Source organism: Haliotis rufescens, unplaced genomic scaffold (genome assembly GCF_023055435.1).
Source record: "Haliotis rufescens isolate VD_foot unplaced genomic scaffold, xgHalRufe1.0.p SCAF_9, whole genome shotgun sequence".
NCBI lineage: Eukaryota > Metazoa > Mollusca > Gastropoda > Lepetellida > Haliotidae > Haliotis > Haliotis rufescens.
The window spans coordinates 37,473,777-37,762,134 of NW_025964383.1; the positions used below are offsets into that span (position 1 = coordinate 37,473,777).

General features: G+C 40.0%; 3 protein-coding genes and 1 long non-coding RNA gene across 14 annotated transcripts; all 4 read left to right on the plus strand.

The window, feature by feature from the left end:
- Positions 1 to 14,677: 14,677 nt before the first annotated feature.
- LOC124113164 lies at positions 14,678 to 160,229 on the plus strand. Of its 4 annotated transcripts, XM_048390513.1 has the most exons (32): positions 14,678 to 14,863; positions 48,945 to 49,145; positions 60,499 to 60,627; positions 73,636 to 74,810; positions 77,195 to 77,231; positions 78,265 to 78,385; positions 82,093 to 82,867; positions 83,033 to 83,163; positions 83,818 to 83,867; positions 84,122 to 84,164; positions 84,926 to 85,011; positions 86,361 to 86,418; positions 86,612 to 86,715; positions 86,835 to 86,883; positions 93,040 to 93,066; positions 93,189 to 93,262; positions 93,499 to 93,532; positions 97,047 to 97,102; positions 97,752 to 97,832; positions 97,942 to 98,002; positions 99,705 to 99,766; positions 99,961 to 99,988; positions 100,936 to 100,985; positions 101,092 to 101,158; positions 102,415 to 102,464; positions 102,680 to 102,722; positions 103,307 to 103,401; positions 104,000 to 104,057; positions 106,776 to 106,882; positions 119,693 to 119,732; positions 124,560 to 124,610; positions 155,685 to 160,229. In XM_048390513.1, the coding sequence occupies exons 4-32, from the start codon at positions 74,788 to 74,790 to the stop codon at positions 156,362 to 156,364; spliced, it is 3,141 nt and encodes a 1,046-aa protein (XP_048246470.1). In that variant the 5' UTR covers positions 14,678 to 14,863; positions 48,945 to 49,145; positions 60,499 to 60,627; positions 73,636 to 74,787; the 3' UTR covers positions 156,365 to 160,229. The 4 variants fall into 4 exon arrangements, with proteins under 4 accessions (XP_048246470.1, XP_048246471.1, XP_048246469.1 ...); XM_048390514.1 differs by lacking the exons at positions 14,678 to 14,863; positions 48,945 to 49,145; positions 60,499 to 60,627 and having other exon boundaries at positions 74,675 to 74,810; positions 77,188 to 77,231; XM_048390512.1 differs by lacking the exons at positions 14,678 to 14,863; positions 48,945 to 49,145; positions 60,499 to 60,627; positions 77,195 to 77,231 and having other exon boundaries at positions 74,704 to 74,810.
- Positions 160,230 to 160,292: 63 nt separating this feature from the next.
- On the plus strand, positions 160,293 to 167,140 carry LOC124124993. Its single transcript, XM_048390516.1, has 2 exons — positions 160,293 to 161,383; positions 166,769 to 167,140. The coding sequence occupies exons 1-2, from the start codon at positions 160,357 to 160,359 to the stop codon at positions 167,131 to 167,133; spliced, it is 1,392 nt and encodes a 463-aa protein (XP_048246473.1). The 5' UTR covers positions 160,293 to 160,356; the 3' UTR covers positions 167,134 to 167,140.
- Positions 167,141 to 169,340: 2,200 nt separating this feature from the next.
- On the plus strand, positions 169,341 to 172,367 carry LOC125377405. The gene is made up of 2 exons (XR_007219558.1): positions 169,341 to 169,835; positions 171,272 to 172,367. It is a non-coding gene; the product is annotated as an uncharacterized LOC125377405 (long non-coding RNA).
- Positions 172,368 to 194,439: 22,072 nt separating this feature from the next.
- On the plus strand, positions 194,440 to 285,957 carry LOC124139539 (E3 ubiquitin-protein ligase TRIP12-like). Of its 8 annotated transcripts, none has more exons than XM_048391017.1 (42): positions 194,440 to 194,556; positions 203,914 to 204,050; positions 205,693 to 206,475; positions 207,327 to 207,547; positions 243,729 to 243,803; positions 245,932 to 246,027; positions 246,379 to 246,464; positions 246,999 to 247,196; positions 247,421 to 247,513; positions 247,809 to 247,970; positions 248,499 to 248,621; positions 251,129 to 251,240; positions 252,539 to 252,633; positions 253,454 to 253,503; positions 253,895 to 254,051; positions 255,497 to 255,662; positions 257,308 to 257,441; positions 257,984 to 258,090; positions 258,603 to 258,721; positions 260,071 to 260,302; positions 261,170 to 261,315; positions 261,697 to 261,815; positions 262,531 to 262,609; positions 263,059 to 263,168; positions 263,654 to 263,839; positions 264,623 to 264,724; positions 265,666 to 265,758; positions 266,382 to 266,513; positions 267,241 to 267,300; positions 267,431 to 267,627; positions 268,534 to 268,646; positions 269,512 to 269,663; positions 270,116 to 270,261; positions 270,412 to 270,565; positions 270,995 to 271,093; positions 273,421 to 273,535; positions 274,249 to 274,403; positions 275,534 to 275,698; positions 276,652 to 276,816; positions 278,726 to 278,839; positions 280,064 to 280,262; positions 280,913 to 285,957. In XM_048391017.1, the coding sequence occupies exons 2-42, from the start codon at positions 203,947 to 203,949 to the stop codon at positions 281,107 to 281,109; spliced, it is 6,111 nt and encodes a 2,036-aa protein (XP_048246974.1). In that variant the 5' UTR covers positions 194,440 to 194,556; positions 203,914 to 203,946; the 3' UTR covers positions 281,110 to 285,957. The 8 variants fall into 8 exon arrangements, with proteins under 8 accessions (XP_048246974.1, XP_048246976.1, XP_048246975.1 ...); XM_048391019.1 differs by having other exon boundaries at positions 252,539 to 252,603; XM_048391018.1 differs by having other exon boundaries at positions 245,944 to 246,027.
- The last annotated feature ends 2,401 nt before the right edge of the window (positions 285,958 to 288,358 follow it).

The window sequence follows — 288,358 nt, forward strand, 5'->3', positions numbered from 1 at the left end:
CCCAGGTATTAGCACAGGGTACTAGTATGGAATATATAATCCAGGGTTTAGCCCGGGCTACTTGTATGGAATATATAACCTGCTGTTTAGCCAGGGGTACTTGTATGGAATATATAACCCAGGGTTTAGCCCGGGCTACGCTTGTATGGAATATATAACCTGCTGTTTAGCCCAGGGTACTTGTATGAAATATATAACCCACGGTCTAGCCCGCGCTAATTGGACGGAATATATAACCTGCGGTTTACCCCGGGGTACTTATATGGAATATATAACCGCGGTTTAGCCCGGGGTACTTGTACGGAATATATAACTCGCGGTTTAGCCCGGGGTACTTCTATGGAATATATAACTCACGGTTTAGCCTTGGGTACTTGTATGGAATATATAACCCACGGTTTAGCCTTGGGTACTTGTATGGAATATATAACCCGGGGTTTAGCCCGGGGTACTTGTAGGGAATATATAACCCGCAGTCAAGGCGTTTTTACAGGTGAAGTTGATCTTCCACTCGAGCTCGAAAGCAAGCTGGTGCAGAACATCTTCATACTGACACCGATGCCCTATAACCCGGATGGAAATTATACAAAGAGCACATGTTAAATGAAGGTCCAATACCTGCCAATTGTCCTGAAGAATCTTACCAGTGTATAGACACTAGGATGTCACGTTAGAAGAATACTTTATTGTACAACGTGTGTTATATAGACACTAGACCGAAACGTTAAAACACTACCTGTATTGTACAACTTGTGCTGTATTGACACTAGCACGTCACGTTAAAACACTACCTTTATTGTACAACGTGTGTTATATAGACACTAGAACGTAACGTTACAACACTGTCTTTATTGTACAACGTGTGTTATATAGACACTAGACCGAAACGTTAAAACACTACCTTTGTTGTACAACGTGTGTTATATAGACACTAGAACGTAACGTTACAACACTGTCTTTATTGTACAACGTGTGTTATATAGACACTAGAACGTAACGTTACAACACTGTCTTTATTGCACAACATGTGTTATATAGACACTAGAACGAAACGTTAAATTAACACACTACCTTTAGCGCACTGTGTATCACTTACTCAATTATTGTTCTCATTGCTCAATGATAAGTACTAACAGATTAAAGGCGGGGTGTTGACTGTAATCACGCCAATATCTCGCATAAACGCTTTTGTTTGTTACTCACTGGCTCAACAATAATTCACGCACACATAGTCATTCAGTCGCCCACTCACCCACAAGTCCCTCACTCGCCCGAAACTCACTCATCCAACCACTAAATCACCCACAACTCACTTTCTCGCTCACCCACTCGCCCACCACTCACTCACTCACAACAGACTCACCCGATGTGGTTTCTATAACCTACTAAATGTAAAAAGGGGGAAAGACGCATGTCCAAAATTAACAACATGTGCTCCAAGCCTTTCCTGAAGATAAACTTATATGACAATTTGGCCGCCCCATGTACTGAGTGAAGCGTCCTACAATCCCTATCCCGACTTATAAGCCCCTTATCACAGCATTCATTGATTTATCGACGCGGACACTATACATACCTCAAATGTCCTCTGACTGGCGGTTACTTCGTTTCATTGTGAAAACTGTTTCTTGGCCTCAATGACTGTACGACACCTTCTGCCAATGGAACCAAAAAATCCGTGGAATGGCAACCCATTCTTCCTGAATAGCTTAGCGTAATTGCTGCAGATTCTGTCGCCGTGATTGAAGTTGACGTAAACGTATGTCTCACTCATCCCACAGATGCTCAGTTGGGGTGAGATTCGGTGACCTTGACAGCCACGGCAGTTCGTTTATGTTTCGAACTCCCGGGATATAAGTAGAGTCTCGTGCTGTGTAGGTCGGTCATTGTCGTGCTGAAACATGGCACCCAGTGCTTGCAGAGCCGGGATAACGTGAGTGTACATGTATAAGATCTCACTATAACGCACAGCTGTAAAGTTGCCCTAAATATGAAAAAGACCTGTTACTCGCACATTAGAGATCTCTCTAACATCATGACACTTCCTCCACCTAATCTGTCGATTTTGTGTACGCAACATCCTGTATTTTCCGTCGACGATATGCATGATACTCGACACACAACTGCAGACGATGCTTAAGTCGAATACGTAGAGGCAAAATATAGCCAATGACATCTCGTTAACGGTTACGGACAATGTGTGCAGATATGTTTTGCAATATGTTCTATTTCGAAGGATTGGAAATCATTAAAAAGTATATATGTCCTCGAAAATGCTTGAAAAAAGTTATCATGTTTAAGACTTGTAGGAAATATTGATATTGTCAGACATTATAATGTTGCAAGGTCTTTTCTTAAAAACATGTTTTGGTTCATAAAAAAGTATCTGCGGTTTTGCAGCTGTAGTTGAAAGTATATCTAGTCTCCATACAAACTCACAGCTACCCAGAATATCAAATGACCGGTCGTGAAACCTTGCTTAGTTACACAATAAACTCCGAGAAGATCCGGGTAAGAGTTGGTTTTCAGCAACCTTTGATTGTCGTAAGAAGCGACTAATGGAAACGTGTGGTCAGGCTCGCTATCTTGGTTGACACATGTCATCGTATCGGCATGACGAGCTTACCCTTTTCGCGAACACCTGGTGCCATCACTGATTTTCAGTGATCCACTTTTCACTGCTATTTGGCCTTTTACACCCAATGAATTCTATTACGGAGACTGGTTATTCTCTGGCATTGACGTTTTATATATACTCTTAAAAAAAACACACTTGACATAGATGTAAAACCACCTTTGCCAAATATCTAAAATAATTACATTAAATGAGAACCAAATAAGTCAAACAGAAAGATGATGTGTCTATAATTCGCGAAAACACATGCACAGCACATAAATGTAGCGTTTGGGGATCAGTTTTACAGCTTCCTCCAAACGCAACAGCCTGTAAAAAACGTGCAGCACAGGATCCTGTATTTAGGCATGCAGGCCCCCCTGCTGAATGGGTATAAAAATCCACATCAACGGCTGTTCATACAATCCTTACAACGGCAGTAGAGGCGGTGACAGAATGCCAAGACTGAATGCAGCTCAACGGAACAACGCCATTGGGAGATTACAAGCTGGAGCAACTCAGCAAGAAGTGGCCAGGCACTTTGGCGTATCCAGACAGACAATCTCCGCACTGTGGACCCGATACAACAACACCAACAGTGTTGACGACAGACCAAGGTCAGGAAGACCAAGGGTGACAACCCAAGCACAAGATCGATACATCCGGCTGCGACACCTCCGAGACCGCACTACCACAGCCACGTCTACAACCACACAGATCCCTGGGGTACGCAGAATATCAGATCAAACGGTACGCAACAGACTGAGGTAGGCTGGACTTTTTTGCACGAAGACCTGTTCGACGTCATGTATTGACCCCACGTCATCTGGCGGACCGTCTGCTTTGGTGCCAACAGAGAGTTAGATGGGCACGTGCAAGGTGGAGAAATGTACTGTTTACTGACGAGTCCCGTTTCCTACTCACACGTGCTGATGGGCGCGCACAGACGTCGGGGTGAACGTTACGCCCCCAACTGTGTGCAGCAGGTTGTCCCTTTTGGCGGCGGGACTGTCATGGTATGGGCCGGAATTTATCATAGTTGTAGGACGCCTCTCGTTCATGTGGCAGGTGCATTGACAGGTGTGCGTTACAGAGACTTGATCCTACAGCCTTACCTTCTTCCTCACGTCAACGTTCATGGCGGATAGTTCCAGCAGGACAACGCTCGACCGCATATTGCACGTGTTTGTTAGGACTTCTTACAGCACAACAACATCAAGACATTACCTTGGCCAGCCTGGTCACCAGATTTGTCCCCGATTGAGCATATGTGGGACGAGTTGGATCGACGCAACAATGATCAGTGACATTAATAGGTTTAAGAAGGGAAAGAAAGTGATCACTCTCACAGAGTAACGGTTCAAGCGCTAAATAAGTTCCAGTGGCTGGATGTAAGTAGGTGTTGACATCATCAGTAAATTAATATACAAAGGTTCTTGTCAGTTATAAATTTCATTTATATTCACAGAAACTATTCAAGACAAGTGGAATTATCAATACTGTGTAGATTCTCAGAAACTCAAAGCATTTGCTTGATTTTTTTTAAATCTCAGAATAGAACCAAGTTCAATTTGTCAAAACATTTGATTTTTCAACTTTGTACACCTCTACCAAGCGCAATGAAACACTTCTTCCTTGATCCATGGTGCATTTATCACTAAACGTAGTGACCACAGATACAGTTACATCTCGAGCTCTATCATCAAAGGTGAATGCTGGACATCCTCAAAGATAAATTCCATGTGCAATTTGGGGGTAAGACATTTGTGCAAGAAGTAGGCATCCCCTTGGGCACAAATTGTGCTCCCCTCCTTGCTGATCTGTTTCTTTATGCATATGAATCGGAATTTGTGCTCGGATTGACAAAAACAAATCACGAGGATTTGGCTAAGAAGTTTATCTTCAGGTTCATGAATATCGATGATCTGATATCGTTTAATAATTGTCATATTCTCTACAACTGATTTACCCATCTAAACAGGATATACAAAACCCAGTGAAACCGCTTCATGTGTTTCATATTTAGATCTATGCATAAAGATTCAGGAGGACAAAACACTCTCCACAAGACTGTATGACAAGAGGGATGACTTCAACTTTCCAATAGTCAACTTCCCCTTTATGTCGAGCAATATTCCAGCAGCTCCAGCCTTTGGTGTCTACGTTTTTCACAACTTTCGAGGTACAATCCAGCATGCTCTTTCTACAAATATTTCAAAGAGCGTCATGCGACTCAGGGATACAGCAGGCCTAAGTCAGGCTTTCAAGAGGTTTCATGATAGACATTTTTCCGTGTTACTTTTTCAGGTTAACAATATGCCACCGGGTCATTTTGATTCATAAACACATGTTTATGATGTAGTCGGAACCGTACAAGGGACTCTTTTTTTATGTTTCTTGTGATTTTGATTTTTTTTTTTCATTTCCATTCGCCTAAATTCAAGAGATTTGTATGTCTACTGTAAGAACACAATAGAGCCGTTAAACGGTTCGACGTACAAGATTCACAGATGTATGGACCCCCAACAAGACGTGTCGTACAAGATATAACTGGATCGGACGGTCAGGCTCGGTGAATGGATGATGGTGGCTTTTGTACCTGGTGGCGTGTTACGTTTCTCATTTCATCCACGGGTATGTGTGACCTTGAGTTGATTGTGTAGAGGACGCAGATATAGCTGGGATATTGACTGGCATTACATAAAATTCACTTACTCACTTTTTGCGGTACAGGATCGCACAAACGGTGCACCATAGTGAGAGCAACTCCACCATATATAGGAGTCACGGTCCATTTCGTCCAAAAGTATGTTAATAATTTCAGAAGGGTTAGTTTAAAAACCAGATCCGAATGAATGAGTATTAGACTCTGTTCATTTCAACATTTGAATGTTTGGGACTTAATTAAAATAGGCATAAAATGTGAAAGGACTGATTTTGAAGATTTTCATGAAATGTAACAAAAGTCGATGGACAAGTATGAATACCCCCAATAAACCACCAGGCAGACTTGGTCGGTCCGCCGGTGCCCGATCGGTTTAACCTCGGTTTGCGAACTGGTGAACACTTTTCAGTATAATCAGTGTCAAACGTGAGTTTCATATCATGTTGAACGAATTTATTAATAATTTAATCAACTATGGCTATAAAATGACGAACAAGCAAAAAATCACCAAAAATGGCATAACCTATATCTAAACCCAAATAGCCAAATCAAAAAAGTACTCAGCAAACCACTAATCAAAACAAAAATTCTCCATCCATCAGAAAAAATCGACAGAGTATTCACTAAACTCCAGACAGGACACACCAACCTAAATAACCACCTATTATTATTTTTTAAAACACACTACAGGTAACTGCCCACACTGCAAACAACTAGAAACCCCAGAACACGCACTCATCCACTGCACACACTACCTAACACATCGAACCGCATTACAAACCACCCTCAATCTAAACAAGGCTCTAACTCTAGAAGCAATACTAAACCCACAAAATATACTAGAAAACTTCAAGGCCTTAGGCGTATTCTTAATCAAAACGGAACTAATAAAACGCATCTAAAAACACTATAATCTACCAAATCAAAACCACATAAACAAACAAACATCCACCATACCCAGCCCCCTTAGTTCTAATCCCCAACCCCATCAGCATCTATTCCAAATCTCAAAATTCCCAAATTCTATATAAGCAACCCCTAAAGCCCCCACTTTCGCCCCTTTCGGAAACACATTAAATGGCCTGGCCGGGCCCGTGTGTTCAGTCGGAAAGCGCACGTTAAATCTCCAAAGTAGGTAGGTAGGTAGGTAGGTAGGTAGGTAGGTAGGTAGGTAGGTAGGTAGGTAGGTAGGTAGGTAGGTAGGTAGGTAGGTAGGTAGGTAGGTAGGTAGGTAGGTAGGTAGGTAGGTAGGTAGGTAGGTAGGTAGGTAGGTAGGTAGGTAGGTAGGTAGGTAGGTAGGTAGGTAGGTAGGTAGGTAGGTAGGTAGGTAGGTAGGTAGGTAGGTAGGTAGGTAGGTAGGTAGGTAGGTAGGTAGGTAGGTAGGTAGGTAGGTAGGTAGGTAGGTAGGTAGGTAGGTAGGTAGGTAGGTAGGTAGGTAGGTAGGTAGGTAGGTAGGTAGGTAGGTAGGTAGGTAGGTAGGTAGGTAGGTAGGTAGGTAGGTAGGTAGGTAGGTAGGTAGGTAGGTAGGTAGGTAGGTAGGTAGGTAGGTAGGTAGGTAGGTAGGTAGGTAGGTAGGTAGGTAGGTAGGTAGGTAGGTAGGTAGGTAGGTAGGTAGGTAGGTAGGTAGGTAGGTAGGTAGGTAGGTAGGTAGGTAGGTAGGTAGGTAGGTAGGTAGGTAGGTAGGTAGGTAGGTAGGTAGGTAGGTAGGTAGGTAGGTAGGTAGGTAGGTAGGTAGGTAGGTAGGTAGGTAGGTAGGTAGGTAGGTAGGTAGGTAGGTAGGTAGGTAGGTAGGTAGGTAGGTAGGTAGGTAGGTAGGTAGGTAGGTAGGTAGGTAGGTAGGTAGGTAGGTAGGTAGGTAGGTAGGTAGGTAGGTAGGTAGGTAGGTAGGTAGGTAGGTCAAAATGGCTAATACACAGGTTCACGTGAAATTTGTTGAAAATAAGCATGGTGGACAGAATTAGGTGTTAGGCAAACAGGGGCCTAGCCATCCAAATATATTCAAATTCATTGACATTATAAAAAAAGAACAGTGTTTTGTAGAGTCACTGCTCCTGCAAATCCAGGATGGCGGGCGACTTCCTCCAAAGAGTAGGAAGTACCGCAATGTGGATATCGGTATTGAGAGGGAAACGCAGGAGTTGTTGGCAAACCAAAGGTAACCATCTCGAAAAAGACAAGTTAAGTCAAGTCATACGGACTTTAGTCTTGGATAATAAGTATCTTCCAAACTCAATGTTAATTTCGTATATTGATAAATAAATCCAGTGATTAATATCATGAGCATCGATCCACGCAATTGGGATCGATGACAGGTATTAACCAAGTCAGCGAGTCTGACCATCCGATCCCGTTAGTCGCCATTTACAGCAAGCTTGGGTTGCTGAAGACCTATTCTACCCTGGATCTTAACGGGTCCCTATATTGAAAAATAACATGAGGTGACAGCAATATTAAAACTGTACATATGAACTGTGTCTTCCGTGATGGAAACCAATCATGCATGAACTCAACTTTATCCGTACAGCATTAAAGGATAAAAAGTTAGATTCGGTAAAATCTCTACAAAATAACCAAACGTTCTGCTTGACAGGGATTGGTATGAACATAGACACATCAACAGTTTGACACGTTTTGTCTATTTACATGTGTTTTCAGAGAAGCGTCTTCTATTCCCGTGACTTGCCTTTGCATTAGAGCCATTTAACCAATGAAAGCACTGCTCTCTCTGACGTTATCTACCGACACATAATGTTGGTGATAAATTTAGGGAATTGAAACATGATCCTGTACTCGTTTCTTCAATTGTTTTTATTCTACAGTTGATGTTGGGTAGATTGACAATCCTTGCTTCAAGCCTGTTAACAAGGAGACTGATTGACTGTTTTCTTCATTTCTTATGCAGGCCTACTGTAGACAGGTTGATACAACCTATTACAAAAGGAAATAAGAAACGTTACAACTTGTGACTAACTTACAAGGTACATGCTATGATTACAGCAAAACACACATTTTTCGGATTTTAATGAAGCCAGCTGTTGCACACACTTCAACATAAAAATTTTCAACATTGACATTTGTTACAACATTGCTACTTGTGATTAACAGGTTGTTATTTATAGTTCATGTTCATACTTACAAACTTATGGGCCCTCTACACTGTACACAAATGAAATTGCAGCTTCTCGGAAAAAAAGGAAATAATTATTTAACATAAAAAACCCAGCTGCACACACAAAAGAACCATGAACAAATAAATTCGTAATGGTTGGTATCAATATCAATAAAACATAATGCACATTATTTTGAAATCACTCACAGTTTTCGTATACATATCAGTGCACATGACTCGAACATTGACCTGCCGTGATCACCATTGCACCATGATCACATTAACCTGTCAACAGCTGGTTATAATCGTGATCGTGCATAATTGTGACTACTTGAAATACTGATGTGAACGTAAAAGAAATGACGGTTAAAAGTGAAAAGTTTGATATGACAGAGGACTGACTTACCCATCGAACTGGTTGTTGCCACGTGGGATGGCTTGATCTGTTCGCTCACCCTCGTGGTCCCTGACATTCATGGACCAACATGGCCGAATGTTTACGGACTGCATGTCGCTTTGAATCTAGTTGTCATCCAAAAGTTGTGTCATTCTATATAAAAGTTTATTATTTGTTCTTTTTCATGCAACATTTAAAGTTAATGGTGATTTCTGTTTGATAAATATTTCGTGGTAAATCGATCGGGCCGATTTAACATAGCGGCTGTCCGCAATTTTGACCGCTCAGCATCCCAAAGCTTGTGGGACATAGCAACAGTATCCAAGGTAGGCGTGGCTTCGTGACGTCAGTCCAAACAATGCACACTGGGAGACCCCCTTAAGTGGAGTGAAGAGGGAAGTTGGATTAACAATATTCACCTGTTGTGGACATATTTCATACAAATAAACTTGGTTGCATTGAAATATCATTGAGCAGAACATTAGTTTATAAAGTTACAAAAGTTGTATTTAACGGTTGGTGTCCCTTAGACCTTTCAATCCGGTTAGCCTATTGTGACCTCGGTTTCTTATTTCTGTTTACGAGCTGCACGATATTTCAAAATGAAGTTCTTTATAATTGCGATTGTATCTGAATAGTATCGACGGCAGACAAATAAGCATCGACCCTGAAGGGAATGCAACGTTCCGGTTTGTACTGAAATAAGTGAGTTAGATTCATTGTGATATTTGCGAAGTGGCAATACATCTCACACGCTAACCCAACTCAGTTTCTATTGACTATAATTCTAGAGTATTGTCACAAAGAATGGGTGGAGTGCGCTACTGAGTTGGTTGTAGGTTTACATTCACTGATGGGACAATATCAAAGGGAAACGTTGTGTAACGGGAAAGTTCCAATAGCCATTTTGTCTCTATCAACACTTACCTTAGTTTAAAATCAAATTTTGTTTAGGCGCCGCCACTTAAAGTGTGAAGATTTATTCTTGCTATTATATCAGTTTAAAAGATGCAGAAGAAATGTTAAATCTGTTTTATATGCATCCACAAGATCAAGGTCAGATCAACTTTTACGACGACCACCGTCGCCAAGTGTTGAGTTCATAATCAGCTTAATGTTCGTTGAAATGAAGGTCGTGGATTCGAACTTTCGACCTGCATGTTCTGAGTGAAAGTTAAGGAATGCAACTCTACACATTTTATCCGAAATGGAGAAATAACACGGCACACAGGGCCCACTTCCCACATTACCTGACATGTTGTCTGCATCTTTTTTAATGAAAACTGCTCACTTAGGGTTGTTAACACATGGCCATTCTATACTGCTATGTTGTTCACATTTAACACAACTTTATACTCCAGGCAGGTCTATCATAGCTGTTATCCTCACTAAGTCTTGTGTTTAAAGGTGGTTTTCCTTCTCTGTAGTCATAGAAAGCGAATCCGACAGGTATGTTTATCCATCCTGATTGTGAATAAAGCGACAAAAGCCTTCCCATATCCAACAGAAATCTCTGCATAAAGCAGAGTCGATTGTACGTATACAAAGGCAAGTCAAATGTTCACCTGAAAAACATAGGAACATATAGTACAAGTCAAAATAGGGAATTACATCGGACATAAATTTTGTCACTGATGCCTCAAATCTGGAAATTTCTTCCACATGTCTACCATAAAACCTTTTGAAAGCTGAGGCCTTGAATGAGTAAACTCGATCAAACAACTTCTAAGCAAGAGTCGTATGACGCTCTTTGAAATCTTGGTAGAACGAACATGCTCGATTGTATCTCAAAAGTTGCGAAATGTAGACAACAAAGGATTGAGCTGCTGGAATATTGCTCGACATGAAAGGTGAGTGAGTGAGTATGGTTTTACGCCGCTTTTAGCAATATTCCAGCGATATCACGACGGGGGACACCACAAATGAGCTTCATTCATTGTACCCATGTCGGGAATCGAACCCGGGTCTTTGGCATGACGAGCGAACGCTTTAACCACTAGGCTACCCGACCGCCCCTCGACATGAAATGAACGTTGACTATGCATATGCATAAAGAAACAGTTTCGCAAGAAGGGGAGCACAATTGGTGCCTAATGCCTTACCCCCAAAGAAACTTATCAACAATATCAAACGACACCACCAACGTGTGGCATTTGTAATGGATGTGTATTGCATCAATGCCCATATGGCATAGACATTTATAGATAGTAAGTTGGAATTGCTTTGTTATGCCTTCTGATGCCAAAGCATAAATAGTATTTCAAATAAAACAAACGTTTACATAACTTACAAACAGAATTGTAATGAAATGAACGTCCTGAATGGGCAATGAAGCACATTTGTGAAATATGTGCAAAAGTTTGAAATTTATCTAAATCTCATTATGACATTTTAATTTCAAACGTTTGAGATATAAGCAAACAGGTTCATGGTGATACCTTTGTTCATATGGACTGTAACTGTAAGAGGATGACTCTGACAGAGAGATGGCTGCCTGCAGAAGATTAACAAAATAGGTGTATTAATGTTTTGTTTATCCAAGGAAGAGAGAATCAGTTCCTTAATTACTTACGTTGTCATTGGCGAAATCTCAACTGATAAAACATAAAAACTGATGAACTGATGTGCCATCGAATATGTGTTATGTTGTTTTGTGTCTGTCAATTTGTAGCAAGCTATATTTAGCCTGATAAAAGTGAGGAATAAACAGACACATTTCTTCAGTCGAAATGAGGAATAGTTGAAACAACACTGAAAACTTCGATGAATGGCACTTTCAAACACATGTCATGTCAGCCATTTCTGAATGTATATTTGATATTCAGCAAGTATTATATAAGGTTCATGTATGCAGGATAACCTTTGTACGTTAATCAATATGGGATCATCTATCAAACCCCCGTTTTTCTAGCGTTACTGTATTTTCAATTACATAACAACGTACAAACAACATTTTTACACTAGGGCAAGGGGCTCATTGACAGCATCATTTGAGGCAGATGTCAACCTCTAATAAAAAGGCATATGTAGCATGTATATGATCCACCCCCAACAAAGGATCTTGGCGTAAATTTGGTTATGAGGCCGACAAAGAAAAAGAATATCTCTGATAAATATGTTTATACATGCTGACATTCGAATTGTTGATTGGCTTCTGTGCCACTATTGTGAACGTAAACGTCCTAATTTGATGTGACAAGGCTTAGCTATGTCCATGATATTGTTACTTATTTTACGCATATTACTAGTAAAAGCTATTGCCACATAGATTACACTAAACATTTACAAAGTATGATTTGGACAACTGTTATTAGAAAGTCCCAACTGCACTATGTTATGTGTGTTATCAAATACAAGCTGTGACAATGTTGTGGTTGGCCTAGGCTTATTACGCATTTCACAGATCACAAGTTTGTGACGAGACTTTAGAATCTTCTTAAGTGTCAAAACTGTTTTAGACAACATATGAACTTTTAATCCCATTCGAATAAATTACCATATTTCCATATGTTGTGACGTGTTCCTCGATAATTGACTTTGATGGCGATCTAGCGTTACCGTATATTCAATTACATAACAATGCTATAACACTAGAGTAAGGGGCTTATTGACAGCGTCATTTCTTTTAGACAGATGCGAACCCTTAATACAAAGGCATAGGTAGCATATACATGATCCACCCCCAACAAAGGCTCAAGGCGTAAAATTAGTTCTGAGGCCGACAAAGAACTTTTAATGGGATGAACTTTTCATCCCTTCCAAATGAATGGCTATATTTCCATTTGATGTGACGTGTTCCTCGATAATTGTGTTTGATGGCGAGACACTGATGTCACTCAAGTACGAATATCAACGTGGTTAAGAAAGATAACGTTTTACTTTACTTTACGTATCCGAATCCGGTTTGGGGAGGTGAACTTCATGACGCCATACATTAATTACCACCTGTACTCCCTCTCCGGACGGGTGGAGAATAAACAGCGCAAAGGTATTTGTTAGGACATGAGTTGTATCACTACAATTGCCTGGCATCACTACTATTACCTGGTATCACTACTATTACCTGGTATCACTACTATTCCCTGGTATCATTACTATTGCCTGGTATCACTATTATTCCCTGGTATCACTACTATTCCCTGGTATCATTACTATTCCCTGGTATCACTACTATTCCCTGGTATCATTACTATTCCCTGGTATCACTACTATTTCCTGGTATCACTACTATTCCCTGGTATCACTACTATTCCCTGGTATCACTACTATTCCCTGGTATCATTACTATTCCCTGGTATCACTACTATTTCCTGGTATCACTACTATTCCCTGGTATCACTACTATTCCCCGGTATCACTACTATTCCCTGGTATCATTACTATTCCCTGGTATCACTACTATTCCCTGGTACCACTACTATTCCCTGGTATCATTACTATTCCCTGGTATCACTACTATTCCCTGGTATCACTACTATTCCCTGGTATCACTACTATTCCCTGGTATTCCCTGGTATCACTACTATTCCCTGGTATCACTACTATTCCCTGGTATCACTACTATTCCCTGGTATCATTACTATTCCCTGGTATCACTAATATTCCCTGGTATCACTACTATTCCCTGGTATTCCCTGGTATCACTACTATTCCCTGGTATCACTACTATTCCCTGGTATCATTACTATTCCCTGGTATCACTAATATTCCCTGGTATTATTACTATTCCCTGGTATCACTACTATTCCCTGGTATCACTACTATTCCCTGGTATCACTACTATCCCTGGTATCACTAATATGCCCTGGTATCATTACTATTCCCTGGTAAAACTACTATTCCCTGGTATCACTACTATTCCCTGGTATCACTACTATTCCCTGGTATTCCCTGGTATCACTACTATTCCCTGGTATCACTACTATTCCCTGGTATCACTACTATTCCCTGGTATCACTAATATTTCCTGGTATCACTACTATTCCCTGGTATCACTACTATTCCCTGGTATCATTACTATTCCCTGGTATCATTACTATTCCCTGGTATCACTACTATTCCCTGGTATTCCCTGGTATCACTACTATTCCCTGGTATTATTACTATTCCCTGGTATCACTACTATTCCCTGGTATCACTTCTATTCCCTGGTATCACTACTATCCCTGGTATCACTTATATTCCCTGGTATCATTACTATTCCCTGGTATAACTACTATTCCCTGGTATCACTACTATTCCCTGGTATCACTACTATCCCTGGTATCATTACTATTCCCTGGTATCACTACTATTCCCTGGTACCACTACTATTCCCTGGTATCATTACTATTCCCTGGTATCACTACTATTCCCTGGTATCATTACTATTCCCTGGTATCACTACTATTCCCTGGTATCACTACTATTCCCTGGTATCATTACTATTCCCTGGTATCACTACTATTCCCTGGTATCACTACTATTCCCTGGTATCACTACTATTCCCTGGTATCGCTACTATTCCCTGGTATCACTACTATTCCCTGGTATCACTGCTATTCCCTGGTATTCCCTGGTATCACTACTATTCCCTGGTATCATTACTATTCCCAGGTATCACTATTATTACCTGGTATCATTACTATTCCCTGGTATCATTACTATTCCTGGTATCACTACTATTCCCTGGTATCACTACTATTCCCTGGTATCACTACTGTTCCCTGGTATCACTGCTATTTGACAGTGATTCATAAACACATGCTCATGATAAGTTGCAATCGTGCAGTCGTGTAAGGGTGTGTCGCTTTATTGTCTCATCAATCTAGGTACTTGTGACTGCTGTGTGCATATATCTTATCTTGCAACCCATATGTACACACGTTCTATGACAAACATAACAAAACACCGGACCTCGGCATATGAGGTACAAAGGACTGCATAACATGTTGAGTGAAACAGCTAGTGTACAAGGAAGTAGACCAGATCAGCAATGTGAACTATGATTGGCCATCTTTATACACGTGATCAGGGCGTGACTTGCAGCACACATCACAGCGGGGAGATTACCTGAGTCGGACTAACGTTGATCTTGAGGTACGTGGATATTGTATGTCAGATCATCAGCAGCCACATCTGTTAAATATTTTATTACACAGTTATCCTCAAGATTTATCAGCAGTCGTAACATGTGTCATGCGACCTAAAGCTTGTGGAGGGTGTTGTATATCTAACTGTTGGGTCATACACACCATACCCATACCCGTGTCCCCGTTAGGTGTTGTAAAGAATGTCATTATGACATTGACATCCGACTATTTCGCCTGCTATAGGGATGCAACAATTTATTAAACTGTGGATTCATTTAGCAATAGTATCACGATAGGACTTTCAACAATAGCAATAGCAATATGAAGTAGGTGAGTGAATTATCTGTTAAACTGTCCAGATATACCTATATTTTAGCACCTAAAACATACATTTTAAGGGCTGTGCACGGAGCTTGGAAAACGCCTTATCAACAGAGGGGCCGACGCCCGTGCCAAGTGAGGTTTAGATGTCGGGCGAGTATTATACGTTTTCAAGCATGTACGTGGACACGTTGAGCACACAAAATGAACTGGGTCAAGTTTCACGAGAATGTAATGATGTGCTCATGTTAAGATATTTCATTGGTTAATATTTTGCCAGTGTCCGAGACTGGCAATCTACTTTGCATACAGTTACACCAGTCAACCAATAGGATTAGTACACTTCGCTGACATGCAGGTCAACAATGAGAACCAGGCTTGTTTGATTGATAAATCGTTGAAACACTTCCACACGCACACGCTTCTTGGAAATTGAATGACGGAAAGTTGACTACATTTCTTTGAATTTGTAATGTGGTGGGCTCCAGTGTTTTTGATATATGAAGCATTTTACTCAAAAGTCGACAACGCGAGAATGCGACATTTGGACATGATTGAACGTTTCATTTTCTGGCGATCTCGCGTTCTTGTGCTCTCGCGTTTTAGACGCTGTCCGTGCGCATGCGTAATATCATAAGGTCAAGGTGCATGCGCACGTTAGTAGTCCAGTGGTCATGTTTCTTTCATGCTCTTCATTCTCCAAGTAGCATTTAGCAAACGTACGACTTGAGCTTGAAAATGCTATGTAATTTACATACACAAAGTCCTATGTAGAGTGGAGTAGAAGAAGAAAGAAGAAGAAGAAATTAAACATTTTTTGTTGCCACTTGTTGATTAAATTTTGCTCATGATGGATACTGGTAATAGAAGCTTGGGATATAGAGCTTTCTGTTTTCCATATAAAATGGACAAACTAAAAGGAAATGCTATTCATCTTCAATTATATTATGATTACATTTCAGGCACTTAAGTAAATCAATATTGACTTTGTCATTGTAACGAAAGTGTTGAATACTCAACTTATGGCTCAAACATCGGAATTTAAATAAACTGCGGATAAGATCCTTGTTTGGACATTACGCCATAATTTATTTCTCTGGTTCGAGTACAGACTTATATGTAGAATAATGGTTTAGAAATTATGAAGAAATAATTTGAGCATGCCAATTCTGAATCGCTATGTCTTTACTACTTTGCTTAAAACATTGTATAACATACGTAGTAGTATAGGTAATGATGGTTCTGCCGCAACTCCACTGGAGCAGGATTTATATACCTATACTGCTACTACAGATGGAATTTTTTATGCCAAAATGATGATGCGATTTAATGATAGTCATGAGATTGGCTCTAGCTCACCAATACCTGGGGCCAATCATTGCTTCTATTAGTGATGTGATTCAACGAAAGTCGTTTTAAAAGAAATATCAATATTAATTAATAATGGATAAAATTTACTATAGCCCACGAGGATATTGGAAAGGTGTAGGAGCAATAAAAAAATTAGCCACCACAGCTAAGGTATCTAAAGATGTGGCCAAGGATTGGTTAAAGAAACAAGCGATGTGGCAAATATATTTACCGGCACCGCGTTATATACCGAGGAAGAAGTTTGATAATTTTACAACTAATGAAGTTCATCAGGCTGACCTCTTGTTTCTTCCCCACGATAAGGTAAAACGCAAAACGTACAAATACGCTTTAACCGTAGTGGATGTGGCTAGTCGATACAAAGAGGCTGAGCCATTAACCTCGAAAGAATCAACAGAGGTAGCTAATGCACTGAGTCGCATATATAAACGCGGACCGCTAAAATGGCCTAAGCTATTTCAAGTAGATCCCGGTCGCGAGTTTATGGGATCGGTAACTAAACTGTTAACAAAGAACGATGTCGAAATCGTCCGTGGTGAAAGAGAGGCCCACCGCAGTCAAGCTATCGTCGAAAGATTTAACAGGACATTAGCGGAACGTTTGTTTGGCTATCAGTATGGGATCGAAATGAAATCCGAGCGATTGAGATCAACCGAATGGGTGACACGATTATCAGCCGTTGTATCAGCGCTGAATAATGAAGTAACGAGATTAATAGGGAAGAAACCATCCGATGCTATTAAAATGAAATCCGTGACTTCCGAATCTTCAGCACCGAGGAGAGGCAAAGAACGAAAACTTCCGGATAGAGTAAGGGTAAGATATTTATACCAGGCCGGTGAACTCGAAGGAGGCCTACGTCGCGCAACCGATCCCATATGGTCCCTTAAGACGTATAACATTAGTCGATTGGTTACGAAAGAAGGAGAGCCTATTCTTTATTATCTTCAAGATGGACCGGGTAGGGCATTTGTACGAGAAGAGTTGTTCATAGTTCCCGATGGTACGGTATTACCACCATAACCATAAGCATAGGTATTTACACCATCATTATCAATCCATCTCTTTGTATCTAAGGGGGATAATGATGTCTTGTTCATTCTTAATCCATATATCCTATGATCGTAACTTCTTAAAGAGTTCATCTCGTGTTTGAACGTTCTACCGTTAAATAATGATTCTTTATACTGTTCGTGTTTGATATGCTTTTTTACAACATACTTCTTAACGCCCTTTGCTTTTCTTATCTCTCCATTATCGGACTTCTTTATAGAATACATCTTAGGTCTTAATCCCACATACTCCGCTATAGGGGTCCCAGCACATTCATCCTTCATCTTACCTAACACCTTTTTATTTACTACGCTGTGCAGTGGATTATCTTTAGGGTAATCGCTCGTGTCGTACATATCTATTTTTTCTGCCATATCTTTATACACATCCTCGGTTTGTATTTCCATCAACAAAGAATCTGTGTCGGTATATAACACCTCGCATCTATCACCGTATTGCTTCTTAAGTTCGTTGTAATAAAAGTCATACATTAAGTGTTTTGACAAGTCGAGAATACTCATACCGACGTACACCGGTCTGCTGAATTTTATATTACTCTTCTGCATATGTAACGCGGCTAAGTCGTTATCGAATATCTTGCTTCTGTTAAAAGCCGGACTGGCTATAAGTTTCCTGAGTCTTTCTTCCTCATTAGATCTGACTAATTTAACATCAACACGCTTCCTTAGATTCTCCATAATTTTACCAAATACTGAGTTATTCATGAGCTTATATAGATTCTTTTCAAAATCGCTGGTAGCTATCTTTCTTAAATCTGTGTTCAACCTTATATAGGGCTCCATCCAAGGGCTTTGATCGAACTTTAGAACTCTGTGTATTTTCTTAAGTTTCATACCTAACGATAGATACAACTGGAGATTTCTGTAGTGAACTATATATTTTGTCTTATCCATCAAATTTGGTACGAGTTTTTCTACGTTAGCTAACCTACTATTACCCATCAAGGAGCGTTGATATTCCGACATCCAATCTTTATAAACCATTAATCTTTCGGGAGCTAGCGGATAACTGTTATGGTCTTTATGTAACGAACTTGGATATTCCAAGTCAACTTCTAGTATGTACCCTTTATTCACTTCGATATTATGGATATCATTCACATTAATATCATTGACCCATTCAAAACCACCCTGGGTAAAGGTTGACTCATAGCCCATCCGTACAAATTGTTAGCGTCGAGATATAATATGTGGGTGTCGGGTTTACTGGGATCGTATCCTTCCACTAATTTATTATTAGCCTTAGAATACCTTTTAGCTGCCATCGATATACCACCTCTTAATCCTTTCTCAATAAACAAGTGCATATCGTAATCTGTGAGTAGTTTTAGTTCTACGCCGGTCTTCTTCAACAATGCATCCCACGATAGTCCGGGACTGGAATAGTACCATGCCGGGTCCAAGCCGTATTGTTTGAAACACGTCTTTCTAAATATCTCGAATATATCGGCGAGTAACAGTACATCGGTTTTTAAGTACAGATCGTGATAATCACCTAAATTCTTACAACCTAATTTATCCCACACCGTCAGAGCGTGTTCATAATCGGCATCTGTTATTCTAGATTCTGTTAAGTTACTATAGAATGATTCGAGGGGTGGTAATTCAGTTTCTTCGAATCTAGACCAATCATCCATATATTCGTAAGGATATACACCTTTTCTCAGCAACAAATGACGAGTTATCTTATCGGTATATTTATTTGTTATCGCGAAGTCATCGGGATTGTTCGCATTAGCTAAATTGTCCAGGGAAGATAACAGAAACTGTACGGAGTCTATGAATCTAAGCCCATTACTTTGCTTTGTTCTAGATTTCCCATCCTTGTCCCTATAATGTATAGGTTTAGTCAACGAGAACGATATGTATTTTTCCATATTGTTAGGAATGCACGTTAAACCGCCGTCGGTCTTCGAGATAGCTTGCATAATGAGATGTGAATCGTATCCCCTAAGGTTATGAAACACAACGGGGATGGGTATTGTTTGAGCATTCATTTTTAGTTTCAAGTTACACTCGTTATGAGCGGCTCCCCGATAATTACCCGTGACGTGACAATGATCTCTTACGGAATCCCCATCCAGGGGTTTATTACAAACGTGACAACTCGTTGACTTCTTATGGGCCCTCCAATCATCCCTCGTCATACGCATGGGTATCTTACACGATAATTTTTCCCTGATTATTCTCTCTTCATTTTGTAGATATTCTAGGAACTTTCCCGCTGCATCGGGACCTCTGTAAATCACGGGAGTGTTTGTTTTCCCATCATACCTTACAACTATATATCCAAACCCACAAGGAATATGTTCTTGAGTTTTGTACGTAAAACTATTATCTTGATTATTATCTTGATTATTTTCTATGGGTTTGATAAACGCTTCGAAGTCGGCGTAAATTACGTACGGTACTGGCATTTGATTACAATAATGTTCAAATTTTAATATATTTTTTCCTTCTTTAGGCATATCGATCCTGATAGCATTCTGTCCAACACCTCTACAGTCTTCTTTATGCGCTTCTAATAGATCTTGTCTGCTGTACCCATGCAGGCATCTTTCACAGAAATATTTCTTTCTAGCATGTTTTGTTTGATCGTATAATAGCCTGTTTAAACTCTTTATCCACGTATAATGATATTTACCATCTTTTTCGATCAGAAATGAATTGATTCTGGGGATACTTTCCGGAGCGGAGCTTATCCTGTGTACAACAATTCCTTTAGAATGTCCGAAAACATTTATAGCTAAATTATTTTGCTTTTCCACCTTATCAATTTGTGATATTGGTGTAGGTTCGTCTATACCATCGAAGTTGAGTCCATCGTTTTGAGGATAGCTAGAAGGTCTATTTGCAATTTTAGAATCTACGGGGAACAATGCAGATCTTATCATCATTCTTAAACAGTCATCGGATTTATTTTTTACGTTAATTATGGCTTTTTTCTTCTTATAATACGGAGGTAAATCTATATAAGATCCACCTTTGAAGGGCATATAATTTGCTATATCTAAATATAAACTATCGATTTTATCAACACCCCAACCCGAACCTCTATTAGTCCAGCGTTCTAAAGTTTCCTGTATCCTCTGAATTGATGTATCTAATGATGAGTTTATAGTATCGGATTCGGTTATAACTTCTTGATTGCTACGGAAATATGGTTCGGTATATTCGGTGCTATCGTCTGTGTTACTTTTACTCAATGTCATTTTAACCGTCAGCTGGTATTTTATACTATGTAAATCATCTAATTCCTCGTTAATTTTTTCTCGATATGATGGGCTTAATATCGTTAACATCCATGTTGGAATTAATATCCATCTTCCAACCTCTTAGATATTTACCAACGCCGGCGGATGTGGGTACAAATATTAATTCTTGTTGTTGATTATCATCATCATTATCATCATTATCATTATCAACATTATCAATAGGTTGATTATTATCTAGTAAAGCGATCAATTCAGCTCTTCTCATTCGAGAATAACCTCTCAGCCCACCGTTTCTCGCTCGAGCTTTGAGTTCTCTAACAGTCTCGGGTTTGTTGTATTCCAAACCGAGTAAATCCATCAATTCAGCTTTTCTCATACGAGAATATCCACGCAGTCCACTTTGCTTTGCCATAGCTTTTAATTCTCTGACAAAAACCATTGTGGTTGAATGGTATATGCAAAATGAGACAAATGTCTAATTGGTTGTTTTCATATATCTAAATACATATTCTCCCCAACCTATTCCTCTCATTGATGTAATCTCTCTTCCTAGCATAAATAATCTGGTTCCTGACCCTATCAGCACCGTGTTCCTTACATAAACAATAACGACCTTTGACCCCTATCCCGCATACAGAACACTTATAGTTAATGTTTCCGCGCCTGATGTAATAGTTGTGTATCCCGCAGTAAAAAAAATCAACACAGCGCCGGTTACAAAGGGTAGTCTTTCCCATGAGTGTAAACTTGCAGTTATTCATGTTATATACATCTATCATATCATTTGTCTAAATGCAAATCACAGCTACACTGTGAGATATTGATTATGCATAGCCACAGCTGTCACTCTGACTTATGCATGGTATAGCTGAAAATCAATACAGAAGTCAATCCAATAATAATAAATGTGATCTCTCGGTTCTTTTGTTCCTCTGACGGTGTATAAAACTGACTCATTGTTGGTCTCGGTATTGGGTCTAGTTTTTTCCCATAAACGAGGAAGTATTCGTGCATGGCAGATTCGACATCCTTAAACGTTTGAATTGAATGTCCTTCCTTAATCAGTTGTTCATGAATAAAGTCTAATCTCTTCATTCTCTGCTGTGTATATTGTAACTGGGCTGCTTGGTATTGTTCTAAAGCTTTATTATGTCTTTTCTGCTCCGAACCTCTCATACTAGAAAATAAAAAATTACTCCCCGAAAAAGCTAGAGCATTAACAATAGCTCCACCGACCATCATCGCAATTGATGCCATATAAAATATTCAAATGTTTATATGAATATAAATATTCAAATGTTTAATTACTTCATTATGTCTTCCGGGATAAGTCCTTGTTTGATGAGCATATCCTTCGTCGCCATAGCTAATCCAATATCCAGAACCATCATTGGTATGTCATATCCATTAAAATCTAGCTTGGGAGGTGTGGCTTTAGTAATCATTTTAACCATACGGGCATAGCCAATGGCCAAGCCGGTGACCACCGCTGAATGATACGTCGCGTTTACCAACATTTTACCGTCTGTAGCTGGAGTAGTCATGCTTCTTATAGCATTATATGAGGACTAACCTCTAATTGAACTTGTTCTTGCGGCGGGGGTGACGTTTTCTCTTCTCCGGACTTATAAAAGAACCATACAACCGCTATACCAGCAACTCCTACTAGTGCCCATGTTTTAATCGGATTAATATTTGAATTATTTATTAATTTCGCTTTGCGCGCCAGCCCACCCTTTCTTCCTGCAGCTATTTTCAAAGGATTCTTTGTCACTCTGGGTTTTAGTATTTTCTCATTCACATTCTCATTCACTTGTTGTTCCGCAATCTGTTGTTGCGTTTCCACAATCTGTGGTTCCTCGTTCACAATCTGTGGTGTCACCTGTGTCTCCATTTATATTATTAAGTGGGCACGTATGTTTAAATTGACAATACCTAGCCGTTATTAAAGCTGTGGTGAACGGAGCTAAGAACATTCCGTATCTATGATAAAACTCACAGCTCACTGCGCTTATAGCGTGTTCGATGAATGGGTCTTTCTCGAGAGATTCGCATAAATACAGGCGATGTTCTGCCGGGATAGGGAGAAACGTAATAGCTACGGCTGTGTATAGTTGTAATATAGAAGACCCTATCGTTTTAGTCATGGTAGCTCCCAGTCTAGACTCGTAACGAGCGTACAGTTTTTTAATCTCTTCATCGGTCATGTTATCAATTTTTTCGATGGTATAATTTTCTCCCAAATATTGGGAACATTTTCCACCGGCTACCAAAGCGGCAAGTCTTTCTCTATGTTTATCTAAAGATTTATCTGTAACATTTTGATCTGCATCAGATTCTTTGAGCATTTGTTCGATGAGTTCATCGCATTCCATAATGTAATACCTAAGGAGATATTTAAGTCTAACATAATATAATATGACATATCCAATACAACCCGTAATAATGAACTGTTGTGAAAGAATGAGGATTTCGAACCACATTTTATGTAATATTAACCGCTAATGTTCAATTTGCTACATTTTGCTACATTTTTGCTATAATTTTGTTACAATTTGCTACAATTTGCTAAGCAATTGCATAAGCAGCTGGTTGATCGGTTTTTAATACGAGTTTACAGTGCTTCGTTGCCGCTAACACTTTTCTGACTTTATCTCGTTCCCCCTTGGTATAAATGACATCATTTTCACGTAAACATTCCTCGAATGAATCTCGATCTTTGCAATGAAACAGCGCTACCCATTTGGTCTGCTCTCTGAGATCTTTCAGGACAGAGTTGTATTTTTGAGTAAGTACCCAAACGCTATGTTGAGTATGCCGACCGGAGAATGCTAAATACGAAAGCATATCTTTCTTTTTTGTGAGTTCTTTACTCGCGCTGCAGTCGTCTATTACGAAAAGGGTCGATTCTCCTTTGTATTTTTCGTGACATACTCGGAGGCAGTCTTGTAAACGATCGCCCGGATCGACTCTGTGTACCCCGTCGTCATTCATTACCCAATCTCTCGATAGGTAGGTTTTATTAACGCTTATAGTCGGGCACAGAATAATAATATGATCGAAAACGTCCCGATAATGACTTTCTAAAATATCTAGAATAAAGGCTGTTTTTCCGCAGCCCGTTTGCCCGCATATGATAGCGCAGTGCGGATCTTTAGGTAAAAGATCATCAATAGATTGCTTGCACGAATCTCCCATTCTGTATATTAAGTTGCGCATCCATAATCACGTACAAATATATGTTTAATTTACCAGCTGCTTCCTGGAGCTTCGTTATCTGTATGGTGGCACCCTCGCTAGCATTTTCTATTCTCCTCCCACTGCCGTGTAATTGGTCATCGTCCGTTGTTCGCATGTCGAGCCATAGCGCGTACTTCGTGGTGAGGTATTCACCCATCGATACACTCCCGAGAGACAGATCTTTCACGACCGCGTTAACTTCCGGAGAACGTTTTATAGAAGGAAGTTTTTTAATCTCATCCCACTGGTGATACGCTAGCATTCCTTGGCTATATAGTTGATTAGGAACGCCCTCGATAGTCAATTCTACTTTTGTAATCTTGGGATTGTAGAACTTCTCGGTATTTCTTTTAAACGCATCGGAGGGGTCCTCGAACAACATTAAAATACCCTTCAACGACCTCGTGGGAACGTTTAGATTGATATTCCACATCGTATCTTTTTTGTCCCTCGTGATCTTTCGGTGTCGCAGCACGCGATCGTACAAAATGGCTAAACTTCCGGTATACTGGTTACGAATTTGTCTGGCTAATTCGGGATCCGTTATCATATCGTACTCCAGCGAGATATTGTCAATGGAATAGCTAGCATCATCATTAGCAGATCTGATTACTCTACCGTAGTCATTAAAAGTGAGTTCGTATTCTAACCTATCGCCTAGGGATGCTTGATAAAAGGGCATGTGGGAATCTAGTAATTCAAAGTCTAGGGGAACATAGAATCTGTTACCTAATGCGTCGGCAACGGCCTTATCTTTTTCGTTGGTATCAACACCATTTTCAGCACCCACGCGCAGTCTCAATGTGTTCTTATTACAAATACCTTGGTACTGTAAGTTTTCCCGCTCTTTATCCGTTCTCCAGAGATCCATGTAGCAATAGTATACATCGCTATCGTCGATACTCAAAACCTCATTACCGCTAATTTTAATGGCAATTTTCTTAACGATAGCACGACCTATGTTCTGAACGGGCTCCCTGTTAACGTCTGTAGAAGTCAAACTAATCGTAAATGCTAGTCGGACAGTTCCCGGAACTAACACATCGTGTGCGCCGAGATTAGGAAAGCGAACCAGAAGCGTTTGATTCTGATCTATGGTACTAGGGTTATTAGTTATAGTTACAGACTGACGAATTGCCTTGACCCCTAATGGATCTCGAAGTCTACGTTGTGGGTTTAACTTGCGTCCGTATTGCGAAGACATTGTTTATATTGAAATTATGTACCCTATGTTTAATATAAAAATGGCTAATTTTGAACATAATGAATTAGATCTAAGTACATTTGATGACTTTGATAACCCAAACGAAGAGGGTACTGATGAAACCAACTTTGGTGGCACGAATCTTAACGATGAAATTTTACAATCAACCGTCAATGATTATTACGATGCATTAAAAAATGATAAAAATTATGTTATCCCAATAGGTCGTGACTATTCAAAGTTTAAGCTAGATGATAAAGGAATATTGCGACTGCGTGGCGCTCCGGATATTGATCTTATGCATTATAGTACTCGTAAGCCCCTAGCCTTGTCTACTATAGCTGGTAAACATAGTCGCGAGTTTGTTCGTGATAAATTAGGTTTTGTAGAATACGGACGAGCAAAACTTCCCGCGAAGACTACTAAAGTTCTTCGAACCGTGCGTACTGAACTCGGTAATACAGATGATTTGGAAGAAGCCTCTAATGTGGCCACGAACGGACTCGGAGAAATCTTAGATACCTATTACGATAATTCCACGGTACAGGTATCACCATATTCAGAGTTCAGTATTAGGGAATTACGAGGTCTTGACAAGGCAATGCGAACAATGCGGGGAGAACTCATCAATAATACAGCCATGATATCCGAAATCGACAAGCATAGAGCTAAAGAGAAAACAAAACTCGAACAGGCGGGCGATGAGTTCAGTAGACGCCGCGTAGCAGAAAGATTACGTAACTTAGAAGACGAAAGATCGGCCCGCCTCGAAGCTGCTTCCAGTAATAGAAAGGCACTTCGTTCGCAAATCAGTCGTATTCGAGAAACTATCGATCAAGTCCTCAACGATGACACTACACTGGCCGATAAAATTAAAACATTGTTCAGAGAACAGGGAATAACCATTGCCAGTATTTTAACCGCGTTGGGTTTTATTATATCGACTTTGACTCTCTCGTTAACAGGTGGTAGTACAGGTGGAGGTACACCGCCTAGCGATAAAAATGGTATTAAAGAGTGGATAAAAAAGCATTTAAAAGCATTAGGTTCAGCACTGGGAAAGCTCGCTGAGAAAGCCGCAGCCGCACTTCCCGGTATAATAGGGAGTGTTGTTTCCTGGCTATTGAATTTATTAGCTAAGACCACCACTTGGCTTAGTCAAAACTTGTGGGGGTTGATCGTAGCAATTGCAGGGCTGTTGTACGTGTTCGCTAAGAACTATTTAACCACCAAATCATGAGTAAACCAACCGAGACTCCACCCACTACAAGCGCTGTTTTTTCATCGATATGTTGTTGATTTTTAGCCTCAATATGCGGTGGTACTTGAGCATTAGTAGATGGTTGATCGATAGTTGGTGTTTGTGGCTTGACTATTCCCTTTTCGCCCGTGATCGTTTGCGTTATTAATTCGACGTTAATATCTGAATTTATACCTGGTTTTTGTTGATCGGTAGCGATAACAATTTTATTATTATAGCCTATCACTTGACCGATCTTAAGTTCCATATTACTCGGAGACATGTATAGCCCCGGCGCATAAACGAAGTCCACTTTGGATTGAGCGTACTGTAATGCATCTTGAAAACGCTTTATAGACGATGGTATGTCAACTGGTGAATTAATGGCGTCCTCCACGTTTGCGACAAACTGTTTTTGCGCATCGAGCGCCGTCCCAGTACCGATAATGGACGTTCGTGTTTGCGATTGTGCACCGAGAATTGCCCATACATAAGTTCTTATCGATTCATTAAATCTTACAACTCCTGGGTTAGTAAAATTATTTTCCGTTTTATCATTAAGAAATTCATTCCAAGCGTTTGCGGTATCGTTCATTTGTATAAATTTTGTAACAATATAAGCCAAACCATCCTTAAAACTCATAAGGGAACCTCTCCAATCGTTACTCGAAAGTTCCCAGCCATGATTAAGATTATGCAATCTTACAAAAAGATTGTCTTTCTGTAAGAATTTAAATGGATCGAATGGTTGATGAGTTTTTTTAACTAAATCATCGCTGACTTCTTTAACAGTTCTTTGTCCGCTGTACGGAACACCTAGACCATGGTTTGCTCCTTTAATGCGCCAATCTTTACTCGTAGAAATATTAAATTCATTACAAATACGCTCATACGCGGACCTATCATAATTATTATTTGTGGAATTCCACGCTCGATCCTGCGGTAATGGAGCACTAATTTCTTTAAGTATACGTCTAATCTGATAATACACATGAAATAATAAAACAGACTTATTTAGCATAAATCCTGGGGCATTAACAGATACGCCACATCCCGTTGTGGCACACCATATGGCAAAGTTTAACTGATTCTGCCAAAATTGCATCGGATTGTGAAACCAATCGTGCACCATTTTATCGCTAGTTGCCGTGACCCTGTACTTTTCAAAGATATCTGGGAATTTAACGAAAAATTCAGCACCAGAGGCAGTTACTATAATCGATTGATTAGTAATGTATCTCGATTTCATATTTAAGTTATGATATAGTATCATTGTATATTTAATATGTATGTTACACTACCTGGACTAACAAATGGTCAGTCTATTGAACTGCTTCATACTATCGATAACTGGGATGGACAACTCGAAGTCGCACTATGCGATGTAACGTATTACCCGCTGTGGACCAATATAAGTGCTGCGAGAGATAATAATGAGATATTTATATGAGATGACCAAGATAGAATTAATAGAATTTTTACTATACCTGATGGGTATTACAGCATAAGCTCACTCAATGATTATTTTAAGGATGATGATGAATTTGATAATACTGGTAAAATTAGTATCACACAAAATGAGGCGACTGGGAAAGTGAAAGTCATCAATGGATACGGAAAAATAATTATTAGTGATAACTTAGGATACACAATTGGATTGGGAAAGGGAGTAACATTATCACGCGGCTCATCAGTGGCTGGAAATTATGAATTACCCTATTTAGTTCCCTATAAAGAGTTGTTCATTCATCTTGATCAAATAAGCACGACGGATAATATTCAACAAGAAAGTCCTTCAACTCTTCTCAGAAGTGTTCCAGTGAAAAATGAAAAATATAATAGCGGTAGAACGGAATCTTTCTCGTTATTACAATATAAAAAATTGCAGCGGGGTATTATTTCAGACCTTAAAATTTCTGTATTAGATGTAAAACACCAACCAGTACATATAGGATACTTAAGTGTAACACTCCATATTATATAATGGTTGATTCCATATTTAAGTTATGATATAGTATCATTGTATATTTAATATGTATGTTACACTCCCGGGAATAACAAATGGCCAGTCTATTGAACTGCTTCATACTATCGATAACTCGGATGGACAACTCGAAGTCGCTCTATGCGACGTAACATATTACCCACTGTGGACCAATATAAGTGCTGCGAGAGGTAATAATAAGATATGGATATTAGATGAACAAAATATTATTGAAAAATTCATTATTATACCTGATGGGTATTACAGCGTATGCTCACTCAATGATGAAATTTTTAAGTCTAATAGAATTAGTCTAACACAAAATGAGTCCAATGGAATGTTGAAATTTGACACTGGAGAAAAAGGTGTACGGATTGTAGGGAACTTATCAGCTACACTTGGATTTACACGCGGAATTTTATCAATATTCAAGGCAACATTTGATGGAGAGACATTGTCTGATTTAGTTCCCTATAAAGAGTTGTGTATCCATCTTGATCAAATCAGTACGACAAATAATATTCAACTAGAAAGTCCTTCAACTTTGCTCAGAAGTGTTCCAGTGAAAAATGAAAAATATAATAGCGGTAGAACGGAATCTTTCTCGTCATTACAATATAAAAAATTGAAGCGTGGTATTATTTCAGACCTCAAAATTTCTATATTAGATGTAAAACATCAACCTGTACATATAGGATACTTAAGTGTAACACTCCATATTAAAAATAATGGTTGATGCATCAGGCCCTGGAACAGTAAGACAATGTAATACAATTGCGCTTTCCGATCTCGGAGACACAGAAGGATTTGATAAACCCGGTTACAATGGTAAGTTATACGCTTTACACTTACACGATAATGTATACAAGCGGAAAGAAGTCACATTCACGGGTAATCTAGGAGATTTAAGCGATGTCGATGTTAGTAGACTCCTTAAAAACACTTCGTACAATATTACTCGCAACGATGATAATAAATGGACTATGGTCGAAGCAAACATCGAGTGGCTACTGAATATCGTCATTATCCCACCTTATGTGATGATGGGTAAGGGACATAATTTAACTAAGATAATAAATAGTGGCATCGTACTCGCGGCTTATATCCCATCAAAACGAAAAAGTGTGTTGGTTACTCCCCTGCCAGAAAACCCAGGTCATATGTTATATAGTCGTCCGTCCTTAAAAAACATTAGTTTAAATTTGGTTACTGAATTCGAAGATATTAAAGTTAACCTGAGTGCAATACCAATATTTCTACGCTTATTATTGAAGTCTTGTTCGGAGATGTACCGGTAGATGCCTTCGAAATATTACCAGGTCTATCGATTAAATGGTTCAAGAATCACGAGCGTCAACGTTGCAGTATTATTCATATCGGAGCATCGCCCGTTGCAACCCTCGAGGGGGTCCAAATTATTAAGAGTGGTAGTATTTCTCTTTCTAAGATATTCTTGCCGTATAATATACATTTAATAAGGTTGATGTATAGTCTCAAAACATTTAAACAAGACCAATTAAAGACTATTATATGATCGTTATATACACTATGAGTTTATATCCGGCGCTCGATGAAGCATTTGAAAAGATGGATACCGTTGATGGATTTCGATTACATCAAATAAGCGACATAAAACATCGAATAGAGAAGGATAGGGAGTTGAGACTTGGATTGTATAAAAGGTATCGCAGAGCCGTGAATGCTCTGGACGGAGTTCACACCGCTCTTAAAGTATCTGGCATGGGACTCGGTGTAGCGGGTATCGGTTTACTATCAACTATAATCGCCGCGCCTATCGTGCTCGGCATGGAAATAACCGCTGGAGTATCGGGACTGGCAGGAATAGCGATAAAATTCATTTCTCGTAGGTTACAAAAGAAAGCATTAAAACACGATAGTATTCGGATACTCGCCGAAGCAAAGTTGAACAGCATTGAGGATCATATTTCGACAGCAATGGCCGATAGTAAGATATCCGAGGATGAGTTTCGTTTAGTGCTGTCGGAGCTTAACAAATACAACGAAATGAAGCAGGAGATTCGATCAAAATCTCGTAAGACCAGTGGTATTAGCGAAGACGAGAAAAAAAAGTTCATAGAAGAGGGGGGGGCAACAAGCGCGTCAATTATTCCGTGCCAAAACCAAAGAACTGGTTGGAGATTAAAAATAGATTGTTTACTATCGTGTGATTACATTTAGACAAATGCTAACATAAATATATAATAATGGAGAAAGCTATTCAATGGAAAGAATTACCACAAGGTTTTTATTATATCAGTGATGTCAAACCAACCAAATACGGTTATCAATTGTTTCTTATCAATTTACAAAAAGAGTGTAGTTATATAGTCTGGTCTCCTAGTAAAATGAACGAAGAACTTAATAAAAATGTTGAATATCGCTTTATCGATAAAAATAATGAAGAATATTTTTATTACCATTTAGGCTCATCTAAAGCAATGATTGGCCCCAGGTATTGGTGAGCTAGAGCCAATTTAACTTAATCTCATGACTATCATTAAATCGCATCATCATTTTGGCATAAAAAATTCCATCTGTAGTAGCAGTATAGGTATATAAATCCTGCTCCAGTGGAGTTGCGGCAGAACCATCATTATCTATACTACTTACGTAAATCCGGTTTCTAATATGTAAATCCGGTTTGTAATAGAGTCCTCTCCCTTTGGTACAGTTTCCTATGCACTTTAAACTAAAACCCTCAACATGCTCAATATAATTTAACAAAAGAAATTGTATACATGAATGTCCAGTGAATGTGAAAACATAAAAGTGTCCGGAAGATGGCAACAAAATATCACTGTCAGTGAGAGAGTAGATATTGCTGAAAGCCACATCAGCAGTATTGCAGCTATTCGCGGCTGTACTGTCAGTTACAGAAATAATCACAGGCCAGCGATTTTCTCCATGAGGCAATATTGTACACGGCTAGCATATTCAAACAAACAAAATTAAAACAAAATACTCAAAGACCAATTTGTTGCATTCGGCTAAAATGAGATTGTCCGATGTTTTTACACGACACCCTATTCGCTACTTTAGACCATACAAAATTAATTAATAGATTTTAATCCTCTCCCACCTGACTACAAAACATCCCGCCTCACATTATTCTATTGCCTCAAAATCCCTATATCGCTCATATGTGTGTTCCTACTCCGTACACGTAGCCCTACTAAACACATGATGCATCTGAATCGCACCCTTCGACAGCAATTGTACACAGATGCCTTAAATAGTTCGATAAAAAACAATAAATGTTAAAAATAAATTGCGTCCCATCTCCCATGTTTTTAAAAAAAATTCAATCAAACTCTAATAATTAATTTATTTCGGCCTTGACATCCACATGATAGGCATGCTTATACTGGAAAAGTACCCCGAGTATCCAGCCTGAGGGACCGGCATAGCTCTGAATAAGTGAGTGAGTTTGGCTTAACACGCTGTTAACTGCATTTATATTTCAGTTATATCCAGGCTTGTCAGCTTGAAACGGTATAAGGATCTATACCAATACGTCAAGCAAGACATCGGTATAAGGATCTACACTGAAACGTCGCCTTAGCAGTAAATAAAGAAGTTGTTATCTATAAATTATCTCTACTTCATAGCCATGAACGGCATCGGCAATGGCGGTTGATTTCTTCGACACATTCTCGTCAAAAAGGGACAATGCACATTCAAAATGCACCCATCAACGTCTTTTCATGAACTGTTTCGTATACTATTCAAAGTTACCGCAAGGGATATCTTCTGCAGCTTTGTGTGTCAAAAGTGTGGTTGGCAATTTTGAATTCATCGCTGTAAACTTTTCGCTGAACAACGCGCCACTGCAATACTGCTCAAAACTTTACTGCGCTACTCCTCGCGTACGTAATGTTATTGTGAAAAGAGCTCAAGCCACCTCAGGCTACCTATGTGAGCCTTGTTAGACATATGAGGTGAATGTGCACTGTTGGAATAACAAACAGGGGTAATTAAACACAATTGGTCAAGTGTCGGAATCTCGCGTTCTCGCGTTTTTAAAAATTGTTGCGTATAACTGTATAGGCAATTTGATGCAAAAGCACGTGAATGCGAGATCGCGACATTGGTCAAGTGTCACAATCTAGCGATCTTGCGTTCTTGCGGATATGTGGCAATACAAAGAGAATAGATATGACGTCATAATAGTGATGTGCGGTGTAAAATGAAATCTTTGCAAGGCTTGTTTGTTTTCTTTAGGGGGGGGGGGGGGGGGTGTTCGCAGGACGACGACCGCCGGTACGCCTTTGATGTGTGATGTTGTTTTAGGAGGGGATTAACTCCTTGGTTAGTGTCAAAAACTGAAATATGTACAGGAAAACTGAAATGTGTTCACTGAATTGGTGAACTCTGATTTTGATAATCTAGTGAGTACCATTAACTCAACTGATTGACTCAACAGTTACTCTGTTATAGATTTCCGAAACATGGTAGTCTGTCGTAACTGCCCACACTGCAAACAACCAGAAACCCCAGAACACGCACTCATCCACTGCACACACTACCTAATTAACACATCGAACCGCATTACAAACCACCCTCAATCTAAACAAGGCTCTAACTCTAGAAGCAATACTAAACCCACAAAATATACTAGAAAACTTCAAGGCCTTAGGCGTATTCTTAATAAAAACGGAACTAATAAAACGCATCTAAAAACACAATAACCTACCAAATCAAAATCACATAAACAAACAAACATCCACCATACCCAGCTCCCTTTAGTTCTCCTCCCCAATCCCATCAGCATCTATTCCAAATCTCAAAATTCCCAAATTCTATATAAGCAACCTCTAAAACCCCCCTCTTGGGTTGCACAGACCACTTTCGCCCCTTTTGGAAACCCATTAAATGGCCTGGCCGGGCCCGTGTGCGAAATACGCATCAGTCGGAAAGAGCACGTTAAATCTCCAAAGTAAGTAAGTAAGTAAGTCTGTCGTATCACCCTTACACAATGTAGGAGCTACTCTATGTCATCCAAAACCGGAAAAAGGGCACAGCCCCAGGATTGGACCTAACTTCCTACCAAATAATTAACAAACTCCCCCCTAAACTACTCCAGGCACTACTTAAACTATACAATCTCATCTATCAAAACGGACAAGTACCTACTCCCTGGAAACAGGCCTTAGTCATACCAATCCCTAAGCCTAATAAACCAGCTAATCAGGCTAACTCCTATAGACCAATTTCCTTAACTTCAAACTTATGTAAAGTAATGGAATCTATGGCTAAAAACAGACTACAACATTACCTAACTCAAAATAACATCATAAACCCAGATCAAAGTGGTTTCACTCCTCGCCGCTCAACCTTAGATAACCTCGCCCGTTTAGAGCAGGACGTTAAAACAGGACAACTCAGCAAACAATTTACTACAGGCATCTTCTTAGACTTCTCCAAAGCTTTCGACATGGTATGGCACGACGGGCTAATACAAAAACTAAAATAAAATAGGACTCAAATGTCAAATAATCAACTACATCCAGGACTTCCTAAACAATCGTAAAATAACCGTGGGTATAGACCAAACGCTATCGGACCAATGTCCCTTAGAAAATGGCACTCCCCAGGGCAGTATCCTCAGCCCCACACTCTTCAATATAATGATAAATTATCTATTCGAGTAAGTAAGGTACTCTGTCATTATTCTCGATATGGCAAACGCGCAGTTACAGTACACGTTTCTTCCAACTGCACGCGGCAGTAGATACCTTTGTACTGGTGGCTACACCTACCGAGTTGGAAAAAGGAAGAGGAATGACTGGATCTCTTGGAAGTGCACCAACAAAGACTGTCGTTCCACAGTATCGACAGTCAATGAACCAGTGAATTATGACTTTAAGGTATGCATTACGGCCTCATAAGAATATCAATATTGATACTGTAGGTAAAAAAAACTAGATTACTGTATGAGATAAACGTATTTATGCAAATGTAATTACGTAAAACACGTATTAAAATATTGCATTTCTTAATTGTGATTTTGTATATTTGACAGATCCGAGAGTCAATAAATCAATAGCTTCGGATTAGAGTGTAAACAAACTGCTTGCGCATAGAGAGTGTTATATTTTGTTTAAAGATTCTGGTCGGTTATTCCTTAATTTCAGATCGACAACCCACTCAAAACACTGGATTCAACCCATTTCACTTCACTCAATGTATTTGCTAACACCAAAGAGTAGTCATGGTAGAATTGAGATAAACATGCTGCACGTTTGGTTTCAAATTCAATTTAGCGCAGTTAAAACTACAGGTAACGTAGTTCTGCATTGAAAAAAACCTGTATGTTTATCTCCTAATTGGTCCCGAAGAATGACAGTTCTTTTATATTTTAAATCGATAACATTATTTTGAGGACGAGATTACACACAACCCAATGAACCTGAATGGATCTAATTATTAATATTGTAAAAACCTCTACTAATGACCTGGCCATCGTGAAATGTGACCTGAAGTCAACATTATCATAGCTGTGAACGACACCGGGAATGATTTCTCGATTTCTTCGACACATTCTCGTCATAAAGGGAATTAAAAATGCACCCAACAACGTCTTTTCATGAACTGTTCCGTATACAATTCGAAGTAATAAACCGCTTGGTTGCCCACTCGCAAAGACAAGTTACCCCAAGGCATATCTTCTGCAGCTTCGTGTGTCAAAAGTATGGCTGGCGAATTTGAATTCATCGCTGTAAACCGCAGCACGGGTCAGTGAGCAGCGTTTCATAGCGAAGCTTGCTACTTTTCGCTGAACAACGCGCAACTGCAATACTGCTCAAAGCTTTACGTGCCCTACCCATTCCCCGCGTACGTAACGTAATTGTGATTGTGAAAGTGGAGTGAATAGTATGTGAGCAGCCAGAATGACACACAGAACATAACTGTATTTCACGCAGATATCGGACCTCGGCATATGAGGTACAATGGACTGCATAACATGTTGAGTGAAAGAGCCAGTGTACAAGGAAGTAAACCCGTATATTAACAATGTGAATTATGATTGGCCATCTTTAAACACGTGGTTAGGGTGTGTCATGTCAAAGAACTTGTGTATTCAAATAACATATTTCATCAAAGCTAGGCCGAACGAAGCTTCAAAAGTCGGCACGAGAGCTTATTCGCATTATAAATTCCAAGAAATGTAGTCAACTTTTCGTCATTCAATTTAAAAAAAAGCGTGTGCCACATATGTAAGTGTTACTACGATTTATCAATCAAACAAGCCTGTTTGTCATTGTTGCCTTGCATGACATAGAAGTGTACTAATCCTGTTGGTTGACTGGTGTAAGTGAATGCAAAGTAGATTGCCAGTCGGGGACACAAGCAAAATATTAGCCAAGTGCTCAACTTATAGGCATGCTTGAAAACGTATAATACTCGCCCGACATCTAAACATTACTAGGCACGGGCGTCGGACAATGATATTTTTTTACCCCTGCAGCGGGGAGAATACATGAGTTGCAGTCGGACTAACGTCCTAACGTGCGTCAGGGTGATCTGAAGCTTCTACATTCTGACTCGGAAAACTTTCCGATAGCCATTTTATCTCTTTCAACACACGTGTAACGTTTTTATTCTCGCTATAATATCCGTTTTAAATGTTAAATCTGTTTTATATGCTTGCAAAAGATCAAGGTCAGATCAACTTTTACGACGCCCACCGTCGCAAAGTGTTGAGTTGAATCGGTAACAAATTCCCAGTTATGTGTGTACGGGTGTGAACTATTTGTCATGGGAGGAGAAAGAGTTGGGATTGAAGCTGATGTGAATATTATGTAATAGTATACTGTTTCAGCTTAATGTCCTATATAATGTCCTATGCTGTTCATATTTACTAGTACTACTTTATACTCAAGTCAGGTCTGTCATAGTTGTTATTTCAAATATAGGCTTAGTTTGTCTTATGTGACTGTTTACTTGATTTGCCCGTGCCACGTGGTTGCTCTCGTGTCTTAGGGGAAAATCCTCACTCGTATTTTATGGTAGTTTTCTTTCTGTGTACGGGGATGTTGATCCATCCTGATTGTGAATAAAGCGACAAAACCCTTACCATGTCCCATAGAAATCTCTGCATAAAGCAGAGTCGATTGTAGAATTCCTACTATACAATGATCATGTGTTCATGAATCACTATCAAATAGTAATGATACCAGGTGTTTGCGAAAAGGTGAGCGTATCCTGCCCCACCAGTGGCACCCGGCACAAACGCATGCAAAGGCAAGTCAATTGTTCACCTGAAAAACACATAGGAACCTATGGTACAAGTCAAAATAAGGAATTGCATCGGACATAATTTTGGTCACTCATGCGTGGTATTTGGAAATGTCCCCCATATGTCCAGCATAACACATTTTGAGAGCTTTACTGAGGCCTCGAATGTTGTAACCTCTGAGCAAGAGTCGCATGACGCCTTTTGACAACTTGGTAGTATCTCAAAAGTTGTGAATTGTAAACACCAATGGCTTGGGCTGCTGGGATATTGCCCTACATGAAGGAAACGTTGTCTATTGGAAAGTTGATGTCACCCCTCCTGTCATACAGTCTTCAGGAGAGTGTTTTGTCACTCTGAATCTTTATGCATAGATCTAAATATGAAACAGATGAGGCGGCCTCACTGGTCTCCAATATTTCTAGTTTCGGTGGGTAAACCAGTTGTAGAGAATATGACAATTATTCCTATTCCCTGGAATCAATACTATTACTTGGTATCATAACTATTCCCTGGTATTACTACTATTACCTGGTATCATTACTATTACCTGGTGTCATTACTACCAACTGGTATAATTACTATTACATGGTACCATTCCTTTTCCCTGGTGTCATTACTATTCCCTGGTATCATTACTATTCACTTGTATCATTACTATTACCTAGCGTCATTACTATTACCTGGTAGCATTACTATTACCTGGTATCATTACTATTCCCTGTTGTCATTACTATCACCTGTTATCATTACAATAACATGTTATAATTACTATTCCCTGGTATCATTATTATTAACTGGTATTATTACTATTACCTGGTATCATAACTATAACCTGTTATCATTACTATTCCCTGGTATCGTTACTATTACATATTATCATTCCTATTCCCTGTTATCATTACTATTCCCTGGTGTCATTACTACTACCTAGAGTCATGACTATAACCTGGTATCATTACTATTCCCTGGTATCATTACTATTACCTGTTATCATTACTATTCCCTGGTATCGTTACTATTACCTGCTATCATTACTATTACCTGGTGTCATTAATATTCACAGGTGTCATTAACACAAGACCAAATAGCGTCCATTCCAATTTGGAATGAACGTTGGAATGCTTTGGAAAGATCGCTCATTCCAAACTTTCCAAAGCTTGGAAAGATCGATCGTTCCAAAAAATCCAAAATTGGAATGGCAACATTTCCAAACATATTTCCAACATTGGAAATGTTTGGAATGACTTGGAATGGTTTGGAATTGTTTGGAAATATGGTTAGAAGGAACAAGTTAAAATATGTTTTATCAGTAATTTGAACAATAAAAAGACTATGAATTAGGGGCTTTAGGGGTTGCTTATATAGTAATTTTGAAATTTTGAGATTTGGAAAGAATGCCAAGAGTGGGTGGGGGACGAACTAAGGGAGCTGTGTGTGTTGGGTGGTTGTTAGATAAGGTAGTTTTGGTTTTATTATTTTATTTGGGGTTTAAATGCGACTAATTAGTCCTGTTTTAATTAGGTATAAACCTAAGGCTTTGAATTTTTCTTATTTATTTTATGGATTTAGGATTGATTCTAGTGTAAGTCCGGTTTTAAGATTTAGGGTGGTCTGTAGTGTTGTTCGGTGTGTTTGGTAGTGTGTGCAGTGAATGAGTATGTGTTCTGGTGTTTCTTGTTGTTTGCAATGTGGGTAGTTTCCTGTTGTGTGTATATTAGCTATTTTACGGTGATTATTTAGTTTGGTGCGGCCTGTTTGTAGTTTAGTAATTATTCTGTCGATTTTTTTGGATGGGTGTAGTATTTTTGGTTTATTTAGGTTTTTTTTGAGTACTTTCCTGATTTGGCTGTTTAAGTTTTGGTATATATTTTGCCATTTTTTGTTGATTTTTTGTTTAGTGAGACTTTTGATTTCAGATTTTGAGCTGGGTAAGTTTAAGCTTATTTCTGGGAGTTAAAGGGATAATTTTGCTGCTTTATCTGCCTTTTCATTTCCAAAGATTCCTACGTGGGCGGGGGTCCAAATGAACTCTATTTGTTTACCTGCCCTAGTTAAGTTGTTTGAGCTATTGAGTATTTGATTTAGTGTTTTTATTTTTGAGGGCTTGTAGTCCACTGAGGGAGTCGGTTAGGATGAGGATTTTTGTTTTGTTTTTTAGATTGCTGATTGTTTAGTGCTGAGACAACTACTGACTGATATAGAAGATTTAACGTGCGCTTTCCGACTGCAGCGTATTTCGCACACGGGCCTGGCCGGACCATTTAGTGTATTCCGAAAAGGGTGAAAGTGGTGTGTGCAACCCAAGAGGGGGCTTGTAGGGGTTGCTTATATTGAATTTTTGAGATTTTTAAATTTGGAATAAATGCCGAGGTGGGTGGAGGAGGGAACTAAGGGAGCCGGGTGAGGTGGGTGTTTGTATGTTCATTGGATTTTGGATTGGTAGATTAATTAGTTTTTAGATGCGCTTAATTAGGTCTGTTTTGATTAGGAATGCGCCTAGGGCCTTGAAGTTTTCTAGTTTATTTTGAGGGTTTAGTATTTCATCTAGAGTAGGAACCTTATTGAGATTGAGGATGGTTTGTAGAGTGGTTTGGTAGTGGGTGCAGTGGATGAGTGCGTGTTCTGTGATTTCGGGTTGTTTGCAGTCGGGGCAGTTGCCTGTGGTGTGTCTTTTAAGTTTTTTTAGGTGGTTATTTAGGTTCGTGTGTCCTGTTTGGAGTTTTGTAATTAATATGTCAATTTTTTTAGAGGGCTGTAGGATTTTAAGTTTGGCTAGTGGTTTTCTGAGCACTTTTTTGATTTGGCTATTTGAGTTTTGATATTGATTATGCCATTTTTTGGTTATTTTTTGTTTGTTTACACTTTTAATTTCTGATTTTGAGATGGGTAGGTTTAGGCTTATTTCTGGTATTTTAAGAGATAATTTAGCTGCTTTATCGGCGCTTTCGTTGCCGTAAATTCCTACGTGGGCGGGGATCTACAAGAAGGTTATTTGTTTGCCTGCTTTTGTTAGGTCGTTGGAGCTTTTAAGTATTTGGTTTATTAATTTAGGTCGTTTTTTGGTATTTTTGTTTTGGAGGGCTTGTAGTCAACTATGGGAGTCGGTGAGAATTAGGATTTTATTGTTGTTTTTAGATTGTTGGTTATGCAGGGCTGAGGCCATGCCCATAAGTTCGGCCGTGAATATAGATTGGTTGTTAGGAAAGGGTTTGCTTTCACAATTGAACATTTGTTTTCACCAAAGGACGATCAAATCAAGCCAAAAACAGTAAAAATACACATATATGGTTAGCGACCGCCTTTATACAGCGAGGGGGGAAATTCGTCTGCTCTAACTGCCTTCACAAAAACATTCCAGCCCTTAATTACCGAGGCAGCTGTGAGTAGTAGCATTACATTCGCTGCGTTTGCAGCATATAAGATGTGTAATCTGTGGAGTGACTAAAGTAATATTACGGCTGAAATCTTACTTGCATGGTTGTTTTAATAGAAAACTTACGGTTTAAAAACACAATTGTTCTTATATAATGTTTTTAGGTTTGGTTTATAAATACAAGAGAAGATTTTTTATACATATAAAACTGGTCGAAAATACAGCTGAACAATAGAAAAATAAAAATAGGAGTTGTGAATAGTGACAAATTTTAATTACATCACCGTGTCAATAATTATTGATTGATTCCGTCAAACAACTGTCAAACCATTTATTGCCATGTACGTACATGTACACAGGAAGTCGGCGCTGTCGGAGGCTCCAGGTAAATAAACATCGTGGTTTTATGACGGGAGATCAGACGAACGGTGAACCAGGGGCATGCGACGAAATTACACCTAAAGGTGGTAGAACCAGGGTATTGTCTCTTGGACTGGCTAATTGACCGTACGTATAATTGGTAAATATATTCGTTTTGACACCCGTGTTTCATGCGCATCCCGGCTCATAAGCAGAATACAGACAAATGAGGCCCCGTGATCAGCGGAGCATGAACAACATGGATGCCGCCTTTCGGCCGTACCGAACAGTCAAGCTGCGATCTCGGAACTGAATCCAATTTGCAAGCGGAGACAAGATTACTTCCCTTACCCAAACATGATCGTTGCTCAGAAATGTTCAAATCTATCTTCAGTAAATCATGAAATTAATGCGAGCATGACATTTATGCGAAAAATGCGATCGTCAGTCTCTCTGATTATTTTAATATGTTTCATTCCATCATGATAAAAAAGTTAGTCACTTATAAGGTTACCACGTTGAAAATGGAAACGATCGTTAACAAAAATAACAAAATGTATTCTCTCATCACTCAGCCTAACAGTGATATAACTGCAAATTAAACAATCAAGTACGCTAAAGTATTTAAAGCTAAAGTATTACACATGGTGGGTGGAGGACCAGGGGCACTTTGAGTTTGACAGGTGTCATCAACTGGTCAAGTAACATCACGGTTTGTATATTCACGTTGATTGGACAGTCTAGACTGGCGCCAACTAATCATGACGGCGTCTTCAGAACAGAACAGAACTTTATTTCTCCCAGGTTTAGGCTTACGTGGATAACGGAAAATTTTGTTTAAGTGATAGCACATTTGTAATTCAATCTAATATACTTTCCTTGATTGATTATATGGCTGCGGTCGTAGATCCGGATGTATCTAAATATGCTCAGTATATACACAGGGTTTATTGTTATACTATTAGGATTAATAGATACAATTGAGTATTTATACCCTTGATCATAAAGTTAGTCACTACTTTCACACTTTGATTTGTATGATTTGGGTTATGATTAAATTGAGAAAATAAGAAATCATTCCGTGCATATGTGTATTATATATTGTACCCCAATACGTCATTAAATTGTGTATAAATAAGGACACTAGGTTAATTAGTGTAATTGATTATTTCATAAACATATTCACATTTAGTTGTGTGGTATGTCACAGAGGTAAAGCTAATTCATAACAACTAATTGTCCCATTTATTTGGTTTCTATCTTTTATATGAAACAAATGCTATAACATGGGGTGATAACTTCATTGGCAATAGACGTAGCATATAATTGTCCACATGAACAGTCTACTCTGTTCCAGATATGTTTATTCATTTTGTCAGCATTTAAATCGTTGCATTCCTGGCTAGATGATTCATTTGACGAAATCTTGTTCCCTGTTTTGAATTACCGTCAGATAGTTCCAGAACAATTCCGAGATAATTCGAAGTTCATATTCTTGTACGAACACTTATCAAAATTCATTTATACCTAGTACTATTATGTACATATGTATATTAGTTCAAATAATAATAATGAGGCCCTCTATATTCTCGAAACGGTCTTTGTTCTACGACAACCGTAAGGCGGTATGGGAAAACAAAATATTTGTTTAATTGTTCAAAGTTCAAAGTCAATGTCATATGATTATAGACAAGGAAGATAAGAAATTAAATATAAAGAGTACCCACTTTAAATGACAGAATTTCTTTTAGTTAAATTTGCTCATGATTTGGTATTTTCGTGGTACATAGTACCAAAATACTCTTAATTATTGACTTTCATGTCTTTACTAATCTCACATAAGGTCAAACGTTGTACAACTTTTAATAGATATGATTATGACATGTTGTATCCAAACATTTCCAAACATTTCCAAACATTCCCAAACAAATCCAAACAAATCCAAGCTTGGAAATATGACCTTTCCAAATATTGGAATGGTCATATTTCCAATTGGAATGGTGGTATTTCCAAGTTTTGGATTTTTTGGAATGGATGATATTTTGTCCAGTGTAATATTACCTGGTATCATTACTATTCCCTGGTATTATTACTATTCCATGGTATCATTACTATTCCCTGGTATCGTTACTATTACCTGATATCATTACAATTACATGGTATCATTACTATTCCCTGGTATTATTACTATTACCTTTTATCATTACTATTCCCTTGTATCGTTACTATTACCTGGTATCATTACTATTACCTGGTATCTTTACTATTCAATGGTATCATTACTACTACCTGGTGTCATTACTATAAACTAGTATCATTACTATAACATGGTACCATTATTTTTCCCTGGTATCATTACTATTCCCTGTTATCATTACTATTCCCTGGTGTCATTACTATTCCCTGGTATCATTACTATTCCCTGTTGTCATTACTATCACCTGTTATCATTCCTATTACCTGTAATCAATACTATTCCCTGGTATCATTATTATTAACTGGTATTATTACTATTACCTGGTATCATAAATATTCCCTGGTATCATTACTATTCCCTGTTATCATAACTATTCCCTGGTATCATTACTATTCCCTGTTATCATTACTAATCCCTGGTATTGTTTCTATTACCTGGTATCATAACTCTTCCCTGGTATCATTCCTATTACATGTTATCATTACTATTCCCTGGTGTTATTACTATCACCTTGTATCATTACTATTAACTGTTATCATTACCATTCCCTGGTATCGTTACTATCACCTGTTATGGTTACTATTCCCTGGTGTTATTAATATACCCAGGTGTCATTACTATTACCTGGTATCATTACTACTACCTGATATCATTACAATTACCTGGTGTCATTACTATTCCATGGTATTATTACTATTTCCTGGTATCATTACTATTCCCTGGTATCATTATTATTAACTGGTATTATTACTTTTAACCTGGTATCATAACTATTACGTGTTATCATTACTATTCCCTGGTATCATTACTATTCCCAGTTGTCATTACTATCACCTGTTATCATTACTATTACCTGTTATGATTACTAGTCCCTGGTATCATTACTATTACCTGTTATCATTATTATTCCCTGGTATCGTTACTATTACCTGCTATCATTAATATTCCCTGGTGTCATTACTATTACCAAGTGACATTAATATTCCCAGGTGTCATTAATATTACCTGGTATCACTACTATTCCCTGGTATTATTACTATTCCATGGTATCATTACTATTCCCTGGTATCGTTAATATTACCTGATATCATTACAATTACATGGTATCATTACTATTCCCTGGTATTATTCCTATTACCTGTTATAATTAATATTCCCTTGTATCGTTACTATTACCTGGTATCTTTACTATTCAATGGTATCATTACTGCTCCCTGGTATCATTACTATTACATGGTACCATTACTTTTCCCTGGTATCATTACTATTCCCTGTTATCATTACTATTCCCTGGTGTCATTACTATTCCCCGGTGTCATACTATTCCCTGGTATCATTACTATTCCCTGTTGTCATTACTATCACCTGTTATCATTCCTATTACCTGTAATCATTACTATTCCATGGTATCATTACTATTACCTGTTATCATTACTATTCCCTGGTATCATTACTATTACCTGTTATCATTACTGTTCCCTGGTATTGTTACTCTTACCTGGTATCATAACTCCTCCCTGGTATCGTTACTATTACATGTTGTCATTACTATTCCCTGGTATCATTACTATTACCTGTTATCATTACTAATCCCTGGCATTGTTACTCTTACCTGGTATCATTAGTATTAACTGGTATTATAACTAATACCTGGTATCATTACTATTCCCTGTTATCATTACTTTTCCCTGGTATAATTATTATTACCTGTTATCATTACTATTCCATGGTATCATTACTATTACCTGTTATCATTACTATTCCCTGGTATCATTACTATTACCTGTTATCATTACTATTCCCTGGTATTGTTACTATTACCTGGTATCATAACTCTTCCCTGGTATCATTACTATTCCCTGTTATCATTACTATTCCCTGGTATCATTACTATTACCTGTTATCATTACTATTCCCTGGCATTGTTACTATTACCTGGTATCATTACTATTACCTGTTATCATTACTATTCCATGGTATCATTACTGTTACCTGGTATCATAACTCTTCCCTGGTATCATTACTATTACCTGTTATCATTACTATTCCCTGGCATTGTTACTATTACCTGGTATCATTACTATTCCCTGGTGTCATTACTATTCCATGGTATTGTTACTATTTCCTGGTATCATTACTATTCCCTGGTATCATAACTATTACCTGTTATCATTACTATTCCCTAGTATCATTACTATTCCCTGTTCTCATTACTATCACCTGTTATCATGACTATTACCTGTTATCATTACTAGTCCCTGGTATCATTACTATTACCTGTTATCATTACTATTCCCTTGTATCGCTACTATTACCTGGTATCATTAATATTCCCTGGTGTCATTACTATTACCAGGTGTCATTAATATTCCCAAGTGTCATTACTATTCCCTGTTGTCATTACTATCACCTGTTATCATTACTATTACCTGGTATTATTACTATTCCCTGGTATTATTACTATTCCCTGGTATTATTACTTTTCCATGGTATCATTACTATTCCCTGGTATCGTTACTATTACCTGATATCATTACAATTACATGGTATCATTATTATTCCCTGGTATTATTCCTATTACCTGTTATCATTACTATTCCCTTGTATCGTTACTATTACCTGGTATCTTTACTATTCAATGGTATCATTACTACTACCTGGTATCATTACTATTACAGGGTACCATTACTTTTCCCTGGTATCATTACTATTCCCTGGTGTCATTACTATTCCCTGGTGTCATACTATTCCCCGGTATCATTACTATTCCCTGTTGTCATTACTATCACCTGTTATCATTGCTATTACCTGTAATCATTACTATTCAATGGTATCATTACTATTACCTGTTATCATTACTATTACCTGGCATTGCTACTATTACCTGGTATCATTACTATTACCTGTTATCATTACTATTCGCTGGTATCATTGCTATTACCTGTAATCATTACTATTCCCTGGTATTATTATTATTAACTGGTATTATAACTATTACCTGGTATCATAAATATTCCCTGGTATCATTACTATTCCCTGTTATCATTACTATTCCCTGGTATCATTACTATTACCTGGTATCATTACTATTACCTGATATCATTACTATTCGCTGGTATCATTGCTATTACTTGTAGTCATTACTATTCCCTGGTATCATTATTATTAACTGGTATTATAAGAATTACCTGGTATCATTACAATTACCTGGTGTCATTACTATTCCATGATATTATTACTATTTCCTGGTATCATTACTATTCCCTGGTATCATTATTATTAACTGGTATTATTACTATTACCTGGTATCATAACTATTACCTGTTATCATTATTATTCCCTAGTATCATTACTATTCCCTGTTGTCATTACTATCACCTGTTATCATTACTATTACCTGTTATCATTACTAGTCCCTGGTATCATTACTATTACCTGTTATCATTACTATTCCCTGGTATCGCTACTATTACCTGCTATCATTAAGATTCCCTGGTGTCATTACTATTACCAGGTGTCATTACTATACCCAGGTGTCATTAATATTACCTGGTATCACTACTATTCCCTGGTATTATTACTATTCCATGGTATCATTACTTATCCCTGGTATCGTTACTATTACCTGCTATCATTAATATTCCCTGGTGTCATTACTATTACCAGGTGTCATTAATATTCCCAGGTGTCATTAACATTACCTGGTATCACTACTATTCCCTGGTATTATTACTATTCCATGGTATCATTACTTATCCCTGGTATCGTTACTATTACCTGATATCATTACAATAACATGGTATCATTACTATTCCCTGGTATTATTCCTATTACCTGTTATCATTACTATTCCCTTGTATCGTTACTATTACCTGGTATCTTTACTATTCAATGGTATCATTACTACTACCTGGTATCATTACTATTTCATGGTACCATTACTTTTCCCTGGTATCATTACTATTCCCTGTTATCATTACTATTCCCTGGTGTCATTACTATTCCGTGGTATCATTACTATTCCCTGTTGTCATTACTATCACCTGTTATCATTCCTATTACCTGTAATCATTACTATTCCCTGGTATCATTATTATTAACTGGTATTATAACTATTACCTGGTATCATAAATATTCACTGGTATCATTACTATTCCCTGTTATCATTACTATTCCCTGGTATCATTACTATTACCTGGTATCATTACTATTCCCTGGCATTGTTACTAGTACCTGGTATCATTACTATTACCTGTTATCATTACTATTCCCTGGTATCATTACTATTACCTGTTATCATTACTATTCCCTGGTATTGTTACTTTTACCTGGTATCATGACTCTTCCCTGGTATCATTACTATTACATGTTGTCATTACTATTCCCTGGTATCATTACTATTACCTGTTATCATTACCATTCCCTGGCATTGTTACTATTACCTGGTATCATTACTATTACCTGTTATCATTACTATTCCCTGGTATCATTACTATTACATGGTATCATTACTATCACCTGGTATCGTTACTATCACCTGTTATGATTACTATTCCCTGGTGTCATTAATATTCCCAGGTGTCATTACTATTCCCTGGTATCATTACTACTACCTGATATCATTACAATTACCTGGTGTCATTACTATTACATGGTATCATTACTATTAACTGTTTTCATTAATAATACCTGGTATGATTACAATTACCTGGTATCATTTCTAATAACTGGTAGTATAACTATTCCCTGGTATCATTACTATTACCTGGCATCATTACTATTAACTGGTATTATTACTAATCCCTGGTATCATTACTATTACCTGGTATCATTACTATTAACTGGTATGATTTCTATTCCCTGGCATCAGTACTATTCACTGGTGTCATTACTATTAACTGTTATCATTACTATTCAAAGGTGTCATTACTATTACCTGGTATCATTACTACTACCTGATATCATTACAATTACCTGGTGTCATTACAATTACCTGGCATCATTACTATTAACTGGTATTATAACTATTCCCTGGTATCATTACTATTCCCTGGCATCATTACTATTAACTGGTATTATTACTAATCCCTGGTATCAGTACTATTCACTGGTGTCATTACTATTAACTGTTATCATTACTATTAACTGTTATCATTACTATTCAAAGGTGTCATTACTATTAACTGGTATCATTGCTATTCAATGGTAATATTACTATTAACTGGTATCATTACTATTCCCTGGTATCATTGATATTACTTCGTATCATTACTATTCCCTTGTATCTTAACTATTCAATGGTATCATTACTATTCCCTGGTGTCATTACTATTACCTGGTATCACTACTATTGCCTGGTATCTTTTACTATTCCCTGGTATTGTTACTATTCCCTGGTATCATTACTATTCCCTGGTGTGATTAATATTCCCAGGTGTCATTACTATTCCCTGGTATCATTACTATTACCTGGTATCATTACTATTCCCTTGTATCATTACTATTCACTTGTATCATTACTTTTACCTTGTACCATTACTATAAACTGGTATGATTACTTTTTTCTGGTAGCTTTACTATTCAATGATATCATTACTATTCCCTGATATCATTATAATTAACAGGTATCATTACTATTCCCTGGCATCATTACTGTTAACTGTTTTCTTTACTAATACCAGGTATGATTACTATTACCTGGTATCATTACTTTTAACTGGTATCATTACTATTTCCTGGTATCATTTTTATTTCCTGGTATCATTACTACTCACTGGTATCATTACTATTCCCTGGTAAGACTACTATTCCCTGGTATCACTACTATTCACTGGTATCATTAATATTGTCTGGTATCATTTAAATTCCCTGGTACAATTTCTATTACCTGGTATCATTATTATTCCCTGGTATCAGTACTATTCCCTGGTACCATTACCATTACCTGGTTTCATTAATATTGTCTGGTATCATTAATATTCCCTGGTACAATTTCTATTACCTGGTACCATTACTATTTCCTGGTATCATTACTATTCCCTGGTATCATTGCTATTCCCTGGTATCACTATTACCTGGTATTACTACTATTTGACAATGATTAATAAACACATGCTCATGATAAGTTGCAATCGTACAGTTGTGTAAGGGTTGTGTCGCTTTATTGTCTGATCAATCTAGGTACTTGTGACTGCTGTGTGCATATATCTTATCTTGCAACCCATATGTACACACGTTCTATGACACACAGAACAAGACACCGGACCTCGGCATATGAGGTACAAAGGACTGCATAACATGTTGAGTGAAACAGCCAGTGTACAAGGAAGTACACCCGTATATCAGCAATGTGAACTATGATTGGCCATCTTTATACACGTGATCAGGGCGTGACTTGCAGCACACATCACAGCGGGGAGATTACCTGAGTCGGACTAACGTTGATCTTGAGGTACGTGGATATTGTATGTCAGATCATCAGCAGCCACATCTGTTAAATATTGTATTACACAGTTATCCTCAAGATTTATCAGCAGTCGTAACATGTGTCATGCGACCTAAAGCTAGTGGAGGTTGTTGTATATCTAACTGTTGCATGCGTGTGACGTCACGGCCCGCTCTCCCATTCATCTTTTCTTGAAACCACACCCGCAATTGTTTATGTCAACATATCTGATCAATGGGATTAACCGGATTAACGCTTGAAAAGGTAAGAATTTATGGCTAACCCCTGCCCAAAGCAAGCTAACCCTAATGACCGAAAAGGGGTTTTGGATCGTAAATACGTGTAAGTTTCCCTAAGACCGAAAACGTGTGTTGGGTCGTGAAGCGAGAGTCACCGGAGCGTGAGGCACGGTAACGGTATAATGAGACAGCGTTGGCACTATAGCGCGGTAATTGAGTGAGTGAGTATGGTTTTACGCCGCTTTTGGCAATATTCCAGCAATATCACGGCGGGGGACACCAGAAATGGGCTTCACACATTGTACCCATGTCGGGAATCGAACCCGGGTCTTCGGCGTGACGAGCGAACGCTTTAACCACTAGGCTACCCGACCGCCCCTGCGCGGTAATTGAGCGGATGGTAGGGCTTGCCCTCATTTCGCCTACATCTCATTTCGCCTACAATAATTCAAATGCTTAATTGCCTCACCCCTATTATATGAATGGGCATTGTCCATCTCAGGCTGTTAACTAATCCAAGCTCTAATCTAATCCAAGTGGCATAGAGGTTCAAAGTGAAGTTTTTACAACCTATGACAACTTCTCACAACTCTTGTTTGACTTGGTCATTCTGTTAATCCTTAGTTGTTTTGAATGTGCAAGTAAATCTTGTTTAGTAAATAAATCTTATTTAATAATTAAGGTGTAAAGAAGCCTATCATCTCACAGCTTCTTAGTGGAAGAAAAACTGTAATGCAATTTCTTGATGCCGTTGGTTATGTACTAAAGCTACAGTAATCATGAGTCATTATTATTATTACTGCATAATGTAAATATCAGCTATTAAACAATGTATGAAGCTTCAAGATTGTCTTGTCTGTTTAACTGTAATGCAATTTCTTGATGCCGTTGGATATGTACTAAAGCTAAAGTAATCATGAGTCATTATTATTATTACTGCATAATGTAAATATCAGCTATTAAACAATGTATGAAGCTTTAAGATTGTCTTGTCTGTTTAACCTTCTTTTGGGTCAGTTCATTATTTTAGAGGTAACACAGCACTTGACTTATGTGCAGTCAGCTGTAAATTTGTTTTGATAAGGGTGTAGGTGTACGCGAAATGAGGACAGGCCGATGGTAGAGCTCGGGCTGTGCCCGGTATACTGCATTGTTGCCTTTAATTATACGCACACGTTAAAGTTGAAGACTTTGCATATGTGGACAAAGAATTTAGTTTCATGATATGATTATGTAATGCTTTTAACACGAATGTGTAGCGGAAGTTACACAAGTCAGGAGTCAAGTAACATCGGTTCCATCCATTACCAAGATGTCTAGTAATACTCTACAACAAAGCATTGCCCCTATATATTATGGTCTCTGTTTGGTGCCGTTCATTGTTAACACACGTGGGGCAGTCGTCATTTTTGGCAATTTGTTACCTATATCGGGTGATTTTATCGAAATATTGGCTCAGTGGCGGCTGTGGGTCACGGAAGTATACAAAAATCTCCGCACTCAATGTCCCTCACCGCTCTGATTGGTAAATATCCCCATGTGTGTTTGTTATGGTTGGAGTGCAGACCAATCACAGCACTCGACGCCATTGAGCGTGGAGATGATTTTTTAGTACACACCGAGTTATCGCCCCGTCTGAATATTTATTTTGACACACAAATTATTTTGTGAACTAATTTCATTTACATCGTAATATGTTAAGATGAAAATCATAGCAGAAAAAAAAGTGTTTTTTGTCAACTGGACTCATGGCAAAACGATGTTGCGTTGTGCAGCAAACACCACTGTGAAACGTGAAATAAACATGATCGACGATCTCGAGTTCGCCAAGCCACGCATTGACTGAGCAAATTTGCAAAAGTACACTGACGTGTTTCATGTTATGCAGTTAATTTACGAAACAAAACTTCTGTCATTGAATGTACTGACACATTGTACCTATATGCTAACGAGGTTATGATAAAACAATCTATTTCTGAAATACGTATCTCGAAATGCACCTTTCGATTCACTTCCGGGATCCTGACAGCAAAATGCTAATTCCAGTGTATTACAGGCATATTTTAGTTGGACCTCAGGATTATACGTGAAATATCTTGGCAACAATGCAGTTTACCGGGCGCAGCCCGAGCTCTACCATCCGCTCAATTACCGCGCTATAGTGTCAACACTGTCTCGTTATACAGTTACCGTGCCTCACGCTCTGGTGACTCTCGCTTCACGATCCAACACCTGTTTTCGGTCTTAGGGAAACTTACACATCTTTACAATCAAACACCCGTTTTCAGTCTTAGGGAAACTTACACATCTTTACGATCCAAAACCCCTTTTCGGTCATTAGGGTCAGCTGGCTTTGGGCAAGGGTTAGCCATAAATTCAAGCGTTAATCCAGTTAATCCCATTGGTCGGTCATGTTGACATAAACAATTGCGGGTGTGGTTTCCAGAAAAGATGAATGGGAGAGCGGACCGTGACGTCACACGCATGCGCAATTCATTGTTTACTGAATTACAATGGGGATTCTAATGACCTGTTAAATTGGCAACAATGCCGTTTACCGGGTTTCAAGAAAAGATGAATGGGAGAGCGGGCCGTGACGTTACACGAATGCGAAATTCATTGTTTACTGAATTACAATGGGGATTCTAATGACCTGTTAAACGAGCACTGATTGCATGTGATAGCGCCTACTCCCGAGAAGGAATACACGATAGTGGATTAAGGGGTATTTCACATAATGTTGTTTCACTATTGAGATAAGACAAGATAAAGAATAGTATCCAACAAAACCATTGATAACATGTCATAAAAGTCCAAAGGAATGTAAGGCACCGACCATTTGATATTCTTTTTTTATCCATATAAATATGAATAGTCTTCACTTTGTAAATACTGTGAAAGAAATATACTCTAAAAAAAAAACCGCAATACGGATATTTTTGGCAATAAAAGCACCCAGTGCATTTACAAAATGGTCGGTATTAATATGTAGGGTTTTTGATTGCCTGGCATCTGCGTCAATCGAACAGAGACAGTTCAACAACATTCCAAGGTTAACAGAAGTGCAAAGAAACAACGTTAGGCAGGTAGGGGAATCCCAATCAGCTTTTGACAGGGTTTTCAATGTAGCAATGTGATCGACCAAGGTCGGGACGACCAAGAGTAACCACCTCCGCCCAAGATCACTACATCCGACTGTGCAATCTACGTGGAAGGACGACCACAGCCACCTCAACCGCATCCCAAATACCGGGACTGCGCAGAATCCCCGATCAGACCGTGCGAAACTGTTTAAAGAGCAGCAGGTCTACGAGCAATACGTCCTTTTCGACGCGTCATATTGTGTCGACAGCATCGTCAACAAAGACTACATTGGTGTCGTCAACACAGGGTATGGCCTCAACTGCGATGGAGAGATGTCTGGTTCAGCGACGAATCAACATTTCTCCTCCGTCGAGGGGATGGAAGAGCACGGGTCTACAGGCGTCAGGGCGAACGTTACGCCGGAAAATGCATACAGAAACTTGACAGGTTTGGTGGGGGTATCATTATGATGTGGTCGGATATCTATCATCATGACAGGAAAGGTTTGGTCCATATCCAGGGCAATCTTACGGCTCAACGCTACATCAACGAAATTCTTCTACCACACGTCCTTCCAATTGCAGCCAACGGCAACAGTGTATTCCACTACCCCAGACGTTGCAGCAGTTGGCTTTTGCGTTGCAGGCCGAAAGGGCTACCATTCCCCCAGGATGTGATTCGCATACTCGTCTCTTCCATGGGCAGGAGATATCAGGCCGCTATGTATTCAAACGGGGGACATACGCGTTATTGATGGCAGCTGACCTTCACCCTGAACTTGTCCTATGTACCGATAACTGAGATGACTACAATCACCAAGTGTTCTCTCCACAACATTCTGACTCAATACCCTGTACGGTTCCTCGAATAAATGCAGTTTCCTACCCCACACAAATCTGGCATTTCTTTTTTGGAAGAGTATAGTTGTCTTGTCTTTATCAAGTATGATCGATTTTGTCCCTTTAATCATTACTTAGAAAGGCCGCAAGTTCTTGAATTTGAAATTTGTCAATTCCCTTGGCAAACAAGGGGACATTTTCTTTTGCAAACGGGTGGACCATAGATATAGATACATATCTATCTTCAGAGGTTCAGGACAATTTTTCAAACATGAAAGCAAATGTCATTGGAAGTTTACCGAGAAAGCAAAATGTAAAATATTGGACTTCTTCATTGATAACATCTATGTAAAACTTGGGATAAAGGCATGTAGGCAAGAAGTAAACATCCCCATGGGCACCAAATGTGCTCCCCTCTTTGTGGATCTCTTTCTTTATGCATATGAAACGGAATTTCTACTCGGATTGGCAAAATCAAACAAGGTAATTTAGCCAAGAGGATTAACTTAAGGTTGATATATATTGATCTGATATCGTTCAGTAACCATCAAATAGCCAACTTCCTTCCTCTGATTTACCAACGTCAACTAGAAATAAAGGAGACCAGTGAGACCGCCTCATCACTTTCTTTATCACTCGTGATTACTGTTACCAGGTCATTAATCTACCCGGTCATTAATTGTCACCGTCTAGTGACGGGTCTCGAAATATATTCGCCCCAAGAATAAAATCTCCCCCCGGCGAATTTATACCGGTACAGTTCCGCCCCTCTCGAAATAAACTCTCCCCCACCCTACGAAATAAAATCTTTCCCCCCCCCCCCCCCCGCCCCCCCCCCCCCCCCCCCGCCCCCCCCCCCCCCAGAATATTTCCTCCCCCGGTCTTTTATAAATACTTGCCATGCAGTTCAATAGTTGCCAAACACTTCTGATAGAGACAATGTTGAGAATGTGGAGTGAAAAGGGCTTTGTTACGACGTAAATTGTAATATAAAGGTAAATTGTAATACTTGCAGCAAATTGTAATAACAACGTAAATTGTAATAAAATTTGACGTAACTTGTAATACGCACATTGTAATAAAAATTGACGTAAATTGTAATAATCTCAACTTGCGGTAAAATGTAATAACTTTTTACGTAAATTGTAATAACCTTATAAGTTTAGTGTCAAAGGCGTTAAATGATTAGAACCTATCCTTGTCAGTGTTGGTACAGGGTTTATCGTACAATCGTCATTAAAGTATGGGTGTGGGGGAGGATTGAGGTCGTTATCGTACATTGTTGTATAATTATATGTATATACAAACGCATTGGAATTTCATTTCTTTGGTTGTCCAGAAGAGGATTAATTACTAGAATGAACTTATTTTATTTATTTTATTTGAGAAATACTATGTGTGTTTTGTACTTATTTGTAATATATCCTATTGACGATTTTCATCATAATTGTTCATATTTAACCTAATGGAATCATATTTCAATTGGTAAAGTAGGTAGTAATATACACAATGGAATAATTATAACGTAACAAACTTACACAAATATATTGGTGTGTAAATATGGAAAGTCTTTATTACAATTTGCGTATTACAATTTACGTCAAATATTATTACAATTTACGTTGTCATTACAATTTACGTCAAAATTATTACAATTTGCTGCAAGTATTACAATTTACCTTTTTATTACAATTTACAAAGTAACAGGCTTCACTTTCAGCACTGTTTTCTTTAACTACCGCAATATGAGACAATAAAGTGGTATATAGGTAGATATAATACCAGTTGTTAGATATAAAGAATGTTTAGTAACTTTAGAAGTTCTAGGACACGTGTCGTGTCAGCCCTATGACATTCGCGATTGTTCACTTCCAGAAAACATCCTGTGTTGGTTTAACATGAATTAGTAAAGTTTAATTAGGGATACCCAACACGTTAATTAATGAAAGATGAGTAGTCAAAACACTGTCATTTCCTGCCCAGGACATCACACTCCTACACGCTAAGGTCGGTGAGAAACATTCTCATCAAAGAAAACACACAGTCAAGACTGTAGATTCACGTCGTCTAGCTACAAATCCTGTGATGCATTAAAGGTTGAAGAATTTTGAACTGAGCTGTCCGAAAGTTTATATCTAAAATTTTGGAATTGGATAGTGATAAAGTCTTATATCAATATGTAGACTAATAAATATTGGTTTTATGTTTCAACAGAGATATGATATTTTCTTATGAAATATCGCGTATTAGTGTAATTTGCATGCTTTACCATTCATTGTACCATTCTAAACCATGTGAATGTTGTAATATCAGTCAGTCGGGTGGGAAAACAGCCCAATCTTCGCTCTGTTAAGACTATGTCAATCATTTTGCAAGTTGAAATTACCCCTGATACTTTATGAATACTTTATGACAGTTTTGGAGTCAAAATCAATGCTGATTATTCATAAACTTAATGCGTCGTACTATAGGCCTGTGACCTCTTCAGTGCTGAATATAGATTGAAAATACATCAGTCAATCAAAGATGAAGGTAACTTTATACACATGAGTTCTTGAGAAATAGTTCATGTTTTGTTCTTAGACTAACATTTCAACAATCGATTGTGTTCACACGTAGACTCAAACTGGTATATTAAAAAAATGTATACAGATAACAACGGTATTAGAAACAATAAACTCTGTAGAGACTCTTGTCTCCCATCCTTTGTTTGGTATGATTATGTCTTATAATTATTTTAGGAAGGAAGGTACAGTTACCAAATAAGATATACTCAAATATCAATTCATTATGACCATATTTCATAACCTATTTTTAAAGTAACCCTCCTCACATTAAAGATTACTATTTAAAAAATAAAGTACTTAAAGACATTGCAAACAAACCGAATAATCAGGGGGGAGACTTTATACTGAGGGGGGTGCGAAATATATCCGCCCGGGGGAGATTTTATTTCAGAACAGATTCTCCGGGGTAGAATCTGTACCGGTATAAAATCTCCGGGGGGAGAATTTGTACGGGGGAGAGTTTATACCGGGACACCGACTCCGCCCACTCGCTCTTTTTCCGACACCGCTCGTCGTACGTCGTCGTGCAGTGTCATTACATTCTGTGTTAGAGAATTAGTGACCCTCATATTTTGCTCTTTCGTGATTACGTGACGGACTCTTTCCATGTATTGACTTGAAGTTTGTTATCTCCTACATGTTCGCAAACTTATTCATGTGTTGAAACTGTTTCTGTAACTATGATTTTCAAACATTAGGGGAATTTATCCTACAATCAGATATGTCACTTATGTATAAGTCACTTAAGTATGTATTTATGGTGATTTTGCTTCTTCAGCTAAATGATTAATGACGCCATCAGAAAGCGTATGTTCTAAGCTTCATTTTGAAACTAATATATTCCGTATGGATACAGTAGTCAGTTCGCTATCAGTGTTGTCCCCAGGTCTAGAAACACACATTGGTTAACCCCCCAATACAGTTTCTTAGTTTTTTGCACTGATTTAATTAATCGGTGTATTTGGGCCTTTTTCTTCATCTATTGGTACGATGAGTTGTTAATAATAAACCTGTTCATGTGGGCCTATTACTTTGTTCTTGTTTAAATGACACCTCCAGCTCCAGTAATTAATATATAACAAACTTTCAATTCCTGCAATGATGGAAATGCACGTGGTAATTCAAATGGACACAACATACGAAATTCCATTTGGTAGTCTGACATGCCACTTTTAAAAGAAAACAAAGTTAAAAATAAATTTATTATCTGCTTGGTTTATACCATGTATATCATGTCATAACTAGGCACCTTCTTAACAAAGCAATCAAAGTCGGTGTTCATTTTAAATTAAAGCCTCACATCCCCCCCACAATTACCACTGTTTCGCCTTCTCCCATCATTGTTTACCACTTGCGTTTTTCAGCATTTAACTCTGCGCTGTAGTCAGATATCAGGTAACAATGTACATAAACACTACCGTAAAGACAGGTATTCCATTCAAGTGTAGATAATTAGTTGAGACATAGTCTGTGTTATGTCCAATAATTTCAAACATGGATTAAACTGATAATATGCTTAATGTATTCCTTTCTGTATTATGAATACATTGACATAATTCATGAGCACCATATTTGCTCAAGAGAGATCATTGACGTTTCTGTCATTCAGTTTGTCTGGGTAGTCGATAATACCATTAGCAGTGTTAAGGACAGCTTCACCGCCTATGGACTTACAACTATTCATATTTTGTCACTCACTTGTAATGCTTGAACTAAGGCACGTGACAGGTCATATTTAACACACAAAAAAACGTTTGGATTCCATATTAGAATAGGTACCTAGCAGTTATGCTTGTCACAAAAGGTGACCAAATGGATAGAGTGGGTAGGCTCGGTGACTTGGTTAATAACGTGTCCTTGTACCCAAACGGGGTCTATCCTTGTTCACAATATCGATCACTGGATTATTTTGTCCAGACTCGATGATATCCAGGCCGACGTCATCTCGTTGGAATATTGCTGAGTTTTGCATTCAACAACAAATAAAACAAAACAAAATATAACAACAGCCTCTCATCTGAGGCATGACAAATATATACCCACACGCAAAAGAAACCCAAGTCGTGTATGCAGTAAACATGTTATTTATTTTCAACAGTAAAGACAAGAAATACTAATTACAGTTTAATGGATCAAAAGGAAGATGACATAATTGTGTTTTTTTTTCAAATGTTAAGGGCTTACACAGTTTCGGGTCAATACCCAAAATGTCAGGCAATACCTGGTGTGACCACCATTAGCATTGATCACTGCCACACATCTCCTGTACATTGAGTGGATCAGACAATTTGTGAAAGCCCTAGGGATTCTCCTGCACACATCCAGAGCTGCTGTGCGTAGTTCATCGGCAGTTGTAGGGACTGGGCGCACATTGTGCAGACGCCTTTGAACCTCATCCCACAAGTGTTCGATGGGGTTCAGATCAGGCCTGAGGGCTGGCCACGGTAGAACACGGATGTTGTGTTGTTGCAGAAAGGCGATGGTAGCTCCTGCAACATGGGGACGAGCGTTGTCCTGATGGAAAATGTGTTGTTGATGTTGTGCAAAAAATGGAACAACGTGGGGTCACTTGGTCGATATACCGCTGGGCAGTGACGCCGTGTCCCCGGCCTTGACCAACATTCAGAAAGCACATGGGTCCAAGTCTCGCATTAAGTCCAATCTCTGCCCATATCCCATGGATCCCTTTCCACAACGTTTCTGTCAGCGAAACGATCACCTCTATTCAAATTCTGACTCTTCCGTCTGCATGGGAGACACAAAAGCGACCTTCATCAGAGAAGATGACACGCCTCCACCCACGATGACACCAATTGTGATGACCCTGTGCCCATTGAAGTCGTGCTTGTCGATGCCGGGGTTGGAGAACAGGACGACGTGCTGGTCGGCGACATCTGAGGTTGTTGGAACGGAGACGTCGGATCACAGTGTCCCGGCTAATGTGTCGATTATGTGTACCTATGGTCTGTCGAGCACTTTCACTTGCAGTTAGGAACGGATGTCGCTGGTGTTGACGGGTAATCTGCCGTTCTTGTCGAGGTGTGGTGACCCTAGGACGACCGCTCCGAGAAAGGTTATCTGTGGTCTGTGTTGCATTGTATCGATAAATTGTAGTTATGTTAACGTTGAATTGACCGGCAACATCTTGGACAGACTCTTCAGCTTCCAAACGTCCGATAGCCTGGTTTATCATACAATGGGTAGGTTTCTCGGCAGGATAAAGCCAACGGATAAAAACGATATCCGTTGGAGTCATATGCAGATAGTGATGCAAATATCAAAGGTCAAGTAGGGACTACTTTCACTGTTTATAAACAAACATGGCATCGCCCTCGTCATTCGGCGATCGAGTCCAATCGAATTAACCATCGGGAATCTGGAAAAACTACAGGGATAATTGCTATCATTATCAAAAGAACAGTCCATTATACTGAAAATCAGTGTCTAACTGTGACGTAGCTAAGGCATTTTAACAGTTTTGGCAATATAAATTTCGAAACACTTTTGCGAGGGCACTAGGCCTAGCCAAGCGGGATCAGTAGCCATATCTGTGCTTGTAGACCTCTGCGGCTTGAAACCTTCTTCACAAATTAAAATAGTTGGATTTGGCCGAAATATGTTTGAATTGTTACCTTGTTTCGTTTTGTCGCTGTGTGTACATCTGACTACACTTCTTAACGTTATGACAGGACAGACCGACTGTCAACAACGTCTGACCGTGGCCGTGACGTCTCATGGACTAGGGTTAGAGTAGCTTCCCTTTGACAAAGGGCAGTTTCTCTAAGGGACAGACCGATGGATTCCCGCGAAAAGCAATTAAAAACAATTGTTGTTTTGCGTATATGTTGCTTCGCCACTGTATAAGAAACAGATTTCAATTGGAACTATATTGGCTCTTGTCACTGTCCGACTGACACATCACTTACCCTCTGACGTAATAAATATTAATGCGCGCATTCCAGGAAAACTCGCAATGTTTCGGTAATGTTTGTGAGAGAGGGAAAGCGATTTTCAATCACAGAATTAAAGAATGATATTATATGATAAAGAGGTTATCACGCTTGTGCCAAGGCTCGCTAAATACAATGTTTATTCCTAATGCAGGATATTTACCATCCCCAAACACACTCGCGTGATAACCTCTATTTCTCGGAATTTGAGTTAGGCATGGCATTGTTGACCAAGGAGTGGTAGGTCCAAGAATCGGCCAGTTTTATACCCACAACAGTTCGTGACAGTTCGTGCATTTTCGATTTCGCGAGAAATGGGTGCATGATACCCACATACACATGTATTCATTGAAATGGTGCGTTTCGGCGATTCGTTTTTTATTCGGGGCTTCCAAAATGCAACCAAAAATATTGATAACACCATCAGGCTTAACTACATGCTAAAACTCCTATCAATTTATGGTTCCGTGTTTGTTATCTTTTTGCTTAAAAAACACTTGCGTTTCTTTTGCGTGTGAGTATAGATTAGGTATGTATACATACCGTGTGGTGAGAAAAAATGTTATAACAATAAAATAACTTGTTCAGCAGGCTGTTACAGTTTCTGTGACTTCTCTGTGCAGTACAAGAATGTGATGAATTCTTTCCAAGTAAATTTATTTCATTTTTCTGATTTTCAGTTTGTCATTCTCTGTAATGTAAACAAGGATTCCCAATGAGATGTTACTATGTGGTTACTGTGGTGAAGATCTCCCAGAAGGGACTAAAAGTGTAGAGGGAGAAGAGACGTATCATGAGGAATGTATCAAGTAAGTACAACTGTCTGTTCTATCCTACTTCTGCGTAGGCTTTCTATTCAGTTGCGCGTCTATTTGACGTTCAATATTGAACCCTATTTTTATACCCCCGACAAAATGTCTGGGGTATATAGTTATACCAAAATTCCGTCCGTCGGTCCGTCAGTCCGTCAGTCCGAAAACTTTGTCCGCGCGATCTCTCTTAAACTATTCAGTGGATTCATCTCAAACTTAGTACATATAATTTGTGTCATATGGAGGGGTGCAGTCAAAAGAAAAAAAAAGTTTTTATTAATTTTCCATTTTTTTATGAATTTTTCAAACCCTAACATCCGTCTGAAAACTTTGTCCGCGCGATCTCTCTTAAACTATTCAGTGGATTCATCTCAAACTTAGTACATATATTCTGTGTCATATGGAGGGGTGCAGAAAAAAGAAAGAAAATGTTTTATTAATTTTCAATTTTTTTTTGAATTGTTCAAACCCTAAGGCAAACCCTTTCCTAGCTATTTAATTTGTATCTATTGACACGGGGGTATTAGTGAGCCACGCTCACTTTTGCACTTGTTTTAAATGCTTTCATGTATGAATCTGGCTAGAGCGAATCTTGGAAAATAACTTAAATTTTGAACATACGAGAATAACAACTGTTAACCTGAAAATACAGGACGGGTGGTTATTGATATTCTTAAAACACAGTGAAACAACCGCCCTGGCACTGTAGCTCACCTGAATTGATTTTTTAACTGTAGTTTTATCCAATATTTTCACCAAAAGTAGCTTCTGATGTCTTACAGCAAGGTAACCCGACATGATAACCCACATCTACATCGAGTATCTGAATATTTAAGTCTGCTGTATCTGATTAAAAAAACGAAATGAGAAAAGTGTTTGCATAATATTCTAATAAAAGTGACAATATATTTTCCATAATCATAAGAAATCGTTCCCCGTGGGGATCCGGGGTAGAATGGATCCCCCACATCCCATTGCTGGTCGTAAGAGGCGACGGGATCGGGTTGTCAGCCTCGGTGACGTGGTTAATGCATGTCATCGCATCCCAATGTTCATGATGTCTAATCCAGAATCGATGATTTACAGACCGTTTTTCAAATGAAAATTCAAACATTAACTGTATATCAGTCTATTGGACCCATTTAAGAGAAAACATGTTGCATTTGTCATAGTCCATTTGTACTGAATGCATTACCCATTCAACGACTGCAGTGTCCGAATCGATACAGGGATCAGTCATAATGAAATGAGAGTGACAAAAACCCTTCTCAAAATCAAATCTTCTGAAACCAGAATCCTATGTTTGACATCAACCATATAATAATTATGATTTTATGAGTCACTATCAAAAAGTGATGATACCAGGCCACGGTATCATGAAACTAACTTAAGACCATATTTTGTTATATTGAGGATCACGAAGCTCAATCTATGATAATATCTTAAGTCTAAGACAAAATTTGAACTTGAGACTGTCCCTTAGTAGACTATAGACAAAACGTCTTGCAAGAAAGATGGCGGAGGTTGTTCGCCTCATGCGTTGCCTAGGGGCTAAAAAAAATACCAATTCCAACGACATTTCGAGACCTCTTCAACCCTCTTGATATGTACAACGACGAAGAGCTCTTTGAAAGATATAGATTTCGTCGTTCTACCATTTTTTGCATCGTTGGTTTAATCGGTGATGAACTGGCACACCCCACTCAGCGTTTCCACAGTCTCACCTATTATTCAAGTTTTGATATTCTTCAGTTTGTTGTCACTAGGGCTTTTCACCGTTTAGCTGCTTACTCGTTTTGGGTCAGCCAAATTGGCTAGCGTTTACAAAATCACGTTATACGTAAACCGGTTATGAGACGCCAGTAACATCACGTTGCTTCAAAATCAGCTGCGATACCTACATCCTTGAATTCCCCATACATTTTAGAAGCGAATAACAAATTCAGCCATTCAGCTGTTCGTTGAATACATTGGCTCAACATTTTCAGAATATACATGGGAAGAGAATCGCAGGACGAATAAGGGAATTAAAAATAGATACATTGCAATGATTTGATATTTTCAATAGAAATTGTCGAAGTTTCCGTCCTGTGTGACGCCATGACTGACGCAAGATCACGCACAACGACAACGGTATTTATCGGAATTACTGGCTATTTCCGTTGGTTACAAAAAATATAACAACAAATAACAGTACACAGAGTGTCAGAATGTTTGTGATTACTTACAATGTCACATTTGTGTATGTAGTCCCCTCGTAAAATCCCGCACACTGTTGGCAGTCAACAAGGCATTTTGTAAAATTGAGGCGAAGGTCCTTGAATGAAAGTACGGACGATCATTGTACCCTGCCTGCAGTTTACTGTTTCATGATGTAGATCTTGCATATCTTTTGTACATTTTTTCACACATTTAATTTCAATTTGGATGTTAATCAGTGTTCAATATGATATCATACTTAGAGACCACAACAGATATGAACCATTGATAATTTCCTGTTTGTTTGAACAATGTTTACATATGAAATTAATAAGTTTATAGTGTCATATACGATATTTCCTTCTTTTGGACAAGTGTTACAAGATGAAATGAGAACATGTTTGTATTTCTAGAGCATGTAATAGTCAATATTATAAGTTCATATAAACAGTGTCCATTAATAGCCGTTTCATTTTATTTTTTCTAACTTAAACTGAAAATATAACTTAAACAAAATGGATAATATTTTTCGTTAAAATATATGCACACATTTCTAGAAGAATTGCCTTGGTTTTGTAATTATTTTTTATGCCGTTTGATATACAGAGCAGTGATATCTAAGGTTTCGCTAGTCACAAACGACTTATGAAATATTCCTCTCGTTTTGCATTATATAATCAATAGGTTCATTCTTTTTGAAATATTGTGACCACAGGATATTAAACTGTTAACTTTATTACTCCAAGAATTGAAAAAAGTTTTCAAATATTACCCTTGCCATGTACCCCGTTGCTAGACGATTGTCCTTATACGATTGATAATTCTATACCAATAGAGCTTTCTTCGTGTCTTTTATTGTATAATTTTGAGACAAGATGATGAGAAACAATTACATAATAATGAATAAAAACATGTCCAATATTGAATATAATTGTGTTTGTTTTGAAATATTCTTTTGAGTACTTGATCACGTGAAATTGATGCCAAACAGGTGCGTGTCTTGTTCAATTAGGATAAACTGTAAACTATCGAATTGTTTATCTATTCAAGACATTATTTAAATGGTAAACGCAGTCTTTTTATGTTGTGTCGAAAAAGTTTCAAATTTCGTTTAACACAACGACTTTTTCCATACCATGAACGAAAATTAGGGAAGATATATATTCATCAAAATATCAGTGTCGTCTTTCTCCGACGTTGTCAAAGACATAAAAACAGCCATGACGTCAAATAGAATGGTGTCATTTTTGAGTAATTCATTACATTTGATGATACGGCTAGTGCTCCATTAATAATCGTGCAACATTAGTCAAATTACACTTTCACAATCAGGAGAATGTTGGAATCTCAGGGCTAATTTATGGGTTAGATTTGGCCATCCAATTCGCTATTACTTATTTTTTAAGTACAATTCATTATTTCTTACGGGTTTTTATGCCTAAACGTATACAGTTTCAATATCGATATTTGTGTTGGAATAGTTTTGTTCCTCGTGAACAAAACAACACGAAAATATATTGTCCTCACCCACAGCTAATTCTCACCAAGAGACCTTCGGCACAATAAATTAGAGCTAAGCACAGCGGAGTTATGCCATTTCTTTGAACATGTGTAACCTCTCTGTCGCCTTTTGACATCATAGAGGTAAATCAGGTTTTGTCATTTTCGACAGATTATTTTTTGCAGTGAATTTATGTCGTTATACATACGCATATAACTCCATTTGATATATATTTATGTCATTCAAATAGTAGGCAGTATTTTGTTTCGCTCACAGTTTCGGTAATAAAGAAATCGTCGGACAGTAGGGCTAATTTATGGGTTAGATTTAGCCATCCAATTCGCTATTACTTATTTTTTAAGTACAATTTCATTATTTCTTACGGGTTTTTATGCCTAAACGTATACAGTTTCAATATCGATATTTGTGTTGGAATAGTTTTGTTCCTCGTGAACAAAACAACACGAAAATATATTGTCCTCACCCACAGCTAATTCTCACCAAGAGACCTTCGGCACAATAATAAGAGCTAAGCACAGCGGAGTTATGCCCCCTTTTCTTTGAACATGTGTAACCTCTCTGTCGCCTTTTGACATCATAGAGGTAAATCAGGTTTTGTCATTCACGACAGATTATTTTTTGCAGTGAATTTATGTCGTTATACATACGCATATAACTCCATTTGATATATATTTATGTCATTCAAATATTAGGCAGTATTTTGTTTCGCTCACAGTTTCGGTAATAAAGAAATCGTCGGACAGTATTTTTATCGGTGTACGCTAAAAAGCGGAGAAATTTCTTGTTTTTCAATGCAGTATAAATTCTAGGACAAAACTTTTTAAACCTGTTTAATATTTACCGTTAAATTTACACCATCTGATAGGAAGTTTAATATACTACATCTCTGCCTAATTTTATAGCCGGAGGTAGATCCAGTGCCGAGTAAGCGCAATTCTCGCAAAAACCTTCACTTTTCCGATCTTAGGAAAATGTGCGTCAGAAAAAAAAACTCGGCATCCAATGATAACCGTAGTACGGTATAACGTGTGCGTGTCCCTATGACGACGGTCTTAGACTTAGACTTAGCCAATATTTTGCCAAGACCGTTTAAAGATCCAGTCTTAGACCGAAGCTAAGCAAAATCTTCAAAATTTAATTTAATTTATTAAAATTCGTGCTCAGCAAACTTTGAGCTTAGACCACTTTCATGATACCGGGGCCAGGTGTTCGAGAACCTGGTCTTACTTGGGATCCTACATTCATATCACCGTTACATATAGTGAAAGATGACTTTGATAATTGACAAACATGCTGCTGACAGGGCAAGTAAGCGTGGAGGTAAGTGTGGTAGAAACTGATCATGACATGAACATGTGCCACAATAACCTGAATCCGGAATGTATTTAAAATTTGTAAACACATTTAAGAAAAAAATTTTTGATAACTTAATAACACATTTTTTATATGGTGACAAACTGTTATCGTTTCGGTATGCACATTTGGGGCAATATATTCTTAAAAATACAGGAGACGCACATGTTTGTAAAATCGTGTACGATTCAAATTAACTTCATCTGTCTGAGCTTTGAGGTTATTTCAATAAGCTCCCATGACAGTTGTTCTTCTATACACTGAAAAAAAAGTGACAAAACCCTATCCATAGCTTCAAGAAATATGATTGTATGATTCTGACTATATCATGAATTAGTGTTTATGAATTACATTCAAATAGTGATGATACCAGGTCTCAGGGAAGAGACGAGGGTATCCTGCCCCATCGGTGGCACCCGTCACAAACACATTCAAAGGCTAGTCAAATGTTCATCTAAAAAAAAACCTCAGGAATATAAGGTACAAGTCAAGTGAGGGAGTTCCATCAGATATCATGTTTGTCACTGATGCGTCAAATTTGGAAATACAGTAGACTACGGTTAAAACGAACACGTTTATAACGAACTGACGAATATAACGAACTTACTCTTTGGTCCCGACTATTTGTTGTAGTTATGCTGTATATATGCTTATAACGAACTACGGTTATAACGAACTATAATTAGTAGTCCCTTTGAGTTCGTTATAACCGTAGTTTACTGTATCCTCCACACATCTACCATTTTTCAAAGCTTTACTGAGGCCTTGAATGTTGTAACCTTGATCAAACAACCTCTGAGCAAGGGTCGTATGACGCTCTTTGAAATTTTGGTAGAAAGAGCATGCGCGATTGTTTGTATCTCAAAAGGCTGGAACTGCTGGAATATTGCTTGACATGAAGGGGAAGTCTTGTCTTGTCATACAGTCTTGTGGAGAGGGTTTTGTTACTCTGAATCTTTATGCATAGATCTTAATATCAATTCTCCTGTATTTCTAATTCAAGTGGGTAAATGAGTGGAAGGGAATTGGCAATTCGATGGTTAATGAACGATACCAGATCATCGATATAACTGAAGCTTAAGTTTAACTTTTTGGCCAAATTACCTTGTTTTGACGTTGCCAATCTGAACAGAAAGTCTGATTCATATGGATTAAGAAACAGATCCGCAAGAAGGGGAGCTCAATCGGTGCCCCTGGGGATGCCTTCTTCTTGCCCAAATGTCTTGGCCCAAACAAATACGTTTTTATAGATGTTATGGAGATGTTGAGGAGACCCTTGACAACTTTGATGGAGGTAGTGTTACGTTGTTGTCTGTTCCAGTTTTTCAATGGGTCAGGAGTGGATTTAAACAAGAGACAGCCGCATATGTCAGAACCGTAGGCTGCTATTGGAACCACCAAGGCATGATAGTCGTAGTTAGACCTCCACGGATGAATGGGTGTTTGTTGCCAAGCTGTGTTGAACCTTGAACCAGACAAGCATTGAATTTTCTTTTAAAATTGAGACTTAACACTTTAAAGAACCAATGTCATGAAATATAATTCCAGGGAAGGCGTAAGATTCATTTCAAGAGAAACTGTCCCAAAAGTAAAATGAAGTTTCTGGTCACTCTTGGAACAGCCAAATACAATAATTTTGTTTTTTATATGTTTACTTTTAATTCCCAGTCCCTCTGTTAAACTGCATGAGTTATTAATGCTGGTCTGGATAATTTTTGCTGACTTTGACAGCAGTAGCAGGTCATCGGCAAATGGTATGTGTGTGAAACGAACGTTGTCTAACAATGAGGCAGCAGTATCATTAATTGACAGGTAGTCTATTAAGTCGTTGATGTAGATATTGAAGTGGTTCGGGCTACAAACACAGCCTTGCTTGACAGCAATATGTTATTTGACAGGACTAGTGTTAACCTCCCGTGTCTTGATGATATATGAGACGTTTGAATACATGCGGTTTAAAACATTCAGAATTTCTTGTAATGTCATATTTTAACAGCTTACATTGAGCCTATCTCGCCACTTGCCTTGCTGAAATCCACGAAACAACTATATAATTTCTTCTAAGCCTTTTTTTTTTACTTCTGTCTGATTGTTCTAAGTAGAAACATATTGTCAGTTTGTGCTGTGATTGCTCCTGAATCCTGCCTGGCTAATGTCAAAATATGTGTTCGAGTCCATATGCTTGGTATATCTTGCACTAATTATTGATAGAAACAATTTGCAAGCTTCTATAATGGGCGATCTTTTTTTTCCAAAGGGCAATAACTGAAATGATATAGGCGACGGTCCAACCTGTCACTTCCGGTCTGGTTTCCAGATCATTGCGTGCTGCTACAACTTGTAACATGTAGAGATGGATGAAAGCTAAAGCGTTACCCTGTTGCACCTTCATTTAAAAACGGCCGTTTACAACTGAAACTGTTTAACTAGCACAGATTTTGTAATGATTATGAGTTTGTATTATCATCTTTTACTAAAATACGAGTTGCCACGATGGAAGAAAGCAGGGAAAACGACGTGAAAAACGGTAAAGTGCAATGGTAATTTCTACGTCAGAAATCACTGATGCATTCTGTCACTCTAGGCTAACATATCGCATTAACAAAATAATGCAAACTCATTTTATTTATCAGCCTTTGTGTTATTTCCCAGTCATTCAAGCTTTCAAATCTTAACAAATAGTTCTCGTATAACATGGACTTCAACGTAATAAATTTGGAGATACGCCTTCATTTTCAGCACACAGACGTCTATGACAGGCATTGAAAACGACTGAGCAATAGTTATTAAATATCCGTGCCTTTACAAATAGTTTAAGAAGAAATAACGTCCATAATTAAGCAATTGATTTACATCTCTTTATTACATTTTTATTCTTACATTATTTTTTTAAATATGCCAAATGAAAATGTATCAAGCACTCGGTTAGTCAGTTGCAATATACATACTAGGCATCATACTTTGAAATAAGAGAATTACCCATATCATTCTGCCCCTAATAAAATGTATCCCTCCATCACAGGTGATAATTCATTGATCCATCATTTCTAAAAGAATTCTGATACTCATGCTCTTAAAATTGTAGTAATTTACAGATATCCGAACAAACAACAAATCATACTGACTAACCAACAAATTGTGTATGATACATAATATATGTAAATCATTGTTTTACCTTCACATTTTAGTAACATAATATGTATTATTATGTTGACAAGTTATTTCCCTTACAAAAAAAGACACTATCCTGCTGAAGGTATGTGTCCTTATTTTCATTCAACAGTTCTTCAAGACACCTGAAGTATTAAGTCTATTTGATATATATTATTATCATATATAGCAAATATGATTTTAGAAAAATATTCTGATGAAGATGTAAATGCAAATTGACCCCGACATTCATTCCATGTAAATAAATGCATTTATTTATGTTATTTCATTTTGCATATGACAGATTATATACTTATATACGTTACGGTCAGTGTCTATAATCAGGCAATATATATATTGACTGAAAATTTCAGTCAGTATGCATATTGTCAATGTATATGTTGACTTCAGTTTTCAGTTTCAGTTACAGTTACAGGTTACATACATATTGCGTGAAAAATGAGACTGAATTTTAGATTGATTGACTCCTTAATTTATTCTCCTCATTTTAATTTGGATCTTGGATTTCGATCTAATAACTTATATAAGTAATTAAATATGTATCTACAATGAATTGATTGGTTCTTCAAACATGAAAGAGTCCTTTTTTGTTACTTATCTTTATTGACATAGCTTGCAGCCCAGTAACAGATAATGTCTGCTAAAAGTCATGCATGTGTAATCTAATACTAGTACACATGCACAAGTATACCAATATATCAAATAAAATAATAACAGTCATTGTGCAATGTAGATATCTGTTGGTGTGAAGAGAAAAAAGAATAACATTGCTATTTTGTTTATGTGGGATTTTGAGACATCAGTCTAGGCCTCATGAAACTAGAAATGACCTTTATCTGTATTGTAATCATCCGATGATTGTCAAAGGCAACTGGGTGAAGACACTGCAATGTTTATACAATGATCATGATAGAGATTGAAAATTATTATGAAAATGCTGTTTTAAGTTATAAGTTGATTAATTGTAGTTGGTATAAGTACTTTATATAGAGGGTCTTCTGTGTCTAAAAACATATAATTTTCTAATTTGTAAAATAAAAGATATACTGTCCATACACTAGCGTGACAGTTGACGATACAAGTGAATGCTACACTGGTTAACTGTCTATAGTTGGGATAGTAACATGTTCCGCTCGTATCGCGCATACCCAATGCCTCGTCAGTTTAAGGTTGGACCGTCCGGGTCAGCGCACCTAGTGGGTTAGTTATGGGCGATAACTTACAAAAGATCGCCCATTGTTAAAATAATTGAGGTCCCCTTTCTTGTGTACTGGTACAATGTTTGACGATCTCCATTGTGAGGGAAATATGCCAGCATCTAAAAATGGTGTTATAATGTTTACAATAGTCATCTATAAAATGGATTTTTGTGATCCACCCAGGCAGAATGTACGGACTGTTTTGGCGTAGTACACCTTCAACATGTTATGTGAATGTTCCATCATTCCTGGTTGGTCTATTCATGTCTTATATTCAAAAGCAAATTTTATATACTTCACTGAATCATGTATAGATGTACAAACAATCTGTATCATTTTACTACAATCCCAAGAGAAGATGTATTTTTGCAATCATTTACTTGTGGGCTTGCGTTTTGATCTGTTGTGTTTGTTGTGTGCACGGAAACTAATGTCCAAAAGAAAGGATACCAAGAGTTTGAAAGACTGTGAAAGGAACAACAGCATGTATATAATATATTTCATTAGAGTTGTGTTTTAACACATTGTGTAAAACTGTTCATTTTATCCAAACAAAAACTTAACGACTTTAAGAAACCAAAGACACATGGGGGTTTCACAATATCACGGTCACAACGAAGGTTCAACATGACTTTAAAATCTCTGAAAGCCCATTCAAAACCAACCTTATACCGATTATGTCTACCTTGTGCATTAATGCACGCCGGTAGGCCATGACTTGACCTCAAAGTTGGATGATGTTGATGGTAATCCGCTGCCAGTCCTCAAGGAGACATTATTCCAGTTCTTGACAGTTGACTGGTGCTGCTGGTCGTCTTCGGAACTGTCAGTCAAGGAAATCCTGTTTGTGTTTGATGTGGTTCATATTTGGAGAACATGCTTGGAAGGGTGAAACGTGAATGTTGGAAAGTTCTGTGTGAGCCCTGCCATATACGGTATTGCATGGTCTTGCTGGAATGCAATGCACGTGGCTGTTACTGGATGAATGGTTGCACAACGGGTCTCAAAACGTTATGGCAATATCTCTGGACATTCAGGTTCCCAGAAATAATAACGAGTCTCGTATTAACATCACCGCAGATACCTCCCCAGACCATGCATCGCCTGAACATGAGGAACAAAATTTGGCGCTAAACGTTCACCTACTCATCTATATACTCGCTGTCTTCTGTACAAGTAATATGTACTCTCATCCGACAACATGACGAATCCCCATTCTTGCACTTGCCAACGCCGAACTCGTCTGGCCCAGGTCAATTTGTTAGGGTCGGTAGGGTCGACATGCTCTGGTTCTCCTATACTCTGTCTGACGACTGACCTTCAGTCCCGTAGCTGCCGTTGCCTTTGCTGTAATGAAGTGGTTTTGGAGATGAAAGGTCCGGATAAGGGGGTCTTCAAAGGGCATGGTCACATGTGGTCTCCCACTTTTACGCCTGTCTGATGTCTGTCCTGCCTGTTGAAAACGTTTCATCAATCTGGTAAATTGTCACACGGGTGCATCCAAATGTTCTTGCAATGGCGGCGTGCGTGGTCCCTTGTTGCGCCATACCAACGGCTCTCTCCCTGTGTATAGCGGTTAAACGTGGCATAATTGCTTGATCGTTTTGGCAAAATGCACACAAACATTTTCACAAACATTGTGAATTTGTCGCTGCTTTTTGTCACCGTTTACATTTGGTTGTATCCGTGCGACATATTTAAATCTCAATTTCCATTGAGGTTTTAAGTTATCAAAATAGTGGAAAACATTTTAGTTGGTATACTTTCTAATGGATAGTAGTGTATATAGTGTCTGCTGCATATTCGAAACAGAGTGAGTGAGTTGGTTTGGGCGACATATGTATATGGTCTCTATTTGAAAAGGCTACAGAGCTCCAGTTTCAAAAAGTGTGTTGTGATTAACGCCGCACACAACTTTTTAGTGACTCGGAATTGTACTCTGGTGTTTGAAGTTTGTAGTATTACATTTGTTGTTCGGTGGTTTCGTTGGCTTCATTTCTTATCAAACATACTTCACATGAATTCGTTTTACAAAGTAGGGTGGATAATTTGAGATCGCGAGAACCACAGTGATTCTATTTCTGTATACATTGTTTCAGGCTGAAGTCACACTTACATTGTGCGTAATTTCGAAAATGCACGAACGCAAAAATGTCCCTTGCACTGCATTCGATTTTTATCAAGAATTTATGCGTACATCTAGAAAATAATCAGTTTGATACAGGACTAAACAGAAAACACTAAAATTGGTTTATCTGGTTATATGGTGGTAACACGGAATTGTTGCATACTATTAGTTGTGATATGGTTTGAGTTGACAAGAGAACAGTCTGATTTGCGTTGAGTAGATTTGTGATTATTGCTAATAATTGATTACAAAACTGCATGTACATCTCAAAAACAATCATTATGTAGCTCATGTTCACTCGACTATGAAACATTCGCTAACCCTTGTCAAGTTCTACCACACGTTTCCTATTGCGACCAGACAATGACAGCCTGATGGATATGAGTTCCACTCTGTAATTATTTATAAAGCACTTCACCACCAAATGTCATTGAATATACCAATGATCGAATATACCCGCACTAAAGAAATATTTAACGTCCAAATCGGAATAATCTGAAAAGCAAATTTGCTTAATAATTATAAAACCAAACTAAATATTAGATAATTAAAAACATTTGTAACTGTCACCTCGATGGTGTATGTATTTATTTTGTCATTTATACTATTGCAAATGTACCACAGTTGGTGGGTTTGTTGTATAAGCAATAAGTGCATCTTGAATCTTGAAACGTGTACTTTGTACCTTGGTAGCAAATAAGTTGGCTCTTAAGAGAACCTGAGCACCTATTGCCATCTAGAATAATGGTTAGTGGTCCAAACAGACTTATACAGGCTTCCAAAATTTAAATGAACACATGACATGTAAATTGTATGAAATCATCGCACATGCATTTATAACATTTGTTAATGAGGTATTATTTGAAAAATCTGTTTTTAAATTTTCAATTCTTCTCATTTGTAATCAGTGCCCATTAAAAGACATAATGTTAAATCACACTGTTACACCTTCTGATTTCACAGCTCTTCATTAGAAGGATCATCATTAATGTGAAGGCGATGTGCTCAAATATATGTTCATGTCTAAACGCTCTGACTCATAAGCTAAAAGTTGAAGCAATATGAGCAAATCATGCCTACTTGCATCAATTATCAGATCTTTGAATGTCATTTAGAGGTGATACACATAAGAGAGAATTTATGGATGTCAACTACTTTATTATGAGGAACGCGACGTCTCCATACTGGAGACTCCGATAAACTGACTCTGAACTGACCAGTCCTTGTTTTAGCCCCTAATGTTACATCTTTTAACGGTTTTTGCTAGGCTCTCATTCATATTCACATAGAGTGTACACAGTGCACAACAATATTATCCCAATCATATAGTTTAGGGAATATTTTTCTATGGATGAGGCTTAAATTAAAATAATATTTGCTTTATATCTTTTTATTGCTAGGGTATCCATGGTAAAACTTTATTTATCTTTCAGTGAATATATACCAAGACGTGAACAAGCAGTTGCTGAGTTCCTGAAATATGCTTCTTATGATGGCCACGTCCTGTCCATGGGAATTCATGTGAGCTACCTATATGGTTCAAAGCAAGAAAAAGATCCTAAAAAGAAAAAACAGAAGCGAGAACAAAAAGCAAATGAGTTGTTAAATAAAGTTTCAGCTTTGCGCAACTCAAACTCTGGGTCGATATTGATTCATCTCGTTGGTTTAGCAAAAGAAGATCAGTTCACTGGTGCATTTGATGAGTTTGCAGATACCAAACTAAATTCCTTGATTCACGATGGAAAACTCTTCCCTGATGTTTATAGAAAACAAAGATTAAGTGATCTTGAAGAATGTTGTGAATTCCATGATTTTCTAGTTCTGTTCGTGTCTGCAGCTTCAACCGTGACAACCTCCGACTTTAACACCAAGGTTGCTCTTGATGACTGCATCCTAGACCCTACTGCTGAATCAGTCCGAACATTTCTGAAGGAAAGAAAAGTGTACAACAAGACATTCCATGTACTTCCTGGAGTTGCCTCTACATCTGACCTAGCAAGCTTACAAGAAAGTAGATCAGTCCAATTCAAAAGTCACTTCTCACAGAAAGTCAAAGCAGATGAAGTAGTTGATTGCATCTCTCACAAAGTCCGCCTTACGGAGTATGTAAGTGCGTTTTCCAAACTTGAAGGAGGGGGTTCTTTTTTGTATGGCATACACGAGAAGAAGGTGACCCATGGTAATTGTGGTTATGATTCTAAGGAACCGATTCCACAGCCAGTAACCATCACTGATGAAAACAATTTCAAGGATACACTAGCACAAAGGATACAGGAGAATACTCTTGTTTGTGACTATGATGGTGGGGCATCAACTGATGCTGATGTAGCACAGGTACGGTTAATCCCTTCAAGAACGAACGTGGACAACACTCAGAGACTCAATTGTCAGAGAGGAACTGCAGGTGCAAAAGAGGCAGTTGTTCAGGTATCCGTGAGGCCAGTGACAGGAATAGTGTTCTATGACAAAAAGGGACCATTGGCTTACAGGTATGATGTAAATACAGACAATGTCACAAGAATGAATGTCAAGGAATGGTTCCGTGCATTTACTAGAACTAATGCCTAGGATACATCAACACACACATGCACAGGAAACAACAACGAAGGTAAGTACATGTCAATCAATATCTGTATACAAGAAATAGTCAACTTCCTGATGGCTCTATCCCAGCAAACCGTTTTAGTTGAATACCCTTAACAATGTATGGACTTAATGCATAAGGCTGCCACATTAATATTCTAATACTCACTAATAAACTAATTTTCGTTCAAAGATCTTTATTGATATGTGACCCGTTTTAATTCTGGAAAGCATTTCGTCCAGAAACTCTTCCCACTGTGACAAGTTGTTTTTTTATGGATGAACTAAACAAAGATTGACAATTGGTCCTCAATGTCACACACCCAGGAAATATGTTGTAAACTTAAACATAGACCATTGGAAATCACAAGAGCTTTGAAATTCAAATAAACAAATAACAAATAACAAATCGTAGTATTTACACAAACACGGGTATGTAAATTCCAATGGGTCTTTCCCATTTTGTTGTGATACTTCCTAATTTTGCGCATGGGGTTATACAACTTCATCCCTTGGTACTGATGATGCTTTTATTCAGGTAATGAGGCCACCGGCCCATTATACACGTGCAGAGCATGATGGCATATAAATGTGACAGAGCGCTGAATTATAAGATTTACAATGCAGTGTTCAAACTGTTAATATTGGAGTTAATTATATGACACAGGTATTCCCTTGAAAATGGAATTACGTTTCTAACCAGCAAGAAATACATATTTTGCTAAATTGTTGCAAATACTTTGATTAGTAGAGCTGAATAATAAGAACATTTTCTCACGACTTGGAAACATGTGATAATAATTGGGTATGAGATTAGACCGCAGATCAAGATAGAACGGACACACCATACAAAAGTGGAACTCATCTTCGATAGCACTGACAACACAGAGGGGACAGAAACGTTCATGTCTTGGTATATTATGATATCTGCCTGTTTCAACCATAAGACGATGATTGGATCCGAGAAAATTCAAGATATTAATTCGAAATAATGTTACATCAATTAATCGAATCCAGTTATTATATGAAAATTTATCCCTTACTGCAGAGAACAATTCAAGCTTAGAACAAAATTGATTGACTTGATTTTCAATGTCTACGCTCCTTTGCCTAAACTGATGTAAGAATAAGTCAGATCTACCAACACCCTGTTGTAGCCATACCTCTGCAAATCCGTAAGAAAACAGCAATGATTTAACCTTGAGTGCCCAGCAAGCGTTGCCATTCTCTGCCCTTTTATATTGAAAACTATATGTTTTTTTCAAAATCAAATTATTATCTTGTATCAATAGTCGAAGCCAAATTTATAATTTTTAAATAATGTGACACTTTGACGGAGTTTCTCATCAAGACAGATTTTACAAAGCTATTTGGTGTGTTTCTACTCAAACCCAAAGTCAATTTACAGAATTTACTGTGCACATTTTCAATGTCAGGTGATGCATGGAATCCCCAAACTTCCGATGCATATGTCAAAATTGGTAACACTTTTACATCAAAAATTTTGAAACAGACATCTGGTGGCAGGTATGAGAATTTACCTAGTCTAGACTGGAGGATTTGAATCATCTTCCAAGCTTGCTGGGCTTATGTCTTCTGAGTTAAACTCCACGAGCCAGAAGAGGAAAACTGGACACCGAGATACTTATAATTCGATACTGTGGTGACATCATCATTTCCTATCCCTTGGTACTATACACTTACGTTCCATAACTAGAATATCCAATATTCTTCCTTAGAAATGTAAAAGCTTAACTCGCCAGGAAAACACGACTCGCTGATGGGTGGGTGTGAGACATTTATGACATTTATAAGATTCGGATATCCAAATTGGTATACTGTATGAAGCACATTTGGGGTGTTCCCCGGCATAATGGGATGTAATATTGCTTAAAGTTGCGTAAAACCAATCTCATTCATCCTCAATTTCGGGAACAGTTTGATGGATTGAGCTGGATCACGTTTAATATCCCCGCCAAAATGGGGTGACCCTTTCCTTCAATACATCAGTTGAAAGTTTACATTTGTATTTACATCAAGACAAGTAATATGAGTTTTCTAATGAAAATAAAGATGCTTAATGCTCTAGTTTTTGGAACTTTAGTGCCAAGTACCATGGGCTCAATTTCGGGTCAATATGTTGATGTCCGATGGTCAAAATGGGTAAACTCTGTGGGAATGATGTATACATGTAACTCAAAATGACGTCAAATACATGATTCTATATCTTTATTTACATCTTTGTGTTAGTGAATTATAAATACATGTCTGAAGAGATAACCTGAATTTGAAATTCCATGGGCGTAATCGACTGATATGTTGTCCTGAAAAACAGCCACAATGTTTTGGGTGAGTATGATTAATTTCGTACAGAACAACTGACTGATATATCTTTCTTTCAGTCCACAGCATTAACAGTACTGTCACTAAAATGTGGAAGTTGTTGGTATGTATTGCATGTTCTACAAACGTTGGTTTATTGAGAAGGTGGCCAAGTGTTTTAGTTGTTGTAAAACAATCTCATATGATGTCACGTTTATGGTCACTATGCCGACATGTTTACAGTTTTTGCAAACTTAATGACAGTAGCCTGCATAAATATTTTAAGTATATATTGTTGATATTTTATGTTTAGAGTATTCCAATTTACAAGTAAAGGATGTTCGCTGGATATGAATTCCTAAGTTGGATTCCCAGAATTGTACTGATATGAAAGCGATGTTGACGCTTTCATTCCAATGACCCCACAGTACCGCAGCGAAACTAAATTACTTGAGTTCTAAATCAAGTACCAACCTTGATCTTATGGGCATGCTGGCACAGTAAGGCACAGTTGTGGAGGTTTACAGCAGACGTTCAATGTATAATTATCATATTGTGTTCTAAACATTCAAACGAGCCACATATCAGCGAATGTAAACATTTGTAACGCACCTCTGCGCTGGTAGCTTAAGGTCACGCCCCCAAAAGGGTTTGTTTTGGAAGTGGATTACGGAGGGTGTGATTTCAGCACTTCTGCGTTGACATTTATACTTTCTATGAATTCATGAATTTTCTCTCTAGGAAATAGATTATATGTACATGTACATGTAGGAAAAATGATATTCGCAACAAAAATTGAAATATATTTTTTGTTCAGTTTACTTGCCCTTTAAGGAAACATTTATATATGTTATCTATAATTGGGTGGTTACATTAGGCGGGCTTAGACCAGGCAAACAAGGGCCGATATTGTATCCCACAACCAGCATGCCTCTTATTGCTTATTATTTACTCAAAAAATCTAATAAATTTTAAAGAAATCTACCCTGTAAGTAGAGTTTATGTATGAATCAGTTTGTTTAAGACACATCTGATCATTTTTTATTTAGGGCCCATTTAGGACATTTATCCAAATCTACTCTATGACTAAATCATATTAGTAACGGCAATTTGCAAGGTGACTCTCATAACATACCATGATTCCTTCTGTTTTCAAGAAACAAATCGTGAAAGAGGATGAGGGTAACTTCACTTTGGAAACCAATGACTTTTTTCGACCGAGCCTGAAGCAGATTGGAAACAGTGTCTTCGATATCAGGAATTACTACATCCCTCAAGGTATTAATTCAGAGTGTCTGTATGAACTCTTTACACAAAGAATTCGTGACATCAGAAATAAATTTGACCATGTCCAACAATCAAAGTTGTGTATATGCAGATATCTGCGCAACATTCAAACGTTAATGAAACACACATATGGAAGTATTTCTTATCATAACACATATCATGATATGGCAATTTTCGTTTTCCCCTGTATATCACAGAGCCCAAAAGTTTACTCTCCTGCGATAAACCTAGAAACTCTGCCACAGGCTACCGCGGCTTACACAGTCTAATCAACAACTTACAATATGTAAAAGGTCTCCACATTAAGATAAACATATATCATGAAATGATGAACCTTCATTCCGAAAATAAACTAAAACAGCAGACATTGAAGCCCTATGGAGAGAAAGACATACCCCAACTTTTATGTGTAAAGATACATTGTCATACTCATCAAAAGTGCAGTTAGTAGTGTTCAAAACAATCTGTAAATCGTACTGAAAAGCTTTCATTGTTCTGACTTTAGAATTAGTGTGTTTGTTTACAATCAAGAGAAGTCTGATCAAGAGATAGGTAAATTAGCTTGTGACAGTGGTGTTATGCTAAGTGATCATTGCACAAGAGTGTGCCAATACGTGCCTCTTCTACAACCAGGGGCGCCCGTTGTCCTTGGTTACCAATCTGAGTTATCTGCCCTTGACTTTCCTTGATACTAAGGTGCTGGCGTTTGTGGAATTATATCCTTTAACATCGGTCTCATAATGCGTTCTTGATGAAGGGAACTTCACAATTACCTTCATAGGAGGTTACTACATGACATGCTCGGCGCATGTTAAATTTGGCTGCACACGGTTTTTGTATTTTTCCACCAAAATCGTTCTGTCTCTATCTTATTGTTTCATCACAGCTGCCGCGGTGACGACTAGCTTTATTTATTGTATGATGTTTCTTCGTGCATATAAACATACATTTAATGTCAACAGCACGGCAGATCGTTTGAATTTTCGAGAGGAAGGGACCAGTATCCACGAGGACGTGTGTACTTCTCCTGTGTATGCAGCGATTTGCTTTTCTTGTCGCTCGGGCAAGTCAAGAAGATTTCCCCTCTGTCCTGATCGGAGGGAATCTGGCTCTGAGTTCAATTCCCTATGCACGGAATGTAATATATTGTATTTTACGGGCAAGCCAGATGACTATCTATGGAATATCAGGACTACTCAGCAGGCGTTGATGAGGGAGAAAGGTAGGCAAGAAGTAGCATCTAACGAAGTGAACTCCATTCTTACAACATCTTCTATCGGACTGCAGTGTCCAGGGTAGAGACAACCATGACGACTACATCGCTGTTTGGCAGCGTTCCATCAAGAAGGGTCGCTTCACTCAGAACTGGCATTCTCCTTAGGAGTGGCACCTTCTGACACACAGTTAAATCCTGGGGATTCATTGGACGCCAGACTGGGATTAAGCATCATGTTGTTCTCCAATCACCACAGTTTTTAACCCTGACTATTTGTGGTCATGACGACAACCTTGCTGATAGGCCCTGTTTCCTGCCTGTTGACTTGGCACCATGACCCTCCATGGAAAAAAAGAGTGCTTTGGAGTCCGGAGTGTGACAACGAGGGCTATGTAGTTCACCAGAACAGAAAGAGGCTGAGCAGAAACTTATTTAATCATACATGACTTGTTAACAGTTCTGGACAATTGGGGTGTGCAGTCGCCTGTTGTCACAGAAATAGTGTCTCCTGTTGGTGGCAGGCTAATGACTGGGTATCGCTAAGACATAATTCAGCAGCTTTCATTGACTACCTTTAGATCTCGAGATCAGCTCATGCAGTTTAGCACTGAGGAGAAGGTGAGTGTCTTGTTGCAACTTATCCTGGTTTCTTGAAGTTGATCATTCATCAAGTCAATAATGTTCTGCTGAAGCTGGTTATTTTACAGATGCTTCACTTCCGTGCAAGAGAGACAACAACTGTATGTCTCTCCAATCGTGGCGTGGTCATCATTTAGCGAGGTATACGAGACCCATTCCTGAATATATTACTCATTAGGAATGAGTTCCTAAGGACCTTATACTGCATGTACACACAAGATTGACAGATGAAAGAAGAATGTGAGACCTGGTTTCATTTCAGTCATTTTAGCTCATAGGAGATCTGTTGAACACCAGCAAGGGCCTCCTAATGGTGCCAGTTGTAAGACGACCGAGATACAATAATTCTGCAGGTTCTCAGTCAGGACATATCGGTTCATCATTGTCAGTGAGTGTCTGCTTGGACTCTTGACGTCAGCGCACATTTGGCAGTACATTCCAGGTATACAGGTTGATAGACAGCCCACCACTGGAGGCCAGGGCTCGCCACATACCAGGCATTACAAATGTCGTCGCTGACGTCCGATCAAGGCGAAACCAGTCCACTCCAACAGAAAATCAACTGCTTCGGTTGATATGTCAACACCTGGACATGCACATCGATCTGGGCGCTGCATGATAAAACCATCAGCTTCATGTGTTTGTGTCTAAAATTCCAGATCCCAGATACACTAGTACTGGCCTGAGATCACAACCAATGGCCATATTTTGGGAATAGCTCCATGCCTTTTCCACTGTAGGCGCTACTGCCTAGAGTACTGCTGAAGTTGATGGACATGAAATTTAAGAACTTTCGGTTGCGCCTCATTGGCCCAGGAAACTATGATTCCGTGAACTAAACAGATCACAGGAAAAACGTCTTCCATGCTCGGAAAAGCAGTCCATGCACAATTCATTAGTGGAGGCAGGCACATTTAGATCAAGATGTTTGATTCACACGGGGAACATCCACAAAAGTGTTAACGGGGTGTGAAATTCTCTATCAGAGAAGCACAGGCCATTGTGTGGGCACAGAGGAATTCCACTTGAATGTCCCATGTCACCAAAGGATATTCTTTCACTGACTACTGCAGGGCAAGAGAGGTTGGGTCCCATGTAGGCGATGCCTTTTTTTAATGACTAACTACTTGCCATTTCTACGAACGTGGTGGCTCTGTAGCAGGGTAAACTGCAGCCATCAACCAAGTCCTAGCAGCTCCAAGGTCCAGCACAGTGTCGGAGATAACAGCCATGTTGTAGAGCTTCAGACTTCACGGTAAGAAGCGCTCCAGACCTCTTATCTGGCCTGGGACCAGGTGTAGAAGAGGCACATTTTGGATTCTGTGTTATATGATTGAAGTGAAAAAATAAATTGCAACGTGTTGTGTCAGGATACAAATACTAATATCATGAATATCCAAATTCAGGTAATATTAGTATTTCACATCATTTGATAAAGTGATGATAAATAACATGTCTATATTTAATGTTTCACTTGATGTTCATGTAATACCACGATCTACATATGTTCGTAAAAATGCATACATAAAGCATCCTATCAGGATTCCCTCAATAATATGAAATTAGTACATTGTACATGGAATACATGCTGATTACATAGTAAATGTGCGAGTTAATTCCATTAGGAAATCTATATGATGTTACAGGCACTCTTGTGGCGGCTGTATGTGTCTTCATGTACATGTTAGCATATGAGGAACAAAATGAATTTCATTTTAAAGTAGCAACTATTCACACAAAATCATCAAAATAATTAAAAGCGACAAAAAAGCAGAGTACATTGTATGATTCCGTCTGCATCTGTATCAATAACTACAATTGCAACGTGACTGTATGGTTTCAGAAGGAGTGAACATATTACCAAGCAACATTGAAACACCCCTGAAAGAAGTTAAGGAAAAACTTTTAGAACTTTTGGACAATGGTGCTTTTGACTTTCTATGCAACGATGCAGTTAACAAACGTACCAATCAATATGATGCACAAGGAGGTGTTGTGTTCATATCTCAATCGTTGGCTCCCGTCTTTGATATCCCTACATCGGCCCTGGCAGGTCATGTCATATGTGATGCGTTCATCGCTCTACCTGGACATTCTGTCCTGGTCCTCACCCTGGTTGACGGGGACTCCTTCTCAAAGGAAGTATTGGAGTATAACATGTCTGTGGCTAGAGGAGTGACAGTAACACTCAGTAGATTCATGAACGAATGTGTACACCCAGTACATGGAGTGCTACCTGCCTCGACATTAAACAACATTGTGTCCTTTAAAGCTCGCATAGACAGACTTGTAACAAAGTCATCACACTTTGTCACAAAGGACTCACTGGTTATGAATCCTACCAGGTATGGCAAAGTCCTGAACGCTTTCTGGGCAGGTGTTGCAGAGACAAAGTCGTTGATGACAGAGCGTGGGGAAATAGATGATGACAGTCTGAGATTTCTTACAAGAGAACAATGTATTATACTAGTTGAGAACATCAACAGTAGAGACGTTCAGGTGATGTGTGGACCACGTACTGGAGCCACGACGCTGATGCTGGAGGTAGCCAGGAGACTAAGCAGGCTGGGGGACACACTTCTGGTCTGTAAGTCCCGGGAAGAGAGGGATAGACTCAGGTATATATACAATTCGAATGAGCACCGCTTAAGTGGAAACATATACCAATTCAAATTGACAGATGAAATGGCTAGAAAAGGTAACTAATTCTGACAAACAAAGCTGTTTATCATTTCACTTAATAATACCATGGTTGCACTAGAATTATTAAATCACTTCTTCAGGAAAGTGTATCGGCCAGCTGTATCAGCCGATGAACTCGGTACGCTGGACATGTCATCATATACAGTCATCGTGGATGAAACTAACGTGACAAGAAACTACCCAGTATGTTCACGCTGGAGATTTACAAACAGTGAGTATATCTGACATGTCTGTAACTTAATATATATTTAAAAACTACCATTTTAGGTATGACTGTTGTCTTCATCATTTAATTTCAATTTCGTTTATTTTTCTCAAACTAAGAGCACATACACATACCCACGGTTGCGCACAAATTTGAATCATTCGATTCAGATTATTCCTAAAATAAATAGGAACACCGTAAGTTTAAAAAAAGTCCAAGGTTAATCTGGCTGTTAAGTTGGCTGGGGCTCAAATAGTTTTCATGTTTCAATCATATCCAAGTGTCTCCATTTTTAGATACTGTTACAGGGATACATTAAAAGACAAAAGACATACTACCACTCTTGCATTTATGAAAGAATCACAGAGATAGAAATGTAATATGTACTTATAAAAGATGAAAACATTCGTTACTTTGATACATGGAAGGGGCCATATACGAGGTAGGTTCGTAAACTGTGCATCACCTTCAAAGATGCTCACCGCGGTTGTTACCTTCAATGTCTATGGATTTTTTCTGTCAAGTGGAATCTGGAAACTTTGTGAGGTAGAACAGGAAAACATACATTTATATCTAACCCATACCACTTCAGATTGTTTTAAAAAAACTTCCAAGTATTTGCTTTCTGTCACATTTAATAACAATCCTTCTCCATTGTAGTTCAAGAAGAATTGGCAAACCTGAAGATGCGTACAACAGCCATGAAAAGAGTAAGTATACATAGATGCTTTCAATATGGTCTCTGGTGGTCTCACATCGATATGAATCTTGCAGCATGTAATGATTATAGATTTTAAGACATTACCGCGAGGCTTTGGTTGACATGGACGACAAAAATCATCATGACTTCGTTGATGACTGTCTTACACGTGGTTAGTTATCTATGTCAGATTGTATGCGTATGTAGTGTATGAGGGTGTATTTAGGTCAACGAGATGAATGATGGAATAATTGTATTTTTCAGGATGTGGACACCGTGAAAGGACAGATAGATGCATTAGAGAGTTGTGAGTTCATGAAACATAAAATTGAAATATAGGTTTCATGTTAATAATATCGTATCGTTCCGATATCAAATTAATTCGAAAATCCTTACAACATATTCCAGACGTTCCGCAAACGTACCGTACCTTCAAGCTTAATATACTTTTACATGAATGCATAATTTAAATTATTCAGTACCTTTTGTTATATTTTCCAACATGTAAGGGTATCTATAACATCCATAAATGTTGACGGATGAGACGGAAGTAACACGTGTACCAGGTTTGGTATGACATGTATCACAGTATCACAGTTCTCAAAATGCAATAATAGTGTCTCCATTGACAAGGGTGAGGGGTTTTGCTGCTTTGATCATTATAGGGCAAAACATACAGCCGGTGGGATGATGTTAAATTCCTTGGTTTGTTTGTTTCTATGTTTCTTAGCGCAGCATTCAGCAATATTCCAGCTATATGACGGCGGTCTGTAAATAATTGAGTCTGGACCAGACAATCCAGTGATTGACATCATGAGCATGGATCCAAACAATTGGGATACTATGACATGCATCAACCAAGTCAGCGAGCCTGACCACCCGATCCCGTCAGTCGCCTCTTACGACAAGCATAGTCGCCTTTTACAGGAATCATACGTGGCTGAAGACCTATTCCACCCCGGATCTTCATGGGTCTAAATTCCTTGGTAAACAAAATGTTATTGGGTTGTGGTATGCTTTTGGCTTTATGGGATGTACTGTGTGTCTACACATTTCATTACTTTCCAGATGAATGTCAAAGACAGATAAACTTCCTTTTTGAAGAAATGGATGTGTTGCGGCTGCTTTCCGTGAAAATAAAGCGCTTCATGACTGTGAGTGATGCTGAATAGTTGTATAATATGTATTTATTGGGTTGTCAAGGGCAAAGGCTGTATTCATCATCAACTGTGACATTTACGTAAACCCATTCAAAACATATCCCATTGACACTGCATAACTGGACCATTTCTTGCCCAATTACAACAGTGAGAATCCGCTCCATCCCTGGCTCAGTACTGTTTTTCACACTGGCTTCAGTAGGTACTGGTACAATACTGGTTCTTTTCAGACCTGATATCGTTAAGCCTACGGTCCCACATACGCTAACATTAACTTAAACCAAACTTTGTCAATATAGAATACATGATTGTAAAGATGGTATTCCGTTTGCTAAAACATCGACAGTTAATGACAGCAAGAAAATTTCAAATTCACAGATACACTTATTTCAGAATATTCACTGCTCAGTCCTGCTGGGCCTTTTAGAGCCATTTCTGTCACTCGAACTTCAAAAAATGGTTTATTACCAGTGATAACAGATTTCTATTTATAAACAAAACCTATGTCTTTCCTTTTCGGATATTAGCCTGGGTTTGGGGATTTAAAAACGCAAGGTAAACATCAGGCAAAGATCTTTAGTTGATCTGTAAGAATCGTATTCGTGGAGGACATATTATGCCATTAAAACTTAACATAATCAAGCAGTCGTTTTTAAATTATTATCAAACAGATTTTGGTCTGACATGTGTTTTATAGTCGTCAAACAAACAACATCCTCAGTCAAGATTCTCAAAAAATACACTAAAACTATATTATCTCTCTGTACTGGCTAAATACAGACACGGTAAAGAAGCTATTATTAGGCCTGTATCAATAATGGCCCAGTTGCAGAGATCTGGCTTTGGGCCATCACCGAATCAATGAACTATCTATGGTGATAGTTATCCCTACTGGTGTTAGTGTCGCTAAACCGACATTATCCCGTTGTTGCCCGGCAAGTTTCTGGCATGTAATGGTCAAATAGCATGTGGTATTCGGGCCCGGTTACAAGTAAATCAGTATCGACACATTGCCATATAAGCTGCATATGTTTCAGAGCAGTTATAGCTGTCGTTATATCGCTAGGGTTCGCTTGATTATGCCTTGTTAGCTAGTTTGTTGTTTAGAGATAGCTTTGCCCCAAAGCACATTCACTGCGTTCATTACAATGGTCAATCATTTCACTGACATGGATATAAACATCCATTGATAGTAATAAGTACACTTTGACATTTGATGAGAAATAGTCTGTTATACACATGAGAATTTTGCCATGCTATTCTGAAATGCAATGGTGAGAAGGCTTTGCGTTACTATCAGTTTTGTGCTTGTATTTATTTATTTTTGTTTGTCAATATTGTAGGAACATGATCGAAAGAAAAAGGCACTTCGACACCCTCCAGCTGACGACCTTTCACCAGGTGAGAATGAGGAGGTTAAACATATGGTGAAGCTATATGAACTAGTGTGTCATTCATGGTGAGATACCAAGGTGTAAGAAGTATATGCTGTGCCTGGCTGCGTTGTTCTTTAAGCTTGCTTACCATGAGAAATATCCTTCATTCATCCTTTGGAATACTGTTCTCACAAGTAAACGGGTGTCTTCTGTTACAGTGTGTGGCGGTCGGGACCTCCTGGCGATTAGGATGAAACCTCAAGTCATTGAGTTTAAACAGAGAATATATGGACAGGAAGATGTTCTGTGCAGCATAAAAGAGGTGAAAATATGAGACAGACAGGGGCAAACACGAAAAATAAATATGTAGTAAGAAACAAGATAAAACAAAATAACATACAACTTGACTGTTTGCGACTTATATTGTTCTCGTTTCTCTAGTTTCTAGTTGAAGACAAGATCCACATTGATTATCTCCAGACTACAATAGGTAAGTACATAGAATGCTCACGGAAAGATCATTCATGCTTATAGTCACCACTTCAACTCTAGACATTAGACGTAATTTAAGCACCAGGTAATTAGCTGACCTATTAGAAGTCAACGCTTCGTTTATATGTTATGCACTATGAGGTCATCTTCGTGTATGGTTTGCCAGGAACTTTGCAAACGTTATTGAATCAAACTGAAGTCGTCGTGTCGAGCAAAGTTAAGCAAATGACAGAACAGGAAAGCAGTTATAATTCTTACGAAATCTATACTTCTAATACATCTTTGCCATAAATCCTGTATTTTGGCTTCAGTCACACTAACTAAAATTTTCAGATTTTCAACAGACGTCCTCTTCACTGTCAGTCACACACAAATAGCATCGTAACCATCCAATCTATGACGTATGCAGTGGCGGGAACCTCACTTTTTTCCTGTGTGTGCTTGAGTCAACACCTATTGTAATAGTGTAACAATCTAGCACTTGGTTGTAAGTCACATTAATCTAAGATTATTATAGCGTTCCGTCTGTCCGTCCGTCCGTCCTTCCGTCCGAGCTTTTGTACAGCCCATTTTAACCATGCACCCTAGCTTCACCAAGCTTTCTACACACATTAACCACAATGAGTACTTGTGCCTTTTGCTAGTTTGAAGATTCTGATTTTTTTAATTTTTGCCGTTTCCATGGAATCATGATGAAACATAAATTTTGGTTGACCAGCGGGAGCACGTGAGTATTAACTGGTGTGATTGTCAGGTCGTAATGAAGTCTCCTCTACTCCCGGTTGCAAGAAGTGTGGTTGATTCATGATCACGGGAGATTCTCATGTTAACTGCATGAAGTGCTGAGAAACGTCTTGCACAGAAGAGAACCGATGTGAACAGTGCGCCAATACGCCTAAGAAAGCCTTCCTTAAGTTAGCTGACCTATTTCTAAGGCTAAGAGGCGTGAAGCGGCCAAGAAGAAGGTGGAAGTCATCACAGCCGACACTGTTCAGACACCTGCTTCCACCCCAGCTCCTCCCATTCCAGCTGAACAATCAACTCCTGCGCTCTCCATGAGTCTGATTCAACAACTTTTCAGCCAACAGCAGATGACGAAGACCATGTTTGAGGCTCGATTCTCAGCCCTAAACGAAGAAATGGGGAATATGGAGACTAATCATATACCTCTGGCTAAGAAAAGTCCCCCGGTCAAGTGCCATCTGTCTCTACAGCACACACGGGTGAAGGGCCTACCCCAGCCGACCGTACCGATCAACGATCTATCCTGACAGCCAGACTGCCAGCTGTTCAGCCAACTGATAAGCCGTACGGCTCACAGAAACAAACTGCACTTCAAGGAACATCCTATCTTGAAGACTCAAGCTGTCGGACTCAGATTTCATCCAGTCGGAGCCAAGCTAGTGGCAGCAGATCTGGCCGTCAGGAAGCTCTAATTGACCTAAAGATCCTCATCAAGAAATTCCTCGTACCTCCGCAAAAAACTCCAGATGGAATCCAGGAGACAGGAGACTGGTTTATCAGCCTCGATTTAAAAGATGTCTGTCTTCACGTCGCGATACACCAATCGTCATGCAAATATCTATGCTTCGTGATCAATGGTCAACGTAACGAGTTCCAGGTCTTGTCATTCAGGATATCAATAGCCCTTGCCTATTGACCATGATTACAGAGCCAGTCATCAGGTTTGCCCACCTCCACCTGGTTCGAATCCATGGATACCTGGACGATTTCCTGGCTCCAGACCAAAAGGAAGCTCAGTTACACCAGAACATGATATTCTTGGTCCAACTAATGACCTACTTCGGCTTCCTACCTGGAAACTGAACATCCCTGCTGACAGCCTTTCTGCCAGGGGAAAATAGTAGCAACAGAATAGGGTTTACATCCCCAGATCTTTGCTTAGATAACCACGCTATGGGACACACCACACCTAGATATACTTGCCACCTGCCAGAACCATCAACTTATGTCAGTCCAGTTCCCGATCCAAGAGCTCACCAGGTTGACGCACTATCGATGGACTGGACGGGTTCATTTGCATACGCATTCCCACCATGGTCTCTCCTAGACAACGTCATCCACAAGGTGGAGGAGACGGATCGCATAATAATCCTGATAGCACCAATGTGGCCCAGCAGAGCGTGGTTTTCCAGATTACTAAGACTACTATTTGAAGAACCTATCCAGTTACCTCTCAATCGAGATCTGTTACGACAACCCAAGTCCAGCATTTTCCATGACATCTATAAAAAAATTAACTACATCTAACTGCTTGGAAATTATCACGCAGCAAATGCAGACATCCGGATACTCTGAGCTTGCCTCAGAAGCTGTGGCAAGATAATGGAGACCTTCATCATCCCTTATGAATAACAACTGATGGTACAGTGGAGAAGACGACAAGGGATTATAACTAATGCTATGTCTATCCCAATGGTAGCGGATTTTCTACTACATCTACGTCAGGACAATAAATTCCGACATGGAACCTTACAAGCCCCTGGCTTAGGCTACCTTACTCAAAAAATCCAGGAATGCTTCCTTCCTCCTTGCCATGGCGACAGCAGCAAGTGTTTCAGAATTCCATGCTATGGACTTTTCTAGTCTCACCAATGATCAACATTGGACCTCAATAACTCTAAGATCAATCCCAGAGTTTGTAGCCAAGAATCAATCTACCACGATGGGTTCGTTGGGCCATAGACCCTATACCATTCCTGCTTTGGAACCAACAGTGGATCACCCGGACTTTTATGTCCCTTCAGAGCTCCCAAGTTCTACCTCTGGGCTACAAACCCATATAGACGCCATCGAAGGAGACTCTTTATATCCTGCAAGACTCATCCCAACAAGGACATAACCAAGGCCACACGCTACCGTTGCAGCAAGTTATACACAGGCTCAGAATTCCACACCACGTCTCGGATCCGGCTCAGCTCATAAAAAGTGACGACATCACGAGAAGTGAGACAATAACCGGAAGTGACGCCAGCACTGGAAATGGTAGGGTAAGGTCCATCTAATGAGGAAATGACGTCTTTGGTAGAAATAGACCTTGAGAGACATCATTACCCAATAAAAGGCCTTGAGAGACGTCATTACTCAATAAAAGTGACGTCAGCACCGGAAGTGACGTCCGCAACGGTATTAGTTTTACATCCATATTGAGTAGAAATAGACCAGAAATCACATCAATATTACAAACAAGATCAGCAAATATAACTGTTATTCTAGTGAAGGTATCACATTTTCAGAGACATTATCAGAATTTCAGAGGAAATTATCCATTATGGTTTCCAGGAGAGGATTACTGTCAAATTACACAGGGAGTTGCTAAAGGCAGGTCCCACCGGGTCCCTCTGATATATTCTGGCAAAGATGTAATAGAGGTAGAGATTTCATAAGAATTATCGATCAATAGTTATCATTATTAATAATTCATAGAAAACTACCTCTATTACATCAGAAGTACTCCCAAACACCTCCCCAATTCACCTACCTCTAGCACCAGTGGTAGTTAGATGTGGGAAAAAAGTGAGGTTCCCGCCATTGCATACGTCATAGATTGGGTGGTTACGATGCTATTTTGGAACAACTAATTGTGTGTGATTGACAGTGAAGAGGACGTCTGTTGAAAATCTGAAAACTTTAGTTGGTGTGACTGAAGCCAAAATACAGGATTTATGGCAAAGATGTAATAGAGGTAGTATTCTTAGAATTATTAACAATGATAACTATTGTTTGCTTTCGCTGTTTATCTGAAAGAAAAGTAAGAGCTCCGTGTCAATTTGCCATTGTGATATGTTGCTAAATAACACACGTTTTAGTTATCCCTCTTTCTAACGAGAGATTCGTCTAGTTACCACATTGTTTGACTTGATCTTTGATTGTCAGGTGTATAGTTCTAGTGTGGGTGAAGTAACTGACTTGTATCATGCTTCTTGCTCGTCAGCTAGTTATCGGGAGAATGAGGGAGTACGGTCTTCACTGCACTGCACTGCACTGCACTGCACTACACTAACTGCGTACGTAACAGGTTACACCACAGCCTACATTGCACTACACTATATTACACTAGACTATACTACACTACACTAACTGAGTGTGTAACAGGTTACACTACGGTCTACACTGCACTACACTATACTACACTACACTAACTGAGTATGTTACAGGTTACACCACGGTCTACACTACACTACACTATACTAACTGAGTGTGTAACAGGTTACACCAAGGTCTACACTACACTACACTTTACTTCACTACACTAACTGAGTGTGTAACAGGTTACACCAAGGTCTACACTACACTACACTTTACTTCACTACACTAACTGAGTGTGTAACAGGTTACACCACGGTCTACACTACACTACACTACACTACACTACACTAACTGCGTATGTAACAGGTTACACCACGGTCTACACTGCACTATACTACACTACACTAACTGAGTGTGTAACACGTTACACCACAGTCTACACTGCACTATACTACACTACACTACACTAACTGCGAGTGTAACAGGTAACACCACGGCCTACACCGCACTACACTACACTACACTACACTACACTACACTACACTACACTAATAAACCTTGCATACTAAAGTTGAGCTGTATGAGCTCAAAACCACAAAACGTTTTTTCATAAGAGTTTTTTTATCCCCCCCCCCCCCCCCCCCCCCCCCCCCCCGGCATATAATGTGGGGGGAAATAGCGGTCAGCCAGTCTGTCCGTCCGTCCGTCTGTCCGTCTGTCCGTCCTTAATCATTTCCTTTTCCGGGGCAGAATTCGAAACCATTCAGTGTATTTGATTGAAACTTGGCAAATCTATCAGGCACATACTGAAGTGGTGCCTTTTGATATTTGGGGATTTTTCTAATTTTTATTTTTTTAAATTTTTATGGAATGAAGTTTGACATAGACTCAATTGGGGATGGGTTTCGTTACCGGGGCAGAATTCGAAAACCATTCATAGTATTTGCCATACTGAAGTGGTGCTTTTTGATATTTTGGGATGTTTCTAATTTTTAGTTTTTTTTAATTTTTATGGAATAAAGTTGGACATAGACTCAATTGGGGATGGAGTTCGTTTCCGGGGCAGTATTAAAAAAACATTCAGTGTATTTGATCGAAACTTGGCAAGACCATCAGGCACATACTGAAGTGGTGCCTTTTGATATTTTGGGATTTTTCTAATTTATATTTTTTTAAATTTTTATTGAATGAAGTTGACATAGACTCAATTGGGGATGGGGTTCGTTTCCGGGGCAGAATTCGAAAACCATTCAGTGTATTTGATCGAAACTTGGTAAATCTATCAGGCACACACTGAAGTGGTGCCTTTTGATATTTTCTTTTACGAATTTTTATTATTTACAATTTTTAGGGAAGTTGGACCTAGACTCCATTGGGGAACGGGTTCATTTCCATTCGGGTCCATTCGAAAACCATTCAGTGGGTAAACAATATATTCAACATTCAACTGCTGACTCATTACATACAGAATTTCATATTTCCTGGTGGTTACTTTACAGACAGCTGCCGGGGGTGAGGGGGGGGGGGGGGGGGGGGGGGGGGTCATCTTTCTGATGACTCTTGTTTAGAATCTACTTGTTTTGTTGCATATGTCAACATTTTGTAACACTAAATACAAAGACATCTGATTGACAAGCGTTCAGTTGAATAACTACGAAATCTTTAATATGGTCTCAATGTAATAGTGTCCTTTCACTGGAATAGAGCATGGCACGAATGTAAATTAGTTTAGTAAGGAAGAACATTTAGTAATCAAATGATATTGTTTTACTGCATTCTGAAACATCTGGAATGATGGCATAGTTTTGTTGAGCTTAATTCTAAAAATCAAGTCTGTAAAAGTAATAATGATGTTTACTGGGTCGTTGTTTCTACTTGGATAACCAAGCAGAGTATGAATGAAGTTGAGTTTGATTTTGAGTGTTCGAGGTGTTTCCTGATGTGTTTGCTTTGCTTCAGTCCAGAATACATGATCAGAGTTACTGTGTTTCTACAACTACTGCTGTCTATATAGTCTACTTTCGACAAAAAGGTGTTGGCTGGAAGTATATGATGTAATAAAGTTAAAAAAAAATACGTCTGTACAACACCTTTATTTTTTCAGATTCTTGGATAAAGAAACAGGATTCAGGTACAGTAATTACCTACCTTCGAATAGTCACCTGGCATGTCGAACGGCGTTCGTTTTTGATACTTCGTGAATGTCTTGAAGTCCAGTTTATTTTCAGTTAAATACACGTCCTTCTATTTTAGTGTTTTTTGGAGAATATTTTCATGATCCCGCAGCCATAAACCTTGAAAGGGAACTGGAACGCGTCACCAAGCAGGTACGTTGTTATACATACGATATAGGAATGATCTCATACATTTTAGCACACCTGACTGTTTGTCCGGCGTCCAACTATGTATTCATAAAGCAGGTACAGTTGTTGAAACCTGACTATTTATGAGTTGCGGTTAACATTTTTGTTACAGTTTTGGGGAAAAGGTTTGGACAATGTGTGCTTAGGATCGTTGATTCTCTTCCATGATAAAATGTTAATAGGCAGTTAACTTCACTCAGTTGCAGGTAAAGATGGAGAGAAACAGTGAAAAAAGTAAGTTTATGTTTAATGGTCAAAACAGGATGTTCTAAAACTGTGGTAAACAGTGGTTAAATAATCATTACAATTATTAAATTGGTATTGACATTTTTCTGTACTTAGAAAACTGAAATAAAGGATTATTAGCAGATTAATCTACCATAGCAGAGTGACAGGAAAGGGGGTTCGGTTTAACGCCCTTTTTCAATTATTCTCAATCATGTCACGACGTGTCAGTATAATTTGTGAGGAAAAGCAGAAGCGAGAATTTACCACATTGATTTGAAAGACCTAGCATTGGTATGGTCGTAACCAACCAAGTATCACAAACAGGGTGAATCGTGTTCGATATTTTGAAGAACTTTGGTTGTTTGGAATGAACAGGATGTAGCAACACTAAAAGTGTTTCTATTAGTTACTTTCAATTGTAAGAAACTGATATAATGTGAATAAATCCTAAGTAATGTTACACAAGTATGATATTCCTCATTCTGGATGTACGAATCACTGCTACTGAATTGTCGAACGCAGTACCACCCAGAAACAAAGTCATTTTACCTCATGTGACCAACTGTTACTTCGTCGCTGAAAGTGCAAAGTGTCACTTTTGTCAGTCTTTGATCTGTGTCTCTCGTGTGGTACTGACATCATTAATCATGATACATTTATAATCATATAGTCAACAATGAAATCGTAGGTTTGATATTTAAAGATAGGAGACATATAGATGAGTTTTGTATCCCACGAAAAGATGCATATTTAACATCGTTGAAGTTTTGATACAGTTCAGTAAAGTTAACTACATGTTGTTCATATAACGAGGTTATCACGCGAGTGTGTTTAGGGATGGGTAATATCCTGTATTAGGAATAAACATTGTGTTTATCCAGCCTTGGCGAGCTAAATACAAAATGTCTATTCCTAATACAGGACATTTACAATTCCCAAACACACAAGCGTGATACATGTAACCTCTTCATCAAAAATGTCATTCTTTAATTCTGTGCTTGAAAATCTCTTTCCATCTCTCACAAATATTATCTATACATTTTTTCCTGGAATGTGCGCATTAATATATATTACGTCAGAGGGTAAGTGATGTGTCAGTCGGACAGTGACAGTAGCCAATATAGTTCCAACAGAAACGTGTTTCTTACACAGTGGCGTAACCAAATATATGCATAAAAAACAATTGCCGACAAAAATTGTTTTTACTTGCCTTTCGCGGCAATTCAGCGGTCTGTCCGATAGAGTGACTCCCCTTTAGGTTTCTCGGCAGGATAAAGCCAACGGATAAAAAACGGATAAAGCGGGATCAGTACGGGATCTGTGCTTGTAGACCTCTGCTGCTTAAAAACCTTTTCCACAAATTAAAATAGTTGGATTCCTGCCGAAATATGTTTGAATTGTTACCTTGTTTCGTTTTGTCGCTGTGTGTACATCTGACTGCACTTCTTAACGTTATGACGGGACAGGCCGACTGTCAACAGCGTCTGACCGTGGCCGTGACGTCTCATAGACTAGGGTTAGAGTAGCTTCCCTTTGACAAAGGACAGTTACTTTAGCGGACAGACCGATGGATTGCCGCGAAAGGCAAGTAAAAACAATAGTTGTTTTGCGTATATGTTGCTTCGCCACTGTATAAGAAACAGATTTCAGTTGGAACTAAATTGGCTACTGTCACTGTCCGACTGACACTTGCCCTGTGACGTAATAAATATTAATGCGCGCATTCCAGGATAGCTTGCAATGTTTAGGTAATGTTTGTGAGAGGGAAAGCGACTTTAAAGCACAGAATTAAAGATTGATATTATATGATAAAGAGGTTATCATGCTTGTGTGTTTGGGGATGGTAAATATCTTGTATTAGGAATAAACACTATGTATTTAGGTCGCCAAGGCTCGCTAAATACAATTTTTATTCCTAATACAGGATATTTACCATCCCCAATCACACTCGCGTGATAACCTCTATTCATCAAAGGGAGGCTGCTATAAACCTAGTCTATGAAACGTCACGGCCACAGTCAAGACGTTGTTGATAGTCGGCCTGTCCTGTCATAACGATACGAAGCGCAGTCAGATGTACACACAGCGACAAAACAAAACAAGGTAACAATTCGAACATATTTTAATTTGTGGAAAAGGTTCCAAGCCGCAGAGGTCTACAAGTACAGATGGGAAAGTGATCCCGCTTGGCTAGTGCCCTCGCTAAACATCTTTCGCAATTTATATCTCCAAAGTTGCAAAAACTTGTAAAAATGCCTTAGCTATGTCACAGTAAGACACTGATTTTCGTTATATAAGACTATTCTGTTCATGATGACTCCAATTATCCCAGTAGCCATGTTTGCTTGTAAACAGTGAAAGTAGTCCCTACTTGACCTTTGATATTTGCATCTCTATCCGCATATGACACCAACGGATATCGTTTTATCCGTTGGCTTTATCCTGCCCACCTATTATATGATAAATTAGTGTATCAAGATACATTATCAAGATATATTAGATATCAATGAATAAACAATAAAATATATTGAAACACATATATACAAGTGGCAGCAAAAAACAGAAGCAGATCCTAGAATTAATGTAACATAATATTTTCACTGTTGAATGTCTTAAAACAAGTCTGTCTGCGTTCTTGAACCCAGAACAGTGTTGGAAGCTCGAAGGTATTTGGTGTTTCCAAATGCAATCCTTAATTGGCAAGTAGATTAGAAACAAGTCAGGCCGAGAAGACCTCGAATCACTCTATTGTCGCTTATATAGGTATAGCCAGCCTTCTAGAAAAATTGTCCCTTCGGGAAACCTCTGAAACGATCAAGCCTGTCATGATCATGTGTACAACAAGGACATGAAGCTTTAACTTCTAGTTCAATACCAGTTTTGAAAGCTCCAAATCTGGCCATGACATCGCTAAAAGCAGAGTCCTCTGTACGATTCCGACCACATCATTAAGGCCTTGAATGTTGTAACCATGATGAACACTTCTGAGCAAAGGTCGTATGACACTCTTTGAAATCTTCGCTGAAAGAGCATGCTCGATTGAACCTCAATTCTATTATGCATTTTACTTGTGTTCTCCGCCATTATTTTGCTGGAATATAAATAAAAGTGGCGTGAAACCATACCAACTCACTCAATAGTTGGGATATGGATGTTGGATGTAGATGTCAAAGACTGGAATATTGCTTGACATAAAAGGAAAGTTAAAAATTGGAAAGTTGAAGTCGTCCCTCTTGTCATGCAGTCTTATTTTCTGTCACTCTGAATCTGTATGCCTGTATCTAAATATGAAACAGATGGTACAATGGGACGTAAGATGAGGTGGACATGTAACGTTTGGTATCTGTTATTGACATATCAGACTTGAGTATTCTCCAAAGACAGGGTATAACAAATTTAATCCTCTTGTCGAACTCTCGAGTTCATTTCTACTTATCATATAGTTGGTGTAGAAGTACTAGCTTTGTATCAATGCGTGTTATGGATGTTATGAAATGACAAAATCGTCTGTATTTATCAGATGACGAGGTGATTCCTGCAAATCTGGTGGACGTGTATAAAGGGGATGACTCAGTGGTAAGGAGGATATAGTTACTGTTCTTCCCAAGGTCGGGGATTTCAGAGGGAGGCAGGGTATGGTAATCATGTGTTTTTCATTAATCTTCATAGAATTAGTGATTCACTGGCACGCACATGCAACAGAAACCTAGAGCTGGTCTTACTTTGACATGCTTTCAGTCCTGGTTTGTCTGGTCAAGGCTAAAAAAGTAAATAAAGCAACAGAACCCTTTCCATATCCAAATGAAATCTCTACATAAAGCAGCGTCGATTGTACGTTTCCGACTATATCATGTACATGTGTTTATGAATCACTATCAAATAGCAATGACACTAGGTGTTCGCCTAAAGGTGAGCATATCCTGCCCCACCGTTGGCACCTGTCACAAACACATGAAAAGTAAAGTCAATTGTTCACCTGACAAAAAACATTAACATATGGTACAGGTCCAAATACGGAATTGCATCATATTTTCATCTGATGTGTCAAATTTGGAAATGTCCTTCACATGTCTACTATAAAACATTGCTGACTTAGCTGGAGTTTTGCTGATTGCCTCATTCACTTGGAAACATGGAATTTTGTGTTTTGTCCTCAATGTGGCAAACCAACGTATGATACATCCTTGAATGCAAATATGTTGGTTTATCTTGCATGCAATTACAGATGAAACCACACGCGGACGTCCCACAAGCAGCTCCCATCGCCCCTACGCCACGAAGTGTATCAACGATGCCGTCACAACAGGTAGTAACAATGAAGTCACATTCCACCTCTCGCATATAAACTGGCAAATTATAGAAACACAATGTAAACATTCACATTGCATTTATACAAACCGCTTCTTCTGTTTTAGAATATATCTGAAGGCAGGGTGCGATCTTTCCTTCCCCAGTCAAACCAATGCAAGGATTCGGGTACGTTACTTACATACAGTGTTTACAATGTATCAAATGTCCCGATTTAGGTATATAGGATTCTCGGATCTTGTCATCGTATTCCAATTGCGTAGCTCGATGCTCATGATGTCAACCATTGGATTGTTTGGTCCAGACTCGATTATTTACAGTCCGCTGTACAGCTGGAATGCGGCGTTAAACAACAATGAATAACAACAATTAATTAGAAAAGAAATTAATTACAAATTTATTACAATTAAAATTTGGTCTTACGAAATATTGTTTTTGGCAAAAGGCACATTTCTTTTTCCTGTGAAATATATACATCTAAATATTTTATGAAATTCATTGCTGATATCATCTATGTTACATAATTTCCATGGGTTTTTTAAAATAAAAATAAGGTTGGTGTGGCGAAGAGAAACAGCAAGGCGGACATCTTTGATTGACCTAATCAATTCTTAAATATAAAGAAGCGATATCAAGTGATTATCAACACATCGATAATCGTCATTGATTAGGAGTGTCTGAATTTTAAAAGCACAGATATTACTGCTGCCAGACAGACATTGTTTTAAAAAGAACTTAAGACTAAAATATGCAGTATCCTTACAACAAAACACTCCTTCTGACATCTGTATCATGTGTCATTCAAAACAATATTGACAAAACGTGGCTGATTATTATTATATGCCATCGTCTTGCCTGATCTGCTTTCTGGCATATTTGAATATATTTGAAAAGGAATGAGTCGAACTGAATTCTATCAAACTTTTAGTGAGAGCTATGTCATAGAAGATACCATGCTCCATGGTCTGTTGTCTGTTTTGTGAATATGTTGTCTCGATGTACTTATGTACCATTGTATAACTAGATGGATCAAAATATCAGAGGTTTATATGATCTCAAAATGATATATTAAGTATACATTTTACTCGATCCAGCCGATGAGTCTGATTTGAATTGTCCCTGTGTAAGAAATACTTTCTTCAATTGTATTCCTGTGGTCCTCAAACAGTTTAATGATTTCCGTGGACTCGTTGCAAAATGTAGTTTCATGGCATGTAGTGTTTAATGTCAAGCTAGGCGCAGGATGCAGTTGGCATGTGGGGAGTATTTATCGTTCGCCTGTCCTAAGATGCAGCTGACGTGTAGGGTATACTCGCATGGGCTAGATGGAGTCTGCAGCTGACACCTCAAGGTCATGTACGTGGGCTGAATGTAGGATGCAGATGGGTCCTAGCGGATATTGACATATCACGGTTAGAGTACAGTGTAGGTATTATTTATGTGGCCTATGTAAGATGTAGCTGCCATGAAGAAGGTATTAGTTTGAGCCAGGTGTGGAATGTAACAGGATTATTGACATGGGTCAGGTGTGTGGTGTAGCTAACGTGTTGGCTATGGGGTTATTGGCCATGGCTGTGCTCAAAAATCTACTATAATTAATCGTATTAAGTTAGAGACGCATTAATTTCAAGATTTACAGTATTAGTTAATAATCAAATTAACTTTTGCCGCTTTTGGTGACACAGGTGACAATCTTAAATCATTTTGCAACTTATTAACATCTATTGATGATAAACCTATAACATAATATTAGCAACTATTATTCAACAAATCAACATATGTTAAACTGAAACGTAATGGACTCAAAACATGAAACCTGGCTCTATTTCTGTAAACATTTTGTCTGTGATGATTGCAAATTCTCTTAAAGATTCCGGAGACAAAGAGAAAGAAGAGACGAAGACAGGGGGCGTGGGGCAGATGGCAATACAGGTAACCATATAGTGGATTAATATTCTGTTCTTCGAATCTCATCCGACAGCTCTCACTCTACAGAAGCAGACAATTAGACCCAGATTGCATTTGACACTTAATAGCCCAATATAATTAACAGTTATATCTTACAGTTATTAATGAATGGACTAGTTATCTTTTTACTACAATACCAACAAACTCTTTTCTCTCAGTTCCAGGATATGATGAAAAGGGCCGAAAGTGAGTCTGGTTGTTCTCGTTCTTGCTGATGTAATATTCCCCGCGGGGGACACAGGATTGAGTGTTGTTCGTCCCGCCTTCCGTCCGTCACGTTTTGTTTCCGGACGAAAACGCAAAGATCATTCAATATTTCTGTACCAAACTTTTCACAGATATCACAGAAAAGTTTGAAGTATATATTTTATTCGGCTTTCATGAGCACAAATTGCACAGATATCAGTCAAGGCTTGAACTGGTGTCTTTTGCTATTCTGGAATGTTTTTAAGGGAAAATCTTTCAAATTCTAATTTAATGAAGGCTTCATTTCCATAGCAGAACTCATGAACCATTTGTACTTCCTCACTTATCAATCGAAAGGTCAACTGATTTTTAAGTTTGGGGAATTTTTCAACTGTGGTATTTTTTTCAAACAAATGGAAACCCCATGCAATGTATCCAATAATAGGCACTGCTCCCTGTGGTGTTCTCGTAGTAACACCACCCTATTAAGATGGCTAAAGGTATCAGTCAGCTAGCAGCGTATCATTGAGTTTTGGACTCAGGGGCATTGACTGTATAGAACAGGTCCAAGTGCACGCATTTCTTAATGGGGCATAATGGATATAAACATATTCGCCTTATGTTTCCAAAACTGAATATGAAACGTTGATGATATAACGAAAAGTACAAAAATGAAATGCTTACAACAAGAGTACTTTAGCGACAACGTTTTAATTTCAACGTGTGTTTTTTATATCGGTCCAATTTATCCAGAGCAAGTCATAGCCTGTTTGCCAGGTTATTCAAATTAAGAAATGTTCTTAGTCTGTTTAAAGCATCGTGATCATCTTTCAACTTAGTTCATGAAGACATCGATGCAAAACATGACACTATGTTATATATTTATGTTTATGTGTATACAATAACTGTCATATGTTTGATAACAACAAAGTATTCATTTTCCTCAGATATGGATAAGTCTCATAGCAGTCAAGTTGAAGAGCCATCTATATCAAAGGTAGGATCAGTGTCAGATTTTGGTCAATTGATAGCAGTAAATTCCCTGAAAAGTCGATGTTGTTGAATGGACAACTTGCAGACTTGTAAATCACATATCATTCCAGGGGACGTTGAGTGATGACTACACTGCAAGTCAAGAACGGGACATGAGAGCTTCAGAGACACAAATATGTAAGTGTGCAGCTTGACATGTGAAGACAGTGTTCCTGGCTTGGAAGACATCAATGATCTAATATCCGCAGTGACATGCCATATAACACTAAGCCTGAACTAAAAGTGTGCAGCTTGACATGTATAGACAACGTTCCTGGCTTGAAAGAGATCAATGATCTAATATCCGCAGTGACATGGTATATAACACTAAGCCTGAACTAAAAGTGTGCAGCTTGACATGTATAGACAGCGTTCTGGGCTTGAAAGACATCAATGATCTAATATCCGCAGTGACATGCCATATAACACTAAGCCTGAACTAAAAGTGTGCAGCTTGACATGTATAGACAACGTTCCTGGCTTGAAAGACATACAATGATCTAATATCCGCAGTGACATGGTATATAACACTAAGCCTGAACTAAAAGTGTGCAGCTTGACATGTATAGACAGCGTTCTGGGCTTGAAAGACATCAATGATCTAATATCCGCAGTGACATGGTATATAACACTAAGCCTGAACTAAAAGTGTGCAGCTTGACATGTATAGACAACGTTCCTGGCTTGAAAGACATCAATGATCTAATATCCGCAGTGACATGCCATATAACACTAAGCCCGAACTAAAAGTGTTGAGAATCAATGAATGTACCAGGGGGTAAACAGCATATTACATAGCATTAATTACAATATCTGTTCCTGTTTCGACCCGAAAATGTATTGTGACTGTAGTAAGTCAGTTTTCCATAATGGTAACGTGGGCTTTACACAAGGTATTGGGAGGGGAAATTCCCTGAGGTATCTAAGCCCAACAAACTGTGACATCAGGTGTCAAACGGTTTGACCTAGTGCAGTCACACGTCCTATTGTCCCTCCCCATTGTCAGTGGATGTGTTTGTGTTATGAACGTATAGAATGTGTGTGGTTGTGTCCTTGGAATCTTAGCCACACAAATGTAGCAGACATCAGTATCAATGTAGCAGACATCAGTATCAGCGCCTCTCACTCTGACCCTGTTTATATGTGGACTTCTCCTTCAGGTATTGCAGAGATCAGTATCAATGTAGCAGACATCAGTATCAATGTAGCAGACATCAGTATCAATGTAGCAGACATCAGTATCAATGTAGCAGACATCAGTATCAATGTAGCAGAGATCAGTATCAATGTAGCAGACATCAGTATCAATGTAGCAGACATCAGTATCAATGTAGCAGACATCAGTATCAGCGCCTCTCACTCTGACCCTGTTTATATGTGGACTTCTCCTTCAGGTATTGCAGAGATCGCCGAACAAGAGAAGAGGTTGCTGACCTTAGAGGAGGTACAATTTTCTATACCACATCTGATAAATTCAAAGTGCACCCGTATCAAGTTCCAATGGTTCATAAACAATATCTATATATTTGTCACATTATTTTTTACATAATCTAATTGTATAACCAACGACTAAAGAAAGACAGTTTGATAAAGAACAATATGTCACTATCGACGTTTATGAATATGAATGGTTTGAATGATTTTTCCGTGTATTTTAAGGAACATGACCTCCAAAAACGACACCTTGATTTGCTGTACTGTGGTACGTATTACAATATTGCACGGGTTATACTTCTCTGTAACATGTTGCCACAGACGGCTGGAATCTGTGGATAAACATAACTACACCTGACAGATATGCACACAGATATAATATTGACTCATATCACACAATCAGGAGTCTCTCGTATCATATGATCCTTTGTGATTCGTGAGACATATTTCATAGTGGCTCGCACCACATGATTCATAGTGGCTCGCATTACATGATTCATAGTGGCTCGCATCACATGGTTCATAGTGGCTCGCATTGCATGGTTCATAGTGGCTCGCATTACATGGTCCATAATGGCTCGCATTACATGATTCATAGAGACTCGCATTACATGAATCATAGTGGCTCGCATCAGATGATTCATAGTGGCTCGCATTACATGATCAATACTCGTGGTGTTTCTGATGCTTTTTTGCCATCGCACATCACTTTGACAACTTGCATTGTACAAACCCCCTTGCATTGTACAGACAAATAGAACTGAAATGGCACATGCAGGCCACGAACATTTCCGCCTAAACCTAAACCACAATTATCAAGAACATGTCATGTGACTTATCTTGTACCTACAGACCTTCCTCATGAGTGGTTCATCAAAGTGCACTACCTACAGAGACACCAGGATGTCTTGTCCCTGTACGACGTGGAGCTGCCGGAAGTCATCAGTGTGAGTCGGCGTTCATATTTGTTCATCAAGATCAGAGAGGCACTCCTCTCCTCTGCCAATGAGCCCAATCAACAAATCTTTCTTCTAAATAAAGCAACAAAACACTAAAATCATAAGAAATCTGTCCAAAAAGCTGTGTCTGTCTCATAAGCATGAGTTAATGAATCACTATCAATTAGTGATGATACATACAAGGTGTTCGAAATTGTTGAGCACAGGTATAACCTGATGAACCCACTGCTGACAGTGAACCTGTAACACGTGTGTATTGTGTATGTGTTTCATACACAAGAAGGCGCTCAGCATTTTCAAGTTACATATAGAACTCACCACTCTGATTCATATGAATATGTTTTTAAAGTAATGTGTATAAGGTGAAAATGTAAATATGGCTTACAATAGCTATAATGGCATAATATCACACAGTAAACGAATTTAAGGCACACAAAACATCACACAATTCTGATAACTTCAATATCTCGCACAATAGTGCCTATGTGTACATACATTCTCACACTGAACTGATTGTTGACATTGCGAGCGATTCTCATTAATAAGTATGTGCATATATTTATATCTTTATCTGAAATAATTGCAGGAGATGGTCAGACCCGGACCTTCCCACATCCAGACATCCAAGTTGGAGATTTCTCCAGGTAAAACTCATCATACTCAATGTTCATCCTACCCGTGAGTGAATTTTAACACTACTTCGAGCAGTATTTCAGTTATATCAGGTTGTGTCAGCCTGATGTGGGAGGAGGTGAGGCAGATGTAAGCACATTTACCACTTTGGCGGAACCAACAAGAACGAGCCAAGAATAATTTTTCATTATCATTTAGATGACTGGTCCGCTCGGTGCGATTATCCATCAAACAAGACATTCAGGCCTGTTGTCAAAATCTGAAAACAACTGCATCGAGTGTTCCAGGTCGCGGAGACAGGTGTCAGTAATGTGTGTTTGTGTGTGACCACTTTGATCTGATTGATCGCCGCCTCCATGCCTTCCAATAGCATCTGAATTTTAGCTAAATGAGGAACTGTCCGATCATGACAGTCCAAGAACCTGTATATATCGGGGAACTGCATGATGTGATGTAAAGGCAGCACTAAGCAGGACCTGTATATATCAGGAAACAGCTGGATGTGTTGTAATGGCAACACTAAGCAGGACCTATATATATCGGGAAACTGCAGGATGTGCTGTAATGTGAACACAAAGCAGGACCTGTATATATCAGGAAACAGCTGGATGTGGCGTAATGGCAACACTGAGCAGGACCTGTATATATCAGGGAACTGCAGGATGTGGTGTAATGGCAACACTAAGCAGGACCTATATATATCGGGAAACTGCAGGATGTGGTGTAATGACAACACAAAGCAGGACCTGTATATATCGGGAAACTGCAGGATGTGCTGTAATGGCAACACTAAGCAGGGCCTCTATATATCAGGAAACTGCAGGATGTGGTGTAATGTTAACACCTAGCGGGACCTGTCTGTATCGGGGAACTGCAGGATGTGGTGTAATGGCAACACTAAGCAGGACCTGTATATATCGGGGAAACTGAAGGATGTGGTGTAATGACAACACAAAGCAGGACCTGTATATATCGGGGAAACTGCAGGATGTGGTGTAATGGCAACACCAAGCAGGACCTGTATATATCAGGAAACAGCTGGATGTGGTGTAAATGACAACACTAAGCAGGACCTGTATATATCGGGAAACTGCAGGATGTGCTGTAATGGCAACACTAAGCAGGGCCTCTATATATCATGAAACTGCAGGATGTGGTGTAATGTTAACACATAGCAGGACCTGTATATATCGGGAAACAGCTGGATGTGGTGTAAATGACAACACTAAGCAGGACCTGTATATATCGGGAAACTGCAGGATGTGCTGTTATGGCAACACTAAGCAGGGCCTCTATATATCATGAAACTGCAGGATGTGGTGTAAATGTTAACACCTAGCAGGACCTGTATATATCGGGGAACTGTCGGATGTGGTGTAATGTCAACACCAAGCAGGACCTCTATATATCAGGAAACAGCAGGATGTGGTGTAAATGTTAACACCTAGCAGGACCTGTATATATCGGGGAACTGCCGGATGTGGTGTTATGGCAACACCAAGCAGGACCTGTATATATCGGGGAACTGTCGGATGTGGTGTAATGGCAACACCAAGCAGGACCTGTATATATCGGGGAACTGCCGGATGTGGTGTTATGGCAACACTAAGCAGGACCTGTATATATTATGAAACTACAGGATGTGGCGTTATGGCAACACTAAGCAGGGCCTCTATATATCAGGAACTGCCGGATGTGGTGTAATGTCAACACCAAGCAGGACCTGTATATATCGGGGAACTACAGGATGTGGTGTAATGGCAACACTAAGCAGGACCTGTCTATATCCAGGAACTGCAGGATATGGTGTAATGGACGTCCCAAACATGTACTCATGGACTCGGGTCAGGTGATCAAGCTGGCCACACAATACGGTCGATTCTGTCATCATTCAAGTACTGGTCCATAATGCTGACATGATGAGGATTTCCGTAGTCACCAATGATAATGAATGTACATATCGCAAATGTCATTCTTTGAAGGGAACAGCTGACCCACTTAGCAACGTTAGCCTCCTGATACCATTGCGCAACACCCGACCACGAGGTTCTGTGAAGTTGGTTGGTTGGTTGTTTTTTTAAGGCGCACTCAGCAATATTCCAGTCGCCTTTTACAGCAAGCATGGGCTGCTGAAGACCTATTCTACCCCGGATCTTCACGGGTCGGTTCTGTGAACTCAACTAGAGAAGAAAAAAGGGGACCAGTTATCTTAACACCAGGCAAAACGGGCCCGTGTATGCCAATCAATGGTATGGGATACTTGATCTGGAGGAACGAAGATCTCCTTGAAAACACATTGCTTGTCTTGACATGTTTACTAGTGTGGCTTACGGGACTGTTTGCCGGCATGAACGGATGTCTTCAGCAGCCCGTCCTCCCGCTGCGTTGAGGACTGCATTGGTTGGAAACGAGTCCATGCTCTGCAGCACGTACAGCATTAAGTTGTGATATCACACTGTCAAGCATACTAATATAGCAAGCATTGTTGATGTAGAATATTCGTATACACAGTGCGTGAAAGCCAAAATTAATGCGTGATGGGTTATCAAAACATGGTCAAGTTAAAGTTTGATAATCATGTTGTTGACCAATATATGTGTTGTCCTTAGCAAACTTTGAGTGCCACATCCCAATGATAATAATTGCCATACAATGTATTTGTATAAGGATTATATATATGTGATTCAGCTTCTTCTTTCTACCAACAATGCCATTCTATATTTTATCAGAAGATGAAAGCCACAAGAGGCCTGTGAAGAGAAGTCAAATTGCCAAACTGAGGCGGTTTCAACAAGGGCTGCTGAAGGAGAGTGACCTGTTTGACATCATAGGAAACGTAAGAAGACATTATCTTATATCTATTTATATCCAGTGGGGCCCATTTCTGATCTTTTGCCTTGGGTTAAGTAATTCAGCAATGCAGTGTGGCTCATCCCTTAGGATTACTCCATGTCTTTCTTCAGGGGTTAAGTAATACAGCAATGTAGTGTGGGTCACCCCTTAGGATTACTCCATGTCTTTCTTCAGGGGTTAAGTAATACAGCAATGCAGTGTACCTCAGCCCTTAGAATAACTCCATGTCTTTCTTCAGGGGTTAAGTACTACAGAAATGTGGTATGGTTCACCCCTTTGGATTACTCCATGTCTTATTTCAGGGTTTTTAGGAATACAGCAATGCAGCGTGGGTTATCCCTTAGGATTACTCCATGTCTTTCTTCAGGGGTTAAGTAATACGGCAATGCAGTGTGGCTCACCCCTTAGGATTACTCCATGTCTTACTTCAGGGGTTAAGTAATACAGCAATGCAGTGTGGTTCATTCCTTAGGATTACTCCATGTCTTTCTTGAGGGGTTAAGTAATACATCAATGCAGCGTGGGTTATCCCTTAGGATTACTCCATGTTGTACGCCAGGGTTTAAGGAATACAGCAATGCAGCGTGTTTATCCCTTAAGATTACTCCATGTCTTTCTTCAGGGGTTAAGTAATACGGCAATGCAGTGTGGTTCACCCATTAGGATTACTCCATGTCTTACTTCAGGGTTTAAGTAATACAGCAATGCAGTGTGGTTCACCCCTTGGTATTTCTCCATGTCTTTCGTCAGGCGTTAATTACTACAGCAATGCAGTGTGGTTCACCCCTTAGGATTACTCCATGTCTTTCGTCAGGGGCTAAGTAATACAGCAATGCAGTGTGGTTCACCCCTTAGGATTACTCCATGTCTTACTTCAGGGGTTAAGTAATACAGCAATGCAATGTGGTTCACCCATTAGGATTACTCCATGTCTTATTTCAGGGTTTTAAGGAATACAGCAATGCAGCGTGGGTTATCCCTTAGGATTACTCCATGTCTTTCTTCAGGGGTTAAGTAATACAGCAATGCAGTGTGGCTCACCCCTTAGGATTACTCCATGTCTTACTTCAGGGGTTAAGTAATACAGCAATGCAGTGTGGTTCACCCCTTAGGATTACTCCATGTCTTACTTCAGGGGTTAAGTAATACAGCAATGCAGTGTGGTTCACCCCTTAGGATTACTCCATGTCTTACTTCAGGGGTAAAGTAATACAGCAATGCAGTGTGGCTCACCCCTTAGGATTACTCCATGTCTTACTTCAGGGGTTAAGTAATACAGCAATGCAGCGTGGGTTATCCCTTAGGATTACTCCCTGTCTTTCTTCAGGGGTTAAGTAATACAGCAATGCAGTGTGGTTCACTCCTTAAGATTACTCCATGTCTTTCTTGAGGGGTTAAGTAATACATCAATGCAGCGTGGGTTATCCCTTAGGATTACTCCATGTTGTACGCCAGGGTTTAAGGAATACAGCAATGCAGCGTGGGTTATCCCTTAGGATTACTCCATGTCTTTCGTCAGGGGTTAAGTAACACATCAATGCAGCGTGGGTTATCCCTTAGGATTACTCAATGTCTTTCTTCAGGGGTTAATTACTACAGCAATGCAGTGTGGTTCACCCCTTAGGATTACTCCATGTCTTTCGTCAGGCGTTAATTACTACAGCAATGCAGTGTGGTTCACCCCTTAGGATTACTCCATGTCTTACTTCAGGGGTTAAGTAATACAGCAATGCAGCGTGGGTTATCCCTTAGGATTACTCCGTGTCTTTCGTCAGGGGTTAAGTAATACAGCAGTGCAATGTGGTTCACACCTTAGGATTACTCCATGTCTTACTTCAGGGGTTAAGTAATACAGCAATGCAGCGTGGGTTATCCCTTAGGATTACTCAATGTCTTTCTTCAGGGGTTAAGTAATACAGCAATGCAGTGTGGTTCACCCCTTAGGATTACTCCATGTCTTACTTCAGGGGTTAGGTATTACAGCAATGCAGTGTGGTTCACCCATTAGGATTACTCCATGTCTTATTTCAGGGTTTTTAGGAATACAGCAATGCAGTGTGGTTCACCCCTTAGGATTACTCCATGTCTTACTTCAGGGTTTAAGGAATACAGCAATGCAGCGTGGGTTATCCCTTAGGATTACTCCATGTCTTACTTCAGGGGTTAAGTACTACAGCAATGCAGTGTCGTTAACCCATTAGGATTACTCCATGTCTTTCTTGAGGGGTTAAGTAATACAGCAATGCAATGTTGTTCGCCCCTTAGGACTCCATGTCTTACTTCTGGGGTTAAGTAATACAGCAATGCAGTGTGGTTCACTCCTTATGATTACTCCATGTCTTTCGTCAGGGGTTAAGTAATACATCAATGCAGTGTGATGTATGCTGTTCTCTCTGTATGCGATGTGGTTTGTATTTGGCTGTTTGATTATATCCTCTATCTTCAACTATCTATCATCTGCCTGTGTAAGTTGTCTTGTATTCACTATCTATATTCTCCTGTGTGATATGTGTTGTATTCACTATTTATCTTCTGCCTGTATGAGTTGTGTCGTATTCATTATTTATCTTCTGCCTGTGTGAGATGTGTTGAATTCACTATCTATATTCTGTCTGTGTGAGATGTGTTGTATTCACTATTTATCTTCTGCCTGTGTGAGATGTGTTGTATTCACTATCTATATTCTGTCTGTGTGAGATGTGTTGTATTCACTATTTATCTTCTGCCTGTGTGAGTTGTGTTGTATTCACTATCTATATTCTGCCTGTGTGAGATGTGTTGTATTCACTATCTATATTCTGCCTGCGTGAGATGTGTTGTATTCACTATTTATCTTCTACCTGTGTGAGGTGTGTTGTATTCACTATCTATATTCTGTCTGTGTGAGATGTGCTGTGATCTATATCTATATTCTTCCTGTGTGAGAGGTGTTTAGTTCACTATCTATATTCTTTCTGTGTGAGATGTGTTGTTTTCACTATTTATATTCTGTCTGTGTGAGATGTGTTGTATTCACTATCTATATTCTGCCTGTGTGAGACGTGCTGTATTCTCTATCTATATTCTTCCTGTGTGAGAGGTGTTTAGTTCACTATCTATATTCTGCCTATTTGAGATGTGTTGTATTCACTATCAATATTCTGCCTGTGTGAGATGTGTTGTATTCACTATCAATATTCTTCCTGTGTGAGATGTGTTGCATTCACTATCTATATTCTGCCGGTATGAGATATGTTGTATTCACTATCTATATTCTGCCTGTGTGAGATGTGTTGTTATCACTATTGACATACTGCCTGCGTGAGATATGTTGTATTCACTATATATATTCTGCCGGTATGAGATATGTTGTATTCACTATCTTTATTCTCCCTGTGTTAAACATGTTGTGTTCACTATCTATATTCTCCCTGTGTGAGATGTGTTCACTATCTATATTCTCCCTGTATGAGACGTGTTGTGTTCACTATCTTTATTCTGCCCGTGTGAGATGTGTAATGTTCACCGTCATTGATTTGCGGGTTTGAGTGAGGGACGAGTTGTAATGACTATCTGTTCCTACCCATGCCTTGTGTGTCTTCACTCTGCCTGTGAGAGAAGTGTTTAGTGTGACGTGTTATCTTCAACCTGTGTCATGTGTGTCTTCACTCTGCCTGTGAGAGAAGTGTTTAGTGTGACATGTGTTATCTTCAACCTGTGTCATGTGTGTCTTCACTCTGCCTGTGTGGGAAGTGTTTAGTGTGACATGTGTTATCTTCAACCTGTGTCATGTGTGTCTTCGCTCTGCCTGTGTGGGAAGTGTTTAGTGTGACATGTGTTATCTTCAACCTGTGTCATGTGTGTCTTCACTCTGCCTGTGTGGGAAGTGTTTAGTGTGACATGTGTTATCTTCAACCTGTGTCATGTGTTTTCACTCTGCCTGTGAGAGAAGTGTTTGGTGTGACATGTGTTATCTTCAACCTGTGTCATGTGTGTCTTCACTCTGCCTGTGAGAGAAGTGTTTAGTGTGACATGTGTTATCTTCAACCTGTGTCATGTGTGTCTTCACTCTGCCTGTGTGGGAAGTGTTTAGTGGGACATGTGTTATCTTCAACCTGTGTCATGTGTGTCTTCACTCTGCCTGTGTGGTAGTGTGTAGTGTTTTCTTTTTAGTGTTTCCTGGGTGAAATGTGTATCGGACTCACTGTTTTCAAACTTTCTGTGTGTTATTGCCACTCCCTGCACATTTATATACTCCTATATATAACTCACATATGTTATAATAAGCCTATGATGATGTGTTTGGTGCTGACAAATCAATGGATCGTGCCTGGCAAAGAGTAACCGAACTGGTTTTATATTCGACCTTTGGGAAACCCATGCTTCAGTGGAGAACATGGTCTTGTTATAAAACAATTCAGGTCAACGAGTATGTCAAGATTAGTTAGCCAAAGAACATCAAATTCAGGATACTCCTGTAGAAATATTGAAATTTCCTCAGATTATGTAGGATAGATGGTAGCATTTACGTGGTTAATAGCTCCTTACCGATATGTAGTTCGCTTGGGACAGCACGTTTCAGATCTTGCCCCACGTGCGGGCACGTGCGTTTGTCGGCTGCATGCCGATTTAGTGTTTACAGTCGTGGGTCGTATGGTAAGAGCGCTCCGATTGGTTGGTGACAGACTGGATTAGCCAGTGGCTGCACCGTTTAGACGTGTTGACCCAGAGGTTACGTGTCCTTGCGAGTATATAAGAGATAGGCGCGAATGCTCTCATTGTCTTGCATGATCGGGAAGATCATTACAGGTGAGGGAGACCACACCAAATTACCGTGTTCGGAGGACGAACAATTCTCCAATCCCTAGTGATTTTAGGCAATAAAGATCTAAATTCTGTGGCAACTTAGAATTATTGGGTAAATTGTTAGAAAGCTGGGTTGGACGGGTGGATTTAAGCAGGAAATAATGTCAGCTATGTGATGTAGCTACATAGACCAATTGTGTTTGGAGGTTTGAACGGGTGGTTTGTTTTCATAGACTGTGTTAAGGATGTTGTAGGGGTTAAAGTGGGTTAGTGAGGGGTTTGCTTTAGGCTGCTTTTGAGTTTTATTTTGAGGGTATAAGTAGGATTTTTGATTAGGATTGATTGATTGATTGATTGATTTGTAATTGTTGTTGAGTTCGTATTTATATTTTGATACAGTTGGGTTTTTTTCGTTTTGTTTATTTTTCTGTAATAAACTGTTGAAACTTGATTATATTTTGTTGTGAATCACCTCCCTACATCCAACGAATTGAGGTTGTAAAGGACAGACAGAGGGACCATAGACACTTTATTTTAGTATTTTCGGCATTAATATCTTCTGAATAAAAGAAACACAACGCAAAGTCATGGTGTCTTAAAGTGCCCAAAGCCTGTCCTGTTACATTTTTGGTGCCGAGACCAGGATGTAGTGGTATTGGTGATTTATACTGAAATTAATTAATTGAAATTAAATTAGGGATATTAGTTTAAAAAGGATAGTTTGTTAAAATGAATGCAAGTGAACAGGGTTTTGACTTGTTCAACTTCAGTTTCTTGTCACCTCCCTCTGAAGATAGTTTTCATGGTCTTCCATCTAGACCAGGAGTATTTACTTCTACCCCTAGACCGAGTGGATTTACACCAGGGTCGCAAACATTGATAGATGTAGGGATGAATGCATCCAGTGCAAACATGTTCCCACACTCAAACTCAGGTTATCCCTCATTTTGGGACCGGAATGTGATTATACCTAGGGATGTGAGTACTCAAGCAGTAGACCACAGCAGAAGGTCTGTTAGATTTGATATACCAGTAGATGTTAGTGAGGGTGATAGGTTACCATATAGAGTTAACCCCATTGTAGGAGGAAGCATTTATCCTTCTTCACAGAGCAGTCGACAAGTAGATAGGTTGGATAGCACACTCTGTCCTGATTTCGGAGGAAGACATGGTAGGCCCAGAGAAGGAACCTCCTCACGTTTTCTTTCTGATGGCAATGAAAGAATACCCAGCGGAAATTTTAAAATGACTAGAAGGGAAAAACAACCTGACACTTTCGATGGTAAAACTAGTGACTGGCAGGATTACATGGTGCATTTTGAGCAGGTCGCCAACTGGAATGGTTGGAATGAGCAGGAGAAGGCTCAACAGCTCTCAATGAGTTTACGGGGGGCAGCTCAAAAGATGCTAAGCAGTTTAACCTTTGGGCAGTTGGGTGATTATAATGCCATCAGAAATGTCCTTCAACAAAGGTTTAATCCCAGGGAAAGGAGTGTTGCCTATCGATGTGAGTTTCGAAAAAGAGGCAAGAGGCAAGAGGCAAGAAAAAGATGAATCAGTCACTGATTATGGTTATCAATTGCGTAGGCTAGCCCTTTTGGCTTACCCGAATGTGCCATACATGGCTCTAGAGATGCAGATCATAGACCAATTTGTCAATGGGCTAACCTCATTTGAAATGAAAAAGAAAGTGACCTTTAGCCATCCACCCACTCTGGATGAGGCCATTTCTTCCGCACTAGAATACGAAGCAATGGAAGGCAATAGGGCTAGAAAACCTGTAGAAGGGAAAGTTAGTGTTGTTCAAAGCTCACCTGATCAAGAACATAGGGAAAAAAGGAACAGTGAGGTAGGACTAGGTGACATTTTGAAACTGATAGAAGAGAAGTTTAAAACTCTCGAGGGTTCGAATGGTCAGTCTAGGCTCAGACAAAAAGGTTGTTTCTATTGTCAGGAGAAAGACCACTTTAGGGACTATTGTCCAAAACTGCTGGCGAAATTAACCAAGAACTTAGCACCAACAGAGCAGACCGAAGGTAGATCGGAAAACATATAGAGGCTGAAGTAGAGGCCGTTGCTTCAGCCACTTGTCAGTCGATAAAGAGGCCATGTGCTGAGTTAGAGGTTGTGAGCCAAGTGGAGCAAGTTCCACTCCTACCAAATATTAGTATTCCAACAGAAGTTTCTTCAGTTGATCAGAAAAAAGTACCTATTAGTCTTCGGAATGTGCAGGGCGATCCTAATTGCCTGTATATGGATATCCTTTTGAACAAAGGCTATTGTAGTACTTTGATTGATACAGGTTCACCTATTTCTCTACTTTCTCATGCTGACTTTAGAAGGTTGGAGTTCGTGGACTCGTTGCTCGTCCAAACGAACATCAACCTCACTACTGCTAATGGAAAGGATATAGATGTCAAGGGGCAGTTTATGGTTCAGTTTAGCTCGGGACGTTCAAGTTTTGAACAGAGTTTTGTGGTTGCTGACCTTGACAAGTTATCTGGAATCCTGGGCATGGACTTTTTGGAGAAATATAGAGGAGAAATCAAAATTGTTAAGCAGGAATTGAAAACCTGCAAAGGCAAGATTAAACTGCACAAACTGAAGACTTACAACTGTTCGCAAGTTAGAGTGATAGAAAGAACCAAAATCCCAGCCCATTCCGAGAAAATGATAGTTTGTAAGGCTGATACCAATCAGTTAGAACATGTCGGTGTAATTGAACCTAATAAGTACTGGCGGAATAAGGGTCTTTTTGTCGCAAGGAGTTTGGTTCGGTCAGACAGAGAGCAGTTTGTGATATCGGTACTGAATTTTAGTGGAAAAGGGGTGAACTTGGAACCATTATCAGTTATGGGCACAGTGAATGCTGTAGATCAGATAGTGGAACACTTACCTGTTAGTAAGGGAACCTATACCGAAAACAATCTTCCTGAGCACTTGCAAACCTTAGTTGAGGCTAGTTCAGCTGATCTCTCGACGGAACAAAAACAGTCTGTGGCAAAGTTAGTTAGTGAGTTCCAGGAGGTCTTTGCTGACATAGATTGGTGCATAGGTCAGACTGACTTGGTGACCCATAAGATAGACACTGGGGAGGCCCATCCAATAAAGTTACCAGCTCGTAGGTTACCAAGTGCTAGCAAAGTTGTAGTGGAGGAAGAGGTTGACAAAATGTTAAAACAGGGTATTGTAGAACCAAGTGACAGTCCCTGGTCAGCTCCTGTGTGTCTGGTTACTAAAAAAGGATGGCAGTATTCGTTTCTGTATTGATTTTAGAAAGCTGAATTCCGTAACTTTACGAGATGCTTATCCGCTACCTCGGATTGATGATACACTTGAGAATCTTAGTGGGGTTCAATGGTTCAGTACTTTGGACCTTGCTAGTGTATACTGGCAGGTAGAAATGGATAAAAAGGACAAATCAAAAACAGCTTTCACCACTCATTTTGGGCTTTTTCACTTTAACGTGATGCCATTTGGACTTACAAATGCCCCGGCTACGTTCGAAAGACTAATGGACAGAGTACTCGGTACACTCAAGTGGAAAAGATGTTTGTGCTATTTGGATGACATTATTGTCTTTGGGTCCGATTTTGCCGGAGCATTGGAAAATCTTAGACTGGTGTTTACACAATTGAAATTAGCCAAATTGAAATTAAAACCACAAAAATGTGTGCTTTTTCAAAAAGAAGTAGCTTTTTTAGGGCATGTCGTATCCAAGGATGGTATCCAATGTAACACTGAGAAAACAAAAGCCATTGAATCATGGCCAAGACCTGTAAATAGGTCTGAGGTTCGTAGTTTCTTAGGGTTAGTTGGCTACTATCGTCATTTCGTCCAGGACTTTGCAAACATTGCTGCGCCACTCACAAGGTTGATCCGGAAACATGTTCGATTTAAGTGGGATGAGGATTGTGAACATGCTTTTCAAAAGCTGAAACAAAACTTGGTTACTGCTCCCATACTAGCTTTCCCCCAAGATGAAGGTCAGTTCGTGTTAGATACCGATGCCAGTGCTTATGGCATTGGAGCTGTGTTGTCACAGGTTCAAATTGATGGACAAGAAAGGGTACTTGCATATGCTAGTAAAACTCTGAATCAAGCTCAACAAAACTATTGTACCACTAAGCATGAACTTCTGGCCGTTGTCACTTTCTTAAAGCAATATAGACATTTCCTGTACGGACGTAGGTTCTTGCTTAGAACTGATCATGCACCACTTATCTGGCTTAAAAATTTCAAAGATCCAGAGGGAATGCTAGCACGTTGGTTAAGTGTCATTGAGACTTACAATATGGATATTCAGTATAGGTCTGGTACAAAGCATAAAAATGCAGATGCGTTGTCAAGGAAACCAACTCGAAAATGTAAAAACACAACTTGTATTGACTGCAGGGAGGAATCCTCTGCTGTGTTCTCTGATTCAGCCGGATCTGATCAGTCTGTTTTGAATTGGGAGGTACAAGTTGGGAGGCATGATCGGGAAACCCAGACGATCAATCCTATTGCAATACCTATATATATAGCTACAAGTAGGAATATAGGCAATTCTGAAAACACATCTAATTGGCTACCCGTTTGGACTAAAGACGAGTTGCTCAAAATGCAGCAAGACGATCCTAGTATCGGTCCTATTCTGAATAGATTAAAGGCATCAGCTGACAAACCATTAAAAACTGACATAGTTGATCTGAACTCTGACGCCAAGTGTCTTTGGGGTCAGTGGGATTCACTCACACTTCAAAATCAATTACTGTATAGGAAAAGTTCTTTGCATGTAGGTGGAGAGCTTTTGCAACTTATTGCACCAGAAGCTATCAGGGAAGAAGTTTTCAGTCATTTACATACTAAACGTACAGCAGGACATTTTGGCAGAGATAAAACTCAGCAGTCAATCAAACGTAGATTCTATTGGCCAGGCATGTCCGATTCAATTCGTCGCTGGTGTAAATTATGCCAGTATTGTGCACGTTGCAAACCAGGTCAAGGAAAGGGAAAGTCCTCACTGAAACAATTTAAAATTCGTGCTCCCATGGAGTGTATGGCAGTGGATATTTTGGGTCCTTTTCCGATAACTAGGAATGGAAATGAATACATCATAGTCTTGGGTGATTACTACACTAAATGGAAAGAGGCTTTTGCTGTTCCAAATCACAAAGCTATTACCGTTGCTGACAAGTTAGTGACTGAGGTATTTTGTAGATTTGGTTGTCCTCGACAACTCCACATGGATCAAGGCCGTGAGTTTGAATCTACTTTATTTACAGAGGTTTGTAGACTGTTGAGTATAACTAAAACCCGTACTACACCATATCATCCTCAGTCAGATGGTCTTGTCGAACGCTTTAATAGGACTCTTCGGCAAATGCTTTCTATTTATACGCACCAAGAACCATTAGATTGGGATGACCACTTACCATACCTCCTAATGGCCTACCGAGCTAGTGTTCATTCAAGTACTCACTGCTCTCTAAATCTACTTATGTTAGGGCGGGAAATTCAACTTCCTTTGGATGTCATGGTGGGAAGTCCGCCAAATGTCACTCCAGATTTATGTCCAGTAGCATATGTAGAATGGTTGCGCAGAGTCATGCAGGAAAATTTTGAATTTGCAAATGAGCATTTAGGAAACGCAGCTAAAATCCAGAAACGAAACTATGACATTAATCTCAAACATAGGGAATTTGAAGTAGGCTCGCAAGTCTGGCGGTGGTATCCCCCAACAGCTGGGCGGAAGCTTGGCTTGGGTTGGACTGGACCTTATTTTGTTCGGGAGAAAGTATCTCCTCTCGCCTACAAAATACAGAGAGATAATAAAACAACCTGCATCATTGTTCATGTTGATCACTTAAAACCCCTGGAAGTTGATGAGTCTGCCAGTGTTGCAAAGGAATCTGAAACAGAATCTGTTAGTGAATTAAATAATGAATATGGGGTGGATTCTTTAGGTGATTCAATAGATAATATGGGATCTAGTCCACCTGCTTCGGCAACACCTGTTAGGACTAGAAGGGGAAGAATTGTGAAACCTCGAGACCGTTATTCTCCCTAGGAAGCCTGATTATGTTTTTAATTGCACAGACCCTGAGGGTAGAACCATAGGCATTTTTATTTTTGTTTGTTAAAGAAATGGAGATAGAAATAGAAGTAGATGCGATGGAGAGAAGGGAATTCGAACTAAAGACGTTGAGGCAGGACTGGGAAAAAGGGGGGATGAAGTGCCCTGTCACGGGATGTGACAACGCACACTATCCCTGCTTTGGCCGCTTACTGGACCACTGGGCCCGTTTCCATAATAAATATGTAACTTTATCCCGGTGCGATCAATGTGGGAAACTGTACAAAAAGAGAACTCATGCCAAGGCCCATGTAAAGATACATCGGCCGGTGGCCAGCATCACCTCCGAGGAGAGGCCAAACCAGGAATATAGGGACCCTGAGGATGTTTTGCCCCCTAGGCCCCCTAGACACGACACCCAGATCCATGAAGAGGAGCGGCTTCAAGCTGAAGAAGAAAGATGCCGGTGGCCTTCCCGACGGTGCAGTCGGGAGGAACAAGACCTCAGCGACTTGAAATATTTGTTCATTGATGCCGATTCTGAGTAAACCCTCAGTGTTTTGATTTCTATTCATTAATTTGTTGTAATTACACAAATGATTTTGTTTATTCAGTTAGTCAGTCAACCTATTAAAAAGGGGAATATTTTGGAATATTTGTTTTAATGATCGGAAAGTTTAGACAAAGTAAGAGTTACTTTGTTCTTAGGGGGGAGGAATGTAGAAATATTGAAATTTCCTCAGATTATGTAGGATAGATGGTAGCATTTACGTGGTTAATAGCTCCTTACCGATATGTAGTTCGCTTGGGACAGCACGTTTCAGATCTTGCCCCACGTGCGGGCACGTGCGTTTGTCGGCTGCATGCCGATTTAGTGTTTACAGTCGTGGGTCGTATGGTAAGAGCGCTCCGATTGGTTGGTGACAGACTGGATTAGCCAGTGGCTGCACCGTTTAGACGTGTTGACCCAGAGGTTACGTGTCCTTGCGAGTATATAAGAGATAGGCGCGAATGCTCTCATTGTCTTGCATGATCGGGAAGATCATTACAGGTGAGGGAGACCACACCAAATTACCGTGTTCGGAGGACGAACAATTCCCCAATCCCTAGTGATTTTAGGCAATAAAGATCTAAATTCTGTGGCAACTTTAGAATTATTGGGTAAATTGTTAGAAAGCTTGGTTGGATGGGTGGATTTAAGCAGGAAATAATGTCAGCTATGTGATGTAGCTACATTGACCGATCGTGTTCGGAGGTCGAACATTTCCACAATCCCTAGTGATTTTAGGCAATAAAGATCTAAATTCTTTGGCAACTTTAGAATTACTGGGTAAATTGTTAGAAAGCTGGGTTGGACGGGTGGATTAAATCAGGAAATATTGTCAGCTATGTGATGTAGCTACATAGACCAATTGTGTTTGGAGGTTTGAACGGGTGGTTTGTTTTCATAGACTGTGTTAAGGATGTTGTAGGGATTAAAGTGGGTTAGTGAGGGGTTTGCTTTAGGCTGCTTTTGAGTTTTATTTTGAGGGTATAAGTAGGATTTTTGATTAGGATTGATTGATTGATTGATTGATTTGTAATTGTTGTTGAGTTCGTATTTATATTTTGATACAGTTGGTTTTTTTTCGTTTTGTTTATTTTTCTGTAATAAACTGTTGAAACTTGATTATATTTTGTTGTGAATCACCTCCCTACATCCAACGAACTGAGGTTGTAAAGGACAGACAGAGGGACCATAGACACTTTATTTTAGTATTTTCGGCATTAATATCTTCTGAATAAAAGAAACACAACGCAAAGTCATGGTGTCTTAAAGTGCCCAAAGCCTGTCCTGTTACACTCCATTATGTGAGACCACGTTGCACAGATACATTATACAATGATATTATTTGTGTGTATCCTTGTACATAAGACACTAAACTCAACTCTTCTACTTTCCCTGTTCAGATGATTGTCGATGATGAAGACCACCTCGCCTCTTTACAAGGTGAGTCCTCCTTGTTTACAATGTTTGTGAATGTCAGCTACTGCTAATGCGTGTTGACCTCATTGCGTGGATATTGAATCTGTAACGATTCGTCTGTTAATATACTGTCTTAATTTATTAATTACATTAAGTAATACGTTACCACTTGTTATACCAAGGCTGTTGTCTCCCACAACTGCTCTTAAAGCGAAATCTACTATAGAGATCTCAATTACCTTATGCAGCACGTGCGTAGCCACCTCAGTTGCCATGTGACACCCTTCACTCTTGTCTCTTCGCTTGCTCCAGCAAGACGTATAGTGACTGCTCTGAAGCGTTCCTGTTTTTCCAACCTTTCGGTGTATTTATTACTGTTTATTGACTCATATAAACTGTGCTTTTTTGTGGGCGTTTGCTGTGAATACGCTTGGAACCCGCCAAAAGGAACATTTTTCCTCCCTTTTTTCTATATACTTGCGGGGTGTCTCCTATGCATGTTGCGTCTTACGTTGCCCTGTTATAGTATGTCTTGGGGGTTTACATCACTTATTTCTCTATATGCTATATGTGTATGTTCTATATTCGCAATGCTCGTTTATTTTCTTGTGAAAATGTTCGTTTGTGAATATTTGTGGTGCGTGTGTTGTAACCATGTTTTACTCTTTGTTCATAGTAACAATGTCGGACAATGTCGGACATGGACATGTCGCCATCCTCAACCCCCTCTACCCCCTCTAATTCCTCTCTTCTCGGGATCCCCATGATCGTTGCCCGCGGTTCAGGGTTCCTTGCGGGGACACCCGGTGCGCCCTGTGCGAGGGTCTGGGGCCTGAGGCGTTGAGCGCTACAGTCTGTACTGCATTCTGTTTCCACCCCTGTGGTGGCCGGCTCGTCCGGTCGGGGTCCCCTTGCGGGTACCACCTCCACGGCTGCAGGCGATCCCTTGGCGGCCCTTGGGCTGTCCGGGGATTCTGTCACAGCATTACTTTCTCAACTTGTGGACTCCAAGCTGGCGGCCTTATCTCAGGATAGGCCGCTGGCTGTTCCGTCCCCCGATTCTTCAGTGGCCGCGGGGTCCACCGGTCTAGGGGTCGGGTCCTTCTTCCAGGAAGAAGCCCCGCTCTGAGGGCTCCGGTAAGGGCAATCAGCCGCCCTTTTGCGGGAAGAAGGGGAACTGGGGAAGTCCACAAGCTGTCTAGGGACGGCAAGGGCTCCTCCAGGTGACTTTCACTGGAGGGGTTCGTATGCCGACAGCGCCAACTTCACTTGGCCCGTAGGCGAACCCGAGTCACTCAGCCCTGGACAGTTGCGCCTGCCGCAGCCTGTCAGGCCCCCCTCTCCTTTCCCGGTGGGAGCCAGACTCCAGACTTACTGGGAGAATAGGGAACAAGTGTTCGACGACCCGTGGGTGGTCAACACAATCCGGTACGGCTATCGTCTAGATCTCAAAGCGGATCCGCCACTCACCGTTGCCCCGTTGTTGGAAGGTTTCTATTCGGAAACCGATCTTCCCATCCTGGCCGATGCCATCGGCAGGCTGGTGGAGAAGAGGGCGGTACGGGAGTTAGCCCTACCAGAAATAACACCGGGGTTTTACTCCAGGATATTTCTCGTTCCTAAGAAGGACAGTGCCGAACTCAGAATGATTCACAATCTGAAGTCATTCAACGAGTTTTACATGCACAACCCGCCCAAGTTCAGAATGTTGACCGATCCATCCAGACCATCACAAGTATCTCAGGTTTGTCTTTCAAGGCAGGCATTACAAGTGGGTAGCACTCCCATTCGGCCTATCGTCCGCTCCCTGGCTGTTCACCCGGTTAACCACCCCCATAGTGGGGTTCCTCCACAGGAGGGGTGTCAGGTACTTTGCATACCTGGACGACTCGCAAGTGGCGAATCGGATGACGGACGTGCTGTCTTGTCAACTCGATTTCGCCCTTCGGCTCTTGGAGCAATTGGGGTGGATTGTCAATCTCCACAAGAGCGAGTTAACCCCCTCACAGAACTTGAAGTTCATTGGAGGTAGGTTTCGACACGGTGACCCATCGCCTCTTTGTCCCCCCAGACCAGTGGCACAAGATTCAGGTGATGATTGACAAAGTCTTAGCGGTGCAACAGACAGTTCACTTTTGGGAACAGCTGTTAGGGCTACTTGTGTCAGCCCAGGACTGCACCAAACAGGGTCGTCTCCAACTCCGCCCGCTGCAACGGTTTCTAATCCAGTTGTTAGCACAGGAGGAGAACAGTGCATCCGTTGCCCTCCCAGATCGGCTCCGACCGCATCTGGAGTGGTGGACGGTCCCTTGCAACGTCTTATCAGGAGTCACATTCCCGGTGTGCGGAACGTACTGGCAGACGCGCTGTGGAGGCCTCGGGATCCGAGCCCCACGAAATGGATGCTCAATCCAGTAGTGTTTCAGTGTCTGTGCGAACGTCTGGGTCGTCCGATGGTCGACCTGTTCGCAACCAGGTACAACAATCAACTCCCGTTGTTTGTATCACCAGTCCCGGACCTGAGGGCCATCGATCACGATGCTCTCGCGTTAGACAGGAAGGGTATGGAAGCTTATGCTTACCCAAGACGGCGTTAATACCACTCATTCTAAGCCGGCTCCGAGGAGTTCGCTGTCGAATGTTGCTGATCGCGCCTATATGGCCGAACAGATCGTGGTACCCCGACTTGCTGGCCCAGGTCAGGCAGTCGCCAATTCCACTGCCTGTGAGACCGGATCTTCTGATCCACCCTCACACCCGTCAACTTCATCCTAACGCAGGGCAGTTCAATCTGCACGCGTGGATGTTGTCGCCGAGCGACTGAGGAGTAAAGGTTTTTCTCGTCAGTCTTCTCTGGCATACATTAGTATGCATTGTGATTCTACCCAAAAGGTGTATAATGCATGCTGGGCTATTTTCACGAAGTGGTGTTGCAAACATCACATTCATTCGCCAGATAAGGTATCTGTGCAGGACGTTGATCGTTTCATGTCTCATTTATGAGAGACCCGGAAACTCTCCGGGGGTTCCATTGCCAACTATGTCTCTTCTGTTGCTACGGTACGGGACGTTGCTATGGGTACCAGTCTCTCAAAAGAGCCGGTGATTCGGGGTTTTATCAAGAGTTTCAAACAGCAAGATCTTAAGAAAGGCCGTCTTCGGGCTACGGCCTGGGATCTTTCCTTAGTGTTGGAATAACTTATGGAAGCTCCGTATGAATCCTTGAGTAGTGCTTCGTTTTGGCATGCGACTTGGAAAACAGCATTTCTCCTCTCCTTTGCCACGGCGGCACGAGTGTCTGAGATTCATGCACTCGATGTCACTAAAGTACGATTCGAATGGGGCGATGAAGGAGCGGTCCGCCTGGGCCTGCTCATGGGCTTCGTTGCTAAGAATAAAAAACTTGGCCAAACGGAGAGAAAATTCCCTGTAAGATCACTCAAGGAAATCTTGCATCCTGCTGATACTGAGGACATATCACTGTGTCCGGTTAGGGCCCTTAAGTATTATCTTAAGGCTTCAAATGAACGCAGACAAGGGTGTGAGCGTCTGTTCATATCGTGTAACCCTAATCGGACTGCTGACATAACTCGCAACTCGATTGCGTTATGGCTTCGTTCTGTCATCAATCTGGCGTACCGGTCTCGGGGGATACCGGTTGCAGGGTCAAAGCCGCACAAGATAAGGACGCTAGCGGCAACATTTGCCCTACACTCCAATATAAGGGGTGTGCCCAGCGCAATTCCGAACTCCTCAGGCGTCAGACCTTGCACTGTGGTCAATCTGGGTCGACTCCAATGTTCCCACTGCCGTGAGTACAGGAGTGAGGGTCCCGCAAACCAGCGCACTCACACCACAGGTGAGGGCGGCTTTTAGTGTGTTTTGTCCTTATTTGTATTTTGACAATTATGTATTTTATGTCTGTCGTGTATTCCAACCTTGTAATGCATGCTTACAAATACTGGAATTAGGTCACGCGCCTAATGCATACTTGAAGTAGGCTTGCTGTGGGATATACGGTCCGAATGAAATTAATTTCCCTCTTTCCGACTGTTTAACCTGATCTTAGATTTAGCTCACACGGAAACTGTGTTCTCATCCGCTGCGGCGATGAAAAACCTATCCAGTGGGGCCGTTTGGAGTCACCAATCGTTTGGCAATGACGATTGAGCCTTACGGTATGCGCTTGACAGTGCTTTGGTATTCCTACAGGGTAACGCCAAGCTAGGAGCATGCGCATTGAGTGCTTCCGCCTTGTTTTTACATCCGCTGGTCGGAAGGAACACGAGCAGTCAGGTTCGGGTTGTAGGTGCTCCCCACCGCCTACTGTGATAATCAGCCTTGGTATAATAAGTGGTAACGTATTACTTATTGTAATTTGTGGAATTTTCCTATTCGGAATATTCTATAGTAAAACGTTACCACTTTGAGACAGAGACAAGAGTGAAGGGTGTCACATGGCAGCTGAGGTGGCTACGCATGTGCTGCATGAGGTAATTGAGATCTCTGTGGTAGATTTCGCTATAAAACCAGTTGTGGGAGACAACAACCTTGGTATAACAAGTGGTAACGCATTACTATAGAATATTCCGAATGAGGTAATTCTACAAAATATTAATGATATCATTACACAATATAGAATCAGCCATGTCAAGTTGTACAATGTTATGTATTCTGTTTGTGTCAGTTCTAAATGAGACTAAGTGTTCAGCGGAACCATCCCCTCGACAGGCTATGTGTAGGCCAGTAATATATTCTGATTGTTTCAGCTCTGAATGGGCCTGTGTATGTGGTAGAGTCATCCTCTCTACAGGTTGTGTGTAGATCAGTAATATATTCTGGTTGTTTCAGCACTGAATGGGCCTGTGTATGTGGTGGGACCATCCTCTCTTCAGGTTGTGTGTAGGCAGTAATATATTCTCATTGTTTCAGCACTGAACGGGCCTGTGTATGTGGTGGGACCATCCTCTCTACAGGTTGTGTGTAGGTCAGTAATATATTCTGGTTGTTTCAGCACTGAACGGGCCTGTGTATGTGGTGGGACCATCCTCTCTACAGGTTGTGTGTAGGTCAGTAATATATTCTGGTTGTTTCAGCACTGAATGGGCCTGTGTATGTGGTGGGACCATCCTCTCTACAGGTTGTGTGTAGGTCAGTAATATATTCTGGTTGTTTCAGCACTGAATGGGCCTGTGTATGTGGTGGGACCATCCTTTCTTCAGGTTGTGTGTAGGCAGTAATATATTCTGATTGTTTCAGCACTGAATGGGCCTGTGTATTTGGTGGGATCATCCTCTCTACAGATTGTGTGTAGGACAGTTATATATTCTGATTGTTTCAGCACTGAATGGGCCTGTGTATGTGGTGGGACCATCCTCTCTTCAGGTTGTGTGTAAGTAGTAACACCTGATAGCAACCAACCAGTTTTGTCGGTCATATCAAAGTTTTCAATGAATAACTATTCATAAAAACTATAAACTATATCTTCCCAAAACCCTTAACTTGGTATACTATCACTACACATTGCATGGTATGCAGAACCATTAACTTGATCTTCAGTACATGTTCCACCATCTTATTCATTTTAACTTAAAATTATGATCCAAATATGAGTTCAATATATGGAGTCAATCAAACACTGTCCTGATACCGGCTTGCAGATATGTGAATCGGATACCTGCCAGATATGTTTTAACAGTGTCATGTGTGAGTTTGAGGACGTCGTGGCAATGAGCAATGGGGTACTGAAGGTAAGCTTCATTAACTGGTGGCAGGGCACTGCTAGCACCCAGTGGGTAAACAACCTGAACTTTAACATGGGAAAGTGCATCTGCAATGTTATTTTGCACACCTGGAACATGTTCGGCTCACACGATAAAGTTGATTGTAGCTGCTTGCCATGTGAGGGTCAGCATTAGAGCCATGATGTTCATACATTTTGATCTACCCTTTTTGATAATACACACAGTAGCTATGTTGTCACAAGGTTAGGATTGCTTCCACAGTTCTACCAGCTTCACAACAGGAGGATCAATAGTCAGGAAGTCATCTAACAGATGCAGAATATTTTCCACGCCATAGTTGTATTGCAACATCCAGCACACGGCTTATGACAGGGTATCGAATATCTTTGGACTTGATCTGCATCCGAAAGCCAATCTAGAATAGAAGTAGTCGCTAGCATTGCATCGGAGACCAAAGAAAGGAAAGTACTTGGGGTGCAGCGGAATCTGTTTAAATGCGGCAGTAATGTACACTTTACACATCTGTGCACCATGCCCCAATTGTTTAATAACTGCAATAGCATTGTCTATGGTCAAGTGGGAAAGTGAAGCAGATTCCTTATTAATGAGATCGTTGATACCTGTGTCGTATCGCCTGTGTCATGTGGGGCTGACAGATCAGTTTATATTCGTCCAACTGTTTATGTTTTGCATCATTTGTGTCACTGTAAATGTTCTTACATATGCCAAAGGCCTGGGTGAATTTGGCAAGGGCCAGTGCACGATTTAACCTAACATCCTCTTCCAATTGGTAGACATTGTCATCATATTCGGTCATTCTTGCGCCTAAGGTGTCTTGGTTGCGTAATAATAGCAAAGCAAGGTTGCAATACTTGCCGTTTTTTATCTTCATCTTAAGAGCTGGAGCGACAGAGTGAATGTGTGGCAGAGAATCAGAAGGCGCTTCATGGCTGTGTTGATTTGGTAATCCCACAGCCGCGTGATCAGCTGACACTGTGTGTTTTTTAACTGTGCTAGTCCACGTTGTAGATTTGTAACACTTACAGTGACAGAAGGCACGGAGTTGGTCACATTTTCCACATTGTCCGACACAACGCTGTCTGGTAGATCTAGATCTAGATCTCTGCTGTGAGATAGTCCAGCCTCAACAATCACCGTAAATGTAGCCGCCAGTGTTGATCCTCTTGCACCAACTGCAGCAAGTTTTTCCTTGGCCAGTTATTCGACACCCTCACGACATTTTCCGCCAGTTGTATGCGTAATGTACAGTCGTCGATGTTACAGGTGGTTACACCATTTACCATTCCATACAATCATCGATGTAGCAGGTGGTTACTCACAAATGCATCGCATGCAATCGTCTATGTTCCAGGTGATAACTCACAAATGCATTGTATTCAATCGTCGATATTGCAGGTGGTTACTCACAAATGCATTGCATTCAATCGTCGATATTGCAGGTGGTTACTCACAAATGCATTGCATTCAATCGTCGATATTGCAGGTGGCTACTCATAAATGCATTGCATACAACTGTCGATGTTTCAGGTGGTTGCTCAATAATGCATTGCATACGATCGTCGATGTTGCAGGTGGTTACACAATTAAACATTTAATACAATAATCGACGTTGCTACTGGTTACTCACAAATGCATCGCATCCACTCATCGATGTTCCTTGTGGTTACTCACAAATGCATCGGATACAATCATCGATGTTGTAGGTGATCACATACACACACAGTGAATACAGTCATCGATATTGCAGGTGCTTACTCACAAATGCATCGTATTCAATCGTCGATATTTGCTGGTGATACTCACAAATGTATCGCGTACAATCATCGTTGTTGCTGGTGGTTACAAACACACACAATCAATACAGTCATAGATATTGCAGGTGACTACTCACAAATGCATTGCATACAATTGTTGATGTTGTTGCAATTTCTCAAAAATGTTTCGCATATAATCATTGATCTTGTAGATGGATACCCTCAAATGAATTGAATACAATCCTCGATGTTGCAGGTGGTTACTCACAAATAAATCACATACAATCGTCGATGTTCCAGGTGATTACTCACAAAAAAATCACATACAATCGTCGATGTTCCAGGTGATTACTCACAAATAAATCACATACAATCGTCGATGTTCAAGGTGATTACTCACAAATAAATCACATACAATCGTCTAAGTTCCAGGTGATTACTCACAAATGCATCACGTGCAATCATCGATGTTGCAGGTGGTTACATACACACAATCAATACAGTCATCGATATTTCAGGTGATTACTCACAAATGCATCATTCTTCGCATACAATCATCGATGTTGCAGATGGATACTCAAAAATGCATCCCATACAATCCATGTTGCTGGTGGTTACTCACACATGCAGAGCATACAATCGTCCATGTTGCAAGTGGTTACATACCCACACATTCCATACAATCGTCGATGTTGCTAGTGGTTACATACACACACATTCCATACAATCGTCGATGTTGCTAATTGTTACATACAAACACATACCATACAATCGTCGATGTTGCTAGTGGTCACATACACACAAATTCCATACAATCTTCGATCTTGCTAGTTGTTACATACACACACATTCCATACAATCTTCGATGTTGCTAGTGGTTAAACACAAACACACACATTGCATACAATCGTCGATTTTGCTAGTGGTCACACACACACATTCCATACAATCGTCGATGTTGCTAGTGGTTACATACACACACATTCCATACAATCGTCGATGTTGCTAGTGGTTACATACACACACGATCCATACAATCGTCGATGTTCCTAGTGGTTACATACACACACATTCCATACAATCGTCGATGTTGCTAGTGGTTACATACACACACATTCCATACAATCGTCCATGTTGCTAGTGGTTACATACACACACGATTCATACAATCGTCGATGTTGCTAGTGGTTACATACACACACATTCCATACAATCGTCGATGTTACTAGCGGTTATATACACACACATTCCATACAATCGTCGATGTTGCTAGTGGTTATATACACACACATTCCATACAATCTTCGATGTTGCTAGTGGTTATATACACACACATTCCATACAATCGTCGATGTTGCTAGTGGTTACATACCCACACATTCCATACAATCGTCGATGTTGTTAGTGGTTACATACACACACATTCCATTCAATCTTCGATGTTGCTGGTGGTTACATACACACACATTCCATACAGTCGATGTTGCTAGTGGTTATATACACACACAATCCATACAATCGTCGATGTTGCTAGTGGTTACATACACACACATTCCATACAATTGTCGATGTTGCTAGTGGTTATATACACACACATTCCATTCAATCGTCGATGTTGCTAGTAGTTAAATACACACACATTCCATACAATCGTCGATGTTGCTAGTGGTTATATGCACAAACATTCCATTCAATCGTCGATGTTGCTAGTAGTTAAATACAGACAAATTCGAAACAGTCGTCCATGTTGCTAGTGGTTACATACACACACATTCCATACAATCGTCTATGTTGCTAGTGGTTACATACACACACATTCCATACAATCTTCGATGTTGCTAGTGGTTACATACACAAACATTCCATATAATCGTCCATGTTGCTAGTTGTTACATACACACACATTCCATACAATCGTCGATGTTGCTAGTGGTAACATACACACACATTCCATACAATCGTCCATGTTGCTAGTGGTTACATACACACACATTCCATACAGTCGGCGATGTTGCAAGTGGTTGAACACACACACACACATTCCTTACAGTCGTCCATGTTGCTAGTGCTTTCATACACACACATTTCATAAAATCGTCCATGTTGCTAGTGGTTCAACACAAACACACACATTCCATACAATCATCCATGTTGCTAGTGGTTACATTCACTCACATTCCATATAATCGTCCATGTTGCAAGTGGTTACATTCACACACATTCCATACTATCGTCCATGTTGCTAGTGGTTACATACACACACATTCCATACAGTCGGCGATGTTGCAAGTGGTTCAACACAAACACACACATTCCATACAATCGTCCATGTTGCTAATGGTTACATTCACACATATTCCATACAATGGTCCATGTTGCTAGTGGTTACATTCACACACATTCCATACAATCATCCATGTTGCTAGTTGTTGCATACACACACATTCCATACAATCGTCGATTTTTCTAGTGGTTACATACACACACATTCCATACAGTCGGCGATGTTGCAAGTGGTTAAACACACACACACACATTCCTTACAGTCGTCCATGTTGCTAGTGGTTACATACACACACATTCAATACAATCGTCCATGTTGCTAGTTGTTGCATACACACACATTCCATACAATCGTCGATTTTTCTAGTGGTTACATACTCACACATTCCATACAATCGTCGATTTTTCTAGTGCTTCCATACACACACATTCCATACAATCTTCGATGTTGCTAGCGGTTACATACACACACATTCCATACAATCGTCGATGTCCCTAGCGGTTATATACACACACATTCCATTCAATCGTCCATGTTGCTAGTGGTTACATACACACACATTCCATACAATCTTCGATGTTGCTAGTGGTTACACACACACACACAGTCGGCGATGTTGCAAGTGGTTAAACACTCACACACACACACATTCCTTACAGTCGTCCATGTTGCTAGTGGTTACATACACACAAATTCCATACAATCGTCCATGTTGCTAGTTGTTACATACACACACATTCCATACAATCTTCAATTTTGCTAGTGGTTACATAGACACACATTTCATGCAATCGTCCATGTTTCTAGTGGTTAAACACAAAAACACACATTCCATACAATCGTCGATTTTGCTAGTGGTTACACACACACACATTTCATACAATCGTCGATGTTGTTAGTGGTTACACACACACACATTCCATACAATCGTCCATGTTGCTAGTGGTTATATACACACACATTCCATACAATCTTCGATGTTGGTAGTGGTTAAACACAAACACACACATTCCATACAATCGTCGATGTTGCTAGTGGTTACATACACACACATTCCATACAATCGTCCATGTTGCTAGTGGTTACATACACACACATTCCATACAATCGTCCATGTTGCTAGTGGTTACATACACACACATTCCATACAGTCGGCGATGTTGCAAGTGGTTGAACACACACACACACATTCCTTACAGTCGTCCATGTTGCTAGTGCTTACATACACACACATTTCATAAAATCGTCCATGTTGCTAGTGGTTCAACACAAACACACACATTCCATACAATCATCCATGTTGCTAGTGGTTACATTCACTCACATTCCATATAATCGTCCATGTTGCAAGTGGTTACATTCACACACATTCCATACTATCGTCCATGTTGCTAGTGGTTACATACACACACATTCCATACAGTCGGCGATGTTGCAAGTGGTTCAACACAAACACACACATTCCATACAATCGTCCATGTTGCTAATGGTTACATTCACACATATTCCATACAATGGTCCATGTTGCTAGTGGTTACATTCACACACATTCCATACAATCATCCATGTTGCTAGTTGTTGCATACACACACATTCCATACAATCGTCGATTTGTCTAGTGGTTACATACACACACATTCCATACAGTCGGCGATGTTGCAAGTGGTTAAACACACACACACACATTCCTTACAGTCGTCCATGTTGCTAGTGGTTACATACACACACATTCAATACAATCGTCCATGTTGCTAGTTGTTGCATACACACACATTCCATACAATCGTCGATTTTTCTAGTGGTTACATACACACACATTCCATTCAATCGTCCATGTTGCTAGTGGTTACATACACACACATTCCATACAATCTTCGATGTTGCTACTGGTTACACACACACACACAGTCGGCGATGTTGCAAGTGGTTAAACACTCACACACACACACATTCCTTACAGTCGTCCATGTTGCTAGTGGTTACATACACACAAATTCCATACAATCGTCCATGTTGCTAGTTGTTACATACACACACATTCCATACAATCTTCCATTTTGCTAGTGGTTACATAGACACACATTTCATACAATCGTCGATGTCCCTAGCGGTTATATACACACACATTCCATTCAATCGTCGATGTTGCTAGTGGTTACATACACACACATTCCATACAATCTTCGATGTTGCTAGTGGTTACACACACACACACAGTCGGCGATGTTGCAAGTGGTTAAACACTCACACACACACACATTCCTTACAGTCGTCCATGTTGCTAGTGGTTACATACACACAAATTCCATACAATCGTCCATGTTGCTAGTTGTTACATACACACACATTCCATACAATCTTCCATTTTGCTAGTGGTTACATAGACACACATTTCATGCAATCGTCCATGTTTCTAGTGGTTAAACACAAACACACACATTCCATACAATCGTCGATTTTGCTAGTGGTTACACACACACACATTTCATACAATCGTCGATGTTGTTAGTGGTTACACACACACACATTCCATACAATCGTCCATGTTGCTAGTGGTTATATACACACACATTCCATACAATCTTCGATGTTGCTAGCGGTTAAACACAAACACACACATTCCATACAATCGTCGATGTTGCTAGTGGTTACATACACACACATTCCATACAATCGTCGATGTTGCTAGTGGTTACATACACACACATTCCATACAATCGTCGATGTTGCTAGTGGTTACATACACACACATTCCATACAATCGTCCATGTTGCTAGTGGTTACATACACACACATTCCATACAGTCGGCGATGTTGCAAGTGGTTGAACACACACACACACATTCCTTACAGTCGTCCATGTTGCTAGTGCTTACATACACACACATTTCATAAAATCGTCCATGTTGCTAGTGGTTCAACACAAACACACACATTCCATACAATCATCCATGTTGCTAGTGGTTACATTCACTCACATTCCATATAATCGTCCATGTTGCAAGTGGTTACATTCACACACATTCCATACTATCGTCCATGTTGCTAGTGGTTACATACACACACATTCCATACAGTCGGCGATGTTGCAAGTGGTTCAACACAAACACACACATTCCATACAATCGTCCATGTTGCTAATGGTTACATTCACACATATTCCATACAATGGTCCATGTTGCTAGTGGTTACACACACACACATTCCATACAATCGTCGATTTTGCTAGTGGTTACACACACACACATTTCATACAATCGTCGATGTTGTTAGTGGTTACACACACACACATTCCATACAATCGTCCATGTTGCTAGTGGTTATATACACACACATTCCATACAATCTTCGATGTTGCTAGTGGTTAAACACAAACACACACATTCCATACAATCGTCGATGTTGCTAGTGGTTACATACACACACATTCCATACAATCGTCGATGTTGCTAGTGGTTACATACACACACATTCCATACAATCGTCGATGTTGCTAGTGGTTACATACACACACATTCCATACAATCGTCGATGTTCCTAGTGGTTATTCACACACACATTCCATTCAATCGTCGATGTTGCTAGTGGTTATATACACACACATTCCATTCAATCGTCAATGTTGCTAGTGGTTACATACTCACACATTCCATACAATCTTCGATGTTGCTAGTGGTTACATACACACACATTCCATACAATCGTCGATGTTGCTAGTGGTTATTTACACACACATTCCTTTCAGTCGTCAATGTTGCTAGTAGTTACATACAAACACATTCCATTCAATCGTCCATTTTGCTAGTGGTTACATAGACACACATTTCATGCAATCGTCCATGTTTCTAGTGGTTAAACACAAACACACACATTCCATACAATCGTCGATTTTGCTAGTGGTTACACACACACACATTCCATACAATCGTCGATGTTGTTAGTGGTTACACACACACACATTCCATACAATCTTCCATGTTGCTAGTGGTTATATACACACACATACCATACAATCTTCGATGTTGCTAGTGGTTAAACACAAACACACACATTCCATACAATCGTCGATGTTGCTAGTGGTTACATACACACACATTCCATACAATCATCGATGTTGCTAGTGGTTACATACACACACATTCCATACAATCGTCGATGTTGCTAGTGGTTACATACACACACATTCCATACAATCGTCGATGTTCCTAGTGGTTATTCACACACACATTCCATTCAATCGTCGATGTTGCTAGTGGTTATATACACACACATTCCATTCAATCGTCAATGTTGCTAGTGGTTACATACTCACACATTCCATACAATCTTCGATGTTGCTAGTGGTTACATACTCACACATTCCATACAATCTTCGATGTTGCTAGTGGTTACATACACACACATTCCATACAATCGTCCATGTTGCTACTGGTTACATACACACACACATTCCATACAATCGTCCATGTTCCTAGTGGCTACATACACACACACATTCCATACAGTCGGCGATGTTCTAAGTGGTTCAACACACACACACACACACACACACATTCCTTACAGTCGTCGATGTTGCTAGCGGTTACATACACACACATTCCATACAATCGTCCATGTTGCTAGTTGTTACATACACACATATTCCATACAATCGTCCATGTTGCTAGTGGTTACATACACACACATTTCATGCAATCGTCCATGTTGCTAGTGGTTTAACACAAACACACACATTCCATACAGTCGTCCATGTTGCTAGTAGTTACATACACACACATTCCAAACACTCTTCGATGTTCCTAGTGGTTACATACACACACATTCTATTCAATCGTCGATGTTGCTAGTGGTTACATACACACACATTCCATACAATCGTCAATTTTGCTAGTGGTTACATACACACACATTCCATACAATCTTCGATGTTGCTAGTGGTTATATACACACACATTCTATTCAATCGTCGATGTTGCTAGTGGTTACATACACACACATTCCATACAATCGTCAATTTTGCTAGTGGTTACATACACACACATTCCATACAATCTTCGATGTTGCTAATTTTACATACACACACATTCCATACAATCTTCGATGTTGCTAGTGGTTAAACACAAACACACACATTGCATACAATCGTCGATTTTGCTAGTGGTTACACACACACACATTCCATACAATCGTCGATGTTGCTAGTGGTTACATACACACACATTTCATAAAATCGTCCATGTTGCTAGTGGTTCAACACAAACACACACATTCCATACAATCATCCATGTTGCTAGTGGTTACATTCACTCACATTCAAAATAATCGTCCATGTTGCAAGTGGTTACATTCACACACATTCCATACTATCGTCTATGTTGCTAGTGGTTACATACACACACATTCCATACAGTCGTCGATGTTGCAAGTGGTTCAACACAAACACACACATTCCATACAATCGTCGATGTTGCTAATGGATACATTCACACATATTCCATACAATGGTCCATGTTGCTAGTGGTTACATTCACACACATTCCATACAATCATCCATGTTGCTAGTTGTTGCATACACACACATTCCATACAATCGTCGATTTTTCTAGTGGTTACATACACACACATTCCATACAGTCGGCGATGTTGCAAGTGGTTAACACACACACACACACATTCCTTACAGTCGTCCATGTTGCTAGTGGTTACATACACACACATTCAATACAATCGTCCATGTTGCTAGTTGTTGCATACACACACATTCCATACAATCGTCGATTTTTCTAGTGGTTACATACTCACACATTCCATTCAATCGTCGATTTTTCTAGTGCTTCCATACACACACATTCCATACAATCTTCGATGTTTCTAGCAGTTACATACACACACATTCCATACAATCGTCGATCTTGCTAGTGGTTACACACACACACACAGTCGGCGATGTTGCAAGTGGTTAAACACACACACACACACACATTCCTTACAGTCGTTTATGTTGCTAGTGGTTACATACACACACATTCCATACAATCGTCCATGTTGCTAGTTGTAACATACACACACATTCCATACAATCTTCCATTTTGCTAGTGGTTACACACACACACATTCCATACAATCTTCCATGTTGCTAGTGGTTATATACACACTCATTCCATACAATCTTCCATTTTGCTAGTGGTTACATAGACACACATTTCATGCAATCGTCCATGTTTCTATTGGTTAAACACAAACACACACATTCCATACAATCGTCGATTTTGCTAGTGGTTACACACACACATTCCATACAATCGTCGATGTTGTTAGTGGTTACACACACACACATTCCATACAATCTTCCATGTTGCTAGTGGTTATATACACACACATTCCATACAATCTTCGATGTTGCTAGTGGTTAAACACAAACACACACATTCCATACAATCGTCGATGTTGCTAATGGTTACACACACACACATTCCATACAATCTTCCATGTTGCTAGTGGTTATATACACACACATTCCATACAATCGTCGATGTTGCTAGTGGTTACATACACACACATTCCATACAATCTTCCATTTTGCTAGTGGTTACATAGACACACATTTCATGCAATCGTCCATGTTTCTATTGGTTAAACACAAACACACACATTCCATACAATCGTCGATTTTGCTAGTTTTTACACACACACACATTCCATACAATCGTCGATGTTGCTAGTGGTTACACACACACACATTCCATACAATCTTCCATGTTGCTAGTGGTTATATACACACACATTCCATACAATCTTCGATCTTGCTAGTTGTTACATACACACACATTCCATACAATCGTCGATGTTCCTAGTGGTTATTCACACACACATTCCATTCAATCGTCGATGTTGCTAGTGGTTATATACACACACATTCCATTCAATCGTCAATGTTGCTAGTGGTTACATACTCACACATTCCATACAATCTTCGATGTTGCTAGTGGTTACATACACACACATTCCATACAATCGTCGATGTTGCTAGTGGTTATTTACACACACATTCCTTTCAGTCGTCAATGTTGCTATTGGTAACATACAAACACATTCCATTCAATCGTCCATTTTGCTAGTGGTTACATAGACACACATTTCATGCAATCGTCCATGTTTCTAGTGGTTAAACACAAACACACACATTCCATACAATCGTCGATTTTGCTAGTGGTTACACACACACACATTCCATACAATCGTCGATGTTGTTAGTGGTTACACACACACACATTCCATACAATCTTCCATGTTGCTAGTGGTTATATACACACACATACCATACAATCTTCGATGTTGCTAGTGGTTAAACACAAACACACACATTCCATACAATCGTCGATGTTGCTAGTGGTTACATACACACACATTCCATACAATCATCGATGTTGCTAGTGGTTACATACACACACATTCCATACAATCGTCGATGTTGCTAGTGGTTACATACACACACATTCCATACAATCGTCGATGTTCCTAGTGGTTATTCACACACACATTCCATTCAATCGTCGATGTTGCTAGTGGTTATATACACACACATTCCATTCAATCGTCAATGTTGCTAGTGGTTACATACTCACACATTCCATACAATCTTCGATGTTGCTAGTGGTTACATACACACACATTCCATACAATCGTCGATGTTGCTAGTGGTTATTTACACACACATTCCTTTCAGTCGTCAATGTTGCTAGTAGTTACATACACACACATTCCATTCAATCGTCCATGTTGCTAGTGGTTACATACACACACATTCCATACAATCGTCCATGTTCCTAGTGGTTACATACACACACATATTCCATACAATCGTCCATGTTGCTACTGGTTACATACACACACACATTCCATACAATCGTCCATGTTCCTAGTGGCTACATACACACACACATTCCATACAGTCGGCGATGTTCTAAGTGGTTCAACACACACACACACACACACACACATTCCTTACAGTCGTCGATGTTGCTAGCGGTTACATACACACACATTCCATACAATCGTCCATGTTGCTAGTTGTTACATACACACATATTCCATACAATCGTCCATGTTGCTAGTGGTTACATACACACACATTTCATGCAATCGTCCATGTTGCTAGTGGTTTAACACAAACACACACATTCCATACAGTCGTCCATGTTGCTAGTAGTTACATACACACACATTCCAAACACTCTTCGATGTTCCTAGTGGTTACATACACACACATTCTATTCAATCGTCGATGTTGCTAGTGGTTACATACACACACATTCCATACAATCGTCAATTTTGCTAGTGGTTACATACACACACATTCCATACAATCTTCGATGTTGCTAGTGGTTATATACACACACATTCTATTCAATCGTCGATGTTGCTAGTGGTTACATACACACACATTCCATACAATCGTCAATTTTGCTAGTGGTTACATACACACACATTCCATACAATCTTCGATGTTGCTAATTGTTACATACACACACATTCCATACAATCTTCGATGTTGCTAGTGGTTAAACACAAACACACACATTGCATACAATCGTCGATTTTGCTAGTGGTTACACACACACACATTCCATACAATCGTCGATGTTGCTAGTGGTTACATACACACACATTTCATAAAATCGTCCATGTTGCTAGTGGTTCAACACAAACACACACATTCCATACAATCATCCATGTTGCTAGTGGTTACATTCACTCACATTCAAAATAATCGTCCATGTTGCAAGTGGTTACATTCACACACATTCCATACTATCGTCTATGTTGCTAGTGGTTACATACACACACATTCCATACAGTCGTCGATGTTGCAAGTGGTTCAACACAAACACACACATTCCATACAATCGTCGATGTTGCTAATGGATACATTCACACATATTCCATACAATGGTCCATGTTGCTAGTGGTTACATTCACACACATTCCATACAATCATCCATGTTGCTAGTTGTTGCATACACACACATTCCATACAATCGTCGATTTTTCTAGTGGTTACATACACACACATTCCATACAGTCGGCGATGTTGCAAGTGGTTAACACACACACACACATTCCTTACAGTCGTCCATGTTGCTAGTGGTTACATACACACACATTCAATACAATCGTCCATGTTGCTAGTTGTTGCATACACACACATTCCATACAATCGTCGATTTTTCTAGTGGTTACATACTCACACATTCCATTCAATCGTCGATTTTTCTAGTGCTTCCATACACACACATTCCATACAATCTTCGATGTTTCTAGCAGTTACATACACACACATTCCATACAATCGTCGATCTTGCTAGTGGTTACACACACACACACAGTCGGCGATGTTGCAAGTGGTTAAACACACACACACACACACATTCCTTACAGTCGTTTATGTTGCTAGTGGTTACATACACACACATTCCATACAATCGTCCATGTTGCTAGTTGTAACATACACACACATTCCATACAATCTTCCATTTTGCTAGTGGTTACACACACACACATTCCATACAATCTTCCATGTTGCTAGTGGTTATATACACACTCATTCCATACAATCTTCCATTTTGCTAGTGGTTACATAGACACACATTTCATGCAATCGTCCATGTTTCTATTGGTTAAACACAAACACACACATTCCATACAATCGTCGATTTTGCTAGTGGTTACACACACACATTCCATACAATCGTCGATGTTGTTAGTGGTTACACACACACACATTCCATACAATCTTCCATGTTGCTAGTGGTTATATACACACACATTCCATACAATCTTCGATGTTGCTAGTGGTTAAACACAAACACACACATTCCATACAATCGTCGATGTTGCTAATGGTTACACACACACACATTCCATACAATCTTCCATGTTGCTAGTGGTTATATACACACACATTCCATACAATCGTCGATGTTGCTAGTGGTTACATACACACACATTCCATACAATCTTCCATTTTGCTAGTGGTTACATAGACACACATTTCATGCAATCGTCCATGTTTCTATTGGTTAAACACAAACACACACATTCCATACAATCGTCGATTTTGCTAGTTTTTACACACACACACATTCCATACAATCGTCGATGTTGCTAGTGGTTACACACACACACATTCCATACAATCTTCCATGTTGCTAGTGGTTATATACACACACATTCCATACAATCTTCGATCTTGCTAGTTGTTACATACACACACATTCCATACAATCGTCGATGTTCCTAGTGGTTATTCACACACACATTCCATTCAATCGTCGATGTTGCTAGTGGTTATATACACACACATTCCATTCAATCGTCAATGTTGCTAGTGGTTACATACTCACACATTCCATACAATCTTCGATGTTGCTAGTGGTTACATACACACACATTCCATACAATCGTCGATGTTGCTAGTGGTTATTTACACACACATTCCTTTCAGTCGTCAATGTTGCTAGTAGTTACATACAAACACATTCCATTCAATCGTCCATTTTGCTAGTGGTTACATAGACACACATTTCATGCAATCGTCCATGTTTCTAGTGGTTAAACACAAACACACACATTCCATACAATCGTCGATTTTGCTAGTGGTTACACACACACACATTCCATACAATCGTCGATGTTGTTAGTGGTTACACACACACACATTCCATACAGTTGGCGATGTTGCAGGTGATTACACACACATACATTCCATAGATTCGGCGATGTTGCAGGTGGTTACACACACATACCTTCCATACAGTCGGCGATGTTGCAGTTGGTTGCACACACATACATTTCATACAGTCGGCGATGTTGCAGTTGGTTACACACACATACATTTCATACAGTCGGCGATGTTGCAGGTGGTTACACACACATACATTCCATGCAGTCGGCGATGTTGCAGTTGGTTACAAACACATACACAATCCATACAGTCGGCGATGTTGCAGGTGGTTACACACACATACACAATCCATACACTCGGCGATGTTGCAGGTGGTTACACACACATACACAATCCATACACTCGGCGATGTTGCAGGTGGTTACACACATACACATTCCATACAGTCGGCGATGTTGCAGGTGGTTACACACACATACATTCCATACAGTCGGCGATGCTGCAGGTGGTTACACACACACATTCCATACAGTCGGCGATGTTGCAGTTGGTTACACACACATACATTTCATACAGTCGGCGATGTTGCAGGTGGTTACACACATATACATTCCATACAGTCGGCGATGTTGCAGGTGGTTACACACACATACATTCCATACAGTCGGCGATGTTGCAGGTGGTTACACACTCATACATTCCATACAGTCGGCGATGTTGCAGATGGTGACACACTTACATTCCATTCGGTCGGCGATGTTGCAGGTGGTTACTCACACATACATTCCATACAGTCGGCGATGTTGCAGGTGGTTACACACACATACATTCCATAGAGTCGGCGATGTTGCAGGTGGTTACACACACATACCTTCCATACAGTCGGCGATGTTGCAGTTGGTTACACACACATACATTTCATACAGTCGGCGATGTTGCAGTTGGTTACACACACATACATTTCATACAGTCGGCGATGTTGCAGGTGGCTACACACACATACATTCCATACACTCGGCGATGTTGCAGGTGGTTACACACTCATTCATTCCATACAGTCGGCGATGTTGCAGTTGGTTACACACACATACACAATCCATACAGTTGGCGATGTTGCAGGTGGTTACACACACATACACAATCCATACACTCGGCGATGTTGCAGGTGGTTACACACATATACACAATCCATACAGTCGGCGATGTTGCAGGTGGTTACACACACATACATTCCATACAGTCGGCGATGTTGCAGGTGATTACACACATACACATTCCATACAGTCGGCGATGTTGCAGGTGGTTACACACTCATACATTCCATACAGTCGGCGATGTTGCAGGTGGTTACACACACACATTCCATATAGTTGGCGATGTTGCAGGTGGTTACACACACATACATTCCATACAGTCGGCGATGTTGCAGGTGGTTACACACACATACATTCCATACAGTCGGCGATGTTGCAGGTGGTTACACACACATACATTCCATACAGTCGGCGATGTTGCAGTTGGTTACACACTCATACATTCCATACAGTCAGCGATGTTGCAGATGGTGACACACTTACATTCCATTCGGTCGGCGATGTTGCAGGTGGTTACACACACATACATTCCATACAGTTGGCGATGTTGCAGGTGATTACACACACATACATTCCATAGAGTCGACGATGTTGCAGGTGGTTACACACACATACACAATCCATACACTCGGCGATGTTGCAGGTGGTTACACACACATACACAATCCATACACTCGGCGATGTTGCAGGTGGTTACACACATACACATTCCATACAGTCGGCGATGTTGCAGGTGGTTACACACACATACATTCCATACAGTCGGCGATGTTGCAGGTGGTCACACACACACATTCCATACAGTCGGCGATGTTGCAGGTGGTTACACACACATACATTTCATACAGTCGGCGATGTTGCAGGTGGTTACACACACATACATTCCATACAGTCGGCGATGTTGCAGTTGGTTACACACTCATACATTCCATACACTCGGCGATGTTGCAGATGGTGACACACTTACATTCCATACAGTCGGCGATGTTGCAGGTGGTTATACACACATACATTCCATACAGTCGGCGATGTTGCAGGTGATTACACACACATACATTCCATACAGTCGGCGATGTTGCAGGTGGTTACGCACACATACCTTCCATACAGTCGGCGATGTTGCAGTTGGTTACACACACATACATTTCATACAGTCGGCGATGTTGCAGGTGGTTACACACACATACATTTCATACAGTCGGCGATGTTGCAGGTGGTTACACACACATACATTCCATACAGTCGGCGATGTTGCAGGTGGTTACACACTCATTCATTCCATACAGTCGGCGATGTTGCAGTTGGTTACACACACATACACAATCCATACAGTTGGCGATGTTGCAGGTGGTTACACACACATACACAATCCATACACTCGGCGATGTTGCAGGTGGTTACACACACATACACAATCCATACAGTCGGCGATGTTGCAGGTGGTTACACACACATACATTCCATACAGTCGGCGATGTTGCAGGTGATTACACACATACACATTCCATACAGTCGGCGATGTTGCAGGTGGTTACACACTCATACATTCCATACAGTCGGCGATGTTGCAAGTGGTTACACACACACATTCCATACAGTCGGCGATGTTGCAGGTGGTTACACACACATACATTCCATACAGTCGGCGATGTTGCAGGTGGTTACACACACATACATTCCATACAGTCGGCGATGTTGCAGGTGGTTACACACACATACATTCCATACAGTCGGCGATGTTGCAGTTGGTTACACACTTATACATTCCATACAGTCAGCGATGTTGCAGATCGTGACACACTTACATTCCATTCGGTCGGTGATGTTGCAGGTGGTTACACACACATACATTTCATACAGTCGGCGATGTTGCAGGTGGTTACACACACATACATTCCATACAGTCGGCGATGTTGCAGGTGGTTACACACTCATACATTCCATACAGTCGGCGATGTTGCAGATGGTGACACGCTTACATTCCATTCGGTCGGCGATGTTGCAGGTGGTTACACACACATACATTCCATACAGTTGGCGATGTTGCAGGTGATTACACACACATACATTCCATAGAGTCGGCGATGTTGCAGGTGGTTACGCACACATACCTTCCATACAGTCGGCGATGTTGCAGTTGGTTACACACACATACATTTCATACAGTCGGCGATGTTGCAGTTGGTTACATACACAAACATTCCATACAGTCGGCGATGTTACAGTTGGTTACATACACAAACATTTCATACAGTCGGCGATGTTGCAGGTGGTTACACACATATACATTCCATACAGTCGGCGGTGTTGCAGGTGGTTACACACACATACATTCCATACAGTCGGCGATGTTGCAGGTGGTTATACTCACATACATTTCGTTCATTGATCGATGTTGCAATCGGTTACACAGACACACATTCTTTACAGTCGGCGATGTTGCAGGTGGTTACACACACGTACATTCCATACAGTCGGCGATGTTGCAGGTGGTTACACACACATACATTCCATACAGTCGGCGGTGTTGCAGTTGGTTTCACACACACACATTCCATACAGTCAGCGATGTTGCAGGTGGTTACACACACATACATTCCATACAGTCGGCGATGTTGCAGGTGGTTACACACATACACATTCCATACAGTCGGCGGTGTTGCAGGCGGTTACACACATACATTCCATACAGTCGGCGATGTTGCAGGTGGTTACACACACATACATTTCATACAGTTGGCCATGTTGCAGGTGGTTACACACATATACATTCCATGCATACAGTCGGGGATGTTGCAGATGGTTACATACACACACATTCCATACAGTCGGCGATGTTGCAGGCGGTTACACACACATACATTCCATTCGGTCGTCGATGTTGCAGGTGGTTACACACACACATTCCATACACTCGGTGATGTTGCAGTTGGTTACACACTCACACATTCCATTCGGTCGGCGATGTTGCAGGTGGTTACACACACACATTCCATACACTCGGTGATTTTGCAGGTGGTTACACATATACACAATCCATACACTCGGCGATGTTGCAGGTGGTTACACACACATACATTCCATACAGTCGGCGATGTTGCAGGTGGTTACACACACATACATTCCATACAGTCGGCGATGTTGCAAGTGGTTACACACACACATTCCATACAGTCGGCGATGTTGCAGGTGGTTACACACACATACATTCCATACAGTCGGCGATGTTGCAGGTGGTTACACACACATACATTCCATACAGTCGGCGATGTTGCAGGTGGTTACACACACATACATTCCATACAGTCGGCGATGTTGCAGTTGGTTACACACTTATACATTCCATACAGTCAGCGATGTTGCAGATCGTGACACACTTACATTCCATTCGGTCGGTGATGTTGCAGGTGGTTACACACACATACATTTCATACAGTCGGCGATGTTGCAGGTGGTTACACACACATACATTCCATACAGTCGGCGATGTTGCAGGTGGTTACACACTCATACATTCCATACAGTCGGCGATGTTGCAGATGGTGACACGCTTACATTCCATTCGGTCGGCGATGTTGCAGGTGGTTACACACACATACATTCCATACAGTTGGCGATGTTGCAGGTGATTACACACACATACATTCCATAGAGTCGGCGATGTTGCAGGTGGTTACGCACACATACCTTCCATACAGTCGGCGATGTTGCAGTTGGTTACACACACATACATTTCATACAGTCGGCGATGTTGCAGTTGGTTACATACACAAACATTCCATACAGTCGGCGATGTTACAGTTGGTTACATACACAAACATTTCATACAGTCGGCGATGTTGCAGGTGGTTACACACATATACATTCCATACAGTCGGCGGTGTTGCAGGTGGTTACACACACATACATTCCATACAGTCGGCGATGTTGCAGGTGGTTATACTCACATACATTTCGTTCATTGATCGATGTTGCAATCGGTTACACAGACACACATTCTTTACAGTCGGCGATGTTGCAGGTGGTTACACACACATACATTCCATACAGTCGGCGATGTTGCAGGTGGTTACACACACATACATTCCATACAATCGGCGGTGTTGCAGTTGGTTTCACACACACACATTCCATACAGTCAGCGATGTTGCAGGTGGTTACACACACATACATTCCATACAGTCGGCGATGTTGCAGGTGGTTACACACACACACATTCCATACAGTCGGCGGTGTTGCAGGCGGTTACACACATACATTCCATACAGTCGGCGATGTTGCAGGTGGTTACACACACATACATTTCATACAGTTGGCCATGTTGCAGGTGGTTACACACATATACATTCCATGCATACAGTCGGGGATGTTGCAGATGGTTACATACACACACATTCCATACAGTCGGCGATGTTGCAGGCGGTTACACACACATACATTCCATTCGGTCGTCGATGTTGCAGGTGGTTACACACACACATTCCATACACTCGGTGATGTTGCAGTTGGTTACACACTCACACATTCCATTCGGTCGGCGATGTTGCAGGTGGTTACACACACACATTCCATACACTCGGTGATTTTGCAGGTGGTTACACATATACACAATCCATACACTCGGCGATGTTGCAGGTGGTTACACACACATACATTCCATACAGTCGGCGATGTTGCAGGTGGTTACACACACATACATTCCATTCGGTCGTCGATGTTGCAGGTGGTTACACACACACATTCCATACACTCGGTGATGTTGCAGGTGGTTACACACACATACACAATCCATACACTCGGCGATGTTGCAGGTTGTAACACACACATACATTCCATACAGTCGGCGATGTTGCAGGTGGTTACACACATACACATTCCATACAGTCGGCGATGTTGCAGGTGGTTACACACACATACAGTCCATACAGTCGGCGATGTTGAAGGTGGTTACACACACATACATTCCATACAGTCGGCGATGTTGCAGGTGGTTACACACACATACATTCCTAAAGTCGGCGATGTTTCAGTTGGTTACACACTCATACATTCCATACACTCGGCGATGTTGCAGATGGTGACACACTTACATTCCATTCGGTCGGCGATGTTGCAAGCGGTTACACACACATATATTCCATACAGTTGGCGATGTTGCAGGTGATTACACACACATACATTCCATAGAGTCGGCGATGTTGCAGGTGGTTACACACACATACCTTCCATACAGTCGGCGATGTTGCAGTTGGTTGCACACACATACATTTCATACAGTCGGCGATGTTGCAGTTGGTTACACACACATACATTTCATACAGTCGGCGATGTTGCAGGTGGTAACACACATACATTCCATGCAGTCGGCGATGTTGCAGTTGTTTACACACACATACACAATCCATACAGTCGGCGATGTTGCAGGTGGTTACACACACATACACAATCCATACACTCGGCGATGTTGCAGGTGGTTACACACACATACACAATCCATACACTCGGCGATGTTGCAGGTGGTTACACACATACACATTCCAAACAGTCGGCGATGTTGCAGGTGGTTACACACACATACATTCCATACAGTCGGCGATGCTGCAGGTGGTTACACACACACATTCCATACAGTCGGCGATGTTGCAGTTGGTTACACACACATACATTTCATACAGTCGGCGATGTTGCAGGTGGTTACACACATATACATTCCATACAGTCGGCGATGTTGCAGGTGGTTACACACACATACATTCCATACAGTCGGCGATGTTGCAGTTGGTTACACACTCATACATTCCATACAGTCGGCGATGTTGCAGATGGTGACACACTTACATTCCATTCGGTCGGCGATGTTGCAGGTGGTTACTCACACATACATTCCATACAGTCGGCGATGTTGCAGGTGATTACACACACATACATTCCATAGAGTCGGCGATGTTGCAGGTGGTTACACACACATACCTTCCATACAGTCGGCGATGTTGCAGTTGGTTACACACACATACATTTCATACAGTCGGCGATGTTGCAGTTGGTTACACACACATACATTTCATACAGTCGGCGATGTTGCAGGTGGTTACACACAAATACATTCCATACACTCGGTGATGTTGCAGGTGGTTACACACTCATTCATTCCATACAGTCGGCGATGTTGCAGTTGGTTACACACACATACACAATCCATACAGTTGGCGATGTTGCAGGTGGTTACACACACATACACAATCCATACACTCGGCGATGTTGCAGGTGGTTACACACATATACACAATCCATACAGTCGGCGATGTTGCAGGTGGTTACACACACATACATTCCATACAGTCGGCGATGTTGCAGGTGATTACACACATACACATTCCATACAGTCGGCGATGTTGCAGGTGGTTACACACACATACATTCCATACAGTCGGCGATGTTGCAGGTGGTTACACACACACATTCCATACAGTCGGCGATGTTGCAGGTGGTTACACACACATACATTCCATACAGTCGGCGATGTTGCAGGTGGTTACACACACATACATTCCATACAGTCGGCGATGTTGCAGGTGGTTACACACACATACATTCCATACAGTCGGCGATGTTGCAGTTGGTTACACACTCATACATTCCATACAGTCAGCGATGTTGCAGATGGTGACACACTTACATTCCATTCGGTCGGCGATGTTGCAGGTGGTTACACACACATACATTCCATACAGTTGGCGATGTTGCAGGTGATTACACACACATACATTCCATAGAGTCGGCGATGTTGCAGGTGGTTACACACACATACACAATCCATACACTCGGCGATGTTGCAGGTGGTTACACACACATACACAATCCATACACTCGGCGATGTTGCAGGTGGTTACACACATACACATTCCATACAGTCGGCGATGTTGCAGGTGGTTACACACACATACATTCCATACAGTCGGCGATGTTGCAGGTGGTTACACACACACATTCCATACAGTCGGCGATGTTGCAGGTGGTTACACACACATACATTTCATACAGTCGGCGATGTTGCAGGTGGTTACACACACATACATTCCATACAGTCGGCGATGTTGCAGGTGGTTACACACACATACATTCCATACAGTCGGCGATGTTGCAGTTGGTTACACACACATACATTCCATACACTCGGCGATGTTGCAGATGGTGACACACTTACATTCCATACAGTCGGCGATGTTGCAGGTGGTTACACACACATACATTCCATACAGTCGGCGATGTTGCAGGTGATTACACACACATACATTCCATACAGTCGGCGATATTGCAGGTGGTTACGCACACATACCTTCCATACAGTCGGCGATGTTGCAGTTGGTTACACACACATACATTTCATACAGTCGGCGATGTTGCAGGTGGTTACACACACATACATTTCATACAGTCGGCGATGTTGCAGGTGGTTACACACACATACATTCCATACAGTCGGCGATGTTGCAGGTGATTACACACATACACATTCCATACAGTCGGCGATGTTGCAGGTGGTTACACACTCATACATTCCATACAGTCGGCGATGTTGCAGGTGGTTACACACACACATTCCATACAGTCGGCGATGTTGCAGGTGGTTACACACACATACATTCCATACAGTCGGCGATGTTGCAGGTGATTACACACACATACATTCCATACACTCGGCGATGTTGCAGATGGTGACACACTTACATTCCATACAGTCGGCGATGTTGCAGGTGGTTACACACACATACATTCCATACAGTCGGCGATGTTGCAGGTGATTACACACACATACATTCCATACAGTCGGCGATATTGCAGGTGGTTACGCACACATACCTTCCATACAGTCGGCGATGTTGCAGTTGGTTACACACACATACACAATCCATACAGTCGGCGATGTTGCAGGTGGTTACACACACATACATTTCATACAGTCGGCGATGTTGCAGGTGGTTACACACACATACATTCCATACAGTCGGCGATGTTGCAGGTGATTACACACATACACATTCCATACAGTCGGCGATGTTGCAGGTGGTTACACACTCATACATTCCATACAGTCGGCGATGTTGCAGGTGGTTACACACACACATTCCATACAGTCGGCGATGTTGCAGGTGGTTACACACACATACATTCCATACAGTCGGCGATGTTGCAGGTGGTTACACACACATACATTCCATACAGTCGGCGATGTTGCAGTTGGTTACACACTCATACATTCCATACAGTCAGCGATGTTGCAGATCGTGACACACTTACATTCCATTCGGTCGGCGATGTTGCAGGTGGTTACACACACATACATTCCATACAGTTGGCGATGTTGCAGGTGATTACACACACATACATTCCATACAGTCGGCGATGTTGCAGGTGGTTACACACACATACATTTCATACAGTCGGCGATGTTGCAGGTGGTTACACACACATACATTCCATACAGTCGGCGATGTTGCAGGTGGTTACACACTCATACATTCCATACAGTCGGCGATGTTGCAGATGGTGACACGCTTACATTCCATTCGGTCGGTGATGTTGCAGGTGGTTACACACACATACATTCCATACAGTTGGCGATGTTGCAGGTGATTACACACACATACATTCCATAGAGTCGGCGATGTTGCAGGTGGTTACACACACATACATTCCATACAGTCGGCGATGTTGCAGGTGATTACACACATACACATTCCATACAGTCGGCGATGTTGCAGGTGGTTACACACACATACATTCCATACAGTCGGCGATGTTGCAGGTGGTTACACACACACATTCCATACAGTCGGCGATGTTGCAGGTGGTTACACACACATACATTCCATACAATCGGCGATGTTGCAGGTGGTTACACACACATACATTCCATACAGTCGGCGATGTTGCAGGTGGTTACACACACATACATTCCATACAGTCGGCGATGTTGCAGTTGGTTACACACTCATACATTCCATACAGTCAGCGATGTTGCAGATGGTGACACACTTACATTCCATTCGGTCGGCGATGTTGCAGGTGGTTACACACACATACATTCCATACAGTTGGCGATGTTGCAGGTGATTACACACACATACATTCCATAGAGTCGGCGATGTTGCAGGTGGTTACACACACATACACAATCCATACACTCGGCGATGTTGCAGGTGGTTACACACACATACACAATCCATACACTCGGCGATGTTGCAGGTGGTTACACACATACACATTCCATACAGTCGGCGATGTTGCAGGTGGTTACACACACATACATTCCATACAGTCGGCGATGTTGCAGGTGGTTACACACACACATTCCATACAGTCGGCGATGTTGCAGGTGGTTACACACACATACATTTCATACAGTCGGCGATGTTGCAGGTGGTTACACACACATACATTCCATACAGTCGGCGATGTTGCAGGTGGTTACACACACATACATTCCATACAGTCGGCGATGTTGCAGTTGGTTACACACACATACATTCCATACACTCGGCGATGTTGCAGATGGTGACACACTTACATTCCATACAGTCGGCGATGTTGCAGGTGGTTACTCACACATACATTCCATACAGTCGGCGATGTTGCAGGTGATTACACACACATACATTCCATACAGTCGGCGATATTGCAGGTGGTTACGCACACATACCTTCCATACAGTCGGCGATGTTGCAGTTGGTTACACACACATACATTTCATACAGTCGGCGATGTTGCAGGTGGTTACACACACATACATTTCATACAGTCGGCGATGTTGCAGGTGGTTACACACACATACATTCCATACAGTCGGCGATGTTGCAGGTGATTACACACATACACATTCCATACAGTCGGCGATGTTGCAGGTGGTTACACACTCATACATTCCATACAGTCGGCGATGTTGCAGGTGGTTACACACACACATTCCATACAGTCGGCGATGTTGCAGGTGGTTACACACACATACATTCCATACAGTCGGCGATGTTGCAGGTGATTACACACACATACATTCCATACACTCGGCGATGTTGCAGATGGTGACACACTTACATTCCATACAGTCGGCGATGTTGCAGGTGATTACTCACACATACATTCCATACAGTCGGCGATGTTGCAGGTGATTACACACACATACATTCCATACAGTCGGCGATATTGCAGGTGGTTACGCACACATACCTTCCATACAGTCGGCGATGTTGCAGTTGGTTACACACACATACATTTCATACAGTCGGCGATGTTGCAGGTGGTTACACACACATACATTTCATACAGTCGGCGATGTTGCAGGTGGTTACACACACATACATTCCATACAGTCGGCGATGTTGCAGGTGATTACACACATACACATTCCATACAGTCGGCGATGTTGCAGGTGGTTACACACTCATACATTCCATACAGTCGGCGATGTTGCAGGTGGTTACACACACACATTCCATACAGTCGGCGATGTTGCAGGTGGTTACACACACATACATTCCATACAGTCGGCGATGTTGCAGGTGGTTACACACACATACATTCCATACAGTCGGCGATGTTGCAGGTGGTTACACACTCATACATTCCATACAGTCAGCGATGTTGCAGATCGTGACACACTTACATTCCATTCGGTCGGCGATGTTGCAGGTGGTTACACACACATACATTCCATACAGTTGGCGATGTTGCAGGTGATTACACACACATACATTCCATAAAGTCGACGATGTTGCAGGTGGTTACGCAGACATACCTTCCATACAGTCGGCGATGTTGCAGGTGGTTACACACACATACATTTCATACAGTCGGCGATGTTGCAGTTGGTTACACACACATACATTCCATACAGTCGGCGATGTTGCAGTTGGATACACACACATACATTTCATACAGTCGGCGATGTTGCAGGTGGTTACACACACACATTTCATACAGTCGGCGATGTTGCAGGTGGTTACACACACATACATTTCATACAGTCGGCGATGTTGCAGGTGGTTACACACACATACATTTCATACAGTCGGCGATGTTGCAGGTGGTTACACACACATACATTTCATACAGTCGGCGATGTTGCAGGTGGTTACACACACATACCTTCCATACAGTCGGCGATGTTGCAGGTGGTTACACACACATACATTCCATACAGTCGGCGATGTTGCAGGTGGTTACACACACATACATTTCATACAGTCGGCGATGTTGCAGTTGGTTACACACACATACATTCCATACAGTCGGCGATGTTGCAGTTGGATACACACACATACATTTCATACAGTCGGCGATGTTGCAGGTGGTTACACACACACATTTCATACAGTCGGCGATGTTGCAGGTGGTTACACACACATACATTTCATACAGTCGGCGATGTTGCAGGTGGTTACACACACATACATTTCATACAGTCGGCGATGTTGCAGGTGGTTACACACACATACATTTCATACAGTCGGCGATGTTGCAGGTGGTTACACACACATACCTTCCATACAGTCGGCGATGTTGCAGGTGGTTACACACACATACATTTCATACAGTCGGCGATGTTGCAGGTGGTTACACACACATACATTCCATACAGTCGGCGATGTTGCAGGTGGTTACACACTCATACATTCCATACAGTCGGCGATGTTGCAGATGTTGACACGCTTACATTCCATTCGGTCGGTGATGTTGCAGGTGGTTACACACACATACATTCCATACAGTTGGCGATGTTGCAGGTGATTACACACACATACATTCCATAGAGTCGGCGATGTTGCAGGTGGTTACGCACACATACCTTCCATACACTCGGCGATGTTGCAGTTGGTTACACACAAATACATTCCATACACTCGGCGATGTTGCAGTTGGTTACATACACAAACATTCCATACAGTCGGCGATGTTACAGTTGGTTACATACACAAACATTTCATACAGTCGGCGATGTTGCAGGTGGTTACGCACACATACCTTCCATACAGTCGGCGATGTTGCACGTGGTTATACACACATACATTCCATACAGTCGGCGATGTTGCATGTCGTTCAGGTGTTCAAATTTACTGTAGCAACGTGCTTGTTTCTTGCAAGATTTACTGCCTTGTGTTTACTGTCATGTTTTCCGTCGCAAATGTCTGACAGGATATGACTCTGGTTTTAATATCTGAACAAACATGCCTTTCTGACAAACAACAACCCCACCCCTGCGATCACGAATTTGGTTTTACACTATGAGTTGATCGTTGAGTGCATACCTAGTTCCACAACTGCAGGCTCTTGTTATTTGTTATTTTGAATCCACAAAGACAATCGGGTATTTGTTTACGTCGCTCAAAATGGATCTATGCTCATTTCACTAAGTTGTTGATCTCTAAATGTCGTCACAGTGTAAAATATCTCAGTGTCCCTAACTGTTAAGAGGTGTATATCATGATAAATACCCTCAACCCATGAACTGCCAATATTGCGTTCCGGAAGTGACGTCACCATCTTCATCTGTTATCAGTAACTGGGAACGGAATTCTTCTCGCTCATGAGTGCAATTTGATCTTTCACCTGCTTTATATTTGCATGTATAAGAATATATAGGTCTGCAACAAACTACACTGTGAAGGTAATGACATTTTAAACTCATGGCTATAATAATTGTCACCCCTAGATATAAGCGTCTATGTATAGGGATGACAACAATTATTGCTACCCCCAGATATATGCGTCTTTGTATAGGGATGACAACAACTATTGCTACCTCCAGATATATGCCACTTTGTATAGTTGGCACTAAAATAATTGTCACCCCCAGATATATGCGTCTTTGTATAGGGGATAGGGGACACTATCATTATTAACACCGTTCCCCCTCCACCCCCCAATATTAGCGTCTTTGTATAGAAGGTGGGGGGAGGGGGGGGGGGGGGGGGGGGGGGGGGGGGGGGTCGCGTAGCCTAGTGGTTAAAGCGTTCGCTCGTCACGTCGAAGACCCGGGTTCGATTCCCGACATAAATACAATGTGTGAAGCCCATTCCTGGTGTCCCCCGCCGTGATGTTGCTGGAATATTGCTAAAAGCGGTGTAAAACCATACTCACTCACTCTTTGTATAGGGGACACTATCATTATTAACAGCATACCTCCTCAACCCCCCGATATTAGCGTCTTTGTATAGGGGTGAGTATAATTAATTAATCCCCCCCCCCTCTCCCCCCTTAACATATAAGCGTCTTAGTATAGGAGTGACTATAATTATTGTCTCCTCCCCAGATATATGCGTCTTTGTATAGGGGTGACTATAAATGTGAACATGAGTTTATTAAACGTTTTTGGAAATAAATATGTTGTGTTAATAAGCAACTCTTAAAACACGTAATTTGATATTATTATTGTTATGTGTGTAACTCAGTAAACATATATGAAGAGGTGAAACGTGAAACACATCAGAAGAGAGTAACAAAAAATACATTCGCGATGGTACTAAGCAAATGAACTTGTTTGCAATAGTTAATATGTATGACCTGGCACAGTCGCTACTTCCTTTACAAACACATTAGTACAAACAAATATCTTCTCAGAGATAGGTTAAATCAGGCGATATGAATGTGATGTATTATTTTACAATCAAACTGTCTGTTTTATAACACATCAATGTAGATAGATTGACAAAACAACGTTGATAAAACAAATGTAGAAATATATAGGTTTTGTGTTTATTCATTTATCAGTCAATGTAGTTATGTGATCACAATCATTTAGAATCCCCAAACGTATAGTGATAACGGCACATCCCGCCATTCCCCGCCAGGACACGGCACAGCCTCCCCGCCCCGTGTGACGTGCTGACTGTGAAAGTGACTGAAGCGGACATAGAAGTTATCTGTTCATGTGTTGTCTGTTGTCTGGACAAATGTCAAAATGTCTACACTTGACTTAGTGTTCTGTTTCATTGTAATCTATATTGTACAAGAGGAGTTTAGAATTCACACAGTGGTAGTTTAAACATGAAATTGTGTAAATATTTCTGCAAAGAGCCTTGACGTCTGACTTCCATATCACAGCAACAGGGCGGAACAAAAGTTTGTCAAAAATTGTTTTATTTGATGTTTATTTGTTTATCAAACCATATGCATGTAACTTTGTATAAAATTCATTTAGAATTCACATACATATAGTTTTACAGTATATTTATTCCACTATGAGTCACACAAAAGACCGAATTGACAAACTGGTGAAACTTACAGTCGAACATTCAGCGCGCTGTTTACAGATAACCTCCCGAGATTCACAACAAATGTCGGACTTTGTCATCTACAGTAAATAAACACGTCACACAACAAACACCATCTATATTTCCAGGTCCTAAACTACATCTGGACGCCGCTCGAGTCAACAAAGACGAGTGCCACGTAACTACAGACGGTGAACTGGTCAACTGGGAGCCCGACACATGGTCACGTGACAGGCGCAGGCTGTGGGAGTATTGGGGGACCTGTGCCTCCACCCCCATCCCCCTTTCTCCACCCCACCCCACTCACACCCCGGTATACAGCACACCCAAATACTGGGAGACACGCACAAGGGTGCGGGTGGTGAAGGGAAAGTGGTCGCATGTCCTGGAGATGGGGGTGGTGGAGGCAGGACAGGTGGACAATGAGTTGTGTGTTTCTCAACAGCGTCGCTCCTGGTGTGTCCATGTAGGGAGCTGTGACAGTCACGAGGAGAGTATCTGTACCACGGTGTGGTGGGAGGAGGAGCAGGGCGAGTGTCACCAGAACACCGTGTCCAACACTCCCGGCACACAGGCCACCTTCCACTATGGCGTGGTGCTGGATGTGGGGAGGGGCAGAGTGGCCTTCATCGATCTCAACAGAGGGATTGTTATAGGGAAGTGTGATGGGAGGTTCCGGGAAGACCTGTACCCCGTGTTTGGTGTTGGGCCGTCAGATGAATGTACTGTCAACATGGAGCTGATCAGCGGGGACAACATCGCCATCACTGACACCAAGATGTCACTGATCCATGACGCGCTGACATAGGAAATAAACAAGACATGAGACTGTGTGAAGTTATCAGTGTAACCAGAGACCATATAACAGATTATTATATGGTACCTGGTGTAACTGAGAGATTTATATCAGCTGTTTCAGTGACGTGTACGAACTGAGAGAAGCTGACATATAAGTGTCTGGTTTCTATGTTATTTCATGTTCACAAAAAGTAACGAAGTTTGCTAAATGTGATGTTTTGCTGCACGAGAGGGTTCTCCAGTGTATACAAAGTATTTAGAATTCTCACATTGATATCTTTATGTTGAAATTATTGCTGTAGTGACTTCCAACATGAGACACTGTGTGATGTTTTGAGAGTGATGTGATATGAAAATGAGTGAAGTGAAGTTTCACAAAAAAAATGTTTCAAATAGCAATTTTCATAATTTCGCATCACTTGCCTGTGAATTATAACTGTTTTGAATCCAAACATTAATAGTTTCATCATCAGAATGTTTTTGTAGCAGCTTAAACTATGACACAGTGTGTGGTTCTCTGATCATGACATGCGTGTGAGAGCACAAGCTTGACAACAAATTTCGTTATTTCACCTCACTTGCCTGTAGATTACACATGTATTTAAGAATTGAAGATCAGTTTGGATGGGTTCATTGAAGTGTGAACGATTTAAAAGCGCTGCTTAAACTGTGTTTTAGTTTCACCAGCTGCCTTGTGGAATATGAACTGGTGGGGATTGAACGGAGTGCTCTGTAACTCGCGTGATTTGTGTTACTTTTCAAGCTCAAGGTGTGTTATATTTGGAGTTTGGGATTTGTCGTGTGTGCTGTAATAATTTGCTTATCTGATGCCGGCTTCGTTTCTGTGCCCCGTCCTTCCTCATGTGCCGCCGCTTCTCGGCCTAGAATACGCACACGAAGAAGGTCGACCAACTCAGAAACCAGAAGGCGACTATGCTTAACGTAAGAGGCGACTAAAGGGATCGGGTGGACAGGCTCGCTGACTTGGTTGATGCATGTCATCGATCCCAATTGCGTGGATCGATGCTCATGATATCAATCACTGGATTGTCTGGTCCAGACTCGATTATTTACAGACTGACGTCATATAGCTGGAATTTTGCTGAGTGCGGCGTTAAACAACAAACCAACCGTCTCCGATGACCAATCGTTAAAACGGGTAGATCTCTAGATCGAAGCAAGTTTTTTATTATTATTTTTATTTCAAGTTTCTTCCCTTACCTTTTTTATGTCTTATATTTTTAAAAGCTAGATTAATTTTATTTGGCTTACCATTGAACATTTTCAGAGCCTATTAATTTAGTGTTTTTCATTATAGATTTGCTGTGTCTTAGTTTCTCAAAATCTTGTAGGTTTTTTTCTGATACGAATGTGAATCAGGTTTTAGTTTGGGATTGGGAAAGAAACAGTGTACACTTTAAAGTATGAAATTATTCACTTTTTAAACCTATTATGATGGTTGTAGCTTATGTGGAGATCCGAGCTAAAATTGGTCTACAGCAACCCATGCTTGTCGTAAGAGGCGACTAACATGCCCTGTCACGAGGTTGACTTCAAATTGCATAAATCGATGCTCGTGATATCAATCACTCGATTGTCTGGTCTAGCCTCGATTATTTACGGGCCACCGTCATATAGCTGGAACATTGCTTAGTATGGCGTTGAACAAGAATCAAACTAATATATGATATGTTGGTTATTCCCTGAAGAATGACAGGCTTTGCAATAGTCAGACCACAAGAGTGACAAGTTGTTCAAATAATAATGTTGGGCATTTCAAATGTTTTCAATCGAGCATTGACAGTTTTATGGCTACTTTTTGAGCAGCACATAGTATTTCACATGGTGTTTACCGGACTTAGTTTGGCGTCAACACGTGGCTGTGAATATCCAGGGAATAACCTGTGTGAGCTGCACGAATTATCTGCCGTGTGTGAATTAAACATTTTGTCATAGTTGTAAAATTGGTCATGTTTTCCTCAATATTTATATAATAGTTAACTGTGGTAATAGTTTTTATTGTGTTATATTAAGTTAAATGTAAGGTGCTGTATTCAATCAGTCTCACATGTGAAGGTCGCAGCTATCTAGAAAATTACATAACATCCTTGGAGCATGGTCAGTATTATCTATCTGTACGTGTCTCAGCCTCTATCGAAATGAGCGCTTGTCACAGGTTTGCTGATACGTCCAACTCATATCAATATTTTCGGACTACTTCATCAATTATTATTCAACTTATGTGGACATCACTTGGTCAAACTTCTTAGGCAAGCCTTAATCCCTATTCTCGGCGCACGAACTCAAAGTTTCTTATCAAGCTGATAATTGAACATGCAGTAAATTCGTGACCATTCAAGGTGTCTAGAGTATATATACTGGCTAGCCCCGGGGGTACCTCACTGTCGAGAAATCCCCAATAAAGGGGCTGGCCATAGACACTTTGTTTGGTTTCTTTGAAGGTAAGTCATGTTCACCTTACTATTTCTCTAAAGTTATAAGTTAAATTGTTTTATAATTTGTATCGTATATGGAGCAATATTGTAAAGGTGTTTAATCTTATGTTATTGACCGTGTATAAGTGCAAATATATTAAGTGAGTTGTATCTATTTAACGGACTTATCTGTCAGATGAACGTGCGTTAGGTTTAGACAAAACTATCGTTTAAGTATTAACTCCACAGTATAGCATATATTGAATATCAAACATTTTCCGAGTCGGAAATAAGATGTTAACACTCGGGTGTCGTGGTAGCAAGCTGTGTATTTTATCTGCGTGTTGATATTTTAGTGTGATTCAGTTATTTTGTATATGTGAAAATGTCGCGTAAATGCAGACGAACTATTTCACTTTGATCAGACCTTTTATGTCACACGAGGTATGTACATTATCTTTTAATGTAAGGATTCTATGATGAACCATACATTGCATGTATTACTTGTTCATAAACAGAATCCAGACTGTTTTAAATAATTTTTATATGAATTATTTGATGGATCTAGCCTGGCAGAAAACGTTGATTTCTGTAGCTAATATATGATGTATTCACATCACACATATTTATGCTAATAGCACAACTAAGCCAGAGCTAAAATCAGTAATAATATCCATGTAATCATTTAGTTAATCTGTTAGCGATGTACAAAAAAGATAGGTAACTCTCTTGTACTTACATAGGTCTGAGCATAATGCATTTGTAACACAGCTTCAGCAAACATGTCTACATTACGAGCAATGCCTAAAAATGTACATATATCCATATATTATACCATTCAGTAATGTGAATGGACATTCGTTAATGGGCCCGTTAACTCAGTGTATGTGGATGCTATCAGATATAGTTTGTTTGCTGCGGTAGTTTAGATGAATTATAGATATGGCCTTCAAGTATAACATATACCAGCATAAGACAATGAATGATATATGCTCAGAAGTACAGCCAACACATATTGTTATTTATATTTAAATCTGCATACATGCGATACCGATATTGAGTTTAACTAAGTTTATACGTAAATAAGACATATCTTATGGCACTCCCATTTAGCAAGGCGTAATCATAATAAGGAGTGGCTGAAAATAAGTATCACATAAGAACATGGAAGCTTTGTTCACAGGTATCTTTGTAGACTGACTTTAACATTGTTATTTGTAATTGGTTGTTTTATCACTTAGCCCATGATACATTGGTATATCATGACATTTACACTCTTATGTATAATCATTGTTTAATATCACGCACTATTGTGATAACTGCTTCTTTTATGGAAACTGTAAATGTTCTATATGACTTTGTACTTTATATGTAAAAATATTTCTTATTTTAAATGTGACAGACTGTCGAGAAATCCCCAATAAAGGAGCTGGCCATAGACACTTTGTTTGGTTTCTTTGAAGGTGGTGCCCGATCCCGAGCTAATTCCCCAAGGCTAATTCTAGATATTGTGATGGTTTGAATACTAAAGTGTCAAACCATCATAAATGGTGGACCTGAATTCTAGATGACCGGATACACCCCTTCAAACTACCGAGAGAAGCTGCGCAGGCCTGAGCCAAGGTCCCTCCTGGCCAGTTTGCTTCATCAAGCTCCAGTATCACAGTCACCATCTACGCCGATCCTTGTGTCACCCACTACAACATCATCAATCTCTTCAACAACAGCAGCCTCCTCATCTACATCTCCATCTACATCAACATCCTCATCAAGACCCTCCATCCGCCAGATGTCAACACCCATGCCGCACATCAAACTGCCACAGTTCTCAGGAACTGAGAATGCCCAAACGTGGTGGGATGACTTTGTTAATTTTTCAAATTTCTTCTCTTATAATGATGTGAAGAAATGTCAACTCATACCATTTTATCTAGAGGGTGCAGCCAAGCTGTGGTATCAAAATCTCCCTGAGGGTGACAGACTAGATATAACTAAGGTGAAAGAAGCCTTCACCAAAAGATTTATGAAATCATCAGCCTTTGATGTCAGTCTATTACAGTTGGCCCAGGAACAGGAGGAATCCATCTACACCTTCATCACCCGGGTCGAGACAGCAACCATCCACCTGAAGCTGCCGGCATCTGTCATTGTGGCCATAGCTGTAAATGGCCTTCGATCCAACATTCGTCAGTGGGTATACAACAAAGAGCCCACCAATCTACAGGAGGTCCGTCACCAGGCAGAGCTGGCCCAGAAATCCCTGGCAAGCGTGCAGTCATCAGAGGTTAACATGATGGCAAAAGTTGACCACCTCTCCAGTCTGGTTGCCACCCTTATCTCGAAGACTGAGGCCCCAGCAGTCCAGGCTGCCTCTCCAGCTCCCCAGGCCTCATATCAACAGCAACAGCAACAGCAACAACCGAGATATCAGCCACATGAGTCCTGTCAACGGCAACGACCACGGCTGTCTAATCAACTACCACCTCCATTCCACCAGGCCCAACAACAGCGCCGCTACAGCCAGTATGAACAGCATCAACAACGACCCCGCTTCACACCCCCTCCATTCCTCCAGCAGAGATGTCTTGGTTGTGGTATGTATTGCTCAAATCGTTCTGCATGCCCACACTTTCAAACAATTTGCTCATACTGTAACAGGGTAGGACATCATTCCAATGTTTGCATGAGAGCTCATAATTCACAGAATAGAGCTCCTAGGCAATAGGGACTCGCGCCTGATTCTCAGTTCACTGAGGTCAGGCACAAGAAACCGTTGGTCTCACTTGCGGCTCCCTTACTCAAGAACACAGTCCTTGTAAAGGTGCAGCAAGTGAAGACAACAGCACTTGTTGAGACAGGGGCCTCTATCAGCTGTGTGAGCATGCGCTTCCTTCATAAAGTAGGCTACAATGAAAAACATTTGTCAGACTCCCATTTAACAGAAATTGTAGGAGTAGGGGGTGAAATTCACAAAGTGCTAGGTAGCATATCATTAGATGTCAATATTGGCCATATCTGTCTGTCTCAAACCTTCCATGTCTTCTCTTCCCTCCATCACTCCCTTATCTTAGGCATGGACTTTCTGGACTCGAACAAAGCAACAGTTTGTCTGGCCCGCAAATGTCTGTATATCCATGAAGGTCTTATTTCAGTAGTTCTAGTGGAAACCAGTGCAGGATATGCTAGGTGCAGGAAGTCTGTTACAATTCCCTCGCGTTGTCAAGTAGATATCCCGGTCCATATTTCACGTTGTAGACCAGGCTCCATTCTCCTACTTGAGCCAGTAGCAGAACTGTCCAAAACCAAACTTCAAGGTGGTAGATGCCTTGTAACCAATTCCAAGAAAGCGGTATACATGAGATTTTTAAATCCCAGTGATTCACCAGTACATCTAAATACCAAAAGAGTACTTGCCACTGCCTCAGAAGTAGACCCATCCAGTGTATCAGTGCTCTCCGATACTCCTGACCCTGACCTTAGGTCATTTCAGGTCAATCCAGCTCCATCCCCTCAGAGTACACATGGGTCACATCAGGTCAACCCTCCCTCCTCAGTTCACATCAACCATAGGGAACATCAGGTCAAACTGCCTTCCTCAGGTTCCATCAACCCTAGGTCACATCAGGTCAGACATCCTTCCTCAGGTCCCATCAACCTTAGTTCACATCGGGTCAATCATAACTCCTCAAGGAACATCAACCATAGGTCACGTCAGGTCAGTGGTAACTCAGGTTTCAACAACCATAGGTTTAGACAGAGCACTTCTACACCTTTAGGTCACATAAAGCCTACATCACATCATATCAATGCCTTATCTTCAGGTCATAACCACAACTTGTCACATCAAGCCAATGCAAACATATCAGGTCACATCAACAATAGGTCACATCAGGTGAAGGAACATTCATCCGAACATTCACAAAATACATCAACATCTTATCTCTCATTTGATTTAGATAAATCTGATCTTACACCTGAACAGAAACAACAGCTACTTTCTTTCCTACAAACACAAAAATCTGTCTTTGCACACAACTGGTCTGAACTAGGTCAAACACACTTACACCAACACAAGATAGAGACAGGTGAGGCCAGGCCAGTCCGACTTCCCTTCTACCGTCAAAGTGCTGAAATTCGTAAAGAATGTTCCAGGCAGATCAAAGAAATGTTGGATGCTAACATTATTAGGCCAAGTTCCTCTGAATGGCATTCACCAGTGGTTATGGTTAAGAAACGGGATAATACTTTACGTTTTGCGGTAGATTATCGCCGTCTCAATGCCGTCACTAAGCCAATATTTTTCCCTTTGATTCGTTTTGAGGATGTTATTGATGCTGTTGGAGAAAGTCATGCCAAAATATTTAGTGTTCTTGATTGTGCTAGTGGCTTCTGGCAAATTCCACTCCATCCCGACACAAAACACAAATCAGCCTTCATTACTCCAGATGGTGTTTTTGAGTGGAATCTCCTTCCCTTTGGTCTTAAAAATGCTCCAATGGCATTTCAAAGTACAATCTCAGAAGCTTTGAAAGAAATGAATTGGAAGTATATTTTAATATACGTTGACGATATCATCGTATTTTCCAAATCATTTACAGAACATTTGAGCCATTTGAAGTGTGTATTTCAAAAAATCAAACAAGCAGGCCTTACTTTGAAACCAAGTAAATGTAAATTTGCCGCAAAACAAGTTCAGTACCTTGGTCACATTTTCAACAAAGACGGTGTGGAAGTTGACCAATCCAAAATTGAAGCTGTCAATCAAATCCCCCAGCCAAAGAACGTTCATGATGTTAGGCACTTTTTAGGCTTGGCAAGCTACTACCGGAAATTTGTCTCAAATTTATCAGGAACAGCCTCTCCACTCTATGAGCTTCTCGACCGCCTCCGTGGTCTTGTGGTAGAGCGTCCGCCCGGAGAGCGGAAGGTCCAGGGTTCGATCCCGGGCCGCGTCATACAAAAAGACGTTAAAAGATTGTACTTGTTGTTACCCTGTCTGGAGCTCGGCATTAAGGGGCTAAAACAAGGACTGGTCGGCTCGGAGTCAGTATACTGTGTCTGAGTGGGGTATTCATGTTAAACTGCGGCATGGTATCTCAGTGAGCTAGCACTATAAATCGGCATCAGTCCGGACTAGTACAAGCAGCCACACACACACATACACGTGCATGCACGTCGCTATATAAGTGCAATAATCTTGGACGCGACGTTAAATCAAATTTCACCTCACCTCACCTATGAGCTTCTCAAGAAAGACATCCAATTCCTCTGGTCAGACAAAGCCCAACAAGCATTCACCACACTTAAGCAAAAACTAACTTCTGCTCCAGTTCTTGCTTACCCAAATCCTACTCACCCTTTCATTCTCACCACAGATGCATCAAAGACATCTATTGGGTACACATTAGGTCAAAAAGACTCCGAGGGTCGAGAACGTGTCATTTGCTATGGTGGTAGGTCACTGCATCCAGCAGAAAGAAATTGGGGTGTTTCACATCTTGAATGTTTGGCAGTTCTAGAAGGTATTAGACACTTTAGAGTTTATCTTGCAGGCAACAAATTCAGGGTATATACAGATCACAAAGCACTCACATGGCTACACAATATCAAGGAAGAAACAGGTCGTTTGGGTAGATGGTCACTCATGCTGCAGGAATATGATTTTAAAATTGTACATCGTCCTGGCAAATCAAATACCAATGCAGATGCGATATCTCGCACAACCTGAACCTAAAACTCTTCCCATCACAGATGACATACCCACACCCCCACTCCCCTCTGCAACCCCCACTTATGCTCAAGTCATAGCATGTCAAAGTACAACAAAACCCTCCACATCAACATCTCACTCATCAGACCGAACTACCCCCAAACCAGACATCACTTCTGATGTATGCTACAGTCCACCTTCATTTCATTCCATACATACACCACAGACCACTCCTGAACAAGCACCATCAGCCCCAATTCCTGAAGATCCAGTCTCCTTAGAAATCGACTTTGTGTACACCAATGAATCAAAGACAACATGCCCCGCCATCCTCTCAGCCTCCACTGCTTTTGATGATGAACATTTTGATTCTAAGCAGTATAACTCCCCTGACCTCAGGCCAATCATTGACTATCTTCAGAAAGGTGAAATTCCCAACAGTTACACAGACTCTCAGGTCAAAGGTCTCCGAGGCCATGCACAAGAGTTTGAAATGTTGGGTGGTATTCTGTATCACTTTCACCAGGCAAAATACAGAGGCACCAAAAACATGCGCCCTCCTTCTATCAGACAGGTTGTTGTTCCCTTGATTCTCCGCAAAGATCTCCTCTACTCCTATCATGATTCCAAAGTAGGTGGCTGCCATCTTGGTAGAGATTCAACTCGACAGAGTCTTCTTGCTAAGTACTTTTGGCCTGGCATGTATCAGGACATTGAGAACTACATCAAGTCTTGTGATATCTGTCAAAGATCAAAACGTCAGACAAATGCCAAACCTGCTCCTATGGTTCCTATGCCAACTGAGGACACCTTCTCCCGTATGCATATTGACATTTTAGGTCCCTTACCTGAAACCAAAGATGTATGTTTGGCTTGTAGTTGACTCTTTCACTCGTTGGACTGAAGGTTTTCCAATGCGTTCTCAAGATGCTTATGAGGTTGCCAAAATTCTCTTTAATGAAGTTATTACTCGTTATGGTGCCCCTCGTACCCTTCTTTCTGACAGAGGTCGTCAGTTCACTTCAAAGCTCGTAAACGCACTTTGTGAGCTGCTTGACATCAAGCACCATTACACATCAAGCTATCATCCCCGCACCAATGGTATGTGTGAGCGCCGCAACAGCACCATTGAGCAAGCTCTCAGAGCCTATGTAAAGGCTGACCAATCCAATTGGGCAGAGCTTATTCCCTGTGTCATGATGGCTATGCGTTCAACACCATGTCACTCCACTGGCTATTCTCCTCACTATCTTCTCTTTGGTAAGGAAATGCATCTTCCTGTTGACACTGCCTTACTTTCAAAACCCACCATAGGTAAAACTGCAGAAAGCCATCTCCGCACCCTGTTGGAAAATCTTAAGGTAGCCAAATCCATTGCCCAGGATAATATGCAAATCAGTCAGGAACTAAATAAAGACCGACAGGTTCACAAAGCCAAGCCTCCGTCCTTCTCTGTTGGTGACAGAGTATTGATGACAGATCCTACAGTGAAGAAAGGTCATTCTCCCAAATTGTCCCTCAAATGGTCTGGTCCTTACACTATCACTGCACTTGGTCCAAACCACACTTTCAAACTTCAGCATTCTCACACTGGCAAAGTCCACAAGTCCTTGATACATGCTGACAGATTGAAAACATACACTGAGCGTGCTGAAAATGCTGACATGCAACATGATGCAGAACGCCCTGAAGCTGATCATGAGTCTAGGTCCTCCTCCCCAGAGCCCCAGGTCACCACAAATCCACCACATGATCTTGATGATACAAACATGGTGCCCTCACAGTCAAATATCATTGATCAAGGCAATACATCACCCACCTCCTCTCCGTCTGATACACCTATCCAGTCTCAGAGACACAATGCCCACACAAATGACAGGCAAACCTTCCCTGTAGATCGCATTATTCGATACAAAAGGATCAACAATATCAAACACTACCAAATCAAATGGAAAGGGTACTCTGGTACCACATGGGAACCGGCTTCCAATCTAAGCCAAGATCTCACTGAACACTATCATAAGCACAAGACAATGTCTGGGCATAGACGCAGGCATGGGCACAAGTACTTCAAGTAATCTATTAGTTCTAAGTCTCCTTATTCTCTTGGGGTATTTCCCTCTGGTAACCATGGATTTTGATTGGCCACCCCCCCTTGCAGTCAAAATAATGTCTGTGTTCTTTAAGTGCTAGGATTTGCTAATGTTCTGCAGGCATTTTGCATCTCCAGGTCATCTTTTCTTATGGTTTCCTATTTCGTTTCTCTAAGGGTCTACCTGGAGTCTGATGATACTATGGCTTCTGACAGTCTTCGCCCATCCAGTTTTTTGTGCCAGTCCTGTACAACGTCTTAATTATGGAATTGTGTACCAACCAACCTCAAAAGTTCACTTCGCTACAGAGTACTGGGTCCACACCTATGAGGTTAAAATCCCAGCAGTTCCAGGCATCCCAACAATGAGCGGCTGCCATCAGGGCAATAGTACATGTGCTCTCCTCAATCAAATACAAATGCATTTGAATGTTATTAAAACGAAATGTGTTTCACAACTAAATGAAACGCGACAACAACTAATGCAATTAATTCCTGAATCAAAAACTCTTCATCAACCCGTACAAAGCGTGCTGTTCTAAGTTTTGTTGGTTCCTTATCAAAAACATTGTTTGGAACAGCCACAACAAATGATGTTAATATTCTAGCCCAACATATAAATGCCCTCACCAAACAGGATATGAATGTTGCACATACTCTACAACAGCACTCAGAACATTTGTCCTCCTTTATGAAGCTAGTTGATACCAGATTTAAAAATGCTATCAAAGGTGTAAAAGCAAATCATGATGCCATCCGTTTTACAGCCCGTGCTATGGAGCAAAATGTTAAATCCATTCAATCCACATTTGTTACATTAACTTCTCTCTTGATAGATCAGATACAGAAAGCATATATTGTTGAACACCAACTGGAGGAACTTAAATTAGGTATTCTTGATCTCGCCAAGAATAAATTATCACCCCTTCTTATTCCTCCACAAATCTTGCAACAAACAATTCATCATCTCAGTACCCTTCTCTCAAAAAAATATCCAAGCTTTAGACTTTTGCAAACAACACCTGCTTTCTACTACTCTAATGCCAAATTCATATATGCTCGTGCTAAATCCTACGTTTTTATTTCTATAAAGTTTCCAATTTCTTCTATCATTCACTCCCTCCAATTGTATAAAATTATCTCCCTGCCTCTTCCCATCAATGGTACATCTCCTCATACAACTCAACTTTTGGATATGCCTGATTATCTTGCACTTTCTCAGGAAACTCAACATTATGTTAACTTGGATAGTTCCACTTTAGCTTCCTGCAATGGGGATGAAAATATCCTGCACTGTCCTTTTCATATAGCTCTTCAATCGTTTACTAAACCTTCCTGTCCTCTGGCATTATTCCAAAATGACAAAATTGCAGTGAAAACGCTCTGTGATTTCCGTTACATAACTAAGCCTCAACCTCCCCAGCTCATTCCTGTTGATGCCTCTCATGTTCTTGTCTATCGCATTCCCTTTCTGAAACTTCACTGTCCTAATAGTCATCGTATGATTCCTGGTTGTACATTTTGTGTGATCGTCGCTCCTTGTTACTGTTCACTGTCGACTGAGGACTTCTTCTATCCAGCATCCTTCGGGTCCTGTGATAACACTACCAAACACATCACCCATCTGTATCCTGTCAACCTTGCTCTGCTTCAGCGTTTCTTTGATTCATCTGTCATCTCTACCATTGCTGGAGATACCAATTTTAAGACAAATGTCAACTTTACCATTCCAAATTTTAACATATATTCACATGAATATTCAACTATTTTGGCTAATGACAATAAAGCTCATCTTAGTTTGAAGCTCATTTGCAGAAAGTGCAAAGAAAGATGAAACTATTTTCAAAACAATTGCAGAACCCCTCATAGATGGCCAAATTCCCATTCAAACTTCCTGGCTTGACACTGGTTCTGTTCTTGCTGTCACAGCTGCTGCTGTCTCAGGTATCGCCATTATACTGGTTTGTTGGATGTTCTTCAAAATCCGCACACTCTCAGCAGCGCTTACGCTTGTAACTAGCGTTGGCCCTGTTAAAGCTGTGTTACCTCCTGCTCTTAATTATAATGATCACACTCCACCCAGTTCAGGTACAGCTAGCTTTATCCTTACTGATCTTGCTGACTACCATGTTTCTATTCTCCTAGGCCTTATAACCCTAGCCATTGCTTCCATCCTTCTTCTTCTTCTCTATCAACAGCGTTCAGGTCCTCGGAATGGTCTAGTTCTTGAACTCACATCAGGTTCTGAATGTGTGGCAATCCATGTCATATCTCTGACACTCTGTCCTTCTTACTAGGATATTCAATCACCCTTAACTGTGGAAAACCTACGCATTTCTGGTTACTTCTTCCCCACCCTCTCTGTTAACTGGCCAGGCTTCATTGTAACTAACCAGCTTACTAAAACCTCCATCACTATCCCCAATACCTTTAGGATTTCGTACTTCAATGCTCGTCAACTCCAAAAGATCTTCAAGCAACCTTTCAGCGCCTACCTCCTACTTGTCCACAATAATTTGTATACGATTCTTGAACCACCTACCTCAGTGCAATCATTTTAGTGTGTGGGCAGCAATATTTGAGCAATGCATCATGTATCATTTGTTTCAGCTAGTGTATTCATATTTCATGATTGATATTGTATTTTGTTTATTTGATTGATTGTCATATTGTGAACATTCTCAATCTTTAAGCTTTTGAGGACAAAAGCTCCACGACGCCCAGGGGTATTGTCATAGTTGTAAAATTGGTCATGTTTTCCTCAATATTTATATAATAGTTAACTGTGGTAATAGTTTTTATTGTGTTATATTAAGTTAAATGTAAGGTGCTGTATTCAATCAGTCTCACATGTGAAGGTCGCAGCTATCTAGAAAATTACATAACATCCTTGGAGCATGGTCAGTATTATCTATCTGTACGTGTCTCAGCCTCTATCGAAATGAGCGCTTGTCACACGTTTGCTGATACGTCCAACTCATATCAATATTTTCGGACTACTTCATCAATTATTATTCAACTTATGTGGACATCACTTGGTCAAACTTCTTAGGCAAGCCTTAATCCCTATTCTCGGCGCACGAACTCAAATTTTCTTATCAAGCTGATAATTGAACATGCAGTAAATTCGTGACCATTCAAGGTGTCTAGAGTATATATACTGGCTAGCCCCGGGGGTACCTCACTGTCGAGAAATCCCCAATAAAGGGGCTGGCCATAGACACTTTGTTTGGTTTCTTTGAAGGTAAGTCATGTTCACCTTACTATTTCTCTAAAGTTATAAGTTAAATTGTTTTATAATTTGTATCGTATATGGAGCAATATTGTAAAGGTGTTTAATCTTATGTTATTGACCGTGTATAAGTGCAAATATATTAAGTGAGTTGTATCTATTTAACGGACTTATCTGTCAGATGAACGTGCGTTAGGTTTAGACAAAACTATCGTTTAAGTATTAACTCCACAGTATAGCATATATTGAATATCAAACATTTTCCGAGTCGGAAATAAGATGTTAACACTCGGGTGTCGTGGTAGCAAGCTGTGTATTTTATCTGCGTGTTGATATTTTAGTGTGATTCAGTTATTTTGTATATGTGAAAATGTCGCGTAAATGCAGACGAACTATTTCACTTTGATCAGACCTTTTATGTCACACGAGGTATGTACATTATCTTTTAATGTAAGGATTCTATGATGAACCATACATTGCATGTATTACTTGTTCATAAACAGAATCCAGACTGTTTTAAATAATTTTTATATGAATTATTTGATGGATCTAGCCTGGCAGAAAACGTTGATTTCTGTAGCTAATATATGATGTATTCACATCACACATATTTATGCTAATAGCACAACTAAGCCAGAGCTAAAATCAGTAATAATATCCATGTAATCATTTAGTTAATCTGTTAGCGATGTACAAAAAAGATAGGTAACTCTCTTGTACTTACATAGGTCTGAGCATAATGCATTTGTAACACAGCTTCAGCAAACATGTCTACATTACGAGCAATGCCTAAAAATGTACATATATCCATATATTATACCATTCAGTAATGTGAATGGACATTCGTTAATGGGCCCGTTAACTCAGTGTATGTGGATGCTATCAGATATAGTTTGTTTGCTGCGGTAGTTTAGATGAATTATAGATATGGCCTTCAAGTATAACATATACCAGCATAAGACAATGAATGATATATGCTCAGAAGTACAGCCAACACATATTGTTATTTATATTTAAATCTGCGTACATGCGATACCGATATTGAGTTTAACTAGGTTTATACGTAAATAAGACATATCTTATGGCACTCCCATTTAGCAAGGCGTAATCATAATTAGGAGAGGCTGAAAATAAGTATCACATAAGAACATGGAAGCTTTGTTCACAGGTATCTTTGTAGACTGACTTTAACATTGTTATTTGTAATTGTTTGTTTTATCACTTAGCCCATGATACATTGGTATATCATGACATTTACACTCTTATGTATAATCATTGTTTAATATCACGCACTATTGTGATAACTGCTTCTTTTATGGAAACTGTAAATGTTCTATATGACTTTGTACTTTATATGTAAAAATATTTCTTATTTTAAATGTGACAGACTGTCGAGAAATCCCCAATAAAGGAGCTGGCCATAGACACTTTGTTTGGTTTCTTTGAAGGTGGTGCCCGATCCCGAGCTAATTCCCCAAGGCTAATTCTAGATATTGTGACGGTTTGAATACGAAAGTGTCAAACCATCATAATTATAACAACGTGCTGTGTTTGGGTCTGAGGAGCTGGCGACGCTGATAGTGATTATATTAACATGGGGAAAACGAACAAAGTTTGACAAATATGTTATCACGTTGAATGCCATATATTAAGAACTTGGAAATGGTGAAATAAGGGAATATTACAACTAACGACCACGTTCCATTATCTTTAGACTTAGAATGTAAGACGTTAATATCTGTATCTGTATCAATCAGATGTTTATCATCCACCCTTATCAAATCACACGTACCACGAAAACATTCGTTGCATACTAGCATCGTGTAAACTTTAATTCTTATTAAACTTCACTCAGAAACATCTTTATCATCAACACCTCGGTCAAACTAAATTATATAATTCTGTCTAGATAGCGCCGCGAAAGTTCGCAAAAACAACTTTATCGACAGTAAATGAGACTATCTGTTATTCCTAGAATAGGTATAAATACGGACGACAGACAGTCAGAAATCAGTCTGTGGCTGTCTAATAAACTGACTGTTTACTCAGGTACGAAACCTTACTATCTTGTACTATGTTAATTCTTAACTATATGCCATTACCCTTGGCAATACCTGCAAGTTTAATTGGTAACTGAAAATGTCATACTTGTGTGTATATCTTAGCTGTTCCCATTGTACTACTTCTGTGTATAGATTATGCCAATCATGTTAGTTTATCGTTTGGAATATGTATTGTGGCTGAACTGAATGTATCTTGTGTGAATACCCACTCGGGTAATGTATAAGTTAGAGTGTGTCGGGTATATTATATTCAATCATATGTAAACTGTTGTATTACGTTGTGTACCTTGGAATATGTATCGTGACTTATGCAGTATGTATCTTGTGTAATGATTCTATATCATGTTCATCTGATGTTCTTCACATATATGTACTTCTATTACTTATTGTAAACATTCTCTAATAATTGATTGTAAACATTTCTATTTGACTGATTATGTATAAGATTCTGTCGCTGTCTAATAAACTGACTGTCTATTCACTCAGGTCTTGTGTTGTTGTGTGGGTTGGTCGTGTACAGTGGTACCTCTGCCAAGCGAGCTGATTCCCCAACTCACGTTTTAATAATTACCTGCATATTCCTGCATGCAAGTGATCGGGGTACGGTCCTGGGGTGGAGGTGACAACATCAAATCGGGTGGATGGCTTGAGGTATATTATGAGGCCTATTTCTGTGATTTTTGTGTATAGGTATCTGGTTACAGGAGGTTGTATTTACTTTGATAGCTAATCTAATTTCAAAACTAGCACACATTATAAAAACAAGGCAGGGATATGCTTTCAGTAAACAAATATAAAATCCCGTGGTTCATTTCAGTGATTATGTCTAATTACTGAAGATTTCAGTAATTAGACATAACCACCGAGTGAATCAGTTATTAGACATAATCATTGAAATTTTCAGTCATTAGACTTAATAACTGATTATACTTGTTTCCTGTAACATATACAAGTTTTATCTTGACCATCTATATGTGACAGACAGTATGTCTTTTGATTCTAACATGTATAAATATTCAGGTATGTATGTATCGCAGCTGAGTGTGAAATGTTTGTGACGTAACCGGCGCCTCTTAATTTTGCAAACATAAGACAGTTCACTTCTGCGATCGCGTTTGCGTTTTTCTTAAACAAACTGACCACCTCCGTGGTCTAGTGGTAGAGCGTCCGCCCGGAGAGCGGAAGGCCGGGGTTCCATTCCCAACAGCGGCGTTAAAAGATGGTACTTGTTGTTACACTGCATGGGGACACACACACACACACACACACACACACACACACACACACACACACACACACACACACACACACACACACACACACACACACACACACACACACACACACACACACACACACACACACACATGCAGACACACATACATATACACACAAACGCAGATGCAGACATACATACGTGCGCACACACACTCAGGCGTAAAAGATGGTACTTGTTGAGTGGGGTATTCATGATAAATGTTATCTCAGTGGACTAGCACTATGAAAACGGCATTAGTCAGGACTGGCTGGCACACGCGCACGCACGCGCGCGCACACGCACACACGCACACGCACACGCACACACACACACACACACACACACACACACACACACACACACACACACACACACACACACAAACACACCCGTGATTACTCAGGTTTGTTGTTGGGTTATTTCGAGGAAATATCCGATATTCTCGTTTCAATAACGCCGCGAATGGTTATTTCGTAAAATGTACGAAATAGCGATGATTACGATGTACCTGACTTTCAGGGCTCCTTTTGCTTTGTATTTGTTTAGACCGCCTCCGTGGTCTAGTGGTAGAGCGTCTGCCCGGGGAGGGGTTCGTTCCCCGGCCGCGTCATAGCAAAAGACGTTAAGAGATGGAACTTGTTGCTACCCTGTCTGGCGCGGGTATTCATGTTCAATTGCGGGAATGTATCTCAGTGTGCTAGCACTATAAATCGGCACCAGTCCAGACCAGTACAAGCAGCCACACACATACATAAACGTGCATGCACGTCGCTATATAAGGGCAATAAGCTTGGACACGACGTTAAACCCCATTTCACCTCACCTTGTATTTCTTTCACGTGACTGGATGATGTCCCAGAAAAGAGAACCCTCCGCAGCATTCAAAATTATGATGTGTTTTTCATGTGCGTGATCCAGGGGGGGTTAACTCCATGCCCGTTACGTCAATAACGGGGGTTGTATTCCGTCCACAATCTCAGTGACGTCATCAGGGCTGTTGAATGTGGATATGAAAAGTAAGAATTGAGCATATGGACCAGAATCGTCTCAAGCTCATGTAACTGATATACATGACTCACTCATCCACTCACTCACCCACAGCTCACTCACTGACACGTCACCTACCCATCTACTTGCTCACCCATCCTCTCACTCATCCACTTACTGGTTGACTGATTCACCAACAACTCATTAGTCTATTCACTTCCCCCCCCCCCCCCCCCCCCCCCCACACACACACACACACACAACTGACCCATCAATCACTCGCCCACTCACGCACTCACTCACAACCAACTCACCCATCACGAACACATCTACTCAATTGTCACTCGCCCAACCCCACAAAACTGACTCATCCACTCACTCAAAACTCTCCCACCCAATCACTCGCCCACTCACTCACTCACTCACAACCAACTCACCCATAACGAACACATCTACTCAATCGTCACTCGCTCACACACTCATCTTTTCACTCTCACACATAAATTACCCACACACTCACTCGCCCACTCACTCTCCCACCCACACACAACTGACTCATCCTATCGCTCAAAACTCTCCCATCCAATCACTCGCCCACCCACACACAAATTACTCATCCACTCATTCGCCCACTCACTCGCCCACTCACTCATTCATCCACTCATTCGCCCACTCACAAACAACTCCCACATCCACTCATTGGCCTACTCACTCGCCCACTCACTCACACACAACTCACTCATCCACTCATTGGGCTACTCACTCGCCCACTCACTCACACACAACTCACACATCCACTCACTCGCCCACTCACTAACACACAACTCACACATCCACTCATTCGCCCACTCACTCACACACAACTCACACATCCACTCACTCGCTCACTCAGTCAATGTGGCTACACATAACTACTGAGGGAATAATATATAAAAGTCATGAGAAACAATATTGTTTTCAAAGGGTCGTATATCCCATGAACATACGTCCTTAGTGTGAGAAGCGCCCTACAATCAGGATGTCTGGCACGGCTATTCTGGCACCATGTTATGTGTTATTGACGCGTGAGGTAGAAATACTTTAAAATGTCGACTCAATCATCGGGCTGACCACAGCCATGTTGTTATTTCGTTTAATGTGAAAACGCTTTCTACTCAAGAGGATATGGGTTGAAACCCCGTACCACAGGCGCGATCGAGCCTTTTACTGATTAATAATTTTCTGTGGTTTAACCAAACACCATGTGAGATGCAACATGCTGTTCTTCATATTACATGTTTGGACAGACAACCGAGTGAATAACTCCTGACTTCTAATTCATAACATGGTTGTCATGGTGCAAGTCTTTCATTCTCTACACGAGGTTTCACCCTTCAACGTTGAACGTCCTTCCATCAGACGGGGAGGGGTCGATCCCTCGTGTCCCTGGTGTTATACTAAGTAATGGCTTCCCTAGTGGACCCTGTGATTGAAAACAGATTTAGCACAGGGTACTTGTATGGAATATATAACCCGCAGTCAAGGTGTATGTACGTATACGTGTGAAGTTTATCTTCCACTCGAGATGGCAAGCCAATGCAGAACATCTTCACATACCCTAAAACTCGAGTGGAAATTATACACAGAGCACATGTTGAACGAAGGTCCAATACCTGCCAATTGTCCTGAAGAAACGTGCCAGTTCTCCCGATATTAAAGACAACAATGCTGTCCTCATCGCGTGTTACCCGTCACCCCTACTGCGAGAAGCGCCCTACAATCCTAGTGAGTGACGTCGGTTCTTGCATCACCCGGCTATTCTCGACGTGGAACTATAGATACTTCAAATGTTCACACAGCTCGCGGGCTGGCTCCAGTCATGTGGTTACTTCGTTTAATAAAACATTCTTTTAACACAAAGGAATGGTCCGTCCTTTGTGTCACGGACGCTATCCAGCCCCTTTAATAATATTCTGAAAGCTTTTACGTTATAACATTTTCTAGACAACGGAGACGCATACCACGGCGCTACATCCCATGCAGCATCAATTCTGACAGAACTTTTTAAATTGAAATATTTCTTGTTAAATACATACTTGTTAAGAACACTTTTTCATTAAACAATGAATGTATAAACTGGTTTACTTGATAGTGACGAATGCAAAAACCTCCACAGACTAATCACAAGAAGGTAACATTAAAACCCCACCTTTATTATACGTGTATTACATAGTTACCATGACGTCACGTTAACACACTACCTTTATTGTACAACGTGTGTTATAAAACACAAGAACGTAACGTTGAAACACTACCTGTTTTGTACAACGTACGTTATATAGACAATGGAACGTCACGTTTAAAGAATACCTTATTGTACAACGTACGTTATATAGACACTGGAACGTCACGTGAACACACTACCTGTATTGTACAACGTACGTTATATAGACACTGGAACGTCACGTTAACACACTACCTTTATTGTACAACTAGTGTTATATAGACACTAGAACGTAACGTTAAAACACTACCTTTATTATACAACGTGTGTCATATAGACACTAGAGCGTAACGTTAAAACACAATCTTTATTGTACAACGTGTGTCATATAGACACTAGAGCGTAACGTTAAAACACAATCTTTATTGTACAACGTGTGTGATATAGACACTAGAACGTAACGTTAACACACTACCTTTATTGTACAACGTGTGTTATATAAACACTGCAACGTAACGTTAACACACTACCTTTATTGTACAACGTGTGTTATATAGACACTAGAACGTAACGTTAAAACACTACCTTTATTGTACAACGTGTGTTATATAGACACTAGAACGTAACGTTAAAACACTACCTTTATTGTACAACGTGTGTTATATAGACACTAGAACGCAACGTTAACACACTACCTTTATTGTACAACGTGTGTTATATAAACACTGCAACGTAACGTTAACACACTACCTTTATTGTACAACGTGTGTTATATAGACACTAGAACGTAACGTTAAAACACTACCTTTATTGTACAACGTGTGTTATTAAAGACACTAGAGCGTAACGTTAAAACACAATCTTTATTGTACAACGTGTGTTATATAGACACTAGAACGCAACGTTAACACACTACCTTTATTGTACAACGTGTGTTATATAGACACTAGAACGTAACGTTAAAACACTACCTTTATTGTACAACGTGTGTTATATAGACACTAGAACGTAACGTTAAAACACTACCTTTATTGTACAACTAGTGTGATATAGACACTAGAACGTAACGTTAAAACACAATCTTTATTGTACAACTAGTGTTATATAGGCACTAGAACGTAACGTTAAACACTACCTTTATTGTACAACGTGTGTTATATAGACACTAGAACGTAACGTTAAAACACTACCTTTATTGTACAACTAGTGTTATATAGACACTAGAACGTAACGTTAAAACACAATCTTTATTGTACAACGTGTGTCATATAGACACTAGAGCGTAACGTTAAAACACAATCTTTATTGTACAACGTGTGTGATATAGACACTAGAACGTAACGTTAACACACTACCTTTATTGTACAACGTGTGTTATATAAACACTGCAACGTAACGTTAACACACTACCTTTATTGTACAACGTGTGTTATATAGACACTAGAACGTAACGTTAAAACACTACCTTTATTGTACAACGTGTGTTATATAGACACTAGAACGTAACGTTAAAACACTACCTTTATTGTACAACGTGTGTTATATAGACACTAGAACGCAACGTTAACACACTACCTTTATTGTACAACGTGTGTTATATAAACACTGCAACGTAACGTTAACACACTACCTTTATTGTACAACGTGTGTTATATAGACACTAGAACGTAACGTTAAAACACTACCTTTATTGTACAACGTGTGTTATTAAAGACACTAGAGCGTAACGTTAAAACACAATCTTTATTGTACAACGTGTGTTATATAGACACTAGAACGCAACGTTAACACACTACCTTTATTGTACAACGTGTGTTATATAGACACTAGAACGTAACGTTAAAACACTACCTTTATTGTACAACGTGTGTTATATAGACACTAGAACGTAACGTTAAAACACTACCTTTATTGTACAACTAGTGTGATATAGACACTAGAACGTAACGTTAAAACACAATCTTTATTGTACAACTAGTGTTATATAGGCACTAGAACGTAACGTTAAACACTACCTTTATTGTACAACGTGTGTTATATAGACACTAGAACGTAACGTTAAAACACTACCTTTATTGTACAACTAGTGTTATATAGACACTAGAACGTAACGTTAAAACACAATCTTTATTGTACAACTAGTGTTATATAGGCACTAGAACGTAACGTTAAACACTACCTTTATTGTACAACGTGTGTGATATAGACACTAGAACGTAACGTTAAACACTACCTTTATTGCACACTGTGTCTTTTACTCAATTGTTGTCCACATTGCTCAATGATAAGCACTAACAGATTAAACAGAAGACTGCAATCACATCAATATCTCGCTTTAACACGTTTGTTTTTTACTGACTGGCTCACCAATAATTAAGGTACACACAGTCATACACTCGCCCACTCACTCACCCACAAATCCCTCACTCGCCTGAAACTCACTCATCCACTCACTCACCCACAAGCTACTCGTCCACCGACAACTCACTCATCCATTCACTCACACACAAGTCCCTCACTCGCCCGAAACGCACTCATCCACTCACTCACCCACAAGCTACTCGTCCACCCACAACTCACTTATCCACTCACTCACACACAAGTCCCTCACTCGCCCACACACTCAATCACAAGTCCCTTACTCGCATGAAACACACTCATCCACAAGTCCCTCACTCGCCTGAAACTCACTCATCCACTCACTCACCCACATGTCCCTCCTCGTCCACTCACTCACCCACAAGTCCCTCACTCACCCGAAACTCCCTCTTCCACTCACTCACCCACAAGTAATTCGTCCATCCACAACTCACTCATTCACTCACAACTTACTTACTCGCTCACCCACTCACCCACAACTCACTCACTCACAATAAACTCACTTGATGTGGGTATGCGTGAACTGTAATGCTCGCAGTTTCTACGCTCTTCAAAACAAGTGATAGTCTACAGACAACAAGAATGTCCAAAATGCAAAAACATGTCCAGTATGGAAATTTGAAGGTACTGATTTGATTTATGAAACCACATTTTCATAAATCTACCTACTTTATTGGATATAGCTTAAAATTCCCATATCATCACAATATGCCGTGTGCTTGAGGCTGGCAAGCCGAGCTCGGAGGCTTCCACCTTGATTGGTTAACAATGGCCGATGTGGAGGAAACATTCTACAACACCCAGCCAAACGACAGTCAGGAGAAAGCAATCTATGACGAAGTCAAGCGTAAGCTGGGACACATAGACAGAGAGTTTTTCCAACAATCTTTGATTGAGATATACAAGATTGACCCACGTGAGCTAAATCACACACGTGAAAGTATTTACGACCATGCAAGGGATACATGCGATGATTTTTCACCTGGGAAATTGGTTTCCCGTTGAGCCAAGAACAATGATAGGCAGACTGTACTCAGCAAATATTCACAGGATATATACTACATAGTTCACTGTGTGAAGGTGGCATACCGGATCATGTCCTACAAGCAAAGGTGCTCAGCCGCAAGCATAAATCCACGGAAACCAGTCTATGTGTACGCCTAATGAAGAGGTTGGCGACACAACCTAGCAGACTGCAGCTGACGTCATACCATACGTGTCTCAATATCCATGATTCTCAGCCATGTTATACAGATAAAACTGTGCATTGCTTTTGTAAATGATATGGCTGAAAACAAAATACACAATTGGAAAACAAATTCACCCGGGAAATGGATTTACTAAAGTATGCTATCTGGGATAAGGACGAACTTGTCAATGAACTAAAGAAACGAGAACTTGTCAATGAACTAAATAACTGAGAACTTGTCAATGAACTAAATAACCGAGAACTTGTCAATGAACTAAATAACTGAGAACCTGTCAATGAACTAAATAACTGAGAACTTGTCAATGAACTAAATAACTGAGCGACACTGGCGCAAGGACCTGAGGGCAGAGCTGGAGTGTGCAATCAACAAAACATATCATATCGTGATCATATTATTGAACTGGAAAATGAAATGTTCCGGTTGAACTGCTCCGTTGATTCCAAACTTGAAGTCATCGAAAACAAGATTACCACTCTAAGATCTAACAAGCAGAAAACTACTGGGGAAAACACACACAACGCGTCAGTAGCTCATGCAGTCGAATCAGCATAACACAGCAAACCTGCATCACTTCGGGCTTTCCTCCCACATTAAGCTGACACGCCGCTATATAACTGGAATACTGTTAAAAGCTCACTCACTCACTCATAAAACAGATGGACCATCAACAACGACAACTACGTCTAAAAACAGCATCGATGTCAAATACACCAGAAAAATACCTTTTCCTTATTGATGAAATAAAATATCAATATGTTATTATAAGACTTAGAGCCGGGCTACTAAGACTCAAGGCAAATGAAGGTAGATGGGCTGATATTGATGTACGTTTACGGCTCTGCCCTATATGTGAGACCGCCTCCTTGGTCTAGTGGTAGAGCGGAAGGTCCGGGGTTCGATCCCCGGCCGCGTCATTCCAAAAGACGTTAAAAGAGGGTACTTGTTGTTACCCTGTCTGGCGCTCGCCATTAAGGGGCTAAAACAAGGACTGGTCGGCTCGGAGTCAGTATACTGTGTCTGAGTGGGGTATTCATGTTAAACTGCAGCATGGTATCTCAGTGTGCTAGCACTATAAATTGGCATCAGTCCTGACTAGTACAAGCAGCCGACACATACACGTGCATGTACGTCGCTATATAAGTGCAATAATCTTGGACGCGACGTTAAACCCCATTTCACATCACCTCACCCATATGTGAAACAAGTATAGAGAATGAATATCATTTTCCTTCAGAATGTGAATATTACAACGATATTAGACAACTGTAATTACCAACAACTTTTTGCCATAATCCAAATATGCATAAATTTAAAATGCTGCTGTCATCTCCATGTAAACAATTACTATGTAAATACCTGTATTACAGCCATGAAAGTAAAGAAGACGTACTTATGTAAAGCCTGTAAATCTGTAAATTTGTACCTGACATTACCTCTTTTCATGTACCACACTATTTCAAATATTTGTATCGTATTTGGGCCAGAGGCCTTAGTACAAATAAAAGACTTCTTCTTCTTCTTCTTCAATACACCTGACAACACGGGTGTGGTCAGTTTAGCGCTAGACAGGCCAAATCCATCTGTACACTCAGACACCCAACGTCGTGAACGTGAGACAACATCTACCCGATATAACATCGCTACGACCAAGGATACATCAGGACACAACTACCTTGATCTAACTGAACAGAACTAGGACTAGGACTTCACCTACCAGGATGAACATCGTGAAACAGAGGCATGGCAACTGGTAAGCTCGAGCAGAACCTACCGATCCCCTACTGATAACCGCCTCAACCCACTGATAACCACCTCACCCCACGATAAACCGAAATCGTACCCCATCAGATCACTGGCAAAACATATCATGCCCTAGAAGGTGTACCAAGAATCCGGACAAAACGACCCATTTCTGGTGTCCCCCGCCGTGATATTGCTGGAATATTGCTAAAAGCGGCGTAAAACCATACTCACTCACTCAACTAATGTACCACATTCTGTGTATTGTGACGCCCTTGACGAACTCATAGATATGTATGATGATCTCTGTGAACAGGGTGTTACGTTTATCCTTGATGATCTTAATGCAGATATTTGTAGGCACAGTCTCTCTGCCCTGGATAAGCTAGTTAGCACTGCTATACCTGATAGCCTCCTCCTACACACCATCAGTGAGCTCGCATCCCATTCCCCACGTTATACATGTAGATCCAAGGATAACAACAACTCAAACAGTATGCGGCGACTGTGCTTGTCATAAGAGGCGACAAATGGGATCGGGTGGTTAGGCTCACTGACTTGTTTATGTTTTTTCATACTGTCTGCTGACATACAAATTGCTAAGTAAGTATTCTTATAGCGGAGTCAATCCCATTCAATGCTTCATCTCAGCATGGCATTAACATTTCTTAAATAGCTGGAGACAAAAGATTTTCTAGAAATTTAGTCAATTTGTCAATGTCCTACATGTGTTTGTAACTGACATTTACACCAGCACGTGCATCTCGCCTCGCAGCACGGCACGGTGTACATATTGTACGATACTATACATATTAGCGCATCACGAGGAGGCATCCCTTGATATTGTACATTCATATGCCTCAAGGTGGCGTCTACATATAATCCATTAAAAAGTACAATAGTAGTATAGGACAGAACCCTGGTAGGAAAGCCAGCAGGAATTATCTCCCCTACCGGAAGTGCCCCCATCTTGGATGCGCGAAGAGGGGCATGCTGGGTAATGCGTGCGCATCCAAGATGGCGGCACGTCCGGTTCCGGGAGGCGTGCGCCTCCAAGACGGCGAGGAAGAGAAGCGTACGTAAAATCCTCAAAATCCTTCAATAAAATAGACGCACGTAATATCCTCCACTGTACGGCGAGTAAGGCTACCATGGGCATCAGGGTTGGCAAGCAGAGTGAGGAGGAGGAGGAGGGAGGAGGAGGAGGGAGGCGGAGGAGGAGGCAGGAGCAGGAGAAGTGTTCTTTTTTGTGTTTTTTGGAAAAGCAATGATGAAAGTGTTCTTTTGGGTGAGTTGGAAAGGAGAAGAAAAAAACATCAACACTGGAACGGGAACGGGAACGAAAACAGGAACGTAAACTTCATCCTAGAAAGGCGGGGGAAGCTTCCTCATTTGCGTTTCTCTGATTCGCATTCTCCATCGCACAGATAGTAGCTGCCACGTTCTTCTTCTTTGGTCTCACCAGCCCAATCAGCTTGAGGTAGGCGCAGTGAGAGGACTCCTTGAGGTGTTCCAGCCAAGGATCGGAGGTGGTGGTGGTGGTGGGGGACATGTCTACCCCCCAAAATAACAGGATCGAAAAGGCACCAATCAGAGGCCACATGCGCCCTGTGCGGGTGTCTGACTGGTCGAACAGCGTGTTGAGCTTTCTCTCCCATGGAACATGCATTTTCCTATGGAAAACAAACACAAGGGTCGGCCCGGTTTGGAAAACCTAGGATCAGACCAGTCCCTGGAACGGACCAATCAGCACCCTGCGTGTCAAAACAGCGGAACATTTCGATCCGCTCCCGCTCCTATTAAAAGAGAGCGAGTGGGTTCAGTTTCACTTGTGAAAAAATCATCATCACACCGAGAATGGCAGAGACAAAGAGCTGTACAGATGCTTGTCAGGGGACCAGGATTCTTCTGGTAACTGAGGGTGTGGATTCTTGTGGACCCTGGAGTGATGGTACGGATGCTTGTGGGTCCAGATCTGAGTGTACGGATTCTTGTGATGGTGGGCGGTCGCTGCTGCCCAGCAAGCCACCTTCGCCCCATCTACACTTTGAAAGAAGACTAGGCTCGTTTGAGGGGTCGCCGATGCAAATGAACCAGGCTGCTGAAGAGATGGCTCATGCGACGTTTACTGCTTTCGTTACAGCGTGCGGCTGAGTAGAGTGGCCCCTAAAGACGATCCTTGGCTGGAACACCTCAAGTGGTCCTCTCACTGCGCCTACCTCAAGCTGACCGGGCTGGTGAGACACAAAAAGAAGAACGTGGCAGCTACTTCTTTCACGCACTATCTGTGCGAGTAGAATGCGAATCAGACCAACGCGAATGAGGAAGCTTTCCCCGCCTTCCTAGGATGAAGTTTACGTTCCTGTTTCCGTTCCAGTTCCCATTCCAGTGTTGTTATTTCTTCTCCAAACGGCCCTTTTCAGGTCCACTCTCCCTCAGAACACTTTCATCATTGCTTTGCCAAAAAACACCCAAAAAAAGTCCTCCTCCTCTTCCTCACTCTGTTTGCCAACCCTGATGCCCATGATAGCCTTACTTGCTTCAGTGGAGGATTTTACGTGCGCTTCTCCTCCTCGCCATCTCGGAGGCGCACGCCTCCCCGGAACCGAACGTGCCGTCATCCTTGAGGCGCACGCCTCCCGGAAACGGACGTGACGTCATCTGGGATGCACATGCTTTCGACTATGAGTGCCACATTATTTTACATTGTGAAGCGCTTATATCAGAAAGAAATGCGTTTTTCTCTTCTCATTGACTTAATGACGTTAAAAAATATGTTGATTTTGAAATGCAAGACAAAACAGATAAACTACCGGGCAGAAGAGATATATCACCTTGTTCAGTAGCTCCATGAAAAGAATGAAAGACGGGTGTTAACTATATGATGATTGTTTTAAGGAAAGGATCACTTTTCGAGCTCCGTACAAAATCGCAATGCCATATCGATAGTGCACTTGCCATGAGGCCGAGCGAAAGAAACATGGGGTCAAAATAAAATAAAATACATTAACACGAGTCAACGATACCACTCAAAAGGTGCTCATAAAGTCAAATCATGTGACAAGACATGTCCTTAGTAGCGGGTGGGACCACCCCTGCATCAATGCACGCCAAATACGCCTTCTCGTGGTTGTAGTCAGTCGCCGGATAACGTCAGCAGGATTTCTGCGCCACTTATGCAATAAAACTTGTTCAAGCTGCTGTCTGTTGTCTGTCTGTCTGTTGTCTGTCTGTCTGTTGTCTCGGTTGTCGATCTGGATGATCCAAGAGATGCTCTGTGGGATTCATGTCTGGAGAACATGCTGGAAAAGGCCATACGTTAACGTTAACGTTGTGCAGATATTGCTGAACAAGTCTGGCGGTATGCGGTCGTGCATTATCCTGCTGCAAAAGGATGGTATTTAATTACCACAGGTCAATCAATCAATCAGTTTATTCAGTAATAGGGCCTCAGGCTCACGTACAGATATATACAATTTAGTTTCACATCAAGTGCTGCGTGACATAATATTAACAGGTAAGAAGAACGAAGACAGATAGCATTTTTAACATAATTGGCTAAGTTCTCAAGGCGGTTTACATCAGAAGAGTTTAACATTCTAACCAGTGTGTCTTTACGATTATTACCAGTAATGAAGTCTAAAATTGGGAAACATTTTGAGCGAATATCTTCATAAATAGGGCAAACAAGAATGAAATGAATTTCATTTTCAACTGCCCTTAACTTGCACAATGGACAAAAACGGAGTGTCTTATCGATGCCATCCCTCCTTCCTGTGTTATGCTTAATTCCCAGTTCTCCAATACGTAAAAGGGTAAGCATACGTCGCTTTTCTTTTGATAATACATTTAATACATACGGTAGATAATGATCTCTTAAATAATGAATACAGTTCTAATTTCGAGCATCCAGACACTAAGAGAATACCATGTTTGTGCATGACAATCCTTAACCCTCAGTATAAACTCACTTATAAAAAATTTAGGATCACCAGCACCTTGAAATTCCCACACACGTCCGAAGCCATGAGAATATAACATATTCTTAATAGCAGAAACCCATGTATTCCTACCAACGGCATCAAACCTAACTAACATATCGTAACACCGTTTTGGAAATCTTTCTTGAGACATATTAAGAAGCTTAAACCAGTATCTTAAACATCTTGTGTAAGAATCAATATAAATACCACAGGTCGCAACCCTTCATCTCTGCATCTTTGGCCAGTCAGATTCCCACGGATGGTGTTGAAGCCCTGTTGGCGACTGACCGACAATACCGCCCCATACCATGACGCCGCCTCCACCATAAGGGTGCACATCTTGGATGCAGTTAGCTGCCAGTCGCTCTCACCTACGTCGATAAAAACGGACTCGGCCATCATTTCGGAACAAGTTAAAGCGACTTTCATCTGTGGACAGCAACCTTTACCAATCACGCCGCTGCCACTGACGTACAGTTTGTGCCCACTGTAATCTGCGTTGACGGTGTAGAGGGGTCAAGGACATTCCACGGAAGGGGCGGTAGGCTCTGATACAAGGTATGGGGTGTCCTATTGCCGCGCCGCCGTTGACGTCGCCGTCACGTATCGGTTCTGCAGGTGGATTGTCCCGATGTAGCGGTCATCAACTGGCATTGTGACCCTTAACCCTTGGTTTTCCCGATCTAGGACGGTCCTGTGTCTGGACTGCTTGCTGATTAAGGCTCAAGATGTTGCTGATACTGGTTTGACTGCAGTATAAGGTTCTTGCAATGTGCCGTTGAGAGGCCCCCATATCGGCCATACCAAGAGTTCTGTCACGCACCTCACGTGTGAGTCTCGGCATTTCTCTGATGTTCTTGTTGATGCTGCATCCTTGCTCTGCCCCACGCCGGTATTAATGCAACAGCCATGCACGAACATTTTTATCAGTTCCCAGAAATCCTGTTTTTCCCATTTTTCATGACTGCACGAAATGTACTGAATTTTAAATGTGGAATTGTAAATATAGTATGCTTTTTTTATATTGTTAACTGGGTGTAATTGAATATATTGCCATTGTAATCTTCTTCAGAATGACATCTGGAGGAAATAAAGAATACCCCCCCCCCCCCCCCCCCCCCCCCTCTCTCTCTCTCTCTCTCTCTCTCTCTCTCTCTCTCTCTCTCTCTCTCTGTTTGTTGTTTTACGCCACACTCAGCAATATTCCAGCTATATGACGGCGGTCTGTAAATAATCGAGTCTGGACCAAATAGTCCAGTGATTGACATCATGAGCATCGATCTACGCAATTGGGATCGATGACATGCATCAACCAAGTCAGCGAGCCTGACCACGTGACCCGATCCCGTTAGTCGCCTCTTACGACAAGCAAAGTCGCCTTTTACGGCTACGGACAGTATATGCAGATTGGGTTGCAGCTTGTTCTATTTCAAAGGACCGGATATCATCGAAAAATATAAATAGCCTTCAATACTTGAAAAAAGTAAAAATGCTTCAGACTTTAGGAAAATATAGAAATTGTCAGACATTACAATGTTGCAAGGTGTATTCTTAAAAATTATTTAGGCTCGTGGTTTTAATTAAAAACATATCTGGTTTTGTAGCTGGAATCGAAAAAAATTCTTATCTCCATACAGCTCCCCAGATTTTCAAATGGTCGGTCCCTAAGTTTCGTAAAAAACTTGCTTGATTAGACAACGAACCCTGAGAAGATCCGGGTTAGTATTGGTTTTCAGCTACCCTTGCTTGTCATAAGAAGCGCTAACGGAATTGGGTGGTCAGGCTATAGCTAGGTTGTTTGATATATGTCATCGTATCCCAACTGCGTAAATTGATGCTCATGATGTCAACCCCTGGATTGTCTGGTCGAGATTTATTTATTTACAGGTCGCAGCCATAAAGCTGGAATGTTGCTGAGTGACCATTTAATACACAGAACATCTGTCCCTCCTGGCACTAATCTTGTGAGGGTGTGATCCCCCTTTTTTTTATTTTCAAATAACAGGTAACTTGATAACGCCAGACAACAGGTGATAAAACTGTTTACTGAAAATCATATATTTCTAAAAAAAATTATTGTTTGAATAAAACAACCATGTCAACAAGCCAGTCGCCATTGTGGGCTGATTCATTCAGAGGGGGAAATTGGGGTTCGGGCAAATAGGTCCCAGGACCATTGATTCAAACACAACGTTGTTTGTCTGCTGACCCATATTGTATGACGTACAGTAAACTACGGTTATAACGAACTCAAAGGAACCCCAAAGTTTAGTTCGTTATATCCGTAGTTCGTTATAAGCATATATACAGCATATATACAGCAAATAGCCGGGACCAATAAAACCAGTTCGTTATATCCGCCAGTTCGTCATAAGCGTGTTCGTTATAACCGTAGTTTACTGTACATGCATATTGCAATCAGCCAGTAAATGTTGAGCCTTAATGCACAGAGACAGTGTTTTCGGTTCTCCAAAGTACTGATTACATGGACTAGACCTGTGCTGACATTGGGCAACATAACTAGTGTATACTAGTATCCCTCATGAAGTAACATATGATGGTGGTAAAACATGAGTGAGTGAGTTGTGTTCCAGTATTCCAGTTATATCACGGCATGTCAGCTTAATGTGGGAGGAAAGCCCGAAGTGATGCAGGTCTCAGACGTTTACCACTTCGGTGAAACCCACGGGCACGTGTATGGCGCTGACAAACCTAGAAACATAATCGGGGCGAAACGGGATTCGAACCAACAACTATAGGTTTTTGGCGTGCCCAAAGGAAGCAACTCTGCACAGCGAATCGCGCCGCCTTAGACGACTGGGCCACCCGTGACCCCGGTGAAACAGAAACACGATGGTGATGTATTTGATACTGGTATCATAGTTGTGTTTTGTACCTTATATTCACCCTGATTTGGGGATTGTTTTCTGCCTAATAACGTTTTGATAACGTTTGTCACTTTTGTGCGAAATCCAGTTTTTTTAAGTGTTTCCCGGCAGTTTACTTTGGGATATGAAGACTTTGGGTAAGAAATGAATTTGCAACCACGTGACCCCTACCATGTTTGAAGTGTAAATTTGTGCCGAAAAAAAGCAAATTTATTCATTCTCAAAAATACATTGTCTGAGATACCAATCAAAAGTTGTTTATAATGCGTGGTATTTTTTTCTCAATTAAATAATATTTAAAAAAAATAAAAACATGTGGAAGTATTCTTTGATTTCTGACTAAGCGCCAGTACAGTTCATTTTTTTAATAGAATATCGCTAACTTAAGATGTTTTCATTTAAAAATCAAACCTATGAAAAAACAACCTGAGAGGTATAGTTTTTGTTGCTCCTCGGTTTAAGTTCATCAAAATATTATTTTGTTTGTTTGTTCGTTAACAATCCAGTGATTGACAACATGAGCATCGTCCCACGCAATTGGGATCCCGCTTGTCGCCTCTTACGACAAGCAAAGTCGCCTTTTACGGCACGCATGGGTTGCGGAAGACCTATTCTACCCTGGATCTTCACGGGTCTTATTAAATATGAGCGGGATTGTACTCTCTCATCACATGAAACCATTTAACACCACGAACATGCCTCGACTAACCGCAGAGCAGAGGGAGAGAGCCATCGGTGTGTTGCAAATGGGAGGGACGCAGGAGCACGTTGCCAGAGGCGTGTTCAGGAGGGCGAGCGACCGCGCGAGAGTACAGTAAGGCAATATCACGCCTTTCTGAACGGGAGGCGCGTACTCGCTCTCGCGGCACAGCATCCAAAATGGCGTCACCGGGAATCAAAACAGCCCTGTCCACAAGTGTCATAGATTCACACATTTAATTTCATCACAAGTTTGAAGGGTTCATACTTTGATTATTAGTTACATGTCCCTGTGCTGGACCAGACAATCCAGCAATCGACATGAGCATCGGACTGTGCAATGGGGATACGATGACATGCATCACACAAGTCAGCGAGTCTTATTACTCGATCCTTACGGCAAATATATGGGTTGCGGAAGACCTATTGTCTTCCCTGATCATCACGGGTCAATATATTGAAAATGCAAAAATAACTTTTTGATGGTAGATCTAGTCTAAAAGATTATTCTATTGACATCGGTTCCATTCTCGCCAAAGGCAAACATTTGTTCAATGTGCGACGCCATCTTGGATTACGAGGCGAGCTACACGCCTCTGGATCATGGGCTGCTTCAAGTGCACCATCGCCAGAATTGTCACACGTCACAGGCAAACTGGCAGTACTGCAGACAGGCCGAGGAGTGGAAGACCCAAGGTCCCGACCCCACGGGAAGACCGGTATTTACGGATGCTTCACCTAATGTCCACCAAACTGACGTCATCAGCCGCAAACAGCCTTGGACATCCAGTCAGCAGAAAGACCATTGCTAGACGACTCCGCCCGTATGGCCTCCGTGCCTATCGACCTTTCTATTCAAGGGCATGACGTTAAAGGGGAAGTGTACACGCAAAAATCACTTTCTTTCTTTTTCTAAACAAAACGCAATTTTAGAATTAATTAGTATCTGTGTTTGAAAATATACACTCATTTTTTTCACAGTGAAAGTAGGAAGCTCACAATAGTGAGAAAATGATATGCCGTTATGAGGCCTTCGTTTTTCGAGCTAAACAGGCCTGAGTTATCCCCCTTAGATTATGACGTAATTGGTGCCAATTCAACTGGGTCCCTGTCTATTCTCAACGCAAAAGATATCAAGTACCAGTTTGCGGTAAAACAACATGGCCTACGACACACTCCGGCGCAGTGGTGACTCAGCATAACACTATGCTGGCTGGCATCTGAGACGCTAGAATCACACACCTAGACCTACACCACGTGAAGCGGCTCTAACAAAGCATGATGACGTCATAATGTTTATCAATTGGCACCAATGACGTCATATTGCAAGGGGCATAAGCCATGGTGTTTTTGTTGTGGAAATAGAACACTTGGTAAATGTGAAAAATATAAATCGTTTTAATGCGAAAAATATGTTAATTAATTGTGATATTTTTATATTTTTGTCTATGACACTTCTAGGTTAACACTTTTAATGTGGAAAAAGTACAAGAAAAATAGGTTAATTTCCGTGTGAACTTGCCCTTTAACGGTTCTACACCGAAGTCACAGACTGAGATGGGCCAGGACTGTACAGCAGTGGCAGCAGAGAAATTGGCGAAGAGTGCTCTTCAGCGACGAGAGTAGGTGCCAGCTCTTCCAGAGTGATGGGCGGGTTCGAATCTACCGACGACGTGATGCCCGTTGTTGCGTCCAAGAAGTGGAGCCCTAAGGAGGTGGTAGTGTAATGGGTGGTATCTGCGGGGACCAGAACACAGATCATCATCGACGGAAATCTCACTGCACGTCGTTACATTGATGAGGTTTTGCGGCCTGCAACGACACCAGCGGACGCTGTTTCAGCAGGACAACGCCACCCCTCACACAGCTCGAGTCACTAGCGACTTTCTGAACGCCAACAACGTGACCGTATTACAGTGGCCAGCCAGATCACCGGACCTGTCGCCCATAGAGCACTTCTTGGACCAACTTGGACGCAGGATTCGGAAACGTCAACAGCCGCCATTGACGAGAGATGCCTTGGCAATTGCCCTGCAGGCAGAATGGCGAAGGATCCCTAATCAGGATGTCGGGAGACTCGTGTACGTCTTATTAGGGCCTGCATCGTTACTGGAGGTTGTCACATCCGATACTGAGCCATGTGTGTAGCACGGGACTTTAATCGACGTCGATCTGCGGTGGTGATCGAATACTGGACAGTGCACCCAGCATGATAAACGTGTCTGCAGAACCTTAAGAAGATGGTTTTTGATCTTGTGATTTTCAAATACCGTTTTTGAATAATTGTTATTTTATAATTAAACATCAACTGTCACTACATTTTGCGACTGTTTTGTTTTAGACCAGAAAATTGTTTGGTGGCATTTCTTTTGCCCGTTAGTTAAACAACAAACAATAGATTACTTTTTGTCTGATTCCCTAAAAAATCAAATCAACATTCGTGTGTGAGGGGAATTGTGTCCGAAATTAATAATAACGGTGATTTTGACGTCACTTCCCAAATGAAGCCACCATATCGGATTGGGTCAATTTATTTGAACAGTTACATCAAGAGTCAGAGTGTTGGGAGAGGAAAGCCCGATATGTGATGCAGGTCTCACACCTTTACAACTTTGGTAAAAGCCAGGAGCATGGGTAAGGTGCTGACAAATAAAAAACTGAATCAGAAATTCGAACCCACGATAGATTTCTGGCGCACATAAGGGACTCGACCCGTGAAGATTCCGGGGTAGAATAGGTCTTCAGCAACCCATGCTTGCCGTAAAAGGCGGCTGTGCTTGTCGTAAAAGGCGACTAACGGGATCGGGTGATCAGGCTCGCTGACTTGGTTGATGCATGTCATCGGTCCCAAATGCGTGGATCGATGTACACAATGTCAATCACTGGATTGTCTGGTCCAGATTCAGTTATTTACAGACCGCCGTCATATAGCTGGAATATTGCTGAGTGCGGCGTAAAACAACAAACAAACAAACAAACAGCATAAGGGACTCAACTCTTGACAGACAATAGCAGCGATTTAGACCACAAGGGCACCTGCGTCATAATAGAATGGCGATAAAACACACTTGATAACGTGAATGCAATTCATTATATAATAAAACACTATGTTTCTCATGAACACGTTTCAAAAATAAAGGAGATGTAACTGAAGACGGTAGCCCAGTCTCTTGTCACGCTGATTTGCGTTAGCGAGCAAATCGACTCCCGGCAGCTAGTGAGTCCTATCCATGTGTATCGGGCAGTGTTAGACAGCCGAGAAGAAGCCAGAGATTAGTGCCCCTTTAATGACTACAAACAATTAACTTCAAGATATAAATGAGTGCATTTATGATCGTACAAATTTTAGCTTTTGAAGTAGATGATGAGTTTTAAGCATAAACATAAAACGATACAGAATTGTCATTAACTCAATGTTATGATATAATTAACAAATTCGTATGTTTAATTAATAAAATCTTTTAAAAAAAATATAAATAGATATTTGATTATCTCAATAATTACTCTTTTATGTTAAAACGTGTGAGGTCAGAAACACTTTTACTGATATTTGTAAATCGGTGTTTTTTTCTGTTTTTGACAACCCCGACTTTGCTGTTTTATGTAAATTAATTTAACTTTACCAGCAGACAGGGGTGTAACTAGGAGAAATTAAAATGTAAGCTATCATATTGCATTACTTATTTTGCTTAAACACTCATATCGCTTATCAAACACAAGCAGTACAGAGCAACGTATCTATAACGGGTTATAGCTAAAACTCCTACCAATCTCACTAAAATCAGATCTAAGTTCTCGCTGCCGCTAAACAAAGATCTTTGTTTAGCGATAGCGAGAACTAAGATCTGATTTTAATGAGATTGAACTACTACGTAAATCGTTCTTAAAAATAGAGGTGCCGTTTTCGCCCGACACATAGTAACCGTTATTGCAAAATGCGGTGCCGTTTTCGAAAGAGAAATCGGTGACGTTTTGCTGAGGTGCTGTTTTAGCCTGCACCCATCTATAACAGGAGTCAGGTATATCACGAAATATCATTTCCACGTTCTGTACATAACACAGCTTAAATATAAAACAGTTGGAGTATTGTGAGTGAGTGAGTTTGGTTTTACGCCGCTGTTAACACTATTCCAGCAATATCACGGCGGGGTACACCAGAAATGGGCTTCACACATTGTACGCATGTGGGGATTCGAACCGGGTCTTCGGCGTGACGAGCTAACGCTTTAACCACTAGGCTACCCGACAGCCCCTTGTGTAATGTGATAAAACCCAGATATCCTCATTAAATATAAACTGTCGATGCAAGAAAATACCCCCTCTAGCTTATCCCCACCGAAACTGATTCCATTTAACGTAAAAGGCAAAATAGCTGTGGAAATTAAATGAATCGACCACTGAAAATCCTTTATGACACCAGGCGTTCGCGAAAAAAGGTAAAAGAAATGTAACAATCAAACAACAACATCGAACCAGCTCATCAACGCAATTTTTTGACACTGTAAGGCCGGTCAACCTAGCTGTAAATTTAAAACAGGATCAAGTAGCCACTAAAACAAACGAAAGAGGAACACGCTGAAGTAGATCTACTTTTTAAAAATTATTATTTTATTTTTTTGCGAGGATTTCAAAGTGTAAGCACTTGCTTTTTGTGCTACGTGGTAGCTACGCCACTGGCAGATTCAACACGCTGAAACACCCCCTTTTCAGAAAAAAAATGACAACGCAACACTATGTTCTGAAACCAACGGCTTGTGGTCTATCCCTGGTTTGACTGCGGTTGTGCGATATCTTCAGTTCTCAAGAAAACATGTTTATACATGCAAACACAACAAAGAGAGACCTCGAATAACAATATTTTTCATGCTGGTTAAGGATCGTCCTTTTCCGTCGTTACTACGTGTCACTATGTCTGATTTGCATTGGATCAAAACTGATGGTCTCAACGTCAAAACCTAAACAATAACACGTGACACGGATAGGGTTTATTTATGTCAAGAGCTATTTTTAGCACAACAACCCCGTTACGATTCCGAAGCGGGTCAGTGAACTTCCACCACTTTAGAAGCTATATGTTATACTTGATTTTTCTTAATTAACTTTCAAGTTTGTAGCAAGATAAGTTTCCCATTCCACCCTTTCTTGCTTGAAAAATTAGAAATTAATTTGGAAGTGTTAGAAACCGGAAGTAGTTGTTATGCGTGCGCAGGTGTTACCAGATCATCTGTGTACGTCTAGTTTGCAAATTCGATGAAGTAGCAAGGAGAAATTCCAGATTTTCCAGTATTGCTTTATCTTATCATATCTACAGATAGTAACATAGTATGTATACATATTTATCTTGACAATTTGTGCCAGATTTGTACTGAAAACTGTCTTTGTTTTCAGAAAACCGCACTTCTGTCCTCTTACTTCTGCTCGTCATTAGATTTATTCGCCAGGCTATCGTCTTTGTGTCGTCTGATTATCAGATCAAAAATGAAACTAACTCTCTCGATCTGCTCTTGTTGAAAGGTATGACATTGTTTAAACTCATCTGTGTCATTTTATACCATGAAATGTTTCTCAAAAGGCGGATTATTTGCAACCAAGTTCGTGTTTATTGGGAACGCTAAACCATCATGGCTGACGGCCAGCTGACGCTAGATATGATCATTTCATATGGAACACATTGTCACATTTTGCAAAATATAACGTGTAATTGCACTCAGTTACACGTGGTTGAGTTAATATGATTTTGTGTCGTGGCGTAGCAATTACACATGCATTGTTAAGACATGTCGGGAATGAAATGTTCATTATTTATGCAAGACGAGTAAGTCACAAGGCTGTCTGAATCTTTCGGAGAAAGGAAGTAGCCAAGTTACCTGGTCACGATGACTTTTCACAACCCCACCCCCATCCCCCTCATTGATTAATTGAGAGGTTGCCGTATGTTTATTTGTTTTCCTGATCTAAGCTCAGTCTACATTGATGGTTGGTTACCATTACCCATCTAACTTTTACATCCAATATGTATGACACACCAATGAGAAAACTTTTTCAATTGCAAGTTGAAAAGATTTGTAGTTCAAGTAATCTTGCATATGTTTACTGTTAAGTTTTTAAATGGGACTATTTCACGAATGACATGCATTAATAAATGCATATTCAAGTAAGCCATGAAGTCTGAACATTATGGAGTTTACAGGATGACCATGTGTACTTATTTTGCTCACTTACGGTCACACTCTAAGAACTTATCTTGTGGTTTTCATATTTTTACAGTAGTTTTTGTTTTCACCATCCATATTCTTAAGTTCTTTAGCATCAAAACCTAGGACCGGATCGTTAAAACTAGTTCTAAACATTGAAACTGTGAACTGGGGGCTAGTGGCTTTATACAATGACTGTTCTTCTGGTTGACAGGTGTCCCATACTATTAGGGGTATGTGATGTAACCGTAATACCAGTATATTGCAAAGCGGCAGTCGGTATACACATATTTCACATTAAGAAGCTTGTGTATTGATATTTTTTTAATACATTCAAAGAAGAATTAATATATATTTATGGGTGCATGAGTTGGGGCAGTTGGGTGGACTGGGTTCCTGTTTAAGTAACACAGGCTGTTTACGTTGCAATTTCACCTTGACGCAAAGCTCATTTATCCATACTGTCATTTTAGCCCATCTCGCAATCTGCAGTCTGGATTTTTGAGTGAAGCAGCACCCAGTTTTGAGTTGTCGTTTGTTTGACATAATCATGTCAGGATTAAACCATGCCCTCAGTTATGAAGTGTTTCATTTGAACAGAACAAATATATATAACAAAGATTGTTTGGGTCCCAATACATATTGTAATATGTATCGCAATGCAGCTCTCCTTTTTTGCTATATTACAATACGATACATGTGCCAATATGCAAACCCAACAAGACTTAATAATTTAGTGTCTCAAATACAAAAGTTGACATACAAAGTTTCTAATGCAGTGTTCCAGATTATCCAGTGCCACGGTCATTGACCCCTAAAAAGAAAATAACCCTGGTCAGTGGTTTTGATAATAACTTGTGTTTCTCAGCACTGAACAGAATATTTTTTACGTTGACATGAAAGAAGAAAGTTATTGAAAATAGGAAAGTTATATTTTCTGAAGCCGATCCTCCCATTTGAAAAGAAACTGTTGATGACACATTTGAGGCATTTGCAGTGCAAGGACAGTCATGAACTAGTCAAGAGGAATAACAGCATATTGAACTTTGGAAATATGTGGGACCATTAGTATTTCTTCATGGTCCGACAAGGACAACTTATGTGCGTGCACACACACACACACACGCACGCACACACACACACACACACGTAAAGGCCAACTGGTATTGAAAAGACACAATAGTCATCAAATGTTGCTACACACATCATCTCTATATACCATAATGTGTGAGTACAGATACCTTGCCTGCCATGCCACTGGCTGATGTTAAGGCCGATCCACTATTATTTCTGCTGACCACAAGTCATCAGACCCACATTCAATCCACGCTATGCAACATAGCTTATTATGTTATTCGAGAGTATAAAATTAATTTTCATAATTTTTTTTATCCCCCAGGTTTGAAAAATGGGTGGAGAGAGGGAGCGAAGTATAGCAATCAGCATGTTTGTCCATATGCTGTCCATTTTCCATTTCCGGAGCAGAACTCCAAAACGATAATAATTCTAGATAAAACTTGCTATACAGATCAGTCTAGTGGTGATGTGGTGCCTTTTGATGATTTGGGATTTTTTTTTTTTATGTTTTCATGACGACGAGTTGGACTTTACTGAAAATAAGGGTAGTGCTCGTTTCCGGAGCAGCACACAAAAGCTGTTCAATATCTCTGGATGAAACTTGCTATTCAGAACAGTCTAGTGGTGAATTGGTACCTTTGATTATTTTGAATTTTGAAAAATACTGAACAGCATTATTTTCTTCACTGAACTGAAGGTGAACCAAAAGTGGGGTATAAGTAGCCAAACTCCATTTCCTAATTGCACCAGATTGGAGGGATTTATCATCTCCTGAAGACCCTTACTGCAGTCAGAGCTCCAGATAACTTTTTGAGCCATTGAGTTTTTACTCTAGGGTTTCTATTTTAATTGGGTTATAACATTTTTCATTGGGTAACCAATATTATTTCCCTCATCCATTCATCACTCTATTGTGTTTTCCCCCAAATTAGTGAACATTTAAAGATTTAAAAAAATGAAATAATGTTTTAGATGTATGAATCTCTTCTAAATGTGTAGGCTTGACTCAGAAAGTAAATTAGCTCATAATTGTGTTTCGGAAATTAGCTCCGTTGTATGCATGCTAAAAAAGCTTCATTGGGTATTTACGCATGCTGTTTTTATACCTTTGAGTTTTTCCTTTAATGCACACGTTTTTGTGAGCAAGATGGTTGAAAGTAATTGAATATTTTTGGAGGGTATTTTACGCAAATACGCAGTTTATCTGTAGCTCTTTGCAGCACAACTACCAAAAATGTCTAATTTCCAGTGTTTTCTGAGTTGGACAGATGGAAGGCATATAATTTATTTGGCACTGCTGGTAACTACACTAGTTGTCGTCATCATCATCAAGCAGTGGGCCTTGATGTACATGTAGCAAATTCATCCCCTCACAAAGTACTCTCTTTAACTTAATATCACATGCCCCGGTATATATTATTATAAAGACATAAACAGGTAGCCAGGTTGATTGTCTGGGACATTGACTGATTCTCATCCAAAATATGCTAAGATTTTTTATTTTGGTGTTTATATAAAAGAATATACTCTCTATTTAAGCAAGAAAGTTAAGTCCTCATTTATAAGGCTTGTGTCAGATGTTAAAAGTTTGAAGGATTTAAAAAAGTATTTGGAAGAATTGTTGCCTATAAATAAATAAGGATAATGTCCAAATGCTAATTGACCCAACAAGGTCACTGGTAGTTGACTTTAAAGGTTGGGCTATTAATAGCATAACAGAGGGTTTCTACCATGTCTGTGTAAAAGATTGTTTTTAAGCAAACAGTCAATATGCTGGGGTAGAGAAAGTGCTTGGAAAACACAGATTTTGTCAATTTAAAAAAAACCCATTGGCACACAAGTTTGTTTCTAATCAGTTCAAAGGCCTTAGTTGTCACAGATCATAGAAAGTAACCACTGATATCAATTTCATTAAAATGAAATCTTTTGCTGTGGTATGATACCTATGGAAGGTCATGTCCGGTGAACCCTGATCGAATATTTACTACCCAATCTAAATGTAGGATGCATGTATACATAGCTTTCTACAGGGTGCGGGCGGTTTCACCAAAGTGGTAAACGTCTTGAGACCTGCATCACTTCGGGGCTTTCCTTCCACATTAAGCTGACATGCCTTGATGTAACTGGAATACTGTTAAAAGCGGTGATAAACCCAACTCTCTCTCTCTCCTCTCTCTCTCTCTCTCTCTCAAACACAAACACACACAAGCTTTCTAAAACCATTCAGCTTCATGTCTTTTATACCACCTTGATTTTGAATTTTAAGTTTTAACATATTGACATTTTTACATAATTGGTATTTCAGCTGACACTAGTTAAATACTTGTTACAGATTTACAGATACGACTAATTCACCAATTACCTTTTTTTCCTAATTAACAGTGTTAAGTGGCTTTCTAGGTAAACAAACATTGCACACATGCTCATCCATGTTCAGATGCCCGTTGACACCTATTGTCACAGAAATCCTCGAGAGCCAGCAATCATTCATAAAAGAGCATGTCGGTAAATAGAGAGGAAATTAGGGACTGAGGCCAATACTTGGTGCCAGTAAACAGAATAGAACCCATGAAGACCCGGGGTAGAATAGGTCTTCAGCAACCCATTCTTGCCGTAAAAGGCGACTATGCTTGTCGTAAGAGGCCAGATGGTCAGGCTCGCTGACTTGGTTGATACATGTCATCGTATCCCAATTGCGTGGATCGTTGCTCATGATGTCAATCACTGCATTGTCTGGTCCTGAATCGATTATTCACAGACCACCGTCACATAGCTGGAATATTGCTGAGTGCGGCGTTAAACAACAAACAAAAAAGTAAACAGAATAGACAGTTGCCGGAGTACTCAGTGTTTAAATAATGATGTCTTAACCAAGACCAGTTTTTGGAGAGTGCTGGGGTACTCAGATGCCTGTTTAAACCAAGTCCACTGTCATTGAAAGAAAGACTTTTTTCTTATGTGTACAGATGTTACCATTGGCCAGTATTGTATTGTGACAGTAAGTCATGATTTTCAATATGGCCGCCATGACCATGTTTTCTAGTCTTTTGAAAAGTTACATTGATGTCTTGACCTAAGTTCGATTTCATTAAAATCAGGTCTTAGTTCTCGCTACTGCTAAACAAATATCTGAGGACATCCCATTATGGGTCACATCAGAACGACCTTTTACCTCAACCAATCAGAGCATCTTTTACCAGATCAGTAATGTGACCGTCGGAATATGTTTTCTGATCATATAACCTTCAAAGGGGTTATTCTAAACAACAGTTAGCGTCTGTACAACAGATTTATTCAAAATCATAGTCGTTCTCTCGTTTTAATGAGGATAAACATTTGAAACAAAAGCAACTTTCGATTGCCCATGGGAAGGACTGACACACAATCCTGACCATCCATTAGACTTCCTGAAGTTTCTTTTGCTCTGTTTTCAAATTTTCAATCGAGAGCTTTGTCAAAATATGTTTCAACGTGTTGTCTGAAATGGAAGTCGACAGTTTGTAACTTGTGCCGTAAAGTTCTTTCTGATTATCCAATGTCGACTTTAGTCATTTCAATGTTCTGATGTGACTTGTAATGGGATGTCATTAGATCTTTGTTAAGAAGAAATCTTTATCTTTGAAGTGAAGAAGTGAAGCCAAATCATTTTAGAAGCTGATTTCTGATTGGCTCAAGAACTCACACATTTTTAATTTAGATTTGGCAGTCAAAGTTCACTCTGCGTTCATCTGACATTACCTACTATCAAGGTGTCCTCGGATTTCAATGGAGATCAGGAGTAGAAGATCTAGTTTTAATGAGATTAACTCATGTCTTGCTTTTATCAGACTGTTCACAAACTGGCTCACCATGATCCATTTATCTGTGGACAAAACAAAACATTTATTCAATTAACTGGTTTGGTTTGCAAAATATGTTAAATAATGTCCTACTGTTGTCATGTGCAAAGAGCCAATCCATTGTAACATATTTCGGTCACAGCTTCCAGCTTTGGATATCAATAAATGTTTTTATTTAATACCATATCATTTGCTCAATATATTATGATGACCATGCTTTCGAAGACATAGGTTTTGGCTCCGCTGAAATAACATAGAACGCTATGGGTATTTACAGCCTGTAGAAATACTTACTGATGTTATTGTCATTGGGCATATCAGTATGACATCACTAATGTTTCTTTTTCTGCCAGGGCACATAAATAAATGAGAATAGTGTTCTGTGCCAAACACCATTGAGTCATCTAGGCGAGCTTAGCTCCTAGTCTTAGCATTAGTACGTTACTTATGTGCATGCTGATAAACGTTCATTAACTTTGATAAATTTATGGGACTAGGGTGCAACCTGGTTTTGTCTTGTGCAAGAAGGTTTTCATGACAAAATGCATCTGGTGCAAGTTAAATCAAGGTCCTTAAATTGAACCCTGCTGTCATAGGAGTTGAAGCACAAGAATCCAGTCTGAAGAACCTGTGAAAGAAATACATTTTTCCTGACGGAAAATAACAAAACAAATTCTTCGTCCGAATGATGCTTTTATCTTTGGTTAGGAACTTGAATGTAGAAGCATCAGTTATTTGGCAGGCTAATACCCTAGAAGGATGTTCTAAGGGTAAGTTTTCCAGGACATTGACTCATTGGTGTCCAATATGTTGTGAAGATATTTTTTAAATTTGGTACAGAAGAATGTCCTTTCAAAGGTTGATAAAATCATGGAGCAGCATCAGTGCTTCGACCTTCATCATGTTTATATATATTATCAGATATGACAGTCTTTACTTACTGTGGAAAAAAGGTATGCGGGTCGGTTTTGTAGTGGCAGTGTTAGCACTAGTGGAACATACGTTCAAATTAGGCACATGTCATGCAGTATTTGAAATTATGGATGAATGTTCGGGGGAACCTTCCTATAAAAACATTTCATAGATCCACTTTCTGATTGCCCTGCTGCTTAGCATCCATTGCTAGCCTGACACCAAGACCTTGTTTTCTCTAACAGAGACATCAAAACATCATGAAAACTGAGGATCTCTTTATTATAGTCCAAGGTTTTGTTTGTTTGTTGTTTATCACCGCACTCACCAATATTCCAGCTATGTGACAGCAGTCTAAATATTTGAGTCTGGACCAGACAATCCAGTGATTGACATCATTAGCATCAATCCACACAATTGGAATGTGATGACATGCATCAACCAAGTCAGTGAGCCTGACCACCCGATCCCGTTAGTCGCCTCTTGCGACAAGCATGGGTTGGTGAAGACCTATTCTTGCCTAGGTCTTCACATTTATATAGTACAAGTTGATTTTGCAGCTATCTTTCCAATTTGAATGAATGCTTTTGCTACTTAGTGATTTTTTGCATTTTTATTTTTCTCAATTTCCATGGAAACAATTTGGACTTAGTCTCAAAAGGATGAGGTAGGTGTCTTTCCTGAGCACAACTTGAAAACTGTGAAAGCCTTTCCATCCAAACTAAGTACTTGTATTATCCAAGGGCTTCAGTAGTGCATTTTGCTATTTTGGAAGTTTTCAAAATTTGATTTTTATCTGTTTGGAAACAAGTTAGACTTAGCTGAAACGAAGATAGGTATTGTTTCCGGAGCAGAACTAAAACTATCCAACTTTTTCATCCACATGTATTGGTACCTGTATTAATCAAGGGCTGAAGTGGTGCCTTTTGCTATTCAGAATTTTACAAATATTAATTTTTCCTGTTTCCAAGTTTGACGTTGACTCTGTTCATAGTGGTGTGGGGCGGTCGGGTAGCCTAGTGGTTAAAGCGTTTGCTCGTCACGCCGAAGACCCGGGTTCGATTCCCGACATGGGTACAATGTGTGAAGCCCATTTCTGGTGTCCCCTGCCGTGATATTGCTGGAATATTGCTAAAAGCGGCGTAAAACTATACTCACTCTGACTCACTCATAGTGGTGTGTTTGTCTTGACCATATCTCTAAAATTATATGGGTAGGTATCCTTTCTTGAAAATATGCACACAAATACCAGATTGCCAAATGGTGCTGTTTGTAACTTAGGGGTGTTTAGAACTTATTTATTTTTGTTTCCATGGCAACAAGTTTGACTTTGATTCTGTTCATAGTTGTGTGTACCTGATGTGGAAATATAAAGTTCCGAATTCCAAATCCATAGCATTGTTTTGACAGCTCAATAACTATTCTTGTATACGAACAGACAGATTAGATAGAAATTCTCTCATCAAGTTGGACTTACTGTGACAATCAGATGATTTGATGTTGATTTGGGGCCGGGGGCATTTGTCATCTTCTGATGACTCGTTTTCATTCTGATAAAGGGTGATTTTTTATAGAGAACCAGTATTCATTCATAATCAATTAAATCATCTTGATAACAGTTTCTAGTCAGTAATGGATGGTGCCAAGTTGTACCGCACACTGGTCACAAAACAGGCAAAGCTGAGCAGAGTTGGTCACGGATGGTAGGTAGTTGTGTGACAGTGTTCAACAAGCTGTCAGTTTCTAAGGCTTCAGTCCTTCCCCACACTGAAACATGTCTCCATACGCAAGTGATTTGGTCGAAATATGCCTCTGTTCGTCCACTATTGAATGGATACCTAAGAGGATGATTGACCGTTAACATTTCTTCGGGTGTCTGTCCGTCCATCACCTTTCATTTCCGGAGCAGAACTCAAAAATCGTGATAGATATCTGAACCAAACTTGGCACATAGAAAGGTCAAGTGGTGAACTGTTGCCTTTTGATAGTTTGGAATTTTCAAGAAAACTATTTTTCAAGTTTCCATGGTAATGACTTTGACATGAAAACCATTCAATATTTCTTGCCTTGCACACAACCGAACATGTCATATTGGCAGGGGATAAGAGTATGTCATGCTTGTTATTTTTATTTAATAAACAATATAAAAATCAACAACTATTATTTGTGTCACAAAGATGGAGAAAATATTGCTAATTATTTTCATTAAATCACCATACATCATACTGTTAAACCAGGAATACTTAGATTTAGGTAAGGAGAAAACTGAATATGTATATATTCTTTATCATGCTTCTGGACAGCATCATTCAGATGATTGACTGTACGCTGTAGAGACGTATGATTTCCTAGTAAGAGTGAGGGCCAGAGCCATGATGCAACACTTTTATGATGGTATTTTCATGTAATCTCTCGGTTTCCCCTTGAAAACAAATGTTTTATGCACCTCTTTCCACAATAAATTTGGGCATGGCTGTGAAATCAAATCACCTCAATCCAATCTGCAGATTTGCATCACTCACTCTTTGTTGTCACTCACACATATGAGCTAGAGTCCAAAGCTGATACATTCCACAATTATCTCTTTAGCATCATTAAATTATTGAGCTTGCTCAATTTTTAAAGCAGTTATCCATGTTTTATTGATTGCTTTGTAGATTCTGGCATGAGCCAGATTACGGTTGCCGCCTATGGCCGACCAACCTGAGTTCCAGCCCGGGGGGTCACGTCGACGAACACATCGTCACAGTGGGGCTGAGCCGCGCACAACAGATACACTGACAAAACTGCTGAGGTAAGAACTTTTGTGCTGAGTAGAGCACCAATAGCATAGGTAATACACCAAGAATTTTACCGAGGCTAGCCCGTGGTTGGACATATAGATTTTATTGTACTGATGTTGAATCGTCCTCTGATAAATACAATATGGTAGGAGGCTGGAGACATACATCAGAATTGAGACAGAACCAATCATATGCTAATGACAGATATGTACCTGATCATGCTGATATGCCTACTATATACCTATGGGGAATTTTTCTGATTAATCATTTGATGACAGTGAAGGTGAAGGTCACTCAGTAGAATCACTGTGTGTTTATTATCCCCCTATTTTGAGAAACAGAGCTACAGCATTTCCGTCTGTCCTCAGTCCCCATTCCGTTTCTGGAGCAGAACTCTTAAACTGTTGAATATATCTTGTTGAAACTTCCTATACAAATGAAATCAGTGGTGAACTGCCTTTTGATAATTTGGAATATTTTTTTTAAATATTTTTATTTATGTTTTCATGATGACACATTCACTTTACTGAAAAGATAGGGTAGAATAGGTCTTCAGCAACCCATGCTTGCTGTAAAAGGCGACTATGCTAGTCGAAAGAGGTTATTGACGGGATCGGGTGGTCAGGCTCACTGACTTGGTGGATGCATGTAACCGATCCCAATTGCATGGATCGATGCCCATGATGTCAATCACTGGAATGTCTGGTCCAGACTTCAATATTTACAGACTGCCGTCATATAGCTGGAATATTGCTGAGTGCAATGTTAAACATCAAACAAAACAAAAAAACTTACGAAAAAATTAGGGTGGTATATTTTTCTGGAGCTTAACTCCAAAACTGTTTAATATTTCTTGATGAAACTTCCTATTCACATCAGCCTAGTGGTGAACTGGTGCCTTTTGATGATTTTGGATATTAAAATACTGAACAGTATAATTTATTTCTTCACTGAACATGCTGAACTGAATGTATCCAATGGCATCAAATAAAAAGTGGGGTATATGTCCTGATGACTGGTAAATTTGATGTCAGAGATAGAGCTGTAGAGAAAAGTAATAGTTCAAATGTTGGACAAAACAGATGCTGAAGGGCATTTACAGGCAAGTTAAATCAAAAGTTGTATTTTCAGAGACTGCAGAACATTTGGACAATATTTAGGGCCTGTTCTTGGTGCTCTTTGTTGTGATATGGCTAATTCATGTTTAAAAACAGAAAAATTCTACTTTTACTCTGTCGACTTTACTCAGGTGTCCAATGTGCCACAATTCGTTGTGCAGTTACATCCCTTGGGCACACAAGGAACCTATGATTGTGGGTCCGAATCATGGGTAGCCTTGATTATGTTGCTAGGTTTGTCAGCACCATACTTGTGCTCATGGGTTTCACCGAAGTGGTAAACGTCTGAGACCTGCATCACTTCGGGCTTTCCTCCCACATTAAGCTGACACGCCGTGATATAACTGGAATACTGTTAAAAGTGGCGTTAAACCCAACTCACTCACTCACCAAAGTGATTAACGTCTGAGACCTAAGTCACTTAGGGCTTTCCTTACATAAAGATGACATGCTGTTATATAACTGGAATACTGTTAAGAGCAGTATTTAACCAATTCACTGACTGACTGATGATGTTACTATGTTTACATTTCAGTGGGGCTGAAGACCCAGCACCCACATCATCTGCAGTACCACCCTGCATCCTCAGTACAAAACAATTGGCCAAGTCCAAAACAGAAACAAAGAAGCCTAAGAAAAGGCAGAGCTCTGGGGAATCCTTAGATTCTGAACCCAAAGTAAAAACAAAGAAGTCCTTTTATCACAAGTCGGACAGTAGTAGGAAGCTATCTCCACACAAGACGCACAAGGTCTTCAAGAATAACAAAGTCGATTCAAAAGCTGTTCCTGACAGCTCAAGCATCCTGTTGGCTGATACGAGTGACCCGGCCCCAGATTCTCACATAATAGCAGACACTGCCACCCTACCTTTGCTGCCAGGAAGTCCGTCCAGATTCAGTCCTATCAAGAGTAAGTTGAGATCCAACATCAGAGCCACACTGAGTGAAGGTATCTCCTACTTCTCACGTAGACGATCATCCGTCAAAGGAAAGAGCAAAAGCAAAAAGATCAAGAGTTCAAAAAGATCTGAGACAATCACATCTGAAGACAAGGCTGAATCTGAACCCAAACCAGAAGTACAGCTCGCGACAACGTCAAGGTCGGAGGCCGAATCTGATCTACCACCCAAACGACAGTGTCTCAGGTCATCAATACCCGAGGCAGAAACTTCTGTTACTTTGAAGGTTTCAGCCCCAGCTTCAAGAGGTGAACAGCCAACTGCTGAAAACCTCACGACCAAAGCACCCTCTGGTGAGAGTAGTAGTAAACACAAGAGGGGCTCAAGAGGCAAGAAAACGGGATCCTGTGCTAGTAGCAGGTATGAGACTACACTAAAATACTAATTATCCAATAGCCGGCATATTTTTCTTTGATGTTTTCATGGCGATAAATGACATACTCGAAAACAGGGCCCCACTATCTCAGATATGACATACCGTGTGTTGTATCCGAAACATCTCTACTCTTGGGGCATCGCTGATTGGGTAGTAATGGTTGCTCACCAAAGGAAAGCTGGCTTGCCGATAACTGGGCATCCCTCACACAATAACAACATCAAACAAAGTCATTTTAATTGCATCTGTTGCAGTAATACAATGTAGAACTATGTTGACACAAGGAGGTGCCGACATTCATGATCTGATTAAAAAGTTTTCGCCGTTCCATGTCAGACATTTTGAAATGATTAATTAAATTTCACGCCAGAAGGATTTTGTGAGCATGTGCATTCTCACTGAGGGGCATGTTCATCAGCCATTGGATAACTATCATTACCTTGGTATATACCTTCTCTAACATAGGGCCCTGTTTTATATAATCAGTCACAAGACATTACACACAGGAAGTTTACAGACAGCAGCCTATACATTAGTGCATACGATTGTTCTGAAGCTAAACTATCATGAGATCAAGTTTGATTAAAATGTGCATTAGTGAAAAGTAAGTTTTCAGGTATGTTTTTATTACTTAGTGGCTCGTAAACATAACTTCAGCGGCAACACTTTGATGTGTTCAGTGGATTTTGAACCGTATACCTTGATTACATCATTAAGAGTGTGGTTATGTATTGTGTAGGGGCTCGGAAATATGTGCAGTTTAAAAATGTGGCAGAGAATATAAAATAGGATTAAGTTTTGTGTGATTTATTAGAGTATTATGGACATTTTTCAGTGGGCGGCGTTCCTCTGCGTGGGCTCGGCGTCAAGGAGTCAATCCGCCTACCGGGTGCCGCAGCAGTGGTTCGGGATCTGCCCGGGAACGATCAGGGAGCGGAAAACCGCCATCATCAAGTCTAATGTCTGGACAGGACACCCCTGCCAACAATGCCGCAGGGGGGACAGGTCAGCGAGAGTCTGACGGGGCTCAAGGAGCCACACCCACGGGGGCTGCAAGTAAGTTATACATTCTTTTACTGTAAGATTTCCATTAGATCTGCAATACCCATGATAAACACTGAGTCAGCCTATGCCCCAAAAGGTAAGGTTGAATAAAATGTCAGTCTCATGGCTACTACACTGATAAACCTAGACTGCATGATCCTAGGATTCATACACTCAAGGCAAGACAAGGCAATAACATTACACGAATGCAACCCATGTTATCACTTGTGTAATGTGTGACCAATGGTCATTGAATGCAGCCTTAAGCATACGTTAAATATTTGCAACATGTAAACTTTCTCCAAAAAAAACCAATGAGGAAAAAGGAAGTTTTCAAAGCAACCAATATGATAGTTTAACTGATTCCACTGTTGGTATGAAAAAATTGAAAAACCGGTGTGCAAACTTTTGTAAGAATCTGCTATGCAGATTCATACAGTTTGCACATCGGTTTTTCGATTCATACCTCAATGAACTAAAGAAAATGCACAGTCAGTCCTTAACTGAGCACCAGTTGATTCATTCTAAGTTTAATATCATTCATTGCAGCCTGTGAGAAATCAGCCACCATTTGGCAGCTCATTTAGACATTTAGACTGGAGCCCTGTCACTGAAGGAGGTTGTTATGATGTAACTGATGTATACTTTCATCATCATCCATTGTTTCAAAATGACACTTTTAGTGCATCCACAGATGCACACATGCAAGTTCTTGTACCCCTTCCATATTGTCAGTGATGAAGGTTGTTATGATGTAACTGATGTATACTTTCATCATCATCCATTGTTTCAAAATGACACTTTTAGTGCATCCACAGATGCACACATGCAAGTTCTTGTACCCCTTCCATATTGTCAGTGATGAAGGTTGTTGTGATGTGACTGATGTATACTATCATCATCATCCATTGTTTCAAAATGACACTTTTAGTGCATCCACAGATGCTCACATGCAAGTTCTTGTACCCTTCCATATTGTCAGTGATGAAATTATTACTAATCATACACCCACGCACCTCCCCAATAGGGCTTTAAGTAGTACACAGTGCCGAGGCTCTCATTGACGAATCAAGTAATTGCTGAGGGAGGGTAACTCTAAATTCACATACTTTGTTAATTTCAATACAGCAGTGTTTCCGTTCTCTGGTATATACCGCATATTGACCAATAAAATATGACTTGGACCCGTAAATTTGAAGGTTGATGGTCATTCCTGTGGGGAGAAATTTCAACTGAAAAATGGGCATCATATCCTGTGAATTGCTTTAAACATTAAATCACTCTGTTTCAAAGGCCTCATTGTTTTGATTTGGATTTTTTTGTGTGATCTTTGTTACATACGCTGTGATAAAGAAGCAGGATTTTCCGAATGGTTGCTTGACATTATGTTAAAATAGCGGGTCAGAAGACGTTTTCTGTGATTGTTGACAACATACTGATTTGGTAGTTCAAAAAACAAAAACAGAATCAACAAGGTACAATGTTTTCATATCGTTTTTAATACCCTCGCATACCCTGGTTTCCAACAGTTGAGAGGACATTGCAGATGAGAGATTAGTGAGTACGATGATGAATTTAGTTATATTCCGATAGCAAAGAAATCGTTGATAATGGGCATGACCCCCATATTGCCATGTCTGTAAACATCGTTCCACTCGAGTGATGTCACCTGTTCTCAAACATCGGACTGGTTTGGTACTTTCACAGGGTTTCCATGAATGAACAGCCATATTTTGGTGCAGTTTTTGACATTATTCTTGCAGGTTGGCATTAAAACTGAAAAGTAAATGAAACTTTGAAAGCTATTCACAAAATGTGAATGATTGACAAATTATAGTCTTCACATTATTTTCCTCTCTTCACCATGACATGAGCACCCAACATTCTGAATGACAATGGAATGTTCTGACAGTCTACGGGTACTTCACATGAACCCAATGTTGACAAGTCAGACATGTGCACTGTCAAGTCGGCAGCTTTAATGACATCACATCTCTCGTTACAATGCGACTTATCACTCAATATGACTTCGGAAATAGGTGTCATATGTAGTCTTTGATCTTTTATTAGCAATCATTGGACCGGTAAATATTAGCCGGGACTGGTATTTCTGTTTGCTACCGATCCACATGATCAGCACATAAATATGCCACCAAAAACGCTGTACACATGATGAATATATAATTAAAGAGTAATATCTCCACACGCTGAACCCAACCCCAACCCCAACCCCAACCCCAACCCCAACCCCAACCCACAGACCAACTTGCTTTCATGATGGCTGTTTTGAAAATGTTAAGGTAATAGTGAGTCATTGATCCCAAATTGTTGCATGGAGCAATAGAAACTAACTGTTTTTGGTCTACTAGTCTGTATAATGACTAACATATAGCAAAACCCTTAAAAATGGCAAATTTAAAAGTCCTTATGGGGGCGGTCAAGTAGCCTTGCGGTTAAAGCGTTTACTCCTCAAGCCGAAGACCCGGGTTTGATTCCAACATGGGTACAACGTGTGAAGCCCATTTTTACTGCCCCCGCCCTGATATTGCTTGAATATTGCTATAAGCGTCGTAAAACCATACTCACTCACTTACTCACTACAAGTCCTTATGATACCCTAACAATTGGGCAGTTTGGCAAGGCCTATGGGGCTGGTGCCAATTTCTAAAGCTGTGCATGTATCATTGTTAAATATAGATATGGTAGCAGTGGTAGAAACTAACAGTTTTCGTCCACTGTTATAATGATAACATATAGCAAATTTCTACTAGTCCTTATGATACAGTAACCATTGGGCAGTTTGGCAAGGACTACAGGACTAGTGCCAATTTCTAACGCTGGGTAGGTAACATGTATTATTGGTAAAAGCACCCTTAGCCACACCCACCTTCATCCCCATCCCCATGGGGAATACAGTTAGGCCAAGGAATTCCATCCGTCCTTCTGAGGACATTTGATTGTGTGACCTGTCACTTGAAAACTACTTGATTCTTTTCAAACTTGAACACTTTCTATTACAATAGGAGAGGTGCATTGATTTTCTGAAAAAATACAGCTAATTTTCTTTCTTTTTTTACCTTAACATTTGTGTGACCTGTAACTTGAAAACCAAAGCATGGATTCTCTTCAAATTTATGAGATCAAATTCCATACCAATAGAAGAGGTGCAGTGCAAAATGTGCTTTTGATATGTGCATTTTCTGAGAAAGTATTAATTTTTACATGTTTTGAACTTAAAATGTTGTTTTGTTTTGACTTCAACATTTGTGCGACCTGCAGTGTGGATTCTTTTCAAATTTATGGAACACTTTCCATACTAATAGGAGAGGTGCAGTGTTTCATTGGATTTATTTAAGTGGATTTTCTGAGAAAATTAAGTGAAATTTAGTATTACATAAATCATATGCCAATTGAAAGTTTCCATTTTAGGACATGAAATGGTGTTGGATGGTTACGTCCAAACTTGACATGAAGCAGAAGAAAAACATCAATATCTCAGTTAAAATGAGGCAGTTGTTGTTATTATACCTAGATGTAAACGTGTCAGCACAAGCTGCAAACTTGATGCTTAGTTTCATCATAGAACACAGTTCAAAGTTCATTATTAATCATATCTCCATACCAAGTTCCTCAAAATCTTTTGCAAACATCTTGATAGTATTTTTCCATGCAGTTTATATAACTTTCAATAACACTAACAGCAATTAAAGCTGTTATATGTGTCATTGTCCAAACTCCAAATTGAACAGATGTGTCGAGGATTAAGGAAGAAGAAAGAGAGTTACTTCCCTTTGACCATTTTATGTATTGATTTATTGGCCTCTTGATCCTAGTATAGGATGCATGGTCACAACACAGCTTGTTGCACAGCCTGTAAGTGTTGTGGAGATAAATAGGACAAATGGTGTGTGTGAGATATGGCACTGCCAGGTAGAATTGCTGACAAGTCTCATTATTGGTGATATCACCAAGAGGCAGGCACTGTATAGTACCGTATATGACCGCGTATAAGCCGAATTTTGAGGACCAGAAAAAAGATTCTGTAGAAAGGGGTCGGCTTATACACGGGATACACTTTCATGAGAGCATTTTTCAGATCGTGATCTGTCAGAAACATCGCCTGACTGACGGTCCGATAGATTACAACTTCCCGAAAGTTTGGAAGTTGCCACGACTAGAGCCACTATTGTTATAAATTATCAATAAAGTTTTTATTATACACCAATGTTGTCATTATTAAAAAAATGTTGTGCATGTTACTACTTCCGATAATAAGTTTTCAATTGAATGTTCAAAGTTTATCGTTCTTCGTAAACTCCACAATCTTTACATGTAACAATATATGTAATTCACAGCTATAATATATAATCCCCAGATAAAATCGCCACTAGCTATTACGTACGTTTTGCATTGTTCATAAATTGATAGTGAACAAGTGTCTACCTTTATTGAAAGAGGCAAATAAACAACTGTATCAGCGAGTTATTCCGTTCGCCATTTGCAAAAACATGTGATCAGCTGTTTCCTGTGACGTCACAAACGGTGACCACTGTGATTGCTTCCTGTTGTTTAAAGCAACACGGTACACAAGGAAATGAGCATTGATAATAACGGGCCGATTGGTATTGTCATGTTATTTACACAAACATTTTCAAGTTGTGGGTGCTTAGCAATCGTGTTGGGAGTAGGGGCTTATTCCTTTGTTTTCGAGAGATTAGTTTAAAAAACTGGAGAAGCCTGTGAGTAAGTGATGGTCATTCAATGTGTTCATAGTATGATAGTTTATTTAATTCAATTGCATAAACATAAAATAGTGGTGTAAAGGGGGTTATAAAAGTTGGTATATTTTTACTGACGACATTTTCATCATGAGTTTTAGACGAAAACGCCATGCTTACGATGCTGAATTCAAACTGCGAGTCTTCGCTCCAGCTGATATATTTTCTCACGGGTTCATAATTCTATATACACTGATTCACAAAATGGCGCTTGGTTGTTGATGGCAACATATAACGATCATTATGAGATTAAAAAAAAACACGAGAAACAGCTTCCCATATTATGAAAGTGGATGACAGGTTTGTTAAATCTTTATTTGATATAATAATGACTTTTTCAATATAATTACAACGTTTTTCATCTTATATTTTTGAATATCTGCGAGTACCGGCACATGTCTTGCAGTCCGACTTCGCAGTGTTTTTTGTCTTTCAATTCCTGATTCGGCTTATCTGCGGGTCATATCATTTCTTTCGTATTTCAATGGTCAAATTAACACCTCGGCTTATCTACGGGGTCGGCTTATCCGCGTTCATATACAGTAGATGATTCAACAGTTGAAGTGAAAAGATTTTGTTTTCATTCCTAAATATCCTACGTAGAACTGTAAATTGTAATATCTGTGTACCCTTATGTACCTGCAGCAAGGGCAGTTGGTTAGCCTACTGGTTAAAGTGTTTGTTAACCATGTTGAAGGCCCAAGTTCTATCCCCACATAGGTACAATGTGTGAAGCCGATTATAGCTGACCCCCCCTATTCATTGTGACCTAATATCGCCAGTAGGAGTGTAAAATGTTCATTAACTCTTTGCATCACATGATTAGTCTTGAGATTGTCCTGTGACTGGGTCATGGATATTTAGGGGAAATACATGCTCCCATTCATCCTTTGAAAATTCAGGTTTGTCTGCTAGACCAAGACAGCTGAATTGTGCTGATGTCAAGCAAAAATCCAATGATGGTAGTTTCTATATTACATTAGGCTCACAGGGTTAGGAGTAAATACTAGCCTGCTAGCCTGGGGCTTGTACAAATTCCTCATCGTTCTTACATCACAAGGACAATTTAGTCTTTCCCTGGCTAGTAAAGGTTTTGAGTTCATTTCTAAACCTGCCTCATTGACTAGTTGCATTTGAGCTATAATTCTGATCATGTACTTAATGTTTCTATTTTTCTACAAATCGGAACTGAATAAATCAGGCAGAAAATGTGAACATAGTTCTGTCATGAACCAGATTAAGTTGTTTATGTCTGTTGCTCAAGGAAGCTTGTTATTGCAGGCAGTGTCTATTAGCTCCTTTCATTACTCTGATCACTTAAAACATTAGACTCATAGTTTATCCTATTGGGTTAGCTTTCAGTGTTTCGAAAGTTCTGAGTCATGCAACATGATGCCGTAGGTACATGATTCTCTGAGCCTTGCAACATCTACCATGTGGAATACTAAAATGGAGCCAAGTCCCCAGCCAAAAATTAGAAACAGTTCGAGGAGGAAACAAGAAGAGAAACATCGGCACTATGACAGCTTAGAATGACAATTTATTTTGCATCAGGAATGGTCAAGACTCTTTCCCTGAATTTCTTGCACACAGGTATCAGAAAATATTGAAAGAGGTTTGAGAGTCAGATCAAAGATCCAGCAGGATTAGTTACAAATAAGGTTTCCACAAGTCCTCAGGAGTAGTTTTAAAACATGAATTTCTAAGGCTCATTCACTCAGGACCTGTATTGTCTTTTATAGGCTGTAATTAACGTCATGAATGCATTAGCCGCACACATCATATTTCATTGGTTAGACACAATCTCGTCCTGGTGGTATATTCCTTGTGAGTTGAGAAATAAAAATACATGAGTCTGTTTGGATGTATTCATGTGGATGTTTTCATTGAGGTCTTCTGCCAAATCAGAGCAGCAGAAATACTGTGCTAATCTCCTGACAGTTGGACAACTAGCTTTTGCCTATTTCTAGAGGTGATTCACCAGGTACAAACAAATATTTTACAAATAGCTACAAATTTTGATATTCTGCTGAGATATGTTGTGCTTATCTCATTCGGTACACTTTATCTTCAACTCAGTGGCACGTATGTTTTGACAGTTTACTTCCTGGGGGAATCAGGACAAGTGGACATCAATAAAAAAAATTATTTCCACACCCCTTTGTGATGTTGCATCACTGATTAAGTTTTGAAGTATCCCTGTTATTTACCCAGAAAAAAGTGCAATATTTGTACATTTGCTTTAGGGCTGGGTCGGGTTGGTAATGAGTAGGACCCGGGTACCCACAGGACTACCAGGACCCGTGGTTAGCCACGTGATGTATTAGTTAAAGACAAAAATTATCTAGAATTGTATCTTTAAACTACAAGTCACTAATTTTCGCAGTTTTTTCTGACTACTACACCCATTCCTTCTGACTTTTTTCAGTGTATACACCAGATCGTTTTGTGCGTGTATCTAAACACATTTTGTGAGGGCTACGGTCAAATTTTTCTCTATCAGACAGTTTGTACCTACCTCTTGAGACCTACAGCAGGTATCCGGGTAGGGTCGGGTAATGGGGGGTTGGGTACATGGGTAGTAAATTTGGACCCCGCCCAGCCCTAATTTGCTCTAACAAACTGAGTCAAATATCATATTGAGACTGTTGAAGCAGAAATCACTGCCAATTTCACGTTTAAATATGACATGAAGAACCTAACATTGTTTGTAGGCAGAGTGTGCCTTTGATAATTAAACACTTTTAAGAATGTTTCAAAGAATAAAAATTTTGTCTGTGTTTATTTCTTTGTGTGATCACTTTGAATATTATTATTCTTGTTCAAAATTTTCCTTGGCAGAAAAGTTTTGTATGCACTCAAAAGGAAAGGAAGAAATGCTTTATTACATTGAAGGGAATGCACACAATTGTAGTGTGCTCTCCTGTTGTTTAGCAATGGACCTGCCCTGAGACCAAAAGACGTTAAAAGATGGTACTTGTTGTTACCCTGTCTGGCACTCGGCATTAAGGGGCTAAAACAAAGACTGGTCGGCTCGGAGTCAGCTAGCACTATAAATCGGCATCAGTCCGGACTAGTACAAGCAGCCACACACGAACACACATGTGTGCACATCGCGGTATAAGTGCAATAATCTTGGACCCCATTTCACCTTACCACACCTGTTAAACAATGACCCAGACTGACGACTGAAACTGGTGGATTTCAGGCCATTTGCTGTCCAGGAGCTTATCTGTGGTTCTCATATATGAAATGCAGTTGTATTTGTTTGAAGTGTCACGCTTTCTTATCTATCGTGTAGATGTACATAGAAATACAAGAATGGTGTTAGTTATGGTGTTGTAACTTGTAAGGATTCAGTTCCTCATTCATGATGTGGCCCTTCCATGATGTGGCTGGAAGGATGCTCTAAGAGTTCCGGGGTAGAATAGGTCTTCAGCAACCCATACTTGTCTAAAACGGCGACTGTGCTTGTCGTAAAAGGCGACTAACGGGAGCAGGTGGTCAGGCTCGCTGACTTGGTTGATACATGTCATCGATCCCAATTGCGTGGATCGATGCCCATGATGTCAATCACTGGATTGTCTGGTCCAGACTTGATTATTTTACAGACTGCCGTCATATAGCTGGAATATTGCTGAGTGCTGCGTTAAACAACAAACAAACAAACAAATGTAAAAAAAGAATGAGTATGATTAGTAACTATCAGCACTAAACTTACTTTACCGCAAGTGTGCCAGGCTGAACTTGGCACTTAGCATAATAATCAGTATGTGTTGTTACATATTGACTAGTATTAGCTGAGGTAACGAGACCAAACAGAATGTTCTTAGCTTTTGCTTTGGACTAGTGGCTAAAGTCGCAGTCTACACAAGTATGACCCTCGTTATGTAAGTTCACTTGACCACTGGTCTGGAAGAGTAAGTGAGGCATGACCAGTTCATGAACTTCATGTTCATTATCCAATAAACTGTTATTGCCAATGCCATCAGGAATCATTGGATTAATTTGGATGCATTAGATTTTGAGTGTCAAAATGAGTGTAGTACATTTTTGTTAAAACTTCACTGTCACAAAGGAAAGATGTTAGTGATATTAATCTTAGAAATTAGTATGCTAGGCATGTGTTCAGGTGTTTGTGTGTTTGATATGTTATCAATATGCACATGAAACTAAAAAGGCTGAAACCTCAGTAAAAGAACAATAACGTTAACTTCCAAACTGCCTGTGGCAATTTTGAAATTGCCACAAGTTTCACCAATGGAGGCAGGATCTGTATGGTGTAAGATATTTCGGGATAGGTTTAGAATATTCAAGTTCACTCCAAACCTTGGATCCAGTGATAAGAGTTGTGAGCAGTCCTGACTTGAAATGTTTGGGAAACATTCCTTGATTGATATCTTTTTATTCAGCTCACCTGCAAACCCTCAACCGAGGTCAGGATAGAATGAAAATCACATCATAAGGAGTCATATTGACGTGCTCCTAAATTCTCTCAAAATGCATTTCTTCACATTGAAAACATAATCTCTGCAGAAAACACAGGACCAATGAAGCTGAAACTTCACGTGATTGTTCTCACCAGTGATGTCACACGAATCTGTTCAAGAGGTTTGAATCCGAATTTCAAACTAGCCATCACAGCAGCCCTATTTGAATAGTTTTATTGCCAATCCTCTGGCATTTGTTTTCAAAATGTAATGAAATTTGGTATATATGTGTAGTTTGTATTGGGGCTGAATATATATGTTCTGGTTTGTTTTGGGGATTTTTTTGCAATATTTTTTGTGGTAACCTAGATGTGACCTTTCTCACTTTGACCATACTGGAAGCCAAAACTTCTTATGTCCATTACTCAGTCATTCTCAGTGTATTTCATCATGTAAAGAAACCATACCATGCTCTTCAGTTTCATCATAGTGGCCACACTCACACACTCACTTGCTTTCACTCACTCACTTGCTTTCACTCTCACTCACTCACTCACTCACTCACTCACTCACTCACTCATAAATCGCAGAGAACAATGAAGAACGAACTGTGGTTTATTTCACGATACAACATCGTCCTATTATGTCATTTCTGGAGAATCGAACATGCGCTTGCAACTTGACAACATCATGAATTGGTCGATGTTTTCGAGAGGGAAGTGTCCAGTGAGTTGTTCCCAACAGATGTGGCTGGACAGCGCAGATGAACGCATTGGCCAAACAATCACACCCAAAAGTGGGAGAGATATGACTACAGGTATTCGGAGAAAAGGTGCAGATAATCGACGGGGAAATTGCGAGAAGTTACCCCCCCTGTACTTAAAATGGAGTTGTTCAACATTGCCGAGGTCAAGATTCTATTCAGGGAGTCATCTTTATTTAAATACGGGTACATGTTCTTAAAGCTTGTACATTTTATTGACATCCTTAAAAAGGCTGGACAAAATGTTGATATCTCATATAAGAAATGAGTGGGAATTGTTTATCGTACAATAAAACACTGCACCCCTCATGGTTTATTCTTCCATCAGTGTTTTATTGTGTGATAAACAACTTTCACTCGTCATTTATTTCTTAAATACAACAATTTTGATTTGTTTCCAAACACCTCTTGAGCAAAATACAAGAAGGATTGGGTGCTTAATGGGACATGACTCTCATCATGCCTTGTGACTGACAGTTTTCATGCTAAGACACTGCTTCCTGTCAAACTTGATTATTTATTTGTAGTATTGATGAAGAGTATTAAACAGCCAACACTCATCTATTCTTTGAATCATTTGTGTCAATATAAACACCATAAACTGATAAGTATTGAGTATTTAAGTATAGTTCCACGTTGCCAAATCTACTTGCTTTGCGGACAGACCTGTGGAGATCTGGGGTAGAATAGGTCTTCTGCAACCCATGCTTGCCGTAAGAGGTGACTATGCTTGTTGTAAGAGGCGACGAACGGCATCGGGTGGTCAGACTCATTGGTCAGGTTGAGCCTGACCATATCCCAATTGTGTGGATCAATGCTAATAATGTCAATCACTGGATTCTCTGGTCCAGACTCAATTATTTACAGACTGCTGTCATATGGCTGGAATATTGCTGAGTGTGACGTTATGCAACAAACAAACAAACAAAGCTTTACGGACAAGTGAAGTGTATGTCCATTGTAAAGGCACAGATCGCAAGTCTATACGGGACATGCAGTAAAACTCCCATTGTCTACATTGTTTAAAAACAGATGTTAACAAGGTTAACAATAGGGTCTCTTCAGTGTTTTTTAAAAGTAAAGAAAACAGCCAGTGAGGTATGAGAGCCATAGGTTGCTCCAGCATCAGTTATTTACTGCTGCACGTCTGAAGCAACAATGCAATTATATGAGATCATTAGTTAGTTCACATTGACCTTGTGCAGCACAGTAAGTAATAAATGTGCTGTGTTATGTCAGCCACTAACTGTTTATTACGTGGGCCTGGAGGAATGTTTATTTGGACCCAGGCCAACAACTCCACATTTACCAAGGCCATTATTTATTTCACATATTTTATTCAAGTAGCTGTTCTTTGGATATTTTATCATTGGGCTTTTGTTGTCTTTGTTACAGAAATGCATTCTATGGTTGATAACATAAAGTGAATGGCTTAATATTTTGCAATTTTTCAGCCAAATTATGTAGTTTGGAACAGCATGCACAGTATAATAGTAATGTCATGCAAATAAATCTAGATAAATAAGGTGAAAAATTGTCCTGATAATAATATGAACAATACTGCTCAACATTTGCTAAGAACCAAAATAGTCATCTTTTGCCAAAGTTGTAGTCCTTAGCAAACATTGAGTAGTATCGCATGCATTATTTTTAAAGAAACCTGGTAAGAGAACTATATTGATGTCTTGTAGTGACTATATTTATCAGCAAAATAACTTCTCAAGCATATGTGTAATGTGATATATGTATCTATTCATTATGCACCAGAATTGTATTATAATCAACTTAATCTCATCGCGATATGGCTGCAATATTGCCGATGCAATGTAAAATTATAACTCACTCACTGACTCTTTATGCTTCAAAACTTGAGTTAAAAACATTATTTTAATTGAATGCAGAGCTTCTAATCAATATTTCAAAGTATGAGAGGTTAAAACTGTTTATTCTGAATGGGGGGAATTTGAATTAGGATATTCTTCAAGAGAAGCACAACATTAGAAGCACAAGTAATGTTTTTATTTCAATAAATAAAAAACAATTCTGGAAAACTGAGTAAACCTACAGAATTATATGTCACTCCAAAGCTCTGTTAAAAGTCAGTACGACTATGTCACGCAGTTTCCTACACATTTTGAAAGTCAGCAAATCTTCACCTAACCGACCCTTTGTTAAGGGTGATAAGAAACTAATAAAAGAAAATAGGGTGATGTTTTCTGGGAGTGTTTTTTTACAACTTAGCCTACAAAACAATCTGAATAAATACGTTAGTTTGAACAAATAATGTGCAGCCTTACTACTTATCAGATAACTGGTAATTTTGACATGTTAAAGTGAATTGTGATGCTGACTGTTCAAACTAATCATCTATGTACTGTCAGTACACAGTCACACCAGCCAGGTGAGAAAAATGACGTGTCATCTTTGTTGACATAGCAAATAAAATGGCCATTCCCACACACCTATCTTACAAGCCACAAATGAAAGTTCTTAACTTATAGAACACAGAAACCAAGGTTTGTGCACATTCCTGCATAGTTTAAGCCATAATGGTCACTTGGTATATTGCCTGTCATATGTGACTCAACAAAAATAAGGAAGCTTTGTTTATGTGTCGTTATGGCTGGCAATATTATGATCAACAGTGCAGATATTTAAAGTACCACACTGTGATTGGACTTGCTTTGCTGAGATAAATGGTAAGTTTAACTATTTCAGATTAATTACTTGTCCTTCATGTGTATGGTGCACATGTCAGGCCCCTCTGAGAAACATTGGTTTTGTTTTGTGGTAATTACAGGATTAAAACTTGTTGAAGATGTTTTGTTTTATTTTTTAACATATAGGAAAGTCATGTACAGTTATATCAATAGTTGTTCCATTTTATGAAATTATGATAAGATGTAATGGATTTCTAAAATAATCAACAAATGTGCCATTGTTCAGTGACATACTTTCCCAAGAATAAGTTGGCAGACAAACTACAGTCAAGTCCTGTTAATCCGACATCGATGGTTGCATATGATTATGTCGGATAAATGAGTATAAACAAAATTAAGTAGTGTCAACGTTCGTGATTGAAAATTGGACAACTACACGATAGATAAGGATTCAAACACGTAATAAAAAATATAGAATAAATATTCATATTGTTATGTTACATTGTTGGCTGAATATGTTTTCTAATCATGCAACCTCTAAAGTTCAACACAAAACAACTGTTACGGAATGTATGACTTATCCAAAATACTTTAAAAAGCATAGTCTGGAATGGAAGTCGCAACTTTGAAACTGGTACCCAAAGCTTAAGAAAGCTGCTTTCTAAGTGGCTAATGTCGACTTCCTGTTGGTCATTTCATTGGTAGGTCATAGTTCGCGAAAGGTTGTTCTGACGTCACCTGTAATGGAATGTCCTCGTCGATAGCGAGAACTTGTATCTGATTTTAATAAGATTGAGGTAATCTAAGCCTGTGATTTATCCTGTTTTCTTTATTTAATGCATTAATTGTTTATTGTTCAGCAAGTTTTTCTCTGCAGCTGTTGTAATATGCAGCTACCAGCCGATTCGTCTCGCATCAAAACACAGGCTGTGTACTCGCGGGCAGATGACCACGGAATACGCTGATCACTGTGTCGGATTAATGAGACTGATGAGTGATATCGGTAATTCGTTGTGTCGGAGTTGGAGTGCGAGACTGTCGGATTAACGGGTCTAAATAGCACTGATTTAATCGGTTCCCATCATTAGTGTCGGATAAAGCTGATTGTCGGATAAATGAGAGTCGGATTAACAAAACTTGACTGTATGTTGACCTTTAAAAAGATAGAATACACTGTTTCATATGAGGTAACTGGTAACTCTGTGAAGATCCAGAAAAAACACATGGGGTTAACAGTCAGGGTGAACCCTTGTTCAGGCGGCTTTCCGAGTGCTCAATTTCCATAACTCTGGAGGGAGCATGGGTGGCCCAGTCGTCTAAGGCGCCGCAATTGTGTCCCTTGGGCATGCCAGAAACCTATGATTATTTGTTTTAATCCCAGTTCGCCCCGATTGGGGTTGTCACGATACAGGTACCTCACGATACGATACGTATCGCGATTTTGAGGTCAAGATACGATATATATCTCAATACAACAATACCGACCTTTTATGCATAAATTTAGAAGCAAACTTTATAATTACATATCACATTCACAATTATGTGATCTAATCACTATCAGTAGATTATTTTGTAAAATAATAATACTTAGAAAGGGTTGATTCTGTTTGCATTCTTTGTAAAGTTCAATAACACTTCAGTAGCCAGTAAAAACAAGCATATTGTTGGGCTCACAACAATCGAGTAAAGGTAGCTTTGTTATCGGGCCGTTTTTGTATGTGTCAATTTCAGAAAATATGATGATCGAAATACTCAATCGATACGCGAACAAATGGATACCGATTTCAATATTATTTTGTATCGATTAAAATTTACATGTATCTCATATCGTATAGTGAGAAATATCTACCGATGCATCGGTACAATCGGTGAATTGTGACATCCCTAGCCCCCATTATGTTTCTAGGTTTGTTAGCACCATACCCGTGTTCATGGGTTTCACAGAAGTGGTAAACACCTGAGACCTGCATCACTTCAGACTTTCCTCCCACATTGAGCTGACACGCCATGATATAACTGGAATGCTGTTAAAAGCACCGTTAAACCCAACTCACTCACTCACTCACTCACTCCAAAACTCTGGGTTTGGAATTCAATTAGAAAATTTCAGACCTGTTTTTGTTATCAAAGAAATGTAAACTCACCATAGGAAAGACATAAGTAGTTATCTATATTTATGGTATGTGTATTGATTTCATTTTGAAAAACAACTACAGTAACCAGGAATCAGTGAAGCGCTCTGAAATCATTGACACCAGCCCACAGGCATGCAAAATCATTTAATGTGTATTTCGGTGACTCTCCTAAGTACAAGAAAACAAGGGTTTTGTAGTTGGGATTAAAAATACACATTTTCAAGAGGCCACCCTGGTTAGTTAACGATATGTCTTGTCTAACATCAGTTGTTTGACCTAATCAGTTATTTCTTCTTCAACCATGTCTTTTTGGATAAGATAAATTTCCCTTACGTAGGTCATTTAACTAGGTGATACTGGATAACTATGAAGTTTATGTAAGCTTTGTTTGTTTGTTGTTTAACGCCGCACTCAGCAATATTCCAGCTATATGATGGCGGTCTGCAAGTAATCGAGTCTGGACCAGACAATCCAGTGATTGAGATCATGAGCATAACCACGCAATTGGGATACGATGACATGCATCAACCAAGTCGGCGAGCCTGACCACCCGATCCCGTTTAACCAGTGTTACAATAGGCACAGATGTTTCACAGAAGAAGACATCTATTTCTTCATCAGTCAGTGTTGGTTCTGTGGATCTGTGGAGAACTACATCCCAAAGGGTATTATTTCCTCACACATATTTGGTGCGAGTTGTACAGAAGAAACATTATTTTAGCACCAATCTCAGTGAGTTTGCTAAAGGCATTAGGGTAATTTTATGATTTTAACATTTTTTGATAGGTCATTCTTCTATGTCATTACCAAATTTGACCAAAAAAACTTCAGCACCAAGAAAATAAACTGTTCTGAAACCGTGAGTTATTGAGTTAGTCAAGTAAAATTTGGTTCGCAATGCAATAGTCCACATACTAACAATAAAATCTGCTCAGAGACAAGTTTGGGTCAGTGGACTCAAATATTTTTGGCACGGAAAATAATACTATTACGTATTCATACATGCCTGGATTATTCTTGACGTAAGAGGCGACTAACGGGATCGGGTGGTCAGGCTCGCTGACTTGGTTGAAGCATGTCATCGATCCCAATTGCGTGGATCGATGCTCATGATATCAATCGCTGGATTGTCTGGTCCAGACTTGATTATTTACATACCATATCATATCACTGGAATATCGCTGAGTGTGGCGTTAAACAGCAAACAATACAAACAATCTACATGCACAAATTAGTGTCTAACCTACTCTTACTTTTCAACCCAATAACAACTCACTCATTATTTTTAAGCTTTATGTACCATACTATACCACTAACCCCTGTGTTTTGTGTAATTTGTCAGGCTTTCTTGGGCTTGTCATCGAAATGTAGGTACTTCAAGATTATGTGCATGTGTTACTTTTACAATTTACAGGTATACATGGGTTTTTTTTATCATTTTTTAATGTGAAGCTTACATGATATGCAGCTTTTTCATTGGACATGAGGTCCTGACTGCGAAATTGATGTTCATAAGGGTATGAGCGATACAATTTTACGTTCATCCGTTTTTCAAGAGTGTTCATGAAATGACGAAAATACAATAAGGGTAATGAATGACACAATTTGACGTTCATAAGTTTTTCAAGAGTGTTCATGGAATGACGTAAAAACTAACGGACTACTTCCACATTCCTAGGGGAAGCATTGTTTCTGATTATTTAGGATCTTTAATCTTGAACTCAATGGTTTCAGCATTCATTGAGAAACGTCAGAACTGCATGATTGTTCACGATTATCCTTCCTATGACCCATCCTAGTGAAGAAAACAAATAAATGCAAATCCAAAATATCGTAGTATCAACTTGATCCATGTCCAGACTAACGGTTACTGTCTACAGCAATCTATGATTTTACATTAGTATCCGTTTGACACATCCCTATAAAATCACCTTTCAATGATCAGCCAATTGATCTGATCAGTGATGACCAACACATGTAATCGCCACAGGTTCATTAACAACTTCGGAAATCTTGTAACGTTTATCGTGTTGCCATTTTGACGTCTTGTACTTGATGTAAATGTATTATGATGCGCTGTCTGACTGACTTGCTGGGGTCCTCTCCTTTCTCATCCAATGATGATATTAGTTTGAATGCAATTATTGTAAACAAACGACAACAGATGTCCCTGTAGAGCAGGCTGAGCATACATACTATTATATATATATACTATTTTATTCAGCGATACAGCTGGCTGTTGTATGGCCGTCAGTGTAAACATGAAGTCACACTAGATACTAAATAAAATTGTGTATAGATCCATCAAGGTAAACAATAGAGTTGTAAAAAATTACAAGAATTGACTTTCACTTTGTGTGGGTTCATTGGAGTATGAACCTTCATAGAGTGAGGGCCAAACTATGAACATCGCAGCCATTGTAAACTCGTGATAAAGCTGTCACAGATCTGAGATTTTATTTATTCAGACTAGGTTATGCATCTGTGTTTCAACTTTGTAAAAATTTATGGGACCAGGGTGCAACCTGGTTTTGTCTGATGCAACTAGGTTTTCTTGTCAACATACTTCTGCCGTGATATTGCTGGAATATTGCTAAAAGCATCGTGAAAGCATACTCTCACTCACTCACTCACTCACTCACTCACTCACTCACTCACTCACTCACTCACTCACTCACTCACTCTTGTCAACATGCACCTGGTGAAAGTTGAAAGCTCCTTAAATCGAGCCCTGTAATATTTTGCTAGTTTGGTACACCTTCATGTTTGTGTAACGTCCCCTCATTACCTGCCTAGTTTTTATACACGCCCAGAATTGGCCATGTTTCATTAGCAGTTTCTGTGAAGATTGATGACAGGTTGATTAGTTATATTGAACACTGAAAAAACATCTGAACTGAGACCAAACCTTTCTAGGCTGCTAAGTTATTTCTGTGATATTGCTGACCCGGACAAATAAAATATTTTATTCATATTTACATTTACAAAGCTTTCTTCAAAATTATGTGGTTTTTTAGCATGAATTCTCAGTGGGACTTGTTATTGTCAAACTCTTTATGTTTAAGTTTATAGTAAATTTATTGTGACTTTTAAAATTAGGTCATGTTTACCAGTTAAATTACATTGTGATAAAATTTAGAGGTGTATTTATGAAGAATCCAGACGGGGAACAGGAAATAGAAACAGGAAATAACAAGGATAAAGTATTGTTCTTGTTTTGTGCGTCAGAGAGAGGCACATGTACTCCAATATTTTATTTCATGGAAAAACAGAAATACATGTAAAATATTGTATTTTGTATGTTATACATGTTGACACAACAGAAAGTATTTGTACAATCATTAAGTTGTACACCAGTACAAGTGAGCTTATGTACCTCAGGTTGAAGATAAGCTTTGAAAAAAATATTATGTGTATATATATATGTGAGAAGAATCTGAACAAAAATTGCAAATCTGCAGTGGCATTACTAGGTCAGCCATCTCTCCTTTCCTTATCAACAGATAAAATGCAAGATCTGTTTCAAATGTGCCGTTGACTTTTTTGTGCACTATGCTGAAGATGTGTATCCACAACGTTTAGCTGATAGTGGGCACTATCAGTGATTTATCACCACCTGACTGGAGGACTGTACCCGTCAGGGAATGGCCTACGTGTTGTCGTATTGTAACAGTTTCCTGTATGCCTCTTAGCGTGGCCACAGCTGAGTGACTTCTCAAGTAGTTTTACCAGTGCCAACTTGTATGAGTTGTCTAGTTAGGTCAGGCTACCAGCTCACCCTCACTCAGTCACAGAGACCTTGCGAGCTCGCTCTGTTTACACGCAGGCTGTAGCTAGGCAAACACCAGCACAGCCGAGAGCTAGCGAGCTACATGCATACAGACAGTCTATCTGTTTCTTATTGATCTTCTGTACACCTAGACACTGCTGTGAAGTACAAGCCAGGTGACAGTCTACCTGTCATTTACCTGTGTGTCTGTCTACCTGTACTGACGAGGTTCTGGTATACCTGAGATGTACCTGATACCTTGCCAGCACAGAACAAACAGGAAGTGCAGTACTGACGCGGCAGTCGCTGTCGATCAGTTTGGGATACTCTCTCCATGAATGGACTTCGTATGTGGATGCTTTCGCAGAAGACAAGCAAGTAGGTCACATTATGTGGTAATATGTCAGCTGTTCTCCTTTCTGTTATCCTTATGGGTTAAATGTCCTCACCAAGCTAACCTAGATACTCATTTTTGTCTTGGGAAACAATTAGATACGCAGTTTTGTCGTGTCATGTCTGAGTGTAATCCTGTCTGACTATTATGTTGTTATTGGCTTCGACAAGCAGGTCTCTGTAGTTAATACTACATTATACCGCTTCAGTAGTCATACATTGGTTTAATAAGTCAGGTAGAGACGGGTGTGGTGGACTTCCCTGGGTTGTTTAGTTCACAGTGTGTTTGTATACCTTGTTGTGAGTCATCTTGAGACGTCAAGGAAATCTTTACTGATTGATCTGTCCTACCTTGCCGCCTGTCTCAAGGCTACAACACTGCGTCTCCATGTTCACTTCCAACCCATATGTGCATTAGATGTCTTATTTAACTCATTGTCAGTGGCGGTGATAAACAGTGTTCATTTTAACATTTCTGAACATACTCAGGGTTCAAAATAATGATTCTTTTCCTTGTCCACTTGATATCATTTGTAACTGGAATATTAATATGTCTAGTCAGTTGTATTCCAGAAAAGAATTGTCATTTATTTGATAAAATAGCAAATTTTATCAATCTCGAACCGCCACATGTCTGATCATGCGAGAAGACAAAACATCATGTTTCAGAAATATTAACCAGTGAGGCATTTGGATAACTCTCAAGTTATGGACGTCTGTTTTTATTACCTTCCTCTTTCATTGTACATCGCCATGAGTCAGTGTCACTGGGTTAAATGTGCTATAAAGGATTTCAGCTGATACCATTTGAAATTGTTTCAGCTGTATTTCAACAACCACCTTGCTTTTCTGTGGATGATTATCAAGGCATTCAAAACATCTGTGTGTGACATGGCTTTTGTCTTCAGGAAACACATTAGTCCTCAAGTATATTGGGTTTTTCAATGGCTGTGGCAGTAGTTTAGAACACATTTGGACGGAAATAGAGGGATCTGCATGGCTGTTGCTAATGATAAAACTCCAACCTCCTTATGCTTAGAGCCTAAAGCAAATCAGTGTGACAGTTGAGAGTGGTGAAGAACAGCAATTATAACATGACGTGTATGTGAATTCTGTCTTTGAAGTTCCTCGGCTAGGCCTAGAATTGATTATGGACATATGACATTTGAAATCCTACTCAAAGCTCAGTCTTGCGTAATGCATCACAGTGTCAGAGCAGTTAACACTGTTAAGGTTGTAATTTACAGCTGCCTCTGAAATTGTCATTGCATTGTGTCATGCATCTTTTATTATCACCAAACTTTCATCCAGATAGTTATTGTTTGATGTTCAAAATAACCATCGCCCGTCATCCTTTGTGTATGGGTCTTGACAGTGCTATGATCTGTGTTGTTTACTTGTCGTTAAATGCTAAATATAGTGTCTTTGTCTTCCATTCCTTTTATCTAGCTTTAAACTTTTGACCTTTTCGTGAAACATAGGTAAAAATAAATACATTGACTTGTGTTATTGCTATAATCAATTTCTAATGTGAAACCAGATGATGTCTGTTTGTCACAACTCTTTCTCTTCCTTGACATTTTCAGAGCTAATGATTCATCAGCCGAAGCTGAACTGTGTTAAAACTTGTGTCGCTGAACTGATTCATGATCTGTTAATTATAGGTTTCATTTCCTGTTGCTACATCATTGTATTACCGATGGGACAGTGTTGGCGGCCGGATCATATAAGATATGATACGAAATATCATAGAAATAATTATATTAGTTATTGATACTTGTAGTAGGAATTCCATGTTAGAATAGGTTCTCAATAACTGGTACTTGTGTTACGAGAATGCCAACAGGGCAGTTGTGTGTATGTGTTGTTTGTGTATTACGGATGCCTGTAAATAATCATAAATAATGTAAATAATCAGACAATCCAGTGATCAATAGTGTGAGCAATGTTCCACGCCGTTGGGGTATATTGGCAGTCAACCAAGTCACTGAGCCTGATACATAATTCAGCTCTTGTGACCAACACTTGTTGCTAGGGACCTCTATATTAACCCCAACACCATGGGTTAGTGAAGTTTTACAACCAGATTTCAATTTATTCTTACTCAAACGAGAGTGTAGTAACTGGTTTCAAATTCAAGTGGGAGGCAGAGTCATTATCTTATGTTTGGTTTTTGTAAGTGGTCAGCCATTTTCTTACATTTATGATATAGTAGGGAGTAGTCTACGATAGTTGACAACGTGACCTAGTTTAGGCAGTGGCAGAACTTGCTTCTATGTTTAGGTCTAATACTTTTATCTCACCGACTGAAAGTCAAGTGTTTGTCATGACCTGCTTGTCCGGCACTGACAGTATCAGCATCGTCTGAAAAAGTCTTTTCAGAAACTTCACATACTTTTACCCACCAATGATGACATCTGAAAAGCTCAAGAGGTTTGAATCTCATTTGCAATATGGCTGCTATGATAGCCATATTAAACATTCATTATTATGTCCATTACTCAACTATTGTCAGTCCAAAAGGAATGAAATTTTGGATATGTTTGCCTAATAGTTGACAGTATGAAGGTTCCTTCTTTTTTTGCAAGGTATTTTAATTTTGATCTTGATTTGACCTTTGCACTGTGACCATGCTCCTAAATTCTCTCAAAGTGCATTTTCTTAAATGCGACATTGGGCAACAGACAAACACTTACATGTTTATGCAAATTGTGTGAGTGGCAGGTGCTGCTGGTAGTACAGGACATGCTGACCCTTTTCTTAAACACCTGGTGTCATACTGATTTTCAGTGGTCCATTCATATAATTTTCAACACTGTGCCTTTTTCACCCAATGGAATCTGTTTCAGCAGGTAATCGAGACTGATTATTCTGTTGTTTACGTTTTATATTTTATATTAACAAATGAAACTGAAACTTCCTATACTTGTTCCCACCAGTCACATCTGAATTTGTTTAAGAGGTTCAAATCAGACTTTCAATAAGGCCGCCACAGCAGCTGTATTGAAAAATCTATTTATGGTCACTGCTCAACCGTTTCTGCTCAAAATGTAATGTTCTTAAATTCTCTTAATATGCCTTTTTTGCTCTTTAGACATCTTCTCTGAAATAACCAAACTTAGGATGCTGAACTTTGTCATGTATATGTCTCTGTGTGAAAATTGTAATGTGTTAAAATCATTAGGATATTTGTGGAATTTTTGGTGAGCTATTATGAATATTGTACGGATTTGAAAATGGTATGTAAGTTGGTTGTTGTTGTTGGTTTGTTGTTTAACTCTTTCATCACTGGCTGCCCCAGAGTTATGTCCCTTGAGACCCTGCAGTCCCTGACACTGACAAGGCCTGTACACTGGCCTCCCTGGCAGTATTATTGGAAAATCACACTATCATTTTTGATGCACTTTTTCTACCAGAAACTTGCTTTTAATATACATTTATCATATACCATTGTAAAGAGGATTAAGTATACTTTAATATTCTTTGTTGTTATTGTCTCTAACCTTTGTTATTTTCTAATTATAGGTGTTTACAAGTGAAATAAAACTTGAAAACACTGAAAAAATGAAAACAGACAATGAATTTTGGCTCAAATTGTATTACAAATCACAAAAATAAATCACAGATACAAGGTAAACATAACACAGTGGTCTTGTCATCTTGGACGGCACAGGTAATCCCAGGTGTTACAGGTAAATTCTCTTCATGCACATCTGTAAACAAATAAACAAGTTTACAACTCTTGGTACTGACTTTGTTTTCTATACTGATGTCACATTTTACTTATGATACACTTACAGCCTCTTAGGTAAACTCGTTAACACAGGTAAACTTGTTAACGCAGGTAAACTCGTTAACACAGGTAAAAACACAAATATTTGATTTATTTTGTTCTTTTTCAGGATTTGAAACAAAAATTAAGTATTTAAGTTTTTAAAAAGTTATTTATCACATTATCTGAACATTGAACCACAGCTACTATAAGAATGACATCACAGGGAAGATAACACAGATTGATCTGAAGAGGGAAACATTGTAAAAGGACGGAAAGATCGTAAATTCAAGTTCTGCAAATATACAAGTTGTGATAACATATTTACAATACACTGCTATTTACAATTGCATAATAAATTAAATCAGTACTTTATTAAATCAATTAATAAATAAATAATCATTACAGTTACTAAAATTTAAATTAAGATGTAAAAAACAAGAAAACAAACATGAATATGGAAATAAATTTTATTCAAATTGAGCGAAATATAAGGACATACGACAAACCGGCAAACTACAATTCGGATTGCGATCAGAAAAATAAATTAAAAAAAAAACAAAACAGATACGTCATGCCACTCACCTTTGTTGTTGTTGTGATCGCTCGTTCACGTGTAGGCTGCATTCTCATTCGTCGCACTGATAATCTGTTCAAACACAGAATCATTGTAAAACAGTTGGAAAAAATCAATAGCACGACTCTTCACTCACCGTGTCAATATATATTCTTGAATCCGGTCGCCTCTTCAAAATCCCTCATGTCTCCACTGTCGTGTGTCCCTCTGCCACTCCCATTCTCGAAAGTTGGCGGGGGGGGGGGGGGGGACACCTCGTCGAAACCGTCAAAATCTTCACGAAAATATTCGCGAAATTCCCTCTCCCCTTCGCGTAAATTATTCAATTCAAACACATTATTATTCCCGATATAGTCGTTGTTAATCATCTGATCGCTATCCGAATCGTAGTTGGCCGCCATTACGCTTGATTTACGATTCAAGCGAGAAAAATACCTGTCGCGAAAACAGGTGACATACCCGCGATTTTCGCGCCAAAAAGACGGGGAAATTCCATCGAATGACGTGTCAATACGTGTAGATCTCGTTTCCATATTTAGAACGAGATTACACACGAGAAAGGAAGTAGAAAGAGCGATTTTGTAAACACGCTCGCGCCGCCCGATTTATCGGGCAGCCGGGTTCTGGGCCTCGGCTTATGCTGCCCGATTTTTCGGGCAGCCGGGTCCTGGGACACGGTTTATCCTGCCCGATAAATCGGGCAGTCGGGGCGAAAGGGTTAACACCATACTCAGCAATATTCCAGTTATATGACTGGTCTGTAAATAATCGAGTCTGTACCAGACAATTCAGTGATTGACATCATGACAATTGATCCACGTAATTGGGATCGATGACATTCATCAACCAAGTCAGCAAGTCTGACCACCCGATCCTGTTAGTTGCCTCTTACAAGCATAGTCACCTTTTACGGCAAGCATGGGTTGCTGTAGGCCTATTCCACCCCGGATCTTCACTGGTCGGTATGCAAGAGTTAAAACTGTGTGTGAAGTAAGGCTGCAACAACTAGTCAACCAGTGAGTTATTAGTTGAATGTGTCAACTGGAAACATGTATTGTTGACACTCTTTTGTTGCTTTGCATGTTATTCAATTAAAATGTTGTTTGACAAGTTCAACATATTAAATTCGTAAAAGTTTGCTGCTAGCATGTCTAGATATGCTTTTGGTTTGGCAGACAGAACAGGGTCGTATTGTCACATAGGATGGTTTCAATGTATTGTGCATTATTTTTCGTACTTAAATCTTGCAAAGAAGGTCTCTCGTGTTTTCCAATGACCAAATAATAAATAAAGACTTTTCAAAAGTTTATTGACTTTATGAAAATGCTATATGTACTAAAGATTAGGTTGTCTGCATTTAACTAGGCTTAGATTTCGATGGGGATTTGCTCATGTAAAGTTATAAATATTTCTCACTAGGCGACTATGAGTAATCAATATGACAGTGATCTATGACAACATACCTTTGTAGTTTTAAATTGATTAGGGTTTCCACCATGGAGTTGTAGTATATAAAACTGTCATGAAATAAGACTCAAAGGGTAGGTTGGTGTTGCAGTCCTTGTTACATAATGTTTCCAAAGGCAGCTTAACCAACTACCTTATTTGACGTAATAAGCGCCCACTGCGATATTTGCTAATATATTGGTTAGTGAACAATCCCAATTAGCACCCAACCGATTGATCTATGTACACTTATTTATTCGTGTTCAATACTTCCTCGTGTGTTATATGCACCCTTAATTATGGGCAATTAAATTCTGGAAAATATATCTGTCGTGTATGATACACACATACTTTTCTTTTGTATCATTTCAGGCTATAAAATTTACAATCTTTTCTCAATCTATTCTCACCAAAATTATATTCTAATAATAGCCCCCTATTTTTAATTTTGAGAGCGCTCCTGGCGCTTATTACGTCAAATACGGTAATCACCATATCCCAATTGCATAGATCGATGCTCATGATGTCAATCACTGAAGTGTCTGGTCCAGACTCGATTATTTACAGACCACCGCCATATAGCTGGGATATTGCTGAGTGCGGCTTTAAACAAAAAATAAACAAACAAACAATACACAACTTATCAACTGTCGGTCGAGTTATGCTACCAAATTGTCGACTGCTCGAAATTGATATGGTTTCAGCCTTAGTTTCAGCAAATTCATTAAGATTCAGTCTTTGTTGACATTATAGACTGTTGATTACATATTCAGGTGAACTACAGTGTCGTGGTACTATTTTTAGTTGTTTTAAGAATATATTTTTTATTTAAGTGGAAGTTTCTTTCTGACCATCTTGCCATGTAAAAGAACAGACCACCTTCTTGGTGTAGTAGATAGACTGTCTGTTCCATTTCCTTGGCATGTAATACCAAAGATGTTATTTATTGTTTCCCTGCCTGGCACAACATTATGGAGATAAAACAAGGAGTCAGAGACAGTAAAATGTATCTGAGTAGGATATTCTTGTTAAGCTATGTGGCATGGTATTTCGGTGGGCAAGCTTACTGAGCACAATAAAGTCTGGACTTGTACAAGCAGCCGCACACACAAGTGCTTGTATGTGACTATGTCAGTGAAATAATCTTAAACATGACATTAAACCTCATTTCACCCCACCTGTAAAACAACATGGCAACCTGTGATATTTCCTTGCCTGTTAATATCTTAGGTATTCTACCAGCCTGTAAACTGATATTTCAAATTGCAATAAATGAATGCTGAAAGGGCAATTTTGCAGCTGACATTTGTAAGTCAGGATCCAGTTCTACTTGTCTCATGCTTAGGGAATGCTTGAGTTTTGCCCTGATGTGAAACACAGCTATCTTCAAGAATTTGATTTGATTTGTGAATGACAAAACTACAGTATTTCATCTATTGGGAGCTGGCCTCTATCATCCAGTTCATGTTATGTTATGTTATGTTTAGCACGAGCTGTCTGATGTGTGTCATATTGTCTCAGCAGTTATAGAATATGATGCTAATAATTCCATCATTGAACCATTGTGTGTGCACAATTTAACTGAACACCCATATCATTTCGACAGCCTATGCAATAAATCTTGGTGAATACACCGCCATGTCTTGAATTATTATGTTTTGATGAGCATGAGTGGCTAGCATTGCCATTTATCAGTCTATGAAAGTTTACCTGTTTTTCGCAGTGTCATACTTTTGTGCTATGATTGTTATTGTGTAGGACTAAGCTGATGTTAGCAGTGTGAAGAGAAGGAAAGGGAAATAACTGAAGGCTTAGCATATAAGGTTTACCAGGCCACTTCGGTGTGATATTGTACTCCAAGCTGAATATTTATACAGCTGAAACTGAAAGTGAGTCAAATTGAAAGGGGTGTTAAGAACTCACATCTAGTCCCTGAAATGAACATATTTTACAGAAAAAACCATTGTTATATAATGCTTATAAATTATAATAAAAAGGAGCCCGGACACTTTCTTCAGCCTGATACTGCAGAAATCTAGACTCGCCAAACATAGACTTGCATGGGCTGTAATGGATATATTTCTTTCAGTGTCTGTATGACAGACTTGGGGTTGTTGTACCTGGTGTTTTATAACCATTCCATATTGATTTGTCTGGTCCAAATTCAATTATATACAGGCAGCCATCATATAGCTAGCATATAGGTAAGTGCAGCATTAAAAAACAAACCAATCAAAACAAAAGTAACTATATGATTACCAAATTTGAAAACAATCTTTAAGACATTTTGGATGACAATCGATTTATGTCGGAGAAAATGAACCGATCTGAAACCCTGCCTACTACCTTAGTAATGATCACATGTAGACAAACTCATCCTTGATTATCCAGTGATTTATATCTGAATTCTATCCTGGACCAATTCACCACCTATTGCCCAGAACTTCTCACACTAATGGGATTCATTTTCATTGGACGTCTATGTTTACTGTCGCGCTATTTGGATGTGGCAAAAAACCAAGCTGTGGTAGCAAATGGATTAAGAGTATTTATCCAAACAAAATGAAGATATTATACACTGGATAAAAGAGGATGAGATAAATTATAACATGTATAACAATTGACAAAATTCCACTGGCTTGAAGTGTACCCTGTAAAACATGACACTTTTTATGGAGAGCAACTCCTTTTATTCTTTGTCACAACATTTCAGAGCTATTTCTTGCTCCTTCATCAACTTCTAAATGCCTATCAAAGTCTTCATTAGGAATATTGCTTTCAGCAATTGGGCAAATACCTAACTGTTCTCTTGCTAAAGTATCCTTCAACGACAACGTAAGGTAGGTATACATGAAATACCTGTTCACTTCCAGTCGGTCTTCATTGGTACGTTGAGGTTCCAGTTTTGCTAGGCATTGTTTAACATGCAGAGATTAAGATTACCATCAGCAATCAGCCTTACACACGTTTTCTTCCAATCTACTGTTGATTCGGTTAAAAATTACCCAATAATATAACTTCAAAGAATATTGATGCAATGATCGGAAGAATTGTATCTGAAACTATTATAAGAATATATTCCAATATCATGTTATTTTAGTTGCAGCTTTTTCTCTCTCTGTATATTTACTATTTATATATACTACTCATGGGCGGATACAGCTTTTTTGAAAAGGGGGGGTGCACAATTAAGATCTATTTTTTGTCTTTGGTGGTAATTTATACCGAAATAAAGATTTTTTTCGAAATAAAAAGGAGGGGTGCGCACCCCCGCACATGCACGCACGCGCACACGCACACGCACACACACACACACACACACACACACACCCTCTGTATCCGCCCATGCTACTCAAAAGAAGTTAAGGATCACCCGATTCTTTCATATCGGTAATGTTAATCTGTCATGGCATGAGAGATTAACTATTGTAAATATGAAAGAATCAGGTGATCCTTAACTTCTTTTGAGTAGTATATTTACTCTGTACTAAAGAAACATGGTAAACATTATGTTGTACCAGCATCTTGTTTTATTCCATTAAAGAAGAACCATTCAAATTGCTTCTGAATTCAAAATGTAGAATTTTCAACAAACACAATATGGCCTTGTGCATCATAAAATATTGTGCTACACTTGAAACCTCGGATAACCATCCTTAGTTCCTACCACTGCCTACCACACCAAATATCACATTACATCATGAAACTTTGTCAGTTGGTGGTTGATGTTTTATTTACAATAATGTCTGAGCTGAAATGTCAAATCTCTGGGTTGGTCTCACCTGATATCAAAACTAATCATTATGATGTTGGAAAAATAAGGTTTCTATTCAGACAGATATTTTCTGTTATCTGCATAATGGGCATTTAACTCAACCTGCAGTGTTCCCGTTTACTGGTAATTACCAGTTTTTTACAGGTAAAATGAGGCTTGGACTGGTAATTCATGTGACTGCCAGTCCCTGTGGACTGGCAAATATAGAGCCTTATAAATCTGTGATATTCATACAAGTATATTTTCCTAACAAAGTCAGCTTGTCTGTTACCATCAGGGTTTCCCCTTGTCGATTTTTAGTGCAAGGAAATGACGTTTCTCTTTGCTTCAAGGTTAAAAATATGTTTGAAGTGACTTCGTCTTGATATATTAAAAAAAAGAAGAGAAAATTGTGACTGAACTTTGTGTGAATGATGTGTAGATCTAACTAAGTTACTTCAGTGGTGACGTCATTGCTTAGCACGTGATTTTGAAAGAATTATAACCAGGTAATTTTAATGTGTTTTTTTATTTGTTGAAAGTTGGGACAGACAAAAATTAGGAGGGACTGGTAATTTTTGGAGTTACCAGTCCACCAGAACTGGCAGTTTCAAGAACAATAACCTGTATCAAAGTACAACATCTGAGTACGGTACAGCAACTAAACGGCAATATTTTTTTAATGAAGTAACATCAGTTTTTTATTATCAGTGTCACGTATGTATTTTATTACCTCATATTTATTCATAAATGGCAGCCGAAGTATTGTGATGGAGGTCAGTTGTACAGGTGGAATATTTTGGATTTAACCGTGTCAGTGTAGGAATACCATGTTTCTTTGAGAACACATGTTTCATAACTAATGTGTTCTCAGTGTCGACAGTGAAATGTAGGTCAGGTAATTCAAGTGGTTAAGAAACTGCCTGGCAGTGATTGTGTGAATGAGGTATACAAATGTTAGCTCAAGTCACAACACATTTCTGTAGTACAGAAACGGAATGCTAGAAAGAAAGCTCAACAATAACTTCCACATGTTAGACTTTGCTGTGGCAGTTTCTTCCACTGTAATAGAGGTGCATGTTAAGACAGACCAATATATATTTCTTACATTTCTTTTTTATCCCATTTGTTTTTTTATTCCAAAAGTATCTGAAGACAAGGTGAAAAAATCGTTGACTGAATTTATTTCTGCATTATATTTTGTAATTTTGTTTGAGGGAAATACTATCGTTTTGCTTCAAGTGAAGTGAAGCCTTTGCTGGAGCAAGCCAAAGAGAACAAACATAGTGAAATGTCAAACTTTTGTGGTAAAAGGTTACCAGACTTGATTATTTTAGTTATTTCATTTAAGATTTAATTTCTTTGGGGAAAGTGGCTAATAAGTGACAGGTGTATTTGTAAGCAAGTAATTACATTGGCCTGGCTTTTGTTGATGTTACATCATGACATAACCCATCTATTCTGACCTGTGAAGATCCGGGGTAGAATAGGTCTTCAGCAACCCATGCTTGCTGTAAAACGCGACTATGCTTGCCGTAAGAAGCGACTAACAGGATCAGGTGGTCAGACTCGCTGACTTGTTGATGCATGACATCGTATCACAAGTGCATGGATCGATGCTCATGTTATCTATCACTGGATTGTCTGGTCCAGACTTGATTATTTACAAACCACATTCATATCGCTGGAATATTGCTGAGTGTAGTGTTAAACAGCAAACAATACATACCTAATACTAATACAGACTAATACAGTGTGTATTCAATAGTCATAGTGCTGTATTTGCCAGCACCAGGTTTGCAGACTTGATTTTTAATTCGGTGATATTAGGGTTAATCGATTTGATATTTGTTCGTGATATTTCTCATTTGCAGGAAAATATTTTAAAAATGAAAATCAATTTTGTAATAGAAGTAAGAATATCTATTTCATAATATGGCCCAGTGTAGCGTTTTAATCTGTCACGTATTCAGTTCTAATCTGAAGTTTTCCATGCTTAATGGAGAATTGCCTGTTGGGAGAGATTGAACAAGTAGGTAGTGTGTTACTTAACTCTTTAACTGCTTTATTGTCTTCAATGTTCTTGCATACTTCTGAAATACTTTGTATCTTTGACTTGTATCTCAGTGCACAACCCAAGGATTGACTGTGGTCACGCAGCTTAGAAGTAATTTTAAAACCTTGGCAGAATACCCCAAAGGGTTTAATAAAGTTTCTCCTTGAATGTATTGAATTTCAGTATTTGAATTAGAAAGGTATTAAATAACATTGTTGTTGAATTTGACTCCAAGAGGAGACCCTCGAGACTTCCATTTTGTAAAAGGGGGCACGGCAGGGGTGGCCTAGTCGTCTAAGGCACCACAATTCGCTGTGCAAAGTTGTGCAATCACTCACCCCATTTTGTAGAGAGAGTGTCATTTGTTTGCTGAAAATGGTCAAACTGTTTCTCCTCAGAATGGCTTTGTTGTATTCGCATTACTTCTCAATATTCAGGCAGTTTGCCAGGTTCCCCGATGTGAAAATCACATATCATATTATGTATGAAAAGCTTTAAAAAATCTTGTGTGCCCTCAGTGATCTTCAGTTATGTAATGTTTGTTTGTCTGACTCAGGTCACCTCATCTATTTTATCATGCTGAAAGCATGTATTATTGTTGCTACTGAAATCTAATATGGTAATGCCTTTATAGAAGTATAGTTCACCAGTCCGAAGTCCAAGAGTCTAGACAATTTCTATTTGGTCCTGTAAGCTCAGCTAAAACTAGTCCACGTCAAGACCATAATCTACTGAAAATGATGTTGAATGCCAAATTTGACAGAATTTTCTATATTCTCACTCTTAATTATTGATTTCTTTGCCAAGGCAATGCTGTTTTTTAATGATCTACAAATATATGTTAAATGTTTTCTTACAAACCAATGCTATTTAAACCGACAGTTTTGCACTCCGATTCCGACACTACTAATTTGCAACGAATTACCGAAATCACTCATTAATCAGTCTTGTTAATCCGACACAGTGATCAGCGTGCTCAGTGGTCATCTGCCCGCGAGTACATAGCCCGTGTCATGATGCAAGACGAGTCGGCTGGTAGTTGCATATTACAACAGCTGCAGAGATAAACAATTAATGCTTTAAATAAAGAACACAGGATTAATCACAGGCTTAGATTACCTCAATCTCATTAAAATCAGATACAAGTTCTCGCTATCATCGAGGACATCCCATTACAGGGGACAACCTTTCGCGAACTATGACTGACCAATGACGTGACTTACAGGAAGTCAACATTAGCCACTTAGGAAATAGCTTTCTTAAGCTTTGCAGGACCAGTTTCAAACTTGCGACTTCCTTTCCAGACTATGCTTTTTGAAGTATTTTGAATAAGTCATACAGTCCGTAACAGTTGTTTTGTTTAGAAGTTGCATGATAAGAAAACATTCCGCTTACAATGTAACGTAACAGTATGAATATTTCATTTATATATTTTTTATCCGATTTTCGATCACAAACGTTGATACTACTTACGGTAATTTCGTTTGTCCGACATACTCTTTAATCCGACATAATCATATGCAACCAGCCATGTCAGATTAACGGGACTTGACTGTATATATGGTATACAGATGAGTAGTTATCTAATCATTAGAACTTATTTACCATTTTTTCACCCAAGGAGGACTTATTGTTAAGCTTAAAAAAAAATGACAAATATTTTTCAGATACTTTTTTATCCATATTTACCATGTTGCGTATGCAACTCTGTTACATAATTTATTTCATCCTGAAATGTCTTGCCTCAGATGGTGACAATATTATTATCTAATCTGTATGTTGGTATTGATAGACATCACATTATGTGTACAGTCAAGTTCAATCATATCTGGTCTGTATAAACTTGTTCTCAGACAAGCAATTTTATCTTACAAGGATTGTCATTTTGTATGAGTGTTTGGCTTTAGGTTTGATTTGACATCAAGATCAATCATATAGTGATGCTGTTTCTATGTAATTCACTGTTTCTATGTAACTAATGACATCTTTAACATAAGCTTATTAATAATTTTTGGCTGATATCTATTATGGATAAGGATATTGCATATTTGAGTTCCTTTATTTGATAGGTCTTCAGTTCAGTTGTTTCCCCTCCCATGCAACAAATATGGAGGAGGGTCCGGTTGGGAAGGCATAGAGGAAGTGCTTTTTGTGTCTGCCTATTCATCCATTTTCACATACAGAAAATTGGAAAGATTGAGTTGTGAAATTTGTACACCTCAACCAAGAGCTAAACAGGTGCCTTTTGTTACTTACATGTTTCTATTTAGGTACTTTTTTCACGTCAAAGGAACCAGTATTAAATATGATATAATATATAACTTTCAAACCAGCTCACGTTCAGAGACCTCAGTTAGATCCAGGTCAGAATTGGTCTTCAGTTAGGGTGTGCAGTATAACCTGTACACCGGTATATTGTGGTGCATATCTTCAGCAATACGTATTGCGATATGTTTGTAAATGTAGCAATATATTGGGGCAAATATAAATAAGTATATTTATGTGTTCCTAATCAATATGGAGATGGAAAATAGTATCTTTCTGATACAACTTGCCTCTGACGATTTTTTATCAATAAGCGTGTACACAACGCGACTATCAAGCTCCTCTTGTTTTATTTTTATTCTTTAATCTCTTTATCATACATTTATTCACTGAAAAAGAAAAATAGTGAGGGACACTGACTGATGGTATCTGACATTAATACAGGGTATAACGCTGATTAACTCATGAAAATGTAAATTGGCAATATATTGCAAAACATATCGCAATACAGGTTAAGGTAAGGCAATATATTGCAATACAAAATCCAGGTCAATACACAGCCATAGTCTTCAGGAACCAATGCTTGTCATAAGAGGCCACTTGCGGGATTGGGGCGGTCGGGTAGCCTAGTGGTTAAAGCGTTCGCTCATCACGCCGAAGACCCGGGTTCGATTCCAAACATGGGTACAATGTGTGAAGCCCATTTCTGGTGTCCCCCGCCGTGATATTCCTTGAATATTGCTAAAAGCAGCGTAAAACCGTACTCAGTCAGTCAGTCAGTCACTAGCAGGATTGATTGTCAGGTTCACTGACTTGGATGATGCATGTCATTGTATCCGTATAGTGTAGATAGTTGCTCATGTCAATCACTGGATTGTCTGGTCCAGACTTGATTATTTACAGGCCACCATCATATGGCTAGAATGTTGCTGAGTGCAGCTTTAAATGACAAACAAACCACAGTCAAGAGTCAAATCAGTTTCCTGTTGTTGGAAGCAAATAAAAAAATAGAAAAAATTCTATCCATGCTGACAAAGGCAGTCCAAACTCAACTTGAAATTGTGTAGGAAATTTTTAAATGACTGATAACTGGGTGTCGTCCCGATGCCCTTGAAGTTTGCACCTGAAGTTGTTCAAACTTGGACACCCTTTTTTTAACAATTACATTAGGTTTATGACCCCTTAATGTTCATACTTATTTTCGAATACTGCATAATGTAATTTAGGCGAAGTTGACAGTTTACATTCTCGTTGACATTGGGGTTAAAGAGGTCATAGTTGAATCATTTTGTCTACCTGTCAGTGAATTAGATAACACTTGACCTGTGTCAGCCAAGCTAGGTGTGCAGACTACACAGGACTTAGTGACTCAACCAGCTTAACTCGGACATGGCTGATAGGCAAACTGCTACAAGGATGGTGACAAGTTGATCACTTTCCTGGTACTTGTTGCTGGTTGTGTTGAGGTAGGTTAGATGAACAATTGTGTAGAAACTTGCCAGATGTTCTGATAAACTTGCCACATTTGATTGGCAGGACTAGCAACGTGTGATAAGGGTGATGTTCATATCTCTGTATTGTTAACAACCCATATGCTCTGGGAGGTCATGTTGGCCTTGGTTATGACTTGTTTCCTATTTGTAACAGTGTCGGCAACCAGTGAAACTGATCATGTACGGAAATAGGAGAAATAAATGTTCTCTATGAAAGAAAATTGCTTACCTCCCTTTTGCTAACACCTCTGTGTCAGCTGTCTTTTCCGTTATCTGTTAATGTTTCTTTTAGAATCATACAAGTGTTACATAACCTGTATGATGAGAATTACAAGAATGATTCATGATATGTGATTAGATTCTTAAGATAAATTCTAACAATTGTTTATTGTATTTTATAGTGTATTTTCCTACAGAACATAAAAAGACACATATAAAGACTGACACATATAAAAACAATTTCATCATTCATCATTATTTAAGTGAGATTGACTCCATCTGCTTGTCTTTCCAATATCTGTAAAACCAGAACTATCCCAACAGACACTGAAGTTCAAGTTGTAACGGAATATTTATAACTGTAGCTTAATGTAACTTTTAGAAATAGGATAACTTTTTGCCATATTGCAGAGGTCCCCCATTAACAGATCCTGTTGGTGAGCAAGTTGTTTACAAGCATTGAGTTCTTCTCCAAATTCTTTTCATATCTCCGTGGGATTGGCAAATGGCTTATTTAGGATAGGTTTGAAATTTTTCAAATTTCATTTCAGTTGGATTTACTCGTTAATAATAATTTCTTGTTAAGTATCAGTAGTTACCTCATCTGTTGCTTGTTATTACATCTATCTATCTATCTATCTATCTATCTATCTATCTATCTATCTATCTATCTATCTATCTATCTATCTATCTATCTATCTATCTAGTCAAATGGACTAGTGACTCTATTATCAAAAAAGTTTAGGTTTCATTGACATTTGAAGTTTGTTTCACTACCGCTCTGTCCAGGGCACTTATTACAGCGAATATGGTAGTTCTGGATGACATCTATTTTTACTGAAATATTAACCTTTACAAGTAATAGAATTACTATGAGATTGAATTTAGATTGCTCATCTTGAAAACAAGTTTATGATAGTGCCTTTAAGACTGATATCATGTCTGTATGGGCTGTATTTTCAGTGCTGTTTATAAGAGGTTTGAAAGGTCTTTGCTAAGATTTGAACTACTGTGTTTGAAGTTTACGTTTCATGATTTGAGATTAGCCTCAAAGGGGTAAGATCTCTTTTAGATTATTGGGAAGCTTAGCTCAATAGCTGTGGGTAAAAACATCCCACAAATAATCTGCCTTTTATTACAGGATCATGCAAAAAGTGGAAATATTATCTGCCTGATAGTAGACGGTTCATTATGTGGTCCTGGAAAAAAACTTAAGATCATTCACCCCTATCATCATTCAGTACTAGAGTATTGATACCTTTAGTTGAACCGTTTCCTTTCTAGTCTGGCTAAAAGACATCATCATTTATTGAGACTTTGATCTTTATGCTGTTTTGTGGAGTTGCATTGTCCTGCTATATCAACGTCGAACATCTCAGCATCAGTTACAAATATGGTTCAAGATGGACAAAGCAAAACAAGTTCAAGACCTCAAACAATTGGAAGGCTGTGTGTTGCAATATCTACCAGCCAAATGAAAATTTGTGTGTTCTTTAACTTTTTTTAACAGTATATCCAACAAGAATTAAGTAGAAAATTATCAGTCCTTCCACATTTCATTTGTCACAGATAGGTGGACTTTTGGCCATGTTATGACTTCTTTTTCCTTTCTTCAACCCGGAATTATGAAAAAAATTGAAGTGGCAATACAAGATGAATCTAATAAGTTGTTTATTGTTTCAGCCCCGGGGTCCGGTGGACCGACCAACATGACGTCGGAGAGCGAGTCAGATGACACTGACATGGGCCGGCTTCAAGGTCAGTCTAGTTTACAACCACTTGTAATTCCTCGCATGGGCAGTACAGTGACGAGTTGCTGCTGGTCACATTTGTTTGCCTGTCTCATTCAATTATTTGCCTTATGTAACCAATAATTTCATTTTCACCTCTTTCATCATTTCATTTAGTTGAAACCATCTTCTTTTGCCTAGGTCTGATATTCGTATTAGCTTTCCTTGGTTCTTACTGCAAGGTATAACAATTCAATAACTCAGCTCTTTGTGTGCACATACATCATTTACTAGTTTTACACCAAAACTGTCAAATTAAATTTAGAAGCACTCTGCAAACATCCAGGGGTTAAAAATTCTACAGGTCTGAGGTCCTGAACCAGTGTATATATAAATGGAACCAAGCAATTTATTCGTGAAAAGTCTGATTGACCAGCTTATTTCGTTCACTGGTGTTACAAAAAAAGTTTGGATTTGGTCTTAAGGTCAAATTTGCACTGTGATGAAGTATTGGAGGTTTACACATCAACAAACCAACACTGAAGTAATGAGCTGTGTTGATTGGGCAGTTACAGAAAATGTCCAATCCAAAATTTTGACTGTCCAGTAATTTGACAAAGTTTCCATTACAAATGTATTCTTTCTTGCCATTTTTCATTTCTAACATGTGTAAGAACATGATCAAAAGAGTTTGAATGTAAATTTCATAACTTGCATGCACAGAAGTCTGATGAACATTTTGGTCACAGTATTCTAAGTGTAGGATTTGGGCAAAACTATGTTTTTAAGGAAATAATGAGTGTGACCAGACAAAGTCCATTTTGGCATGTAGATGTTTTTTGGCAAGAGGTCCGGTACCAAAATGCTTCTGAAAGAATTTTGAACCCCTGTGACATAGATCCTGATAGATGCAGATAAGTGTCTGTTGTGTCTGGATGTCATAATGGAGCTATCTTCTTGTCAACCTTGTAGTGTATTGTTGTTTCACTTGAGTGCACCTTCTGTATATGTAGAGAGGAATAATAAGCCTGGTTAGGTCATTCCAAGATGTGTTACTGATAAGGCCATTGTTTAGGATTCAGAGATTATTAGGTAAATTGGGTCCAAGTAGCGGCCTCCTGTTTCCTAAAGATACACCTGACCCTCATTATACCAAGGGATGTTAGGGTTACAACTGTAAGTCTGTGATGAGAGCTGAGATGGCTTAAGGAAAAAGTGGAGGACTTTAGGTGTTAGAATCCCTGTGGCTAATAACTGTAGAAGATGAGGAGTGATATGGAGAGTAAAGATTCCCCCTGTAACTATGTGGATGGATGACATGACAGGCGAGGTACTGACCAGTTGGCATTTGCCCATATGAATCAAGATGTTCAAAGTAATATGTTAATAAAAGTGGAAAATAATTGAAAATTGCTAATGAAATAGTATTCCTTTCCCATTTGTTTCCTATTTGCAAAGAAGGTTAATTTTGTCATGTAATAACAGCTTTCATGGATGACGTTCCTGTGGCCTATCAGGACTACTGAATACATGAGCATCATTTATCTGTGAAGAAATGAAAACATTTGAAAACTTTTCATGTCTCCTGTTATACCTTTTTACTTCAAACCATGAAAGTCTTTGTTAGAGATGGTACTTTGCGAAAAGGTTTACTTTTGGCTCGTCAGTTGGATCTAATTCTGATGTATCATTGCTTGGAATTCGTAAGCAATTACATGCTGTACATGTTCACAAAGATGTATTGATACACACCATAAGGCAAAGAGTTGCATCCCACTGGAAAAGATGCAGTACTGTCCTCCCCACACATTGTTACCACCAACAAAGGGAAAGCACCTGTTCTGGGTTCCAAGACACATCTTGTCATAATTCTACCACAAGCCTCTTCAGTAGTATGGATGAGGATGTTGTCACAAGAAGAAGACAACCATACCGTTGATGATGAGATGATCCTGTCTTCGTAATGCCTTTCTTCTTGACCTGAAAATGAGACGTACAGGGTGGTTGTAGTTGTATTGTTCCCTGTTAAAAGGACCCCTCTTCTCTGCTCTGTGATCCCTCCCAGCCTGCCTGTCCCTAGAGCCACAGAGTGAGTGTAGTGTTGGTGTAGTGCTGTATTATGAGGGCACCTTTGCTCTGTTCTACACGTGTTTCAGCTCTGCTTGAAGCCCGGGGCCTGCCATCTCACCTGTTTGGGGCACTAGGACCACGTATGCATCAGCTACTCCACAGAACCATGAGTGGGGGAACCAGTAAGTCCACATCTTATCTGGTCACAAGATTCTGCATTGTGGAAACGTTACCAATACACCTAGTAAAGATACCAAACCACTCATGTTTTATTACAGAAAATAGATCCAGTTGACCATGTGTAATCTATTTGGATCAGTTTCCAGTTTTTCACTATGCGCTTGTAGTTTAGCTCTTTGCTTAAATGCACAGCTTCTTTTCATGGTACATAAGTAGAGATTATTTTAATCATTTCTGCTAGTCATACAGTATAATTCTCATCAGCCTCACCATAAGCTTCATTGAATCATTCCCTCTACCTGTTCTGCTGTGGGAGATGTGTGACTCTGATGATGTCACCTTGTGTTCTGCAGTGAGCAAGGTCCAGCAGCTGCTCCAGGGTCTTCAGGCCTCGGGTGATGAGGGCCAGCAACTCACTGCCGTCATGGAAATGTGTCAGGTGAGTAGATTCCACCAACTTATGCCTTGAAGTCAAGTGAGCTTGAGCAACAGCCTGGTTGTCACAGCCTGATGCTGCCTGTAAACATCCCAGAAGTCACTGGACCAATGAAGCTGAAACTTGGCATGCTTGTTGCCTCTAATTATGATACGTGAATTGGATGATGCTGAAATCTGATTTTCAGTATGGCCGCCGCGGCCTAAATTCCTCAATGTAACCTAAACAAACATATTTCTGTTACCCATCTATGCTCTTCATTTACTGTTTAGTATTATGGTGTGGGTTTGGGTGCGCCACAGTACGTTATGTCCTTTGGGTGTGCTTGGAACCTGCGATTGTGGCCCCAAAGTTTGTCTGCACCATGCCCATGCTCTTGGCTTTCACCAATGTGGTAAACATCTAAGACCTGCATCACTTTAGGCTTCTTTCCAAATCAAGCTGGCACACTGGGATATAACTGACATACTGTGAAAGTGGCGTTGAACCCAACTCACTGACTCCTATTATCTTGCTTCTCCTCCTCCACCCATCCAGTTGCTGGTGATGGGCAATGAAGACAGCCTAGCGGGTTACCCAGTGAAGCAGGTGGTGCCGGCCCTCATCACCCTCCTGCAGATGGAACACAATTTTGACATCATGAACCATGCATGTCGTGCTCTCACCTACATGATGGAGGCTCTGCCCCGGTCCTCTGCAGTTGTTGTGGATGCTGTGCCAGTCTTCTTAGAGAAGGTAACAATTACAGCTTGATTCAGTTTGTATATCTGTTGCTAAAGTTTCCAGGAAAATGCAATTCCATGGAAGTTATTTGAATACGATTAATGGTAAAGATATCATTCTAAGGAATATAGGCACTAGTCTGAAGCCCATGTTTAATAACAAAAAATGATGATGATGATGATGATGATGATGATGATGACATATCTTGAGAACTATGATGGATTGATCTGTTTCAGCTGCAAGTCATTCAGTGTATGGATGTCGCTGAACAAGCTCTCACAGCTCTAGAGATGCTGTCTCGCAGACACAGCAAGTCAATCCTGCAAGCTGTAAGTTCTCTCAAGCTTGACCAGAAGCTACTTCCACCTAGATAAAAACACAACAATACAGTACTCCAGATAACAAGTGGGGCTGAAAAACTAAGTTACATTTTGGGTGGGTTCTGAACTTCAGAAATAATTTTCACAGTTAAGTATACGCATCAGTCTAAAGTTTTTGTATATGTTGACTTCTCTGCGTCATCAATGAGAAACATGGGGTAATTTGTTCAAATGCTCAAGGGGTCCATGTCATAACCCAAATGTTGAAAGTTATATTTGGGAATACTTGTTCCTGTCGTTCCAGGGAGGAATCGCTGCATGTCTGATGTTCATAGACTTCTTCAGCATCTCTGCTCAGCGCAGTGCCCTAACTGTCACAGCCAACTGTGTACAGAGTCTATCCTCAGAAGAATTCCACTATGTCAGGGACTCACTGCCTCTTCTGAGTGGGAGACTCAGCCACCAGGTTTGTACTGGGCCCTGTAGTCCTATCTCTGCTTACACAAAAGCAAAACCAAGAACCAATAATGAATATTTCATTTGAAATTCCGTTACTCTATCATGCTGGTAGAATTCTTGTCAGCTCTCAGTTAACTCTCTGCAACATAAGCCAATAGTCCGAGCCCTAGTAATATTCTGTTTGGTCTTGTAAGCTCAGCTAATAATAATACTTTTGATAACAGTAAGTTCTTCTGAAAATGATGCTAAGAGCCAAGTTAGGACCAACAGTCCTGTGACAGACTGTAAAGCAGTATCTTCTCTGCGTATCTGTACAAAACTTGTGAGACACTTTTGAGTCCAGTAGACACATCATTGTTCAAATTTTACTGTTAGTATTGGGATAATTATTTCCCCCAAGAGAGTTTACAATACTCAGGCTTTTGTCCTGTTTGTTTAGGTCACAACATGCATAGGAATGGTGTTATTGTCAGGGAGGAGTATTATTGTTATCTGTTGTTTCAGTTTCTTCATCGTAACTGTACGTTTGTTTCAGGACAAGAAATCAGTAGAGAGTGTGTGTCTGTGCTTCTCTCGACTCGTGGACAACTTCCAGAGTGACCAAAGACTGTTGAAGGAGATAGCTGTTCATGGCCTGCTCTCCAACATACAACAGCTGGTCAGTGCACATAACTGCCTTACTGGCTATACTACAGATAAACCCCTGTTGCCAGTACGGATTAGGAGGCCCAGTCGTCTTAGGCGCCGCGATTCGCTATGCAGAGTTGCGTCTCTTGGGCACGCCAGAAACCTATGATTGTGGATTCGAATCCTGGTTTGCCCCGATTATGTTTCTAGGTTTGTCAGCACCATACCCGTGCTCGTGGGTTTCACCGAAGTGGTAAACGTTTGAGACCTGCATCACTTCGGGCTTTCCTCCCACATTAAGCTGACATGCCATGAGATAACTGGAGTACTGTTAAAAGTGGCGTTAAACCCAACTCACTCACTCACTCACTCACTCACTCACTCACTCACTCACTCACTCACTCACTCACTCACTCACTCACTCACTCACTCACTCACTCACTCACTCATTAGAATACAACCTATGCTGGTCATAAGTGGTGACCAATTTGTTCTGTGACTTGATGACTTGGTTGATTGTGTGTCATCAAATCCATACAGTGTGGATTGTTGTTCGCAATATCAAACACTGGATTGTCTGGTCCACACTAGATTATTTACAGGCGCCATCATATTACTGGAATATTGCTGATGCAGGGTTAAGCAACAAACAAACAAGATAAAAAAGATAAAAGATAAAAGTTTGATATTTTTCTTCATGAGAAGTACCAAGTTTTTGGGTACCAAATGGTATCTGGTGTGCAGTTGGCACTGCTCAGCCACTGTAGAGAATCCTCAGCCTGGACTAGATACTTTCCAGTATGTTCGATCAGTACCTACACTTTTGGCAACATAGTGCTTCTGGCACTAGACCAGTCTTGTTGGGATTCCGGGGCAGAATAGATTCCTGGATTCCAAAACATGTCACAAACTGACCAATGAGGACCTCGTGGTTGGGTTGTGTGGTTACAGTAGCTGAGATTGTGTGTATGCATGCTCATACTGTCGACCACTTGTTTCCCTGGTCCAGACTCAAATATTTACGGACCTCTGTGATATGTTGGATTATGATCAACACAAAACATTATTCATTCAATCACTTTGTCACTTGACTGTTGTTAAATGTTTACTTGACAAATTGTTACTGCTTCTAACTAAATTTGTGTCATAAACAAAGTAAGTTCCAGATATTTCAAGAACTAAACTATGTGGCCAAAATAATGAATATATACTAACTACTCAAATTGAGGCTTTTCATGATCAATTAGGTATAGTCATATAAAAATTGGGTGTTCTTCTTTTGAGTGGTAAACATGGATGTGTGATTAGAAAATTATGCTTTGTAGATACACTTGTTTGATACAAGGAGAATTTCATTGATTATCAATAACCATGTCAAACTAAATTTTAGTATTTTATATCTTGCATAAATATTATTTATGACTGCTTTTTATCCCCCCGGCATATAATGCAGGGGGATATAGCGATCAGCCAGTCTATCCGTCTGTCCATCTGTCCGTCCGTAATCATTTCCTTTTCTGGGGCAGAACTCGAAAACAATTCAGTGTATTTGATCGAAACTTTTGCTATTTAAGAATTTAAGAATTTTTGAATTTTTTATTTTTTATGTTTCCATGGTAACAAGTTGGACTTAGGTTCTGTAAGGGTGGTGTTCGTTTCTGGAGCGTAACTCAAAAAACATTAAATACTTTCTTACAAAACTTTGCATGTCTACCAGGCACATACTGAACTGGTGCCTTTTGCTATTTAGGAAAAAAATTTAAATATTATTTTTACGTTTCAATGGCAACCAGTTGTACTTAGGTTCTATTGGGTAGAGTTCGTTTCCTTAGCATAACTCAAAACCCATTCAAAACTTTCTAACAAAACTTTGCATGTCTATCAGACTCATGCTGAACTGGTGCCTTTTGCTATTTAGGAATTTTAGAAATTTTTATTTTTAACGTTTCCATGGCAACAAGTTGGACTTAAGTTTTCATATAGGGTGGGTTCACTTATGGAGTATAACAAATAATCTGTTAAATATTTCCTTGCCAAACATTGCATGTCTATATATAAAGTACATACTGAACATGCTGAACTGGTGCCATTTGATAATTAGGAGTTTTAGAAATGTTTATTTAGAATTTCCATTGCAGCTATTTTGACATGGGCTAAGAGAAATGTTGGGTCAGTTACCTGGTTTGGGACCATAACGTGTTAAAATGGGCGGGGGATATAGATGACTTCGTTGACTATACGCTTGTTTAGTTATTGTTTTTTTGTAATTTGTCATTTGTTTGCATAAAAAAAACCCACAGAAACACACGTTTTACTTTCCATTTCATATGGATGCGACCATGGTGGATCTTTTGTTGGTAAAAAATGTATGCTTCTTAAAGAACATTCAACTCTTGACTCATTACATACAGAATTGCACATTTACTTGTGGTTACTTTACAGACAGCTGCCGGGGGGATATGTCATCTTTCTGATGACTCTTGTTCCTATTTTTGTTCCTGTTTGTGCATGTATCTGCATACTATGTTTCTGTTGCAGCTGGTGGTGAGTCCCCCGGTCATCAGTACAGGCACATTTGTGATGGTCATACGGATGTTGGGTGTCATGTGTGCCAGCTGTCCTGATCTGGCGGTTGTACTGCTCAAACAAAGTAGGTGTACTCAACTCCACTCCTTCTCTCCTCCAGTGAAAGCGGGGGCACGGGTGGCCCAGTCGTGCAGAGTTGCGTCCCTCGGGCATGCCAGAAACCTATGATTGTGGGTTCGAATCCCGGTTCACCCTGATTATGTGTCTAGGTTTGTCAGCACCATACCTGTGCTCGTGGGTTTCACCGAAGTGGTAAACGTCTGAGACCTGCATCACTTTGGGCTTTCCTCACATATTAAGCTGACATGCCACAATGACTGGAATAATATTAAAAGCGGCGTTAAACCCAACCCACTCACTCACTTACTCCAGTGAAAGCAGTAGTGCATGTTGTTACTCATTTTAAAAGGAAGTGTTTCTGTTGTTTCGACCCGCCTCTATGGTCTTGTGGTAGAGCGTCCGCCCGGAGAGCGATCCCAGGCCGCGTCATACCAAAAGACGTCAAAAGATGGTCTTTGTTGTTACCCTGTCTGGCGCTCGACATTAAGGGGCTAAAACAAGGACTGGTCGGCTCGGAGTCAGTATACTGTGTCTGAGTGGGGTATTCATGTTAAACTGCGGCATGGTATCTCAGTGAGCTAGCACTATAAATCGGCATCAGTCCGGACTAGTACAAGCAGCCACACACACACACGTGCATGCACGTCGCTATATAAGTGCAATAATCTTGGACGCGACGTTAAACCCAATTTCACCTCACCTCACCTTCTGTTGTTTTGACTTTTGAAACACTTTGGGGTCAGTGGGTAGCCAAGTGGTTAAAAGAACATTTACATTTCATTCTTCACATTTGAAGCCCAATCAAGATGTGACGATGCTTAAATATTAACATTGGCTTAAGATCATACTCACTTTAATGGTCAAGTCGTAAAGGTGACACTATTTTAAATACTGTTACATTCCTTATGTTTTCCAGAAACCTATGATTATGTTTGAAACCAAGTTAGCCATGATTATGTTTCTAGGTTTGTCTACACTATAACAATACTCATGGGTATCACCAAAGTCTAAGTCATCTAAGGCCTTCATAACTTCAGGGTTTCCGAGACCACCTCCATAGCTTAGTGGTAGAGTTTCCGCCCAGAGAGCGGAAAGTCCAGGATTCGATCCCCGGCCGCGTCATATCAGAAGACGTTAAAAGATGGTACTTGTCGTTAGCCTGTTTGGCGCTCAGCATTAAGGGGCTAAAACAAGGACTGGTCGGCTCGGTGTCAGTATACTGTGCATACCGAGAAATAATGCCATGAAAATTGGCATTTTACTTGGTTTCTTTTCATCTTGGAATTGTTATTCTCTTTGCAGAAATAGCAGAGACCCTTTGTTACTTGTTAATAGGAGCCTCTGAACAACCCGAGAAGACTATAGAGGTCAGTGCTCATTCACTGAGGAGCAATAAGGTTGGTTCCTGAATAACTTACAACTACACTCCTGTTCTGTCCCTGTTATTGATGACACTCATGTTGTATCAACCCCGTTAACGTTCGGATTATAATGGGTCTTCAGCAATCCATGCTTGTCGTGGTGAGGCTAACTGGCTTCGTTGATGCATGTCATCACATCCAAATTGTGTAAATTGATGCTCATAATGTCAATCAGTGGATTGTCTGGTCAAAGCTCAAATATTTACAAACCGCCGCCATATAGCTGGAATATTGCTGAATGTGGCATAAATCAGTTTCTTACTTGATTGTTGCTTTTTACCACCCAGTGCAGAGTTGCATCCTTTGGACATGCTGGAAGTCTAAGATATCGGGTTTGAATCCAGTTAGCACTTATTATATTTCTCAGTTTGTGAGTATCATACCCGTGCATGTGGGTTTAACCAAGGTGATAAATATCAAAGGCCTGCCTCATTTTGGGATTTCCTCCCACATCAAGCTGACTTAGCGATATAATTGAAATGCTGTTCAAAGTGGCATTAAATCCAACTCACTCACTATGTATCACCAGATCTTAACTAAAACAGCTTAAGTCTACTCATTAGTTATTCCTGTAGTATAACATTTGGCAATTTTTTGTCCTAAGTACCAACATTAACATACTGTCCTAACTGCAGTGTCCACAGTATGTATTTTATGCTTACAAATAAATGGAAATAAGTGTGTCAAATAAGTGTATACGTGTGTTAAATAATAGTATTGGTTCACTATTAGAAAATTATGAGTTATCCTCTGTGTTTGTGAGTATCTTTAAATTTGTCCATTACATTTATTTCAGCTTGTTTCCCGAACTCCCCAGGAATTATACGAGATAGTTTGTTTGACAGGGTGAGTGCAACAGTTCTTACCCCTTTTGTCATAATTTCAAGTGAGACTTGAAACATTTGAATCGTAAACCCTTCTTTGTGATATCCACGTGGAAAGCAGTCACCCTGTGGTCACAACCAAATTCATAATGTACACATTGTACCCCCACTGTGTAAATATTTACTTGTAGTGTCGATCACTGGATTGTGTAGTCAAGACTCGATTATTTAGAGACTGACGTCATACACCTGGAATATTGCTCAGTGCTGCATTAAACAACAAACAAACAATATGATGAGATGTTTCAACATTGTAATTATTTCTTGTTGTGCCATCATAAGGACAAGTAGGAATATGTGTTGGTTTTGACATGTTGCATAGACAGCAATGCTATCATTTTGTATGTTTTCAGAGAGTTGTTACCGAAGTTGCCAAATGATGGCATTTTTGCCATTGATTCAATGTTACGGAAAGGCGGGTGTGTAAATACAGATTCTGTGATATGGCAGTGGCAGGACGACAGGGCAATGTGGCGGCCATACAACACTATTGACAGCAAGATAGTTGAGGTAGGCAAACTACCCTACACCACTATTGACAGCAGGATTGTTGAGGTAGGCAAACTAACTACAACACTATTGCCAGTTGAGGAAGGCAAACTGTTTCGCAATAGTTTCACATTGCTGGTTCCTTAGCTTTAAGACACATACGTCCAGTCACTCAATCTGAGTTGAGCAGAACAGGCTTTTAGTGGGGTTTGCGCTTGGTATGTCACGATTCACCAATACATCATGCATCAACAATGTTCTCACCCAATACACACTTAATTATATCACTTCATATTTTAATCCTTTATCACTTCATATTTTATTCCTTTATCGATTCATATTTTAATCCTGTATCGATTCATATTTTGGTCCTGTATCATTTCACACATGGAATGATGTTGGCAGATTGGTCTTACCTACATTTTAATAAATGATTTTATCATTATTAATTTATGCTATTTATTGTACAATGTACATAGTTTTAAGACTTAAATTTTGTTTTAGTCGTTTTCTAACTGATGTTGACACTCGAGTTTAATCTGAAATTAATTGAAATGAGACATATTTATTTTCAAATAAGAGACCAAGTATTCAGGAAGTGTCTGGTGTTTTTAATAGTGTTTATGCACTATGAAATTACTGCAAATTAAGTATTGCGATACATGTCATATCATGAACAAAGTATGGTGATTTGTGTCGTGACATCCCTAGTTTACACTGCAGACAATATCCTTTTTCTCAGATATGCTAGACTTGTGAAGATCCGGGGTAGAATAGGTCTTCAGCAACCCATGCTTGTCGTAACAGGCAACTGTGCTTGTCGTAAGAGGCGACTAACAGGATCGGGTGGTCAGGCTCGCTGACTTGATTGATGCATGTCATCATATCCCAATTGTGTGGATCGATGCTCATGATGTCAATCACTGGATTGTCTTGGTCCAGACTCGATTTGTTTACAGACCGCCATCATATTGCTTGAATATTGCTGAGTGTGGCGTTAAACAACAAACATCAAGACTGAGTTATTTTTTCCAGAGAAGGGGCCTTTTGTGTTAATTAATTTCAGATTTTATCATATTTTCTGATGACAAAAAGTCATCCCAAATATCTATCTCTTCTTAAGGCTTTATGGGATTCTATTTTATATTTTATATTCAGTACCATTTTACACAACAAAATTCTAATGTGCCCCATGGTGGGGGATAGGGAAAACACTGTTTTCTGGGTGAAAAGCAACCTTATATTTATGTGTACATGCACCAAGTGCATGTAAAAAATGTTCAAATTTGTGTCTGACTAACCTGTGTATCACTTCAGGCTTTCCTTCCAAGTTCAAGGTGACCAGATGTGAAATAACTAAAATACAGTTCAAAGCAGCGTTAAACCCAACCTGCTCACTTAGTTACCCTGGTTCCTCTTCTTTGACTGTGGTATGATTGTTTTCTTAACCTTGACTTATATTTCAGGCTGCATATCAAGCTGGTGAAGACGAGGTAAGCCTTTCCACAATGGGCCGGTCCTACGCAGTTGACTTTAACTCAATGCAACAAATCAACGAAGATACTGGTACAGCACGTCCTGTACAACGCAAACTAAATCCCCTGGCCCCAGCATCACAGCAGAGCTCATCAGGTACTGACACTGTCAGTAGCGTTTAGCATTCATCCGGAAAATGACTTTTAATGATGAAATTAACTGTGCCAACTTGTGTAACATCCCTTGGATCGTGTTCAATCTTCGTTGGCGATCAGCCTCATCTCATTTGAATATACGTTATTTGAATTTCCTGCTTTTGATTTCATAGAAGTTAGATCACATGTCAAGCAGTTCATAGCTGAATTTGTAAAGATAACAAATAATTGTGAGAGAGTATTGAGTTGCTGGGCTTGGTAACGTGGTTCTGGTGCGCATGTGCAGAGGGAGGGTGCGTTTGGGTGAGCTGTTTTCACTGTTCTCTGGGAACATAGCACAGGATGTTTCAACCAACTATTCGGAAAAGAGAGAGATAAGCATAAGAAGAGTCGAGATAAAAATGAATGACATTTTTACTCTAAAAAATACATTATTCACTGGAACTGCTGTCACCCCTTTCGATATCCTGGAATTTCTAGGCCTACACTTTTAGTGTTGTCATTTGCTGATTACATTTTTTAGCTCAAAGGCAGAACTGTATTTTAGGCTAGGGGTCAACCCTCCATTAACTTGGTGAGGCATTAATTCAATGATTTACAGTACTTGGTTTGGCTTGTGACAGGTAAGGTTATTCAAATAAGTTAACATCCAATTGATGTTTAGGACTGTAGCTGCCGATGACTAATGACATAGATAACATACATGTTTTATGGGTATTTCTGGTCAAACTAGGAGGCACGGGTGGTCCAATCTGTGGGGCACAATTCGCTGTTTGTTGCATGCTTTGAGCAGGATGATTGTGTGTTCCAAGCCCGGTCCATGTTTCTAGGTTTGTCAGCATCATACCACTGCTTTTGGTAAATGTCTGAGACCTGCATCACTTTGGGCTTTCCTCCCACGTTAAGTTCACACGCTGTGACATTAATGGAATACTGTTGTAAAACACAGCATTAAGTACCCAGCTCACTCACTCACTCTGGTAAAACTCTGCATGTTATTGTTTAGTGGTGTAAATAGAATGAAATGACATGTTGGAATTATCTAATCAGTGATTGCTAGGCATCAGTCCATCCCTCATTTCAAAATACATTTTGTTAACAAGAGATCCTGGGGACATGAAACTTTTTTATGGATAGCAACTTTTATTCTATCCTTGAAAAATATGCTATCAATAAAAAGTGTCATGTATTCATGTTCTTCAAACTTCTGAATGCCTATCAAAGACTTAATGCTGGGAAGCGTCATTAACAGGGTTATCCACATCGTGAGACAAGATCTGTGCAGGAATAGTGTAAAAAGACCACAGTGTAACACTGTGGTGTATCAGTGTAATGGAAGTTGATTTCAACTGGCTAGGGGATGTATCAATGTGTTATAGATTTTAGCTAACATTTTTTTAAGCTCACCTGACCGAAAGTTAAGTGAACATATGTGGTGTGTCCATGCATCATTAACATTTGCTGGCCTATGAAGCTGAGACTTTGGGAATGATCCCAATTACGGTGTCTCTAAGAACTTCTCGTAGAGTTCAATTCTGACTTTAAACATAGCTGACATTATTTCCTCATTATTCAGGTGAGCTACAGAGCCATGTGGCTATATTTTCCTCCTTATGTACAACTACAGCATACATTGTGTATTTCAGCCACGTCTGTGTCTGCGGACCCCAACTTAGAGAGATGTGACTCTCGTGCTGAGATCTTGAAGGAGGACAGTGATCTGGCTACGGCCTTCATTCAGACGCTCTTCTCCGTGCTGTATGAGGTCTACAGCTCCTCTGTAAGTCATTACCAGGCATATGAACATTACATAACAACAAAGTGTCTATATAACAATTGTAAGAAGTTATGAAGATTTCCTTAGAGTTCCTTATGGGCAATATTAAAGACATTGCATAAGAAATTGTATTGAATTTGTCAATTGAAATTATATTCTTTTGAAGACTTTTGTCAATTGTGCCAATTGTACTATTTTGAATAATCTATCATCAGCTTGAATTGCCCTGGTACAATCATACCTCTCTAAGTCCGAATCATGTTGGCTATTATTACCTCAGTTTATGAGTCCAACAGATAACCTAACAGGTTTGGCTTTAAAATTGTGAAAAGCAGGGTTAGAAACTAACAGTTTTTGTCCACTAGTCCTTATAATAATAACATATAGCAAAACCCTTAAAATTGGCCAATTTCTACTGGTCCTTAGGATACCTTTACTATTGGGCAGTTTGGTAAGGACTACAGGACTAGTGCCAATTTCTAACGCTGAAAAGTAAGACTATTGTGAAGATGTGCTTAGTACTATTTTGTGTGCCTTGTCCACAGGCTGGCCCTACCGTGAGACACAAGTGTCTGCAGACACTGCTGCGAATGATCTACTACGCATCATCTGACCTGCTCAAAGAGGTGCTGAGGAACCAGCCAGTGTCAAGGTCAGATTATCTGTTCATGCTCTATGTTACCAGTATGTATTTCTTTGACAAAGACTGCATCCTCGAGTACACAGTGTATCTTCACTCTGTTATGATCCATACCCTGGACCTTTGTAGCCACCATATCTACATGTTGGAAGTGTCACTACCAGCTAAATCTCTTATCAGAACCTTAGCACAAAATGTCGGGAATCGAACCCGGGTCTTCGGCGTGACGAGTGAACGCTTTCACCACTAGGCCACCCGACCGCCCCCACATATACAGTAAACTACGGTTATAACGAACTCAAAGGGACCACAAATTTTAGTTTGTTATAACCGTAGTTTGTTATGAGCATATATACAGCATATATACAGCAAATGGCCGGGACCAAAACAACAGTACGTTATATCCGCCAGTTCGTTATAAGCGTGTTTGTTATAAACATTGTTTACTGTATTGTGAATTATACTGAGGCCACAATGAAGAGTGTTTAAAAGCCCTTGTGTCAATGTCTTTGTGTTTGTTGTAGCCACATTGCTGCCATGATGGCCTCCCCAGACCTCAAGGTGGTGGTAGGAGCTATACAGATGGCAGACATCCTGATGAAGAAACTGGAGGATATCTTTGGCATATATTTCAGAAGAGAAGGTGAGTTTGCCATGCTTACATCACTTTATCATGCAAATAAAACCAATGAGCGGTGAGGAACTATGGATTGTCATGAATGAATGGATAGACAAAGAAACAAACGAACACACAAAAAGTGTCATCTTTGAGCCTGAATTGCAGCATATGTTCACAAGAGACCCTTCAAAAAACATCACTGAAGTAAAATTGTTGCTATGAAACTGTTATATCATCAAGTCTTGATGTCATTGACTGATATCAATCGTATTGTTCACAACATTGGAGCAAAATGATGTCATGTCACTTCAACTGAGCAATCAACATTGAAAATCACAAGAATGTTCGTGCAGATATCTGAAAATTGCTTCACTTTTTCTGTCTACCACTTGTGTATACTGTGAGTATAATATGTCCCATTTTGATATCCTACTCCTGAAGTGGACCGTCGCCTCGGTCTAGTGGTAGAGCATCTACCCAGAGAGCAAAAGGGTTGGAGTTAGATCCTCGAACGCATCATACCAAAAGGTGTTAAAAGATTATACTTGTTGATACCCTGCCTGGCGCTTGGCATTCAGGGGCTGAAACTAGGACTGGTTGGCTTGGAGTCAGCAGACTGAGTGGGGTTTTCTTGTTCAACAGTGATACGGTTAGCTAGCACAAGAAAACCGGCATTTGTCCAGACTAGTACAAGTGGTGCGCATGTGCATGCACATTAATATAGAAGTAAAATAATCTTAAATTCTTTTTCACCTCACCTAGTTCTGAAGTGTTATTGCCAAGATTGTGACATGAGATGGATCTACTATATTTACCGTATATAAACTTGGAAGTAAGTATTTCTGTATTTAATTGTGGGCCCAGGTAGAACAGTGGTCTAAGGTGCCTTGGTTGTTCTTTAGTCCTACCAGGATCAATGGTTGTTATCAAAATCGGGTGGTGTTGTTAGTCAAGGCTCTGCGGTCCGTTGCTCTGCAGATTGCTAAAAGTTGTTTGCATGATGTTGGCTGGTTATGGATTCAAAACTGAGATTCACCCTCGTTTTCATTTTTGGTCTGTCAGCACCATAATGTTAACCCCATGGGAATTCCGGGTTAGAATAGGTCACCAGTAACCTATGCTGGTCATTGGAACCCATCTGAGTGCATTGATGCTCGCAATATCAATCACTGTTTTTTCGAGGCCATATTTGATTACTCATAGGCTGCCGTCATATTGCTGAGTACAACCTTGCTTGTGGGTTTGACAAGTGGTAAATGTTTACAACCTGAGTCATTTTATGCAGTTCTACAATATGGTTGTAACATGCCCTAATATGACAGTTATTGACATATGCAACTCACTGACTAACTCGGCATTTTTAACTCTTCCAGGTGTCATGCACCAGATAAAGTTTCTGTCTGATATGGATCTACAGTCCCCATCCACCACCTCCAAGTCCATCTCCACCTCCTCCTCCCACAGTCTCACCAGCAACAGCAGTGGGGGCAGCACCTCGGGCTCAGGGTCTGGTAGCATCGGCGGGGACACCATTGAGAAGAAGGAGACAGAAATCACAACCATCTCGCCCGGAGCAACTGCTCAGCCTGATGAGTCCCCACAGATGTATGTCGTAGTCTTGCTTGTCAGAGTCTACAGTTCATGCAAGACACTTTGATACTGTCTGCCAAAAACTGGAGTCCATACGGGCTGTAGCAAGCTGAGCTCACTAGAGAGACAGAAAGTTTGTTTGACTTGGATTTCGAATTTGTGACCTTTCGGTCTTAGGGAAATTTACACGTCTTTGTAATCCAACACCCCTTTTAGGTCTTAGGGAAATTTACACGTCTTTACGATCAAACACCCCTTTTTGGTCTTAGGGAAACTTACACGTCTTTAGGATCCAACATCCCTTTTCGGTCCTTAGGGTTAGCTTGCTTAGGGCAAGGGTTAGCCATAAATTCTTACCTTTTCAAACGTTAATCCGGTTTATCCAATTGGTCGGTCATGTTGACAAACAATAGAGGAGGTGATTTCAAGAAAAGATGAATGGGAGAGTGGACCGTGACGTCACACGCATGCGCAATTCATTGTTTACTTAATTACGCGTGCTTGTGGGGTGATAATGACCCATTAACCAAGCACTGATTACATGTGATAACACTCATGGTCTAGTGGTAGAGCGTTGGCTAATTAACGCATGAATTAGCTGAGCCAGCGAAGTGCATTCGAGCCCCCACATCGCTTACTGGATCTGAAAAAGTGAGCCCCGTAAAGTGCACTACTCCCGCTATGACTAATATAAGTCCATGTTAAACTTTGTGAGATACGATAGTTGCAGAGGTTCAAGCACTTTTTGAACCACCAGGGACTGGAAGAGCCTTCTTAGTTCTGATCACTAATAACAGTTATGTGGCTGTAGTTTTTCATTTTTTGTCAGTCACATTTAGACCTGAAACACTCCAAAATGTTCCTTTCTGGTGTCTTTTTCAGGCGTTTGAGTGATGTTCTTAAAAGGAAACGACCCCCAAAACGAGGTCCAACCAGAAAAGGCAACAAATCTGATGATGTGATGGAAACGGGTGCTCGTGGTGGACCAGTCCTCAGTGGCAGAACTTCCGGTCGGGGGAAATCTTCAAGTGAGTAAAATTGGTCCTACGTCAATAATAAGATAGCTATGTTATGTTAGAAAGATTACATGCTTGAAACCAATGATGCTTCAGCCAAGGAAATAGCCTATGATGAAAGAAAAAGTCTTTCACCATGACTGGAAGACACATGTAAAATCATTCCATGCACAAGCCCAAAGTTTATTGGAGAAAGAATGGTTGTTTTCCCAGCAGTGTTTCTTTGAAGTATGCTTTTCATGTTATTTGCATCTCTGAAAACTACCACAAAGAATTCGTGTCCTAATCTTTTGCATTGAAATTTTCATGTTTATTTCAAATTTTCATGTGACAATTGTTATTCAATTAATATTAATTGGTATATTTAGTCATAATAAGCTGTGGTTGTTGCAGGCAAAGACAGTAAATCTAGTTCTGGTCCAAAGGCAACCTTCTTGACAAGTTTGAATCCAAGAAGTTGGGGTCGTCTTGGTGGTTCCTCGAGTTCTTCTGATAGGCCACCTCTACCAAAGGTATGTCTCATGTCATCGTTTCAGCAAATACAAAATTCCCTTCATACAACATCAGTGTCACGTGAAGTTTTATCCTCCAAGTGAGATGGACTGAAGTTTCTGCAAAGAAGGTTGTGTACCAATTCATTGATAATCACATCATGGCAACTGATGACGTCAATTGTCTGCAAAGCAATATCTCCTGTTTAGGTTGATAAATCATAAGAAATATGCAGATTATAACATGTCAAATACTCACCAAATGTTGCAGTGGGTGAAGCCCATTCTTCGTATCTCACAAAGATCATTGCTAAATGCAGAGTTAAACCACACTCACTCACAAGCGGGTGGTCAGGTAGACTAGTGGTTAAAGCGTTCGCGTTCTGGTGTCCCCCGCTGTGATATTGCTGGAATATTGCTAAAAGCGGCGTAAAACCATACTCACTCACTCACTCACTCACTCACTCACTCACTCACTCACTCACTCACTCACTCACTCACTCACTCACTCACTCACTCACTCACTCACTCACTCACTCACAAGCCCACATAATCAATAGTCATTCCTTTAACTCAAGGGGGCGTGGGTGGCCGATTCGCTGTGCAGAGTTGCGTCCCTTGGGCACGCCAGAAACCTATGGTTGTGGGTTCAAATCCTGGTTTGCCCCCATTATGTTTCTAGGTTTGTCAGCACCACGTACTCACCTTTAACCCAATATGTTTCTTGTTTGTGCAGGACACATCTGTACAGAAGATATCTTACAACACATCATCAGCGAACAGGGAGAAAGTGAGAGCATGGATCAAAGAGCAGGGTAAGCCAGTATAACAACCAAGCTGACTCTGTATGTCACCACTTCATTCTGCTTTGTCAGGAAATGAATACGTGAAGCTTTTGTGGATAACAACTTCTTTGTTTGTAACAACATTTGAGGGCGACTTATTGCTCCTTCTGTCTCCTGATAAAGCGGCAAGAAGTAGCCCATAAATGTTTCAATCAGAGAGGGTTTATTGTGATTTAATAGCCTCTCATTGACCAATCCGAATCGAGTAATTTCTAAAATCATGTTAGAATGGTAGAATGCCCCCTGATAAAGAGGCAAGAAGTAGCCCACAAATGTTGTAACGAACAACAAAGAAGTTGATATCCATAAAAGGTACATGTCTTCATGTTCTTCCAACTTCTAAATTTCTATCAGGACTTGATTTGTCAGGAAACATTTATATGCAATGAGGGTTTTAAGTTAAATCTTTGTATTTTCAGCTACCAAATTCCTCGAGAAGTATTTCTCAACAGAGGCTCCCGGTGGGAGTCACCCAGCCCTCAATGTTCTCAACAGGTTGTGCACAGCCACTGAACAACTCTCTCTAGACGTGGGTGAACTTTCTTGTTATCAGAGCAATCACTGTGTCTCAAGCAACTGCATGTTTCCTAGTGGTACAGGCATTAGTTCTGCATTTTTGTGCCTGTTCTTGTATGTCATCACTTTAAAGTAGACAGTCTTCGTCACTCTGAAGACCTGGCTTAAGTTGCCCGCATGGGTACAATATACGTAGCCTACTTCTGGGTTCCCCTGCCTCGATATTGCTGGTGTATTGCTAAAAGCCGTGTAAAACCATGCTCCTTCAGACAGGTCAATAAACACAATTTGTTTATGGAAATTAAAAGTTGACCATAAGATTGACCACTGTGTGCTGTAGACACAACACTTTAATGAAATTGAATGAACCTGTCTAAGTCTTCATGGGAAGTCAAAGAAGTTCTTTTCTCAAATGTAATTGCTTCTACCTTTTACATTTGCAACATATGTGTTTTGATTGTCATAGTCAGTCAGTGGCTTGAATGTTGTTCTTTTCAGAATGATGAAAGCCTGTCGGCTCTGAAGGAGATTTCCAGTATTATGAAGGAGAGCGATGTCTCACCTTTTGAGATCATCCACAGCGGCCTTGTAAAGAAACTGTTGATGTACCTGACATCCACGTCAGGCTCTGTCCCCCGGGACCTTCGCATCAGGCTGTTTCTCCATGTCTTCCTAGGATGTCCGGTATGTTAGCAGATAGTAGTACTGATTCAGTTTGTGCAGGAAAGGAAGATATCTGTAGTCTGTCATAAACTTTTCAGACTTGTTGCCTGAACGTTTCAATTTTCTCTGATTTTGCACTCAGAAAATGGGCTGTTGAAAGCCTATGTTACGAGACGAAAAGTAAAGTCTCAGATTATTTCTGTAGTTTGTTGTGGTGGAGCTACAACAGCATTGTTTTAATACCACCACATCTCAACAACTTAATACACTGTTATTTTGTTTAGGTTCGGTTTTCATGTTTTTGTGATATAATGTTGGATACATGTTAACACAGATAGACATAGCCACTAGTCAATTTATCTGAGACCCGTGAAGATCCAGGTTAGAAAATGTCTTCAGCAACCAAAGCTTGCCGTAAGAGGCGATTGTGCTTGTCATAAGAGGCGACTAACGGGATCTGGTGGTCAAGCTGGCTTACTTGGTTGATGCATGTCATTGCATCCCAGTTGCTAGGATCAGAGCTCATGATATCAATCACTGGATTGTCTGGTCCAGACTTGATTATTTACAGACTGCCGTCATATATGTGGAATATTGCTGAGTGCAGTGTTTAACGACAAACAAATTTATCTGAGACTAGTGAAAATCTTGAGTTGCTTGTTTCCCCAAATTTAGTTATTTTACATTAACCACTGGTCTGACCTGAGCTTGATTTGACCAGTGGCATCTGTCTACCCCTGGTATATCCAGAAACAGTTTCCAGTCAATGTTGTAGAGCTTGAATGTAGTGGTGATTGTTTGCAGCTCCCTGAGGTGACCTATATTAAAGAGAGGATAGAGGATCAGCAGGGACAGCTGTACCCACTTGTCAGCAAGATGATGGGGTGTCTGCATCAGTTAGAACAGGTACAGTGACACTATGCATTTTACAGACAACCAATGTGATGTTCGTGAACTTGATACAGTAGTTGATAAGTAGTCAGTCAAAGCTTGCCTGAGTATATAAAAACAATTCCCACAAGAAAAAGATGAATTATTTGGTGTCACCATTTGATGTCAAGTGTAAACTGCTTTGCAAAACTGATGGCATCGGTGGCCCAGTCATCTAAGGGGCCGCAATTTACTGTGCAGAGTTGCATCCCTTGGGCAAGCCAGGAACCTGTGATTGTTAATTTGAATCCCGGTTCATCCCGATTATGTTTCTAGGTTTCTCAGCACCTCAGACTTTCCACCAACATTAAGCTGACACGCCATGATAGAACTGGAATACTGTTCAAAGCAGCGTTTAATCCATTTCAATCACTCCTTGCAAAGGGGCGGTCGGGTAGCCTAGTGGTTAAGGTGTTCGCTCGTCGTGCCGAGGACCCGGGTTAGAATTCCGACATGGGTACGTGTTGCCGGAATATTGCTAAAATCGGCGTAAAATCAAATTCACTCACTCACAAAACTTGCAAAACTACACATTCTTTTCATTATGTCAACGCCATTGTACTCTGATTTGTCACAGTGTTTCTGTGTTGGTTCAAGTTGGATCTACAAGTAATTTCTGTATGGTGTTGGGTTCAAATTCTGTTTCGCCCTTATTAGTTACTGATTATATCAGTCAATGATATAACTGAAATACTGTTCAAAGAAGCGTTAAACCCCAAACTCTCACTTATTGTATTATCCCTCCGATGCAGATGCTGATATCAGATTCAATGCAGATTCGGAAGCAGATTAGGTGATCGATACCCTGAAAGAACGATTACAGGCCTCTGTGAGATAGCTGGAATATTACAGACTCTGGCTTAGTAACACATTCCGTCGGATGTAATGTTAGACTTTATCCAGATTTCTTGTATTAGTTCCAGGTGAAAGTGCATGATCTACCAGGGGGCAACAGTTCAAGTGGGCGGGGTTCAAATGCTCTCAAGTTCTTCAGTACACATCAATTGAAAGTAAGTGCAGTTTTTGTTTTCTGTCATTGGATTATAGTTTAAGATATAGTTTGCAATTCAAATTTCATTTTACCATATTCTGAAATCACCATTCAACACAAATGAGCTCTATTGTTTTAGTTGCTAACAAGCCACAAATGTTTTTTATTTCAGAGAATAAAAATTAATGAAAGATCCCAATTTTGAAAAAAATGATATATTTTTTCCAAATTTACCTGACAAGGGCACATAGTTTGGCATCCTAGATAAAATCCCTGAATACTTTGTCAGATCGACGTTCAGAAAGTAGGTAAATAGTTTATTATAAATACAGGAGTGTTGTAAACACAGTACAGTTTTCTGTTTATTATATGGATATACTCTTCTGTTTTGTTTCCCCTTTTGGGAGTCAAGGGAAGAATAAGTCCTCCATGCCTCAATGTTGTATTAACCAACTTAGGTGAGGATCTTGTGGTTACAAAGTGTGACTGGATGTTTCAGTGCACTGACAATGTGGATCATGCTCATACTTTAAACCAGTTGTTTGCCTGTCCCAATTATTTATGGGTTGTCGGTCAAAGGTAGAATATCACTGACTCTGGTGTAAAATAATATGCATTCAATCGCTCATTGTTTTGTTTCAGTGCCAGTTGCAAAGACATCCTTCTTGTTCATCTCTGAGGCAATGGAAGGGCGGTCCAGTAAAAATAGACCCCCTAGCTCTTGTCCAGGCAATAGAGAGGTACCTCGTCATGAGAGGTTACGGGAGAACCAAGGTAGAGCAAGAAGCCTCAAACAGACACATGCACTTTGATGATCAATGTAGCCTGTATAGGAGGGCTTGGGTAGCCTAGTGGTTAAAGCGTTGGCTCGTCACACCGCAAACCCGGGTTCGATTCCTCACATGGGTACAATGTGTGAAGCCAATTTTCCAGTGTCCCCCGTTGAGATATTGCTGGAATATTACAAAAAGCGGTGTAAAACGATACTCACTCACTCTCACTCAGCAATTGATTTTTCTGATTTTTGCTTGATATATTTTACACACGATCTGCTTTGGCTGACATTTTTGACATTCACTCATTTATTGACGTGAATATTTGTTTGTTTGTTGTTTAACGCTGCACTCAGCAATATTCCAGCTACATGGCGGCGGTCTGTAAATAATCAAATCTGGACCAGACAATCCCGTGATTGATATCATCAGCATTGATCCATGCAATCGGGATACGATAACATGCATCAACCAAGTCAGTGAGCAAGTTTGCTGCATCACTTCGGGCTTACCTCCCACATCATGCGTGATATAACTGAAATAATGTTAAAAGTGGTGTTAAACCCAAGTGACTGACACACTCACTCAAATTAGTTGGAGTGTCTAACCTGATCTGGCTGATTTACAATAAACAAATAAGTGCCTGTTTCCTTTAATTTGTTGGTTTGTCGTGCTTTTGATATAAATCTTACCCAAATTTCAAATTGACTTCTATTGTGTATTTTCAGGATGGAGAAGAGGAGATCAGTGATGAAGAGAACTCAGATGATGATGTAGAGGACACTATGGTAAGTCTGGGGATAGTCTCTTGAAGATTTTCTCTAGTCCCATGACTAACATATGGTAACTGCATCTAGTCATGCCGTTAAAGTCATGAACATCTAATGTGACTGCAAATATGTCATTCCCTCTCTCTAGGCAGCAGTGTTCATTAGTCAGGGCACAGCACGGCACCGCCTGGAGTTCCTGATCGGAGACCGTGTCCTGCCCTACAACATGACCGTGTACCAGGCAATCAAACAGTTCAGCCTTAGTGGGGAGGGGAGTGAGACTGACACAGACTCGGAGAACCCTCTCAGTCACGCTGGTATCTGGGTACAGACCCACACAATATGGTAAGTACTGTACCGCACATGGAGTGGTGACACTGTTGGGTGGCCCAGTGATCTATGGCACAGACTGATATCTATTAGATTGCAGGATCTGCTTGTTATGGGTTGGAATCAGATCTGATAATGATCCTTTATCAGTCGGCACCATGCTCATTGGTTTCACCAAATGATTTTTTACTTCTGTAAGGTTTTGAAATTTTGGGGGCCTAGTGGTAAGAACTCAAGTTTTCGGGTCCCTATATTCATATTCTAGTGCACCAAACCTCAAGGACCCCAGGGCACCGTTCCACAAAGCAACCTTAGTGCTACGACCATAGTAAGCCAGTGTTAATGTATGCAGGTTACGATCACCTTAGCGCTAAGATGGCTTTGTGGAACAGGGCCCTGGACCTCATTTTGAACAATGCTGGTGTCACTTTGAGCTTTCCTACCACATTCAGTGATAAATGAAAGACAGTAAACTATGGTTATGATGAACTCAAAGGGACCAGTAATTTAAGTTGGTTATAACCATAGTTCATTATAAGCAAATATACAGCAGGTAGACAGCAAATGGCCTGGACCAAAATATATGTTCATTATATCCGCCAGTTATCAAGCTATAAACATAGCGTAACCTTGAACAGAATACAGTAAACTAACTCCCAAATCAACATTTGAAGGACTAACGATATGACAATTATGTGGTCTTGAAGGGTTTTTTAAAGATTGTTTTATCTGCATAGATACAAGTAAAAGAGTTATGAATAGTTTTAAATTTAGATGTTCATTTGACAACATATTAAGTTTAACTTTTGTTGATAGGAAGAGAACTTCAAAGCTTGTCTTTTAGCTTCATTTTCAAGTTTGAAAAATATAAATGCCATTATGTTTCCGTGTAATGATTTTTGGAATGTCACCCTATAACAGGTACCGACAGGCTGCTGAACAGGAAGAGGTCACCGCTACTAGTCCAAAGAAAACAAAAGCTGAGTCAAAAGGTGCTAAAGCTGCCCGAAGGAAACACGATGATCTGCATAAAGGTGAGTGTGTGGCTGCAGTATGTCACTTAAGGCAGAAATGAGCCTGAGATACAAGCCAAACTTCAGTAAACTACGGTCATAACAAGCTCAAAGGGACCACTAATTGTATTTCATGATAACCGTAGTTCGTATACAGCATACATGCAGCACATGTCCGGGACCAAAAAGAATGGTTGGTTATATGAGTCAGGTTGTTATGAGCGTAGTTTACTGGGTGGCACGGGTGTCCAAGTGGTCTAAGGCGCCGCGATTCGCTGTGCAGAGTTGCGTCCCTTGGGCATGCCAGAAACCTGTGATTGTGGGTTCGAATCCCGGTTCGCCCCGATTATGTTTCTAGGTTTGTCAGCACCATATTCGTGCTCGTGGGTTTCACCGAAGTGGTAAACATCTGAGACCTGCATCACTTGGGGCTTTCCTCCCACATTAAGCTGACAAGCCGTGATATAACTGGAATACTGTTAAAAGCGGCGTTAAACCCAACTCACTCACTCACCCATCCACTGTAGTGTTGATAATATTTTGAGGCTAAGGATGCCATAACATCACTCCAAAATTGTCAAAGACTTTATTGTTTTATCATTGCAAAGCAGTCAAAGAAACTATTCCAAGTTCCTTGCTACCAGTATCCTCCATGTTGTATTTTCTGAGAGACGTAATAACATGTGGGTATCAAATGTTTCCGGTTGAATCCAGGATCACAGAAGGGTCATTGCTATAAACCTTACATTAGAAAGTGCAAGAGGTAAAGGGTTCTTCAATAAATTTGCCACAGACGAATAAGTAAGGATTCCTCTTGTCTACTTACACAGGGGTACAGATTGTTGATGCTGCATCAATAAAACAAGATGTTTATTTTGTTTTTCAGATAGCCATTGTTCTGTGATAGTTCCTCTCTTGAATGCCTTCCTCACTGACAAGTTGCCAGCATTTGTCACAGTGCAGGACCCGTCTCTAGATGTCGTTGCCCTGTTGCGGGTGTTGCATTCTCTCAACAGGCTCTGGGCAACTCTGTTTGAAGTAAGTAACAGCATGTATTGTTGAAGGCTGTTGGTGTGCCCCAAGTATTGATACTGCTGTGTGCTCTATGGTTGACATACTGAAAAAATACCGTGGTGTTTGGTCAAAACTTCATTCTGAAAGGACTATATTTTCTCGCCATCAGTCATGATTCACCTGCCCCAGAAACAAATTCTTTTTCCAACTCAGTTTGGGCTGCTTAAAAATTAAAATATAGTGTGGTTTTAGACTTGCTATCCCTTCTTTTAAAGATTGTATTAGCATCCTAGTCGTTTAAGGTGCCACAATTTTGCTGTACAGAATTGCGTCCCTTGGGAGTGTCGGAAATGTATGATCATGGTTCCAAACATAGATTGTGTGTGTGTCTTACACTGACATGCAGCATCTTGCTCCAACATCAAACTGACAGAAATAACCTTCGAGACAAGTGTTCAGCAAGTGGTCTGTTTCAGGTGTCCTTCTTCCCATCTCCGGTGCTACCAGCATCAGACTTCACCAGCAATAAACTGACAGCGAAGGCCAACCGTCAGCTTCAAGATCCCCTCATCATTATGACAGGCAACCTTCCCAACTGGCTGGGGGAAATAGGCACTGCAGCGTAAGTAGCAACCATACCAACCTTACCAACTCACAACCACCCCTTTGTTTCCTGCATCACTTGGCGGATTAACCATATTCATGTGAAAAAATCAAGTGATCTTAAATATTTGGTAATACAATATCAGGTCCTTTGTTTGTATCCTTGTAGGCCATTCTTGTTCCCCTTTGACACACGGCAACTGCTGTTCTTCGCAACATCGTTTGACCGAGATAGAGCCATGATGCGCCTACAACAGGACAACTCTGGTGACAGCATACAGAACGACAGTGAGAGAGTAGCTCCACGTCTGGATCGCAGGAGAGTAAGTGCTTGCTCACAATTAAGCATGAAAATCAAAGAGTCCGTGTGATTACCCTAATGCACTGGTTTGCATGTCAAAGCCTTGATTGTTTATCAGGCTGTCTCGATAAAGTTGGAAGAATTGTAGTATCAACATGGTAAACAAGTTCACTACTTCTGTTAGTCAATAACCAAATGCTGGAATATGTGCACTAATGTTTAAAATATGATAATGATAGAAAACTATGGGGGGGGGTCAATTTGAATTTAATGGATTGTGTATGTATATGTTTTGTGGTAGTTTTTCCTTTGTATCATATTAACTTTTCTTTGAAGAACAAGATGTGATTTTTTTCAAATTAATATTTTAAAATGCACTAGCAGTTGCAAGTAGATGCTGTTATGCTGTGTTAATGTTATGTTAATGTTATGATGTTGTGTATATTTGCAGCGAATGGTTAGTCGTGTGGACTTGCTCAAGCAGGCTGAAAAAGTCATGGAGGAACTGGGAAACTCAAAAGCTCTGTTGGAAATACATTATGAGAATGAGGTAAGGAGTAGTAGATTCTTGTCTGAGTTTTACTTTGACCAAAGAAAGTGGCTGTCCCGGGATATTTAAAGGATCCTCCAGGAATAGGGGGTACCCATGAAGATCAGGGTTACAACTGGTCTTCAGCAATGCATGCTTGTTGAAAGAGGTGACATAACAGGATCAGGTGGTCAGGCTCGCTGACTTGGTTGATGCATGTCATCATATCCCAATTGCGTAGACCGTTACCGTATATCGCTGTGTATAAGGCGACCCCACGTATAAGACGACCCCCCTGTACAGGCCTTCGAAATCAACCCAAAATCCTATACTTCGTGTATAAGGCGACCTGGAATGAAACACATCACAAGATCTGCCTCGGTGAACCCATCAAATTCCGAGTCGGATTCTTCCGCACAGAGAATGTCCCATGCTGTTGAATCGGTTTTGTAGTCATAGTAATCGTTCAATTCATCCTCGAAATCATCAGGGATGTATGCAACTATTTCTGTTGTGTCGGATCTCCCGGATTCAGTATTTGTGTCGATGGTTCTGGATCCTGGCATGTCAAAGTTCAGGGGAGTTTCGTCCATATTGCCGAGCTGGCTTAAATCGTAGTCTACCTTCTTTCGCTCACGGATCACAAATTGATGGAAAAAACCCACTTTGGTTTCCACTTCAGCAGGAAGTTTCTGTGCAATGTGTGTTTTCTGCCTCAGCGCTAGGTTGTGTCGCCTTAAGAAGCGCGAACACCAGTTTCCCGAAGCCTTGAATGACTTGGGGAGATCCATGTCTTTCCTAGTACGGTAAACATAGAGTGCTCGCTGTCGAATCATCATGCGTGTGACGATGCACGCTGACTGTTGCAACTCTCCGATCCACTGGAAAAGAATATCTTCCAGTGGCTTGTATGGCGTCTCGGATCCTCGTCTGGCCTTCTTCGTCTTTGGCAGCTCCTCAAGAGACGGCTTCGCTGTCCTCCATATCCTTACCATTGATTCATTCACTGAAAACTCACGTGCAGCAGCACTGTTGTTTGTACTTTCAGCATAGGAAACCACCTTAAGCTTGAAAGCAGCGTCGTAGGCGAATCGTTTTCTCTTGGAATTCATGATGAAGAATGTCAAGTCAACGAATAACGAATTATTTATACCCATCCATGGTCTACTCAAATACTCAACCATTCTATAATCCCTTAAATCTACTACACGGCTTCCCTCCGACTATGAAAAGAAACAATGGGTTTGATCTTTGGTGAGATAATGGGAGTAATTTAATCGCCAATTAACTATGTTGTATCTAACTAGGCTTATGTTTGCGTTACATTCAGCGTGTTTATTCAACATTCACTTATACACACCGTCTCCAACAGTTGTTAATACAACTGTAAAAACAACGGGAATTGATTTCAGCTTCACCGGTTATCACATGTTAGGTCACATGTGAAATATGCAAATGCTTACCGGTACTTCCGGCTCTCTACTCACGGATGTTGATTGTTTTACCGTGTCAGCTGGCTTGACATTCTGCATCGAGGCGAGGGTCATTTCGACTTTATTTGCAGAAAATATTCAACTTTATTCAAGGAAAACAGATACAAATCATGTTTATGTATGGAAATAGTTATTTGAACAGTTATTTAGGACGAAATGCGAAGTTTTATTGTCAAATGCTGGGCTGGCTATCGAACGCTGGTCGACATCGCCAGTGGAAGCTGAAAGTGACACACCTGGAAAAAAACGTGAGATCTTCGACTCCGTGTATAAGACGACCCCCCTCCTTAACCCCCTCATTTTAGGTACGAAAAACTCGCCTTATACACAGCGATATACGGTACTCATGATAACCATCACTGGATTGTCTGGACTTGACTGGATTATTTGCAGACCTGGAATATTGATGAGTGCTGCATTAAACAACAACCCGACACACAAATATGAGGGTCCTGTAAAGTAATGAAATACTGTACTGTACTGTATATTTTCATAATTGCTTCGAATACAGGACCATTTTATTTCTTTTCCAAAATGTATTGTCACTTGAGCATAATTTAACTCTCAATTGATTTGACAGTCGTAGGCATGGATATTTGCTAAGCCATTCACTGTGAAATCTCTGAGGTGTTTTTTTTCTAACAATTCCAGTGTCTTCACTAGTTGTGGACGTAGTTGTATCGGTTTAGTCAGATGACATGCTTGATAATCAAGGACGACCATCAGTATTCTCATCAATCTAAAGCCTTACCATTTATCCTGCTGTCTACATGACTTCATGATCAATACAGGCAACCTATCATTTATCTTTGTGACTTGTTCGGTTGACCATTGCACTGTTCCTTTTGTTCCCAGGTGGGTACAGGCCTTGGTCCTACGTTAGAGTTCTATGCGTTGGTGTCCCGGGACTTCCAGAGGAGTGACCTGGACATGTGGAGGGGTGAAGCTGTGAAGGCAGCCAACCCATCAGGTAAGGCTATTCCTTCATACTTTCTGGGTGACCCAGTTGTCCAAGGTCCCCAGTTGACTGTGCAGAGTTTCATCCCTTAGGCAGGCCAGAAACCTAGGATACTGGGTTTGAATCCCAGTTAGCCCTGATTATGCTTCTAGGTTTCTCAGCACCATACCCATGCACTTGAGTTTCACCAAGTACATGTTAGACCTGCATCACTTGGGGCTTATCGCCCTGTGATATAACTGAAATACTGTTTTAAGCAGTGTTACCGTATTCGACGTAATAAGCGCCCACTGCGATATTTGCTAATATATTGGCTAGTGAACAATCCCAATTAGCACCTCTTCCGATTGATTGATCAATGTGCACAAGACTTATTTATTCGCATATAATACGCACTCGTTTGTTATATGCACCCTGAGTTATGGGCAATTAAATTCTGGAAACATATATCTGTCGTATATAAACATTTCAGGCTGTCAGCATAAACCAGGAAATTTATCTTTCAAATCTTTTTTTTTTTTCCACCAAAATAATATTCCAATAAGAGCCCTTTATTTCTAATTTTGAGAGCGCCCTGGGCCCTTATTACGTCGAATTCGGTATTCCAAACTCACTCACTCATATTTTCCACTTTTACTTTTCATGAAAAGCAGTTCAGTTTTTTATCCAACAATAACCTTGCTTAGGATTCATCTTTTAACCAGTTGTTTATAAAACAATTCCAGACCCAGAAAACAAGATTGCCTACATGCACTCATCATGCGGCTTGTTTCCGGCCCCTCTGGCCAGAAACACCAAAGCTGCAGCTGTCAACAAAGTCAAGTCAAAGTACAAGTTCCTCGGCAAATTCCTCGCCAAAGCTCTCATGGATTCAAGAATGGTAAGTCGAGAAATTCTTCCTGTACAAAATTCATTGGTTGGTTGTTTTCAATTTTTCTTTAATTACAAAAAAGATCAGGTTGTTAGGCTCTTTGACTTGGCTGATTGCATGTCATTTTAAGCCATTGGTGGGAATCATTGCTGTTTGTTTTCAGTGAAGGGTTTGCTTGATCTAGACACAATTATTTACAGTCAGTAATGATAATTTTAACATGTTTACTTAGTCATTCAAGAAAGTACACTGAATTATCTCAAATGTTTGGCAAGACGGCATCCTTCTCAGTATGTATTGGAAAGTCAGTTGTTTCTTTGGATAGTAGATTGACAACTGATTATGATTCAAAACATTATGCCTGCAGCAGTGATCAATACAACACTTCAGGTGAAGACCTGGGTTAGAATTAATTTTCAGCAGGTTTGACAGGATTGAGTATTCTAACTTTGTTGATCCTTATCATCATGGCCGTGAAGGTCCGGGGAACAACAGGTCTTCAGCAACCCATGCTTGCCGTAAGAGGCGAATTTGCTTGTCGTAAGAGGCGACTAACAGGATAGGATGGTCAGGTTCGTTGACTTGGTTGATACATGTCATCATATCCCAATTGCGTGGATCGATGCTCATGATATTAATCACTTAATTGTCTGGTCCAGACTTTATTATTTACAGACTTCGGTCATATAGTTGGAATATTGCTGAGTGCTGCATTAGAAACAAACTAACAAATCCTAGTATTAGACGTACTACCATCATCATTGATCAAAACTGTGCATGCCCTCAAATAAGTAGGGGGGTCGAGTCGTCTAAGGGGCTGCTGGATTGTCTGGTCCGGACTCAATTATTTTCAGACCGCCGTCATATAGCTGGAATATTGCTGAGTGCGGCGTTTAACAACAAACAAACAAAAACAACACCTTATCATTGTACCTCAATTGCATACTCGATGCTCATGATGTCAATCACTGGATTGTCTGGTCCAGACTTAATTAATTTCAGACCGCACCGACCATATTGTTGAAAGCGGCGTCAAACACACAAACAACACAACATTAATAGCCACCGGTTTGCCTCCCTTGTTGACATTACATAATCACTAAGTGCTAATCACAGTGTCAACTGGCTTGTGTTTCCAGGTGGATCTGCCACTGAGTCCCGTGTTCTACAAGTGGTTGTTGGGGCAAGAACACAGCGTCACGTCTGCCGACCTGCAACACATAGACCCTGTTGTCGCTAAATCTTTCCGCCAACTTGAAGATATTGTACACCAGAAAAAGAGAATCTTAAGTGACAAGTCACATGTGAGTCTCATGACACAAATAATAGAGCATCTTCGATTATCTCATGTATTAAATCTCCATGCTTATGATAAATACCCGGTACCCTTTGCCACCGTAGCTTTGTTTTTGGAAGTAACCATGGAAACATCACCACCTTCATCACTCCTAGGAGTGATGGGGTGGCCTCGTGGTAAATAAGTTAACCAAAGGCCTCATGGGAGTAGTTGATTGGATGCCAATTGTTATCGTTGTCGTTGCAAGTCTAAGTTATAGTAGGGAATGGGTACAGGGTTCCAGATAATGTTTTTAGACATTGAGTATTTACTCACAAGTTAAGAGAGCGATACAATATGATAAGACTTTATTATCCCAGGGGGTAATTCATATTTCACAGTTGATTAGCACCATTTCAACTGTGCATGTCGCCAGAGAACAGTGCCACCTATCTCAGTAAAGTTGTCATTCACATTAGGTATTGATAGTTTTCTTTAGGTATACAATTTATTTTTACCCGTTTGGGTCCATCTGTTAGGTATTTTTCCCCTCATGAGTAGACATTTTGTAATTATTCTGCTTACAAGCAGTTTCAGGTGACTTCTAATTTTTACTCTTTGAGTAACGTCGCATAAACTCACAGCGTGATATAGTCAAACACTGTTGTTCACACATGCACATCATTATATAATAATCTTTAACACAACATTAAACCCCATTTCGCCTCACCCTTGTACGAGAAACATATTCATTATTAGATATGACCCTTGCTTGGTAATTTCTGGCAGGATACTTTTCATTAGATTCAACTAAAATGGATCTGGTAGTCAGGCAAAGTGAGACTCAATTATTTAAAGGCTGCTTTGATACAGCTGAAGTATTGCTGAATAGGATTAAGTAACAAGTCACTCACTCATTCAGGAAAATAGATTGTTCCCAAATTTGAAACGTTGAAGCCTGATCTTGTGTGTGTGCTGTAGACTGAAGAGTCTCGTCAGCTGGCTCTGGACAGTCTGACCCTGGATGGGTGTAGTATAGAGGACCTGGACCTCACCTTCACACTCCCTGGCTACAACACTATAGAGCTGAAGAAGGGTGGCAAGGATGTGCCAGTCTCACTCGACAATCTCGAGGACTACTTACAGGTACGTCTTCGTTATAATCGCCTGTCTTGCCGGTAGGAGTAGGTTTATACTGTTTCATTCTTTTAATATATTTTGTTCGTGCCATTGTATGAGTCATAGTTGTTTGGGGGCTGGTTGGTTTTTAGGGAGCTTTTGGGGGGTTTGTTCTGTTGGGTTGGGTTTTTTTAAGGGTGGGGGTTTGTGTTTGGGTTAGCGTAAGTATGACAGCCGTCTGCATAGTCAGTACTGTAGAAATGCACATCTTGCTATTTTGGGTGAATCTTGTAACTGTTATTGACCTTTATTTAAGACATAAGCGAAGAGGGGGAATTGTTTATCATACAATAAAACTCTGCAGGGAGGGTAAACCATGCGGGGTGCAGATTATTGTACGATAAACAATGACAAGGAAGTCGTTGATTTCTTATTTGAGATATCAACATTATTTACAACATAGCTGAATACAGTCTGTTTAAGCAATGTCAGACAAGTCCATTCTATGTACAGGTAGGGAGGGGTCAGTTTGGTATTTCCTGAATATTCTCGCGGCGATTATGTGTACCTTTTCTCCCCAAACCGATTACCATATGTCACCTATTCTTGAATGCGTTTGTTCGGCCATTACGTTTATCTGCGCTAAGGGGGACAACTCTTTACCTCTCAAAAATAACATCGTCCAATTTATAGCTTAATGGAGTTGCAAGCATTTTTCGTAATGTCTTCTTGATAGCACAATGATTTATATAGAGGATTCATCACAAGTGTTTTTTAATATGGGAAATATCAACCGAGTCTTAGTTAATTCCAAATTAAGGAATAATTGCATTAAACATTAACATCAGCAACTTGTCGAAATCTTACGTATAGATCGTGCGTAGTGATACATGTGTTCCATAGCCATGTATACCAAAATAAACAATTCGCTGAGAAAAAAAGTTCCTCGGATTATTTTAAACAAAATACTTGAACAGACTTTTGCAGAATAATTGAAACTTTAATAATGGTAACAACAACGATTCTGTGTAATCTGATTATATCTCTGGTGTAACTTCACTTATAATATATAGTTTCAAATCAAACCGCTCCCTCTTCCGGTTATCTAATTTCCATATCTAATTTGCATACTTATGTCATTGGGGTATGACATACATGTTTTTATGTCATAAGCTTATGTCATCGATAAATGCTTAAGTTAAATGATAATGTGAAATATAACATAGCTAAGCGATAAACTGCTGAGAAGAATGAAGAACATAGCGTAGTTTACTAATAAACTACAATGTTCTATTATGACGTCATTTCTGGAGATTCAAACATGCACTTGCAACTTGATGAAGTTGTCGTGTTTAGTTAGTTGTTTAGATGTAGCTGGACAGCGCAGATGAACGCAGTGGCAGAACAATCGCACCCGAAAGTGGAAGAGATATGACAATCGGTATTTGGAGAAATGGTTCTGATAATCGACATGAAAATTGTAAGAATACCAAACTAAACCCCTGTGTACATAAAATGGAGTTGTCCGACATAACCGAGGTTGGAGTGTATTCAGGGAGTTATCAATATTTTAAAATCGGTAAATGTTTTTAAAGCTTGAACATTTTAATTAAATCCTTAAAAAGGCTAAACCAAATGTTGATATCTTATATAAGAAATAAACGACCCGTGGTCGTTGTTTATCGTACAATAATACACTGAAGGGAGAATAAGGGGCTGCGTAAATAAACCACGCCTCTTTCTTCATTGTTCTTTGCATTTATTGTGGAGCTCTTACATAAGCATATAACAGGAATAGATGATATAAAGGATCTAAAACAATAAAGTGAATTGTGAATTTATTATAATGCATGTGTTTGATGTCAGGGATGTTTATAATTTCCTGAACCTCATATATTTCAACACGTCTGTAATGTATGATTGTTTCCCTGTACAGCTGGTGACACACTGGAGTATTGTGGAAGGTGTGTCTCGCCAGTTCGATGCATTCCGGGAGGGATTTGAATCTGTGTTCCCTCTGTCTTCACTGCAGTGCTTCTACCCAGAAGAGGTGGGTGCAGACTTGTTTCCTTTCCTTCTCAAAACTACCCGTGACGATCTGAGCAGAAAGGTCTTCAGCAGCCCATGCTTGCCGTAGAAGGCGACTGTGTTTGTCGTAAGAGGCAACTCACGGGATCGGGTGGTCAGGCTCACTGACTTGGTTGATGCGTGTCATCAATCCCAATTGCGTGGATCGATGCTCATGATGTCAATCACTGGATTGTCTGATCGAGACTCGATTATTTTCAGACCACCGTCATATAGCTGGAATATTGCTGTGTGCGGCGTTAAACAACAAACCAACCAACCAACCAATCATGTTCAAAAATCGGTTTCAAAATGTTATAAAGGCTATTAAAGGCCTTCAAAAATTGTCTCTCTTGGGGGGTTACAATAGATGATCTGTCTGGTGGTGTATTTTCCCAGGTGGCGTTGGTCGTTGTTCATGCCGTCAGACACTGTTTTGTCTGACCAACACTCATGTACGAATTGGACACCTTAAATGGCTGAAATATTAGTAACTGGGGCATTGATTAACATTTGCTTATATTTGAATGTTCTGGTAACTCAACAACCACAATCTTCAGATCATGCATTTACACTCAACCAAGGTCGAAGAAAGGGGCTGCCTGTAATATAGGTATTAAGTTGTCACTTCAGATATCTGTATTTTTAACCCTACACACAACCGTGTCGACCTTGGTATCACATTGCTCTGTCATTTTGCTGGAGAAACAAATGGTCTTTAGACAGTTTCATGTTTCAGCATCTTTTGATAATATATTCTTCTTTGTCATTACTAAATTGAAAGACATATTTGTACAATTTGGATTAAAATCAGTCAATGGCCTAATACCTGAACCGATCTGGAACGCAGTATTTTCGTTCATAAATTACACTTCATAGCATCCATGCTTGTCCTGCAAGGACTGGGGGATCAGGCTTCCTGACTTGGATGACTTGGTCTTCCCCAACCCATGCTCGTCATAAGAGGCGACTATCAGGATCAGGCTCGCTGACTTGGTTGGTGGATGTCATCGTAGATCGATGCTCATGGTGTCAATCACTGGATTGTCTGGTCCAGACTCAATCATTTATAGGCCACTGTCATATAACTGGAATACTGCAGATACACAGATCTAGACCAGGTTACATGGCAATGCTTGTAGGCAAGACAAGACGTTCAACAGTTAGTTGGTCTGACACAGCTCTCATGTTGTGATCCTTGTTTCAGCTGGAGCAGTTGTTCTGTGGGAGCGGGAGTGAGCTGTGGGACATGAAGATGCTGATGGAATGCTGCCGCCCAGACCATGGCTACACACACGACAGTCGGGCAGTCAAGTTCCTCTTCCAGGTGCTCAGTGCTTACACCCCGGACGAGCAGAGAGACTTTCTTCAGTTTGTCACAGGCTCACCAAAACTACCTGTAGGAGGTCAGTAACAGTGGTCATTCTTCTTGAGAATTAAAGGAGGGAGGGGTAGGGCGGGCAGACCGTCAAGGCACCATAATTCACTGAGAAGAGTTGCATCCATTAGCCACACCAGGTTCTTATGATCATTGGTTCAGTCCTATAACTGCCCTGCCATGTTATTTTTGGTTTGTCAGCTCCATACCTGTGTTAGTTGGTTTAAGTGTGATCTACATCACTGATATCTCCAAGGAGATATTGGTTGATCTCACTCAAGCATTGTCTCCTGTGGAAACCCCAATTTTTTATGAAAAAATTATTTATTTACTTAAAATATTGGTAGCTGGAGCATAAGCTGAAGCATTATTACATAACCTACTCATCAGTGTTAAAAATTGGCACTAGTCCTGTAGTCCTTGCCAAACTGTCCAATAGTTAAGGTATCATAAGGACTAGTAGAAAATTGCCATTTTTAAGGGTTTCATGGGTACAATGTGTGAAGCCCATTTCTGGTGTCCCCCGCCATGATATTGCTGGAATATTGCTAAAAGCGGCGTAAAACCATACTCACTCACTCACTTTAAGGGTTTCGCTATATGTTATAATTATAAGGACTAGTGGACTAAAAATGTTAGTTTCTACCGCTGCTCATTCAACCAAATATTGTCTTGCAGGATTCCGAAGTCTTTCCCCACCTCTGACCATAGTGAGAAAATCCTTCGAGTCCAATGAATGCCCTGACAATTTCCTACCATCTGTGATGACGTGTGTCAACTACCTGAAGCTCCCGGACTACTCGACCGTGGAGAACATGCGGGACAGGCTGAGTGTGGCTGCCAGAGAAGGACAGCTCTCCTTCCATTTATCATGAGCTGTCAGGAGCCACACCAATACTTTGTGGGCATTTCCCTAGGACAAAGAGTTGTGTCAAATCAAACAGGCTGATTATGATGAAGCAAAATAATATTTGTGACTGGAATGATATTTTGTTTATGGACTTGAATGATGGAGTGTTGAACAGACTGAGGTCACAGTGTTTGGTGTAGGATGTTCCTACAGACACCTTCCCCTAAGTTGCCAAAGGGAAACACATGAAGTGGTGACAAGGGGTCACATGTGAAAATATTTGCATACTGATAAAATCTGTGAATTTCTTCAGACCAAAATGGGGGTCAAGGATACAATTCAAAGTCAGACAAGTCATGCCCATTACTGTGTTTTCAAGGTAATGACTTCTTGATCAGCGATACATTCAAGGAGAGAAGCTGGCATTTAACAGCAAGGATGCATCTAATGGGAGTTCAAGGCTACGATATGGTGATACAACAGAGTCTACATAATGTAAAACTACAGTTTGATAAATTAAGCTGTGACATGATTTGCAGTGACAAGCCAATACAACAGTGTACCTATACTATTGAAGTACCTGTACACTGTAATGCAAGGTGTTTGTGTATGCGGCTCATGCAAGCATCCTCTATGTACCTGCACAACCTGGACAGGCTCACCTTGAACATTTGGCATTTAATTTGTATCTCATTTCTTGTTTTATACAGATGACTATTCCTTATTTCTGATTGTGTTGTTATGTGTTTGATATGGTATGTAGAGCAGGATCTGCTCGGTGTACATAAATACATGTGATATAATCATAAGAGCTTCATATGGCTGTAACAGTCCTAGAGGGTCCACACGGACAACAAGACACCCATTTCGCATATGAGCTCCACTGGACAACAATATTATAATGATGTTCATCATGCATAAATGCTTCAACTGCAACCTGCCTGTGTGGCTGTCATCGTCATAGCATCTTAAAACAAGGGGTGTGGAGTACCAGCTGTTTCCGTTAGCAATAGCAGACTAGCCTAGCTTTATGAGAATCATGGGACTGTTTCAAAGGACATAGAAGGGAAACACAAGTAGCTGCCTATTTTTGACAAAGTTGATTCATGTCTCTGTCCACATGTACTGCTATGGCTGCTTTACGCTGTCCTGTGTCCCATCCAATATGTCTCTTTGCTGATTTAGCAGAATTCTGCATTTAAGTTTCCCGGACTTGTTGGAAATTGTCCTTAAAATTGGTATTTGACAATTCCTAGTTGACGCCCACAAGGGTACAATGTGTGAAGTCTATCATTGGTGTCCTGCCTTGATGCAATCAAAAATACAAGTGGCTTCAACACAGACTCATGGATTCAGTCAATCATTCCCTTCCTGTTAAATAAGCTATCCATAGTCTAAATATATTTTGTTCCGTTTGATACTTCGGATATGACAGTGTGGTTAAAGAAAGAACAAAAATACCTACATATGGAATAGACACACCCAAGCCACAAGTCATTAAACCATCAATGAAAAATTAAGTTGGATTTCTCACCCAAGTGAAAAGTTTTCAATTTCCACACCCCTGACACTATTTTGTGCTTGTTCTACAAATATTGGGGAACTACATCGTTCTAGAAATGTATCTGTGTAAGTTTGTCCCAGCAAACTTCCATTAGTGCCACTCTGATGAATATAAGTCTCATTTTATTCCTCTTTATGCTATTGTAAGTTCATGATATTTTCACTATGTTTGATCAGTAGATCTGTATGAAAGGGTTATAGGTTTGCAATACCACAACTTGCGAAGTCTCTTTTACAGCAAATGCAAAATGATAAGCAGAGGATATTGAATTGCATTTACAAAAATAGTACTAAGTTTGGCATCTCAAAAAAGCATGAATATTATAGTATACAAATATCATTAAATGCACATTCAGAATGTGTAGAAATTTAATCATTACGCCTCATCTCGAACACTTGTATGCAAACAGGCATATTATTCATCAATGTAACACAAATTTGATGAAGAGAAATTTGTATTCTATCCATATATGATTATGTTGATGTTATGTCTCATTATCTTTGCAATATGCCACAGCTATCCTTACAATGATTAATTGATCTGATATTGTATCCTTTCTTATGTTAAACCAAAGACTTGCTACATTTATTTAGTAATGGAGAGGCACGGGTGGCTCAGTCGTTTAAGGCACCGCGATTCGCTGTGCAGAGTTGCGTCCCTTGGGCACGCCAGAAACCTATGATTGTGGGTTCGAATCCCAGTTCGCCCCGATTATGACCTAGGTTTGTCAGCACCATACCCGTGCTCGTGGGTTTCAGCGAAGTGGTAAACGTCTGAGACCTGCATCACTTCGGGCTTTCCTCCCACATTAAGCTGACACGCCGTGATATAACTGGAATACTGTCAAAAGCGGCGTTAAACCCAACTCACTCACTCACTCACTATTTAGTAATGGTAACATGAGAACGCTGTCATTGGTTATTTTGAAGTCATGGATCCCTCACAAAGGTAAGCTTACAATTCCAAGATGTATTCAATTCTTGACATGAGGCTCCCTTTCCACAAAGAAAAATTAGTGCTTAATAAATCTAACTCCTTTTCTTTAGCACAAACTTACCACAGTTTGAGCTGGGGCTGGCACCATACACCAACTGTGCGATCCGATATGTTTCACGTGACCTTGCTCACGATCTGATACGTATCGCGATACTTGCATGTGCACGTATGTGTGGTGCATACACCATCTTTTTCATAGACAGGATTGCCTAATACCTGGCACACTAATCATTAACAGTTGGCAGTGTCAGGTATGGCGAAATGGATGAAAACTTTCAGAAGTAAAAAATCGCAATTCACTGATGCATGGATGTATCATCCCACCACTAGTTGAAGCCCAAGTTATGACTGCAGTACATGTAATACACTTTCAAGATGGTAATCTTTATTTCATTTAATTGCACCCAACGTTGTGTTTACATTAGAATTAAGGACATGGTACAGGCTAAGGGATCATGTTTCTTTTCAGCTGGGTCAATGTTAACTGATTGTTTAGCATCGTAGTCATTGTTTGTAATTAAAGGTGGTTTTGAGATTGGCTGCTCTGGTATTTGAATTTTGGGGCCCTCTGAATCTGACTTTATACGTTGGGGTTATGACAAGGTCCCCTTGGCTTTTTGCTCATTTTACAACACAGATAGTGTAGGGTATTGGTCATTCCTGTATTTGTGACATACTGAAAACTGGTCTGGAGGTCTGCTGTACTAGAAATGATTCTGTTGGTGTTTCTATGATAGTGTAATAGTTATAAAAAGTCACAGTATGGTTCCATGTTAATATGCAACAAGGGAACAAGTCATTAAACAGTACTGAATATCACTGTTCTTGTGACAGCTTTTTTTCAATCCAGAAACATGTGTTTTACAATAAAGTTACTGTCCAAAGTTTTATATGAACTACTTATCTGAAACTATCTGCCCACATGCAGATTTCCAAAACATGTCATGCGTTGTGTTTGATTTAGATGTATGCAAGACTATCTTTTCCGGGATTTAGAGGACATACCTCGAAATAATTGGAACTTTCTTAACACTTGCAGAGCCTCTAGAGATTCATGTTTGCAAGTACCTGAAGTATCCATGGCATGAATTATTCCAAATATTTACAGAAGCTCCATAAATTCCACCTTCACACTGAACAGAAATGATTCAACTATTTTACTAGCAATCATTTGGGAATTCTCTTTTCCATGGTAAAAAGATTACTGTTGGAATGTCTGACTCTCACAATGATGTTATGCATATCAGTAAAAAACAAATATTCCCATTCATCCATCCCAATGACTCCAGTGTCTCTGTATATATAATCTGAAACTCAATGACATGGGAAAGTGACCTCACTTCAGTGACTTCTTCCTTGAGCAAAGCTATGGCCAACTGTTTGTCTACATATATTATCTGAATCTGATTGCTGAGTACTTGAAGCATGTTTATATTCCTAATGTTATCATCTCGGCTGAAGCACAGTGGAGCCTTGTCAATTGAAAGTCTTGAGTTTGGCCAATATCGATTATAAGACTTATTTATTAACTTAAAATTACCTGAAGTTCTTGGAGCAACAATTTCCAGATTGACAAGGTTTCACTGTGATTGAGATCAGTTTGTTAGTGTTCATCATGAAAATAAATTCTATCTGTGGTATATAGAAACATGTCAGTTGTTAGTTTGCCTGATTCCTTGACCAAATCACTTGATGTTTGAAGATGAAGTAGCCTTACTGTTAATGATGGTATTCTGATGGAATAGCTTGGGCTTAACACATCAATAAACTGGACTTTATAAAGAGAATGTGTTTGTGTAATTGACTGTTGACAGCTGATGTGACACAGGCAGAAATAGAACACATAGTGAAAAGCCCATTCTACCAAATATTCGGTTCTACCCTTGGAAATGTTTTATCTCGAAAGCAATGAGATATTGTAAAGATAGGGTAACTTGAATCCTACCGGAACCTAGTTTCACCAGTATTCTAATGAAGTAATGCAATTGTCTGCATTTCACATTTCATCACTGGTGCATGAGACTGAACTGGCATATTTGATAACAAAATCTTGGTTTGGCATGAGAGAGTTGTTCTGTTGTGATGTAGAGAATGGTCAAGGAATGTGGGTGTAGGTAGCTTATGTTGACACTGCAAAGACCTGTGTCAGTTGCAGCTGACCATAGGTGTGCACTGTGTTCATGTTACTTGTCTCTTCAACACAGGATACCGAGAAAGTCTGAGTGAAAATTTGAGTGTTCTATTCTTTGATATTTGCCAAATTATGATTTATATGAAAGGCTAAAGAGAATAAATGATATTTATTATATTACAGTACATGTTTCTGTGTTGTTTTTGTTCGTCATGAATAACCATTACCTCCACCAGGAGAGACATACAGTGAAGTTTTCTTCTTTCAAACTTGGTGTTGTCATGGAGAAACTTGGAGACAGGGTTGACAGGGCAGTGTGAACCATCAAAGAAACGCAAATCTCTGACATTATGAAAATTTACACAAGGGAGGTTGTTGGTCAAAACTGACTGAAGAAGTGTAGCATTAAGTCAGTTACCCAATTTCGTGTTGAGAGAACCACTGACACCGAGCACTCAAACGACTCTTTGGCTTGAGTAACTGTTGCTCCTGGAAATCGAAGTGCAGGAACTGCCCCTGGCGGTGAGGACAATAAAATGCCCCAGTCATTCAGAATAGTGACTCGACAATGATGCCAAGACTTTCCAAACAACAACGAGAACTAGCCGTCGGACGTTTACCAATGGTCAGATCTTACAGCCAAACAGCTTCATATCCATGCCTTGGTCAGCAATGAGTCTTAATTATCCCCCGCAAGACGTCCGTCCGTGTCGTTTCCGGATCATGAACCTGTTTCACAAAGCGATCTTTGTGCTAAGTTGGTCTAATTCCCGTACTTTATCAGAGGCTTATGTTCAACGTAGCACTAAGATCGCTTTGTGGAACAGGGCCCAGGTCTTGAAAACCGTACAATATTTCTTCATCAAACTTTGCACACAGATAGTTCGAGTAGTAAATTGATCCCCTTTGACTGATTGGATTTTTTTTCGAAAAGTATTTTTCGAGCTTCCACGGCAACAACTTTGATATGAAAATGGTGCTATTGCTCGTTTCCGGAGTAGATCTCGAAAACCTTACAATATTTCTTCGCCAAACTTGGCACATAGATAGGTCGAGAAGTGAACTGGTGCCTTCTGATAGTACGGGATTTTTTAAGCAAATATTTTCGAGTTTCCATTGCATATATTTACTCACAAGTATTTTCTATTGTGGGGGATATTGATCAATTTGTCTTACGACAAGCAAGAGAGTAGTGGGTGTCTAAATCGGTTCCCAACGGGTCTTTTCTTTCATAGGCACGTCAAGAATTTGTCATCTTTCATAGGCACGTCGAGAATTTGTCATCTTTCATAGGCACGTCAAGAATTTGCCATCTTTCATAGGCACGTCAAGAATTTGCCATCTTTCATAGGCATGTCAAGAATTTGTCAAGGTTGTTGAGATAATTCCGGAAAGGGGTTTATCTTTTAACTGAATATCAGTTCTACATGTTTTGACAATTCCAACATAAAAATGGACAGTTAAAAGCAACAAAGCACTTTTCCATGATCATTAGATATCTCTGCTAAAAGCTCTATCATGGGAATGTGTTTATGAATCACTATCAAATAGTGATATTGTCTGGTGTTCGTGAAAGTAACAGAAAGCTCACCTGACCAATTGTCGACAAAGCTTCCAAGGTGTCCGTTCTCTTCTTGGTCGTTATCTCAGGTCCCAGTAGATGCTAAAAGCGTTGATGTTTGATTGTTTATGTATTTATTGTTCAAAGCCGCAGTCAGCAATATTCAAACGAAATGATTTGTAAATAATCGAGTCTAGCATGAGCATCAACCAAGTCAGCGAACCTGGCCACCCGATCCCGTTAGTCGCCTCTTACGACAAGCATAGTCGCCTCTTACGACAAGTATGGGTTGCTGAAGACCAGTTCTAACCGGATCTCCACGGGTTGTAAAAGTGTTCAAACGCACCAGCATGTTCAAAGGTACAATAACAAAAAAATGACCAGAAACGAAAACATAAAATTTGAGGATGGACATGTGAAAAAAACGACTCCACCCAATAGTAGGGTCACGTGGGGTACGTAAGCCATGTTACACATGAATACGAGTCATTCCAAATCAAGAGATCTTTGACATCACTTTTATTCAATGTTCTTTTGTATAGAAAACTGAAATATTTCTGGTCGCGAATATCTGCAGTATTGCTGATGCGGCTTAAATCAATATGAGCTCACCCACTTCAAATTCCAAACTAACTGAAATCAGATTTTTCGAAATATCTCAAACTTTCAACTGAACTCTTGATCGAACTTTGTTTATATTGCAGCCGGAAAACTTGCATCCTGTCTAAACACTGTGGACTACCCCGTTAGATTTCCTGTTTGATCTGTCCCTACCATTACGGGACTTGGAGATAATACAACTGGGAGCCCAGGAACAGGCCACACGCACGCTTTCTCGGGTTTTACACTCCTTAAGCAAAAGGGGCGGTCGGGTAGCTTAGTGGTTAAAGCGTTAGCTCGTCACGCCGAAGACCCGGGTTCGATTCCCGACATGGGTACAATGTGTGAAGCCCATTTCTGGTGTGCCCCGCCGTGATATTGCTGGAATATTGCTAAAAGCGGCGTAAAACCTCACTCACTCA

What these genes read in the sequence shown, in the direction of transcription:
- LOC124113164 (XM_048390512.1), top strand. Translation starts at nt 74,727, where the DNA reads ATGTCAAGGAATGGTTCCGTGCATTTACTAGAACTAATGCCTAGGATA. An exon ending in AAATAAAGCGCTTCATGACT is followed by an intron (nt 85,012 to 86,360) that starts GTGAGTGATGCT and finishes TCAATATTGTAG; the next exon opens with GAACATGATCGAAAGAAAAA. An exon ending in TGTTTGACATCATAGGAAAC is followed by an intron (nt 106,883 to 119,692) that starts GTAAGAAGACAT and finishes TTCCCTGTTCAG; the next exon opens with ATGATTGTCGATGATGAAGA.
- LOC124124993 (XM_048390516.1), top strand. Translation starts at nt 160,357, where the DNA reads ATGACCGGATACACCCCTTCAAACTACCGAGAGAAGCTGCGCAGGCCT. An exon ending in GCAGAGATGTCTTGGTTGTG is followed by an intron (nt 161,384 to 166,768) that starts GTATGTATTGCT and finishes CGTTTCTCTAAG; the next exon opens with GGTCTACCTGGAGTCTGATG.
- LOC124139539 (XM_048391017.1), top strand. Translation starts at nt 203,947, where the DNA reads ATGGCCGACCAACCTGAGTTCCAGCCCGGGGGGTCACGTCGACGAACA. An exon ending in GGTTGTACTGCTCAAACAAA is followed by an intron (nt 251,241 to 252,538) that starts GTAGGTGTACTC and finishes TTCTCTTTGCAG; the next exon opens with AAATAGCAGAGACCCTTTGT. An exon ending in GAAGGCAGCCAACCCATCAG is followed by an intron (nt 273,536 to 274,248) that starts GTAAGGCTATTC and finishes AAACAATTCCAG; the next exon opens with ACCCAGAAAACAAGATTGCC.